The 270,821-nt window shown below is 45.0% G+C and overlaps 5 protein-coding genes across 17 annotated transcripts in view; 2 read left to right on the top strand and 3 right to left on the bottom strand.

Annotated features, from left to right (window-relative positions):
* The window catches only part of LOC129823710 (fibroblast growth factor 12), a 75,278-nt gene extending 50,696 nt beyond the window's left edge, over positions 1-24,582 (top strand). For all 5 annotated transcript variants that reach the window (XM_055882648.1, XM_055882650.1, XM_055882649.1 and 2 more), the window contains 2 exons: positions 15,951-16,149; positions 20,986-24,582. In XM_055882648.1, the coding sequence (XP_055738623.1) occupies positions 15,951-16,149; positions 20,986-21,098 (312 nt within the window). In that variant the 3' untranslated portion in view covers positions 21,099-24,582. The remainder of the gene's footprint in view (positions 1-15,950; positions 16,150-20,985) is intronic.
* Positions 24,583-39,687: 15,105 nt separating this feature from the next.
* Positions 39,688-40,876, bottom strand: LOC129824521 (somatostatin-1-like). Its single transcript, XM_055884215.1, has 2 exons — positions 40,543-40,876; positions 39,688-40,241 (listed from the first exon to the last, which is right to left on the bottom strand). The coding sequence occupies exons 1-2, from the start codon at positions 40,690-40,692 to the stop codon at positions 40,032-40,034; spliced, it is 360 nt and encodes a 119-aa protein (XP_055740190.1). The 5' UTR covers positions 40,693-40,876; the 3' UTR covers positions 39,688-40,031.
* A 4,801-nt stretch (positions 40,877-45,677) lies between these two features.
* Positions 45,678-107,284, bottom strand: LOC129823709 (collagen alpha-5(IV) chain-like). Of its 6 annotated transcripts, none has more exons than XM_055882640.1 (52): positions 107,067-107,284; positions 92,238-92,291; positions 91,977-92,066; positions 85,870-85,914; positions 85,556-85,600; positions 85,352-85,414; positions 84,471-84,527; positions 84,324-84,350; positions 84,131-84,202; positions 81,801-81,863; positions 81,525-81,560; positions 81,335-81,382; positions 80,662-80,736; positions 78,334-78,378; positions 77,296-77,355; positions 77,001-77,045; positions 76,653-76,706; positions 76,525-76,566; positions 76,253-76,343; positions 76,059-76,094; positions 75,747-75,911; positions 75,507-75,590; positions 74,957-75,046; positions 74,770-74,840; positions 74,102-74,290; positions 73,504-73,678; positions 73,257-73,349; positions 72,903-72,992; positions 71,692-71,786; positions 68,405-68,555; positions 67,642-67,749; positions 66,359-66,523; positions 64,861-64,947; positions 64,502-64,636; positions 64,205-64,300; positions 59,033-59,125; positions 57,709-57,848; positions 57,277-57,403; positions 56,226-56,306; positions 55,825-55,923; positions 55,510-55,557; positions 55,135-55,317; positions 53,756-53,886; positions 53,546-53,618; positions 52,872-52,946; positions 52,401-52,520; positions 51,468-51,563; positions 51,069-51,278; positions 50,303-50,480; positions 49,463-49,577; positions 47,016-47,188; positions 45,678-46,338 (listed from the first exon to the last, which is right to left on the bottom strand). In XM_055882640.1, the coding sequence occupies exons 1-52, from the start codon at positions 107,127-107,129 to the stop codon at positions 46,239-46,241; spliced, it is 4,947 nt and encodes a 1,648-aa protein (XP_055738615.1). In that variant the 5' UTR covers positions 107,130-107,284; the 3' UTR covers positions 45,678-46,238. The 6 variants fall into 6 exon arrangements, with proteins under 6 accessions (XP_055738615.1, XP_055738616.1, XP_055738618.1 ...); XM_055882641.1 differs by having other exon boundaries at positions 55,144-55,317; XM_055882643.1 differs by lacking the exon at positions 59,033-59,125.
* A 12,982-nt stretch (positions 107,285-120,266) lies between these two features.
* On the top strand, positions 120,267-196,534 carry LOC129824580 (collagen alpha-4(IV) chain-like). The gene is made up of 47 exons (XM_055884272.1): positions 120,267-120,699; positions 121,345-121,485; positions 124,983-125,025; positions 132,485-132,556; positions 133,101-133,235; positions 134,030-134,074; positions 137,658-137,774; positions 139,514-139,579; positions 139,675-139,701; positions 142,037-142,099; positions 142,296-142,331; positions 142,477-142,518; positions 144,684-144,764; positions 145,064-145,108; positions 145,192-145,254; positions 147,103-147,147; positions 147,642-147,695; positions 152,014-152,080; positions 155,046-155,153; positions 161,083-161,229; positions 162,247-162,363; positions 162,737-162,897; positions 165,171-165,243; positions 165,929-166,035; positions 166,469-166,652; positions 166,834-166,902; positions 168,660-168,767; positions 170,144-170,362; positions 172,040-172,198; positions 172,543-172,710; positions 178,834-178,983; positions 179,312-179,419; positions 181,077-181,258; positions 181,820-181,883; positions 182,883-182,957; positions 185,427-185,525; positions 185,677-185,787; positions 188,510-188,581; positions 188,707-188,835; positions 189,293-189,400; positions 192,468-192,623; positions 192,758-192,865; positions 192,960-193,103; positions 193,188-193,304; positions 193,556-193,744; positions 194,188-194,471; positions 194,559-196,534. The coding sequence occupies exons 2-47, from the start codon at positions 121,439-121,441 to the stop codon at positions 194,817-194,819; spliced, it is 5,025 nt and encodes a 1,674-aa protein (XP_055740247.1). The 5' UTR covers positions 120,267-120,699; positions 121,345-121,438; the 3' UTR covers positions 194,820-196,534.
* LOC129823693 (serine/arginine repetitive matrix protein 2-like) lies at positions 188,908-246,534 on the bottom strand. Of its 4 annotated transcripts, XR_008754669.1 has the most exons (9): positions 245,541-246,534; positions 241,956-242,483; positions 221,792-222,084; positions 210,522-211,601; positions 202,495-204,186; positions 200,913-201,010; positions 197,893-200,791; positions 193,493-193,707; positions 188,908-193,112 (listed from the first exon to the last, which is right to left on the bottom strand). XR_008754669.1 is itself a non-coding variant. In XM_055882600.1 (7 exons), exons 2-7 carry the CDS (start codon positions 242,456-242,458, stop codon positions 200,549-200,551), a joined length of 3,909 nt encoding a protein of 1,302 aa, XP_055738575.1. In that variant the 5' UTR covers positions 242,459-242,483; positions 245,541-246,534; the 3' UTR covers positions 196,667-200,548. The 4 variants fall into 4 exon arrangements, 2 of the variants coding, with proteins under 2 accessions (XP_055738575.1, XP_055738576.1); XR_008754668.1 differs by lacking the exons at positions 188,908-193,112; positions 193,493-193,707 and adding an exon at positions 196,667-197,703; XM_055882600.1 differs by lacking the exons at positions 188,908-193,112; positions 193,493-193,707 and having other exon boundaries at positions 196,667-200,791.
* Positions 246,535-270,821: the final 24,287 nt, after the last annotated feature.

The following is a 270,821-nucleotide window of genomic DNA, read 5'->3' as shown; positions in this document are numbered from 1 at the left end:
GATGTAACTGACAGGAGTAAACATTCTAATCCTGTTAAAGATGTAACTGACAGGAGTAAACATTCGAATCCTGTTAAAGATGTAACTGACAGGAGTAAACATTCTAATCCCGTTAAAGATGTAACTGACAGCAGTAAACATTCTAATCCTGTTAAAGACTGTATACTGGGGAGGAACGGGAATGTGGTCCCTCAGGAGGGATGTGTGGTGAGGCTGTAATGCACAGAAGTACACACACAAACTTAAAGTATATAGATCTATAAACAGAAATACGAATGCTAAAATATTCATAATCTCATCATGCTAGGACACCCATGTAAGGATGCAGTAATTCACCAACATTTTTACAAATATACACATAATCACAGATACACAACAGGTATACAGAGACCAATAAATAACCACCCATGCACACCAACCAGTACAAACTCACCAACCAGTACAAACTCACCAACCAGTACAAACTCACCAACCAGTACAAACTCACCAACCAGGACAAACTCACCAACCAGTACAAACACACCAACCAGTACAAACTCACCAACCAGTACAAACTCACCAACCAGTACAAACTCACCAACCAGTACAAACTCACCAACCAGTACAAACTCACCAACCAGTACAAACACACCAACCAGTACAAACACACCAACCAGTACAAACACACCAACCAGTACAAACACACCAACCAGTACAAACACACCAACCAGTACAAACTCACCAACCAGTACAAACTCACCAACCAGTACAAACACACCAACCAGTACAAACACACCAACCAGTACAAACTCACCAACCAGTACAAACACACCAACCAGTACAAACTCACCAACCAGTACAAACTCACCAACCAGTACAAAAACCAGTACAAACTCACCAACCAGTACAAACTCACCAACCAGTACAAACACACCAACCAGTACAAACTCACCAACCAGTACAAACTCACCAACCAGTACAAACTCACCAACCAGTACAAACTCACCAACCAGTACAAACTCACCAACCAGTACAAACACACCAACCAGTACAAACTCACCAACCAGTACAAACTCACCAACCAGTACAAACTCACCAACCAGTACAAACACACCAACCAGTACAAACTCACCAACCAGTACAAACACACCAACCAGTACAAACTCACCAACCAGTACAAACACACCAACCAGTACAAACACACCAACCAGTACAAACACACCAACCAGTACAAACTCACCAACCAGTACAAACTCACCAACCAGTACAAACACACCAACCAGTACAAACACACCAACCAGTACAAACTCACCAACCAGTACAAACACACCAACCAGTACAAACTCACCAACCAGTACAAACTCACCAACCAGTACAAAAACCAGTACAAACTCACCAACCAGTACAAACTCACCAACCAGTACAAACACACCAACCAGTACAAACTCACCAACCAGTACAAACTCACCAACCAGTACAAACTCACCAACCAGTACAAACTCACCAACCAGTACAAACTCACTTGGACCAAAATGCAAAAACCAACACACATTAGTGTGTACATCTCACATTACATTACATTACAGTTCATTACATTACTGTTCATTACATTAAAGTTCATTACATGACATTTCATTACATGACATTACATTACAGTGCATTACATTACATTACAGTTCATTACATTACAGTTCATTACATTACAGTTCATTACATTACTGTTCATTACATTACAGTTCATTACATTAGAGTTCATTACATTACATTACAGTGCATTACATTACATTACAGTTCATTACATTAGAGTTCATTACATTACATTACATTACAGTGCATTACATTACATTACAGTGCATTACATTACGGTTCATTACATTACGGTACATTACAGTTCATTACATTACATTACAGTGCATTACATTACATTACATTACATTACAGTGCATTACATTACATTACAGTGCATTACATTACAGTTCATTACATTACATTACATTACAGTGCATCACATTACAGTGCATTACATGACATTACATTTCATTACAGTGCATTACATTACATTACAGTACATTACATTACAGTGCATTACATTACATTACAGTGCATTACATTACATTACGGTTCATTACATTACTGTTCATTACATTACTGTTCATTACATTACAGTTCATTACATTACATTACAGTGCATTACATTACATTACATTACTGTTCATTACATTACATTGCAGTTCATTACATTACATTACAGTGCATTACATTACATTACAGTACATTACATTACAGTGCATTACATTACATTACATTACAGTGCATTACATTACATTACGGTTCATTGTAGTTCATTACATTACATTACAGTTCATTACATTACAGTGCATTACATTACATTACATTACAGTTCATTACATTACATTACATTACAGTGCATTACATTCCATTACGGTTCATTACATTACAGTTCATTACATTACATTACAGTTAATTAATTAAACAGTAATTTAACATTGACATTAGCTCAGCTAATTTACAGAGTTCATGATAGTGGAACCAAATCTCCCCTATAGTCAGTCAGCTTATAACATTCCACTTACCATCATCGTGGGAGCCAGACAGACTTTAACCCCGGTGTCAAACAGCAGTTTTAAGGCTCTGCTTCACAAATGCTTCATCATCACTTTTAAGGGCCGGAGTGCACATCTTTCCTCCTCTTCAAAGTGGACGAGGAATATTTTACAAGCCATGAACAGCTTTTACAGTAGTGTCAGAAAGACCCATTTTAATTCAACAGAGGAGAAAGCTCTCCCCGGCCATATGGAGCGGGCCAATCTTTCCTGTCGTGCATCATGGGAAATTAAAATGTCAAGTCCATTTTCAAGTCCATTCGCAAATGTTACATGCCTCTGACATGCGGTAATGATAAGTAATAGTGTAATAGCCTAGTTTTCTTGACATTTTGTTTTCATTATTGTGATAGGCTCATGTTTTACTGGTACGGCGTAGCACCAATATTTATTTTGCCGGGACGCTGTACTGGACCGTACCACCTTACATCCACCCCTACTCTCACTCCGACCTTCCTAGTCAACTTGACCTCTGATTGACTCGTACCTCCCTAGTCAATTTGACCTCTGATTGGCTCGGACCTTCCTAGTCAACTTGACCTCTGATTGACTCGGACCTTCCTAGTCAACTTGACCTCTGATTGACTCGTACCTCCCTAGTCAACTTGACCTCTGATTGGCTCAGACCTCCCTAGTCAATTTGACCTCTGATTGGCTCGGACCTTCCTAGTCAACTTGACCTCTGATTGACTCGTACCTCCCTAGTCAACTTGACCTCTGATTGGCTCAGACCTCCCTAGTCAATTTGACCTCTGATTAGCATTATGCATGCTGCTTATGCTGCCACCAATGAGACGCTTCACATGTAACGGATGGAGAGATGTCTATCACAGTAATGGAAAGAGGATAAGGAGAGAGAATGATATAACGTGGTTCCTAACAGCTTTTTACAAATAACATTACTTCTCCCTCTCCCTATCTCTCTCTCTCGCTCGCTCTCTCTCTCTCTCTCTCGCTCTCTCTTTCTCTATTTCTTTCTCTCTCTCCCTATCTCTCTCTTTCTCGCTCTTTCTCTCTCTCTCTCTCTTTCTCTATTTCTTTCTCTCTCTCCCTATCTCTCTTTCTCTCTCTCTCTCTCCCTCTCCCTATCTCTCTCTCACTCGCTCTCTCTCTTTCTCTCTTTCTTTCTCTCTCTCCCTATCTCTCTCTTTCTCTCTCTCCCTCTCTCTCCCTATCTTTCTCTCTCACTCTTTCTCTCTTTCTCTATTTCTTTCTCTCTCTCCCTATCTCTCTCTTTCTCGCTCTCTCTCTCTCTCTCTCTCTCTCTCTCTTGCTCTTTCTCTCACTCTCCCTCTCTCTTTCTCCATTTCTTTCTCTCTCTCTCGCGCTCTTTCTCTCTCGCTCTCTCTCTATATATTTATTTCTCTCTCTTTCCCCCTCTCTCTTTGAAGGGGAGATAAAACAGCACCATCATTGCACCAGCAAACAAACTTCCATCCTCCCTCCCCCGTTCCATCCCTCCCCCTTCTCTTTCTATTTATAACTTATTTCACTCTTGTTTTTTGGGGGGGGGGTCTCTTCAAGTCTTGTCGTCTGAGTGGCTTTTCTAATGCTTTTCTTGTCAATGTCTCAGAGCAGAGATGCAATGTTGTGGTCCCCTTGGGAAGTAATTACAGAGAGATATCCTCCTACCTCTCTAACACTCCCCCCCCCCCCCCCCCGCCTGCCTTGTTACCTGTTAACTCTAGCTAGCTCGCTCCTAACCCTAGGGACTAGTGGGAAGAAGTTGCATTGTTGCTTTTGGTTCTTTTGTCTGTGAACTTGGAGACGGGCTGTGTGTGTGTGTGTGTGTGTGTGTGTGTGTGTGTGTGTGTGTGTGTGTGTGTGTGTGTGTGTGTGTGTGTGTGTGTGTGTGTGTGTGTGTGTGTGTGTGTGTGTGTGTGTGTGTGTGAAAATAACATTTGCAGGATGTAACGTGTCATAGGAAATGGATAACGCAGTACACAATTATGCACAATTTTCAGGGGGACCGTTTATTTTGCTCTTGAGCACTACTTTCAAAACTACTGGCTGAAATTATACAAAACCTCTGGAGCATCACTTTTAAGTTGGTAATTGGGAACACCCCATTGAAGGAAATATTCACAATATCACTACTTCTCATATTTCAACTTTTAAGAACGTTAACTTGTTGTGTGTAGTGTTGAGTACTGCATAGGTTAGACATGTTTAGTATTGACTCTCTCAGTCAGTGCGGTATGGATGCCAAATGACATAGTTCAGAATGTTGAGTGCTGTAGCTGGTGTTGGTTATCCTACAGTCTGTGGCTTCGAAACAAGACAGAGGATCAACAACGCTGATGTTGGGTTGGTTTCTAGCCTTGACTTGCCTGCTGGTGTTCAATGTATGTTTGGAGGGTCATGAGGCGTGTCGATGCTGATATGGATTATAAGACTGTGGCCATGGGTGTAATGCTGGTGTTGAGTGTTGAGAGCTAGGGTTGAGTGTTGAGAGCTGGGGTTGAGTGTTGGGAACTGGAGTTGAGAGCTGGTGTTGAGTGTTGAGAGCTGGGGTTGAGTGTTGAGAATTGAGAGCTGGTGTTGAGTGTTGAGAGCCGGGGTTGAGTGTGGAGAGCTGGAGTTGAGTGTTGAGAATTGAGAGCTGGTGTTGAGAGCTAGTGTTGAGAGCTGGGGTTGAGTGTTGAGAATTGAGAGCTGGTGTTGAGTGTTGAGAATTGAGAGCTGGTGTTGAGTGTTGAGAGCTGGTGTTGAGAGCTGGAGTTGAGAATTGAGAGCTGGTGTTGAGATTTGAGTGCTGGTGTTGAGTGTTGAGAATTGAGAGCTGGTGTTGAGTGTTGAGAGCTGGTGTTGAGTGTTGAGAATTGAGAGCTGGTGTTGAGTGTTGAGAGCTGGTGTTGAGAGCTGGGGATGAGTGTTGAGAGCTGGGGTTGAGTGTTGAGAGCTGGGGATGAGTGTTGAGAGCTGGGGTTGAGAGCTGGTGTTGAGTGTTGAGAGCTGGTGTTGAGTGTTGAGAGCTGGTGTTGAGAGCTGGGGATGAGTGTTGAGAGCTGGGGTTGAGTGTTGAGAGCTGGGGTTGATTGTTGAGAGCTGTGGTTGAGTGTTGAGAGCTGGGGATGAGTGTTGAGAGCTGTTGTTGAGTGTTGAGAGCTGGAGTTGAGTGTTGAGAGCTGGTGTTGAGTGTTGAGAGCTGGGGTTGAGTGTTGAGAGCTGGGGTTGATTGTTGAGAGCGTGGTTGAGTGTTGAGAGCTGGTGTTGAGTGTTGAGAGCTGGTGTTGAGTGTTGAGTGTTGAGAGCTGGTGTTGAGAGCTGGTGTTGAGAGCTGGGGTTGAGTGTTGAGAGCTGGTGTTGAGTGTTGAGAATTGAGAGCTGGTGTTGAGAATTGAGAGCTGGTGTTGAGATTTGAGTGCTGGTGTTGAGTGTTGAGAGCTGGTGTTGAGTGTTGAGAATTGAGAGCTGGTGTTGAGTGTTGAGAGCTGGTGTTGAGTGTTGAGAATTGAGAGCTGGTGTTGAGTGTTGAGAGCTGGTGTTGAGAGCTGGGGATGAGTGTTGAGAGCTGGGGTTGAGTGTTGAGAGCTGGGGATGAGTGTTGAGAGCTGGGGTTGAGAGCTGGTGTTGAGTGTTGAGAGCTGGTGTTGAGTGTTGAGAGCTGGTGTTGAGAGCTGGGGATGAGTGTTGAGAGCTGGGGTTGAGTGTTGAGAGCTGGGGTTGATTGTTGAGAGCTGTGGTTGAGTGTTGAGAGCTGGGGATGAGTGTTGAGAGCTGTTGTTGAGTGTTGAGAGCTGGAGTTGAGTGTTGAGAGCTGGTCTTGAGTGTTGAGAGCTGGGGTTGAGTGTTGAGAGCTGGGGTTGATTGTTGAGAGCCAGGTTGAGTGTTGAGAGCTGGTGTTGAGTGTTGAGAGCTGGTGTTGAGTGTTGAGAGCTGGTGTTGAGTGTTGAGAGCTGGGGTTGAGAGCTGGTGTTGAGAGCTGGGGTTGAGTGTTGAGAGCTGGTGTTGAGAGCTGGAGATGATTGTTGAGAGCTGGTGTTGAGTGTTGAGTGTTGAGAGCTGGTGTTGAGAGCTGGTGTTGAGTTTTGACAGCTGGTGTTGAGAGCTGGGGTTGAGTGTTGAGAGCTGGGGTTGAGTGTTGAGCATTGAGAGCTGGTGTTGAGTGTTGAGAGCTGGGGTTGAGTGTTGAGAGCTGGGGTTGAGTGTTGAGCATTGAGAGCTGGTGTTGAGTGTTGAGAGCTGGGGTTGAGTGTTGAGAGCTGGGGTTGAGTGTTGAGAATTGAGAGCTGGTGTTGAGTGTTGAGAGCTGGGGTTCAGTGTTGAGAGCTGGTGTTGAGTGTGGAGAGCTGGTGTAATAGTTGAGAGCTGGTGTTGAGTGTTGAGAGCTGGAGTTGAGTGTTGAGAGCTGGTGTTGAGAGCTGGGGTTGAGTATTGAGAGCTGGGGTTGAGTGTTGAGAGCAGGTGTTGAGAGCTGGAGTTGAGTGTTGAGTGTTGAGAGCAGGTGTTGAGTGTTGAGAGAAGGTTTTGAGTGTTGAGAGCTGGTGTTGAGAGCTGGAGTTGTGTTGAGTGTTGAGAGCAGGTGTTGAGTGTTGAGAGCTGGGGTTGAGTTTTGAGAGCTGGTGTTGAGAGCTGGGGATGAGTGTTGAGAGCTGGAGTTGAGAATTGAGAGCTGGTGTTGAGATTTGAGTGCTGGTGTTGAGTGTTGAGAATTGAGAGCTGGTGTTGAGTGTTGAGAGCTGGTGTTGAGTGTTGAGAATTGAGAGCTGGTGTTGAGTGTTGAGAGCTGGTGTTGAGAGCTGGGGATGAGTGTTGAGAGCTGGGGTTGAGTGTTGAGAGCTGGGGATGAGTGTTGAGAGCTGGGGTTGAGAGCTGGTGTTGAGTGTTGAGAGCTGGTGTTGAGTGTTGAGAGCTGGTGTTGAGAGCTGGGGATGAGTGTTGAGAGCTGGGGTTGAGTGTTGAGAGCTGGGGTTGATTGTTGAGAGCTGTGGTTGAGTGTTGAGAGCTGGGGATGAGTGTTGAGAGCTGTTGTTGAGTGTTGAGAGCTGGAGTTGAGTGTTGAGAGCTGGTGTTGAGTGTTGAGAGCTGGGGTTGAGTGTTGAGAGCTGGGGTTGATTGTTGAGAGCGTGGTTGAGTGTTGAGAGCTGGTGTTGAGTGTTGAGAGCTGGTGTTGAGTGTTGAGTGTTGAGAGCTGGTGTTGAGAGCTGGTGTTGAGAGCTGGGGTTGAGTGTTGAGAGCTGGTGTTGAGTGTTGAGAATTGAGAGCTGGTGTTGAGAATTGAGAGCTGGTGTTGAGATTTGAGTGCTGGTGTTGAGTGTTGAGAGCTGGTGTTGAGTGTTGAGAATTGAGAGCTGGTGTTGAGTGTTGAGAGCTGGTGTTGAGTGTTGAGAATTGAGAGCTGGTGTTGAGTGTTGAGAGCTGGTGTTGAGAGCTGGGGATGAGTGTTGAGAGCTGGGGTTGAGTGTTGAGAGCTGGGGATGAGTGTTGAGAGCTGGGGTTGAGAGCTGGTGTTGAGTGTTGAGAGCTGGTGTTGAGTGTTGAGAGCTGGTGTTGAGAGCTGGGGATGAGTGTTGAGAGCTGGGGTTGAGTGTTGAGAGCTGGGGTTGATTGTTGAGAGCTGTGGTTGAGTGTTGAGAGCTGGGGATGAGTGTTGAGAGCTGTTGTTGAGTGTTGAGAGCTGGAGTTGAGTGTTGAGAGCTGGTCTTGAGTGTTGAGAGCTGGGGTTGAGTGTTGAGAGCTGGGGTTGATTGTTGAGAGCCAGGTTGAGTGTTGAGAGCTGGTGTTGAGTGTTGAGAGCTGGTGTTGAGTGTTGAGAGCTGGTGTTGAGTGTTGAGAGCTGGGGTTGAGAGCTGGTGTTGAGAGCTGGGGTTGAGTGTTGAGAGCTGGTGTTGAGAGCTGGAGATGATTGTTGAGAGCTGGTGTTGAGTGTTGAGTGTTGAGAGCTGGTGTTGAGAGCTGGTGTTGAGTTTTGACAGCTGGTGTTGAGAGCTGGGGTTGAGTGTTGAGAGCTGGGGTTGAGTGTTGAGCATTGAGAGCTGGTGTTGAGTGTTGAGAGCTGGGGTTGAGTGTTGAGAGCTGGGGTTGAGTGTTGAGCATTGAGAGCTGGTGTTGAGTGTTGAGAGCTGGGGTTGAGTGTTGAGAGCTGGGGTTGAGTGTTGAGAATTGAGAGCTGGTGTTGAGTGTTGAGAGCTGGGGTTCAGTGTTGAGAGCTGGTGTTGAGTGTGGAGAGCTGGTGTAATAGTTGAGAGCTGGTGTTGAGTGTTGAGAGCTGGAGTTGAGTGTTGAGAGCTGGTGTTGAGAGCTGGGGTTGAGTATTGAGAGCTGGGGTTGAGTGTTGAGAGCAGGTGTTGAGAGCTGGAGTTGAGTGTTGAGTGTTGAGAGCAGGTGTTGAGTGTTGAGAGAAGGTTTTGAGTGTTGAGAGCTGGTGTTGAGAGCTGGAGTTGTGTTGAGTGTTGAGAGCAGGTGTTGAGTGTTGAGAGCTGGGGTTGAGTTTTGAGAGCTGGTGTTGAGAGCTGGGGATGAGTGTTGAGAGCTGATGTTGAGAGTTGAGTGCTGGGGTTGAGTGTTGAGAATTGAGAGCTGGTGTTGAGTGTTGAGAGCTGGGGTTGAGTGTTGAAAGCTGGTGTTGAGAGTTGAGAGCTGGTGTTGAGTGTTGAGAGCTGGTGTTGAGAGTTGGGAGCTGATGTTGAGTGTTGAGAGCTGGTGTTGAGAGCTGGAGATGAGCTCTCAACACTCAACACTCAACTCCAGCTCTCAACACTCAACCCCAGCTCTCAACACTCAACTCCAGCTCTCAACACTCAACACCAGCTCTCAACACTCAACACCAGCACTCAACTCAAGTGTTAAGAGCTGGGGTTAAGTGTTGATAGCTGCAATTGAGTGTTGAGAGCTGGAGTTGAGTGTTGAGAGCTGGGGTTGAGTGTTGAGAGCTGGGGTTGAGTGTTGAGAGCTAGGATTGAGTTTTGAGAGCTAGGTTTGAGTTTTGAGAGCTGGTGTTGAGTGTTTAGAGCTGGGGTTGAGTGTTGAGAGCTGGGGTTGAGTGTTGAGTATTGAGAGCTGGGGTTGAGTTTTGAGAGCTGGTGTTGAGAGCTGGGGATGAGTGTTGAGAGCTGATGTTGAGAGTTGAGTGCTGGGGTTGAGTGTTGAGTATTGAGAGCTAGGGTTGAGTTTTGAGAGCTGGGGTTGAGTGTTGAGAGCTAGGGTTAAGTATTGAGAGCTGGGGTTGAGTGTTGAGAGCTGGGGTTGAGTGTTGAGAGCTAGGTTTGAGTTTTGAGAGCTGGGGTTGAGTGTTGAGAGCTGGAGTTGAGTGTTGAGAGCTGGGGTTGAGTGTTGAGAGCTAGGGTTGAGTTTTGAGAGCTGGGGTTGAGTATTGAGAGCTGGGGTTGAGTGTTGAGAGCTGGGGTTGAGTGTTGAGTGTTGAGAGCTAGGGTTGAGTTTTGAGAGCTGGGGTTGAGTGTTGAGAGCTGGAGTTGAGTGTTGAGAGCTGGGGTTGAGTGTTGAGTTCTGGGGTTGAGTGTTGAGAGCTAGGGTTGAGTGTTGAGAGCTGGTGTTGAGAGCTGGGGTTGAGTGTTGAGAGCTGGAGTTGAGTTTTGAGAGCTGGGGTTGAGTGTTGAGTTCTGGAGTTGAGTGTTGAGAGCTAGGGTTGAGTGTTGAGAGCTGGTGTTGAGTGTTGAGAGCTGGGGTTGAGTGTTGAGAGCTGGTGTTGAGAACTGGGATTGAGTGTTGAGAGCTGGTGTTGAGAGCTGGGATTGAGTGTTGAGAGCTGGAGTACGTGGGGGTTCAGCTCCAGTGAGGAGATCTCCATTATTTATAACACTCCCTGTGACCTACTTTGCAGCCTGGCGGTAACCACTCTGTCTCTGTATTTTAAACGCATCTATCTTTAACTAAGGGACAGAGCGGGCACACATTTACACTCTTGAGCAACATACATGTACACAGGAAAGTGAAGCGTCATACACGCAAAGCTTTACATAAAGCATACAGTTTATCACTCAAGCACTCATACACACTTGTTTACAGACACAATCACGCACACACCAGCATAAACACTCTCTCACACACACACACACACACACACACACACACACACACACACACACACACACACACACACACACACACACACACACACACACACACACACACACACACACACACACACACACACACACACACACACACACATACATTTACATCCCCACACACAAATATTGTATATATACACATATGCACACACACCTGATAATTCCGCCCTGCATCTGTTCCCGTTGTTTCTCTCCCAAACCCACTAACTTATTGCCTCTTAACCATCAATGGAAGTACTAAGAGGCAGAGAGAGAGAGTGGAGGCTGTGAGGAGGAACAGAGAGGAGGAGGAGAGAGAGAGTGGAGGCTGTGAGGAGGAACAGAGAGGAGGAGAGAGAGAGGGTGGAGGCTGTGGGGAGGAACAGAGAGGAGGAGAGAGAGAGTGGAGGCTGTGGGGAGGAACAGAGAGGAGGAGGAGAAAGAGAGTGGAGGCTGTGAGGAGGAACAGAGAGGAGGGAGAGAGTGTGGAGGCTGTGGGGAGGAACAGAGAGGAGGAGGAGAGAGAGAGTGGAGGCTGTGAGGAGGAACAGAGAGGAGGGAGAGAGTGTGGAGGCTGTGGGGAGGAACAGAGAGGAGGAGAGAGAGTGGCTGTGAGGAGGAACAGAGAGGAGGGAGAGAGAGTGGAGGCTGTGGGAAGAAATAGAGGAGGAGAGAGTGTGGAGGCTGTGAGGAGGAGGAGAGAGTGGAGGCCGTGGTGAGGAAGTGAACAAGGGGAGGAGAGTGAGGAGGAGAGGAGAAGAGACGAAGGGGTAACTCCAGTTTGAATTTTTTGGAGACGGGGCCACCACACCTCAAATGAGATCAGAAATGTGTTATTTCCGAGAGAGTGCTGTGCAGTGTCTCTGTTTTTACCGACCAAATACTGATGTGTGTTGGTGGAATGGAGATGATTACTGTGAAGGGCACTGCAGTCTAATAAAGTGATGAGACTGTGTTGTGTCTACTAATGAGATGTAGCCTGGTGGTCTTCTGTTAGAGAGAGAACACTGTGACAGAATGATTCATTTCATTCTCTCTCAAAGGAGCCCCATAAAAAATAATTGTTCTTGCTCTAAATTGTGTTTGTGTGTTTGTGTGTGTGTGTGTTTGTGTGTGTGTGTGTGTGTGTGTGTGTGTGTGTGTGTGTTTGCGTGGTGTGTGTGTGTGTGTGTGTGTGTGTGTGTGTGTGTGTGTGTGTGTGTGTGTGTGTGTGTGTGTGTGTGTGTGTGTGTGTGTGTGTGTGTGTGTGTGTATGTGTGTGTGTATGTGTGCGGACATATTCTTGTGAATGTGTGTGTTCTGTGTCTACGTGTGTGTGTGTGTGTGTGTGTGTGTGTGTGTGTGTGTGTGTGTGTGTGTGTGTGTGTGTGTGTGTGTGTGTGTGTGTGTATGTGTGTGTAAGCGCTTGTATCTGTTTTCGTGTGTGTGTGTGTGTGTGTGCGTGCATGCGTGCGTGTGTGTGTGTGTGGTCAATAACTGTGTAATGTATGTCCTTTTTGTGCGTGGGCTCTGTGTCCTTTCCACACTCCCATTGGGACAGAGGTAGCTGTCTAGACTGGTGCGACGCCGAGCTGGAATAATAAGGACCTTTCAGACAGATCCTGAGTAAAGGGGATTCAGAACAATCCACATCCCAAATCTAGTTTCAGATCCAGATTCAATTGAAGGGCCTTTAACATTCAGACTCGGATGTGGTTTCAATTGCTGTATGTTTTCAACGTGAGGAGGGGGGTTCCAAAGTTGGAGGAAAGGTATGGGCTAACTAAGGAAACAGGATTTTCTATTGGTGAGTGAACTGGATTCACTCTCAGTCTGTTTACACTGAACTGGATTCACTCTCAGTCTGTTTACACTGAACTGGATTCACTCTCAGTCTGTTTACACTGAACTGGATTCACTCTCAGTCTGTTTACACTGAACTGGATTCACTCTCAGTCTGTTTACACTGAACTGGATTCACTCTCAGTCTGTTTACACTGACCTGGATTCACTCTCAGTCTGTTTACACTGAACTGGATTCACTCTCAGTCTGTTTACACTGAACTGGATTCACTCTTAGGCTGGGATTCAATGTGTTTGTGCGTTGTAGCGCGCTTGAAATTCAAAGGTAATTTCTGATTGAGCCAACAAATGCACTATTTTACTGTGAATTTAAAAGGCACATTGCCAAAAACACACGATTGAAATGAACCCCAGCTTTAGTCTGTTTAAACTGAACTGCATTCACTCTCAGTCTCCACAAACAACTCCACTGTTATTATCTTCCCCTACTGTGTGCTTGGTCTACCATGCTACTGTGTACTTGGCCTACCATGTTACTGTGGGCTTGGTCTACCATGTTACTCTGTGCTTGGTCTACCATGTTACTGTGTGCTTGGTCTACCATGTTACCGTGTGCTTGGTCTACCATGTTACTGTGTACTTGGTCTACCATGTTACTGTGTACTTGGTCTACCATGTTACTGTGTACTTGGTCTACCATGTTACTGTGTATTTGGTCTACCATGTTACTGTGTACTTGGTCTACCATGTTACTGTGTACTTGGCCTACCATGTTACTGTGTACTTGGTCTACCATGTTACTATGTACTTGGTCTACCATGTTACTATGTACTTTGTCTACCATGTTACTATGTACTTGGTCTACCATGTTACTGTGTACTTGGTCTACCATGTTACTATGTACTTTGTCTACCATGTTACTATGTACTTGGTCTACCATGTTACTATGTACTTTGTCTACCATGGTACTGGGTGGTACTGGGTGGTCTACCATGGTACTGTGTACTTGGCCTACCATGTTACTGTGTACTTGGTCTACCATGTTACTGTGCACTTGGTCTACTATGTTAATATGTACTTGGCCTACCATGTTACTGTGTACTTGGTCTAACATGTTTCTGTGTATATCTACGCATCAGTCAGACTCGTTTTTGCATATAAAGTACATTTTAAAATGTGGTCTGCATCTGTTAAATCTGCTCTTCCTGCATGCACCATGTGTTTGCTCTCTACTGTTTGTCCACTGGGCTCTGTGCTAGTCCCCCCAGCTTGTTTATCCAGCCCCAGAGACCCGTAATGCGGGTGCGCGAGAGACCTCTCGTGTGCCCAGTTTCACTAACGACTTCTTTGCTTCTCCTTCAGAATCGGGGTGGAATATAAATGAGTGTCCTTTAATCAGTTTTCTCCTCCTCCTCCTCCTCCACCTCCTCTTTCTCCTCCTCCTCCACCTCCCCCTCCTCTTCCTCCTCCCTCTCCACCTCCTCTTCCTCCTCCCTCTCCACCTCCTCTTTCTCCTCTTCCACTTCCTTTTCCTCCTCCTCCTCTTCCTCCACTTCCTCTTTCTCCTCTTCCACCTCCTCGTCCTCCTCCTCCACCTCCTCTTTCTCCCTCTCCACCTCCACCTCCTCTTTCTCCCTCTCCACCTCCTCTTTCTCCTCTTCCACCTCCTCTTCCTCCTCCTTCACCTCCTCCTCCTCCACCTCCTCCTCTTCCTCCTTCACCTCCTCCTCCTCCACCTCCTCCTCTTCCTCCTTCACCTTCTCTTTCTCCTCCACATCCTCCTCTTCCTCCTCATCCTCCTCCTCCACCTCCTCTTCCTCCTCCACCTCCACTTTCTCCTCCTCCACCTCCACCTCCTCCTCCTCCTCCTCCTCTTCCTCCTCCTCCACCTCCTCAGTGATTTAGTAGCAGCTTCTCTTCAGTCCTGGCAGAGGAGCCAACTGTTAGCACAGCAGAAGAACTCTGTGTGTGTGTGTTCATATGAATGTGTGTTCTTATCTATTTTTTTATAACAGTGTTTCTACCCACAAACTTGTGCGTGATGTATGCTCATATCCTAACAGTCTCACACCTACATCACCCTCCCGTTCACTAGCCATTCAACCACACACAAGATAGCAAACACTGTAACATAGCTCTGTCATTCCAACAGCAAAGCCTCCTACGCACCTTATAACTTCCCCTCAAAGCTACAGGCGTAACAGACAATAACAGAGTGATGTCCTTGTGTGGCCTAGTTTGGAGGGGATTCCGGAACATGTCAGTGCAGTTGGCAAATGAAGAAGGTGTGAGGGGGTGTGGGAGCAAGGTGTGAGGGGGCCTTGGCAGAGATGGGGGATGGGGGGCAGATGGAGGTGGAGGAACGCTGGCTGAGTCGCCCGTTGTGGGACAGGAGGGATGTGACACCACGACCTCCCACATAGAGAGCCGTCTGCTCTTTGACAACGTGTCATGAGGTCAAGATCGAAGCGGCCTCTCCAACTCCCCACTGTGGCCTGTCCACATTCACACACCCGCTGACCGGCTTACATGCCCTGCACGTACCCAGAGTCCTTCACACTGGTGCTGTGTGTTGAACACAGCTGGGCGTTATAAACGAGCACTCACAGAAAGTGTGTGGGATAGAGGCGGTCCGTACAGTCTCGCCCACGCACACGCGCGCACACACATGAATGTTCACATACCTGTACTGTATACCTATTCACATATTGAGGATTAATATCCAGGCTTGAATACACTAACATGCATATCTCTCTATCACACACACACTCTCTCACACACACACACTCTCACACACTCTCACACACTCTCACACACTCTCTCTCACACTCTCTCACACACACACACACACACACACACACACACACACACACACACACACACACACACACACACACACACACACACACACACACACACACACACACACACACACACACACACACACACACAAGTTTGCCTGTGGAACAACTCCAGCAGTGAGCAGTATTAGGCTGTCAGTCAAAGGGACAACCTTAAAAGGGCACAGAACCCTGGAGGAGACAGAAATTAATGAAATATCACCACACACATACACACTGCCAAATCACTTAAGGTCGCCCAGCAGTTCCAAACAAACTTCTTCACCTGGACCACACGCAGTCTGATAGACAACAAAATCTAGTCAACACACATTACACACAATATCATCTTCAAAACAATATAATCCACAACAATTCAGTAGGCTCATCTCTCCTTCATCAGTTGACCTGAGTCTATTTGTCTGTAGTATGTCCTGTCGATCACCATCACCACCGTCTCGTAACTCAACCCATCTCGTTGCCGCAATAACAACCCTCACATGCCTCGTCATGTTCAGTGGGGAGAAAATTGTTTGAAACGGGAGAGTGAAATCTGACCTTGTCCAATAAGTACACAGATTTCAATTTTCTGTTACAAAATGTTTTGCGTCGGTGTACCCTACTGACCATGATCCGACTTCCTGAACTTTGACCCGGACTTCATGAACATTACTGTAACAACAAACTCCCTTTGTTGTTTGGCACCAAAACAGGAAATGTTCACGCCGGAGTGCAAGTTTAAGGAGTCGGTGTTTGAGAATTACTACGTGATCTACTCGTCCACTGTGTACCGGCAGCAGGAGTCCGGTCGGGCCTGGTTCCTGGGCCTTACCAAGGAAGGCCAGGTCATGAAGGGGAACAGGGTCAAGAAGACCAAGCCCTCATCACACTTTGTCCCCAGGCCCATTGAAGGTAAGGCTTCTGAATGTATCTGCCATCTCATCTGTGTATTGTCTTTTGCAGGTTTTGATCGCCTGGAGTAAGTTGGTTGAAGCCCAATATGGGGAAATCAGAGGGGGGGGGGGGGGGGGGGCTCATTTATAAAATGTGCTCACGCACAGATTTGATCGTACATTGTGCGTACGATGAAATCCATGGTAACGTTTGCGATTTATAAATGTTGAACTTCACATTAGGAAAATTTCATGATTTACTTGGGATTTTGCATGACATTTCATGATTTTACTTGGGATTTTGCATGACATTTCATGATTTTACTTGGGATTTTGCATGACATTTCATGATTTATAAATTGAACATGCTTCTATGTGTTATAACATTAGCAGCATTAGCAGTCTATACACATTTTCCAAATTGCATTTCTTCACTCTGGCGCAAAAAAAATATTCCTCGTGCTAAAATGAAGTATAAAAAGTTTTATGAACAAGGCCCCTGGCAGATAATGTTGGACCTATGTTGTCAAATACTTTCAAATCATTTATCTGCTTTTGATTCACTTCACTTGGTACAATTGGAACCAATGGAATACGCACAAAAGTGGTTAACGCTTTATAATTATGTCCAGTTAATAAATCATTTATATGGAATTTAGAAATGGTCTGCCCACCATTTTATTAATCAGTTTTCCTACATTTTTAAATGTCAATAAGTTAATTATTCACACATTTGTTAACAATTTTAAAGGTCCAATGCAGACTTAAAAAAAATATATATTCTTAATATAAAATTATTTCTGCTACCTTACTGTGATTGGTCAAAAAGCTTCTTAGCAAATAGCTATTTCTCAAGTAAGAATTTAGCTAGGACTGTCTGGGAGGGGTTTGATTGGGGAGGGGAAAAATGAAAACGAACTGTTATTGGCAGAGAGGTTTGGAACTCTCTTATTTGTCTATTAACTAATTTACTGCATGGTGATGTCATCAAAACTCTTGCCAAAACAGCTGTTACACTGAAAAGGCATTATCATAATTTTCACAAATTTCACAAATTATTACATCCAGTGATTTATAAAGTTCTCAATGAATATGTACAGTTTTCATATATAAATAGGACATATGGAATGTCATTTACACAAACACAAGGCAGGTAAAGGTAGAGCACATCCTCCGATAATTCTTATGGGACTTAGTGTGGAAATATATATAAAGCACAGAAAATCACGTTTTTTGACTGCACTGGGCCTTTAAATGATTTATTGCTGGTTTATAAGATAATGTATAAGGTGTTTAATATAGATACTTATCTATATTAGACTATATCAGCTACCTAATCTAAAGCAAGCACTATACTTTATAAACTGTTTTTAAAGGACCTGAGTCCTGACTCTTAAAACCCTGGATATGCCATTAGTAGACATCCCAGCAGTACCTCATACTCCACCAAGGTCTCAAAGTGACCCAAAATCAGGGGTTGGAATCGGAAAATAACATAATTTTTCAAGGAACAGAACCAGAACCGAGAACGAAAGTGATCTATACTGTCCTGGAACAGAACCGTATTTTAAAAGCGTGGGAACCGGTTAATAACGTTATTTTACATTCCGGGCATTTTTTTTCCAGTCCCACAAAAAACGCAACAAAGCGCCTTTGCAAAGCCCTCACTGAGTACGGTTACATGCACACAATAATGCAATCATTGCAAATAGTAAGATGAATATAATAATTTGATTAAAACGTTTACATGCTTTGCAAGAAAAACAATTTCCCTAATAATCCTGTTTACATGGACACATCTGAGATCAGGCTATGTGATGGGACTTTGATAAATGCAGAAAATCGCCAATCAAAATAAACGTTCTACAACAGCGGCCATGTTATTTTTGGGAACCACATTTGATTCTGAATTCGGACATATGACGTTTGTATGTGAAAACTACTTCTAAGACGCATACATTCAGTTGTTTCCGAACTCACGTCACTTGCGCTAAAGAGGGAGAGTCGCTCAGCTGGTGCTTACTTTGAGTTTGATCTCACGCTGATTAAGATAAGCAGAGTAAGGTGTTTACATGACTATTGCATATCTGCCTACTGCCATAATCAGTTTAATATCGAATTATACCAAAGCATTGTTTAATACTCGTTTTTGATTGGCTAGAAGGGCATTCTAGAATGGACATTAAAACCAGATAACAGGACAGTTGGAAAAGATATCGGGACACCTTGCAATCATGACGAAATATGCGCTGACATTACAGACGTGATTCAGAAATGAGGGAGAGAGATGTTTACTAGAGAACAATGGATTCACTTTATCAATGCTAGTTAAGGAGACTATAGTTATCACGTTTCACATTGGATGTAGTTACTACAAAAAGGCAAGACGGGTTTTTATTTTAATTCTGGTTCCGCTCTGCACATACAAGCTTGTTAGTAAGCTCGCTTGTTAGCTAGCTCTGGTCTAGCTCTCGAAAACCCTAGGCGGCATAATGTGAAATGTAATGGAATTGAGTCATGGTCAATGGCTAGTTCTAGTCCGACAATAGTTAAACCAACTCTTTGAAGTTCAAACACATTCAAAGTTCCTCCATAGAAGCCGCTCCTCCGTAGGTATAATTCTGTGGGCCTAATTCAGATAATGCATGTCAACAACAAGATGCCCAGCGCTCTCCACACACACAAAATGTCAGTCCTACGCCACACTCTACACTAGACTTGTATGTCTAATGCATATACAGTTGAAGTCGGAAGTTTACATACCCCTTAGCCAAATACATTTAAACTCAGTTTTTCACAATTCCTGAAATTTAATCAGAGTAAAAATTCCCTGTCTTAGGTCAGTTAGGATCACCACTTTATTTTAAGAATGTGAAATGTCAGAATAATAGTAGAGAGAATGATTTATTTCAGCTTTTATTTCTTTCAACACATTCCCAGTGGGTCAGAAGTTTACATACACTCAATTAGTATTTTGTAGCATTGCTTAAAAAATGTTTAACTTGGGTCAAACGTTTCGGGTAGCCTTCCACAAATTACCCACAATAAGTTGGGTGAATTTTGGCCCATTCCTCCTGACAGAGCTGGTGTAACTGAGTCAGGTTTGTAGGCCTCCTTGCTCGCACACGGTTTTCAGTTCTGCCCACAAATTTTCTATAGGATTGAGGTCAGGGCTTTGTGATGGCCACTCCAATACCTTGACTTTGTTGTCCTTAAGCCATTTTGCCACAACTTTGGAAGAATGCTTTGGGTCATTGTCCATTTGGAAGACCCATTTGCGACCAAGCTTTAACTTCCTGACTGATGTCTTGAGATGTTGCTTTAATATATCCACATAATTTTCCTGCCTCATGATGCCATCTATTTTGTGAAGTGCACCAGTCCCTCCTTCAGCAAAGCACCCCCACAACATGATGCTGCCACCCCTGTGCTTCACGGTTGGGATGGTGTTTTTCGGCTTGCAAGCCTCCCCCTTTTTCCTCCTAACGTAACAATGGTCATTATGGCCAAACAGTTCTATTTTTGTTTCATCAGACCAGAGGACATTTCTCCAAAAAGTACTATCTTTGTCCCCATGTGCAGTTGCAAATCTGGCTTTTTTATGGTGGTTGTGGAGCAGTAGCTCCTTCCTTGCTGAGCGGAATTTCAGGTTATGTCACTATAGGACTCGTTTTACTGTGGATATAGATACTTTTGTACCTGTTTCCTCCAGCATCTTCACAAGGTCCTTTACTGTTGTTCTGGGATTGATTTGCACTTTTCACACCAAAGTACGTTCATCTCTAGGAGACAGAACGAGTCTCCTTCCTGAGCGGTATGACGGCTGCGTGGTCCCATGGTGTTTATACTTGCGTACTATTGTTTGTACAGATGAATGTGGTACCTTCAGGCATTTGGAAATTGCTCCCAAGGATGAACCAGACTTATGGAGGTCTACAATTGTTTTTCTGAGGTCTTGGCTGATTTCTTTTGTTTTTCCCATGATGTCAAGCAAAGAGGCACTGAGTTTGAATGAAGGCCTTGAAATACATCCACAGGTACACCTCCAATTGATTCAAATGATGTCAATTAGCCTATCAGAAGCTTCTAAAACCATGACATCATTTTCTGGAATTTTCCAAGCTGTTTAAAGGCACAGTCAACTTAGTGTATGTAAACTTCTGACCCACTGGATTTGTGATACAGTGAATTATAAGTGAAATAATCTGTCTGTAAACAATTGTTGGGAAAATGACTTGTGTCATGCACGAAGTAGATGTCCTATCCGACTTTCCAAAACTATAGTTTGTGAACCAGAAATTTGTGGAGTGGTTGAAAAATGAGTTTTAATGACTCCAACATAAGTGTATGTAAACTTCCGACTTCAACTGTACATAGCTTGCCTGCTCCATAGCAATCTGCTCTATCCATTGGTGAAGTAATTAAATGTCGAGCTAAATGTACAAATATTTATGGATTTAAGAGTTTTATAACAGGAACAGAAAGGAGCGATGTAAATGGTTATTTATTTAGGATGCGAACTGGTTCAGAACTTCCTTTTGCTGGTCAGAACAGTGGAACAGAACAAAGAAAAATATGGTTGAAAAATAATAGCGGTTCCAACCCCTGTTTACACCATATCGATGGAGAAAAACTAAGCACCCAACACAGGGCGTTTCATTTTTAAGGAAATATATTTAATCTTTTTTTTCAGAACAGGTTCCAAGAGAAACTTCATCCACTCTGTGGGAGTCCCTGAGCTCGATCTGAATTTGTCTCTCTGTCTGCCCATCCATCTCCTCGTTATTTATCCTCCATGTTCCCCTCTATCCCCCCTGCTTCCTGCTTCTTCCTCTACTACATACACGTCCTGCAGTGTGTATGTACAGGGAGCCGTCGCTGCATGAGATCGAGGAGAAACAGCGCTCCAGGAAGAACTCAGGGACTCCCACCATGAACGGAGGGAAAGCTGTCAACCAGAATTCCTAGCAGCAGGGCCCCAAGGGTGGGGGGCCACTAGGGGGCCCGGTCCCCCCTCTCTTAAACAGAGGGGGGAGGGGCCACAAACCCCCTTCACCACCATGCCCTCTGAAGGGATGGACCGCCACGAGGGGGAGAAGCTACACCCAAGACCACAAAAAAACTCTTGCCTGTGAAAATCTTTTAGACAAATATCAAGACAAACCCAGAGGAAAACAAAAAGCGACTACAAACATTTTCAATCAGGACTTGACCTACGTTTTATGCAAAAAAAACAAGAAAAAAAGCTGTGACAAGACAAAGAAATGGTGGTCTCTTCACAATACAAATATCTATCGTTTTCATTTTATGCTGTGAAAAATTTGCTTTAAACACATGTTTGATTTCCCATGCGTTTTTATGAATGCTATGACACCTTCACAAGTGTTATTGTCCAATAATAATAATATGATGTATGTGTTGACTAACTCATCATCTCAATTTTAGTATCATTGTTATTCTGTTTTTCGTTTGAGACTGTATAAGTTAGAAAAATGGTTTTTTTTTTCATATTGCGTGACAGTGAATGCCCTTTCACACTGCATACACTGGTGTGAGGGTTAACATGTAATGTATATGAGAGCTCGTTGTTGGGCTCGGAGGGGACAGGTATGGCTGGGTGGGATGGGTTTTGCTCAGGTGATGTCCTTTCGGTGAGGAATACGTTGGGTGGATCTCAATACTCTAATTTGGAGTCTCCTCACACTCTTCGGTATTACAGGACTAGACAACTAAAAGCAATATGGAGGGGCTACTCCACCAAGCCTCACAGCAGGCATCTACCATATTATGGTGCGTTGGAGTGCTATCGGAAATGTGGAAATACAAGTTCCCGACTCGGAAATAACCACTTGAACGACCCTCAAAGTCTGAGTCACAAGTGGGAAACATGGTCCAGAGTTGTGACGTTTCATCACTGGCTCTTCACCTGTTCAACCACTAGACGGTAGAAGAAAACAATTTACAACCTTAACCATGTGATTAACGTAGCTTAGTGGATCCGTACAGTATATATTTTGACACATTGTCAACGTGGGCAACTTTAGCTAGATTAGCCATCTAGCTAGAATCTCATTGGTTGAAGAGTTATTCCGACTTCATTAGTACACGAGCACACTCATGCCATAATTTACAACTCCGCCAACTGGGAAATACAGAGATTCCGAGGACCACTCGAACGCACCATTACTCTCAACAATCCCGCCCTGTCAACTCCATGGTCAGGAGGGAAAAGAAACAGGAAAGGATAGCCTTGTAATAGCATCAATACTCTGGCAATGTGTTTATAGGCAGGAGGGGAAAAGGTAGATAGAACTTCTGGTTGTTTTCGTTAGGTGAGCAGCACTACTAAGGGGATTTGTCTCTAATGTGAACTGGCTTGGCCAATCCTATGGGAGGAAATGTCATATTCTCTCCAGAAAACAGAGGGAAACTTGGCTAGCATCCGCCAATCAAGGATTATTTTATGAATACGTGGAACTGGTGTATTTCACCTCTGCATGCGCCTTGACAAAGACTTTGTTCAAAGTGATCAGAGAATGCTTTTAGTCGGTAACAAAGAAATCATGGACATGTCCTTAGGGAGGCAAGTTGTGGCTTGTTTAAGGGCAAGACATAGACATAGTACTGTATGCATCAGAGAAGGTTGGATTGCCGGCAGGTCTTGCAGATCAGACAAGTATTCGTCCCAATACTCTTAAGAAGCTTCATCTCCTTGTGTCCTGTTGATGGGGTGTGGCGTATTCATTTCATAAAAGTAGTCTCTTTATATCTTTATATATACGAGGTAAAGGAAAAAAAAATGAAGGAAGTCTTTTAAGAGAATTTTGGACAAAGCCCCTGGGAAACCCTCCTCTTTCATTGTTAACATTTCACCTACGATACTGTACTCAAGAATAGCCTACCACAATGCAACAGGATGGAGCCCAGCCATACAAAACACAGGAAAACAAAACATTTGGACGCCAGAAGGTGCGTTTGCCCTGAGAGTCTGTAAATATGTCACTGTTTTGTACTTCCAGGCTGGCATCCCAATGGCTTCCATCGCAGTAGGTTTGGTGAGCCATTAAATGAGCCATTTGCTGCATTGTGGAAATGAGACCCTGTCATTTCATAAATCAAATGTAGGAGAATGGTTGTATATACAAAGGAGAAACATGAACGTCAAACCAGTTGTTAAGGAAGGGAAGACCCCCCCCCCCTCCCTCATCACCAATATAGACAAATCACCCGTGGAGGAGCAATCCACAGATCCTATCGTTCGTCTAACTCAGGAAGTCCCACTCCAGTCCAATGAACGGAGTCCGACAACAAGGCGGGCCACCCTTGCCAAGCGCCCAATGCACAAAACCTGGCCAAAGGTGTGGTCTTGGGGCGGTTGGGTCGGGGGTGTTGGTGGCAAAGTGGGGGGTCTGGGGGCGGGGGGGGGGGGGGGTCAGGCCAGGACATGAGTTAAGGGATGTCAGGGTGTCATGTCAGACACGTCCACTTCTAACTGTGGCAGGAAGACCAGCACAGGGTATCGCTCTGTGTCGGAGAACTGAAAAATTACTATTCACAAGTCTTCCACTGGGGTCTGGAGAGAGGGGGCATAGATCTGCAGTAGCTGCTTCACTATAGGTAGTCCACAAGCACAGATCTAGGATCAGCTTACTCTCCTTTAGTTCTAACTTTAACCATTAGGTCAGCGTTTCCCAAACTCGGTCCTCGGTGAACCAAAGGGGTGCACGTTTTGTTTTTTTGTCTCTAGCACTACACAGCTGATTCAAATAATAAACTAATCATCAAGCTTTGATCATTTGAATCCGCTGTGTAGTGTCAGGGGTAATAAACAAAACGTGCACCCAGTGGGGGCCACAGGACCGAGTTTGGGAAACACTACATGAAGTGGTGGATATATCCTAACCTTAACCATGAAGTGGTGGATATATCCTAACCTTAACCATGAAGTGGTGGATATATCCTAACCTTAACCATGAAGTGGTGGATATATCCTAACCTTAACCATGAAGTGGTGGATATATCCTAACCTTAACCATGAAGTGGTGGATATATCCTAACCTTAACCATGAAGTGGTGGATATATCCTAACCTTAACCATGAAGTGGTGGATATATCCTAACCTTAACCATGAAGTGGTGGATATATCCTAACCTTAACCATGAAGTGGTGGATATATCCTAACCTTAACCATGAAGTGGTGGATATATCCTAACCTTAACCATGAAGTGGTGGATATATCCTAACCTTAACCATGAAGTGGTGGATATATCCTAACCTTAACCATGAAGTGGTGGATATATCCTAACCTTAACCATGAAGTGGTGGATATATCCTAACCTTAACCATGAAGTGGTGGATATATCCTAACTGCTACCATGAAGTGGTGAGGACGCAAAACGGACCTTAAATCAGCATGTACCTGCAACTTCATACTACTGGGGGGGGGGGGGGGGGGGGGGATTGCGACGAAGCATTGCATGAAAAATGGATGTACTTTACAGAGAAAGGAGGGGTTGATGATAGAGAGGGAGAGTAAAATAGGTGTAATAGAAGTGAACAAAGAGAACACTTTTGGGGACAAAATGAAAACGCCAGAGGGACTGCCCAGGGGCTCAATACTGTGTAAAGGGATATTATATTTATATTTTGGTTTGGGAAATGATTTAACCGTCAATGGAACACACGCATTTATGCATTATGAATTGTGAGATAAAAAAAAAAATGCATTGATATTTAAATTCAGAATGAAGTTAGTGATTGTTTAAGAATAAAAATACCTTATCAAAAGCTTTCACCAATTTACTGTGCCGCTGTTTTCTTGTCGATAACCTTGTGCACTGTGTCCACTGAGTCTTTCCCCCTGATAAGAATATCCCAAAAAATACTCTATTTTTTTTCTACACCCCCACCTTGATGTTCGAGACAGTGCCCAGTGTCAAATCATTGAAGGTGATTTATCATGTCATTCAGGCTCGAGTCCAATGTCATTTTGGGATTGCGCTCCTGCGCCCTTAATTCTACCATTGTCATGGAAACAGACTTTCCCCCCCTGCTGTCTGCAGGGAGAATGAGGAGGAGGAAGAGGAGGAGGAAGGTTGGCGCTGATGGCTTCTGTACAGAGGACACTCTTTCATTGGTGCTCTAGTTGAAAGAAAGGCAGCACTTCAGCAAGGGATGAGTGTACACCCACAGCGAGAGAGAGCAAGAGAGATGCAGAGGAAAAGAGAGAGAGAGGAAGAGGGAGAGGAAGATAAACCCAATTATCACTCTCATCTTTCTCGCTCCTAACAGCTCTCATACACACACACACCTCTCACAACAGCTACCATACACACAAACACACACACACACACACCTCTCACAACAGCTACCACACACACACACCTCACAACAGCTACCATACACACACACACACACCTCTCACAACAGCTACCACACACACACACACACCTCTCACAACAGCTACCATACACACACACACACACACACACCTCACAAAAGCTTGTGCTCTCTCACACACACACACACTTCAAAGAAAGCTATTTTATCCCAATGCTATTTTATCCCAAGGCTTTCCCTGATACAATCATTCTGAAGCTACGCTCATTTCTATGTCAAATTGGAGAAGTATTTCTCCAAGATGTCACTGTCTATAGTGCTGAATAGAGTTGTTGTTTTGATGGGGTTTCGATTGAGACAAAGTCCAACTCTGGTACAGGAACCAATTCAAAATTATATTCTATGTTTAAGCGATAGTTAATTCAAAAATAAAACTTTTGTCAAATGTTGACAAACTTTTGAAGGTCCAGTATGCAGCTTTGTGCGCACTCGACTAAGTGCACATAGAAATTCTCATTGAAAGCAAGTCTGATAAGTGGTAGATCTCTTCTATGTGCACTATTTCTGCTTCCTCTCCTTAAGTTTAGTTTTTGTGTCTTTGTACTTTATGGGTTTTGTACACCAGCTTTAAACATCTGAAAATACAATATTTTTGGTTATTGAAAAAAAATATTTCACAGCAGTTTTTGAGGGTACGATGATTCTATACACTGCTTGTTTTGTCACATAAACTGAAATTAGGCAAACATGCTATCTGTCCCTTGTCATCTTTTGTTTATTTCTAGCCACTGTTATTGCTGTAACATACAGTATGCCTCAATCACACATGAATAGGAAATTTACATTTACATTTACGTCATTTAGCAGACGCTCTTATCCAGAGCGACTTACAAATTGGAAATATAGGCACCATCTAAAGGCTCTTCGTTTATTTGGGATTGAGGCATATAGCATTACATCTCGGCATTGGACCACTCTCGAGAAAGTTGTCTGAAAGAAACTGACAAACATTTTTTGATTGAACTGTCCCTTTAATATCACAATTCACAGAAAGACAAGATCTATAATCTATATAGGAATCTATGCTGTCCTTTTTTTGCCTCCTAATAAACTTTTAATAGGTAGAAAACAGCTCACAGACAACAAACTTTTTTTCTGTAAGTGGAAAACAGTCAGCTGTTTAGACTACCTCGGAAGTCCCTCGGCACCTGAGGAGAGCAATGTCAAGGGCTGCAGCCAGCTTTCAGCCGCACTCCGCACCCTCCCACATGTAAATATGGAACAATACAGGGTATCTGACTGCAGCCCTGCCTCCCACCTCGTCCCTGCTGCGTGAGGAAACACTGGGTCGACAGCTCTCCATTGATTCTCTGAATACATTGAATTAATTATAACACTAACATTGAGTTAATACCAGCGTGAGACATCATCAGACCACCATCAAGGCCATCATCAGACCATCATCAAGGCCATCATCAGACCATTATCCAGACCATCATCAGACCATCATCCAGACCACCATCCAGACCACCATCCAGGCAATCAGACCATCATCAGACCATCATCAGACCATCATCAGACCATCATCAGACCATCATCCAGAACATCATCCAGACCATCAGCAGAACATCATCCAGACCATCATCAGACCATCACCAGACCATCATCCAGAACATCATCCAGACCATCAGCAGAACATCATCCAGACCATCAGCAGAACATCATCCAGACCATCATCAGACCATCATCCAGACCAGCATCCAGACCATCATCAGACCATCATCCATACCATCATCCAAACCACCATCCAGACCATCATCCAGACCATCATCAGACCATCATCAGACCATCATCGGGACCATCATCCAGACCATCATCAGACCATCATCAGACCATCATCCAGACCAGCATCCAGACCATCATCCAGACCATCACCAGACCATCATCCAGACCAGCATCCATACCATCATCCAGGCCATCAGACCATCATCCAGACCAGCATCCAGACCATCATCCAGACCATCATCCAGACCATCATCCAGACCAGCATCCAAACCATCATCCAGACCATCATCCAGACCATCATCCAGGCCATCAGACCATCATCCAGCCCATCATCCAGACCATCATCCAGACCATCATCCAGACCATCACCAGACCATCATCCAGACCATCATCAGACCATCATCAGACCATCATCCAGACCATCACCAGACCATCATCCAGACCATCATCAGACCATCATCCAGACCATCATCCAGACCATCATCAGACCATCATCAGACCATCATCCAGACCATCATCAGACCATCACCAGACCATCATCCATACCATCATCAGACCATCATCCAAACCATCATCCAGACCATCATCAGACCATCATCAGACCATCATCAGACCATCATCAGACCATCATCCAGACCATCATCAGACCATCATCCAGACCATCATCAGACCATCATCCAGACCATCATCCAGACCATCAGCAGACTATCATCAGACCATCATCCAGGCAATCAGACCATCATCAGACCATCATCAGACCATCATCCAGGCAATCAGACCATCACCAGACCATCATCAGACCATCATCAGACCATCATCCAGGCAATCAGACCATCACCAGACCATCATCCAGACCATCATCCAGACCATCATCCAGACAATCAGACCATCATCAGACCATCATCCAGGCAATCAGACCATCACCAGACCATCATCCAGACCATCATCCAGACAATCAGACCATCATCAGACCACCATCCAGGCCTAATAAAGATCTCCTTCCATGTCTTTTTTCTCTTTTTCTTTCTATCTCTCTATTCCTCCCTCTCCGTCCCTCTGTTACTCTGGGTGCATCCCCAATGGCACCCTATTCCCCTACAGGCCCTGGTTAAGGTAGTGCACTATGGGCCCTGGTTAAGGTAGTGCACTATGGGCCCTGGTTAAGGTAGTGCACTATGGGCCCTGGTTAAGGTAGTGCAACATGGGCCCTGGTTAAGGTAGTGCACTATGGGCCCTGGTTAAGGTAGTGCACTATGGGCCCTGGTTAAGGTAGTGCACTATGGGCCCTGGTTAAGGTAGTGCAATATGGGCCCTGGTTAAGGTAGTGCAATATGGGCCCTGGTTAAGGTAGTGCAATATGGGCCCTGGTTAAGGTAGTGCACTATGGGCCCTGGTTAAGGTAGTGCACTATGGGCCCTGGTTAAGGTAGTGCACTATGGGCCCTGGTTAAGGTAGTGCACTATGGGCCCTGGTTAAGGTAGTGCACTATGGGCCCTGGTTAAGGTAGTGCTCTATGGGCCCTGGTTAAGGTAGTGCACTATGGGCCCTGGTTAAGGTAGTGCACTATAAAGGGAACAGGGTGCCATTTGTGACGGAGCCTCTGTGTTTAGATATGGGACGGAGCCTCTGTGTTTAGATATGGGACGGAGCCTCTGTGTTTAGATATGGGACGGAGCCTCTGTGTTTAGATATGGGACGGAGCCTCTGTGTTTAGATATGGGACGGAGCCTCTGTGTTTAGATATGGGACGGAGCCTCTGTGTTTAGATATGGGACGGAGCCTCTGTGTTTAGATATGGGACGGAGCCTCTGTGTTTAGATATGGGACGGAGCCTCTGTGTTTAGATATGGGACGGAGCCTCTGTGTTTAGATATGGGACGGAGCCTCTGTGTTTAGATATGGGACGGAGCCTCTGTGTTTAGATATGGGACGGAGCCTCTGTGTTTAGATATGGGACGGAGCCTCTGTGTTTAGATATGGGACGGAGCCTCTGTGTTTAGATATGGGACGGAGCCTCTGTGTTTAGATATGGGACGGAGCCTCTGTGTTTAGATATGGGACGGAGCCTCTGTGTTTAGATATGGGACGGAGCCTCTGTGTTTAGATAGGGGACGGAGCCTCTGTGTTTAGATATGGGACGGAGCCTCTGTGTTTAGATATGGGACGGAGCCTCTGTGTTTAGATATGGGACGGAGCCTCTGTGTTTAGATATGGGACGGAGCCTCTGTGTTTAGATAGGGGACGGAGCCTCTGTGTTTAGATAGGGGACGGAGCCTCTGTGTTTAGATATGGGACGGAGCCTCTGTGTTTAGATATGGGACGGAGCCTCTGTGTTTAGATATGGGACGGAGCCTCTGTGTTTAGATAGGGGACGGAGCCTCTGTGTTTAGATATGAGACGGAGCCTCTGTGTTTAGATATGGGACGGAGCCTCTGTGTTTAGATATGGGACGGAGCCTCTGTGTTTAGATATGGGACGGAGCCTTGCGGACCTTGTCTTCTCCCCTCTCAGAGAGAATGAGGAACTCCTAGCTCTGAAGTAGAAGGAAGTTCCTCATAAAAAAACAATTGGTCTCCATTCAACTAAGATTTCAGCAGTCTGCCTTTGATCTTAATGGGCTCGCAGGTCTTTCTCATGTCTTTTCATCCAAATCTACTGTTCAGAAGTGAAGAATGTATTAGGATAATTTGCTTTAATTCTTTCCCAGAGCAAGGGAGAAAAGCAAGTTGGGAATCATTATATGGCTGTAAATGGAAGGAGGCATACAAGTGGGAGCGACTGCATAGAAGTCTTGGAAGTTTTGTGCTCGTCAGAAAAGAAAGATTACTACAGAGAAAACTGAGATGTTCTTCCTTTGTATGCCATGAGCCATTCTCTCTGTTTAAGTAGTCACACAAAGACACACACACACACACACACACACACACACACACACACACACACACACACACACACACACACACACACACACACACACAGCGTCACTGATTTATGAAGCACTGGGACAACTACTGATACATGTAGGCCAACACACACACAGTACACACACACACCTCACAGAAACACATATAACACACACACACCTCACAGAAACACATATAACACACACACACCTCACAGAAACACATATTATACACACACACACCTCACAGAAACACATATAACACACACACACCTCACAGAAACACATATAACACACACACACCTCACAGAAACACATATAACACACACACACACACCTCACAGAAACACATATAACACACACACACCTCACAGAAACACATATAACACACACACACCTCACAGAAACACATATAACACACACACACCTCACAGAAACACATATAACACACACACACACACACACCTCACAGAAACACATATAACACACACACACCTCACAGAAACACATATAACACACACACACCTCACAGAAACACATATAACACACACACACCTCACAGAAACACATATTATACACACACACACCTCACAGAAACACATATTATACACACACACACCTCACAGAAACACATATAACACACACACACCTCACAGAAACACATATTATACACACACACACCTCACAGAAACACATATAACACACACACACCTCACAGAAACACATATTATACACACACACACACCTCACAGAAACACATATTATACACACACACACCCCACAGAAACACATATAACACACACACACCTCACAGAAACACATATTATACACACACACACACCTCACAGAAACACATATAACACACACACACCTCACAGAAACACATATAACACACACACACACACACCTCACCGAAACGCATATAACACACACACACACCTCACAGAAACACATATTATACACACACACCTCACAGAAACAAATATTATACACACACACCTCACAGAAACACATGTAACACACACACACATCTCACAGAAACACATATAATACACACACACCTCACAGAAACACATATAACACACACACACCTCACAGAAACACATATAATACACACACATGCTAATACACACACAATCACACACACATACACACAGGCGCACACACACACCACAAAGACACAAATAAATTCTGATATTCTTACACCAACAAACGCACTTATGTACACACACACACAGTGGCGGCGGTCCCTCATAGTCGAGGATTATGTCAGTCAGGCTTATGTATTCAGAGGTGTATGAATACTTCAACACACACACACACCAAACTCTGCAGGTATGATCGTGTAATTCGGCTTGCAGTGTTTCCTGTTATTTTACAATGCTGTTCTGCTCTTTCCCAATAGCCATCATTCCATCTTATTCCCCATCTCTCTCCATCTTATTCCCTCTCTCCATCTTATTCCCTCTCTCGCTCCATCTTATTCCCTATCTCTCTCCATCTTATTCGCTCTCTCTCTCCATCTTATTCCCTCTCTCCATCTTATGCCCTCTCTCTCTCCATTTTATTCCCCCTCTCTCTCCGTCTTATTCCCTCTCTCTCTCCATCTTATTCCCTCTCTCTCTCCATCTTATCCCCTCTCCATCTTATTCCCTCTCTCTCTTCATCTTATTCGTTCTCTCTCCATCTAATTAATTCTCTCTCCTTCTTATTCCCTCTCTCTCTTCATCTTATTCCCTCTCTCTCCATCTTATTTGTTATCTCTCCATCTAATTCGTTCTCTCTCCATCTTATTCCCTCTCTCCATCTTATTCCCTCTCTCTCCATCTTATTCCCTCTCTCTCTCCATCTTATGCCTTCTCTCTCTCTCCATTTTATTCCCTCTCTCTCTCCATCTTATTCCCTCTCTCTCTCCATCTTATGCCCTCTCTCTCTCTCCATCTTATGCCCTCTCTCTCTCCATTTTATTCCCTCTCTCTCTCCGTCTTATTCCTTCTCTCTCTCCATCTTATTCCGTCTCTCTCTCCGTCTTATTCCTTCTCCATCTTATTCCCTCTCTCTCTCCATCTTATTCCCTCACTCTCTCCATCTTATTCTCTCTCGCCATCTTATTCTCTCTCTCCATCTTATTCCATCTCTCCATCTTATTCCATCTCTCTCTCCGTCTTATTCCCTCTCTCTCTCCATCTTATTCCCTCTCTCTCTCCATCTTATTCCCTCTCTCTCTCCATCTTATTCCCACTCTCTCCATCTTATTCTCTCTCCATCTTATTCTCTCTCTCCATCTTATTCTCTCTCTCCATCTTATTCTCTCTCCATCTTATTCTCTCTCTCCATCTTATTCTCTCTCTCCATCTTATTCTCTCTCTCCATCTTATTCTCTCTCCATCTTATTCTCTCTCTCCGTCTTATTCTCTCTCGCCATCTTATTCTCTCTCTCCATCTTATTCTCTCTCTCCATCTTATTCTCGCAATTAAATTCAATTTAAGGGCTTTATTGGCATCAATAGATAATAAACAAAAGTGAAATAAACAGTAAACATTACACTCCAAAGGAATAGAGATACTTCAAATGTCATATTATGTCTATATACAGTGTTGTAACGATGTGCAAATAGTTAAAGTACAAAAGGGGGAATAAATCAACATAAATATGGGTTGTATTTACAATGGTGTTTGTTCTTCACTGGTTGCCCTTTTCTTGTGACAACAGGTCACAAATCTTGCTGCTGTCACTCTCCATCTTATTCCCTCTCCATCTTATTCCCTCTCTCTCTCCATCTTATTCCCTCTCTCTCTCCATCTTATTCCCCCTCTCTCTCCATCTTATTCCCTCTCTCTCCATCTTATTCCCTCTCTCTTTCACTCCTCTATCTATTCTCTCTCATGTATCTTTCGCTCTTCCCACCAATCCCCCCTTTCTTTCTTTCTTTCTTTCTTTCTTTCTTTCTTTCTTTCTCTCTCTCTCTCTCTCTCTCTCTCTCTCTCTCTCCCTCTCTTATCTCTATCTCTATTCTCAGTCACTCCCTCTCATTCCCCCTCACTCCCTCTCACCCCATCTCACTCCATTTCACTCCATCTCACTCCATCTCACACCTCACTCCATATCACTCCATCTCACTCATCTCACTCCCCCTCTCACTCATCTCACTCCCCCTCACTCCCTCTCATTCCGTCTCACCCCCACTCCTTCTCATTCCATCTCACTCCCTCTCACTCCCCCTCTCATTCCATCTCACTCCCTCTCATTCCATCTCACTCCATCTCACTAATCTCACTCCCCCTCACTCCATCTCACTCCATCTCACTCCCCCTCTCATTCCATCTCACCCCCCTCACTCCCTTTCATTCCATATCACTCCATCTCACTCCCCCTCATTCCATCTCACTCCCCCTCACTCCATCTCACTCATCTCACTCCCCCTCACTCCATCTCACTCCCCCTCACTCATCTCACTCCCCCTCACTCCCTCGCATTCCATCTCACTCCCCCCCACTCACTCTCATTCCATCTCATTCCCTCTCACTCCATCTCACTCCCCCTCTCATTCCATCTCACTCCCTCTCATTCCATCTCACTCCCCCTCACTCATCTCACTCCCCCTCTCATTCCATCTCACCCCCCTCACTTCCTCTCATTCCATCTCACTCCCCCTCACTCCATCTCACTCCCCCTCACTCCATCTCACCCCCCCTCACTCCATCTCACTCCCCTCACTCCATCTCACTCCCTCTCACTCATCTCACTCCATCTCATTCCCTCTCACGTTCTCTCTACTTTCTATTTTAGCCCCGTTCATTCATTAATGCTTATTTCATTCTTTCAAACCCAAGCGCATGCAGTCACTACACATGTAAGATGTGCATTCTGCACACATACACATCCAGTACACAGCCACACCCATTTCACATCCATTTCACATCCATTTCACATCCATTTCACATCCACACCCATTTCACATCCATTTCACATCCACACCCATTACACACCCATTACACATCCATTTCACATCCACACCCATTACACATCCATTTCACATACACACCCATTACACATCCATTTCACATCCACACCCATTACACATCCATTACACATCCATTTCACATCCACACCCATTACACATCCATTTCACATCCACACCCATTACACACCCATTACACATCCATTTCACATCCACACCCATTACACATCCATTTCACATACACACCCATTACACATCCATTTCACATGCACACTGGACGTTAAGTACATTTTTGCCTACATGCAGTACATACAGTACCAGTCCAAAGTTTGGACACACCTACTCATTCAAGGATTTTAATTTTATTTGTACTATTTTCTACATTATAGAATAACAAGTGAACACGTCAAAACTATGAAATATGCATGTGTCTGTGCCTATGTTTGTGTTGCATCACAGTCTGATACCTCAGTATGCCTACACATCACAAATTCAGGCTCTTATGAGCATACCAGGTAAACTGAGACTCACAGACTACCCAGCATAGACAGCATACTAAATTCTAGTCCAGTTAATGTCATATAGAAGTGAACTGGCAAGTGAATATCCATATACAACGATGATGTGTTTACATCTTCACTACTGTCGTGTATAGATTATTGAACTACGTCTAGGGAAATTACAGACATGTTATGAATTTCAGATAGATTGAGTGGAACGCCAGGCAAAGAGCTCCCTCTGCTGCTGATGAAGAGCTGTAGCCCATGATATACCAAGCTATCAAAATGCAACACAAGGGAAAACAAACATTCTTTGATTTTAGTAAGAGTTAAAGGGGCGATCTGCAGTTCCAACAATAACCCCCCCACCACCACCACCACCACCACCACTGTTGACAGTACAGGTGCATCAAAGCTGGAACCGAGAGACTGAAAACAGCTTTTATCTCCAGACTGTTAGACTGTTAAATAGTCACCACTTGCCGGCCTCTGCAAGTACCCTGCCCTGAACTTTAGTCACTGTTACTTGCCAGCTACCACCCGGTACTCTACCCTGCACCTTAGAGACTGTTACTAGCCAGCTACCACCCGGTACTCTACCCTGCACCTTAGAGACTGTTACTAGCCTGCTACGACCCGGTACTCTACCCTGAACCTTAGAGACTGTTACTAGCCAGCTACCACCCAGGTACTCTACCCTGCACCTTAGAGACTGTTACTAGCCAGCTACCACCCGGTACTCTACCCTGCACCTTAGAGACTGTTACTAGCCAGCTACCACCCAGATACTCTACCCTGCACCTTAGAGACTGTTACTAGCCTGTTACCACCCGGTACTCTACCCTGCACCTTAGAGACTGTTACTAGCCTGCTACCACCTGGTACTCTACCCTGCACCTTAGAGACTGTTACTAGCCAGCTACCACCCAGGTACTCTACCCTGCACCTTAGAGACTGTTACTAGCCAGCTACCACCCGGTACTCTACCCTGCACCTTAGAGACTGTTACTAGCCAGCTACCACCCAGATACTCTACCCTGCACCTTAGAGACTGTTACTAGCCTGTTACCACCCGGTACTCTACCCTGCACCTTAGAGACTGTTACTAGCCTGCTACCACCTGGTACTCTACCCTGCACCTTAGAGACTGTTACTAGCCAGCTACCACCCGGTACTCTACCCTGCACCTTAGAGACTGTTACTAGCCTGCTACGACCCGGTACTCTACCCTGCACCTTAGAGACTGTTACTAGCCTGCTACCACTCGGTACTCTACCCTGCACCTTAGAGACTGTTACTACCGGCTACCACCCGGTACTCTACCCTGCACCTTAGAGACTGTTACTAGCCTGTTACCACCCGGTACTCTACCCTGCACCTTAGAGACTGTTACTAGCCTGCTACCACCTGGTACTCTACCCTGAACCTTAGAGACTGTTACTAGCCTGCTCCACCCGGTACTCTACCCTGCACCTTAGAGACTGTTACTACCGGCTACCACCCGGTACTCTACCCTGCACCTTAGAGACTGTTACTAGCCTGCTACCACCTGGTACTCTACCCTGCACCTTAGAGACTGTTACTAGCCTGCTACCACCCGGTACTCTACCCTGCACCTTAGAGACTGTTACTACCGGCTACCACCCGGTACTCTGCCCTGCACCTTAGAGACTGTTACTAGCCTGCTACCACCTGGTACTCTACCCTGCACCTTAGAGACTGTTACTAGCCTGCTACCACCTGGTACTCTACCCTGCACCTTAGAGACTGTTACTAGCCAGCTACCACCCAGGTACTCTACCCTGCACCTTAGAGACTGTTACTAGCCAGCTACCACCCAGGTACTCTACCCTGCACCTTAGAGACTGTTACTAGCCAGCTACCACCCGGTACTCTACCCTGCACCTTAGAGACTGTTACTAGCCAGCTACCACCCGGTACTCTACCCTGCACCTTAGAGACTGTTACTAGCCTGCTACCACCCGGTACTCTACCCTGCACATTAGAGACTGTTACTAGCCAGCTACCACCCGGTACTCTACCCTGCACCTTAGTCACTGTTACTAGCCGGCTACCACCTGGTACTCTACCCTGCACCTTAGAGACTGTTACTAGCCAGCTACCACCTGGTACTCTACCCTGCACCTTAGAGACTGTTACTAGCCTGCTACGACCCGGTACTCTACCCTGCACCTTAGAGACTGTTACTAGCCGGCTACCACCCGGTACTCTACCCTGCACCTTAGAGACTGTTACTAGCCAGCTACCACCCAGGTACTCTACCCTGCACCTTAGAGACTGTTACTAGCCGGCTACCACCCAGGTACTCTACCCTGCACCTTAGAGACTGTTACTAGCCAGCTACCACCCAGGTACTCTACCCTGCACCTTAGAGACTGTTACTAGCCTGTTACCACCCGGTACTCTACCCTGCACCTTAGAGACTGTTACTAGCCATCTACCACCCGGTACTCTACCCTGCACCTTAGAGACTGTTACTAGCCTGCTACCACCTGTTACTCTACCCTGCACCTTAGAGACTGTTACTAGCCTGCTACCACCCGGTACTCTACCCTGCACCTTAGAGACTGTTACTAGCCTGCTACCACCCGGTACTCTACCCTGCACCTTAGAGACTGTTACTAGCCTGCTACCACCCGGTACTCTACCCTGCACCTTAGAGACTGTTACTAGCCTGCTACGACCCGGTACTCTACCCTGCACCTTAGAGACTGTTACTAGCCTGCTACCACCCGGTACTCTACCCTGCACCTTAGAGACTGTTACTACCGGCTACCACCCGGTACTCTACCCTGCACCTTAGAGACTGTTACTAGCCTGTTACCACCCGGTACTCTACCCTGCACCTTAGAGACTGTTACTAGCCTGCTACCACCTGGTACTCTACCCTGAACCTTAGAGACTGTTACTAGCCTGCTACCACCCGGTACTCTACCCTGCACCTTAGAGACTGTTACTACCGGCTACCACCCGGTACTCTACCCTGCACCTTAGATACTGTTACTAGCCTGCTACCACCTGGTACTCTACCCTGCACCTTAGAGACTGTTACTAGCCGGCTACCACCCGGTACTCTACCCTGCACCTTAGAGACTGTTACTACCGGCTACCACCCGGTACTCTGCCCTGCACCTTAGAGACTGTTACTAGCCTGCTACCACCTGGTACTCTACCCTGCACCTTAGAGACTGTTACTAGCCTGCTACCACCTGGTACTCTACCCTGAACCTTAGAGACTGTTACTAGCCTGCTACCACCCGGTACTCTACCCTGCACCTTAGAGACTGTTACTAGCCGCCTACCACCCGGTACTCTACCCTGCACCTTAGTTACTGTTACTAGCCTGCTACCACCCAGTACTCTACCCTGACCTTAGTTACTGTTACTAGCCTGCTACCACCCGGTACTCTACCCTGCACCTTAGTTACTGCTACTAGCCTGCTACCACCTGGTACTCTACCCTGCACCTTAGAGACTGTTACTAGCTGGCTACCACCCGGTACTCTACCCTGCACCTTAGAGACTGTTACTAGCCTGCTACCACCTGGTACTCTACCCTGCACCTTAGAGACTGTTACTACCGGCTACCACCTGGTACTCTACCCTGCACCTTAGAGACTGTTACTAGCCTGCTACCACCTGGTACTCTACCCTGCACCTTAGAGACTGTTACTAGCCTGCTACCACCCGGTACTCTACCCTGCACCTTAGAGACTGTTACTACCGGCTACCACCCGGTACTCTACCCTGCACCTTAGAGACTGTTACTAGCCTGCTACCACCCGGTACTCTACCCTGCACCTTAGAGACTGTTATTACCGGCTACCACCTGGTACTCTACCCTGAACCTTAGAGACTGTTACTAGCCTGCTACCACCTGGTACTCTACCCTGCACCTTAGAGACTGTTACTAGCCTGCTACCACCTGGTACTCTACCCTGCACCTTAGAGACTGTTACTAGCCTGCTACCACCCGGTACTCTACCCTGCACCTTAGAGACTGTTACTAGCCAGCTACCACCCAGGTACTCTACCCTGCACCTTAGAGACTGTTACTAGCCAGCTACCACCCGGTACTCTACCCTGCACCTTAGAGACTGTTACTAGCCTGCTACCACCCGGTACTCTACCCTGCACCTTAGAGACTGTTACTAGCCTGCTACGACCCGGTACTCTACCCTGCACCTTAGAGACTGTTACTAGCCTGCTACCACCCGGTACTCTACCCTGCACCTTAGAGACTGTTACTAGCCTGCTACCACCCGGTACTCTACCCTGCACCTTAGAGACTATCCTATGTACATAGTCATTGAATACTGGTCACTTTAATCATGTTTATACTGTTTTACCTGCTTCATATGTATATACTGTATTCAGGTCAAGGCTCATCCTATATAACTACTGCTCTACACACCTTTTCTATTCATGTACTGTCCTTAATGTCTATACACACCATCATATTCATATATGTTTATATTCCGGACTCTGACATTGCTCATTCTAATATTTATAGATTTCGTAATTCCTTGGGGATGGAGAAATGTAACCACTTTCAAATTCATAGCCAGAGCTATGAATACAAGGACTGACCATCCAAGATATCAAATTATCATTTTTAACCGTGTTTAACAGCTATATACGGTGTTTGTTTACAATCAGCCTACATGGTTTACAAACATTGGAGTAAAACAAGCTTATATTTTGGGTTCTGATGAAGTACGACAGTTAAACTAAGTTCATAAGGCATTTATAAGTTATATTCTTCAAGAAACAATGAGTGGCAGCCTACAGCTACAGGTTATTATAAACATATATATTGAAATGGATAATGTTCCTGTAACCCCTCCAACAAAAAATAACAAAGATAAATAAAAATGTCTGAAAATAATACATGGGTAGCCTACAAGTATACATCATTAACTTAAAAGTAAAAAATAAATGGATGTATCAAACGCAGATTACCCATTTAAAGTCCATTTTAATCTGTATCATCGCATAGCCTACTGTTCTAAGAAATACTATCTACCATTCTGAGACAGACAGAGAGAGAAATTTCACTTTTGTTTATTATCTATTTCACTTGATTTGGCAATATAAACATGTTTCCCACGTCAATAAAGCCCCTTAAATTGAAATTGAATTGAGAGTGAGAGAGAGAAAGATTGAAAGAAAAGTATAATTCTGGAGACAAACGATTAATAAATAATTCTGATTTTATTTAAACTTGATAAATAGGCTATAGCCTTACAACCATGTAACTTAAAATTAATAAAAAATAATATATAATAAATTAACAATTTCGTAAAAACTTTGGCAATCTGGTAAGGATTTGTAATGAAAGCTGTCGTCGATTCGAAGGCCATCTGTTTGGGAGTAAAAGTAGACCAGTCGGTCAGCAGGCGGTCCATGACTTCCAGAAGAACACTTTGCATCCTTCTTTACGAACGCGCGAGTCGTGTGGCATAGTCTCGCGCCTACTCTCCTGTTTCCCGACACTCTCCGGTCCATGAGGGTGGAAGTTTATTTTGAACGTGTTGTCATGGTGTGACTGTGAAAGCTTGTACAGCAGCCAGACGAGGTTGTATTTGTCGTCTGTGGATACCTGTGAAAGAAAAACGATATGTTCTTATATAGCTGCAATGTTAAATGCATTCCTTGTTAATTAAAAAAGCATATAGCCTAGCATAGTCTATATAGCTAGTCTACTAAAATAAAACTTCCAAAGTGAAGGAGCCTGTCATTTTGTGCATTTACTGCCATTCTTCCAATTAGCCATTTCAGCACAATGGACAAATCCACTCATTTAATTTAATGCAAGCACGTTCCACTAAGTAACGTCAACTTTATATCGCCTAATTTTCACAAACCTTAAAAAGGCACTAACAGAACACCATGCTCCTCACCTGTTTATCCTGTAATGTTTCGAGCCATGTTGGTTTATCCTGGTGTCCGAGCTTGAGATCCGACGACCCTCCGAAAGAGTCGACCTTCCCCGTCTGACACAGAGTGACACACACAAGCACAAATGCGCACCAGATTCCGGTGAGGGCCATCTGGACTCTGGTAGGTCTCTTGAGCTGGTAGAGATGAGATGTCCCAAGATGGAATGATGGAACGAAACTGTGACTAACTTGCAGCTACCTCGGTAGCTGGTCTTTTTAAACCAATGTATTACGTAAGATGAGGATGAGGTAATAAATTTGTATTTGTCCTCAGTGATGCAGTAAAGCATGTGATGCGACAGATAATTTACAACAGTCATTAGGGGTCTGGAACTAAAGGCAACTCTTGTTCTTCTCATAGTTGCAAGACTGCATGTTTTACAACGAGATGTTGGAGCATAATAAAAAATGTTACATGTAATTTTAATTTGTAGCCTGTAGTCTTTAACGCACCATTTATTCAGACCATAAATTCCTCTCGTGCTGTGTGTGGGCTACATGTTTTTTTTCCCTATTACTGCCTCAGCTATAACTGGTACCCACACTCACGTCATTGCAGATATAGAGGCCTAAGTGAATGTAATGTCATCATAGGTTGTTTTCACATATTTGCACGCACACAGATCCGCATACTCTGCTATTACAAGCTGGTTTCCGTGCGACTGGCCGCGAAAAGTGCACTCGTGAAATAAAACGTTAATGACACCGACATGGCGCAAAAGTGATCTCATTAACCCTTTTTCTGCGCCATAAAACGGGGAGACATTGGGGAATCCAGAGGTCGCGGAAGTCGCTCATCATCGCGGCATGCTCACACTGGTTCCCTCTGCCTTGTCTATTAATGAGATTTATACTGTTTGACATATATCTGTTAGTCCGTAGGATCCCCTCGTATTACAGTTGTAGCCAGGGGCAGACTTGGACCAAAAATCGTCCGTGGCATTTCTAACACAACTGCCCATTTATTTCCTTGAGGTCCCCACACGTCCCATTTTTCCTTGAGGCCCACATTATTAGCCAAATAATGATAATTTTGCACAAAAAAAAACATGTAATACAGGCCCACTGTGCTAAAAATGGACCTGCCCCTGGTTGTAGCATATATATATATGTATTCACACAGTAGCCTTAGCTGACCAGTCACTTAGATTATGTTGAATTAAAATGCATGTTTTATGTTGTTATCACAAGCCATTGATAATTCCTATACTTAGAAAGTCATGCTTGGCAAGCCCAAGACACAATAATATGGCTCCTCTTATTGGAGTTCACCTTGAAAGAGAAGAAGGTAGACCCTAAAGGCGCAATCTGCAGTTGATACATATATGTTTTTATTTATAAATTAATGACATGTAACCTACACATTGATTCTTGAAGTTTATAACGTATAAATGCTTCATGAGATTAGTTCAACTCCATCAGAATCTAAAATATAAGCATTGTTTTACTCCAACGTTTGTTAAACAAAGTAAATTTAAACAAACATTGTATATCCTCTAAACATGGTCAAAATTATACTTTTTATAGCATGGACGGTCAGTCCTTGCATCAGTAGCTCTGTGTATGAATTTGACAGTGGTTACATTTTTTCAGGCCCATCCCTCAACTTTTTACAGAAACAGTGGCGGGGAGTCTTTTGTTTTTGTTTCAACTGCAGATTGCCCATTTAAGGGGACAGCGCACAACTTTATTGAATTATATCCTATAGGAGGATCATGTAGCGCTGCTGCCATTAGTCGTCCACTGAGTGGATTAATCCTATTAGTACAGGGGGTAGTAGTGCTCGTCCCTCACAGGTTCATTGCACCTTGCATGGTGTCCACAACGTGTCCACAACGTGTCCACAACGTGTCTAAAGAAGCCTATGGGGCTTCCAGTAAAAGCAGTGTTAGGACGCCATGGACAGCTCCAGTATGTTGACTTTCAACCCCATGGACAGCTCCAGGGTGTTGACATTCAACCCCATGGACAGCTCCAGGGTGTTTACTTTCAACCCCATGGACAGCGCCAGGGTGTTGACCTTCAACCCCATGGACAGCTCCAGTATGTTGACCTTCAACCCCATGGACAGCTCCAGTATGTTGACCTTCAACCCCATGGACAGTGCCAGTATGTTGACCTTCAACCACATGGACAGCTCCAGTGTGTTGAACTTCAGAACCATGGACAGCTCCAGTGTGTTGAACTTCAGAACCATGGACAGCTCCAGTGTGTTGAACTTCAGAACCATGGACAGCTCCAGTGTGTTGAACTTCAGAACCATGGACAGCTCCAGTGTGTTGAACTTCAACCCCATGGACAGCTCCAGTGTGTTGAACTTCAACCCCATGGACAGCTCCAGGGTGTTGAACTTCAGAACCATGGACAGCTCCAGTATGTAGACCTTTATATTTAGGAAATGAGAGGATTCTTGTTATAGGAATTGTGGCTGTGGAAGTTGAACAAAGAGAGAATGTTATATTTCAGGAACAGGATGTTAGTCTCTTACTGAACAGTAAATTGTGATGTAGAATTACATTTTGGAAACAAAACAGTATACTGTGGAAAGTGAATGTAGACTTACAGACGCATGTGTTTTCCCATTAGCTACCGGCTATAGCCAGCTTTCACTAGTACACTGACTGCACACATTCACATCATTTGTTATTTCCATAGGATGTCCTGTCCAGACCTGTTCAAACATAGGATGTCCTGCCCAGACCTGTTCTCTCAGTTCGCTATGAAGGCGGTTTCCCTGCCAACCAAAGTGATGTGTAACCTACTCATGTGTGATAGAATCTTAATGATGTCAGGGCTGTATGATGGAGCTCTTTTATCACTGAATAGTCCATGTCATCTAGATGGTCATTTCAGGTTTACACAAGATCCTAATCAATATCTATCTGGTTTAAGCGAGTTCCACGGTCTGTTTGTAATTAGTCAATAATGTTTCAGTCAATGAGGTTTGCCACATGCTACCATTTTATTTCCAACAACGGTAAACATCAAAGCAAGCTTTCAGTTGTGTTGTTCATGCTCAAGTAATTGGGTCTGACCTCTCATAACAGCATAATGCAGGCTAACGCCAAATACTGTGGTTGGCCATAAAGATCAATGAAGATGATCCGGCAGCCTCAGATCAAAGTTATTCCACTGGAGGGAATGGGATTTAGTGGGCCTGGGGGGTGTATTAACCCACTCATTAACAGTACAGTACCCTGACAGCATGACAAGGAGAGAAGAGACAAGGAGAGACGTGACAAGGAGAGAAGAGACGTGACAAGGAGAGAAGAGACGTGACAAGGAGAGAAGAGACGTGACAAGGAGAGAAGAGACGTGACAAGGAGAGAAGAGACGTGACAAGGAGAGAAGAGACAAGGAGAGAAGAGACAAGGAGAGAAGAGACGTGACAAGGAGAGAAGAGACGTGACAAGGAGAGAAGAGACGTGACAAGGAGAGAAGAGACAAGGAGAGAAGAGACGTGACAAGGAGAGAAGAGACGTGACAAGGAGAGAAGAGACGTGACAAGGAGAGAAGAGACGTGACAAGGAGAGAAGAGACAAGGAGAGAAGAGACGTGACAAGGAGAGAAGAGACGTGACAAGGAGAGAAGAGACGTAACAAGGAGAGAAGAGACGTGACAAGGAGAGAAGAGACAAGGAGAGAAGAGACGTGACAAGGAGAGAAGAGACGTAACAAGGAGAGAAGAGACGTGACAAGGAGAGAAGAGACAAGGAGAGAAGAGACGTGACAAGGAGAGAAGAGACAAGGAGAGAAGAGACGTGACAAGGAGAGAAGAGACGTGACAAGGAGAGAAGAGACGTGACAAGGAGAGAAGAGACGTGACAAGGAGAGAAGAGACAAGGAGAGAAGAGACAAGGAGAGAAGAGACGTGACAAGGAGAGAAGAGACGTAACAAGGAGAGAAGAGACGTGACAAGGAGAGAAGAGACGTGACAAGGAGAGAAGAGACAAGGAGAGAAGAGACGTGACAAGGAGAGAAGAGACGTGACAAGGAGAGAAGAGACAAGGAGAGAAGAGACGTGACAAGGAGAGAAGAGACAAGGAGAGAAGAGACGTGACAAGGAGAGAAGAGACAAGGAGAGAAGAGACGTGACAAGGAGAGAAGAGACAAGGAGAGAAGAGACGTGACAAGGAGAGAAGAGACGTGACAAGGAGAGAAGAGACGTGACAAGGAGAGAAGAGACAAGGAGAGAAGAGACAAGGAGAGAAGAGACGTGACAAGGAGAGAAGAGACGTAACAAGGAGAGAAGAGACGTGACAAGGAGAGAAGAGACGTGACAAGGAGAGAAGAGACGTGACAAGGAGAGAAGAGACGTGACAAGGAGAGAAGAGACGTGACAAGGAGAGAAGAGCCGTGACAAGGAGAGAAGAGACGTGACAAGGAGAGAAGAGACGTGACAAGGAGAGAAGAGACGTGACAAGGAGAAGAGACGTGACAAGGAGAGAAGAGACAAGGAGAGAAGAGACGTGACAAGGAGAGAAGAGACGTGACAAGGAGAGAAGAGACAAGGAGAGAAGAGACGTGACAAGGAGAGAAGAGACGTAACAAGGAGAGAAGAGACGTGACAAGGAGAGAAGAGACAAGGAGAGAAGAGCCGTGACAAGGAGAGAAGAGACAAGGAGAGAAGAGACGTGACAAGGAGAGAAGAGACAAGGAGAGAAGAGACGTGACAAGGAGAGAAGAGACGTGACAAGGAGAGAAGAGACAAGGAGAGAAGAGCCGTGACAAGGAGAGAAGAGACGTGACAAGGAGAGAAGAGACGTGACAAGGAGAGAAGAGACGTGACAAGGAGAGAAGAGACGTGACAAGGAGAGAAGAGACGTGACAAGGAGAGAAGAGACGTGACAAGGAGAGAAGAGACGTGACAGGGAGAGAAGAGACGTTCCATTATTTATGGCAACGAGTATAGTTAGACTTTATTGAGGAACAATGTGCTTACTATGACTGAGATATGTGGTTAGTTGTCTCACCTATCTATCTTCAGATGATTGCACTGACTAAGACGGTCTGGATAAGAACGTTTGCTAAATGACTAAAAGGTAAATGTAAAAATGTTACGGCATTTAGACCTAAACTCAAGTAATTACACAGACGCAACTCTGAGTGAATGTTTATTTGGAATTAATCCAACCATTGTAATACATTTTTTTTTCAAATACACAAAAAAAAATCAAGTTTTTTTTTTTTTGTGAGAGAGCACCTATGTTGAAGGGAACAACCGAGACACATGATCCAATATACATGTTAATAGAGCCAAACACCATAGCTATATACAGTACAGTGCTTGAGACTTTATAAAACCACTTAGTTACATTAAAATCACATGTGTGTGGTCCTCAGTGCAAGTCATGAAGAGCTCAATATAATTACAACCCAGAAGGTGATGTTAACAGTACTTCCAAGGTATCTTAAATAAACATGTCAGTCTTGATTCAGAATAATTCAGCCGTGTCTTTTGGACTGGGAACCATACCCGTTTGCAAATAGTATCTTACATGTTCCAAATATTTTGAGTGATTTCTTGAGCCTAGCTGGACTTGTCTGAAAGAACACCCAATTATAAATACATTAGAATATGATTATTATCATTGTTAAAGTCTCATCCGTCAAAGTAATGGTTAATTTTTTATGCACTGCCTGAGGCTGTACGTGGGGTTATAATGCACTACCATTGCTTCGTGGTTTCCTGCATACGCGGCAGCGACTGATGACATTCTCTAGAAGACGTCCCTTCACCGTCTGGGGCACAGGCTTACTGCACGGGGGGGGGGGGGGGGGGGGGGGGGCACACAGAACAAAGCATCAACGAGTAGGAGTGCTGGTCTAGGATCATGTCCTCCCAGTCCCTACCATTTGATTCATTATGATCTAAAAGGCAAAACTGATCCTAGATCAGGAAAGTATCTACTGTAAGGAAAGTAGGCTCTATTTAGAGTAGTACCATGACCTATGGTTTAGTTCGTAAGGAAAGTAGGCTCTATTTAGAGTAGTACCATGACCTATGGTTTAGTTCAAGCTGACACAGTATTACTGTATACTGTGCTGTAAAATACAGGGTATTATATACCATTATAGTTGACAGATACATCGTAAAACAAATGAAATGAAATCCAACATAGTATAGTTGAGTATAGCATAGAACAAGACAGAATATGATACAGTGTTGATAGATTAGGTTAGGCATAGATAGTTGGACATTTCATGTAGGTTAGAGCTGGGCTAGAACAAAAGTCTGCACACACTTTGCAAGCCTCCATCCCCACCATGCGTGCACACACACACACACACACACACACACACACACACACACACACACACACACACACACACACACACACACACACACACACACACACACACACACACACACACACACACACACACACACACACACACACTGAGAGAATCAGTCTCTGCTGAGATAATTCTAACCTGAACATGTGGTTGGGGTCGAGCAAGGCCAGCCAGAAGCTGTAGGAGTCAGGGAAGTAGTTACAGGTTCCCCGGCCGTGACACTCGATGAAGGGGACCTGGCGGAAGTGTTCTAGACACGAGCCCGGGGAGCCCAGAGGCTGGCCCGACCCCTCAGCACCCGCACCCGTTTGCTGGGAGAAAAGGAAAGAGGTGGTGGAGGAGAGAGGTGGAGAAGAACGTCGGAGGAGAAAGGAGAAGAGAAAAGAGATGAGGAATGGAAAGGAGGAGTGGAGTATAGAAAATGAGGAGAGGTGAGGAGATAGGGAAAAAGAAAGGAGATGACAAGATGGAAAGCGACGGATGGAAAGAAAGCAGGGGTTTGAAGTGGTGAGGGGGAGAGCAGTATAGAGAAGGAGAGTTAGACTGAGTTTTGAATGATGGCACAATGGACTCCGCTCCATACGCTGCTACTATGATATTTAATTCACATCATTATCATTCATTCACATCATTATCATTCATATAATTATCATTCACATCCTTATCATTCACATCCTTATCATTCACACCATTATCATTCACACCATTATCATTCATTCACATCATTATCATTCATTCTCATCATTATCGTTCATTCGCATCATTATCATTCACGCCATTATCGTGCACACCATTATCATTCATTCACATCATTATCATTCACATCATTATCATTCACATCCTTATCATTCACATCCTTATCATTCACATCCTTATCATTCACACCATTATCATTCATTCACATCATTATCATTCATTCACATCATTATCATTCATTCTCGTCATTATCATTCATTCACATCATTATCATTCACTTCACTATCATTCACATCATTGTCAATAATATCATTATCATTATCATTCACATCATTATCATTCATATCAATCGCATTTATCAATTTACACATATACTGTACAGATATTAAACAGTATATATGGATATGTGAAATACAGGGAGCAGATTGTTAGTGGCCTGGTGGAACCAGCCTGATCGCATCATACACCATTCTGTTTCACTTCATGAATCAGTCTGGCCTTTCTCCAATAGATGGCCATTTCCTATAAATTAGAACCAATCAGCATCCTCTCAGAAACAAAAGGTGGCTCTAGGACAAAATACCACGATTAGGCCATCCTCTGATTGGTTGAAGGTGATCCAATCGCAGACAAGTACATTATGAATAATGCCCTTCACTACAGACATATGCACAAAATGTACCAATGAAGAGCAATGCCAGACTGATATGTGAAGTGAAATAGGTCAGGAAGGTTCTACCAGGCTAGGTTGTTACCATGACAAAGGTCAGGAAGGTTCTACCAGGCTAGGTTGTTACCATGACAAAGGTCAGGAAGGTTCTACCAGGCTAGGTTGTTACCATGACAAAGGTCAGGGTGGTTCCACCAGGCTAGGTTGTTACCACGACAAAGGTCAGGATGGTTCCACCAGGCTAGGTTGTTACCATGACAAAGGTCAGGATGGTTCCACCAGGCTAGGTTGTTACCATTACAAAGGTCAGGATGGTTCCACCAGGCTAGGTTGTTACCATGACAAAAGTCAGGATGGTTCCACCAGGCTAGGTTGTTACCATGACAAAGGTCAGGATGGTTCCACCAGGCTAGGTTGTTACCATGACAAAGGTCAGGATGGTTCCACCAGGCTAGGTTGTTACCATGACAAAGGTCAGGATGGTTCTACCAGGCTAGGATGTTACCATGACAAAGGTCAGGATGGTTCTACCAGGCTAGGTTGTTACCATGACAAAGGTCAGGATGGTTCCACCAGGCTAGGTTGTTACCATGACAAAGGTCAGGATGGTTCCACCAGGCTAGGTTGTTACCACGACAAAGGTCAGGGTGGTTCCACCAGGCTAGGTTGTTACCATGACAAAGGTCAGGGTGGTTCCACCAGGCTAGGTTGTTACCATGACAAAGGTCAGGATGGTTCCACCAGGCTAGGATGTTACCATGACAAAGGTCAGGATGGTTCCACCAGGCTAGGTTGTTACCATGACAAAGGTCAGGATGGTTCCACCAGGCTAGGATGTTACCATGACAAAGGTCAGGATGGTTCCACCAGGCTAGGTTGTTACCATGACAAAGGTCAGGATGGTTCTACCAGGCTAGGATGTTACCATGACAAAGGTCAGGATGGTTCTACCAGGCTAGGCTGTTACCATGACAAAGGTCAGGATGGTTCCACCAGGCTAGGTTGTTACCATGACAAAGGTCAGGATGGTTCTACCAGGCTAGGTTGTTACCATGACAAAGGTCAGGATGGTTCCACCAGGCTAGGTTGTTACCATGACAAAGGTCAGGATGGTTCCACCAGGCTAGGTTGTTACCATGACAAAGGTCAGGATGGTTCTACCAGGCTAGGTTGTTACCATGACAAAGGTCAGGATGGTTCCACCAGGCTAGGTTGTTACCATGACAAAGGAGTATCCAGTCCACAGGGATTCCCAGTCACCAGGACAGTCTGGGAGCTGGGCGGTCTGGCTGTGGATGGCCATGGCATTGGAGCTGCCCTCACACACTGAACACCTAATTACACACACACACACACACACACACACACACACACACACACACACACACACACACACACACACACACACACACACACACACACACACACACACACACACACACACACACACACACACACACACACACACACACACACACACACACACAGTGTCATTTCAGTGAAATTCATGTTCCAAAATAAAGAAGATTGCAGACTGCAGAGACTGTATTTTTTGGCCTGCAAGTATGTTTGTGTGTGTTTTAGTGAGTTAGTGTGTGTGTGTATGAGAGAGTTAGTGTGTGTGTGTGTGTATGTGTGTGTGAGAGTTAGTTAGTGTGAGTTAGTGTGTGTGTGTGAGTTAGTGTGTGTGTGAGAGTTAGTTAGTGTGAGTTAGTGTGTGTGTGTGAGTTAGTGTGTGTGTGTGTGTGTGTGAGTTAGTGTGTGTGTGTGTGTGAGTTAGTGTGTGAGTTAGTGTGTGTGTGTGTGTGTGTGTGTGTGTGTGTGTGTGTGTGTGTGTGTGTGTGTGTGTGTGTGTGTGTGTGTGTGTGTGTGTGTGTGTGTGAGTTAGTGTGTGTGTGTGAGTTAGTGTGTGTGTGTGAGTTAGTGTGTGTGTGAGTTAGTGTGTGTGTGTGAGTTAGTGTGTGTGTATGAGTCAGTGTGTGTGTGTGTGTGTGAGTCAGTGTGTGTGTGAATTAGTGTGTGAGTCAGTGTGTGAGTCCTTTCTCTCTGGGCTGTGTACCTGCTGATGTAGCTGCTGATCTCGTCTCCTCTGATCAGGTCCATGCTGCGTGGCATGGGCTTCTCCGTGGACAGCCAATAAGAGTAGTCGTTGCGGGCGGCGTAGCGACAGGTGTTGTCCGTGTCACAGAACAGGAAGGGCATGGTGGAGAAACGAGGCAGGCAGCTGCCCACGGAGCCTGAGGGGACAGTGGTGAGGTCATCAAAGAAGGCTAAACTCTGACACCTATACACCCTCTGACACCTATACACCCTCTGACACCTATACACCCTCTGACACCTATACACCCTCTGACACCTATACACCCTCTGACACCTATACACCCTCTGACACCTATACACCCTCTGACACCTATACACCCTCTGACACCTATACACCCTCTGACACCTATACACCCTCTGACGCCTATACAGCCTCTGACACCTATACACCCTCTGACACCTATACACCCTCTGTCTCTAACATTTGAAATGTTGGTATAAATAATACATCTGTGCATAGTTTATTTTGGTGTTGTGACAGTGTGTGTGTGTGTGCGTGTGTGTGCGTGTGTGTGTGTGTGTGTGTGTGTGTGTGTGTGTGTGTGTGTGTGTGTGTGTGTGTGTGTGTGTGTGTGTGTGTGTGTGTGTGTGTGTGTGTGTGTGTGTGTGTGTGTATGTATGTATGTATGTATGTGTGTGTATGGGTGTGTGAATGTAAAGTCTACCAACTCAAGTGTGTGTTTGTGTCTCAGATGAATTGATTATGCGTCTCCATACTCCATTACCCAGGTCTTGTCCGTGAGCCCTTTTGTTGCCATTGATGAAGAGCAGAGAGTATCCAGAGTAGATGAGGATGGTGCCTTGCGGGCAGTCAGGCACTCTGATGGTCTGGCTGTGTCGGGCCAGCAGGAAACTGTCAGCCAGGCCTGTCGTGTTGCAGCCCCTTGGGCCAAGAGAACCCTTCTGACCCGGAAACCCCTGGAACCCCAACCTCCCTGCCCGAGCAAAAACACTTCCATAACATACATGTTTTCCAACTGTTTGCATCTTGTTCAACAAGGTCAACGTTGTAAAAATGATTTGTTCTAGACAAAGGATTAGAAAAAACATCTACAAAGACGAATGTTACCACTAGAATCACAGACAGGTACACACATTCACATACTGTACATTTGCATAACTACCTGTCAGTCCTGGCGATCCTTTGTCTCCCTTGCGTCCGGGGAAGCCAGGCAAGCCTGGAGGGCTGTGTCCCTGTTGACCCTCAGGGCCTGGGGGCCCTGGCAGGGAGAAGGCAACTTGAATTTAGCAATGGATTTAGACAAAACTAAAGTAGGAGCTACTGAGACCCATTGTGCTAACGTTATCCTGTGGTGCCCGTAGCTAAGACTCATCGTGCTAACGATATCCTGTGGTGCCCGTAGCTAAGACTCATTGTGCTAACGTTAGCCTATGGTGCCCGTAGCTAAGATTCATAGTGCTTTTTATTTTTGTATATGTTTTATTTAACCTTTATTTAACTAGCCAAGTCAGTTAATAAATTCTTATTTACAATGACGGCCTGTGGTGCTCATAGCTAAGACCCATTGTTTTAATGTTAGCATGTGGTACCTGTAGCTAAGACTCATTCTGCTAACGTTAGCATGTGGTGCCTGTAGCTAAGACTCATTCTGCTAACGTTAGCATGTGGTGCCCGTAACTAAGACTCATTCTGCTAACATTAGCATGTGGTGCCTGTAGCTAAGACTCATTGTGCTAACGTTAGCATGTGGTGCCTGTAGCTAAGACTCATTGTGCTAAAGTTAGCATGTGGTGCACGTAACTAAGACTGATTGTGCTATGTTAGCATGAGGTGCCCTTAGCTAAGACTCATTGTGCTAACGTTAGCATGTGGTGCCTGTAGCTAAGACTCATTCTGCTAACGTTAGCATGTGGTGCCCGTAACTAAGACTCATTCTGCTAACGTTAGCATGTGGTGCCCGTAGCTAAGACATGGCATAGCCTTCACTTTTACCCCCATAGAATAGTTCATTAGTAAGAAAGAATATGCCGTTTGGGTGAAATGAATCACGGTGGCCATGTGGCTTGTAGTTCCACATGAAGAAAGAATACAGAACCTGTTAATCCTGGTTGTCCTGACGACCCACTGGGACCTGGAGGTCCCTGTTTACCGGCGTAACCGGGTGGGCCCGGATCCCCCTTTTCGGATCTCACTGTCACGTTAAGCCCCGGACAACCTGTATATGTGCATAAACAAATCTTTGAGTAGGTTTTACTAACTACTAACTACTGTTCAGCGTTGCATTAATTTATTAAATATAGGCTCACTGGTTTTCAGTGTTGAATGTTGAGTGTTTAATGTTGAATTTCCAGTGTTAAATGATGATTGTGTTAATAAATGTTGAGTTGTCTGTTATTTTTAATGTTGAGTGTTAAATGTTGAGCTGTCAGTGTTTAATTTGACAGTGTTAAATATTCAGTTGTCAGTGTTTAATTTGACAGTGTTAAATATTGAGTTGTCAGTGTTTAATTTGACAGTGTTAAATATTGAGTTGTCAGTGTTTAATTTGACAGTGTTAAATATTGACCTGGTGGTCCTGGTTGGCCTTTGGATCCATTTGGTCCTTTCGGGCCAGGGCTATAACTAGGATCACCCATCTCACCTAAAACAACACAGTTCATCAAGAGACACTGAATACACACACACACACACACACACACACACACACACACACACACACACACACACACACACACACACACACACACACACACACACACACACACACACACACACACACACACACACACACACACACACACACACACACACACACACGTGCTTGAACTAGAACCAGCGCCCAGAGTTCTTCATGGACAGGACAAGCGTTTAGAAGAAACTCCTGGCTGTACACATCACTATACTGTAATGCCAGGTTTGGTGTACACATCCCTATACTGCAATGACAGGTTTGGTGTACACATCACTATACTGTAATGCCAGGTTTGGTGTACACATCACTATACTGCAACGACAGGTTTAGTGTACACATCACTATACTGTAATGACAGGTTTAGTGTACACATCACTATACTGCAATGACAGGTTTAGTGTACACATCACTATACTGTAATGCCAGGTTTGGTGTACACATCACTATACTGTAATGACAGGTTTAGTGTACACATCACTATACTGTTATGCCAGGTTTGGTTTTCTGAAGAAAAAAAATTCAGAAGATTGTGGATAAAATAATGTTACCGGGGACTCCTGGGGTTCCAGAGTGACCTGGGGAACCGATTGGTCCTGGAGGTCCAGGGATGGCTCCTGGTCCCTAGGGGGTAAAAAGACTCCATAGACTTAAAATTACACACAGTATTACTTATAACATCTATCTTTTCCAGCATTCAAGGCACGTTCTAACATAAGCAACATTTAGTTAGTCTTGTATTCTTCCGTGGAGTGGCTCACCCGTAGCCCTGGAGGTCCGGGGTCCCCTGTGGGCCCGTCCAAGCCTCTGTCCCCTGGAGCGCCCAGGTCTCCCCTGTCCCCTTTACATTCATAGCCTCCAGGCCCTGGCTTTCCCTGCGGACCCTGCTGTCCTGAGGACAGAAAGACCCCAGTACAAGTCATAATTTCAATGTTTTAATGTAGAATAGCAATCAGGGAGAGGTTGAGTTAGGGTCATAATTTGACTTACTGAGTCAACTAAGTCATTGTGTCATAACGGGGTGGCATAACGGGGTGGCAGGTAGCCTAGTGGTTAGAGCGTTGGACTAGTAAACGAACGGTTGCAAGATCGAATCCCTGATCTGACAAGGTAAAATAATCTGTCGTTCTGCCCCTGAACAAGGCAGTTAACCCACTGTTCCTAGGCCGTCATTGTAAATAAGAATTTGTTATTAACTGACTTGCCTGGTTAAATAAAGGTAAAGAAAAAAACTATTACGTTTCCATTAGTCAGGAATAAGAGTTTGAGTGAATCAAGGACAATTAGGGTTGCAAAATTCTGGGAACGTTCAATAAATTCCCTGGTTTCCAGAAATCCTGGTACTGGGATTTTGGGAAAACCAGGGAATTTAGTGAAAGTTCCTGGAATTTTGCAACCTTAGGGACAATTGTTGATTTAGATCTTGGGATAGTGAGTGTAAAGGCGTCAGCATGCTTCAGTTCCAACTCAGCTAGACGAACCGAACGAGTGTGCTCGCAAACTCCCTTATAAGACTTTCACTTTTTAATTTTTATTATAAAGTGGCAATAGTACTGTTTGTACATTTTGAGACGCCGTAGCCAGTTAACACTTCATATATATTTTTTAATTAATCTAAGATATCTCAACAAATCTGTCATTCATTTTGACATTTTTGCCAATGAAATCTTAGTCACGCAATTTTACATCTAACTAAGATGTTTGGTGCAGTATTTCTCAATTCAAAAATGTGAATGAAAACTAGTTGTCTTTCATTGAATGACAACAAAGACTTTATTGAAGAATCCCTACTGTTGACCAATCATGGACGAAGGGGCTACCAACTTCGGTTACCAACTCCACTTCGGCTACCAACTTCGGCTTGCCTCGACAAAAATGTTGTGTTCCCGGAAAAACTCTTACCGAAGTCCAAAACAAACAAAAACGTCACAAAAAGTATTAGTCTGAGAAGCATGCGGACACCTTCAGCCTTGACTAAAAATAACTTTCATTATTTTCTTCACTATCCAGAAGTAGGTTTTATCTGTGTCTGGGAAACAGGCCTATAGACTTTCAGTAAGAGTCAAGGATAGAGATTGAATTCTGAGTTAAGAGTAGAGTTTGTGTCAGCACTAACTGATACATTTTCAGTTATAGTCACCAGGGCTACCAGGTTTGCCCTGGGGACCAGCATCTCCTTTCAGCCCATTGACACAAACACCACCAGACCCTGGCCTCCCGCGAGAACCCTGGGGTCCTTCGTTGCCTCGGTGGCCCCGATCTCCTGAACACCCTGGGCGCTCCAGAGGAGTGGGGCCAGGGAAACCCACATCTCCCTTTGGACCTACAGGAAATAAATTATAGCCAATCAAATCAGTTCTAGCCATAAACAGAATCAGTGGTAGCTAATTCAATTATCTTTGTTAACAACCAAACAAATGTTAGCCAGATAAATCTCTTTTTATGTTTGTGGCAAGTTATGGTAAGTGTTGTATTTCTGAAGGTATAAGAATAACGGCCTCCATCAGGGAGTCACCTGGCAGTCCATTCTTTCCACGTGGGCCAGGAGTTGATCCCACAATCACTAAAGAGTGAGAAAGACAAGACATGTCTTACATTGCTAGATGATTGCATCTTGTGTTTCAGCACTTCAGTCAACCTCTGATAAGTGCAAACTCACTTTAAGTGCAACAAATTTCAACCAGAGCCAATTCAAGTAGACTATCTTGCTATCTCTGTGTATCTCAACGCTCTGGTTTAGAACAATCTATTGTTTCAGAAATCAACTGTACTACTATCACTAAAAGAACTGCTCTGACAGTTCAAGAAGAAGTCAACGTGTCTTTCTTACGTGTCTCTCCCTTCTGACCAGCAGGTCCAGGAATGCCATCGTAACCCTGGTTACCTTTAGGACCACAGGGACCAGGAGGACCAGGTAACCCCGGTTGTCCTGTGAAAGGGGACATGGTTAGACACCCCAAAAACATGGAGACATACACTACATGGTCAAAAGTATGTGGACACCCCTTCAGTGCCCGACTTCACTAATGCTCTTGTGGCTGAAGTCCTCTCATCAATGTTCCAACATCTAGTGGAAAGAGTGGAGGCTATAGCAGCAAAGGGGGGACCAACTCCATATTAATGCCCATGATTTTTGGAATGAGATGTTCGACGAGCAGGTGTCCACATACTTTTGAACATACTGTATTTTCATTCATATATTTCCTGAATAAACCTTAGTGATGTTCTGACCTGGAGCTCCATGTGACGCAGGGAGTCCTGGGGGGCCTGGGGAACCATCGGTACCTGGTTGGCCGGCAGGACCTTGGGCTCCTGGATCACAGTGAAGAGAGAGAAATAGAGAGAGACAGAAAAAGACAGAGTAAGAGAAATGTACACAATCATCACCATCACCATGGTCATCTATCAAAACAATTATCATAATTAAGGGCCCTGTGTTTTGAACATTCATGACCTGAATTTAACCTTTATCAAACGTTGTTTCATCACTGTCCCCTTTTCTTTTAATGTCAGATGGTCCAGCACCACAAATACAGCACCAATCTCTAGCACCACTTTCCAGCACCACATTCTAGCACCACATTCCAGCACCAATCTCTAGCACCACTTTCCAGCACCACATTCTAGCACCACATTCCAGCACCAATCTCTAGCACCACTTTCCAGCACCACATTCTAGCACCACATTCCAGCACCAATCTCTAGCACCAATCTCCAGCACCACTCTCCAGCACCACATTCCAGCACCAATCTCCAGCACCATTCTCCAGCACCACATTCTAGCACCACATTCCAGCACCACATTCTAGCACCATTCTCCAGCACCACAAATACAGCACCACATTCCAGCACCACATTCCAGCACCACATTCCAGCACCACATTCTAGCACCACATTCCAGCACCACATTCAAGCACCACATTCTAGCACCATTCTCCAGCACCACATTCCAGCACCACATTCTAGCACCACATTCCAGCACCACATTCTAGCACCATTCTCCAGCACCACTCTCCAGCACCACATTCCAGCACCACATTCCAGCACCACATTCCAGCACCACATTCTAGCACCATTCTCCAGCACCACTCTCCAGCACCACATTCCAGCACCATGCTCCAACAACATTCTCTGGCACCACACTCCAGCACCATCCTCAGACAATTGCTTTCATTTTTTGGTCAAATCCTCATTTCTGAAAAGGTTAAAATCGAGGTCATGTGACATTGATAGCCCAAAACACAGTCCTCATCATACTAATCAGTGTTTCAGTGGTAATAACCATGATGTCCATGATGTCCTGGGTCTCCTTTGGCTCCAGAGGGTCCGTGGGAGCCTGGAGGACCTGCGTAACCAGGAGAGCCTTTCATTCCTTTGGAGTCATGTTTGTTATACAAGGCTGGCTCACCCTAGAGAGAGAGGGAAAGAAAGAGAGAAAGAGAAAGAGAGAAAGAGCGAGTGGGACAGAGACAGACAGAGAGACCGACCGGCCGACCGACCGACACAGACAGACAGACAGACAGACAGACAGACAGACAGACAGACAGACAGACAGACAGACAGACAGACAGACAGACAGAGGATAGTGTTATCAGAGTTAGGTAATAGTCATATTGTTGTTAAAATTGTGACGATAGTTTTACAGTATTGTGTTGCACAGTGGCAGTGATTTCAATTGCTGGTAATAGACTGTGGTTCTGTTTGCTGATTGCACCTTCTGTCCAGGTGATCCTGGGAGGCCTGGTTTTGCACAACTGGACTCTCCTTTAGTTCCTTTTGGCCCGCATGGACCGGGCATACCGTCTCGTCCTGGGTCTCCATTGGAACCCGGGCCTCCCTTTATTCCACGGGGACCTACGAAATCACATCCCCACAACTCAATAACAGTAAAAACCTATAATCCATGGAAACGTAAAATCATTTCCAAACAACTCAATAACAGTAAGAACATCATCAATCGGCATTTAATTATTTGAGCCCTTTTCAATATGATAAGTTGTTATACCATGCAGTATGATAAACATACAAGAAGACTATTGAATAGTCAAATGTTGTTGTGCTTGTGTGTGAGTGTATGCGTATCTGTGAGTGTGTGTGTGAGTGTATGCGTATCTGTGAGTGTGTGCTAGGGTTGGGCGCTATCCAGATTTGAATACCTTCATACCGTTCCTGTACCATCCCGGAGTATATACAGTATAACAGTAATACGAGGGGCGCTATTTTTTTCCAAACGTAAAAAATTATAAAATAACCCCCACCCCCCAAAAAAATGCTGGCGCACAAAACCCATTTAGGAAGCAGGGATCGTGATCCAGGAGGGGATTGATTGTCTCTGCCGTAACCAAGAAGATTGATATTGCAAGATAGCCACATAGCTAGCAAGTTTGCAAACCAAATGCATTGCTGGAGTCCTGAGCCGGAGATAATTTATTTGGCACAAATCTTAGATTGTCACGCCCTGACCTGAGATATCTATTTTTTCTTTATATTTTGGTTAGGTCAGGGTGTGACTAGGGTGGGTACGTTGGTTTTTGTATTGTCTAGTTTTTTTTGTATGTCTGGGGTTTTTGAAGGTCTAGGTGATTTGTATGTCTATGGTGGCCTGATATGGTTCCTAATCAGAGGCAGCTGTTTATCGTTGTCTCTGATTTGGGATCATATTTAGGTAGCCATTTTCCCTTTGGTGTTCGTGGGTTCTTGTCTATGTGTAGTTGCCTGTCAGCACTCGTTTTGTATAGCGTCACGTGTCGTTTTGTTATTTTGGTTAGTTTGTTCAGTGTTCATTCTTATTATATTAAACAATGTACGCATACCACGCTGCGCCTTGGTCCGATTCATACGGCGAACGTGACATAGATAGTTAACGTATACTTATAAGAAGTGGCGTAGCATGCACCCTCCAAGCTTCAGGGTACCCCAAACCCAAAAATATATAATTCAAAATAAAATACATTTCATTCCGTCGGTATTGATATACCACCCAAGCCTAGTGTGTCAGTGTGTCATTGTTTGTGTCAGTGTGTCATTGTGTGTGTTACCTGGTAGACCCATGAGCCCCATATTTCCTCTGAGTCCAGATGGGCCTGGTCCTCCTGGGCACAGTCCATCAGCCCCAGGATCACCTGGACAGCCTAACATACACACAATATTAGTGTGCTTTCTGAAAGAAAACTCTAGAATTCCGACAATACTCTTGTTATAAATCAAACTAAACCAGTCACTACTACTACGACTACCACTGCTACTGTTTCTGCTGCTACTGATAGTACTACTACTACGACTACTACTGCTGCTGCTGCTGCTACTACTACTGATACTACTGCTGCTACTGCTACTACTACTACTACTACTACTACTACTACTACTGATACTACTGCTGCTACTGCTACTACTACTACTACTGCTGCTGCTGCTACTACTACTACTACTACTGCTGCTACTACTACTGATACTGCTGCTGCTACTACTACTGATACTACTGCTGCTACTACTGCTGCTACTACTACTACTACTAATACTACTGCTGCTACTACTAATACTACTACTGCTACTACTACTACTACTACTACTACTGCTGCTGCTGCTACTACTACTACTGATACTACTGCTGCTACTGCTACTACTACTACTACTACTGCTGCTGCTGCTACTACTACTACTGCTGCTACTACTACTGATACTGCTGCTGCTACTACTACTGATACTGCTACTACTACTGATACTGCTGCTGCTACTACTACTACTGCTGCTACTACTACTGATACTGCTGCTACTACTACTACTATTACTACTGCTACTACTGCTACTGCTACTGCTATTACTACTGATACTACTGCTGCTACTACTACTACTACTGATACTACTGCTGCTACTACTACTACTACTGATACTACTACTACTGATACTACTACTACTACTGCTGCTGCTGCTGCTACTACTACTGATACTACTGCTGCTGCTACTACTACTACTGATACTACTGCTGCTACTGCTACTACTACTACTACTGCTGCTGCTGCTACTACTACTACTGTGGCTGCTGCTACTACTACTGATACTACTGCTGCTACTACTACTGATACTACTGCTGCTACTACTACTACTACTACTGCTGCTGCTACTACTACTACTGCTGCTGCTGCTGCTACTACTACTACTGATACTACTGCTGCTACTACTACTACTACTGCTACTACTACTACTACTGATACTACTACTACTACTGCTGCTGCTACTACTGCTACTACTACTACTACTACTACTACTGATACTACTGCTACTACTACTACTACTGATACTACTACTACTACTGATACTACTACTACTACTGCTGCTGCTACTACTACTGATACTACTGCTACTACTACTACTACTACTGCTACTGATACTATTACTGCTGCTACTGATACTACTACTGCTGCTGCTACTACTACTACTACTACTACTACTGCTGCTGCTGCTACTGATACTACTACTACTACTACTGCTACTGCTACTACTACTGCTGCTACTGATACTACTACTACTACTACTACTGCTACTGCTACTACTACTGCTGCTGCTGCTGCTACTGATACTACTGCTGCTACTACTACTACTGCTGCTGCTGCTACTGATACTACTGCTGCTACTACTACTACTGCTGCTACTACTACTGATACTACTACTGCTACTACTGCTACTACTACTAATACTACTAGTGCTGCTGCTGCTGCTGCTGCTACTGATACTACCTCTACTGCTGTTACTACTACTACTGCTGCTGATACTGCTGCTACTGATACTACTGCTACTACTACTACTACTGCTGCTGCTGATACTACTACTACTACTACTACTACTGCTGCTGCTGCTACTACTACTGCTGCTACTACTGCTGCTGCTACTGATACTACTACTACTACTACTGTTGCTGCTACTTATACTACTACATCTGCAATAGGTAAGCAGCTTGGTTTGAAGAAATCAACTGTGGAGGCAATTATTTGGAAATGGAAGACATACAAGACCACTGATAATCTCCCTCGATCTGGGGCTCCACGCAAGATCTCACCCCGTGGGGTCAAAATGATCACAAGAACGGTGAGCAAAAATCCCAGAACCACACGGGGGGACCTAGTGAATGACCTGCAGAGAGCTGGGACCAAAGTAACAAAGCCTACCATCAGTAACACACTACGCCGCCAGGGACTCAAATCCTGCAGTGCCAGACGTGTCCCCCTGCTTAAGCCAGTACATGTCCAGGCCCGTCTGAAGTTTGCTAGAGAGCATTTGGATGATCCAGAAGAAGATTGGGAGAATGTCATATGGTCAGATGAAACCAAAATAGAACTTTTTGGTAAAAACTCAACTCGTCATATTTGGAGGACAAAGAATGCTGAGTTGCATCCAAAGAACACCATACCTACTGTGAAGCATGGGGGTGGAAACATCATGCTTTGGGGCTGTTTTTCAGCAAATAGACCAGGATGACTGATCCGTGTAAAGGAAAGAATGAATGTGGCCATGTATCATGAGATTTTGAGTGAAAACATTCCATCAGCAAGGGCATTGAAGATGAATGCCTGGGTCTTTCAGCATGACAATGATCCCAAACACACCACCCGGGCAACGAAGGAGTGGCTTCGTAAGAAGCATTTCAAGGTCCTGGAGTGGCCTAGCCAGTCTCCAGATCTCAACCCCATAGAAAATATTTGGAGGGAGTTGAAAGTCCGTGTTGCCCAGCAACAGCCCCAAAACATCACTGCTCTAGAGGAGATGGGCCAAAATACCAGCAACAGTGTGTGAAAACCTTGTGAAGACTTACAGAAAATGTTTGACCTCTGTCATTGCCAACAAGGGGTGTATAACAAAGTATTGAGATAAACTTTTGTTATTGACCAAATACTTATTTTCCACCATAATTTGCAAATAAATTCATTAAAAATCCTACAATGTGATTTTCTGGATTTTTTTTCCTCATTTTGTCTGTCATAGTTGAAGTGTACCTATGATGAAAATTACAGGCCTCTCTCATCTTTTAAGTGGGAGAACTTGCACAATTGGTGGCTGACTAAATACTTTTTTGCCCCACGGTATATAGCATTCTATTGGTTACAAGAATTTTGTATAATAATTTAAATTGAAAAACTCTACATTTTGAATCCAGCGTCATTATGTGTATCAGAATTCTGCCAAAACAGTACACAGTTACAGTCACTCACCCTTCTAGACAACTTGAAACAGGTCTTGTGTCTTGAAGTCACCTAGGCTAGCTAGTACTAGCCAACTTATTTCGCCAATTAGCTTCAGACGGCCAGTGTGCAACCATGGAAAAGTTGGTTTGACATTGGATAGCTTATCTCTGGGGCTAGTAAGTGAGAAAATATTTTCATGTTGCACATCTTTTAGTTGTCTGATTAAATGCTTTTAGTATTTGTATATGCTTACCCCATTCATAATACACAGACATGCTTACCCCATTCATAATACACAGACATGCTTACCCCATTCATAATACACAGACATGCTTACCCCATTCATAATACACAGGCATGCTTACCCCATTCATAATACACAGGCATGCTTACCCCATTCATAATACACAGGCATGCTTACCCCATTCATAATACACAGGCATGCTTACCCCATTCATAATACACAGGCATGCTTACCTCATCCATAATACACAGGCATGCTTACCCCATTCATAATACACAGGCATGCTTACCCCATTCATAATACACAGGCATGCTTACCCCATTCATAATACACAGGCATGCTTACCTGGAGGAAATTATGATACATGGTAAAGAATGTGTATATATCCGATTGTATATACTGTAACTGTCTTATGGTGAGCAAAAGACAAAAGTTAACGACACAGTCTTGAGGTAGTCAGTCTCAGTCTATTTAGGAGGCCGCAAGGAACTATGAGGAACTATAAGGAACTATGAGGAACTATAAGGAACTATGAGGAACTATAAGGAACTATGAGGAACTATAAGGAACTATGAAGAACTATGAGGAACTACGAGGAACTATGAGGATCTATCAGGAACTATGAGGAACTATAAGGAACTATGAGGAACTATGAGGATCTATCAGGAACTATGAGGAACTACGAGGAACTATGAGGATCTATCAGGAACTATGAGGAACTATGAGAAACTATGAGAAACTATGAAGAACGATGAGGAACTCTCAGGAACTATGAGGAACTATGAGGCACTATGAGGCACTATGAGAAACTATAAGGAACTATGAAGAACGATGAGGAACTCTGAGGAACTATAAGGAACTATGAGGAACTATGATTAACTATAAGGAACTATGAAGAACGATGAGGAACTCTGAGGAACTATAAGGAACTATGAAGAACGTGAAACAACCTTGCTTTTTTTCTATATAGCTGAACTCTTTGTGAACTCTTGTAATTGGTTCTGACTTCTGCAAATCAGGTTCCGGACAATTACCACTCCCACTTGTCCTTGATTGTTATCGTGCCAGGGACAGACTGACCATAGGGTTTATGTAGTTGATTGTTCCCTTGTCCGTCTTCATTCTACTTTAATAAATCGGGTTCAATATCACAATATGAACTCTGTTGTTCTCTGACATTTGCAAATCAGGTCCTGGACAATTAACACCATCCTTTGTATATGTAGTGCTGCGACTTACGAGTAGATGAGATTGTTTATGTAGTGATGTGACTTACGAGTAGATGGGATTGCCCGGGATAGCGATACCATGACAACATCCCCAATATTAGCATGGTTTGCATTTCAGGTCAAAAATCATCCTTAAGTATGTGAAATTGATTGTGCAGCTGAATAAAGTTTCTTTAAGCTGATTTGGATATGACTAGAAATGGTGATATTTATTTATTTAACCTTTATTTAACCAGGCAAGTCAGTTAAGAACAAATTCTTATTTTCAATGACGGCCTAGGAACAGTGGGTTAACTGCCTTGTTAAGGGGCAGAACGACAGATTTTCACCTTGTTAGCTCGGGGATTCGATCTTGCAACTTTTCGGTTACTAGTTCAACGCTCTAACCACTAGGTTACCTGCCGCCGATATCTAGTATCGGCCAGGCTGATATCGGGGATATTGACTTGCACAGGTTTTTTTTTAAACGTTTTTTAAATGCGTTACCACAACTACTATCACTCCAGCAGTCACTACCACGAAGCATGACGTTTCCTTTTCTAGTTTATAATACACACAGACCTCTCGGCCCATTTCCTGGTTCACCGTCCCTCCCATCAATGCCTTTGGGTCCAGGATATCCAGGATGTCCTTGAGCACCATGGAAACCAGGCAGACCTATTGCATAAGAGACAAACAACATGTTAATGTGTTAAATGACCATATCAATCACAATATTTCTAATAGCAATTCTCTTACAACACATAGTCTGAGATTCAAATGGAACTGACCATGGCATTGGGGGGGGGAAATTATCTTCTGCATAAATACCGCACTGCATGTTTGATTGAATTGTTCGCTCATCTCTATGGCGCTCACCACGTTTCCCAGGGTCCCCTGGGGGCCCGTGTATGACTGTATTGGATGATGGTCCACAAGGGCCTGGGGGCCCGTCGCCCCCCACACAGCCTGGTACACCACTGTGACCTTTCTCCCCATCAGGGCCAACCGACCCTGCCCAGAACCACATCCCCCCCAAAATATCATTTAATCTATTGTCATAATTCACACCTTCATCATCATTGTGTAAATCTGACAGTTTATTTGTACGTGTGAGTGTTCTTGCACGTCTGTATGTGTGTGTGTGTGTGTGTGTGTGTGTGTGTGTGTGTGTGTGTGTGTGTGTGTGTGTATGCACGCCCATGTGTGTGTGTCTGTACATGTGTGTGACCTCTGACCTTTGGGACCGGGTGGTCCTTCAGCTCCAGGTGGGCCGTCAGGGCCCGGTCCAGGTCTTCCTTCCTGCCCAGGGTCACCTCTAGGACCTGTAGTAGGTAACATATACAACATCAACTACTGTAGTAGGTAACATATACTACATCAACTACTGTAGTAGGTAACATATACTACATCAACTACTGTAGTAGGTAACATATACAACATCAACTACTGTAGTAGGTAACATATACTACATCAACTATTGTAGTAGGTAACATATACTACATCAACTACTGTAGTAGGTAACATATACAACATCAACTACTGTAGTAGGTAACATATACTACATCAACTACTGTAGTAGGTAACATATACAACATCAACTACTGTAGTAGGTAACATATACTACATCAACTACTGTAGTAGGTAACATATACTACATCAACTACTGTAGTAGGTAACATATACTACATCAACTACTGTAGTAGGTAACATATACTACATCAACTACTGTAGGAGGTAACATATACTACTGTAGGAGGTAACATATACTACATCAACTACTGTAGGAGGTAACATATACTACATCAACTACTGTAGGAGGTAACATATACTACTGTAGGAGGTAACATATACTACATATACTACTGTAGGAGGTAACATATACTACATCAACTACTGTAGTAGGTAACATATACTACATATACTACTGTAGTAGGTAACATATACTACATCAACTACTGTAGGAGGTAACATATACTACAGTAGGAGGTAACATATACTACATATACTACTGTAATATGTAACATATACTACATATACTACTGTAATATGTAACATATACTACATCAACTACTGTAGTAGGTGACATATACTACATATACTATTGTAGGAGGTAACATATACTACATCAACTACTGTAGTAGGTAACATATACTACTGTAGGAGGTAACATATTAAAGTAAAAAAGACATTAACCAAATCCCTGACAAACTCATGGTAATGATACTGGAGCACTCAATATCTTTCCACATTCAATGCAATCAAACTTAATTTATCCCCTTGAGGCAATTCCTACTAGGGCTACGGCGGTGAATCAGACTTATAAAACAAACAGGCATAGACAAGAACATACCTTCATCTGAGACCAGTGTAACTTGGCTAAGCCTTATAATAAGACAGTATACTGTAAGTGATCAACCATGCTTATATCATCTATTACATCTATTACATCTGTCCACTTGAAGTGTTACCAATGTGTTTAGTGTGTCAGTGCTGTTACTGTACCTGGTGTGGAATGTGTCAGTGCTGTTACTGTACCTGGTGTTGAGTGTGTCAGTGCTGTTACTGTACCTGGTGTTGAATGTGTCAGTGATGTTACTGTACCTGGTGTTGAGTGTGTCAGTGCTGTTACTGTACCTGGTGTTGAGTGTGTCAGTGATGTTACTGTACCTGGTGTTGAATGTGTCAGTGATGTTACTGTACCTGGTGTTGAATGTGTCAGTGCTGTTACTGTACCTGCTACACCTGGTAACCCGTCTCTCCCTCTGCCTCCCATCTGTCCAGTCAGGCCCTGCACTCCGGGTCCGGAGGCCCCAGGGGGCCCAGGGTCACCAGCCGGACCTGAACTTCCAAACCCCGGGGCGCCAGGGTCCCCACGCGAACCCATCTCTCCATTAACACCTGGGTAAGAGGGAAAAGTCATAGAGTAGTGGATCAGAGCAAAAGAAAGCAAGGAAAATATGTAAATAGTGAACAGAGGGAAAGGAAGAGAGGGAGAAAAAGAGATGGGAGAGGAAGAGAGAGAGGGAGATGAAGAGAGAGGGAGAGAGAGGAAGAGAGAGGTAGAGAGAGAGGGAGAGGAAGAGAGAGAGAAAGAGAGAGAGAGACGAAGAGAGGGAGAGAGAGAGGGAGAGAGGGAAAGAAAGAGAGAGGGAGAGGAAGATAAAGAGAGGGGGAGCAAGAGAGAGGGATAGAAAGAGAGAGAGGGAGAGGAAGAGAGAGAGGGAGAGGAAGAGAGAGTGGGGGAGAGAGAGGGAGAGAGCGAGGGGGAGAGGAAGAGAGGGAAAGGGAGAGGGGGAGAGAGACGGGGAGAGGAAGAGAGGGAAAGAGAGAAGGAGAGGAAGAGAGAGGGAGAGAAAGAGAGAGAGAGAGAGAAAGAGAGGGAGAGGAAAAGAGGGTGAAAAAGAGAAAGGGAGAGAAAGAGAGAGGGAGAGGAATAGAGAGAGGGAGAGGATGAGAGAGGGAGAGGAATAGAGAGAGGGAGAGGACGAGAGAGGGAGAGAGAGGAAGAGAAGGAATGAGAATGGAGAATGGTAGGAATGAACGAAGAGAGAAAGAGAAAATTATTATGTTGTCTCGAAGACAACCAGTTGAATGTTAGGGACATTAGGAAGACAACCAGTTGTATATTAGAGACATTAGGAAGACAACCAGTTGTATATTAGGGACATTAGGAAGACAACCAGTTGTATGTTAAAGACATTAGGAAGCCAACCAGTTGTATGTTAGGGACATTAGGAAGCCAACCAGTTGTATGTTAGGGACATTAGGAAGACAACCAGTTGTATGTTAGAGACATTAGGAAGACAACCAGTTGTATATTAGGGACATTAGGAAGACAACCAGTTGTATATTAGAGACATTAGGAAGACAACCAGTTGTATATTAGGGACATTAGGAAGACAACCAGTTGTATATTAGGGACATTAGGAAGACAACCAGTTGTATGTTAGGGACATTAGGAAGACAACTAGTTGTATGTTAGGGACATTAGGAACATTCAGGCTTCACCAGCTCACCTGGGGGTCCAGGTCTGCCTGACAGCCCTGGTGGTCCGGTTGGGCCTTCAGTACAGCAAGTACTTGCGTAACCAGGAGGTCCTTGGGAACCATCTACACCTTTACTTCCTACAAACATATCAGGCATAAGGCCATAAGGCCATTTCATTTTAAGCTGAGACATGCTCATTAGCTTTTTAGCTATTCTTAAAGGTGACCTTATGGGCTTTCTGTTTTAATGACAATCTAAGTACCTGGGAGTATGTGTACCAGTGTTTAAATACATAGGTGTGAATTTTACGTATATGAGTGTATATGCCTCAATATAACTGTGCATGAATGCGCAGAAAAAGTGAAAGATGGAGTGTGTGATGGATATGTTGTGATGGTGAATTTGTGTGTGTGTCCGTGTGTGTGTCCCATGTCCGTGTTGTGTCTGGGTCTACCTGTGCTGTCTACCTGTGCTGTGTCTGGGTCTACCTGTGCTGTGTCTGGGTCTACCTGTGCTGTGTCTGGGTCTACCTGTGCTGTGTCTACCTGTGCTGTGTCTGGGTCTACTTGTGCTGTGTCTGGGTCTACCTGTGCTGTGTCTACTTGTGCTGTGTCTGGGTCTACCTGTGCTGTGTCTACCTGTGCTGTGTCTGGGTCTACCTGTGCTGTGTCTACCTGTGCTGTGTCTGGGTCTACCTGTGCTGTGTCTACCTGTGCTGTGTCTGGGTCTACCTGTGCTGTGTCTGGGTCTACTTGTGCTGTGTCTGGGTCTACCTGTGTGTACAGTAAGTACCTTTGGGGCCTGAGGACCCATTGAGGCCGGGTGGTCCCGGACTCCCTGGTCGGCCCAGTACTCCTGGATCTCCAGGAGGGCCCTGGGCCCCAACACCACCTGGGAAACCTTTAAGGCCGGCTGGACCTAGGATCTCAAACCCAGCATCACCCTGAGAGTGGATGGAAGGATGAATGATGGTTAGATAGGTAGATGGAAAGACTAATGGAAGGGTCGATGGATGGGTAGATGAAGGGTAGATTGATTCATGAATGGAGGGATGGATGGATGGAAGGAAGTATAAATTAAAGGACTGGTGGAAGAACAGACAGTCAGACAGACAGACAGATCGACAGACTGACTGGTAGACATGACGACAGACAGACATGACGACAGACAGACATGACAACAGACAGACATGACAGGCAGGCAGACAGACAGGCACCGACAGACAGACTGACAGACTCAGATCGACATACTGACTGACTGACAGACAGGCACAGACAGACAGACAGGCACAGGCAGGCAGACAGACATGACGACAGACACAGATCGACTGACTGACAGACAGGCCGGCAAACAGGCAGGCAGGCAGACAGGCCGGCAGGCAGGCAGGCAGGCAGGCAGGCAGGCAGGCAGGCAGGCAGGCAGGCAGACAGACAGGTGTTTTTTGGTAGGTTTCTTTCCGGGTCACAACTCCTGCAGCTCTGTCACACGCTGGGTCTGTACATAGTTAATGGCATGTTTCGAGGGGACTCTTACGGTATGTACACCTACAGCTCATCCCTTGGCATTAGTACTGTAGATTACTTTATCACTGACCTCAACCCAGAGTCTCTCAGAGTGTTCACAGTCAGCCCACTGACATCTCTGACAGATCACAGCAAAATCACAGTCTACTTGAACAGGGCAATACTAAATTATGAGGCATCAAAGCCAACGGAATTGCATAATATTAAGAAATGCTATAGATGGAAGGAAAGTAGTGTAGAAACTTACCAGTAAAACAATTAGGCGACAACATATTTAATCCCTTCTAGACAACTTCCTGGACAAAATGTTTCACTGTAATAGTAAAGGTGTAAACTTGGCAGTAGAAAACCTAAACAGTATATTTAACCTCTAAGCTTCCCTATCAAATCTAAAAATGTCAAGCAGAATGAACAACAATGACAAATGGTTTGATGAAGAATGCAAAACCTAAGAAAGAAATTGAGAAACCTATTCAACCAAAAACATAGAGACCCAGAAAACGTGAGCCTTCACTATGGTGAATCACTAAAACAATACAGAAATACACTACGGAAAAAGAAGGAACCGCACATCAGAAATCAGCTCAATTTAACTGAAGAATCCATAGAATCTAACCACTTCTGGGAAAATTGGAACACACCAGTGGAGGCTGCTGAGGGGAGGACGGCTCATAATAATGTCTGGAACGGAGCAAATGGAATGGCATCAAACCATGTGTTCATTCCACTATTCCGCTCCAGCCATTACCAAAAGACTGTCCTCCCCAATTAAGGTGCCACCAACCTCCTGTGGAACACACTAAACAAACTCAATTTGGCATAAGGGTCGGCTATACAAATTGATGGAAAGCGGTGTTGGGGGAAAACATACAACATTATAAAATACAGGCACACAAAAATTGTCAAAATTGTCTAAAAGAAAAAAACACATATTACTTTCCACAGGACTGTGGGATGAGACAGGGATGCAGCTTGAGCCCCACCCACTTCAACATATATATCAAAGAATTGGCGAGGGCACTAGGACAGTCTGCAGCACCCGGCCTCACCCTACTAGAATCTGAAGTCAAATGTCTACTGTTTGCTGATGATCTGGTGCTTCTGTCCCCAACCAAGGAGGGCCTACAGCAGCACCTAGATATTCTGCACAGATTCTGCCAGACCTGGGCCCTGCCAGACCTGGGCCCTGCCAGACCTGGGCCCTGCCAGACCTGGACCCTGCCAGACCTGGACCCTGACAGACCTGGGCCCTGACAGACCTGGGCCCTGACAGACCTGGGCCCTGACAGTAAATCTCAGTCACAAAAACAATGGTGTTCCAAAAAATACAGAACTACAAATTCCATCTAGACACCGTTGCCCCGAGCAACAACAAAAACTATACGTACCTCGGGCTAAACATCAGCGACACCAAAGGTAACTTCCACAAAGCTGTGAATGATCTGAGAGACAAGGCAAGAAGGGCATTCTACTCCATTAAAAGGAATATAAAATTCAACATACCAATTAGGATCTGGCTAAAAATACTTGAATTGGTTATAGAACCCATTGCCCTTTATGGTTGTGAGGTCTGGGGTACATTCACCAACCAAGAATTCACAAAATGAGAGAAACACCAAATTCAGACTCTGCATGCAGAATTCTGGAAAAATATGCTCAGTGTACAACGTAAGACACAAAATAATGCATGCAGAGCAGAATTAAGCCGATACCCGCTAATTATCAAAATCCAGAAAAGAGACGTTAAATTCTACAACCACCTAAAAGGAAGCGATTCCCAAACCTTTCATAACGAAGCCAACACCTACGGAGCTGGTCCTGGGGCTCTGTTCACAAACACAATCAGAGCCCCAGGACAGCAACACAATTACACCTAACCAAATCATGAGAAAACAAAAAGATCATTACTTGACACCTTGGAAAGAATTAACAAAAGAACTGAGCAAACTAGAATGCTATTTGGCCCTAAACAGAGAGTACACAGTGGCAGAATACCTGACCACTGTGACTGACCCAAATTTAAGGAAAGCTTTGACTATTTACAGACTCAGTGAACATAGCCTTGCTTTAGAGAAAGGCCACCGTAGGCAGACCTGGCTCTCAAGAGAAGACAGGCTATGTGCACACTGCCCACAAAATGAGGTGGAAACTGAGCTGCACTTCCTAATCTCCTGTCAAATGTATGACCATATTAGAGACACATATTTCCCTCAGATTACACAGACCCACAAAGAATTAGAAAACAAATCAATTTTAATAAACTCCCATATCTATTGGGTGAAATACCACATTATGCAATCACAGCTTCAAGATTTGATGAAAAAGGGCAAGAAAAGGACAACAAGTGAAGAACAAACACTGTTGTAAATACAACCAATATTTATTTTCCCTTTTGTACTTTTTTGTACATCGTTACAACACTGTATATAGCCATAACATGACATTTGAAATGTCTCTATTCCTCTAGAACGTTTGTGAGTGTAAATCTTACAGTCATTTAAAAAAAATTGATTAGACAGATAGACAGACATGACAGGGTCAGTATTCAGTAATGACCTTTGGCCCTTGAGCCCCAGGGAATCCCATTACGCCGGGTCGTCCAGGACAGCCACTTCCAGAGGTACTTGGGCGTCCCGGCTGCCCTTTGTCACCTAGGAGACAGACAGCATCACAAGTCCCACAAATTGGTGCTAACACACGAGTATACACTGAGTGTACAAAACATTAGGAACACCTTCCTAATATTGAGTTGCAACCCCCCCTTTTGCCCTCAGAACAGCCTCAATTCGTTGGGGCATGGACTCTACAAGGTGTCGAAAGCGTTCCACAAGGATTCTGGCACATTGACTCCAATGCTTCCCACAGTTGTGTCAAGTTGGCTGGATGCCCTTTGGGTGGTGGACCGTTCTTGATACACACAGGAAACTGTTGAGCGTGAAAACCCTGGCAGCGTTGCAGTTCTTGACACAAACTGGTGCACCTGGAACCTACCACCATATCCCGCTCAAAGGCATTTCAATCTTTTGTCTTGCCCATTCACCCTCTGAATGGCACACATACACAATCCATGTCTCAATTGTCTCAAAGCTTAAAACTCCTTCTTTAACCTGTCTCCTCCCCTTCATCTACACTAATTGAAGTTGATTTAACAGGTGACATTAATAACGGATAATAGCTTTCACCTGGATTCACCTGGTCAGTCTGTATCACGGAAAGAGTTTTGTACACTCAGTGTATATAATATGTACACTAACACATCTCCATTGGTGTTCCTATGTGGCTTGGTTGGTAAGAACATGGTGCTATAGCAACGCCAGGGTTGTGGGTTAGAATCCCGCTGGGGCCAACCATTCGAAAATCTTTACATTCACTGATGTAAGTTGCTTTGTATAACAGCGTCTGCTAAATATGATATATTATCTAATGTCTGTCATACAGTCACACAATAGACACGGGCACAGGAAGTAGGGGTGCTGAGGTGCTGCAAAATATGTACATTCTGTTGTTGTTGTTGCACAAAAGTAGTGCACTGGGCGTTTACTAGTCCTGTATTAGCAGACCGATAAAACAAATAATAATAATAATAATAACCAAACTACTTCTGGCGGCTATGACTAAATGAATCGTCACTTGAGATAACGACTCAGACAAAACCTTCAGTCAAGGTTTTCTTGTTCACATTACGGTGTCATTCCTGTTATTCAGATATTCAAAGGGAGCGACATGTCACAAATAACTATTCAAAAAGGTTTGCCGTCATGACTCACCTTTCTGTCCAGTGGGTCCTCGTCTTCCAAGGGTGGAGAATACACCACGGTCCCCTTTCTCCCCCGGGTTACCAGCACCACCACGAGGACCTGTGTGGACAAACTCAACTCTGTGATAATGTCCTATCGCGTTGTTTATGTTCTTTGTCAGGTAGAATGGCAGAAAAGCTTATAAAGTTACAACTGAAATAGCCTCTAAACTAATATGCTATGTTTCACCACTGTTGTGAAGTGAAACAGTTTTGGACTCCAGGTTAGAACTGAAATGCCACTGAACTCAATGTAGTCTAGACCTCCAGTCCTCCAGCCACCTCCCACCCATGCTGTGGTTCGGTCCCCACTCAGGGTGCTCACCTGGGGGGCCCCGTGTGCCCGGCAGCCCCGCCTTTCCCGGTAGGCCTGGGACTCCCTGGTCAGCCACACTGCTGCAGGGCTCGCCCTTCTGACCTGGTGGGGATAGGGGAGAAAATGGAGTCAGACCATCAACTGATATAGGGACATTATCATTGAGTTTATGGAAACACACAGCCAGAGGGTGTACACGTCTAACACAGTCGAAGGAGCAAAAAGGAGCAGGTATTGGTGTGTTGCTTTACGGTACCTTGGTAACCAGGTGTACCAGGTAGACCTGGTACCCCACTATTGCCTTTAGGTCCTGAGGGGCCAAGCGGTCCTATGCCTACTGGACCTGGTGAACCGTCTGGTCCTGGGGATCCCTGTGGCCCGGGAGGGCCTGGGACACCAATATCTCCCTTCAGACCCAGTGGACCATAGTACTGGCACAAACAATCATCCAAACATCAGTTCTTCACAAAACATTACTTTAACAGACTTACGTAACATTACACATTGACATTACCATTCAGCCAATAAACTCAGCCCATCCGCAAAACATTCGTTTTTCACAAAACATTAGTTCCCATAACATTGCTGCTTCACATTAACACATGTTCAGCATTCAAGTGTTCATAAAAGCTAATAAACTCAGTCTATCAACAAACTATTATCACTACCTCAAATTAATATTCATAGCCAATCATAATATCAGAAGGCATACCCTAACTACTTAAAGTGACAGTTCACCCAAATGTGAAATGTACTTCAGTTTAAAAAATACCAAACAATGCATTCATATCATTGCTTTGCATTTGAGAAGAAAGATTTTAGTGATAGAAATCGTAACCATTTAAAATCCTCACTGGATCACCCTTAGGGCCTTGTTGGCCCTTGCGTCCACGGAAGCCAGGGGCCCCGTATAGGCCGTCCAGCCCTGATCTGCCAGCTGGTCCTGGGGCTCCTTTCTCTCCCTTTATCCCCTGGTGGTTGCGGGAACCTGAATTTCCTTTTGGCCCTGGGCGTCCCGGAACACCTGAAGGGCCATGGAGACCCTGTAACACAGACATGAGTGGTTGTCATGGATACGGTACTTTAGCAACCTTGGATACGTTATTCCAGAGATACCACAGATACAGTAGCCTAGCAACACCATGGATAAGGTATCGCAGCAACACCATAGATACAGTATTCTGTCAACACCACAGAAATGGTATCCTAATAAAACCATGGATTAGGTATACCAGCAGCACCATGGATACAGTATCTAAGCAACACCATATATACAGTATCTAAGCAACACCATAGATACACTATTCTGTCAACACCACGGAAATGGTATCCTAATAAAACCATGGATAAGGTATACCAGCAACACCATGGATACAGTATCTAGGCAAAACTACTAAGCAAGATGTGTCACTATGGAAATAATATAACTGCAAAACCACAGGCAGTCACAGTGACATCACAAGGTAAAATAAAAACGGTATTTAGTATCTGTATGGCACAGGTATGAGGCAGGTAGTGTCACCTGTTGTCCAGGTGATCCCGGGGGTCCTTTGAATCCTGGCTCTCCTTGGGGTCCTGGTCCTGCACTAAAGCCTGTGGGATGAGGGTTTATTTAAAAAGGGTGAAACACTCCTATTCTATAGGACAGACAATGATTTTTGTTCTACACAATACTTTTCTCGCTGAAAGTTCTGTTACGTTGCAGGTACCTGGGAGTCCAGGCTGACCAGGGGAACCTGGGAGTCCAGGCTCTCCAGATCCTTTTCCCGTACACAAACTACAGATCTCCCCTTTCTCACCTGTAGTGGAGAGAAGGACACAGTGACAATCGACAGCAAAACTGAGCATCCCAGGTGAGCATAACATTCCAATAACAGCACCCAAAGATCGTCGAGATTGAGAATTCATACTATTTGGATTTTTCTACCAATAACACACCACAGTGTTGATGGTGTCTGAAGTCAGTCGATAACACACTACAGTGTTGATGGTGTCTGAAGTCAGCCGATAACACACTACAGTGTTGATGGTGTCTGAAGTCAGCCGATAACACACCACAGTGTTGATGGTGTCTGAAGTCAGCCGATAACACACCACAGTGTTGATGGTGTCTGAAGTCAACCGATAACACACCACAGTGTTGATGGTGTCTGAAGTCAACCGATGAGAGACACAGTAGAGATCTAGGACAGCCCAGCCAATCAGTATACTCAATACTGACTGCCCCTCCAATCAGAAGAGGAATCAGACAAAGCTCACCTTTCAATCCATATTGGCCACTGTACCCTTGTTCTCCCTGGGCTCCCTTTGCCCCCGGAGGTCCCATAAGGCCCTTCAGATTATCTGCAACAAGAAACAAATAAGTACATTATCTTTAATCAAATAGGATCCCAGTGGGATGGAAAAGTTGCCATGTTATGTGTGCGTCTCAATAAAAATCACTGTGAGAGAATAGGCTCAGGGTTGGGGAGATTACTTTATTTATGGAGAGAGTCTAACCTGATTCTCCAGGTGGTCCCGGGGCTCCAAGGTCTCCAGTTGTTCCTTGTGAGCCTTCCCTGCCTGGCTCTCCCTGGATGATGGGTCCTGGGTCTCCTTTATCCCCTTTAGGCCCACTGTGGCCCTTCACTCCCAGATTGTCGGGATCTCCTCTGTGGTTAGGACCTGTGTAGGGGGAGATAGCCCATGATGGAGACTGAGTGTGTGTGTGTGTGTGTGTGTGTGTGTGTGTGTGTGTGTGTGTGTGTGTGTGTGTGTGTGTGTGTGTGTGTGTGTGTGTGTGTGAGTGCTTGCGTGTGGATCAGTGCTTACCTGGAGATCCAGGAGGCCCCTGGAAACCAGTGACACCTGGAAAACAGGTTGATATTATTAGCTATACGGACACACTGATTGGTCATGTTGGTGAATGAGGCGGGATTATACAGTTCTACTCCAGGTGTGATTGGATAGGGAGAGGGTGAATATCAATAAGGGTGTGTACTGTATGCTGGATGAGCGTAGAGTACCTGGGGGACCAGTAACCCCAGTGGGCCCCGGGGGGCCAGTAAATCCTGGTTGTCCTTCTGGGCCAATTACATCACAGCCAATCATGGTCACCTATGGGAAGACCAGAGAGACCAGGGTCATGTGTTGGTAAAGTGTCTCAGAGTAGGAGTTCATGTAATCTTAGTCCTTCTAATCTTATTCCTTACGGAAGGTTTCATTTGCATGTGTGTGTAGGTTCATCCTTCGCTCCAGATGTTGATAGTGACATTATCAGGGACTTTGACTCACTCACCTCCCCAGGGTCTCCGTCTTGACCCTGGACGCCCTTCTGTCCCTGGTAGACACACACACACACAAAAAAAACTATTATTGGCACACGCACACATTCTAAACATGAAATGAATGGTAGTAATGACTGACCCACGGTCCAGGTATTCCATCAGGTCCTGCTAAACCGGGATTCCCCTTTCTCCCCTAAAAATGGCAAGAGTGTATAATCACCATAGTTACACACACACACACACACACACACACACACACACACACACACACACACACACACACACACACACACACACACACACACACACACACACACACACACACACACACACACACACACACACACACCACGCATGAACACAAAAACAAACACAGTACACACACACACACAAAATGCATTACAAAACAGTAACATAATCAACAATGTTAGACAGAAAGAAACAGAACACAAAAAGGTTTCTGATTTCTGATTGACAGGACAGCTACCTCATATCCAGCGGGCCCTTGACGCCCATCCTTCCCTGGTCTTCCCTAAAAGAGAAATGATGATAGTTAGTCCTCCAAGTGGAGAAGGCATATCTCTCATACAGCTAATGATCAAAACCCCCGTTACATTTTTACATTGAATCCCATGTTAATTCTATCACATGGCTCAGAGGCATGAAATCCTTACATCACTGTCATCGTCATAACCATAACACTCATCACATCACACATTCTCAATGCCCTTGAATTGACAATCACATAGACAGTATAATGGCTGAATGTGGCAGTGTTTTACCTCAGTGCCAATGCCCCCCTGGTCCCCTTTTTCCTTCAAGTTGACCTGGCCAGCATAACCCTGATGACAGACAGACAGACAGACAGACAGACAGACAGACAGACAGACAGACAGACAGACAGACAGACAGAGTTATTAAACAGACAGACAGAGAGATTGAATAGACAGAGAGAGACAGACAGAACAGACAGACAGAGATATTGAACAGACGGACAGCGAGATTGAAAAGACAGACAGACAGCGAGATTGAACAGACAGACAGACAGAGAGATTGAATAGACAGAGATTGAACAGACACACAGACAGACAGACAGAACAGACAGACAGACAGAGATATTGAACAGACAGACAGAGAGATTGAATAGACAGACAGAGAGATTGAATAGACAGACAGACGGAGAGATTGAATAGATAGACAGAGATATTGAATAGATAGACAGAGATATTGAACAGACAGAGATATTGAGCAGACAGAGATATTGAACAAACAGAGATATTGAGCAGACAGAGATATTGAACAGACAGGGATATTGAACAGACAGAGATATTGAACAGACAGGGATATTGAACAGACAGAGATATTGAACAGACAGAGATATTGAACAGACAGAGATATTGAACAGACAGAGATATTGAACAGACAGAGATATTGAACAGACAGAGATATTGAACAGATAGAGATAACTATCAAGTAAAGACAAGATTCCAGGTAACACTTTATTTGACAGTGTCACTATGACATAGGCATGAATGTGCTATAACACTTGCCATTAGGTGTCATGTCCATTCACGACCACTCATGTCAGATGACTAGTGTCATAACCGCGATAGCTGTTTGCTAATAACGACACATACATAACACCCATGGACAGCAACCTCCCTGAGGTCAGGGGCGTCAAATGGTAGACTAAAATGTCATAGTGAAACGACACTGTCATGCAAACATGTCATATAAAATGGAACCTGATTCCATCCATAGAACATAGGTGATTAAAAGCTGGATACGTATGAGGACTGGAAAACAAGGAGATGACTTACAGGTGAACCCTTACAGCCCTTCTCACCCAGATCCCCTGTCTCCCCCTGCAGAGAGAAAAGACAAGGGTCAGCTGACCATCCCACCAATCAGCAAGGTTTTCACATTGGTTGTACAGATTTCCTGAAGGGTAGATAGTAACATTACTCCACACAACATAGTATTAGATAGTAACATTACTCCACACATCATAGTATTAGATAGTGACATTACTGCACACACCACAGTATTAGATAGTGACATTACTCCACACACCATAGTATTAGATAGTAACATTACTGCACACATCACAGTATTAGATAGTACCATTACTCCACACGTCATAGTATTAGATAGTACCATTACTCCACACATCATAGTATTAGATAGTAACATTACTGCACACATCACAATATTAGATAGTGACATTACTCCACACATCACAGTATTAGATAGTAACATTACTCCACACACCATAGTATTAGATAGTGACATTACTCCACGCATCACAGTATTCGATAGTAACATTACTCCACACACCATAGTATTAGATAGTAACATTACTGCACACATCACACTATTAGATAGTAACATTACTGCACACATCACAGTATTAGATAGTAACATTACTGCACACATCACAGTATTAGATAGTAACATTACTGCACACATCATAGTATTAGATAGTAACATTACTCCACACACCATAGTAGTGGATAGTAACATTACTCCACACGTCACAGTATTAGATAGTACCATTACTCCACACGTCATAGTATTAGATAGTAACATTACTGCACACATAGTATTAGATAGTAACATTACTCCACACATCACAGTATTAGATAGTAACATTACTGCACACATCATAGTATTAGATAGTAACATTACTGCACACATCACAGTATTAGATATTAACATTACTCCACACATCATAGTATTAGATAGTAACATTACTGCACACATCACAGTATTAGATAGTAACATTACTGCACACATCACAGTATTTGATAGTAACATTACTGCACACATCATAGTATTAGATAGTAACATTACTCCACACATCACAGTATTTCTTGATTCATCACAGTAATGATAATATTAACCTTGATCTGATTATTATCAGTTACGGGCACCAAAAAGCTAGCTCATGCAAAACTTTGCGTTGTGCTTGATTGAGCTTGCCTGCAATGAAACCAATAGAAAAGTCCCAAAAGTGCAAACCCCACCCAGTTGACACTCCAGGCATGCAAAAGCAAATGCTCAAAATATTTGAACGATTTCAAATTATACTGAACACAAATATAAACGCAACATGCAACAATTTCATAGATTTTACTGAGTTACAGTTTATAATAAGGAAATCAGTCAATTTCAATAAATTCATTAGGCCCTAATCCATGGATTTCACATGACTGGGAAGGAGCACAGCCATGGGTGAGCCTGGGAAGGCAAAGGTCCACCCACTGGGGAGCCAGGCACAGCCAATCAGAATTAGTTTTCTTTCCCACAAAAGGGCTTTATTACAGACAGAAATAGTCCTCAGTTTCATCAGCTGTCAGGGTGGCTGGTCTCAGAAGATCCCACAGGTGAGGAAGCCAGATGTGGAGGTCCTGGGCTGGCCCTGGTTACACGTGGTCTACGGTTGTGAGGCCGGTTGGATGTACTGCAAAATTCTCTAAAACTACGTTATAGGCGGCTTGTGGTAGAGAAATGGACATTCAATTCTCAGGCAACAGCTCTGCTAATTGCACGTTCCCTCAAAACTTGAGACATCACATTTTAGAGTGGCCTTTTATTATTGTCACGGCCGTTAAAAGAAGAGGACCAAGGTGCAGCGTGGTGAGCGTACATTTTCCTTTACTGAATAAAAATGACGCAGAACAAAAGAATAAACACTACAAAAACAAATCGGGAAGCTGAAGGCTATGTGCCCTAAACAAAGTCAACTTCCCACAAAGACAGGTGGAAAAAAGGGATACCTAAGTATGGTTCTCAATCAGAGACAACGATAGACAGCTGCCTCTGATTGAGAACCACACCAAACACAAAGAAATAGAAAACATAGAAATAAAGAAACTAGAATGCCCACCCTAGTCACACCGTGGCCTAAACAAAATAGAGAATAAAAGCCTCTCTATGGCCAGGGCGTGACAATTATCCCGACATGCTACACTATGCCTACTATCAGGGATGTAAACACATTTGTGCCCAACAAGTTAAGAGAAATACATTTTTGGTGCATATGGAACAATTCTGGGATATTTTATTTCAGCTCATGAAATATGTTGCATTTTTATTTTGTGTTCAGTGTAGTATTTAAACCTAGGTCTGACTTGGTGTGACTATACCTTCAAATCGGAGGGAGCGTGGGCATATAGCTTGATCCCTTTGGGTCCCGGGACTCCAGGGGGCCCTTGGTGTCCCTTCAAGAGAAAAGGGAACCAGTCACACATATTTCCTGTAGTTGGAATAGAATTCAAATTTCATCCACCTGTATGCTAGTTATATGACATCATGATGCTAGAATGACTCATTAAATGAGAGAAACCTGGTCCAAGAGGGTAGGAGGGTTAGTACAGATAATTATTAAACATGAAGACACACGTTCACATTATGTTACACATGTCATTTCAAACAAGAAAAACACACATCGAAAAGCATTCCCAACTTCATATTTCAAGTGCAGCTCCACAGACTGGCCACGTGGTGGCAGTGCAGAGGTGGTGGTCATGTCTTATCGACTACAAAACATAGCCTAAAAACAAAACATTCAATTACACAATTTTAAAAGGCCTTTGGCTGCTGTATAGGTAAAATTATATGTAGGGTTATAAGCTTCAGCGTAAGAGCTTTAGCATATACAATGTCAGATATAATCAAGAATTAAAAGTGAGCATTTCAAGCATTCCAATTGATAGACTCAGTTTATGGAGACAATATGAAGAATAAGGGATGTAGGCGAGTGACACGTGGAATGAATGGTACAACATAATGTGAGTTACAGTGAAGTGGTGTCTTTACCTTTGGACCACGAGAGCCAGGGATACTGGAGCTGCGTCCCTCTTGACCCTACAGCAAATAACATGTTACAGCACAGCGCAGCTACATTCTCTCTCACACACACACACACACACACACACACACACACACACACACACACACACACACACACACACACACACACACACACACACACACAGTGACCTATTACCTTTAACCCTGGGGCCCCGGGTAGACCTAGCAATCCCTAGATAGAGAGTAGTAAGAACAGGGAAAGAGGTCAAGACATAACTATACCTAGTACATCAACAACACCAGAGAACTGACTGTTACAAAACCAACATGGAGCAGTACAGTACTGCACAGTAAGATACAATCCAATGTCATCTCTGTGAACATGTCATTGAAGAAGACACACATCACAATACATTAATATAGCACAAAACATTTATAACACAGTTGAGACCAGGCGCAATAATTCACTCACAATGACACCACGGGGTCCAACGTCCCCTTGTTGTCCTGTCGGTCCTGTTACCCCGTGGACACCCTGTAAGACACCACAGACAGATGGTTTAATGTCTATCTCTGATAGGATCCCTGGAAGACACCACAGACAGATGGTTTAATGTATATCTCTGATAGGATCCCTGTAAGACACCACAGACAGATGGTTAAATGTCTATCTCTGATAGGATCCCTGTAAGACACCACAGACAGATGGTTTAATGTCTATCTCTGATAGGATCCCTGGAAGACACCACAGACAGATGGTTTAATGTCTATCTCTGATAGGATCCCTGGAAGACACCACAGACAGATGGTTTAATGTCTATCTCTGATGGGATCCTTATTAGACAGACACCACAGACAGATGGTTAAATGTCTATCTCTGATAGGATCCCTATAAGACAGACACCACAGACAGATGGTTTAATGTCTATCTCTGATAGGATCCCTGGAAGACACCACAGACAGATGGTTTAATGTCTATCTCTGATAGGATCCCTGGAAGACACCACAGACAAATGGTTTAATTTCTATCTCTGATAGGATCCCTGGAAGACAAGACACACAGATGGTTTAATGTCTATATCCTGGCAGATCGAGGCATCATAAGCTAGCTTGTTTTCTTCTTCGTGGCTATGTGTATCATAAGCTAGCTTGTTTTCTTCTTCGTGGCTATGTGTATCATAAGCTAGCTTGTTTTCTTCTTCGTGGCTATGTGTATCATAAGCTAGCTTGTTTTCTTCTTCGTGGCTATGTGTATCATAAGCTAGCTTGTTTTCTTCTTCGTGGCTATGTGTATCATAAGCTAGCTTGTTTTCTTCTTCGTGGCTATGTGTATCATAAGCTAGCTTGTTTTCTTCTTCGTGGCTATGTGTATCATAAGCTAGCTTGTTTTCTTCTTCGTGGCTATGTGTAACATAAGCTAGCTTGTTTTCTTCTTCGTGGCTATGTGTATCGGGTGTGTGAGGTCACAGCGCACAAACAAGTGATAACGTTCCTCCTTTCTGCTGATCGAATTGTCAACGATGTTCAAGCCAGCCTCTGTTCACCTCCTATCTCCACACAGCTGTGCCCTTGGAAGATATGAGAATAACAGGATGGACTGAAGAACTGTGGTCACTTCTCAGAGGCTCTTTGTCTTATACCGTGTGACCCAGTTGTTCAGAAGCAAAGATGATTGGATACAATACAGGTCTATTCTGTTCCTCAAGTTTATCTCCAACCGGAGTCGCCGAGATTGTCCTTGACTATACGCCAACTGCTGAGAGCTAAAAAGGATTGGTAGAATATAAATGTCTATAGTTAAGCAAATTCCTTGATAACTATTAATATTAAACAAATCAGGTAAATATGTAATTTTTCTCTCACAGATTAACTTCACAGGGTAGTGAAAGTGCATGGAATGAGTTTGATGCTCCTTTCAATAATTATCCATAATAATAACCTCATCATGTAGACTAACCTACCCTCACAGCCTACCCACACTGTATCAGCGAGCTGATGGCTAGAGCGCACATGCCAAGACCAGAGTAGGCCCATTTTCTATTTAACGCAACATTTTGTGACAAAACTATAGAGACCACGTGTAACCATAGAGTTGAAAATGCAATGGAAACACATTGAACATTTGATTTTTATTCGGTACATGAAAACATAAGCGAAAAATTACATTTTGCGTGCACTACGTCATCACACACTGATTTTTATGCGCAAAAACAATCTGTTTGGTGGACACACATCTGGTGGGAAAATGCACATATTTTCTTTATGCAGATTTTGTGAATATTGGCATGGAAACCTAGCTTCTGATCAGGAGAAGAGAAGAATGCCCAGTCCATAACCCATAATGCACTAGTGGATGTCTGAAAGGATTTGATTAGTGTTTTCATAGTGAAACTGTCATCTTGCCTATCAGTGTGCAAGGTGATCCGTATTACCATATTGCTTGCTTAGTGAATACCTCTTCCCTCTGATCGGGCTCATACCTGGCTCAAACTCGGGACATCTGCCTTGCAAACACACGTGACCACCCTGCTGGAGCATTTCAGCCTAACGCGCCACCAATTAAGACCTTCTTCAATGCCGTAAGGGGCAACACTTCAGCACAGGCTGAGGAGTGAGTTTCTGCTACACATACACTCATCAAAACCTCTCTGATCTCTACACGTGCAGGAAGCAGAGGTCCATTTTGGATTGAGAAAAAGGTTGAATAGGAAGTATAGAGGAAGTGGAGGACGGAACTGAAGCTTGAGGAGAAGATAGACAGAGGAATAGAGTGATGCTATATTATGGGTTGCTGTGAGTTACCTGGTCACCGTCCCTTCCTCGGGGTCCAGGTCTCCCTGGCTGTCCAATCCCAATTAACATTTGGGATTCACCCTGCACACACACATGCACACAAAATGTTAATTCTGCTGATAATTATAATGACAATGATGGTGATAAGGATGATGAAGAAGAAGGAATGAGCAGGAGAAGGACGAAGAGCCGGAGAGATTACCTTTGGCCCAGGTGCTCCAGGTAAACCCTAAAAAATAAAAATAAATAAAAAGAAAGACAAATATGAACATGACAAAAAAATTCATATTATGACAGACAGTAGTTAAACACATAAATAAATAAAAAGTTGTGTATCCATCAATCTTACTCTTAATCCATCATCACCATCACTGGGACCAGCTGGACCAGTAGGACCTCTCTCACCCTGTGGAGACATGTTGTTAACATCACTTAGAATGAATGTGGCGCCACGTCCTAAGTGGAACACTATTACCCTACTGTCACGTATGCTCCCTCTCCTGCCTCTAGGCCACCAGGCTGCTCGTTATGGTGCACACCTGTCACCATCGTTACACGCATCTGTGCATAATGACGCCTCACCTGGACTCCATCCCCTCCTTGATTACCTGCCCTATATATGTCACTAGGCTTACCTAACTGGCGGCAGGTAGCCTAGTGGTTAGAGTGTTGGACTAGTAACCGAAAGGTTGCAAGATTGAATCACTTAGCTGACAAGGTAAAATAATCTGTCGTTCTACCCCTGAACAAGGCAATTAACCCACTGTTCCTAGGCTGTCATTGAAAATAAGAATGTGTTCTTAATTGACTTGCCTAGTTAAATAAAGGTTTAAAAAAAACTCCCTTTTGGTTTCCTTCCCCAGTCGTCATTGTTCCTGTTCCATGTCGGTGCTCTGTTTGTGTTTCTTGTTTTGTTCCATTTTTAATGAAATGTTTTCAGTCACTGAACTTGCTTCCTGACTCTCAGCGTACATTGTTACACCCACATAATGCATTACCTTTTAACAGAAAACTAGTGGACACTTAGTCTGATCCATATTAGGGAATAGGGTGCCATGATATGGGATGATTGTGATACTATGTGAAGATAGACGGTAGTGATGATCCTGCTGTCTAACTAGAGTATCTGTGAGTCTTGTCTACAACTGGATAGCTTGGGGTGATACCTTTTTTTGTCAGAGAGGTTCACATAGAGAGAGATTTATGGGACAATCGCCATTGTAACTCCACCTCTGTCCCATTGCATCCTGGGGAACCTGGTTGGCCCATTGGTCCTTGAAGGCCTGGGATGCCCTAAGGGAAGAGTCAGGTAAATATTACACTGACAAAGACACACACACACACACACACACACACACACACACACACACACACACACACACACACACACACACACACACACACACACACACACACACACACACACAGTCTTACCGGTAGACCTGGTGTCGCAGAAAATCCTTCTTTGCCTTCAGGTCCCTGAAGAAATAAACAGGACTGTAGATTTACTAAATATACAGCAAACACACACACACACACACGCACAGGCACACGCACACGCACACACACACATACCATTTACATATCAGAAAAGACATTTGTGGAAAATCCTTCTTTGCCTTCAGGTCCCTGAAGAAATAAACAGGACTGTAGATTTACTAAATATACAGCAAACACACACACACACACGCACACGCACACACACACATACCATTTACATATCAGAAAAGACATTTGTGGAAAGTTACCCGATCGCCATCTGTTCCTGGAGGTCCATGAGGGCCCACATCTCCCTGGGAAAGACAATTAAAATATGATTCAGATGTGATTTCACACATTACTGTCCCCAAAAACATGGACGAGTCATATTGTGCTACCCTAGCCTGAGAGAAGAGGATGGATTACTGTGGATCAGAACAATGCCCTGCATTAACCACATTACACACACTAGCAAGCAAGCACACACACACCTCGTTACACGTTCATCCCTTCCTGGGGTAGAACTAAGGGGTTTGCAATGTTACAGAAGTTGTTTTCATGTATCAGTAACTGACATCGTTTAAGTCTTGTGTCTTATAAACACTACAAATACAGGGGACATCATCTTTAGAAAAGTGATATTTGAAGCGCCCTTTGTCATATTTAAGTAACTGCCAACATTTAAGTCTTGCATCTACGAAAGAGGTCTAGTGTCCAGTCTTATAAGCGAAGAAGAAGTAGGACACAGTTTTAGTTAAAGTGATGTTTCAGTCTTCTGAAATGATCAATGCCTTTAAAACATATTTTTGGGTGAACAATAATTTAGAACATTTTTACAGGTATTTAGTATTTATAATGTATTTTTTGAACGACCAACCCAAGAAGACTAGGTCTTCACTGTACGGTGCAGTAGAACTGTTGGTCCCTCTCCTTGTTCGGGCGGCGGTCGACGTCACCGTCTTTCTAGTCACCACCGATCCCATGTTTAATTTTCGATTTGTTTTGTCTTCATTGTACACACCTGGTTTCCATTCCAATATCATTGTTCCCTATGTAACCCTCTGGTTTCCTCTTGGTTTTTGTGCGTGTTTGTTATTGTCATGTTGTCTCGCTTTGTGATCTGGATTATTGTCTCCTTCATGGAATATTGATTTTTGACTAAAGTTACGATTATTACTCATCTCTGTGGCCTGCGCCTGACTCTGCCTTACCCACATCATCTAGACTTTTGACAAGAACACGTGTCATATTCATTCCACCCACCCACCCACCCACCCACCCTCCCTCACACACACACACACACACACACACACACACACACACACACACACACACACACACACACGCACACGCACACGCACATGCACACACACACACACACACACACACACACACACACAACGTAGTTCTATTGCCAACATTACACTATGCTATTGCTTAGCACATATTACACAAACAAATGAAGACCACACATACAGTGACAGAGTTTAGACAACGTTAAAAAAATGACAATTATAAAGAATAGCCATTAGATATCATATATAGTATAACGTTATAGAGGTAGAGCTCCTGCGACTGGGGAAACAGAGACAATTCTCCCTGGCACAAGGACAAGGGACCCAGTGAATGCGGTGTATAATGTGTTCTGGTGGTTCTGGTGGTTCATTGGGGGGGGGGGGGGGGGGGGACTGGTAAGGTAGTGAGTTTGTTTTTGCATCTGACAGTGAAACAGTCATCATATCCAACAAGACCCCAGGACTTATCATTGTAACTGAGCCCACTTTCAGGACCCACTGCCTTCCTGTTGATTCCACTGTAAGCCATTCCTATCTGAACCTCAGCTCCCCTCCACTCTACCATCCAGTAAACAGCACCCAGTCAGACCCTCTCTACGCAGCACCTGTTGCCAGAACTCAAATCTGTGTGGGTGATCTGGATAGGGCTGACTGGGTGATCAGGATAGGGCTGTCTGGGTGATCAGGATAGGGCTGTCTGGGTGATCAGGATAGGGTTGTCTGGGTGATCAGGATAGGGCTGTCTGGGTGATCTGGATAGGGCTGACTGGGTGATCAGGATAGGGTTGTCTGGGTGATCAGGATAGGGTTGTCTGGGTGATCAGGATAGGGCTGTCTGGGTGATCTGGATAGGGTTGTCTGGGTGATCTGGATAGGGCTGTCTGGGTGATCAGGATAGGGTTGTCTGGGTGATCAGGATAGGGTTGTCTGGGTGATCTGGATAGGGTTGTCTGGGTGATCTGGATAGGGTTGTCTGGGTGATCAGGATAGGGTTGTCTGGGTGATCAGGATAGGGTTGTCTGGGTGATCAGGATAGGGTTGTCTGGGTGATCAGGATAGGGTTGTCTGGGTGATCAGGATAGGGCTGCTCCTCTTCTATCCGTGTCACATTTCTGTTCTCCTCAGGCAGAGAGACGTCTCTGTCTGCTGTGTTGGGGTCCAGTGTCAACTCACACGCATCTGATGAAGACACAAAAACTGATCACCATCATTTATAAAAGGTCATAAATAGGGTTTTGGGATAATGAGTGAATAATGCCCAACATTTTGTTTTTCTTCATATTCCATCTAAAAATGTAGATTTTTATTGTATAAGAACTTTATGTTTAATAAGTGACTATAAATGTTTGGGAAGCTGTAGTTGTTATAAATGCAATATTTGAATACTATTATCTTGGTCCTCAATGCAACCAAGACTTACATTTCTCAAGTACTAATTTCAAATAACACACAGCATTATGGTCCACACTGTTAGCATTATGGTCCACACTGTTAGCATTATGGTCCACACTGTTAGCATTATGGTACACACTGTTAGCATTATGGTCCACACTGTTAGCATTATGGTCCACACTGTTAGCATTATGGTCCACACTGTTAGCATTATGGTACACACTGTTAGCATTATGGTACACACTGTTAGCATTATGGTCCACACTGTCAGCATTATGGTACACACTGTTAGCATTATGGTCCACACTGTTATCATTATGGTCCACACTGTTAGCATTATGGTCCACACTGAACTCAGACGGCATATTTTTGTCTGTTCACAAACAATACAAAACTATCTGCTCAATCTTTCCACTACTAACCTGCCTAAAATAAGTAACATTTGAAATATATTTGATGGCATTTCATTCAAAGGTATTTTGGAATACTGCAACTTGGAATTACGTTTAGGGATAAATTCAGCTAAAAGTTTCGTAAGTTTGGGAACTATAAGGGCTGTATTACTAACAGATGCGATTCTACCTGAGTTTCTTGAGTTTACTGACTGTCTAGTTTTTATTTTGGTGATTGTTAGTTATCAAAGATGATCTTGTTTAAAAAATGTACCATTATCTTTTCTACATACTTTATATTTAGTGTTACTCATTTAAGTTTACACTGAAATATATAGAGGAATACAGAGGAAACACTGCCATGTGGGAGAATACTGACCTCAGTGTCTCTAGTTTACAGTGAGGATCCCCAAGTTCAGCAAAGATCAGCTGCACTCCTGAATCTCGTAGGTTGTTGTCACTCAGGTCCAACTCTCTCAGGTGTGCGGATTTAGAGCTGAAAACTGACACTAACGCTTCACAGCATCGCTTTGAGAGGTTACATCCATTCAGCCTAGACAATGGACAAAACAATATGGTCACACACAATACAGTGTCAGGTGCAGTGCGTTGATTGATACTATTGGCAAGACTTTCCACAGAGAAATGGAGATTGAATGTCATACACTATCTCCCTGATTGGATCAACATGGTCTCCAGGTGAAAATTGCAAGCTAACTGACAAATGACAAGCTAATCTGGTGTAGAATGGGAGGAAGAGGAAATTATTACATATGTTTTTAATCTTTATACTTACAGAGCTGTTCTGGAGGCTTTGACCACTGGTAGCAACCGAAGAAGAGTTTCCTCTGATCTAGAGTATGTATTCAGGTAAACACATCCAGCTCCTCTTCTGAAGTCAGTAACACAGGGACCAGAGGTGACCACTGGGCAGGTGACAGTTTGGCTTTTGAGAGACTTCCTGAGCTCAGGGAGCTTTGAATCTCCTCCACTAGAGAATGGTCTTTTATTTAATTCAGACAGTGGTACAGATTGATTCACCTTTCTGGAGGGATTCTCCCTGATCTTCTCCTTGACGTACTTGACTGCTTCCTCATTGATTTTGTCAGTTGCCTCCTTTTTTGTTTTCAGAAAGTCTCGTAAGTGAGTCTGATTAGACTCCAGTGTGAGGCTGAGAAAGAGGCGGAGGAACAGGTTCAGGCGCCCGTTCTCACTACGTAAGGCCTTGTCCACAGCACTATTATGGAGGACGGTTTCTTTAGACATCTGATGTGTTCTGCTGGTGGCTTCTTGATCAACCAAAACATTGACATTGTTGTTTTTTGAATCCGATAGACACACAGTGAGCTCTAAAAGTGTTGAGACATTGACACATTTTGTTGTTGTTGTTGTACTCCAGCACTTTGGATTTGAAATGATACAATGACGATGAGGTTAAAGTGCAAACTGTCCGCTTTCATTTTCATCCATATTGGGTGAACCGTTAAGAAATGACAACACCTTTTGTGCATAGTCCCTGCATTTTAGGGGGCCAAAAGCATTGGAGACAAATTCACTTATATGTGTATTAAATTAGTAAAAAGTTAAGTATTTGGTTCCATATTCATAGCACGCAATGACTACATCAAGTGTGTGACTCTACACATTTTTTGGAAGCATTAGCTGTTTGTTTAGGTTGTGTTTCAGATTATTTTGTGCCCAATAGAAATTCATGGTAAATTATGTATTTTGTCACTTTTATTGTAAATAAGAATATAACATGTTTCTAAACACTTCTAATGTGGATGCTACCATGGTTACAGATAATCCTGAATGAATCGTGAATAATGATGAGTGAGAAAGTTACAGAGGCATAAATATCATACCCCCCCCCCTAAAAAATGTCTTGGGGGTATATATTTGTGCGTCTGCAACGTATTTCCTACATATAGGAGTACACTCGTAACAACTTAAGCATTACAAAACATTTATTTGATCAACTAAGCCACACGTAGCAAATAAGCCATTACATCTTTTGTTAACCAAATTCAACACTCTCTCATTGACCTCCATACAAAAACTCCTGGCTTTGTGAGATGCATATCGGGATGAGCTTTCCGTCCTGCTTCGCCTCTTCCTTTATGTCTCTGAAACCTTTATTCGTCACCTAATTATCATTCCCTAAAAGATTATGTTGTTGTTAGTCCGGCTTGCAACCTTTTGAGATATGTTCGCCTTGGTTGGTATTTTCACCGGAACAACATAGTCCTTTTTGAACAGACTAAGAGGGATTTATCTATTTGACAAGTTCTCCGTACAATAGAAATTATGTATTTCCTCATTTACCAAGGCAAATCTACTGTGGAAATTTACCCGACACGCTTTGTATGAATGGAAACTAATGTTGATGTAGCCTATTGTAATTACAGTAGAATCGACATTTAAACTTTAAATACATCAGGAGGGTCAGGAGCATGTTGTGATAGCTAGTAATTCAAACTTGAAAAACGTAATTTCCTGAAGAAAAATTGTGTGCTTGCTTGTATCAAAGTATTTTTCATGATAGTGTTATGTAGCGGGCAGTGTCGTGTTAGCGCACAGTTAGGCAAACATTTTGACAGGATACACTTCCCCACTCCATCCCCCAGGGGGCAGCAGCAACCTTGTCCAAATGCTGAGCCTTGTTGATAAGCACATCAGGTGCTGCCAATGAAGGTGATAGTCAGTCATAGTAGCAGCTGGTAAGCTGTAAGGCTGCTTGGTTTGTTTGGTGGCCATGAGGCCTTTTGTTTGTTTTTGTCTTTAGTTTGGGGCATGTCTTTTGTATTTTTCTTTTTTGTACATGTATTGTCTCCCTGGGCACATAGACTGATTTCTAACATAGATGTACATCTTAAATTAGGTTACGGACCAGTTAACAAGGCCTAAGACCCCTAGACAAAGTGAGTGCAACATTATCTGTAGGCTAATTATTGGGTTCCGTAACAGAAGGAAGGTGCAGTAGTAGTAACTATCAGTGACTGTAGAAGTAGCAGTTACAGAAGTGACTAGGTCATTCACAGTAGTAGCAATGAAGGAAGGAAAAAGTCTCTGCACACTAATATGTACAATTCAGTCAGAACAACATCCGTGTGTTACATTGGTTTTGGTACATGGTATGAAACAGGGGAGATGTTAGAAACCACTGAAACAGGGTCAGACGGTTGTTCATCCCCCTAATGGTTAAGGAATGGGGGATCTGATCCTAGATCTGTGTGTTAAGGGCAAGTTCTACACTTCCGAGGAAAGGACAGTAAAGAATGATAACAGACACCTTACCTTTGGCCCCACTGGTCCAGGGTGACCCTCTGAGCCTGGATGCCCAACCGACCCAGGTGGACCCGTCTCTCCTGCACAACCCCTTTCTCCCTGTGTGTGTGTGTGTGTGTGTGTGTGTGTGTGTGTGTGTGTGTGTGTGTGTGTGTGTGTGTAGATCATGGGGAGAAATAACAGTGATCATGAAGCATAAATAATGTAGTATGAAATTGATTGATTCTAAATCAATACAGTCTCAAAGCTGTGTGCTGGTGTTCTGGTTACCTTATTGCCTTTAACTCCTTCACAGTGACACATGGACTTCCCAGTACACGCACACTAGAAAAAAAACAACACACTCATTATAGCTGGCAAATGTTTTTAAAACCCCAGCACAGAAACACCTTCAGTGGAGAAACAATAATGAACTCAATATCCATTCAGTTAGACATAAAACCGAATTTTTCAAAGTTAAAAGTATGACTGTGTAGCTCAAACAAAATAAATTGAAGTAGATTTGCAGAAAAACCCTTCAATGGAATAAAATGAAGCAAAAACATATTTCTCACAAATGTAGCATTGTTTGTGAGCTCTGTAAACAATGTGTCCACTCCGAGAAAATTTGAATGGTAAATAATGTAATTGAAATGAATGAATGAACATAAATGACCGATGTAACCACTATGTTCTAGATATCTAGTCATGTTACTAGGAAATTAGAAGGATTAAACAGTAAATTAATTACTGGGGAGCTGTTTAGCGGGGAATTGATAAATATTTAACAAAGGGCAAATAAATTTAAATAATGAAACATGTAAATAATGAAACAATGAATGCGCCCAAATTGGTGGGAGGTAGAGAGTGCATAACAACCCTACATAACAACCCTACATAACAACCCTACATAACAGCCCTACATAGCAACAAGCCGATGAAGACCTTGTCTGGCCAATAGAATTAGGAATACTAGAATGAACATTAACCTTCTTATGATGGGATATTCTACTGGATATTCTACTGTATCTTGTCTATGCTGCTCGTCCATATATTTATATATTCTTAATTCCATTCCATATATCCTGGGTATATGTTGTAAAATTGTATTGCTTGTTAGATATTACTGCACTGTTGGAGCTAGAAACACAAAGCATTTCGCTACACCCGCAATAACATCTGCTAAACACGTTTATGTGACCAATAAAGTTTGATTTGATAAAGGTCAACCATGGTTTGCCAGTGCTGTATAATAATGAATTTGAAGAATTTATCTGCACTGCATGTTTGAAATGTATTATTATTTTGTACCCCCTTTTATCTCCCCAATTGGTAGTAGTTACAGTCTTGTCTCATCGCTGCAACCCCCGGTACGGACTCAGGAGAGGCAAAGGTCGTCCTCCGAAACACAACCCAACCAAGCCGCACTGCTTCTTGACACAATGCACATATGTTGTATTCGGCGCATGTGATAAATAAAATGTGATTTGATTTGAATTTCCCAATGATTACTTTTGTTCCTGCCCTGATACAGCTAAGTGATCGATTGAATCATGTATTAATGCTGGGCTGGGACTAAAGCCTGCAACCACGTAGCTGTACAGGCCCCGGTTTGGCCACAACTTGTTCAGTTGGAAATTATGTTCAATAATCGTATGAGGTTTATCTGTCATGATCATAAGTGATCATAAGTGATCATAAGTGTCCATAAGTGTCCAATATATGGCTGTAGTGTATCTAATCAAGTTTCAAGTTTTAATGTCGCATGCACAGGTACAATGAAATGCCTTTCTTGCAAGCGTTAGTCTCTCTCTCGTTCTCTCTCTCTCTCTTTATCACACACACAAATGTGACCTTGTGTCTTAGGAAACATCTTTCTTAGGAGAAAACAAGACTAGGAGAATAATTATCTGGTGCTGCTTCCCATGGGAAAAGGTAGTGTGGAAGATAGGACATGCTATAATTGCCCATTCGTTGGCCCACAACAACGGTAATAATAATTGTGAAAGCCATAAAACCTCGCACTTGGCACAGACATCAGTTCAATTTCTAGTTTTAATTCACAATTGGTTGTTGTCAACTTACGTGAATTCATCGTGAAATCAACAATTCACCATGCCATTGGATTTAGGTAAAAAGAAAGTGAATTCTCTTACACTGAGGAGAAAAAAATCCAATTCAGTTTTCCACAGAGTTGGGTAGGACTGCCTTCAGTACCTTTGCACCTTATTTATGGAACAAACTGCAGATCCAACTTAAGTTAGACACTCTGGTGTCCCTTGCCCATTTTAAAATGCTTATGGAGGATCAATATGATGTTGTCTGTGATTGTTTCTTTTGAATTGTGTATGTTTTGAAATGTTCTTGTCTGTATGTCTAAAACTGTACATGTCAACATGTTTACACAGGGCACAGCCGTAAAAGAGATCCAGGTCTCAGTCTGTTTTCCCTGTTAAAATAAAGATTTAAAAAATTAAAAAATAAATTAAAAAAAATGTTGATTTAACCAGTTTTTGGCCAGTGGGTTTCCCTTAACTCCCATGATCAACAGATAATATGTTACGTTACTTATTACATCATTTAGGTGAACTAACTTTAGGTGAACCCCCTCCACAGTATCTGCTGGAGCCTGGCAGTGTGATGGCTACAGACGCTATATGGCTACAGACGCTATATGGCTACAGACACTATATGGCTACAGACGCTGTATGGCTACAGACGCTATATGGCTACAGACGCTATATGGCTGCAGACGCTATATGGCTACAGACGCTGTATGGCTACAGACGCTGTATGGCTACAGACGCTTTATGGCTACAGACGCTATATGGCTACAGACGCTATATGGCTGCAGACGCTATATGGCTACAGACACTATATGGCTACAGACGCTATATGGCTACAGACACTATATGGCTACAGACACTATATGTCTACAGACACTATATGGCTTCAGACGCTGTATGGCTACAGACACTACATGGCTACAGACACTATATGTCTACAGACACTATATGGCTACAGACGCTGTATGGCTACAGACGCTGTGTGGCTACAGACGCTGTATGGCTACAGACGCTATATGGCTACAGACGCTTTATGGCTACAGACGCTATATGGCTACAGACGCTATATGGCTACAGACGCTATATGGCTACAGACGCTGTATGGCTACAGACGCTATATGGCTACAGACGCTATATGGCTACAGACGCTGTATGGCTACAGACGCTATATGGCTACAGACACTATATGGCTACAGACACTGTATGGCTACAGATGCTGTATGGCTACAGACGCTATATGGCTACAGCTGCTATATGGCTACAGACACTATATGGCTACAGCTGCTAAATGGCTACAGACGCTATATGGCTACAGACACCAAATGGCTATATACACTATATGTCTACAGACACTATATGTCTACAGACACTATATGGCTACAGACGCTATATGGCTACAGACGCTTTATGGCTACAGACGCTATATGGCTGCAGACGCTATCGTTCCAGACGCTATATGGCTACAGACACTATATGGCTACAGACACTATATGGCTACAGCTGCTATATGGCTACAGTTGCTATATGGCTACAGACGCTATATGGCTACAGACGCTATATGGCTACAGCTGCTATATGGCTACAGCTGCTGTATGGCTACAGACGCTATATGGCTACAGACGCTATATGGCTACAGCTGCTATATGGCTACAGACGCTGTATGGCTACAGACACTATATGGCTACAGCTGCTATATGGCTACAGACACTGTATGGCTACAGACGCTATATGGCTACAGACGCTGTATGGCTACAGACGCTATATGGCTACAGACGCTTTATGGCTACAGATACTATATGGCTACAGCTGCTATATGGCTACAGACGCTATATGGCTACAGACACCAAATGGCTATATACACTATATGTCTACAGACACTATATGTCTACAGACACTATATGGCTACAGACGCTATATGGCTACAGACGCTTTATGGCTACAGACGCTATATGGCTACAGAAGCAATCGTTCCAGACGCTATATGGCTACAGACACTATATGGCTACAGACACTATATGGCTACAGCTGCTATATGGCTACAGCTGCTATATGGCTACAGACGCTATATGGCTACAGCTGCTATATGGCTACAGCTGCTGTATGGCTACAGACGCTATATGGCTACAAACGCTATATGGCTACAGACGCTATATGGCTACAGACACTATATGGCTACAGACACTATATCGTTCCAGACACTATAAGGCTACAGACACTATTTGGCTTATTGGAATTTATTGGTGATATTAATGGCTATGCTTTTCACCATATGCTCCTATGAGGCTTTTTACCGTGAACACTTTTTATATTCATTGATGATGTGCTGCTTTTAGTGTCTATCTGTCCTTGTTGTGTTTTTATTGTGAATTTATTGGTGATGTAAGTATTCGCTGGTGCAATCAAATATCCCCTCTGGTGGATTAATAAAGTACTATCTGATCTCCTTCAGGATAATGTCCCATCTGACCCCGAAGTGTCCAATGACCACTGGAGGAAGGCTAAAAACAGGAGGTCTTCCTGGTCAGGTTAGATGACCAGGAATAAATCCTGGCCCTACAGGTCTGCTGTATAGGAATAAATCCTGGTTCTACAGATCTGCTGTACAGGAACAAATCTTGGTTCTACAGGTCTGGTGTATAATGTCTAGATGAATCCAATATCTAACTCTGAATATCTCATAAGGGGTTTTCAAACATGTTGTAGTATCATGATGAGTGTACAGGTTAAAGTGGAAGAATGGAATGGGGAGTTCCAAAGTTTGGACATTCTTTAGTATGAAAGCACAATATTAGCAGTAGCCTCCTCTCCCCATCCCTCCCCTCATTTCATGTGCTGTCCTTGGCCTTGGACCTGGATACAAGTAGTTTGTTTTCAGTCAAATACTTTTGCTGCACCTGACTGAGCTGAAATTGTGCCAAAAGTATAAACACTTCCCATCTGCCACTCCAGGCTACAGACACTATTTGGCTACAGACGCTATATGGCTATGCTTTTCACCATATGCTCCTATGAGGCTTTTTACCGTGAACACTTTTTATATTCATTGATGATGTGCTGCTTTTAGTGTCTATCTGTCCTTGTTGTGTTTTTATTGTGAATTTATTGGTGATGTAAGTATTCGCTGGTGCAATCAAATATCCCCTCTGGTGGATTAATAAAGTACTATCTGATCTCCTTCAGGATAATGTCCCATCTGACCCCCGAAGTGTCCAATGACCACTGGAGGAAGACTAAAAACAGGAGGTCTTCCTGGTCAGGTCAGAAAGCACAAGTCAGTATGACATACTTTCAGTATGAAAGCACAATATTAGCAGTAGCCTCCTCTCCCCATCCCTCCCTTCATTTCATGTGCTGTCCTTGACCTCGGACCTTGATTCTAATTGTGTTTGTTGTCAGTCAAATACTTTTGCTGCACATGTTACGTCTGCTCCCGCTCCCCCTCTCTGGCACTCAATGTCGCCAGGCTGCTTATCATTACGCACACCTGTCACCATCGTTACATGCATCTGGGCTTCATCAGACTCAAGTGGACTCCATCACGTTATTAATTACCTCCCCTATATCTGCCACTTTCCCGAGTCAACATTATATTATGTTATGTGTCCCTTGTCCAGACACTGTTCGTGTTTTGTTTCCTGTCTGTTTTTCATTAAACATTCTCTCTCTGTACTTGCTTCTCGTCTCCCAGCCCCTGTCCTTACAGAATGCTGACTCCACAATTTGAAGCATCAGGGAGTTTTTTGTTTTTGCTGGTGATGTCGCGTCCGGTTGCCGCTGCCGAAGCAGGCTCCCATGCCTCAGCTGGCTCGAGAGGCTCATAAGCCTCAGTTGGCTCGTCAGGCTCCCACGCCATGCCTCATCCGGCTTGTCGGGCTCCCGCGCCTCAGCTAGCCCAGAGGGGGGGGGGGGGGGGGGTACTGTCACGTCTGCTCCCACTCCCCCTCTCTGGCACTCGAGGTCGCCAGGCTGCTTATCATTACGCACACCTGTCACCATCGTTACGCACATCAGCACTTCATCAGACTCACCTGGACTCCATCACTGTTATTAATAACCTCCCCTATATTTTTCACTTCCTCAGTTTCTTTCCCGAGTCAGCATTAATGTCGTTATGTGTCCCTTGTCCAGACGCTGTTCGTGTTTTGTTTCCTGCCTGTTTATTCATTAAATATTCACTCCCTGTACTTGCTACTCGCCTCCCAGCGTTTGTCCTTACAGCACATGACTGAGCTGAAATTGTCCCAAAAGTATAAACACTTGCCATCTGAGACTCCAGGCAGGCATCCCTGCGTGCACCTACATTGTAAATTTTCATTCATACTATAGGCTAGGTTGTAGCAACCTCATGATGGGTATAAGGAACATTTGAGTATCATGTAGTAGCCTAAACTTATCGATGTTCCATTGAACTGGGTGAATGGAATATGAATGACAGTCATCCAATATGATCTAATAGAAATAAGGCCATGCTCATGAAAAAAATGTAAATGTGTCATCTCATCTTAAACGGCATCGACCGCCACTGCATGATGAAGTTAAGACCCTACGTCTGCTCCCTAAAAAAGCGTAGTGAGGGTAGGAAAGAGAATAAACCTGGATAGAAAAAGCATTCAAACGGACCCTTTTTTATTTATTTTTTATTTTATTCTGTTACATTTCATTAAATTCTTACTATTAAATATGTGTGTTGAATGTGATCGGGTAGGTGTGTCTTGTTTGTTTAATTAACAAAATAACCAACTATTGAATTCATGGCTGCACAGACCCGTAACATAGGTCTAATAAACTCAAAATATGCTCTTCTATTCTTTTGAAAATACATTTTATTAGTCTTAAAATGTTTCTTAGGACCTGCCTAAACAAATGAATAACAGATTTATTTTTGATGGTGTATATTCTCAATGGATTTATTAAAATAGATGCCCACTCACATCTGTACACTCGCCCTCGTCGTGCCGGCATGGTACATTATAAAAGGTGTATGGTAAAAATGGACCTGTTTGTAAGTGGGTCATATAAACATTGCCCAATTTTTTTTACAGGCAAAATACCATAAATCCTTTGTGAAAGCAGTGTACTGTAAGTGTCCCCCAAACTCAGACTAAACACACGCATACTGTACCATCCTCCTTCCTGTGTTCCCCAAAAGGCACTTGTTGACCCTCTCAAACTTGACCTAGTATGGACAGGTGAAAACACTCAAGTCCCAGTGTACTTATGGCACCACAAACAAACACACTGGGACTCGCACACGTCTGTTTACCGGCCCATCCACACGATGGACGCTGTTTGCACATCAACGCAAACATCGTGGACCACCGGTGTATAAACACGACGTTTCAAGCCAGATCGAGACATTAAGTACAGTGTGTTCATCTTTAATAGCTTTTAGCAGACTGCATGTTTGTGAGACACTGACTTACTTTACATGAAAGGAAATTTACTAGAACGTTGGGACGAGTGAAGTGAGTTACGCCAAACATCCACATAGCCACACAGAAAATTCTCCAGTGTTGAATCAACACAGTGTTAAATTTAATACTGGTCCTGTGTCCATATGGGCCCACAATTTTCAGTGTTCAATTAACACACCACTTAGTGTAAAGCCTTATTTGCATATTTCCAGAGTGCCTTGCCTTTCGAGTGAATTGTAGAGTTACTTCCCATGACTGTTTTTGTTAGTGACAGAGACATGGTTGTTGCATTCCTCCATTTTCCATCATGTGGCCTTCGCCAAGTCAGATCCTAAGCAAATATGTTATCATTAAAATATAATTCTACCTTAACCATCTAAACTGGAACAACTATTTCAGTAACGGGTGCAATAAGTCCAAGAAACAGAAAAATGTATGTTATTTACACTACCGGTCAAAAGTTTTAGAACACCTATTCATTCAAGGGTATTTCTTATTTTTTTTTTACTATTTTCCACATTGTAGAATAATAGTGAAGACATCAAAACAATGAAATAACACATATGGAATCATGTAGTAACCAAAAAAGTGTTAAACAAATGAAAATATATTTTATATTTCAGATTCTTCAAAGTAGCCGCCCTTTGCCTTAAAGACAGCTTTGCACACGCTTGGCATTCTCTCAACCAGCTTCATGAGGTAGTCACCTGGAATGCATTTCAATTAACAGGTGTGCCTTGTGAATTTGTGGAATTTCTTTCCTCTTAATGTGTTTGAGCCAATCAGTTGTGTTGTCACAAGGCAGGGGGGGTATACAGAAGATAGACCTATTTGGTTAAAGACGAAGTCCATATTATGGCAAGAACAGTTCAAATAAATGAAGAGAAATTACATTCCATCTTTAACTTTAAGACATGAAGGTCAGTCAATACGGAACATTTCAAGAACTTTGAAAGTTTCTTCAAGTGCAGTCGCAAAAACCATCAAGCACTATGATGAAACTGGCTCTCATGACCGCCACAGGAAAGGAAGACCCAGAGTTACCTCTGCTGCAGAGGATAAGTTCATTAGAGTTACCAGCCTCAGAAATCGGCAATTAACTGCACCTCAGATTACAGCCCAAATAAATGTTTCACAGAGTTCAAGTAACAGACACATCTCAACATCAACTGTTCTGAGGAGACTGTGTGAATCAGGCCTTCATGGTCGAATTGCTGCAAAGAAACCACTACTTAAGGACACCAATAATAAGAAGAGACTTGCTTGGACCGAGAAACACGAGCAATGGACATTAGACCGGTGGAATTTTGTCCTTTGGTCTGGAGACCAAATTGGAGATTTTTGGTTCCAACAGCTGTGTCTTTGTGAGACCCGATGTGGGTGAAGGAATGATCTCCACATGTGTATTTCCCACCGTAAAACATAGAGAAGGAGGTGTTATGGTGTGGGGATGCTTTGCTGGTGACACTGTCTGTGATTTATTTAGAATTCAAGGCACACTTAACCAGCATGGCTACCACAGCATTCTGCAGCGATACGCCATCCCATCTGGTTTGGGCTTAGTGGGACTATCATTTGTTTTTCAACAGGACAATGACCCAACACACCTCCAGGCTGTGTAAGGGCTATTTTACCAAGAAGGAGAGTAATAGAGTGTTGCATCAGATGACCTGGCCTCCACAATCTCCCGACCTCAACCAAATTGAGATGGTTTGGGATGAGTCAGACCGCAGAGTGAAGGAAAAGCAACCATCAAGTGCTCATCATATGTGGGAACTCCTTCAAGACTGTTGGAAAATCATTCCAGGTGAAGCTGGTTGAGAGAATGCCAAGAGTGTGCAAAGCTTTCATCAAGGCAAAGGGTGGCTATTTGAAGAATCTGAAATATAAAATATTTTTGGATTTGTTTAATTTGAGTTTGATATGTTTTTTGGTTACTACGTGATTCCATATGTGTTATTTGTCACGTTCCTGACCTATTTCTGTTAGTTTGTTATATGTGTTAGTTGGTCAGGACGTGAGTTTGGGTGGGCATTCTATGTTTTCTGTTTCTATGTTGGTTTATGGGTTGCCTGGTATGGCTCTTAATTAGAGGCAGGTGTTTGGCGTTCCTCTAATTAAGAGTCATATTTAGGTAGGTGTTTTCACAGTGTTCGTTGTGGGTGATTGTCTCCTGTGTTTGTGTATGTCGTTGCGCCACACGGGACTGTTTTCGGTTTGTTTGTTTCATCGTTCATTTGTGTAGCCTATTTTCTCTATTCGTGCGTTCTTCATGTTTTATGTAAGTTCGTCGTCTAGGTCTGTCTACACCGTTTATATGTTTTGTAATTTATTCAAGTGTTTTCGTTTCGTCCTCGTTTTTGTTTAATAAATAATGTCTACAAACTCCGCTGCATTTTGGTTCGATCCCTGCTCCTCCTCTTCTGAGGAAGAGGAGGAGGAAAGCCGTTACAGAATCACCCACCAATCCAGAACCAAGCGGCGTGAGTTCGAGCAGGATTCCACACAGGTATCATGGACTTGGGAGGAGATATTGGACGGGAGAGGTCCATGGGCACAGCCGGGAGAATATCGCCGTCCCAAAGCTGAGCTGGAGGCAGCGAAAGCAGAGAGGCGGTGGTATGAGGAGGCAGCAAGGAGACGTGGCTGGAAGCCCGAGAGGAGACCCCAAAAATTTCTTGGGGGGGGGGCTAAGAGGTAATGGGCCAAGGGCAGGTAGGAGACCTGCGCCCACTTCCCAGGCTTACCGTGGATAGCGGGAGTACGGGCAGGCGCCGTGTTACGCAGTAGAGCGCACGGTGTCTCCTGTACGAGTGCATAGCCCAGTGCGGGTTATTCCACCTCCCCGCACTGGTAGGGCTAGATTGGGCATTGAGCCAGGTGTCATGAGGCCGGCTCAACGCGTCTGGTCTCCAGTGCGTCTCCTCGGGCTTACATGGCACCAGCCTTACGCATGGTGTCCCCGGTTCGCCTACATAGCCCGGTGCGGGTTATTCCACCTCCCCGCACTGGTCGGGCGACGGGGAGCATTCAACCAGGTAAGGTTGGGCAGGCTCGGTGCTCAAGGGAGCCAGTACGCCTTCACGGTCCGGTATTTCCGGCACTACCTCCCCGCCCCAGCCCAGTACCACCAGTGCCTACACCACGCACCAGGCTTCCAGTGCGTTTTCAGAGCCCTGTGCCTCCTCCACGCACTCTCCCTATGGTGCGTGTCTCCAGCCTAGTGCCTCCAGTTCCGGCACCGCGCACTAAGCCACATGTGCGTCTCCTAAGTCCTGTGCACACTGTTGTTTCTCCCCGTACTCGTCCTGATGTGCGTGCACTCAGCCCGGTGCCACCAGTGCCGGTACCACGCACCAGGAATATAGCACGCTTTGAGAGTCCAGTGTGCCCTGTCCCTGCTCCCCGCAATAGGCTTGAAGTGCGTGTCCTCAGTCAGGTGCCTCCAGTTACGGCACCACGCACCAAACCTACAGTGCGTCTCAGCCGGCCAGAGTCTGCCGTCTGCCCAACGGCGCATGGACTGCCTGTCTGCCATGAGCCTGCAAAGCTGCCCGTCTGCCATGAGCCTACAGAGCCTTCTGCCAGACAGGAGCAGCCAGAGCCTTCCGCCAGACAGGTGCAGTCTGAGCCATCCGTCTCCGCAGCGCCATCTGAGCCATCCTTCTCCCCAGCGCCATCTGAGCCATCCGTCTCCCCAGTGCCGTCTGAGCCATCCGTCTCCCCAGCGCCGTCTGAGCCATCCGTCTCCCCAGCGCCGTCTGAGCCATCCGTCTGTCCTGAGCCATTAGAGCCGCCCGTCTGTTCCGAGCCGTCAGAGCCGATAGTCAGTCAGGAGCCGCTAGAGCCAGTTATCAGTCAGGATCTGCCAGAGCCGCCAACCAGACAGGATCTGCCAGAGCCGCCAACCAGACAGGATCTGCCAGAGCCGCCAACCAGACAGGATCTGCCAGAGCCGCCAACCAGACAGGATCTGCCAGAGCCGCCAACCAGACAGGATCTGCCAGAGCCGTCTGTGAGCCATGAGCGTCCAGAGCCTTCAGCCAGCCATGAGCGTCCAGAGCCGTCAGCGAGCCATGAGCGTCCAGAGCCGTCAGCGAGCCATGAGCGTCGAGAGCCGTCAGTCAGCCATGAGCGTCGAGAGCCGTCAGCCAGCCATGAGCGTCCAGAGCCGTTAGCCAGTCATGAGCCGTTCCTTAGCCCGGAGCGGCTATTTACCCAGAACTGCCCCTCAGTCCAGAGCTGTCTCTCTGTCCGGAGCTGCCTTTCAGTCCGGAGTTACCCCTCTATCCTGATCTACCTCTCTATCCTGAGCTACCTCTCTATCCTGATCTATCCCTCTGTCTTGAGCTATCCCTCTGTCTTGATCTATCCCTCTGTCCCGGTGCTGCCCCTGTTGTTGATGTTACCAAGAGGATTTTGTGGGGGTAAGATGAGGGTGGACATTCATAGGGGGAGATGGAAGCTGGGATTGACTATGGTGGGGTGGGGACCTCGCCCGGAGCCTGAGCCACCACCGTGGTCAGATGCCCACCCAGACCCTCCCCTAGACTTTGTGCTGGTGCGCCCGGAGTTCGCACCTTATGGGGGGGGTTATGTCACGTTCCTGACCTATTTCTGTTAGTTTGTTATATGTGTTAGTTGGGCAGGACGTGAGTTTGGGTGGGCATTCTATGTTTTCTGTTTCTATGTTGGTTTATGGGTTGCCTGGTATGGCTCTTAATTAGAGGCAGGTGTTTGGCGTTCCTCTAATTAAGAGTCATATTTAGGTAGGTGTTTTCACAGTGTTCGTTGTGGGTGATTGTCTCCTGTGTTTGTGTATGTCGTTGCGCCACACGGGACTGTTTTCGGTTTGTTTGTTTCATCGTTCATTTGTGTAGCCTATTTTCTCTATTCGTGCGTTCTTCATGTTTTATGTAAGTTCGTCGTCTAGGTCTGTCTACACCGTTTATTTGTTTTGTAATTTATTCAAGTGTTTTCGTTTCGTCCTCGTTTTTGTTTAATAAATAATGTCTACAAACTCCGCTGCATTTTGGTTCGATCCCTGCTCCTCCTCTTCTGAGGAAGAGGAGGAGGAAAGCCGTTACATTATTTCATAGTTTTGATGTCTTCACTATTATTCTAAAATGTAGAAAATAGTACAAATAAAGAAAAACCCTTGAATGTGTAGGTCTTCTAAAACCTTTGACCAGTTAAGGTTTGATCCTGTAAATATTTTTCTAAAGCTATGGTAAAATGTCTTGTTCAAATATATCACCAAATCATTTGATTGTTTCTGAAAGGTGTTCTACGATCCATGAATAAGAATGACCGCAATTGACAAACACCTGAATATTTTTGGCCACCGTCCAACTTTAGAACCCCAATTCAGAGAGTCACATTTTCAATGCAGCATATATTGTAAAGGATTATTGCTTTTTTCATAAATATTTCATAAGACCTACATAGATGCTTCATAAATCATCATTTCTTAGGGTGACAGGTCTTCATTCAACTGGTTATTTTCCAAATCCTAATATGACATTTGCTTATAAATTATTAATGAAACATCTATGTATTCTTTATTAAGGGTGTATGAAAACCTTAATAAGAAATGTGTTTTATGACCATTCTGATCATAAATGACCTACTGAGGTACACGAGGCCTTGCTGTCAGGTTTGGGGTCAGTTCCAATCCAATATAATCATTTCAGGGGATGAATTTAAATTAATGTGGATGTAAAAAAATATATATATATGGAATTTCTTTTGACCCCAGTCCTGTTTACAAGAGAAAACACCAGAGTCTACTTCACACCTGACACTCATAGGGCATGTTTCCCAGACATGATATTAAGTCTAAATATGGTCCTGGACTAAACAGCTGTCTCCATTAAACATGATTTTCAGTCCAGGACTAGGCCTAATCTGTTTCTGGGAAACAGGCCCATAGAGCCTGGCAGGCTACTAAACCTTGTGGCCCATATAGCCTGGTAGCCTACTAAACCTTCTGGCCTATATAGCCTGGTAGCCTACTAAACCTTCTGGCCCACAGAGCCTGGTAGCCTACTAAACCTTGTGGCCCATATAGCCTGGTAGCCTATAACACCTTCTGGCCTATATAGCCTGGTAGCCTACTAAACCCTCTGGCCTATATAGCCTGGTAGTCTACTAAACCTTCTGGCCTATATAGCCTGGTATCCTACTAAACCCTCTGGCCTATATAGCCTGGTAGCCTACTAAACCTTCTGGCCTATAGAGCCTGGTAGCCTACTAAACCCTCTGGCCTATATAGCCTGGTAGCCTACTAAACCCTCTGGCCTATATAGCCTGGTAGTCTACTAAACCTTCTGGCCCATAGAGCCTGGTAGCCTACTAAACCTTGTGGCCCATATAGCCTGGAAGCCTACCAAACCTTCTGGCCTATATAGCCTGGTAGTCTACTAAACCCTCTGGCCTATATAGCCTGGTAGCCTACTAAACCTTCTGGCCTATATAGCCTGGTAGCCTACTAAACCATCTGGCCTATATAGCCTGGTAGCCTACTAAATCTTCTGGCCTATAGAGCCTGGTAGCCTACTAAACCGTATGGCTCATAGAGCCTGGTAGCCTGCTGAACCTTCTGGCCCATAGAGCCTGGTAGCCTACTAAACCTTCTGGTCCATATAGCCTGGTAGCCTGCTGAACCTTCTGGCCCATAGAGCCTGATAGCCTACTAAACCTTCTGGCCTATATAGCCTGGTAGCCTACTAAACCCTCTGGCCTATATAGCCTGATAGCCTACTAAACCTTCTGGCCTATATAGCCTGGTAGCCTACTAAACCTTCTGGCATATATAGCCTGATAGCCTACTAAACTTTCTGTTGTAGGCCTACACCTGGCCAGGGTATCTAGCCCTATAGGATAGGCATCCTAGAAGGCTACAATGCGTAGTCTGGTTCCAGGTAGAACCCTTTTTGGTTCCTGGTAGAACCATTTTGCGTTCCATGTCGAACCCTCTGTGGAAAGAGTTCTATATGGAACCCAAAACGGTTCTACTTGGAAGCAAAAGGGGTCTACCTGGAACCCACAAGGGTTCTTCAAAGGGTTCTGCTATGGGGACAGCCGAAGAACCCTTTTTTTGGTTATTAGATAGTACACTTTTTCTAAGAGTGTCTCCCAAAGGCCCAATACACAAATTGCATACAGCATGATATAGCTCCATGAGAATAAATTAATGAATCAATACAGCAAATATCTAAAGTTCAGTATAGGACAGACATAGGCCAAACTATTATCACACACGAAAAGCAAGTCCCACAGTCTTCTTCATAGGCTAGCACATGGTCAATCCGGGATACTTGGGATGCGCTTAACCCTAACATTAACCCATACCTTAACCCTAACCTTAACCCTTACCTGAACCTAACCCTTACCTTAACCATTTTACATTTAAACTTCAATGGGGTAGAGCCATCCCAAGATTCCCGGATAACGTGGACCTATGTTTAAGACAGCAAGTTATGCAGGACTAATATAGGCTAAATCTGTGAACCCGTTTCATTTTCATGTAGCCTACATTTCCCTATAAACATTTGTCCATAAGCTTTCCTTACAGCCTTCCTTTTCAGGAACATTCAGTGGAAAAAAAACATGTATTTTTAAAAGGGTATGATGCTTACATCCTTCGCCTCAGTTCCTCGTAGCATCACCCCCAAAGCAAAACAAAGCAATGCAGTCCTCATCTTGAAGATGATCTTCCCGCCACTATTGGATTTAGCAAATTTGCGTGCTCCTCTCCTCTATCTCCTGCAACATACAAGCAGCCAGGGACGACACCTGTGTGCGCGGCAAGCGACAGGTGCGTCAGTGCGGTTGGGGGAGCGTGTACCACACTAGTAATCTGTCAGCAGCACAAACGGTGACGTCACGTTCGTATGGTAATGAGGAAAAACATTCACAATAACAGCCCGTATTTCAAAACATTGCAATGTAAATAACGAATTTAAAAGATATGGAACAAATAAAAAATATGCTTTAAAAATATATATAAATAATAATAATACTACGTTGACACTGGTATGTTGAGAATATTGGCTTTTCCACCTGTCTCAGTTAAAGTGTAGCGGGAAATATTCAGTAGGGTCTCTACTAACCAAATATTGTGATTTCCAGGGAGACTGTGTTACACGGCTTGCTGCTGGTTTTGGACTGTCACCGGACAAATCTTCACATTTCCGGAAAAAAATGTAATTACTACATTTTCCCCCAATTGTCGCACGAATGCAATTCCACAAAATACACAACATGTCCAGCATCAGATTGGCCAAAATAAGATATCACATTATCCAGACAGGTTGTAGCATGGAATACTTTATCCTAGTGTATATGTTTCACACAGTCGCCATAAATTCAAAGCACACGCATAATTGACACTGCCGGACGGGACACGAGACCCGAATGCAGTTTCAAGTTCTCATCAGAAGTGAACATTCGATCCCGGTCCGACACAAACCCGGTGAGTTGAAGCCCGAGCCCAGGCCTGGTTCTACATTACAGAAATCAATTGAGCCAGAACCCGAAAAAAAAGCCAGATTTCTAGAAAACAGTAGGTCATATTGATTTATATTGATGTTGAGAACAACAAGGGAGAGGCGGCTGGCAGCGGAGTGAGGAGACGAGGAAACAGCAATTGGGCCTAGAAAAAGCACAGAGGGGAAAACATATGAGTTATGTCATATACAACCATATACAATACTAATTTAAAGTAATAGTGTTGTGTGGTCGGTCACCTAGATTACAATTTCAGCACCGTTCTGATTGGGACAGTACCATTGCGCTGCTTTGAGACAAGCGTCGGGGAATCTCCATTTGGATATTTGTTAACAATTAGGCTGTGGAAACGTTAGCACAGTTGAGTTCAGTTTAATGATCCTCTTTATTCTAGTTTGCTAACATTTTATACAAGTGTATTTTGCTCTTCACTAGCGTAGTAGCCTTGGTTACATGCAATAATGTAGCATACAATTACTATTTATCTACTGACTGTTGTAGTAGTCTTATATAGCCTTATATAGAACGTGGGCTATTTTCCTACTGTCCCTATCCAACTGAAACCCAACATACTGACTCATGTCTCGCATGAAAATTCCTAACTTTACTCTGTAATCCATAGGCTGCACCATCAAAGCACGTCTCACCTATGCATGTCAAAATACCGCTATAACATTTCGCCCGCTTCTCTGTGCGGTCTCGTATTGCTGCCCATATGAGAGCTTCAGCATACAATGTGTCGTTTGCAAACGGTATGAGAGTACATATGGAACCGTTCCGTAACTACAGACGCTGGGAGACGGGAAGCAAGTACAGGATGAGAATTTAATAATAAATACAGATGAAACTAAACCAGAACAACGTCCGGACAAGAGAAACAAAACAATATCAATGCAGACACCGGAATGAAACGGAGGAAGTGACAGATATAAGGGAGGCAATCAATGACCTGATGGAGTCCAGATGAGTCCGATGAAGCGCTGGCGCGTAACGACGGTGACAGGTGTGCGTAACTGGCGACCTCGAGCGCCAGAGAAGCGGAGCAGGAGCAGACGTGACAACATATTAAAACAATTTTTAAACAGAGTTGGTCTCCGTTAAGATACCTTGATATTTAAACAATTTCCACTCTTCATCTCGTTATTCATGAGCTGATTGGCTGATGTGCTATCTGTATAATCGTTAACTCGATTTTGCCTGGCTGGATAAGAGGAAGTGGTTGCTAATGTGTTTGTTTGCTCATCTAACACTGAACAGAAACATTTAACATGCAATAATGTAGCATAAAACTATTATTTATCCGCTGACTGTTGTAGTAGTCTTATATAGCCTTTCGTAGGCTATTTTCCTATTGTTCCAATCCCACTGGAAACCAAAATCCTGACTCCTGTCTCGCATGAACATTCCTAACTTTATTCTGTAATGTATGCACTGGCTGCATGTCAAAATACCGCTATAACATTTCGCCCGCTTCTCTGCGCTGTCTCGTATTGCTGCCCATATGAGAGCTTCACCAGATAGTGTGTCATCTACAAACGGTATGAGAGTACATATGGATAATTTTTTTAACAGAGTTGGTCCGGGTTAAGATACCTTGTTATTTCCACTCTTCATCTCCCCGTTATTCATGAGCTGATCTGCTATCTGTATAATCGTCAACTCGATTTTGCCAAATGGGAGATATTCTGTCATTCGTTGGAGGTTATCTAGAAAGCTTTAGCGAATTTGGTCATTTTATTGTTGTTTTTAGTGAAAGAGTCACTAGTACTCTGTATTAAACCCATTGCCCAGCACGAGACCCATTTAAGTTTTGCGGTCTCTATTGAGTAATTCCTTATGTTTTATATATATTTTTTTTAATAAATACATTTTTCTATTTTTTTCACTCCAGATACAAACTTCTACATACGAACAACAACTTACAGATGCACACAAACAATGACTACATCTCATCTGGCCAGACCCGCATGCTTACACCCCCATCCATATTGTTTGCCACTTGGCCTTAAATTGAACCAGTTCGTTTTTTTCGGTTGCCCATAATATTTAAATAATAAATCATTAGATTTTTACATTGTGTTAATGATGGCGGATTGATTGAGTTCCAAGTATTTAGTATAGCCTACGTTTTTTCAAGATGAGTGATGAGAAGAGAATCGTCCAGCCCATTGGGTATCTCACTACACCCTCATATGACATGTCTTGAAATATGCAAACAGACGGATTAAAAGTAAGTTTACAATGTAACACTTCTGACAGAAAATGTTCTAGCTCCGCCCATAATTTGGTGACTTTATAGGATTCCCAGAAGGCATGGATTATTGAGTCATTATTAGTTTTACACTTAAGACATTACTCTGCCATTGTGCTGTAGAATTTGTGAATTTCTATACATTAAAATTAAGCATACGTTTTCGTTAATTGTAATTTCATCAGTTATGCTCCAACTTTCCCACCATCTTGTGCCAACATAAGTTATTTCTAAATCGTATATCTTCCCACTCGTATAAATATAATTTTCTGACTGAAATAAGATTCATTCAATAGTCCTGTGTGTGTGTATTGGTGTGTGTATTGAGTAATTCCAATAACATATATATATATATATGTATTTTATTAAAAGTGTATTTATTGAAATATAGCTAACAATAGCTTTCAACATGTGCAAACTTTTAAAAGAAATGCTGGTAAAAATAATACAATATAAAAATGATCCATCAATTTTTTCAAAGGTGGTTGCAATGCTGTGAAAAACAGGTGTATTGCACCATATTCCAAAGTTTAGCATATCTTTGCAGGGAGACTTATTTAAAAAAATGAAAATCAGCGATTATGCTGCCATTATAATATCCTGCTGCTAGGAGAATGGTAATCCTGTATCATCAGTTCACTGGTTATTTAATTCAGAAGATGACCTGAAAAACGGAAAACGGCAAGTTTTTCGTTTTTAGTTTCTGGAAAAAAAAGAAATGTTTTCTAATTTATTGTGTCAGAAATGGACATGGAATAATGAAAAACTAACAACAAAAAGTTTTCAAAGTACATGCCCCCTCATATAATATTCACATGGCTTAGGGTGTGTGTTTACAGCCTAGGTTGGTAGCACAAAGAATGTATTAGACTGTTTGAGCACAGATAAATCAAGGAGAGCGATCTTTCACCGGATGTTTAAATATGGAATTTCCCAGTGGCCGGCAGTGGGAGAGTATGGAGCGAGATGGAACTGGGTCGACATTCTACAAATTTTCTCTTCGATGAAACATTTGATCTCAGTACAGTTTTCTGTTCCCAAAACAAGAATATGTTATGAAGGGAGTGGACTAAGTTTTGTAGTTTTGCATTGTGTTGTTTAGAAGGAGTGCAAGGGCAAATTGAGTTATTGCAAACGTGCACATCTTGGGTTAGTTATACAAATCTTTGGTGTGAGTGTGACAGGATGATAAAATTACTAGTGTTAGCTAAAATGCAGAACTTAGCATGAAGTTAGCATGACAATAGAACAAACTCAACAACAACTGAACAAAGTTGGCAAGGACTGGCTGGCTAGCTAGCACTGGCTGGCTACTGCTGACTAGCTAGCAAGCTGGCTACTGACTAGCTAGTCGGCTGGCTAGCTATCCCTAACTGGCTACTGGCTATAGTTATACTAGCTAGTGGAAATAAGAAAGTCCCTCAACATGCTACAAGATGAAGCTGCCCGGACAGAGCTACCTGCTGCAGAAAGGTGATATTTCTCCATTACCTTCTGTAGCTAACTTAGCTCGATCTTATGGCTGGCTGATGGTGCTTATTGGCTGCGTAATGATTAACTACAGCTACTGTAAATGGTAACCTATCTGTTATTTTGCATACCTAACTCATCTATTGTTTACACATACAACAGTATTTAATTAAGCTATTGTCATTGCTGATGTGTGTGTGTGTGTGTGTGTGTGTGTGTGTGTGTGTGTGTGTGTGTGTGTGTGTGTGTGTGTGTGTGTGTGTGTGTGTGTGTGTGTGTGTGTGTGTGGGTGTGTTTTGAATGTTACCGGAGGAAAGGAAAGGAGATACCTAGTCAGTTGCCAACTGAATGCATTCAACCGTAATGTGTCTTCATACTGTGGCATCTGAGCATCTGAGCAGTATGGCATCTGAGCAGATCATAGTGAACTTCAGTTAGTTAAATCGGCCAATACAGTAAGTTAAAATTAGCCTTTTTATTGGCATGGGTATACCACACAAACATATTTTCCTGCTCACTGAAAGGCAGACGAAGGCTATACTCTTCAGTTGTGAACACGACTATTGATCTACTTCCCTCAATGCATATACACCCTCTGTCTGGGGGGCTGATGATCAATGACACGATCTGATAATACTTGATTACTGATCCCCCCCACTCTCTCTCTTACACACACACACACACACACACACACACACACACACACACACACACACACACACACACACACACACACACACACACACACACACACACACACACACACACACACACACACACACACACACACACACACAGTGGTGGAAAAAGTATCCAATTGTCATACTTGGGTAAAAGTAATGATACCTTAATAGAAAATGACTCAAGTGAAAGTCACCCAGCAAAATACAACTTGAGTAAAAGTCTAACAGTATTTGGTGTGAAATATACTTAAAGAATAAAACAAAAATGTTAATTTTACCCAAACACATACCTATAAATAGTACAACCAGAGAAACGGATCATTTTGCAATAGTCTCCAGAGCTATATATTGGTCATATTGGTCATATTGGTACATGCCAGGCACACCTGTGAGCTCTGGAACTCCACCTCCGACAGGCAGAGTCAACATACCTGGCGGGTTCATCAGGTCATCGGTTTACCCTGACATTTCCATTCCTGTTCTGACAACAGAACTTGACCAAGTCAAATGTGGCTTACCAGTGAACCGCTGGGTGTTCATCATTAATACTGTGTCTCGGAAGTTTCTGTCCATGACTGATGCAACTAGAAAAAGCATTAAAGAGTTATCTTTTTAGGGATAGGGGGCAGCATTTTCACTTTGGATGAATGGCGTGCCCAGAGTGAACTGCCTCCTACTCTGTCCCAGATGCTAATATATGCATATTATTATTACTATTGGATATAAAACACTCTGAAGTTTCTAAAACTGTTTGAATGATGTCTGTGAGTATAACAGAACTCATATGGCAGGCAAAAACCTGAGAAAAAATCCAAACAGGAAGTGAGAATTCTGAGGCTGGTCGATTTTCAACTCATCGCCTATTGAAATCCCAGTGGGATATGGATCTGTTTGCAATTTCTACGCCTTCCACTAGATGTCAACAGTCTGTAGAACGTTGAATGAAGCTTCTACTGTGATGTTGAGCCGGATGGGAGGTGTTTGAGTCAGTGGTCCTGGTCACGCGCATTCCACATGATATCGACTTGCGTTCCATTACTTCTATAGACACAAAGGAATTCTCCGGTTGGAACGTTATTGAATATTTATGATAACAACATCTTAAAGATTGATTCTCTACTTAGTTTGACAAGTTTATTCGACCTGTAATATAACTTTTTGAAGTTTTCGTCCGATGTTCGCCTGGATCTACGCGGGCGTTTGGATATGTGTACTAAACGTGCTAACGAAAGTAGCTACTTGGACATAAATAACGGACATTATCGAACAAAACAACAATTTATTGTCGAACTAGGATTCCTGGGAGTGCATTCTGATGAAGATCATCAAAGGTAAGGGAATATTTATGATGTAATTTTGTATTTCTGTTGACTCCAACATGGCGGAGAAATGTTATTTCTATCTGAGCGTCGTCTCAGATTATTGCATGGTGTGCTTTTTCCGTAAAGTTTTTTTGAAATCTGACACAGCGGTTGCATTAAGAACAAGTGTATCTTTAATTCTATGTAAAACATGTATCTTTCATCAAAGTTTATGATAAGTATTTCTGTTATTTGATGTGGCTCTCTGCAATTTCTCAGGATATTTTGGAGGCATTTCTGAACATGGCGCCAATGTAAACTGAGATTTTTTTATATAAATATGCACATTATCGAACAAAACATACATGTATTGTGTAACATGATGTCCTATGAGTGTCATCTGATGAAGATCATCAAAGGTTAGTGACTAATTTTATCTCTGCTTTTTGTGACTCCTATCTTTGGCTGGGAAAATGGCTGTTTGTTTTTTGGACTTGGCGGTGATCTAACATAATTATATGGTGTGTTTTCGCTGTAAAATATTTTTTTAATCGGACATGATGGGTAGTTTAAGATGTTTATCTGTCATTTGCTGTATTGGACTTGTTAATGTGTGAAAGTTACATATTTCAAAAAAATATTTTTGAATTTCCCGCGCTGCCTTTTCAGCGGAATGTTGTCAGGGGTTCCGCTAGCGGAACGTATGTCCTATAAAGGTTATTGAGTCTGGACATGGCCTGCTCTCCCTTATGTAAGGAAATTAGGCACTTTACCATGTTTACTACAGTATGTACTGTAGGCTATGTTTACTTGTCAGACAGCACAGTAGCCTAATAAACAAATGCAGGTGGCTTATATCTTCAAATGCTGTAAATGTTTTATTATCCAAATGTAAAAGCATATACTCTACAGTACTGTATTTCTTCATCAGCATCTTTATGCTTTCATTAATAAAATAATGATAAAAATACTCTTCAAGATTCAGATGTTTATTTGGTTATGGATCCATAGCGAATTACTATGGGAATAAATAACACTGAATTACATAAATATTGGAACAAATTTGTCTATTGAAGGTTAACAAATTGTTAATTGTTGAAAATACTCTTTCAAACACACACCATCACGTTGTACAGCGCCATTATGGCTATTAGCAGGTAGCTGGACAATAGACTTGCCTAGGAGGGTAGGGGGAGAATTCTATCGTCAAATGTATTTCTTAGTTAAATTGTCTGTATCACAACTGGCTGTGATTAGTTGCAATTTCAGTTTAATCTACCAGAAAAGACAAAACAAATAATAGAACAATAAGTATTATTGTGATTATGTATCACATCTGACCATGATTGGGAGTCCCATAGGGCTACGCACAATTGGCCCAGCCTTTCTTCCCCTCTAAAAACATAAATAAATGTTTTGGCCTTTACAAATATTATTTTGGCCTTTGTTGACATTACAATCACTCACTTTAGTTTAAAAACAACAACAACAACAAAATAACTTCCAAAATATCGTTATATATTATCAAATTGATGGCACAGTCATATAGCCCTGCACCTACATAAAGCTGAGTGACTCACTCATTCATGGCTTTGGACATTCTTTCTGATTGTCTTTAATAAAGAAATGTTTTGGTTAACCTGACCTGGACACCATGTACATTATTATATTGGGGCCTCCCGATTGGCGCAGCAGTCTAAGACACAGCATCGCAGTGCAAAATGCGTTGCTACAGATGCAGGTTCGATGCTGGCTGCCACTGGGACACCCCAACGTAATTATTGGCGTTGATTAAAATATTTTTCGATATACTGTAGGCCTAATGTAGGTGACATGAGTCTCACTAGTGTTGAGTAATGTGCTGTTAAAAGGGGTGTAGGTCTTATTTATTTAAAGAGCACATTGAAGCTAGAAGCAATAGGATTATAGCCTACCCGCTGTGGTCAACTATTTTAGCACCTTTTTGCGCTGCTCTGAGACAAGCATGGGGACTGGTCTTGATAAATCAAAGAGATTTGTATTTTCATTGAATCTCCGTTTGAGTGTTGGTTAGACTGCAATTATACAATTAGGGTGTGGAAATGTTATGCTCTGAGTAGCCTACTCCCGACTGTCACGTTGTACAGCGCCATATTTTCCGTTCCATCCTAATGGAAACCTTGAGGGTTTTTCATTTTTCTTGAAATAGAAACACCATAATATTAATCGAATTAATTAAGCTAAATTTCTTAAAATCCTTCTCATATACTATGTTCTTACAAAAAAAGGTTTTAAATTCTCTAGTACAGCCACTATTGAAGACTATCAAATGCTTCTCAAAGATGCCCTGGTGGTCAAACTAGCACTAGAACCCGCAAATAGTACCAGCAAAACACAACTGGCAGCTTCATTAAATAGTACCCGAAAAACACCAGTCTCAATGTCAACAGTGAAGACACGACTGCTGGATGCTGGCCTTCTAGGCAGAGTTGCAAAGAAAAAGCCATATCTCAGACTGGCCAATAAAAAGAAAAGATTAAGATGGGCAAAAGAACACAGACACTGGACAGAGGAACTCTGCCTAGAAGGCCAGCATCCCGGAGTTGCCTCTTCACTGTTGAGATCGAGACTGGTGTTTCTGGTGGCAATACTAAAGTGCCTATAAGAACATCCAATAGTCAAAGGTATATGAATACAAATCGTATAGAGAGAAATAGTCCTATAATTCCTATAATAACTACAACCTAAAACTTCTTACCTGGGAATATTGAAGACTCATGTTAAAAGGAACCATCAGCTTTCATATGTTCTCATGTTCTGAGCAAGGAACTTAAACGTTAGCTTTCTTACATGGCACATATTGCATTTTTACTTTCTTCTCCAACACTTTGTTTTTGCATTATTTAAACCAAATTAAACATGTTCCATTATTTATTTGAGGCTAAATTTATTTTATTGATGTATTATACTAAGTTAAAATAAGTGTTCATTCAGTATTGTTGTAATTGTCATTATTACAAATACATTTAAAAAATCGTCCGATTGATCGGTTTCGAATTTTTTTGGCCCTCCAATAATCGGTATCGTATCTGGCGTTGAAAAATCCTAATCGGTCGACCTCTAAACTAGATGAAAGGAAATGGTACCTGTGGTACACTAACGGGATGGTTTCCTTGATACAGATTATGCCTAGTCCTAGACTATAAAGCACTTTCTATTGATCTTGATTTTTAGTCTAGGACTAGGCTCAATCAATGTCCGGGAAACCATCCCTAAATCCATTAGCAGAATATTACACTGAGTAGGTGTAGGCAGGGACAGAGCCATAGTGGGGCAAATTCTTGTCCAACTTGGCACTAAAATTACCATGACATTCTCATTCAGAATTATCGTGGCCATGGAACCTTTGGTCCAGCATAACACCCATCAAAATTAAGCTTTTAAACACAGTCTCTACTTTCAGTGGTGTACACGTTGATCATTAAGATATCCTGTGGGAGCAGCAAAATCATTTTGGTATTGAAGTGGCAAATAGGTAAAAATAAATATGGCTCAATTTCACGACCAGTGACAAACAAGTAAGATTTACTACTTTGAAATTAGCACTGGGATTGTGGTGATTTACGTTGTTTTACTCTTAACCTGTTGGGGATGGGGGCGCTGTTGAGACTATTTATGCTAATTGGGTAATTTTTGAAACGGCTTCCCACAAAATCCTTGATCGTACAATATGCATATTATTATTATTATTGGATAGAAAACAGTCTATAGTTTCTATAGGAGTTGAAATTTTGTCTCTAAGTGGAACAGAGCCCATTCTACAGCAATTTCCCTGACATGGAGTCAGATTTCAGAAATGTTGGCCACTGTTCTGAAGTCAGTTAAAAGGGCACTGTTATTGCTATGACTATACGGACACTTCTTACGTCTTCCCCTGGATGCCTTTACGTGATGACGATTCCAATGGGGTCGATTGCGCGTTCACAGGCCCTATAAATGAAAAAACCCTGTAGCTAGCAAGTCTTTTCTTGCTGCGTAACGCGCGTGGAGGACACCGACCCCCTCCTGTTCCAAGCGTTAGTTTAGCCTGTTATATTTCTCCGGTCATCTTTTCACTCGTTATAGGAGTTAAAAACATCATAAGGTAGTTAATTTAAAGCGTTTTATAGCAATTTATATCCGTTTAGTGCGATTTTGGGACATTTATTTTTGAAACGATGTGAATAGTTGGGCACGCTTTTCAGTTCATCCCGAACGCAGTTGGCATTTCCACATGGCAAGAGGACAGCTTTCCACCAAAAGACGATTACTCCCAAGAAAGGATCCTTTGCCCAAGATACTGATGGAAGAACAGCTCAAGGTAGGACATTTTTATTATGATAAATCGTGTTTCTGTCGAAATATTTTAGTGGCTTAGGACGCCATGTTTTTTGACGTAGCTTCGCTTGGCGCAAACTGTATTGAAAAGTAAGGATAAATTAAAAAATGTAATTCCGCAATTGTATTAAGAATTAAATTGTCTATCAATCCCTGTCCACCCTATATTTTTTAGTCACGTTTATGAGTATTTATGTATAAGAGTAGATCACTGTCTAAGTGGCGCAAGGACATATTCTGACCAGCTGAGTTACATTTCACATTGTCTAACCATGATTTTGGTGGCTAAATATAAACGTTTTCGATCAAACTCTATATGCATTGTGTAATATGATGTTACAGGAGTGTCATCTGAAGAATTCTGAGAAGGTTAGTGAAAAAATTAATATATTTTTGACGATGTTGACGTTATCGCTCACTTTGGCTAGAATCAATGCTGGGCTGCTATGTGCTATGTGCTATGCTAATATAACGATTTATTGTGTTTTCGCTGTAAGACATTTAGAAAATCTGAAATATTGTCTGTATTCACAGGATCTGTGTCTTTCGATTCGTGTATGCTGTGTATTTTTACGAAATGTTTGATGATTAGTAAGTAGGTAAACACGTTGCTCTAAGTAGTTTTTCTAGTCCATTTGTGACGGTGGGTGCAATTGTAACCTATGCCATCTACCTGAAATATGCACTTTTTTCTAACAAAACCTATCCCATACCATAAATATGTTATCAGACTGTCATCTGATGAGTTTTTTTGTTGGTTAGGGGCTATAAATATCTTAGTTTAGCCGAATTGGTGATGGCTACTGGTGTTGGTGGACAAATAAAAGATGGTGGATTATGCTAATGTGTTTTTAGGTAATAGATGTACATCTTTACATATTGTGTCTTCCCTGTAAAACATTTTAAAAATCGGACATGTTGACTGGATTCACAAGATCTGTGTCTTTCATTAGCTGTATTGGACTTTAATGTGTGAAAGTTAAATATTTAAAAAATATTTTTTTTTTGAATTTCGCGGCACTGGTTTTTCAGTGGGGGGGGGGGGGGTGTGCCGCTAGCGCCACGCTGATCCTAGACAGGTTAACCAAAAACCAACGGGGCTTTATGCTCACGTTACCCTTTGAAACAGCGGAAACAATGGACTCCATACATCTGTCAACTTTCAGTGGAGGTGGTAGCACATTACTGCCATCTAGTGGATGAAAAAGTGTACAACACAAGGGTATTCTGTACATGCACAACAATTCAGCCATATTTGAGACTTGACCCAGGATATGGGCCTTGCTTTTTTTTTTGCACTTTATTTTTACTGGTATTTCCAGCATGATCCACTAGGTTTGTTGTAGGTAGAAAATCCTAGGAAATTTTCTTTAATTGACACAAGCTGTCTCCGTTCAATCAATCAATGTCTGGTTGTGCGTGTGTTTTTTTGGGGGGCTCGCATAAACCAGGGGAGGCGTAGTTCTTCTAATCTTAATCACACAACGCCTATTATTGGTTAGGGATTACTATTTGTAGATCTGTGATTCTACGCCTCACTTTGTTCATGCTGATCCTCTCCAACAGACTCAGAAGTTGTAGAAAACAATTGGTCAATTAAGGGCAGTTAAAGGGTAGGGCAGTTAAAGGGCAGTTAAAGGGTAGGCTCTATGAAACCAACCATGGAAGGATATTGTAACAAATTCGGGGGGTATCCTCGACCGGGCCTCCAATCCGGATTCATCCGGATTCAACACCTTAACTGTACAAAAAAGTTTCGGAACACACACACACACACACACACACACACACACACACACACACACACACACACACACACACACACACACACACACACACACACACACACACACACACACACAGCAGTAGACGGCCAGTGCTATCTAGCCAGCTAGTGCAAGACAACTTGGTTCAGTTGTTGTTGAGTTTGTCCTATTGCCATGCTAACTTCATGATATATTCTGCATCTTAGTTATGTATTTTCATCTTCCTGTCACACACACAGTTTAATCCTTTATTTGTGCTGCCAACCTAGACTCTAAACATGTTTCCTAATCCCTGTGAATATCCAATGAGGGGGCCTGTACTTCCAGGTATGAGCAAAATGCAAAAGGAAAATTGAAAAATGTAATAGATGTTGTTGTTATTTGTTTTCCCATATTCCATGCCCAATTGTGAGATGATGAATGAGAAAAATTTCCGATTTCCGATTTCCAAATTCAGAAACGAAAAACGAGCCGTTTTCCGTTTTTCAACGTTGTCCCAATGGAAGGACAATAGAAGGACCCGGTCGGTCATCTAGCGTCATCTGTCATCGTCTTCAAAGGCGCAAAACGACCCTTGTGCTCAGCTTTGATCTGATTTAACGACAATGAACCTCTCAAACTGCAGCAAAACTTTGAAATGGTTGCTAAAAGATGTAGAAGCTTCACTGTAGTTAGTGAAGTGAGTTAGCAAGTCAGGGTTTCGTTTTTGGACAGCCCAGGTTGTGAAGTGGGGGGCGGTCTAGCCTAGATATTCTCTAGATGGCCAGTCATCTTTCAAGAACTCTCTTTGCCTCGCTTGCATCGGCAGCAGGTGTTATCATACAATGATAACGAGTCGCGAGAGCCAAGGCATATCGCTCTACAATATTCACACATATACTATTGTGGATGCGGAGGAATCGTTGAGTTGAGGACGGAGTCAACACACGAATAAGGTGAGTTCTTAAAAACGTAACATTTTGATCAATCTTAAGAAATGTAGCCTATGAATATTAGGTTATATTGCCTACTAAAAGATTTTAAGAACATTGTGTGGACCTTTCAATGAAAAACAGATTGTGTGCATGAAGTTTCAAGCCAGTTAGCCAATGAGAACTGTAAAGTTACTATTTAAGAATGAGAAAAAAGTGTATTTTGAAAAGTTGTGTAATGACAGCTTCAATTTAACATTTGACAACCTGTAAACATAAGTCTATAGACCTTTCCATAGCTGAAGACTCATTTTCATTGTGCAACTGATAGCTTCATGCTGAGTGTTTTCAGTCAGATTTTCAATCAGATTTTCAAGTGTTGTTTATTGTCTAAATTAATCTATTTCCAGTCTTGCTTTTGTCTTTACCTATTCTTTTTCAGTTTGTTGGTTCTAGTCATGTAATGCTGTCTGCAGTCTGCCTTCAAAATGACATTGTAGACTGTGATCATTATGTCAATGCAGATTCACAGCTCAATAAAGTTGATAGACCCACTACCACATCTTATAACAACCCAGGCTCAAACCTGTAGGTCTACTATTGCACGTTTAAATGTGTGAACTCTACATGTATGTTTAGTTGGTATGTTAGGTTGTATGTGCTTGGCAGGTGTAGCCTTCAGTAGCTTGACCAGTTTGACGTGACCCTAACCTATCACAGGGTGCAGCACTTAAGTGGGTGGAGTCATCTGAAGGAGTAACCAATGAGTCCCTTCGCTTGCTGGGTGACCTTCTGTTCTCTGCCCATCTGGTGAGTCCTCCTGCCTCAGCACATAATTTATATATTATATTCATTGATGGGTTTTCTACAGAGAAGAGAAGGGTATCAAAGGGGGTGAATCATACCAGAGGTGGTTTGGTGAACTACTCTTGCCTTGCGAGACCTGAAGACTCGTGTCAGCTTAGCTCCCAGGGCTAATGGCTTGGCTTGGTGATGTTTATTAGAGGTAGATGGCTAGTTGTAGCTAGCTTAACCTTGCACTGTGACACAAACTGTTGTCCCTGACCCATAATAGTTAAGGGCTCATGGGAGCATCCCTGCTACGGTACTGTACATGCAGCAGACGCATAGCACCCACTTACTACCAGAAAGCATTTTTTTGCAGTGGAGAAGTTGGGAGTAATGCGGTCTTCTATCTTAACACTTGGTGGCAGCAGTAGGATCCACGTGTTAAAATAGAAGACCTGGCAAACTAGATTGATGTTCTGGAACAGCAATAGTTAGAAAGTATGACATCCTATGCCAATTTTAACATGGGAAGGATTTGATACCTATGGATACAATAATATGAAGGGACGTGCACAGGGAAAGATGCTCAACACACACACCTTGACAGATTCAGGCATACGTTCAGTGAACCTCAATTACCTCGACTATCCGGTGCTCCCGCACATTGACTCTGTACCGATACCTCCTTGTATATAGCCTCGCTAGTGTTATGTTACTGCTGCTCTTTAATTATTTGTTTCTTTTATCTGTTTATAAAAATACAAAAAAATTGTATTTTTCTTAAAATTGCATTGTTGTTTAAGGGCTTGTAAGTAAGCATTTCACTCTAAGGTCTACTACACCTGTTGTATTTGGCGCATGTGACAAATACAATTTGATTTGATTTGAACCCAAAAGATAGACAGTGACTTCCCTTCTTTTTATATATATGTTATTGAACTTTTTTTGCTATTATTTTTGCTATAAATAGACAAAAACAATAGACAACTGAACATATACATGTACAGCGCTGTGAAAAACTATTTGCCCCCTTCCTGATTTCTTATTTTTTTGCACATTTGTCACACTTAAATGTTTCAGATCATCAAACAAATTTGTATATTACACAAAGATAACCCAAGTAAACACAAAATGCATTTCTTAAGTGATAATTGTATTTATTTAGGGAAAAATCTATCCGAATGGCCCTATGTGACAAAATAATCCCCCCCCCTTGTTAAATCATGAATTTACTGTGGTTAATCACATTTTTTGGAAAGCTGAGTTCAATTTCACGAGCCACACCCAGGCCTGATTACTGCCAGACCTGTTGAATCAAGAAATCAGTTAAATAGAACCTGTCTGACAAAGTGAAGTTGGCCAAAAGATCTCAAAAAGCAAGACATCATGCCGCGATCCAAAGAAATTCAGGAACAGATGAGAAACAAAGTAATTGACATCTATCAGTCTGGAAAGGGTTACAAAGCCATTTCTAAAGCTTTGGGACTCCAGCGAACCACAGTGAGAGCCATTATCCACTAATGGAGAGAATTTGGAACAGTGGTGAACCTTCCCAGGAGTGGACGGCCTACCAAATTACCCCAAGAGCGCAGCGACGACTCATCCAAGAGGTCACAAAAGAATCCACAACAACATCTAAAGAACTGCAGGCCTCACTTGCCTCAGTTAAGGTCAGTGTTCATGACTCAACCAGAAGAAAGAGACTGGGCAAAAATGGCATCCATGGCAGAGTTCCAAGGCGAAAACGACTGCTGACCAAAAAGAACATAAAGGCTTGTCTCACTTTTGGCAAAAAAACATCTTGATGATCCCCAATATTTTTGGGAAACTGTTCTGTGGACTGACGAGACAAAAGTTGAACTTGGAAGGTGTGCGTCCCGTTACATCTGGCGTAAAAGTAACACAGCATTTCAGAAAAAGAACATCATACCAACAGTCAAATATGGTGGTGGTAGTGATGGTGGTGGTAGTGATGGTGGTGGTAGTGATGGTGGTGATGGTGGTGGTAGTGATGGTGGTGGTAGTGTGATGGTCTGGGGCTGCTTTGCTGCTTCAGGACCTGGACGACTTGCTGTGATTGATGGAACCATGAATTCTGCTCTCTACCAAAAAATCCTGAAGGAGAATGTCCGGCCATCAGTTCGTGACCTCAAGCTGAAGCGCACTTGGGTTCTGCAGCAGGACAATGATTCCAAACACACCAGCAAGTCCACCTCTGAATGGCTTAAAAAAAAACTAAATGAAGGTTTTGGAGTGGCCTAGTCAAGGTCCGGACTTGAATCCGATTGAGATGCTGTGGCGTGACCTTGAAAAGGCGGTTCATGCTCGCAAATCCTCCAATGTGGCTGAATTAAAACAATTCTGCAAAGAAGAGTGGGCCAAAATTCCTCCACAGCGATGTGAAAGACTCATTGTCAGTAATCGCAAACGCTTGATTGCAGTTGTTGCTGCTGAGTGGTACAACCAGTTATTAGGTTTAGGGGGCAATTACTTTTTCACATAGGGGAACGAAGGTTCGGATAGTTTTTTCCCCTGAATAAATAAAATCATCACTTAAACTGCATTTTGGGTTTACTTGGGTTATCTTTGTGTAATATTAACATTTTGTTTTAATGATCTGAAACATTTAAGTGTGACAAATGTGCAAAAAAATAAGAAATCAGGAAGGGGCAAAATAGTTGTTTTCACAGCGCTGTACATGATATCACACATGTTCAGACCCACATGTTCAGACCCACATGTTCAGACCCACATGTTCCGACCCACATGTTCAGACCCACATGTTCAGACCCACATGTTCAGACCCACATGTTCAGACCCACATGTTCCGACCCACATGTTCAGACCCACATGTTCAGACCCACATGTTCAGACCAAGACAGTGCCTTCCCACTTGACAACACTATACAGATGTAGGATGTTAATTAATGGACATTTTTGTAGGGGTTGATGCATTTCCTGCAACAACATTGTGATTAAATGAATATATCTGTGCATTAGGCCTCAAACAGCAATGGATGAGAATTCCTGTCTGAAGTAGTTTATGGGGCCATGTTATAGGCTAGACTAGACACACCAGTGTAAATTGATAAAATGCCTTGTGACAAACAGTTGGTGTGCACGTTTACTTTTAGATTCTCAACCCATTCTCAATCTCAACCCACACAAAAAATGTGCGTAGAGGCACATGCAACATGTGTACACACACACACACACACACACACACACACACACACACACACACACACACACACACACACACACACACACACACACACACACACACACACACACACACACACACACACACACACACACACACACAAAGAACTTAAACACACACACACAAAGAACTTAAACACACACACCGAGTGGTCCACTTCTCTGAGGCTGCAGGTCACCTGGATGGGGGGATGCCAGCTTGCAGAGACGCCAAACACAACATATGAGTTAAGAGGCCTCCCAGCCATGTGATTTTGATGAATGGAGGTTTACTGTAACACTTTGTGAAATTACAGGTGGATCGTCCTGCTGCACATCTCTGAACAGAGGGTCAATGCTGTAAGTAGAAGTAATATTTAACCTCCTCTGTACAGCAGTTTCAAATGGTAGAAGTTTCCCACAGAAACAGATCGAGCATCAGCTTTACTCTCTTTATCTAAACGTTGCTGACCTCATAAGAGTTTGTTTTGGCTTCACTGTTGGAATGTAGTTGTTTAGAACTAAGATAAACTTAAATCCATCAACTGTGGAATTTCTGCCTTGACCTCAAGTCCACCTGTTTCAGTCAGAGTGATTATGCGGTGTGTCAGTAGTTTGGTCTGTCCTCGTCCGTGTTCAGTATTGCACACTGTGCCCCCCCCCCCCCCCCCCCCCCATGGTGCCGTACAAGGGTTGTAGTGGAGGGTAAACTATGTTCATTTTGCTAGGACTGTCTGGGAGTGTTCTGAGTGGGGAGGGGAAAACGGAAAACTAGCTTTTATTTGCAGAGAGATTTGGAACTCACTTTCTCATTGGTTAATTAACTAATTTACTGCCTGGTCACCAGGCAGGCCAAAACTATTCCGCCAAAACAGGCAGAGATTTCAGGCAGTCTTATCAAACAGCTCTTACACGAAAAGGGGCATTATTATAATTTTCACAATTGTACAGTATATAGTTGTACACTATAGTATAGTGTGGAAATATAAAACACAGGAAAAATCAAATTTTTGTCTGCATTGTTTTAGTCACAGCATGATACACACGCCACATGCAATGCAATCGTGACGTCCAGTTTCGAAAATCCCGTTGTTTAGAACGTTGCGGTACGTTAGTTCACAGCTCAGCTGTTTTTGCGACAGGGAAATATTGCCCCTACTGTACTCAAGACAAGTAAGTGTTGTTTGTATTATCGTTTATGTCACCGCTCACTGGGCACAGATGTCACTGCAACGTGTATTCCATGTTGGTTCAACATCATTTCATTGGAATGACTTGGAAACAACGTTGATTCAACCAGTGTGTTCCCAGTGAGCTGCTGCTCGTGATCTTCACTGGCATCCAACATTTACCTACCTATTTTTGTACCCCTAGCTAACATCCTGGTACTGACAGTTTTGGGGAATGTTGATCTAGGGCAATATAATCTGAATGGAATTCCCCTACGCCCTCAACATTTGTATGGTTGCACTCCGTGTAAACAAAACCCAAATCCCCGTCCTCTACAGACTTGGTCCACATCCACGGTATTAAAATCATTAATGAATTAAACTGTTAAATGTGAGTCTGGTTTAAGAGTTCACACAGGGATTGAAGCTCTGTTTTATTGCCAAATGTGTAGTGGGAGCCCTTCCTGCCTAATAACATAAAAATCCAAATATTTAGGAACCCTAAATTAAACATCGCTCGGTGTTTGTGCAACTGGCTTTCAACACAAGCTACAGAGAAGGAGACAGAAAGCGGTTAGTTGATAAAAAAAAAAAAACACAGGCTGTGAAATACCTTTCTCACACAGAAACCTTCAAACGCACTGACAACACAAGCACATACGGTATATACTTTTTACTTTCTTGTGGGTCTATGAAGGATGGCCTAGTTTGATGAACACGACCGTGTGTAGCCCACACAACTTGTGTTTGACACTATGGTTGAAAGTAGCAAATCGATGAAATTCAATTTGCATCTTTAGGGTCTTCTGTCATAAAACATGCAAAGTTTCACAGTTCACACTAGGGATTGGGCACCGATTTATGGAAAGTTCATATCGATATCAGTAGCATTTTTTTCCATTTGATATCAAAATCATGTCGAAATGTATATCGGAAACACTTTTTACCTCAGATTACCCCACTTGCAATGTTTTGAAATCAACAACATTGCACTTGTGTAAATGTTCACTTTTCTGTTAGCTTCCATGTCTCTGTGAAGTTCAGACAACTGGTTGCCCATTAGGCCAGATGTGAATGTTCTGGGAGCCTAAAACCTACCCAACAAGTTTGAATACAATTGTCACAGTTGCGTGTATAAGTGGCAGGGAAGTCAGGCGCAGGAGAGTCAAATAGAGTGTAGAATGGAGTTTTTTAATTATAGTCCCAGTAGCCCGCTCCATAACACTCATAGGAAAACATAAAACAAATATGGGTACGATGACCCGTCGCACACCTATACACATAAACACAACACTTGACAAAGAACAATCTCTGACAAACACATGAAGGGAAACAGAGGGTTAAATACACAACAGGTAATGAATGGGATTGACAACAGGTGTGTGGGAAGACAAGACAAAACCAATGGAAAATGAAAAGTGGATCGATGATGGCTAGAAGGCCGGTGAAGTCGACCGCCGAACACCGCCCGGACAAGGAGAGGCAACGACTTCGGTAGAAGTCGTGACATTACCCCCCCCTGACGCGCGGCTCCAGCAGCGCGTCGACACCGACCTCGGGGACGACCCGGAGGGCGAGGTGCAGGGCGATCCGGATGGAGGCGGTGGAATTCTTTTAACATAGAAGGATCTAAAACGTCCTCCACCGGAACCCAGCATCTCTCCTCCGGCCCGTACCCCTCCCAGTCCACGAGGTACTGAAGGCCCCTCGCCCGACGTCTCGAATCCAAAATGGATCGAACAGAGTACGCCGGGACCCCCTCGATGTCTAGAGGAGGCGGAGGAACTTCACGCACTTCAGCCTCCTGGAGCGGGCCAGCCACCACCGGCCTGAGGAGAGACACATGGAACGAGGGGTTAATACGGTAATTAGTGGGCAGTTGTAACCTATAACATACCTCGTTCACTCTCCTCAGGACTTTAAACGGCCCCACAAACCGCGGACCCAGCTTCCGGCAGAGCAGGCGGAGGGGCAGGTTTCGGGTCGAGAGCCAGACCCTGTCCCCTGGTGCGAACACCGGGGCCTCACTGCGGCGACGGTCTGCGCCAATTTTCTGGCGCCTTATGGCACGCTGAAGGTGGACGTGGGCTGCCTCCCAGGTTTCCTCAGCGTGCCGAAACCAATTGTCCACCGCAGGAGCCTCGGTCTGACTCTGATGCCAAGGAGCCAGAACCGGCTGATACCCTAATACACATTGAAAAGGAGTAAGGTTAGTGGAGGAGTGACGTAGCGAGTTCTGGGCCATCTCTGCCCAGGGCACGAACTTCGCCCACTCCCCCGGCCGGTGCTGGCAATAGGACCGCAGAAACCTGCCCACATCCTGGTTAACTCTCTCCACCTGCCCATTACTCTCGGGGTGAAAACCTGAGGTAAGACTAACCGAGATCCCCAGACGTTCCATGAACGCCTTCCAGACCCTTGATGTGAACTGGGGACCCCGATCAGACACTATATCCTCAGGCACCCCATAGTGCCGGAAAACGTGTGTAAACAGGGCCTCTGCAGTTTGTAAGGCCGTAGGGAGACCGGGCAAAGGGAGGAGACGACAGGACTTCGAAAACCGATCCACAACAACCAAGATCGTGGTGTAACCCTGTGAAGGTGGAAGATCAGTCAAAAAATCCACCGACAGGTGCGACCACGGCCGTTGAGGAACAGGTAAAGGTTGAAGCTTACCTCTAGGCAGGTGTCTAGGAGCCTTGCACTGGGCGCACACCGAGCAGGAGGAAACATAAATCCTCACGTCCTTAGCTAAAGTGGGCCACCAGTACCTCCCATCAAGACAGCGCATCGTCCGACCTATCCCAGGATGACCAGAGGAGGGTGACGTGTGAGCCCAATAGATCAATCGGTCGCGGACAGCAGACGGAACGTACAGACGACCAGCTGGACACTCAGGAGGAGAGGGCTCTGCACGTGACGCCCGCTCAATGTCCGCGTCCAGCTCCCACACTACTGGCGCCACCAAACACGAAGCTGGGAGTATGGGAGTGGGATCCATGGACCGCTCCTCTGTGTCATACAGCCGAGACAATGCGTCTGCCTTGACGTTCTGGGAGCCTGGTCTGTAAGTAAGAGTAAACACAAAACGAGTGAAAAACATGGCCCACCTTGCCTGGCAAGGATTCATTCTCTTCGCCTGCCGGATGTACTCCAGATTGCGGTGGTCAGTCCAGATGAGAAAAGGGTGTTTAGCCCCCTCAAGCCAGTGCCTCCACACCTTCAAGGCTTCTACGACAGCTAACAGCTCTCGGTCCCCCACATCATAGTTTCGCTCCGCCGGGCTGAGCTTCTTCGAAAAAAAAGCACAGGGGCGAAGCTTCAGTGGCACACCCGAACGCTGAGAGAGCACTGCTCCTATCCCAGCTTCGGATGCGTCCACCTCTACCATGAATGGCAAAGAGGGATCCGGATGAGCCAACACAGGCGCCGAGGTAAACAGAGTCTTCAGGTGTCCAAAAGCCCTGTTCGCCTCAGCCGACCACTGCAAGCGCACCGGGCCCCCCTTTAGCAGTGAGGTAATGGGAGCCGCAACCTGACCAAAACCCCGGATAAATCTCCGGTAGTAATTGGCAAACCCCAAAAAACGCTGCACCTCCTTTACCGTGGTTGGAGTCGGCCAATTACGCACGGCTGTAATGCGGTCGCTCTCCATTTCCACTCCTGAAGTGGAAATCCGATGCCCTAGGAAGGAGATGGATTGTTGGAAGAACAAGCATTTCTCAGCCTTGACATATAGATCATGCTCCAACAGGCGACCAAGCACCCTGCGCACCAGGGACACATGCTCGGCGCGGGTAGCGGAGTATATCAGAATATCATCTATATACACCACTACACCCTGCCCGTGCAGGTCCCTGAAGATCTCATCTACAAATGATTGGAAGACTGATGGAGCATTCATCAACCCATATGGCATGACCAGGTACTCATAATGACCTGAGGTGGTGCTAAATGCCGTCTTCCACTCATCACCCTTCCGAATACGCACCAGATTATACGCACTCCTGAGATCCAATTTTGTGAAGAAGCGTGCCCCGCGCATTGACTCCATAACTGTATTTATCAGAGGTAGCGGGTAACTATATTTCACCGTGATTTTATTGAGACCTCGATAATCAATGCACGGGCGTAAACCACCATCCTTCTTCTTCACAAAAAAGAAACTCGAAGAAGCGGGTGAAATGGATGGCTGAATGAACCCCTGACGCAGGGATTCAGAGATATATGTATCCATAGCCACCGTCTCCGCTTGCGACAGGGGATACACGTGACTCCTGGGATATGCAGCGTCTACCAGGAGATCTATCGCACAATCCCCCTGTCGATGGGGTGGTAATTGAGTCGCCTTCTTTTTACAGAAGGCGAGTGCCAAATCGGCATATTCAGGGGGAATGCGCACGGTGGAGACCTGGTCTGGACTTTCCACCGTAGTAGCACCAACGGAAACCCCTAAACACCGACCTGAGCACTCTCGCGACCACCCCGTGAGAGCCCTCTGTGGCCAAGAAACAGTGGGGTTATGACACGCTAACCAGGGTAGACCTAGCACCACAGAATACGCAGGGGAATCAATAAGGAAAAGACTAATCTTCTCCTTGTGACCCTCCTGCGTTATCATATTCAACGGTGCGGTGACCTCCCTGATAAAACCTGACCCTAATGGTCGACTATCTAAGGCATGAATAGGAACAGGCATATCCACAGACACAATAGGGAGCCCTAAACTATGAGCTAAATTTTTATTAATGAAATTTCCAGCCGCGCCTGAATCTACTAGCGCCTTATACTGGGACTGCAGGGAAAAATCCGGAAAAGTGACAGAGACAAACATAAGTGCAACAGAGGGCTCTGGATGAGAATGGTGCCTACTCACCTGGGGTGATGCCAGAGTGCCCTGCCTGCTTTCTCTATTCCCAGAGGAACCAACCCGGCACCGACCAGCAGTGTGATCTCTGCGACCATAGATGGTGCTCGAGCGGGAACCCCCTCCGGTCTCCCGGCGCACCGTCCCTCCCAATTCCATTGGTTCGGGAGAGAGGGTGCGGGAGGATGGAACAACCAGACCCCGATCTAGACGTCCACGAGTAGCCAGCATGTTGTCCAGCCTGATGGACATGTCCACCAGCTGGTCGAAGTTAAGGGTGGTGTCTCTACAGGCCAGCTCCCGACGGACGTCCTCGCGTAGGCTACAAAGGTAATGGTCGATCAGGGCCCTGTCGCTCCATCCAGCGCCGGCAGCCAAGGTCCTAAACTCCAAAGCAAACTCCTGGGCACTCCTCGTCCCCTGCCTCAGATGATAGAGGAGCTCACCCGCCGTTTTTCCTTCGGGAGGATGGTCGAATACTCTCCTGAAATAAAGGGTGAACTCCTCAAAATGGTCCAACGCCGCATTCTCCTCTCTACACACAGCGCTGGCCCACTCCCGGGCTTTCCCGGTGAGGCATGAGACGAGGGCGGAACTCTTCTCCCGGTCGGATGGTACTGGGGAGACCGTGGCCAGATATAAGTTCAGTTTAAGGAGGAAACCCTGGCAGCCAGCAGTATCTCCGTTGTAACCCGTGGGTAGGGGTAAACGGATTTTGTTAGGTTCATGTGGGGAAAACGCGTTAAAGGTAAATCCCCGTTGTGGCAGTGGAGGCGCTGGAGAAACTCCCTGTCTCTCCCAGCGATCCATATTCTGGACAATGCGATCCATGACGGCGCTCAAACAGTCAATCTCCTTCGCTTGTTCCATAACGCGCTTTTCCACCTCCATGGGCGTCGTGTCCTCTCCTGCTGACTTCATATATTATCTGGTCAGAGATTCTGTCACAGTTGCGTGTATAAGTGGCAGGGAAGTCAGGCGCAGGAGAGTCAAATAGAGTGTAGAATGGAGTTTTTTAATTATAGTCCCAGTAGCCCGCTCCATAACACTCATAGGAAAACATAAAACAAATATGGGTACGATGACCCGTCGCACACCTATACACATAAACACAACACTTGACAAAGAACAATCTCTGACAAACACATGAAGGGAAACAGAGGGTTAAATACACAACAGGTAATGAATGGGATTGACAACAGGTGTGTGGGAAGACAAGACAAAACCAATGGAAAATGAAAAGTGGATCGATGATGGCTAGAAGGCCGGTGAAGTCGACCGCCGAACACCGCCCGGAAAAGGAGAGGCAACGACTTCGGTAGAAGTCGTGACAACAATGGGAAGCCCATCTACTGTTGATGCCCCATCAGCAGGCAATGCAGTATGCTGAGTTGAGAGTCTATTGAGAAGGTCTGTGAGAGGGTTTTGTGCATGCAGGAACAGTCATGCATGCTTTATACATAACAGTGTAGGTTAAAAGGAAGGTGAAACCGTATTATACCTTGCTCATATCAATATCATATTGAATTATCCATGTTGGTGCCCATCACTAGTCTGTCCCTCTAACTGATCTCTTAAATGCCTCATTGGTCAATCTTCATGGCTGTCATAGTGTGGCAGCGCCTCATTGATCAATCTTCATGGCTGTCACAGTGTGCCAACGTCTCATTGGTCAATCTTCATGTCTGTCACAGTGTGGCAGAGTCTCATTGGTCAATCTTCATGGCTGTCACAGTGTGGCAACGTCTCATTGATCTGTGTGTGTGTGATATGTGTTTTTCAGGGAGAGACGCTGGGCACGTGTGACGGCAGAGACTGCTCAGTGTGCAGCTGTCTCCCCGCCAAGGGAGCCCGGGTACGACTTTTCAATTCTCACCTCGCTCCACCGGACCCCCCCACAGTCCACCACTGTGCAACCATGACCCCAAAGCCCAAGGAACCTCACAGACAGACCCGAGTCCGACATTCTAGTGTTTTATACAGAGACCACTTTGAGCTAGTGCTCAGACATGTACAGTAGCCTATTATGTATGATACGGTGGTACAACTGAATGTATAGGTTTGATGAGAAACTTGATAAGAAAGTGATGTCTGCACACTGTTTGTAAATACAAGACGTGTAAAGGAATGACTAGAAGCTGCAGATGAATTGATAGATTTACCTGGTGGAAAGGGGAAAAGGTAAATATTGTGCTCAGTGCAGTAGCAGGGATTCAACACGTTTTCAGCTCATACATATCCTTGTTTTCCAGACCTGATTACTTGTGTTAGTTCTCATAGCTAAGGCCTAGGCTTTAGCTCAACGGGCTAATGGGATATTGAGGACTACTACATTCAGATCAGAAGTGTGTGCTGTGTAAATCACATTGTGACTACTTGAGCTCTCTTTTTCTCTCCAGGGGGCCCCAGGGAAGCTGGGGAAGCAGGGGCCACAGGGCCCAGAGGGCATCAGGGGCTCCGCAGGGCCTCGCGGGGAGAAGGGGAGGAGGGGCTTCGAGGGACCACCTGGGCTGGATGGAAAAAAAGGGGAAAGGGTGAGTGTCTGGGTGTGACTTTGTTTGTGTGTTGGTCTGTCTTTCTCTTTGTTTGTGTAGTTGTCTTTCTATGTTGTCTCTGTCTCTGCCTGTCTTACCTTGGGTTGATGTGACTTCACTTGATGAGTGCGGCTATATGAGTGTATATGCAGAGTGAGAGTCTGTCTGTATGAGACACAGATATGCAGAGTGAGAGTCTGTCTGTATGAGACACAGATATGCAGAGTGAGAGTCTGTCTGTATGAGACACAGATATGCAGAGTGAGAGTCTGTCTGTATGAGAAACAGATATGCAGAGTGAGAGTCTGTCTGTATGAGAGACAGATATGCAGAGTGAGAGTCTGTCTGTATGAGAAACAGATATGCAGAGTGAGAGTCTGTCTGTATGAGACACAGATATGCAGAGTGAGAGTCTGTCTGTATGAGAAACAGATATGCAGAGTGAGAGTCTGTCTGTATGAGAAACAGATATGCAGTGGGAGTCTGTTTGTATGAGACACAGATATGCAGAGTGAGAGTCTGTCTGTATGAGAAACAGATATGCAGAGTGAGAGTCTGTCTGTATGAGAAACAGATATGCAGTGGGAGTCTGTTTGTATGAGACACAGATATGCAGAGTGAGAGTCTGTCTGTATGAGAGACACAGATATGCAGAGTGAGAGTCTGTCTGTATGAGAGACAGATATGCAGAGTGAGAGTCTGTCTGTATGAGAGACAGATATGCAGAGTGAGAGTATGTTCTCTACCTGTTTTTAACAGTGGACAGTTTGATGCCACCTTGTTTTGTATTTCAGGGTCAGACTGGTCACCCAGGATTTCCTGGTATCCATGGTGTCAATGTAAGTAAATCACCATCGGCATCCTCATAATTTGTCATCTGAGTATGTAAATATTATCACATATATATATATGGGAGATTAGAAGAGAAGAGAGCATGAAGAGAGCATGCCTCGAAGGTTTACTAAAACAACATAGATACACACAGTGGATATTTGTACAGTTGAGGCAACACACACACACATACACACACACACACATGTAAACACACACTAGCACACGCTAGTTCACACACACAGGCCCAGTCCTGGCCATTCTGTTTGCCTAACGAGACAGAAACAATTGCAGTCCTCCCCCGCAAATCTACAGTAGTGTAGCCTGCAGTGCCGGTCTGCGATGGAATTTTATATTTTTTCCCCTTGCGCAGATGGTCAGGGGACTGAAAGATATAAAACATTATCAGTAGACTGCTAACTGACCACAAGAAGCCCAAAAAGATATAATATTTGATTAAAACATAATAATTTCAAACCTTGCTTACATTGGTATACAATCACATATATCTGTGGGAATACATTGGAACAGATTTCCAAAATTAAAATCACTTGGAGCTGATTTGCTGGTCTTTTATGTCCAATAATAATAATAATAATAATAGTAATAATAATAATAATATATACAGTACCAGTCAAAAGTTTGGACACACCTACTCATTCATCGTTTTTCTTTATTTGTACTATTCTCAAAAAATAGTGAAGACATCAAAACTATGAAATAACACAAAAAACTATGGAATCATGTAGTAACCAAAAAAGTGTTAAACAAATCAAAATATTTTTGATATTTGAGATTCTTCAAAGCAGCCACCCTTTGCCTTGATGACAGCTTTGCACGCTCGTGTTATTCTCTCAACCAGCTTCATGAGGAATGATTTTCCAACAGTCTTGAAGGAGTTCCCACATATGCTGAGCACTTGTTGGATGCTTTTCCTTCACTCTGCAGTCCAACTCATTCCAAACCATCTCAATTGGGTTGAGGTTGGGTGATTGTGGAGGCCAGGTCATCTGTTGCAGCACTCCATCACTCTCCTTCTTGGTCAAATAGCCTGAAGATGAGTTGGGTCATTGTCCTGTTAAAAAACAATTGATAATCCCACTAAGCGCAAACCAAATGGGATGGCGTATTGCTGCAGAATGCTGTGGTAGCCATGCTGGTTAAGTGTGCCTTGAATTTTAAATAAATCACTGACAGTGTCACCAGCAAAGCACCCCCACACCATCACACCACCTCCTCCATGCTTCACGGTAGGAACCACATATGCGGAGTTCATCCGTTCACCTACTCTGCGTCTTACAAAGACATGACGATTGGAACCCAAAATCTCAAATTTGGACTCACCAGACAAAAGGACAGATTTCCACAGGTCAAATGTCCATTGCTATCCTTTAGTAGTGGTTTCTTTGCAGCAATTCGACCATGAAGGCCTGATTCACGCAGTCTCCTCTGAACATTCTCTGCAGCAGAGGTAACTCTGGGTCTTCCTTTCCTGTGGCAGTCCTCTTGAGAGCCAGTTTCATCATAGCGCTTGATGGTTTTTCAACTGTACTTGAAGAAACTTTCAAAGTTCTTGACATGTTCCGTATTGACTGACCTTCATGTCTTGAGGTAACGATGGACTGTTGTTTCTCTTTGCTTATTTGAGCTGTTCTTGCCATAATATGGACTTCGTCTTTTACAAAATACGACTATCTTCTGTATACCACCCTTACCTTGTCACAACACAACTGATTGTGAAAAACCCTGAATGAGTAAAGTGTGTCCCTTTTTGACTGGCACTGTGTGTATGTGTGTGTATGTAATATATATATATTACTGTATATACGATCAAAAGTTTGGACACACCTACTCATTCCTGTTACGTCCGTTGTTGGAATGAGACCAAGGTGCAGCGTGGTAGGCGAACATCTTACTTTTATTTAAAATGAACACCAAAAACCAACAAAATACAAAACGACTGTAAAGTTCTGCAGGCTATACAGCAACTCTACAAAAACAAGATCCCACAACTGAAGGTGGGAAAAGGGCTGCCTAAGTATGATCCCCAATCAGAGACAACGATAGACAGCTGCCTCTGATTTGGAACCATACCCGGCCAACAAAGAAATAGACAAACTAGAATGCCCACCCAAATCACACCCTGACCTAACCAAATAGAGAAATAAAAGGGCTCTCTAAGGTCAGGGCGTGACAATTCCAGAGTTTTTCTTTATTTTTAACTGTTTTCTACATTGTACATTGTGTATATTTTTGGGGGTGTGTATGGAAAACTGGAGGCCCGTGCGCCAACAAAATTTGGCGCAAGGGCCGCTAGTTGGGGAACCTTACTGTATTACTTGTAACCATTTATAAGCCCTTATTACATCTTATTATCAGGCTTATTTACAATTAGCATTTTAGCAATTTAGCAGATGCTCTTATCCAGAGGGAGTGCATACATTTTTGTACTTTTCGTACTTATATGTTATATTGGTTATAAGTATTAAAGTAACTGTCCAGTGAAAATCTAACTTTTTAAAAGTTCATATTCTGGCAACTCATAATGTTGACTTGTCCTATATTGTAAAAGCATAAAACACTATATATATTTTTTAAACACCTCAAACAGATTTGGTATTTCCTCATAGAACACGCTGGCCAATCAGCGGTCTACTCTCATGAATTTTTTTAAATGACCGGTATATACGCCCACACCATTCTGTTGTTGGGGTACACCCACACCATTCTGTTGTTGGGGTACACCCACACCATTCTGTTGTTGGGGTACACCCACACCATTCTGTTGTTGGGGTACACCCACACCATTCTGTTGTTGGGGTACACCCACACCATTCTGTTGTTGGGGTACACCCACACCATTCTGTTGTTGGGTACACCCACACCATTCTGTTGTTGGGGTACACCCACACCATTCTGTTGTTGGGGTACACCCACACCATTCTGTTGTTGGGGTACACCCACACTATTCTGTTGTTGGGGTACACCCACACTATTCTGTTGTTTGGGTACACCCACACCATTCTGTTGTTGGGGTACACCCACACCATTCTGTTGTTGGGGTACACCCACACCATTCTGTTGTTGGGGTACACCCACACCATTCCAACAGAGAAAAGCTTATTTTTAACATACTTAATTGAAACGTTTTGGAAGGAAAGGTATTTCAATCATATTGTATTATCGGTTAATTATAGGTCATACTTCATAGAAATCTGTAAACACTGGAAAGTTATTTTAAATCGTCCAGAAAGGCTGTGATTGATATTAGAGTTTACTGAACTCTTATGGCCTTTTAGTGGTTACATATTTATGAAATATATTACAACTAAAAGGCCAGCTAACCCTAGTAAAGAACATTAAAAAGACACATGTTTTTATTTATAAAGAGAAAATGAAACAGACTTAATGTAATGAAGTTACTAATAAACATTTCTAGTGCATTTCTAGCGCTTATACATTTCTAGCGCTTATACATTTCTAGCGCTTATACACAACATGGCGGCGTGGTGTTCATGGTGTTTACAGGGTGTACTCTGAGTATCTTTCCATAACTGTGTGGTTCTCGGGCCTGTCGATGTGTGGTTTCAGGGTCACGTTGGTGCTGGGGGGAATCCTGGTCTGCCGGGGCTAGACGGCTGTAACGGGACCAGGGGACAGACGGGGATCCCCGGTGTTCATGGCACGGACGGATTCCCTGGACCCAGGGTGAGGGGACTCCTATTAGTAACCACACCTCCAGTCTGGAGATAGGGTAGACATGATATGGTCTTTACCTTCACCCACCTCCAGTCTAAAGATAGGGTAAACATGATATGGTCTTTACCTTCACCCACCTCCAGTCTGGAGATAGGGTAAACATGATATGGTCTTTACCTTCACCCACCTCCAGTCTGGAGATAGGGTAAACATGATATGGTCTTTACCTTCACCCACCTCCAGTCTAGAGATAGGGTAAACATGATATGGTCTTTACCTTCACCCACCTCCAGTCTAGAGATAGGGTAGACATGATATGGTCTTTACCTTCACCCACCTCCAGTCTAGAGATAGGGTAGACATGATATGGTCTTTACCTTCACCCACCTCCGGTCTAGAGATAGGGTAGACATGATATGGTCTTTACCTTCACCCACCTCCAGTCTAGAGATAGGGTAGACATGATATGGTCTTTACCTTCACCCAACTCCCTTTGAAGCCCTTCACCCCTCAATTGTTCCGAACAAGAGAAATACCATAGAATAGAATATAACTTCATGATGTATGTACAGCATGTGAATGTCGTGTTTCCTTCATGTAGCTAGCTAACATTCTGACAGGAGTCTCATACACTGTGGAAGACATTGACAGGTTTCATTTACACATCTTGTGTGTCAGGGGAGTCGCACAAGCAGAATGCTTTATCAGCTAAATTGTTTAGACTTTCCTTCAGGGATATCTCCAACCCTATCGTTTAGACTTTCCATCAGGGATATCTCCAACCCTATCGTTTAGACTTTCCTTCAGGGATATCTCCAACCCTATCGTTTAGACTTTCCTTCAGGGATATCTCCAACCTTATCGTTTAGACTTTCCTTCAGGGATATCTCCTAACCTATCCTTTAGACTTTCCTTCAGGCATATCTCCTAATCTATCCTTTAGACTTTCCTTCAGGCATATCTCCTAATCTATCGTTTAGACTTTCCTTCAGGGATATCTCCTAACCTATCGTTTAGACTTTCCTTCAGGGATATCTCCTAACCTATCCTTTAGACTTTCCTTCAGGCATATCTCCTAATCTATCGTTTAGACTTTCCTTCAGGGATATCTCCTAACCTATCGTTTAGACTTTCCTTCAGGCATATCTCCTAATCTATCGTTTAGACTTTCCTTCAGGGATATCTCCTAACCTATCGTTTAGACCAGGGGTGTCAAACTCATTCCACGGAGGGCCTAGTGTCTGCAGGTTTTCGGTTTTTCCTTTCAATAAAGCCCTAGACAACCAGGTGTGGGGAGTTCCTAACTAATTAGTGATGTTAATTCATCAATCAAGTACAAGGGAGGAGCGAAAACCCGCAGACACTCGGCCCTCCGTGGAATGAGTTTGACACCTGTGGTTTAGACTTTCCTTCAGGGATATCTCCTAACCTATCGTTTAGACTTTCCTTCAGGGATATCTCCTAACCTATCGTTTAGACTTTCCTTCAGGGATATCTCCTAACCTATCGTTTTGACTTTCCTTCAGGGATATCTCCTAACCTATCGGTTTGACTTTCCTTCAGGGATATCTCCTAACCTATCGTTTAGACTTTCCTTCAGGGATATCTCCTAACCTATCGTTTAGACTTTCCTTCAGGGATATCTCCTAACCTATCGTTTAGACTTTCCTTCAGGGATATCTCCTAACCAATCGTTTAAACTTTCCTTCAGGGATATCTCCTAACCTATCGTTTTGACTTTCCTTCAGGGATATTTCGGTCCCAAAGGAACAAAAGGGGAGCCTGTCTACGATGTATCTGTACCTGGCCTTCCTGTGAGTAATCTTTGCTGTGTGTGTGTGTGTGTGTGTGTCTGTGTACAGATATGTGCGTTATATTACACAAACTTTGACTTGTTGATATTTGACAGGGCGACCCTGGGCCTCCTGGAAGATCTGTAAGTGTTTCATCGTTTTCACTATCACACTCTTAGAACACCACCCGTAAACACGTTACCACAGTGACGGGGGTCTACAGCTACGGCAGCTTTGAACTCCAGAGATGGGAGAAGGTGACAGGTACAGTGTCTTCAAAGTATTCACACCCCTTGACTTTTTCCACATTTTCCTGTGTTACAGCCTGAATTTAAAATTTGATTAAATTTAGATTTTTATGTCACTGATCTACAAAATACCCCATGATGCCAAAGTGGAATTATGTTTTTAGAAATGTTTACATATTAATAAAAAATGTAAAGCTGAAATGTCTTGAGTCGATAAGTATTCAACCCTTCTGTTATGACAAGCCTAAATAAGTTCAGGAGTGAAAATGTGGTTAACAAGTCACGTAATAAGTTGCATGGACTCAACTTGTGTGCAATAATAGTGTTTAACATGATGTTTAAGTGACTACCCCATCTCTGTACCCCACACATACAATTAAGGTCCCTAAATTGAGCAGTGAATTTCAAGCACAGTTCAAGCACTAAGACCAGGGAGGTTTTCCTATGGTTCGCACAGAATGCACCTGTTGGGACATGGGTAAAAAAAAAGAAAAAAAGCAGACATTGAATGTTGTCCGTTTGAGCATGGTGAAGTTATTATTTTGACACTTTGGATGGTGTATCAATACACCCAGTCACTACAAAGATACAGGCGCCCATTCTAAATCCGTTGCCGGAGAGGAAGGAAACTGCTCAGGGATTTCACCATGACACCAATGGTGATTTTAAAAACAGCTACAGAGTTTAATGGCTGTGATAGGAGTATTACTCCACAATACTAACCTAAATGAAAGAGTGAAAAGAACGAAGCATGTACAGAATAACAATATTCCAAAATCCTGTTTGCAATAAGACACCTTTCAGTAGGACAATAACCTAGAACACAAGGTCAAATACTGTATACAGTGGAGTTTCTTACCTAGACAACATTGAATGTTCCTGAGTTGCCTAGTTACAGTTTTGACTTAAATTGGCTTGAAAATATATGGCAAGACTTGAAAATGGCTGTCTAGCAATGATCAACAACCAACTTGACAATTTCTTAAAATAATAATGTGCGGCCTCCCGGGTGGCGCAGTGGTCTAGGGCACTGCATCGCAGTGCTAACTGCGCCACCAGAGTCTCTGGGTTCGCGCCCAGGCTCTGTCGCAGCCGGCCGCGACCGGGAGGTCCGTGGGGCGACGCACAATTGGGCTAGCGTCGTCCGGGTTAGGGAGGGTTTGGCCGGTAGGGATATCCTTGTCTCATCGCGCTCCAGCGACTCCTGTGGCGGGCCGGGCGCAGTGCGCGCTAACCAAGGGGGCCAGGTGCACGGTGTTTCCTCCGACACATTGGTGCGGCTGGCTTCCGGGTTGGAGGCGCGCTGTGTTAAAGAAGCAGTTGGTTGGGTTGTGCTTCAGGGGACGCGTGGCTTTCGACCTTCGTCTCTCCCGAGCCCGTACGGGAGTTGTAGCGATGAGACAAGATAGTAATTACTAGCGATTGGATACCACGAAAATTGGGGAGAAAAGGGGATAAAATTTAACAAAAATAAATAATAAATAAATATTAATAATGTGCAAATATTGTACAATCCAGGTGTGTAAAGCTCTTAGGGATTTACCCAGAAAGACTCACAACTGCCAAAGATGATTCTAACAAGTATTGACTCAGGGGCTTAAATATTTATATAATCAAAATATATTAGTTTTTTTATTTTCTATTAATTAAAAAAATAAAGCATTTTTCTTCAAATTTGACATTACCGAGTATGTTGTGTAGATCGTTGACTAAAAATGACAATTAAATCAATTTTAATCCCACTTTGTAACACAACTAAACGTGGGAAAAAGTCAAGGGGTGTGAATACTTTCTGAAGGCGCTGTAGATGTTCAGACATAGTTACTCTGTAAAACTTTGATAGTACTAGTATTTCTCCTCCCCCACTGTAACTCTTCCACCAGGTTGTTTCTGTAAAAGAGAATATGTTCTCAGTCAATTTACATGAGTAAAACAAGGATATAAGTCGTAGTAGCAGTTGTGTTTCACAACATTTAACTCTAACACACTCATGTATTGCCTTTTGACTCATAAATTAGAAGTTAAAAAACAAATGTATGCCAACAAGATCTGGGTCATGTTCAGTAGGGCACACCGCAGCAAAAATATTTAGTTAAAGGAACACATGGGTGTTTCTTATTGGACGACAAGTACAGATAGTACCTGTCTGTTTAACATCCCTTCAGGGGGGTTTTCTTCCATTTTGTGCCTAATGAACACGACCCTGTGCTCTGTCATGTTTTTCCTCCAGGGATCACCTGGCCATGCGGGACCCAAGGGTCACACAGGCCCTGCTGGACCTAATGGAAATAATGTGAGCAATAGGGCTTTTTGTAATCATCGTCTTTACTATTGAATACAGACGATTCTGTGATGTGAAACATGTATATCTTTTGTTTTTGTGTGACCTGTATGTTTTACAGTACTGTATGTGGTTAATGAGATTATATAGTGGTGAACAGTATGTATGTTAAGCTATGTGTTAAGATATTTCTCTCTCTTTCATCTAGGGTCCAGACGGTCCACCCGGGGCTAGAGGAGAACCAGTGAGTGGGCGCGCACACACACACACACACACACACACACACACACACACACACACACACACACACACACACACACACACACACACACACACACACACACACACACACACACACACACACATTTACAAACGTGTTTGTGTTTCAGGGTGACACTGGCAGATCACTGCCAGGCATTAAGGGTGATGAGGTAAGTAGCTATGCTGGTGTGTGAGTGTGTGTTTTGCAGGAGTTTGCTGTGTAATCATTTTTACTTATTTTTTTTATTTAACCTTTATTTAACCAGGTAAGCCAGTTGAGAACAAGTTCTCATTTACAACTGCGACCTGGCCAAAATAAAGCAAAGCAGTGCGACACAAACAACAACACAGAGTTACACATGGAATAAACAAATGTACAGTCAATAACACAATAGAAACATCTATATACAGTGTGTGCAAATGAGGTAAGATTAGGGAGGTAAGGCAATAAATAGGCCGTAGTGGTGAAGTAATTACAATTTAGCAATTAAACACTGGAGTGATAGATGTGCAGAAGATGAATGTGCAATTAGAGATACTGGGGTGCAAAGGAGCAAGATAAATAAATAAATACAGTATGGGGATGAGGTTAAACACTGGAGTGATAGATTGTAATTAATTTACCACTACGGCCTATTTATTGGATGGGCTATTTACAAATGGGCTATGTACAGGTGCAGTGATCTGTAAGCTGCTCTGACAGCTGGAGCCAGTGGGTTTGGCAAGAATATGAAGCGAGGGCCAGCCAACGAGAGCATACATGGTCGCAGTGGTGGGTAGTATATTGGGCTTTGGTGACAAAACGGATTTCACTGTGATAGACTGCATCCAATTTGCTGAGTAGAGTGTTGGAGGCTATTTTGGAAATGACATCGCCGAAGTCAAGGATCGGTGGATTAGTCAGTTTTACGAGCGTATGTTTGACAGCATGAGTGAAGGATGCTTTGTTACGAAATAGGAAGCCGATTCTAGATTTAATTTTGGATTGGAGATGCTTAATGTGAGTCTGGAAGGAGGGTTTACAGTCTAACCAGACACCTAGGTATTTGTAGTTGTCCACATATTCTATGTCAGAACCGTCCAGAGTAGTGATGCTGGACGGGCGGGCAGGTGCGGGCAGCGATCGGTTGAAGAGCATGCATTTAGTTTTACTTGCATTTAAGAGCAGTTGGAAGCCACGGAAGGAGAGTTGTATGGTATTGAAGCTCATCTGGAGGTTAGTTATCAGTGTCCAAGGAAGGGCCAGAAGTATACAGAATGGTGTCGTCTGCGTAGAGGTGGATCAGAGAATCACCAGCAGCAAGAGCAACATCATTGATGTATACAGAGAAAAGAGTCAGCCCGAGAATTGAACCCTGTGGCACCCCCATAGAGACTGCCAGAGGTCCGGACAACAGGCCCTCCGATTTGATACACTGAATTCTTTCTGAGAAGTAGTTGGTGAACCAGGCGAGGCTGTCATTTGAGAAACCAAAGCTGTTGAGTCTGCCGATAAGAATGTGGTGATTGACAGAGTCGAAAGCCTTGGCCAGGTTGACGAGTACGGCTGCACAGTATTGCCTTTTATCGATGGCGGTTATGATATCGTTTAGGACCTTAAGAGTGGCTGAGGTGCACCCATGATCAGCTCTGAAACCAGATTGCATAGCGAAGAAGGTACGGTGGGATTTGAAATGGTCGGTGATCTGTTTGTTAACTTGGCTTTCGGAGACCTTTAGAAAGGCAGGGTAGGATAGATATAGGTCTGTAGCAGTTTGGATCTAGAGTGTCTCCTCCTTTGAAGAGGGGGATGACCGTGTCAGCTTTTAAATCTTTGGGGATCTCAGACGATACGAGAGGTTGAACAGGCTAGTAATAGGGGTTGCAACAATTTGCTTCTGATAATTTTAGAAAGAGAGGGTCCAGATTGTCTAGCCCAGCTGGTTTGTAGTGGTCCAGATTTTGCAGCACTTTCAGAACATCAGCTATCTGGATTTGGGTGAAGGAGAAATGGGGGAGGCTTGGGCAAGTTGCTGTGGGGGATGCAGAGCTGTTGACCGGGGTAGGGGTAACCAGGTAGAATGCATGGCCAGCCGTAGAAAAATGCTTATTGAAATTCTTAATTATAGTGGTTTTATCGGTGGTGACAGTGTTTCCTAGCCTCAGTGCAGTGGGCAGCTGGGAGGAGGTGATCTTATTCTCCATGGACTTTACAATGTCCCAGAACTTTTTGGAGTTTGTGCTACAGGATGCGAATTTCTGTTTGAAAAAGCTAGCCTTTGTTTTCCTAATCATCTCCGTCTCTCCATGCCAACATGGATAATATTATCGCTCTACTCCTCCTGCTGTCTCTCAGGGGGACCAGGGTCAACCAGGGCCTCCGGGGCCTGAGGAGATCGTCGAGCCTCCAGACCTTTTCTACCCCAAAGGAGCCAAGGTACCCTACATAGCGCGACTGCCTCTATGGGAACACTATGGACTTTCTCTGTACTTCATAGTGCAAGGAAACACGTGAACTATATGCTTACCAAGGGTTGTAACAATTGATGCTAAACCATCAGTGGGAACCAAGAAATGCAATTTTATAGTTTGGAGCATTAGAACTCAAAATATGGACTGCAATATTATTCTTGAAGTCCAGAGCAATGAATGAGTTAACCCATAATGGGCTTGCTGTAACAGAGTTTGCTTTCGTCTACCACGATTAACTCTTGATGTTGTTTTTTTCTGTTTAAGGGGGATAAAGGGGTTCTTGGACCATGTGGACCCAGAGGCATAACTGTGAGTTTGTGTGTGTATGCTCGTGTGTCTGTGGTTTGTGTGTTTGCGAATTACATGTGTTTGAACTATAACTCTCCTTACAGGGAGAAAAATCCTATGAAGGACTCAAGGGAGAAACTGGAATCCGTGGCTTTCCTGGTCCTCGGGTAGGAACACTGTACTGTTGTGATCTGATGTCATAAAGCCGTCCTCCTGGTCCTCGGGTAGAAACACTGTACTGTTGTGATATGATGTCATAAAGCCGTCCTCCTGGTCCTCGGGTAGGAACACTGTACTGTTGTGATCTGATGTCATAAAGCCGTCCTCCTGGTCCTCGGGTAGGAACACTGTACTGTTGTGATCTGATGTCATAAAGCCGTCCTCCTGGTCCTCGGGTAGGAACACTGTACTGTTGTGATCTGATGTCATAAAGCCGTCCTCCTGGTCCTCGGGTAGGAACACTGTACTGTTGTGATATGATGTCATAAAGCCGTCCTCTTGGTCCTCGGGTAGGAACACTGTACTGTTGTGATCTGATGTCATAAAGCCGTCCTCCTGGTCCTCGGGTAGGAACACTGTACTGTTGTGATATGATGTCATAAAGCCGTCCTCCTGGTCCTCGGGTAGGAACACTGTACTGTTGTGATTTGATGTCATAAAGCCGTCCTCCTGGTCCTCGGGTAGGAACACTGTACTGTTGTGATCTGATGTCATAAAGCCGTCCTCCTGGTCCTCGGGTAGGAACACTGTACTGTTGTGATCTGATGTCATAAAGCCGTCCTCCTGGTCCTCGGGTAGGAACACTGTACTGTTGTGATCTGATGTCATAAAGCCGTCCTCCTGGTCCTCGGGTAGGAACACTGTACTGTTGTGATCTGATGTCATAAAGCCGTCCTACTGGTCCTCGGGTAGGAACACTGTACTGTTGTGATTTGATGTCATAAAGCCGTCCTCCTGGTCCTCGGGTAGGAACACTGTACTGTTGTGATCTGATGTCATAAAGCCGTCCTCCTGGTCCTCGGGTAGGAACACTGTACTGTTGTGATCTGATGTCATAAAGCCGCCCTCCTGGTCCTCGGGTAGGAACACTGTACTGTTGTGATCTGATGTCATAAAGCCGTCCTCCTGGTCCTCGGGTAGAAACACTGTACTGTTGTGATATGATGTCATAAAGCCGTCCTCCTGGTCCTCGGGTAGGAACACTGTACTGTTGTGATCTGATGTCATAAAGCCGTCCTCCTGGTCCTCGGGTAGGAACACTGTACTGTTGTGATCTGATGTCATAAAGCCGTCCTCCTGGTCCTCGGGTAGAAACACTGTACTGTTGTGATATGATGTCATAAAGCCGTCCTCCTGGTCCTCGGGTAGGAACACTGTACTGTTGTGATCTGATGTCATAAAGCCGTTCTCCTGGTCCTCGGGTAGGAACACTGTACTGTTGTGATCTGATGTCATAAAGCCGTCCTCCTGGTCCTCGGGTAGAAACACTGTACTGTTGTGATATGATGTCATAAAGCCGTCCTCCTGGTCCTCGGGTAGGAACACTGTACTGTTGTGATCTGATGTCATAAAGCCGTCCTCCTGGTCCTCGGGTAGAAACACTGTACTGTTGTGATATGATGTCATAAAGCCGTCCTCCTGGTCCTCGGGTAGGAACACTGTACTGTTGTGATCTGATGTCATAAAGCCGTTCTCCTGGTCCTCGGGTAGGAACACTGTACTGTTGTGATCTGATGTCATAAAGCCGTCCTCCTGGTCCTCGGGTAGAAACACTGTACTGTTGTGATATGATGTCATAAAGCCGTCCTCCTGGTCCTCGGGTAGGAACACTGTACTGTTGTGATCTGATGTCATAAAGCCGTCCTCCTGGTCCTCGGGTAGAAACACTGTACTGTTGTGATATGATGTCATAAAGCCGTCCTCCTTGTTATTATGTAGTCATCTGTTGTTGTCTTCCATATTACTTGATTAGTTGTCATTTTTTTATTTTTTGTCTCTTATCTTCTCTGTCCAAGGGTTACATTGGAGCTACCGGCCTGCCTGGAACGCCTGGACCACAGGTGGGACTTCTCCATCCCCTTCGTTTAGTCTCGTCAATATTGTGTGGAATAATTACTCTCCAAAATATTGCTTTGCTATGTTTAACTACCAATGGATCTGCAGTGATATTGCATGAAAGGCATCTGAAGGAAACTGATTTGATTGACTTTACTATAGTTTGGTCTGTTGTCAGATTTGGTTATTTTAGGAAACTAAAGGAGGAGAAGGAATTGTAATTTTAACGAGAATACATTTATTTTCACTTTATTCAGATAGGCACAGTAGGCAACGAGAACGGAGACAGTGAGGGATGAAGCTGTAGAGTAGCGGTGGAATTAGGATTTGTAACGAGCTGAGGGTGTAGTACAAGTGCTGCAAGTGGCGACATTGCAGGCTAGACCAGGCTCAGGCACAGGAATTGTAGTTTTGATGTGAATGTCTAAATATTGTCCTTTCTGTGAATGTTGACTTCTATACTGTATGTTATTAATGTAGTTGTTCTCCTTTCATTCAGGGCTATCCTGGAGACCAAGGGTTTCCTGGTCTGATCGGCAGGACAGGACCAACGGTGAGCTGAACCCAGAACCAGCAGGTTGGGCTTAACCAGAGCCAGACAGTATCTGTCTATTATCAGCCAGCTGGGCTCAACCAGAACCAGACAGTATCTGTCTATTATCAGCCAGCTGGGCTCAACCAGAACCAGACAGTATCTGTCTATTATCAGCAGGTTGGGCTCAAACAGAACCAGACAGTATCTGTCTATTATCAGCCAGCTGGGCTCAACCAGAACCAGACAGTATCTGTCTATTATCAGCCAGCTGGGCTCAACCAGAACCAGACAGTATCTGTCTATTATCAGCCAGCTGGGCTCAACCAGAACCAGACAGTATCTGTCTATTATCAGCGAGCTGGGCTCAACCAGAACCAGACAGTATCTGTCTATTATCAGCAGGTTGGGCTTAACCAGAGCCAGACAGTATCTGTCTATTATCAGCCAGCTGGGCTCAACCAGAACCAGACAGTGTCTGTCTATTATCAGCCAGCTGGGCTCAACCAGAACCAGACAGTATCTGTCTATTATCAGCAGGTTGGGCTCAACCAGAACCAGACAGTATCTGTGTATTATCAGCCAGCTGGGCTTAACCAGAACCAGACAGTATCTGTCTATTATCAGCCAGCTGGGCTCAACCAGAACCAGACAGTATCTGTCTATTATCAGCAGGTTGGGCTCAACCAGAACCAGACAGTATCTGTGTATTATCAGCCAGCTGGGCTTAACCAGAACCAGACAGTATCTGTCTATTATCAGCAGCTTGGGCTCAACCAGAACCAGACTGTATCTGTCTATTATCAGCCAGCTGGGCTCAACCAGAACCAGACAGTATCTGTGTATTATCAGCCAGCTGGGCTTAACCAGAACCAGACAGTATCTGTCTATTATCAGCAGCTTGGGCTCAACCAGAACCAGACAGTATGTGTGTATTATCAGTAGGTTGGGTGGGCTCAACTCCATTAGTTCAGTTGACCCAGAAAGGGACAAATTCTGGAGATACTGTATTTTATTACCCAGGCTTTATAGCTTTCAGTATTCAGATTTAATTGTGGACTGAGCTTTATGGGTGGTACTTCTTTAAAATTAATTTCAATTTGAGTCCATGAACACCCACCAACTATAATAACTCTTATCAAGTAGTGTCAAGTGTTGAGGATACAGAACACATTTAATCCACATAATAATAAAAATGTCCTGTAGCTGCAGAATTATTTTCCTGCTGTAGCAAACTGGCTCAAATTAGTATCCTACATCTGTATAGATTTTCTTGCCATCTTGGTTTGGGTCTGTACTTCGTCTGCCCTCTTGTGGCTGAATGCTGAAACAACAGACAAAACCAGAAAGCGGATACACCAGGGTCCATCATCTAAACTTGGCACATAAACAAAGCCTGGTTTGTGGCCACTGTAACCAAGCCAGAAACTCAACAGCTTTTCTTAAATGGGGTGTTTTATGGTTCAATAAATAAATTAAGGTTACATTTATATGAGATAAAATATATATATATATATATATATATATATATATATATATATATATATATATATATATATATATAGTACCAGTCAAAAGGTTGAACACACCTACTCATTCCAGGGTTCTTCTTTATTTTTACTATTTTCTACATTGTAAAATAATAGTGAAGACCTCAAAACTATGAAGTAACATACACGGAATCATGTAGTACCCAAAATATATTTTAGATTCTTCAAATTAGCCACCCTTTGCCATGATGACAGCTTTTCACACTCTTGGCATTCTCTTAACCAGCTTCATGAGGTAGTCACCTGGAATTTCAATTAACAGGTGTGCCTTGTTAAAAGTTAATTTCTGGAATGTCATTCCTTAATGCGTTTGAGCCAAATAGTTGGTTGTGACAAGGTAGGGGTGGTATACAGAAGATAGCCGTATTTGGTAAAAGACCAAGTCCATATTATGGCAAGAACAGCTCAAATAAGCAAAGACAAATGACAGTCCATCATTACTTTAATACTTGAAGGTCAGTCGATACAGAATATTTCAAGAACTTTGAAAGTTTCTTCAAGTGCAGTCGCAAAAACCATCAAGCGCCCTGATGAAGCTGGCTCTCATGAGGACCGCCACAGGAAAGGGAGACCCAGAGTTACCTCTGCTGCAGAGGATAAGTTCATTAGAGTTACCAGCCTCAGAAATTGCAGTCCAAATACAGTGCCTTGCAAAAGTATTCATCCCCCTTGGCGTTTTTCCTATTTTGTTGTATTACAACTTGTAATACATTTTTTATTTGGATTTCATGTAATGGACATACGCAAAATAGTCCAAATTGGTGAAGTGAAATGAAAAAAATAACTAACGGAAAAGTGGTGCGTGCATATGTATTCACCCATTTTGCTATGAAGCCCCTAAATAAGATCTGGTGCAACCAATTACCTTCAGAAGTCACATAATTAGTTAAAGTCCACCTGTGTGCAGTCTAAGTGTCACATGATCTCAGTGTTTATATATACCTGTTCTGAATGGCCCCAGAGTCTGCAACACCACCAAGCAAGCGGCACCACCAAGCAAGCGGCACCACCAAGCAAGCGGCACCATGAAGACCAAGGAGCTCTTCAAACGGGTCAGGGACAAAGTTGTGGAGATGCCTCTATATATCCCAATCCCAAATTGATCCCTAGCCTCTACCCTCTAAACCAAGGGTACTCAACCACTATTTGAGAAGTTCCGGTCACACAAATGTCCTAGGTGGCAAAGGTCCGGATGGATATTGTCTTTGTCAACGTAGTAACCAACCTCCACCTCGCGACCCATGCGACACCAAACTGTTCACACCTCTCTTGTGGCGGAAAGTGTGAACACACATTTTGAACACACATTAAACCGCATTACATTGAAAGCCCGACTTGGGGGGGGGGGGTCCGTATTAACCGGGTTCTGGATCCGGAGCCAGACCACAGTCTGAAAAGATTGAATTAGTGTAACCACTATTGCAAAAACTCCACCTAGCCTGTCTGAAGTCAAGGTGGAGCTATTGCCATATCTAATTGCCTACCCAATCTTTTTAGATCTAAATAAGTGTCCAAGGGATCGGGACTAAGCGGTTGATTTGGTATTGTGCATGCTTTGATTCTCTGCTCTGCTCTTCCTGGCTCTTCTCTCCTCTGACAGTGGGAACATCTTTTTTTTAATCCTTATTCTTATCAAACCTACACACTGGTTGGATGAAAAGGACATGGTGTTTTCTCCACATTTTCCTCTGGAATGTCATCCTCTGCTCTCTCAAAGTGTGTTTTTCTTTTCAACTCTCTCCACCCTCTTCCTCTTCCACTCATCTTAGTTCTGTGAGGAATATTTGACAGGATTCCTGCGTTGCCTCTCTGGCCACAATCCTATGTCTTGTTTTTTCTTTCTCCCTCAACCCACCTCCCTCAACCCACCTAGCGCTATCAACAAGGTCCTACAGGCCCTAGTTTTATCACACCTGGACTACTGTTCAGTCGTGTGGTCAGGTGCCACAAAGAGGGACATAGGCAAATTAGAATTTGCTCAGAACAGGGCAGCACGACTGGCCCTTGGATGTACACAGAGAGCCAACATTAATAATTCACACAGGCACACACACAGCATTCGCAAACACATGCTAACACATGCACTCTACACACACATACATTTTAATATGATTATTTTGCTGTATTATAAATGTTGTATTGTAGATATGTTATGGTAGAGTAGTGTGTAATAGTGTGTTATGTATTGTTTTATTGTATTTAATTGTGATTGGATCCCAGGAAGAGTAGCTGTTGATTGGCAGGAACTAATGGGGATCCGGAATAAAATATCAAAATACAGTAGGGGCAGGAAACAGACAGAGAACTGGGCGAAGTCAAGGCCCACTTTTAACTAGCTAGCGTACAGGGAGGCAAGTTTTAGCATCATCTACTACGTAGATGAGCAAGAGAATTCTGTTTTGGTGTTCTTCATCTAGGACCTAGGGTGACAGACATTTTTATAGAGTCCACTCACTTTCTCACAACAGTTTACTGTAAACCAGCCCTTCAACTGCCTCCTTGTGGTTATCATATTCTTGTCTCAGTCATTTATTTAAATATATTTTGATTGCTTACTCTAAAAAGGTCATTTTTAAATTTAAATTTAAATTCATCTCTTAAATTGAAATCGATGCCAACCCAGATAATGAGTAGCACAGGGAGTGTTTCCTGACCATATGATCTGTCCAGGAAAAACTCCTGGCCATATATATGAGTGATGATCTCCTATGTTGCCCCGCAGGCCAGTGTAAATGAATGCTTTATTATTATCATTAGGTAATAACCTCTCTCTCTCTGTATCCTCGCAGGGCTTCCCAGGAGACAAAGGCTTCAGAGGACCGTCGCGCCAAATATACCACAATTACACTGTAGCAGGTTAGAGGACAGCTCAGTTATACGAGGTCCATACTTAAGAACACTAGAAAAAGTTTAAACTTCAAAAACAACCATTTAAAATCATTGACGTAGTTGCACGTGATACAATGCTACGTGTTAGTTGTTCCCATTAGATAACATGTCACATTTAGCCCTATGCTAACCTGACCAGCTGGCAGTGATTTATGTCCGGTAACTAATTCTGTATCGGCCAATTACAAATGTTGCCGTATTGTTGTTGGATGTGATCGATCACTTTTCCATTAAAGCGTCCTTAACAAAGTCAAACGGCACCATCTACTAGTCAAAGTTACTAAAACGCACATGTAAACTGAATAGCTCAGTGTAGCCTGGCTCCTGGTAGTTTTCGCCGTTTGCGGAAAGTTTGAATCCCAGGTGAGATATATATTTTTTCCTTTGAAATGTAGAATTACATTTTATTGTGTTGAAAATAGAAGAGAGAAGTGCAGCCAAAACCTTGTAACTGAACATTACGAACAAATTTAATGAGGAACTTATTGTTGGAGACCTTCTTACAGACCGACCCACACAGTACCAGTCAAAAGTTTGGACACACCTACTCATTCCAGGGTTTTTCTTTATTTTTTACTATTTTCTACACTGTAGAATAATAGTGAGGACATCAAAACTATGAAATAACACATATGGAATCACGTAATAACCAAAAAAGTGTAGATTTTTCAAATAACTACCCTTTGCCTTGATGACAGCTTTGCACACTCTTGGTATTCTCTCAATCAGCTTCACCTGGAATGCTTTTACAACAGTCTTGAAGGAGTTCCCACATATGCTGAGCACTTGTTGGCTGATTTTCCTTCAGTTTATGGTCCATCACTCTCCCTCTTGGTCAAATAGCCCTTACACAGTTCGAGGTGTGTTGGGTCATTGTCTTGTTGAAAAACAAATGATAGTCCCACTAAGCCCAAACCAGATTGGATGGTGTATCGCTGCAGAATGCTGTGGTAGCCATGCTGGTTAAGTGTGCCTTGAATTCTAAATAAATCACTGACAGTGTCACCAGCAAAGCACCCCCACACCATCACACCTGTTCCTACATGCTTCACGGTGGGAACCACACATGCGGAGATCATCCGTTCACCTACTCTGCGTCTCACAAAGACACGGCGGTTGGAACCAAAAATATCACATTTGGACTCATCAGACCAAAGGACAGATTTCCACTGGTCTAATGTCCATTGCTTGTGTTTCTTGGTCCAAGCAAGTCTCTTCTTCTTATTGGTGTCCTTTTAGTAGTGGTTTCTTTGCAGCAATTCGACCATGAAGGCCTGATTTCAAGCAGTCTCCTCTGAACAGTTGATGTTGAGATGTGTCTGTTACTTGAACTCTGTGAAGCATTTATTTGGGCTGCTATTTCTGAGGCTGGTAACTCTAATGAACTTATCCTCTGCAGCAGAGGTAACTCTGGGTCATCCTTTCCTGTGGCGGTCCTCATGAGAGCCAGTTTCATCAGGGGGCTTGATGGTTTTTGCGACTTGAGGAAACGTTCAAAGTTCTGACCTAAATGTCTTAAAGTAATGATTGACTGTCATTTCTCTTTGCTTATTTGAGTTGTTCTTGCCATAATATGGACTTGGTCTTTTACCAAACAGGGCTATCTTCTGTATACCACCCCTAACTTGTCACAACACAACTGATTGGCTCAAACACATTAAGGAGGAAAGAGATTCCACAAATTCAGAAGGCACACCTGTTAATTGAAATGCATTCCAGGTGACTACCTCATGAAGCTGGTTGAGAGAATGCCAAGAGTGTGCAAAGCTGTCATTAAGGCAAAGGGTGGCTACTTTGAAGAATCTGAAATATAAAATATATTTTGATTTGTTTAACACTTTCTTGGTTACTACATGATTCTATATGTGTTTTTTCATAGTTTCGATTTCTTCACTATTATTCTACAATTTAGAAAATAGTAAAACATTAAGAAAATCTCTTGAATGAGTAGGTGTGTCCAAACATGCAACATGTCCCCCCACATTCTGAAATTGCATCCCCCCCCCCCCCCCCCCCCCCCCACACAGTTTTATCATTGGAATGTGACACAAAACAGGGCAACGCTGTCAATTTAGGACCATGCGGACGCCTCAGAGCGGTCGGGTAGGCTGTTTGGAGTGTTTATCCGATCTGATTATTATTTTTTTTTACAGTAATAATAATTATGTCTCCCTCCCCCACTTCAAAAACCACAGTTTTATATGCATTATTAGAATCATATGCGTTATTTGAATCAAGCATCGAGGACCAGCAGTGAATGGTGTGTGTGTATGCCACCTGACAGCGATGGTAACTATTGGACAAGACCTTAAGGCACTTCTACTCCTTTATCTTTTTTTCTGTAAAAGCACATGGATGTGTGTGAAACGGATAAGCGAAAACACGCGCTTTCATATGTGAAAATGTGCATGTATTATCGGGACGCTGCACTTTTACAGACCAAGTGAACCTTGAATTTGGAGGCTTACAATATCCCGCTGGTGGACAAATTGACCTATTTTAAGAAGTGCCATTGGTTGGTGGACATAAAGTCTAAGATCTTTTGATAAGTTGATGCGGAATTTGTTACTGAACCTAATCACTGCCACCTGGTCAGGATGACATAGGGCTAAATGTGACAGGTTGTGTAATGGGAAAAACTAACGTAGCATTTTATCACCTGCAACTACATCAACGATTTGAATTGGCTAACGCACATTTTGAGACCAAAGAAAGTTTTTTCTAATGTTCTCAAATATGGACCCATAGAGTTTATTCATGTTGTTTGTTATGTGTATTTCTTTAACCTTTTTTTGTTTAATCCAGAGAAACCTGATCCAAGACAATGTGAGATTTATGATTAGGAAATTAACTGTACGAAGAAAACATAACAGAGCATGAGATCGGAATCATGGTAAAATAAGAAACAGACTCTGTATCCACTGTATTGCAGGTTACCCTGGTGAACCCGGCCCCCAAGGTCCAAGGGGATCACCAGGAGACATTGGAGAGATGGGCATTAATGGACCTCCGGGACCACCAGGGATATTAAACTCCACAGGTCAACATTTCACCGTATTTATGATATATAATATATCCTATCTCGTTATTTTTCTAAATGTTCTGTCTTTTCTGGTCCTGTTTCCTAATTGTCCTACCTTCCACCAATTCCTTATACCAGCCTCTTCCTTTTTAATCCATGAACGGAAGTAAACAAGAGTCACTTTGGGACGGATTATTGGGGCCTAGGGTCAGTCTTCTGTCCCCTGCCTTTCTATCCATTCACTTCCTGTCCTACTATAGTAGACACTGCTCATATTTGTACACAATAAGAGCACAGCTGTTCTAACTTGTGCTCTTAGACTTACAGAGCTGTGAAAAAGTATTTGCCCCCTTTCTGATTTTCTCTAACACCTGCCTCTAATCAAGAGCCATACCAGGCCATACCAGGCAACCCAAAACCAACACAGAAACAGAAAACATAGAATGCCCACCCAACCTCACGTCCTGACCAACTAACACACATAACAAACTAACAGAAATAGGTCAGGAACGTGACATAACCCCCCCCATAAGGTGCGAACTCCGGGCGCACCAGCACAAAGTCTAGGGGAGGGTCTGGGTGGGCATCTGACCACGGTGGTGGCTCAGGCTCCGGGCGAGGTCCCCACCCCACCATAGTCAATCCCAGCCTCCATCTACCCCTAAAAATGTCCACCCATATCTTACCCCCACAAAATCCTCTTAGTAACATCCATGACAGGGACAGCACCGGGACAGAGGGATAAATCAAGACAGAGGGATAGCACCAGACAGAAGGATAGATCAGAATATAGAGGTAGATCAAGATAGAGAGGGAGATCATGATAGAGGGGCAACTCCGCACTGAAAGGCAGTTCCGGACAGAGAGACAGCTCTGGACTGAGGGGCAGTTCTGGGTATATAGCCGTTTCTGGCTAAAGGGCAGCTCATGGCTGACTGACGAATCTGGACGCTCATGGCAGGCTGACGGCTCTCGACGCTCATGGCTGGCTGACGGCTCTCGACGCTCATGGCTGGCTGACGGCTCTCGACGCTCATGGCTGGCTGACGGCTCTCGACGCTCATGGCTGGCTGACGGCTCTCGACGCTCATGGCTGGCTGACGGCTCTCGACGCTCATGGCTGGCTGACGGCTCTCGACGCTCATGGCTGGCTGACGGCTCTCGACGCTCATGGCTGGCTGACGGCTCTCGACGCTCATGGCTGGCTGACGGCTCTCGACGCTCATGGCAGGCTGACGGCTCTCGACGCTCATGGCAGGTTGACGGCTCTGGACGCTCATGGCTGGCTGACGGCTCTCGACGCTCATGGCAGGCTGACGGCTCTGGACGCTCATGGCTCTCTGACGGCTCTGGCTGCTCATGGCTCGCTGGCGGCTCTGGCAGATCCTGTCTGGCTGGCGGCTCTGGCAGATCCTGTCTGGTTGGCGGCTCTGGCAGATCCTGTCTGGTTGGCGGCTCTGGCAGATCCTGTCTGGTTGGCGGCTCTGGCAGATCCTGTCTGACGGACGGCTCTAGCGGCTCCTGTCTGGCGGGCGGCTCTAGCGGCTCCTGTCTGGCGGACGGCTCTGTAGGCTCATGGCAGACGGGCGGCTTTGCAGGCTCATTGCAGACGGATGGCTCAGACGGCGCTGGGGAGACGGATGGCTCAGATGGCGCTGGGGAGACGGATGGCTCAGATGGCGCTGGGGAGACGGATGGCTCAGATGGCGCTGGGGAGACGGATGGCTCAGATGGCGCTGGGGAGACGGATGGCTCAGATGGCGCTGGGGAGACGGATGGCTCTGGCCGGATAAGGCGCACTGTAGACCTGGTGCGTGGTGCCGGAACTGGAGGCACCGGGCTAAGGACACGCACCTTCATACTAGTGCGGGGAGCAGGGACAGGGCACACTGGACTCTCAAAGCCCACTCTATACCTGGTGCGTGGTAGCGGCACTGGTGACACCGGGCTGAGGGCAAGCACATCAGGATTAGTAGGGGGAGAAGAAACAGTGTGTACAGGGCTCTGGAGACGCACAGGAGGCTTAGTGCGTGGTGCAGGAACTGGAGGCACCGAACTGGATACACGCACTACAGGGAGAATGCGTGGAGGAGGAACAGGGCTCAGGAGACGCACTGGTAGCCTAGTGCGTAGTGTAGGCACTGTAGGTACTAGGCTGGGGCGGGGAGGTAGCGCCGGAAATACCGGACCGTGCAGGCGTACTGGCTCTCTTGAGCATTGAGCCTGCCCAACCTTACCTGGTTGAATGCTCCCGGTCGCCCAACCAGTGCGGGGAGGTGGAATAACCCGCACCGTGCTATGTAGGCGAACCGGGGAAACCATGCGTAAGGCAGGTGCCATGTATGCCGGCCCGAGGAGACGCACTGGAGACCAGACTCGTTGAGCCGGCCTCATGACACCTGGCTCAATGCCCAATCTAGCCCTACCAGTGCGGGGAGGTGGAATAACCCACACTGGGCTATGCACTCGTACAGGAGACACCGTGCGCTCTACTGCGTAACACGGCGCCTGCCCGTACTCCCGCTCTCCACGGTAAGCCTGGGAAGTGGGCGCAGGTCTCCTACCTGCCCTTGGCCCACCACCTCTTAGCCCCCCCCCCAAGAAATTTTTGGGTGTTACTCACGGGCTTTTTGGGCTTCCGTGCAAGACCGTCCCCTCATAACTCCGGTTCCCTTCTCCGGTTGCCTCTGCTCTCCTCAGTGCCTCCAGCTGTTCCCATGGGAGGCGATCCCTACCAGCCAGGATCTCCTCCCATGTGTAGCAACCTTTCCCGTCCAATACATCGTCCCAAGTCCATTCCTCCTTCTTTTCCTGTCCCTTACTCCGTTTACTCCGCTGCTTGGTTCTGGAGATTTGGTGGGTGATTCTGTAACGGCATTCCTCCTCCTCTTCATCTTCGGAAGAGGAGGAGTATTGAGGGAACCAAGGCGCAGCGTAGAGAACAGACATATTTATTGAACAAAACACGAACTTGATTAAACTAACAAAAACAACAAACGGTGTAAACAGACCTAGATTACGTACTTACATAAAACAAGAAAACGCACGAATAGGAACATAAGCTACACAAACCGAACAAACCGTAAACAGTCCCGCGTGGTGTACAGACACAGACACGGAAGACAGTCACCCACCACGAACACTGTGACAACGCCTACCTAAATATGACTCTTAATTAGAGGAACGCCAAACACCTGCCTCTAATCAAGAGCCATACCAGGCAACCCAAAACCAACACAGAAACAGAAAACATAGAATGCCCACCCAACCTCACGTCCTGACCAACTAACACACATAACAAACTAACAGAAATAGGTCAGGAACGTGACACTGCCACCTTCAGCTGCAATGACTGCAACCAAACGCTTCCTGTAGTTGTTGATCAGTCTCTCTCATCGCCATGCAGAACTGCTTTAACTCAGCGACATTTGTGGGTTTTCAAGCATGAACTGCTCGTTTCAAGTCCTGCCACAACATCTCAATTGGGACTAGGTCTGGACTTTGACTAGGCCATTCCAAAACTTCAAATGTGTTGCTTTTTTCATGTAGACTTGATTGTGTGTTTTGGATCATTGTCTTGCTGCATGACCCAGCTGCGCTTCAGCTTCAGCTCACAGACGGATGGACTGACATTCTCCTGTAGAATTATCTGATACAGAGCAGAATTCATGGTTCCTTCTATTAAGACAAGTCGTTCAGGTCCTGAGGCAGCAAAGCATCCCCAAAACATCACACTACCACCACCATGCTTGAACGTTGGTATGAGGTTCTTACTGTGGAATGCAGGGTTTGGTTTTGTTTACTCAAGTTTTGTTTACTCAAGTTTGCCAAAAACCACCTGGATGATCATCAAGACTCTTGGAAGAATGTTCTATGGACAGATGATTCAAAAGTATAACTTTTTGAAGGACACGTGTCCCATTATGCCTGGCGAAAACCAAACACTGCATTCCACAGTAAGAACCTCATACCAACGGTCAAGCATGTTGGAATGTCAGATCATCCGTCACGTGCGCCGAATACAACATGTGTAAACCTTACAGTGAAATACTTATTTACAGGTTCTAACCAACAGTGAAAAAAAGGTATTAAGTGAACAATAGATAAATAAAGAAATAAAAACAACAGTAAATGTCAGGTTTTGGCCAGGACTGTTCTGGTTTTTGTCACTAGATGTCCCCATTGCACCTTTTTTGAACCTTTTGTTTTTTCCTTGCTCTATTATTGTTTGCACCTGTGTGTCGTTCCCTTGTTGGTATTTAAACCCTGTGTGTTCCTCAGTTCTTTGCTCAGTGTTTGTATGTTAGCACCCAGCCCCAGCCTTTTTGTGTGAAACATATATTTATCTTATTGGATTTTCCAGAGGTTCTCTGGTTTAGTTCTTGTGTATTTTTGAGTAGTCTTTTGAGGTTTGTTTTTCCCTGCTGTTTTTACCACTTTGTGGAGTTTCTTGTATTTTGGAGGATATCCATTTTGTGCCTCTTGGCTTTATTTTGGACGTGGTGGATTTATATTCTTTGCCTGAAGATCTTGTCCTTTTATTAAATCATTATCTCTAGTACTGCTGAGTCTGCCTCATCTTCTGGGTTCTGCCAACTATTAGTGACTGTTTCTCTCACTGGGTCCTGACAGTAAAAAAGACAGTAAAACACAAGTTTACATGAACATGGCTAAAAAGCAACAAATTTGAAGTTTTGGAACAGCCAAGTCAAAGTCAAGACCTAATACCAATTGAGATGTTGTGGCAGGACTTGAAACGAGCCGTTCATGCTTGAAAACCCACAAATGTCGCTGAGCTAAAGCAGTTCTGCATGGAAGAGTGGGCCAAAATTCCTCCACAGCAACGTGAGAGACTGATCAACAACTACAGGAAGCATTTGGTTGGAGTCATTACTGCTAAAGGTGGCAAAACCAGTTATTGAGTGAAAGGGGGCAAATACTTTTTCCACATAGGGGCATTGGGTGTTGCATAAATTTGTTAATGAAATAAATTAAATAAGTATGTAGTTGTTGTATTATTTGTAAACTCAGGTTCCCTTTATCTAATATTAGGTTTTGGTTGAAGATCTGATAACATTCAGTATAAAAAATATGCAAAAATAGAGGAAATTAGAAAGAGGGTCAATACTATTTATAGCACTGTATTACAGCACTGTATTACTGTATTACAGCACTGTAGCACTGTATCACAGCACTGTATTACAGCACTGTAGCACTGTATCACAGCACTGTAGCACTGTATTACAGCACTGTATTACAGTACTGTAGCACTGTAGCACTGTATTACAGCACTGTAGCACTGTATTACAGCACTGTAGCACTGTATTACAGCACTGTAGCACTGTATCACAGCACTGTATTACAGCACTGTAGCACTGTATCACAGCACTGTATTACAGCACTGTAGCACTGTAGCACTGTATTACAGCACTGTAGCACTGTATTACAGCACTGTAGCACTGTATTACAGCACTGTAGCACTGTATCACAGCACTGTATTACAGCACTGTAGCACTGTGGCACTGTATTACAGCACTGTAGCACTGTATTACAGCACTGTAGCACTGTAGCACTGTATTACAGCACTGTAGCACTGTATCACAGCACTGTAGCACTGTATTACAGCACTGTAGCACTGTATTACAGCACTGTAGCACTGTATTACAACACTGTAGCACTGTATTACAGCACTGTATTACCGCACTGTAGCACTGTATTACCGCACTGTAGCACTGTATCACTGTATTACAGCACTGTAGCACTGTAGCACTGTATTACAGCACTGTAGCACTGTATTGCAGCACTGTAGCACTGTATTACAGCACTGTAGCACTGTAACACTGTATTACCCGTAAGCTCTGCTACCATGCACCACTCACTATTGTCTTTCTCATTCATTCCATCACCTTTTACCCCTGACCCCTTATCTCTCCTTTTCATTGTCCAGGTCAACCAGGGCAGCTAGGTTACCCCGGTCTCCCTGGTCCTAAGGGTTTAAAGGGGGAGCCAGGCAGGTACTACACTATAGAGCCAATACCAGGACAACCAGGGGAAAGAGGGCGTCCCGGAGCCAAGGGGTTCAGAGGCCGTCCAGGTAGGACCACACAATACCAGACCGTATGGAGTCACACCACAAGCTCTCTCTAGCCACTGTCCATGATTTAGATATGATCTGCCCTTTTCATGCAGTCATTGGAACTTAAATGATGCACGTTCTAGCGTAAATACAAGGTATACTGTGAACTTTTACTGACATGGTGTACGTTTTCCCTTCCATTGTGTGCACCTCCTTGGCCTAACATCATCGCTGTGTTTCGACGGTGTATATTTACTGGAATTCTGTTAGGATTTGGAGGTAAGCGTGGTGTCATTGTATATTGATTGTGATAAACTGTCTGGTTCGAGCCCTGAATCCTGATTGGCTGACAGCCGTGGTATATCAGACCGTATACCACGGGTATGACAAAACATTTGTTTTTACTGCTCTAATTACGTTGGTTACCAGTTTATAATAGCAATAAGGCACCTCGGGGGTTTGTGTTATATTTGCCAATTAATCACGGCAAATTAATTAATAAAACTCCTTCCTGATTATGCATAGATAATAAACAGTGCGTAGCAGCAGTGTACAAAACAAATAGGTGGGGGGGTGGAGTCAATGTAATAGTAAGGTGGCCATTTTATCAATTGTTCAGCAGTCTTATGGCTTGGTGGTAAAAGCTGTTAAGGAGCCTTTTGGTCCGTTGCGTCGTGCCTAAGAACAGCCCTTAGCCGTGGTGTATTGGCCATATACCACACATTCTCGGACCTTATTGCTAAATTAAACTGTCAACATATTTCAAATACTGCTTAGGTCAGCATCCCAAAAAGCATCCTATTTCTCATATAGTGCACTGCTTTTAACCAGAGGGCCCAGAGGGTACATAGTAATGCTCTATGTATGGAATAGGGCTGTTTGGGACGCAGACTAGATGTTGGTCTGACATAATGCAAAGTTTCAGGTTGTTAGTCCATTTTCTAAAGTCGCTGATATAACTGGCACTAATGATCCGTGTAGTTATGTTTTTAATTATAATTTTAAAAAAAAGAAATTGGGGGGGGGGGGGGGGGGGTCAATCATGTCAATCATGTCCTGTAGGCATTTATTGTGTTCCTGGTGAGCCGGGTGTACGAGGAGACGATGGCGATACCGGATATCCAGGATTAACGGGACACAAAGGAGAAAAAGGTGAGTGACCTTTATTTCTTTCTATGTATTTAACCTTTATTTAACTAGGCAAGTCAGTTAAGAACACATTTTTATTTTAAAATGAAGGCCTACCCCGTACGACGCTGGGCCAATTGCGTGCCACCCTATGAGACTCCCAATCACGGCCGGTTGTGATACAGTCTGGAATCGAACCAGGGTCTGTAGTGACGCCTTTTGCACTGAGATGCAGTACCTTAGACCACTGCGCCACTTGGGACCCGTTGGTTGTGTGTTTTTTCCATGTGTTTGTTTGTGTGTGTGTTTGTATGTATGTGTGTGTGTGCGTCCGTGCATGTCTGTCTACGTACGTCTGCGTGTGATTACACTAACCATGTCTGCGTCTGTCTTTCAGGCTACAACGGTGAGTGTGAGTGTACATACGAGAATGGTCACAGAGGGATCCCAGGCCCTCCGGGCCCCCGCGGACCCACAGGGTATGACGGGCTGCCAGGGCACAGCGGAGAGAAAGGTGACCATGGATATAATGGGGACCCTGGCTCACAAGGATCCCACGTAAGGCTAACCCATATTGTAGAACATAGAAACTAATTATAAAACCTTTTATAAAACGTATTGCAAAGTGTAAAGTGTAATGGCGAATCCCTATAAGATGCCACTGTAACAGGTTGAGAGTAGTTCATGACGTGTCCACAGAATCGTCTTTCCAAACGTAGATATATCTTTGGGTGATGTTCCTATTTCTTGCATATGAAACAATACAGGATATTCCAATATGCAGAGGAGTAATCTATGATTCCTGTGGGATGGTATAAACTCTATGCTCTATCACCTGTGCTAACCCTTCCTGGTCACCTGTGCTAAACCGTCCTGATCACCTGTCCTAGCCTGGTCACCTGTGCTAACCCTTCCTGGTCATCTGTGCTAACCCTTCCTGGTCACCTGTGCTAAACCTTCCTGATCACCTGTCCTAGCCTGGTCACCTGTGCTAAACCTTCCTGATCACCTGTCCTAGCCTGGTCACCTGTGCTAACCCTTCCTGGTCATCTGTGCTAACCCTTCCTGGTCACCCGTGCTAACCCTTCCTGATCACCTTTCCTAGCCTGGTCACCTGTGCTAAACCTTCCTGATCACCTGTCCTAGCCTGGTCACCTGTGCTAACCCTTCCTGGTCACCTGTAATAACCCTTCCTGGTCACCTGTCCTAGCCTGGTCACCTGTGCTAACCCTTCCAGGTTACCTGTACTAACCCTTCCAGGTCACCTGTGCTAACCCTTCCTGGTCACCTGTCCTAACCCTTCCTGGTCACCTGTGCTACCTATATGCCTGTGACCCAAATGAGAGTGCCGCTAGTATACAAAACAAGATTAAACATCCCTAGACAGACGACTTGAACACAACACTTTAAAAGACCCATAATCAAGCCAAAGTGTAACCCAGATGTCTCATGCACAAAGTGTAACCCAGACGTCTCATGCGCAAGGTGTAACCCAGACGTCTCATGCGCAAGGTGTAACCCAGACGTCTCATGCGCATAGTGTAACCCAGACGTCTCATGCGCAAGGTGTAACCCAGACGTCTCATGGGCAAGGTGTAACCCAGACGTCTCATGGGCAAGGTATAACCCAGACGTCTCATGCGCAAGGTGTAACCCAGACGTCTCATGCGCAAGGTGTAACCCAGACGTCTCATGCACAAAGTGTAACCCAGACGTCTCATGCACAAGGTGTAACCCAGACGTCTCATGCACAAGGTGTAACCCAGAGGATCGTTAAGTTGTATGGCGTCTGGAATGTAGGGCAACCCAGGCAGGTTACAGTGATGTTGTCTGGACTGTAGGGCAAACCAGGCAGGTTACAGTGATGTGGTCTGGACTGTAGGGCAAACCAGGCAGGTTACAGTGATGTTGTCTGGACTGTAGGGCAACCCAGGCAGGTTACAGTGATGTTGTCTGGACTGTAGGGCAACCCAGGCAGGTTACAGTGATGTTGTCTGGACTGTAGGGCAACCCAGGCAGGTTACATTGATGTGGTCTGGACTGTAGGGCAACCCAGGCAGGTTACATTGATGTGGTCTGGACTGTAGGGCAACCCAGGCAGGTTACAGTGATGTGGTCTGGACTGTAGGGCAAACCAGGCAGGTTACAGTGATGTGGTCTGGACTGTAGGGCAACCCAGGCAGGTTACAGTGATGTGGTCTGGACTGTAGGGCAACCCAGGCAGGTTACAGTGATGTTGTCTGGACTGTAGGGCAACCCAGGCAGGTTACAGTGATGTTGTCTGGACATGCTTCCCCCTATAGGGAAACCCAGGCAGGTTACAGTGATGTGGTCTGGACTGTAGGGCAAACCAGGCAGGTTACAGTGATGTTGTTTGGACATGCTTTACCCTATAGGGCAACCCAGGCAGGTTACAGTGATGTTGTCTGGACTGTAGGGCAAACCAGGCAGGTTACAGTGATGTGGTCTGGACTGTAGGGCAAACCAGGCAGGTTACAGTGATGTGGTCTGGACTGTAGGGCAAACCAGGCAGGTTACAGTGATGTTGTCTGGACATGCTTCCCCCTATAGTGAAACCCAGGCAGGTTACAGTGATGTTGTCTGGACATGCTTCCCCCTGTAGGGAAACCCAGGCAGGTTACAGTGATGTTGTCTGGACATGCTTCCCCCTGTAGGGAAACCCAGGCAGGTTACAGTGATGTTGTCTGGACATGCTTCCCCCTGTAGGAAAACCCAGGCAGGTTACAGTGATGTTGTCTGGACATGCTTCCCCCTGTAGGGAAACCCAGGCAGGTTACAGTGATGTTGTCTGGACATGCTTCCCCCTGTAGGGAAACCCAGGCAGGCCTGGTTACAATGGAGTGAAGGGACAGAAGGGAGAGTCCTATGTGATCAACTATAAAGGTGAGTGGAAGAGGTGATCCAGATTAGATTGGGCAACGTAAGAAAATCTCTTACGCCTCGATCAGACCATCAGCGTCATTGCGTTTTGGTACACCAGATTTACATTAGTTTCCAATGGAACGCTGCGTTTGCCTTGCATCATTGCATTGTAGAGGCATTTGCAGTGCATTCTGGTTGGTGCGTGCGTTGGATTTATCCAAGTATGCATCAAACTGTATGTGTGGACTTTACAGAAAGGTTGGCAGAAGGTGAATGTTGAACCTTACTTACACACACATAACCAGTAAACATGTTGGATTACATAGTGATGGAAGTCTGACTGCAGTATTTATTAAGCAGCAATGACGCAGTCGATCTGATCGAGTCGTTACGAGTCTCTACAGAGCACCACACACTATATATACCACTGACAGGACAGTGAGTTATTTTAGTATGTGTATGTGATCCCTGTGGGAATTGAACCCGTACCTTGTGTCATACTTTTCCAACTGAGCCACAGAGGAAAACATATGTCAGTGCTGTATATTTTAACCCATGCTGGTTTGAAATGACGTTTGTCAAATTACATGAACTGTAAAATGCACTTTAAATGACCCCTCAAACCTCTTCATAACATTGCCTTTAGTATTTTGGTGTAATACATTGACATTACATAATTTGTTGTTTTGGACATTTTAATTGACAGGTGCGAAGGGTGACCCTGGCTTCAATGGCCCCAACGGACCGTATGGGGCCACCGGTCGGCCAGGATCCGATGGCTTCCCTGGCGCTGTGGGAGACCCCGGACCCCCGGTGAGTTAGTGGGCTAGTCTGTCAGAGGAACATTATTCCTCCCGGGGTCATTTTGATTTGAAATGTGGGGGGGACATTACGATCATTTCCTACATTTCTACACTATAATATTGGGGAAACAGTCAATTCCCACTGGGCACAGACGTCATTTCAACGTCTATTCCGCGTTGGTTCAATGTAATTTCATTGAAATGATGTGGAAACAACGTTGATTCAACCAGTGTTTTCCCAGCGGGTTAGTGCATCTGCAGTCTGTCTGTGTTGTCACAGTGTACGATTTCTGCTCCGGGCTTCCACTAGGTACAGATCTAGGATCAGCTTGCCCTCCCCAAGTCCCAACCTGAATCATTAGTAGGGAAACACAAAACTGACCTTAGATCAGCCTGTAAGGGACAACTTCGCCCTCTTCATGTCATGCCTTGCCATCCGTCAGGGTGACGGTTACGGGAGCTCGGTAGGTGACAAAGGCTACCCAGGGCTCCATGGAACTGAAGGCCCCCCAGGCAGACCGGGCCCCCCAGGCCCTGGTGCTCCAGGCCGTCATGGCCACCAAGGGCCCCCAGGGGACGTGGGCCTCCCAGGACCCCCTGGACAAACTGGAAAACCTGGACCTCTAGGTAGGACCGATAGAGAGTGAAACGCCTGAATGAAAATCTTCCTCAGTGGTAATGGTCTTAGGTTAACATTGTCATTTAATAATTAGTGAAACAAAATGGAATCGATCTAATTAATCATGCCAAATCAAGTTCAGCTCAAATCTGTTTTACTGACGGGAAACCTTTTTCTTTGTATCACCAGGCGAGGTTCTGCCCTGTGGCCCTTACAACCCTGGCCTACCTGGCTTAAAGGGTGTACTTGGGCCCCCAGGTGAGCAACTACAGTTGAAGTCGGAAGTTTACATACACTTAGGTTGGAGTCATTAAAACCCGGAAAGTATTCAGACCCAGGCTTTTTACACATTTTGATACACTACAGCCTTATTCTAAAAATGTTTACAGACAGATTATTTCACTTACAGTTCACTGTATCACAATTCCAGTGGGTCAGAAGTTTACATACACTAAGTTCACTGTGCCTTTAAACAGCTTGGAAAATTCCAGAAAATGATGTCATGGCTTTAGAAGCTTCTGATATGCTAATTGATATAATTTGAGTCAATTGGAGGTGTACCTGTGGATGTATTTCAAGACCTAGCTTCAAACTCAGTGCCTCTTTGCTTGACATCATGGGAAAATCAAAAGAAATCAGCCAAGACCTCAGAAAAAAAATGGTGGACCTCCACAAGTCTGGTTCATCCTTGGAAGCAATTTCCAAACGCCTGAAGGTACCAAGTTCATCTGTACAAACAATAGTACGCAAGTATAAACACCATGGGACCATGCAGCCGTCATACCGCTCAGGAAGGAGACGCGTTCTGTCTCCTAGAGATGATCGTACTTTCGTGCGAAAAGTACAAGTCAATCCCAGAACAACAGCAAAGGACCTTGTGAAGATGCTGGAGGAAACAGGTAGAAAAGTATCTATATCCACAGTAAAACGAGTCCTATATCGACATAACCTGAAAGGCCGCTGGGCAAGGAAGAAGCCACTGCTCCAAAACCGCCATAAAAAGACAGATTATGGTTTGCAACTGCACATGGGGACAAAGATCGTACTTTTTGGAGGAATGTCCTCTCGTCTGATGAAACAAAAATAGAACTACTTGGCCATAATGATCATCGTTATGTTTGGAGGAAAAAGGGGGAGACTTGCAATCCGAAGAACACCATCCCAACCGTGAAGCACAGGGGTGGCAGCATCATGTTGTGAAGGTGCTTTGCTGCAGGAGGGACTGGTGCACTTCACAAAATAGATGGCATCATGAGGCAGGAAAATTATGTGGATTTTTTTAAGCAACATCTCAAGACATCAGTCAGGAAGTTAAAGCTTGGTCGCAAATGGGTCTTCCAAATGTACAAAGACCCCAAGCATACTTCCAAAGTTGTGGCAAAATAGCTTAAGGACAACAAAGTCAAGGTATTGGAGTGGCCATCACAAAGCCCTGACCTCAACCCTATAGAACATCTGTGTGGCAGAACTGAAAAAGCGTGTGCGAGCAAGGAGGCCTACAAACCTGACTCAGTTACACCAGCTCTGTCAGGAGGAAAGGGCCAAAATCCACCCAATTATTGTGGGAAGCTTGTGGAAGGCTACCCGAAATGTTTGCCCCAAATTAAACAATTAAAGGCAATGTTACCAAATATGAATTGAGTGTATGTAAACTTCTGACCCACTGGGAATGTGATGAAAGAAATAAAAGCTGAAATAAATAATTCGCTCTACTATTATTCGCTCTACTATAATAAAGTGGTGATCCTAACTGACCTAAAACAGGGAATTTTTACTCGGAATAAATGTCAGGAATTGTGAAAAACTGAGTTTAAATGTATTTGGCTAAGGTGTATGTAAACTTCCCACTTCAACTGTACATACTGACACTGTTAAAGATTGTGTGTGTGTGTGTGTGTGTGTGTGTTTTTTTAGGCTTTCTCAGCATGCTTGATTGACAGTGTTGATATATTGATTGACAGGGGATAGATTGATTGCCACTGACTGATCAACCTGTTCTAAATGACCCTCCCCAGGGAATCCTGGGCCACCAGGACCACTTGGTTTCCCAGGTCCCACAGGTTCTCTTGGACCTCAAGGCATGAGAGGAGATGACGGGACAGATGGAGGAACTGGACCCCCAGGTAATGACTGTTTGGAAGGAATCATCACATAAGTGTTAATCATTTGTACGTGTGGCCTCCTGAGTGGCGCAGTGGTCTAAGGCCCTGCATCGCAGTGCTAGCTGTGTCACTAGAGATCCTGGTTTGGGTCCAGGCTCTGCCGCAGCCGGCCGTGACCGGGAGACCCATGGGGTGGTGCGCAATTGGGCCTGCGATGTTATCCATTCCAAATGAATGACATTGCATTCTGGGTTTATTTTGTAAATGAGCTTTTATGTCATTAATAGACAGAGGAGTTTTAGTGGATTAGCTGTGGTTGGTGGTTGGTGTGTTTGTTGGTCAGTGGGTTCATTTGTAAGGCTCAAGTAAAATCAAACCAGCGTTGCATTCTATCTTTATGAAATGGATTGGACCTGGCTAGGTTCCGCTATACGTCCAGTAGAGGGCAGTGCTACTCCTTCCTCAGCAGTGCTAATCCAGTAAAACTCCTACCTCAGCAGTGTTAATCCAGTAAAACTCCTTCCTCAACAGTGCTAATCCAGTAAAACTCCTTCCTCAGCAGTGCTAATCCAGTAAAACTCCTACCTCAGCAGTGCTAATCCAGTAAAACTCCTTCCTCAACAGTGCTAATCCAGTAAAACTCCTACCTCAGCAGTGCTAATCCAGTAAAACTCCTTCCTCAACAGTGCTAATCCAGTAAAACTCCTTCCTCAACAGTGCTAATCCAGTAAAACTCCTTCCTCAGCAGTGCTAATCCAGTAAAACTCCTTCCTCAGCAGTGCTAATCCAGTAAAACTCCTTCCTCAGCAGTGCTAATGCAGTAAAACTCCTACCTCAGCAGTGCTAATCCAGTAAAACTCCTTCCTCAACAGTGCTAATCCAGTAAAACTCCTACCTCAGCAGTGCTAATCCAGTAAAACTCCTACCTCAGCAGTGCTAATCCAGTAAAACTCCTACCTCAGCAGTGCTAATCCAGTAAAACTCCTACCTCAGCAGTGCTAATCCAGTAAAACTCCTTCCTCAGCAGTGCTAATCCAGCCGATACAGAATAGAGACACAAAACTTGACCGTGGTCATTCCTCGGGCCTGTAATATTTACACAGTAAATAAATATCATCTTAAAATTAAGATGGGTTATAATGGTTATGACTGAATAAATTAAGGGACTGGTTGGGGAGTTAGTGTTTGTAGTTAGTGTTTGTAGTTAGTGTTTGTAGTTAGTGTTTGTAGTTAGTGTGAGTAGTTAGTGTTTGTAGTTAGTGTGAGTAGTTAGTGTTTGTAGTTAGTGTTTGTAGTTAGTGTGAGTAGTTAGTGTTTGTAGTTAGTGTGAGTAGTTAGTGTTTGTAGTTAGTGTGAGTAGTTAGATGGTTCATGTCTGGATCCCTCTTCCCAATCAGGGCACCAAGGATGTGTTGGAGATAATGGTGACCCTGGTCAACCTGGAATCAACCTGGACGGACCACCAGGACTCCCTGGACCACCAGGCTCTCCAGGCTGGCCGGGACCTCCAGGAGACACCGTCAACACCGGACCTGGTCCCATGGGTCCACCTGGACTACCTGGGTTACTGGGACCCAAGGGAGGTCCTGGTTTGCCAGGCATCCCTGGGCCTCCAGGTGCATCTAACTCACTGTTAATACACACATACACACACACACAATATTTCACTGTCATAACATCTAGTAGTCAACACAGTGAAAGAGAGACCATTATAGAGCAGTGGACATTGGAAGAACATTGCATTGGCCCACCAGACACTGTTACTGTATATGTACAGTACCAGTCAAAAGTTTGGACACACCTACTCATTCCAGGGTTTTTCTTTATTTTTACTATTTTCTACATTTTAGAATAATAGTGAAGACATCAACACTATGAAATAACACATTGAATCATGTAGTAAGCAAAAAAGTGTTAAACAAATCAAAATATATTTGAGATTTGAGATTCTTCAAAGTAGCCACCCTTTGCCTTGATGACAGCTTTACACACTCTTGGCATTCTCTCAACCAGCTTCACCTGGAATGCTTTTCCACAAGTCTTAAAAGAGTTCCCACATATGCTGAGTACCTGTTGGCTGCTTTTCCTTTGCTCTGCGGTCCAACTCATCCCAAACCATCTCAATTGGGTTGAGGTTAGATGATTGTGGAGGCCAGGTCATCTGATACAGCACTTCATAACTCTCATTCTTGGTCAAATAGCCCTTACACAGGCTGGAGGTGTGTTTTGGATCATTGTCCTGTTGAAAAACAAATGATAGTCCCACAAAATGCAAACCAGATGGGATGGCGTATTGCTGCAGAATGCTGTGATGCCTTGAATTCTAAATAAATCACTGACAGTGTCACCAGCAAAGCACCCCCACACCATCACACTTTCTCCTCCATGCTTCACAGTGGGAACCACACATGCGGAGATCATCTGTTCACCTACTCTGCGTCTCATAAAGACACGTCAGTTGGAACCAAAAATATAAAATTTGGGCTATTCTAGCTCATCTAACTCATCTAGCTCATCTAAGGACAGATTTCCACCGGTCTTTATTTATTTATTTTTTTAACATTATTTTACCAGGTAAGTTGACTGAGAACACGTTCTCATTTACAGCAATGACCTGGGGAATAGTTACAGGGGAGAGGAGGGGGATGAATGAGACAATTGTAAGCTGGGGATGATCAGGTGACCATGATGGTATGAGGGACAGCTTGGCCGGGACCACCACAACCAATGTCCATTGGTTGTGGAGGTCGTGTTTCTTGGCCCAAGAAAGTCTCTTCTTCTTATTGATGTCCTTTAGTAGTAGTTTCGTCTTTTACCAAATACGACTATCTTCTGTATACCACCCCTACCTTGTCACAACTGATTGGCTCAAATGCATTAAGAAGGAAAGAAATTCCACAAATGAACTTTTAACAAGGCACACCTGTTAATTGAAATGCATTCCAGGTGACTACCTCGTGAAGCTAGTTGAGAGAATGCCAAGAGTGTGCAAAGCTGTCATCAAGGCAAAGGGTGGCTACCTTGAAGAATCTCAAATATCAAATATATGTTGATGTTTAGCACTTTTTTTGGTTACTACATGATTCCATATGTGTTATTTCATAGTTTTGATGTCTTCACTATTATTCTACATAGTAGAAAATAAAACCCTTAAAGCCAGACTACAGAAGGAGTAGGTGCGTCCAAACTTTTGACAGGTACTGTATTTTGAATGCTTTACAATCTTTCATTGTTCTTGGTGACTCTAAGATGGGGCTCATTGCATCTCTAACCATATGATGATTTCATAACAGGGGGACCAGGCCCGTACGGAGGTGTGGGTTACAAGGGGTCAAAAGGAGACACTGGGGACCCAGGACCGAGCGGTCCTCCAGGGCCAATAGAATGTAGAGAGAAAGGAGCTGTTGGACCACCGGGAGCCTCAGGACCACCAGGAGTCAGGGGCCCATCGGGTGAGGATCTAAAATAGCCACCACATGGTACAGTTCTTTTCAGGTTTGATCTGTTTGACACACCGCTAAAATCAGGGCCCATATTTGGAATCAATTAGGTTTTGGAACTTTCCCCAGAACACGTCATCTTTCCATGGTCATTTTAACAGTCACACTTTAAAGGGAACTATAAATTATAAAAGATTAATATGGCATCGATAAAGTATTCATAAGCACTACATAAATATAAAATTCTCACTGCACAGCGTTTCCCACGGTACAATATGCTCTGAACAGTCCTCCACCTCACATTTAGTTAAAAAGACATGTACTACTTTCAGTCATTTAGTGGTGTGTCTTGTTAGGTTTCAGTGGTGATAAAGGACATAAGGGTGCGATGGGTCCTCCTGGACGTGGAGTGAAGGGACCAGCAGGGATCCCTGGGCCTCCAGGTCCCCCGGGCCCCGTTGGTGCCAAGGGTTTCAGTGGGTCACCAGGTCACCCAGGCTTCCCTGGTGTAACAGGGACCAAAGGTGAGCCAGGTCCCATTATTATTATTAATATCAATATTTTAATATTTTTTACATTTTTTTAATCAATATTATTAATATCAATATTATTATTATTATTATTAGCATTTTTATCACTATTAATTCAAATTTTGATGATGATGGTTATAATTATCATCTGAACATACCACAGCAACAGGCAATGTTGAATAATATGCTGGTTACTTTTACTATTGTATTACATATTTAATAAACGGAAGCTATTTTTGTTTCCAGCTTGTCTCGGCACACACGCAAGCAAATCCACCCGGTTGACTAAAATACAGTGCCTTCGGAAAGTATTCAGACCCACTGGCTTTTTCCACTCTGTAACGGTTTTCCTCTTCCTCTTCATCAGAAGAGGAGGAGCAGGGATTGAACCAAAATGCAGCGGATTGTGAAGACATAATTTATTAAAGAAAACACGAAAACACGAAAACGAAATACACTTGACTAAACAAAATAACAAACGGTGTAGACAGATCTGGACGACGGACTCACATAACACACGAGAACGCACGAACAGGGAAAATAGCCTACACATAAATGACGAATAAACAAACAAACCGAAACAGTCCCGTATGGTGCGACAAACACTGACACAGGAGACAACCACCCACAACGAACACTGTGAGACAACCTACCTAAATATGACTCTTAATTAGAGGAACGCCAAACACCTGCCTCTAATTAAGAGCCAAACCAGGCAACCCATAAACCAACATAGAAACAGAAAACATAGAATGCCCACCCAAACTCACATCCTGACCAACTAAACATACAACAAACTAACAGAAATAGGTCAGGAACGTGACATAACCCCCCCCATAAGGTGCGAACTCCGGGCGCACCAGCACAAAGTCTAGGGGAGGGTCTGGGTGGGCATCTGACCACGGTGGTGGCTCAGGCTCCGGGCGAGGTCCCCACCCCACCATAGTCAATCCCAGCTTCCATTTCCCCCTATGAATGCCCACCCTCATCTTACCCCTACTAAATCCTTTTGGTAACATCGACACCAGGGGCAGCACCGTGACAGAGGGATAGCTCAGGACAGAGGGATAGCTCAGGACAGAGGGATAGATCAGGATAATGAGGTAACTCAGGATAGAAAGGTAGCTCAGGATAGAGGGGCAACTCTGGACTGAAAGGCAGCTCCGGACAGAGAGACAGCTCTGGACTGAGGGGCAGTTCTGAATAAATAGCCGCTCTGGGCTAAGGGACAGCTCATGACTGGCTGACGGCTCTGGACGCTCATGGCTGGCTAACGGCTCTGGACGCTCATGGCTGGCTGACGGCTCTGGACGCTCATGGCTGGCTGACGGCTCTGGACGCTCATGGCTGGCTGACGGCTCTGGACGCTCATGGCTGGCTGACGGCTCTGGACGCTCATGGCTGGCTGACGGCTCTGGACGCTCATGGCTGGCTGAAGGCTCTGGACGCTCATGGCTGGCTGACGGCTCTGGACGCTCATGGCTCACTGACGGCTCTGGCAGATCCTGTCTGGTTGGCGGCTCTGGCAGATCCTGTCTGGTTGGCGGCTCTGGCAGATCCTGTCTGGTTGGCGGCTCTGGCAGATCCTGTCTGGTTGGCGGCTCTGGCAGATCCTGTCTGGTTGGCGGCTCTGGCAGATCCTGTCTGGTTGGCGGCTCTGGCAGATCCTGTCTGGTTGGCGGCTCTGGCAGATCCTGACTGACGACTGGCTCTAGCGGCTCCTGACTGACTATCGGCTCTGACGGCTCGGGACAGACGGGCGGCTCTAATGGCTCGGGACAGACGGATGGCTCAGACGGCGCTGGGGAGACGGATGGCTCAGACGGCGCTGGGGAGACGGATGGCTCAGACGGCGCTGGGGAGACGGATGGCTCAGATGACGCTGCGGAGACGGATGGCTCAGACTGCTCCTGTCTGGCGGAAGGCTCTGGCTGCTCCTGTCTGGCGGAAGGCTCTGTAGGCTCATGGCAGACGGGCAGCTTTGCAGGCTCATGGCAGACAGGCAGTTCATGCGCCGTTGGGCAGACGGCAGACTCTGGCCGGCTGAGACGCACTGTAGGCTTGGTGCGTGGTGCCGGAACTGGAGGCACCTGACTGAGGACACGCACTTCAAGCCTAGTGCGGGGAGCAGGGACAGGGCACACTGACCTCTCGACGCGCACTATATGCCTGGTGCGTGGTATCGGACTGAGGGAACGCACCTCAGGACGAGTGCGGGGAGAAACAACAGTGTGCACAGGACTTAGGAGACGCACATGTGGCTTAGTGCGCGGTGCCGGAACTGGAGGCACTGGGCTGGAGACACGCACCATAGGGAGAGTGCGTGGAGGAGGAACAGGGCTCTGAAAACGCACTGGAAGCCTGGTGCGTAGTGTAGGCACTGGTGGTACTGGGCTGGGGCGGGGAGGTAGTGCCGGAAATACCGGACCGTGAAGGCGTACTGGCTCCCTTGAGCACCGAGCCTGCCCAACCTTACCTGGTTGAATGCTCCCCGTCACCCGACCAGTGCGGGGAGGTGGAATAACCCGCACCGGGCTATGTAGGCGAACCGGGGACACCATGCGTAAGGCTGGTGCCATGTACGCAGGCCCGAGGAGACGCACTGGAGACCAGACGCGTTGAGCCGGCCTCATGACACCTGGCTCAATGCCCAATCTAGCCCTACCAGTGCGGGGAGGTGAAATAACCCGCACTGGGCTATGCACTCGTACAGGAGACACCGTGCGCTCTACTGCGTAACACAGCGTCTGCCCGTACTCCCGCTCTCCACGGTAAGCCTGGGAAGTGGGCTCAGGTCTCCTACCTGCCCTCGGCCCACTACCTCTTAGCCCCCCCCCCCCAAGAAATTTTTGGGTGGTACTCACGGGCTTTTCGGGCTTCCGTGCAAGACGCTTCCCCTCATAACACCGGTTTTGGGCTTGATTCTCCGGTCTCCAGCCTTGCTTCCTTGCTGCCTCCTCATATCTCCGCCTCTCTGCTTTCGCTGCCTCCAGCTCAGTTTTGGGGCGGCGATATTCCCCTGGTTGAGCCCAAGGACCTTTTCCATCCAGTTCATCCTCCCAAGTCCAGTAGTCCTGTGTATATTCCTGCTCGAACTCACGCCGCTTGGTTCTGGAGATTTGGTGGGTGGTTCTGTAACGGTTTTCCTCTTCCTCTTCATCAGAAGAGGAGGAGCAGGGATTGAACCAAAATGCAGCGGATTGTGAAGACATAATTTATTAAAGAAAACACGAAAACACGAAAACGAAATACACTTGACTAAACAAAATAACAAACGGTGTAGACAGATCTGGACAACGGACTCACATAACACACGAGAACGCACGAACAGGGAAAATAGCCTACACATAAATGATGAATGAACAAACAAACCGAAACAGTCCCGTATGGTGCGACAAACACTGACACAGGAGACAACCACCCACAACGAACACTGTGAGACAACCTACCTAAATATGACTCTTAATTAGAGGAACGCCAAACACCTGCCTCTAATTAAGAGCCATACCAGGCAACCCATAAACCAACATAGAAACAGAAAACATAGAATGCCCACCCAAACTCACGTCCTGACCAACTAAACATACAACAAACTAACAGAAATAGGTCAGGAACGTGACACACACTTTGATACGCTACAGCCTTATTCTAAAATTGATAAAATAGTTTTTTCCCCTCATCAATCAACACACAATACCCCATAATGACAAAGCAAAAACAGATGGGATTTTTTTGTTGCTAATTTATTTATTAAAAAAAAACTGAAATATAACATTTACATAACTATTCAGACCCTTACTCAGTTACTCAGTACTTTGTTGAAGTACCTTTGGCAGCGAATACAGATACGCTGCATCTGTATTTCTCCCATTCTTCTCTGCAGATCCTCTCAAGCTCTGTCAGGTTGGATGGGGAGCGTTGCTGCACAGCTATTTTCAGGTCGGGCTCTGGCTGGGTCACTCAAGGACTTTCAGAGACTTGTCCCGAAGCCACTCCTGCGTTGTCCTGGCTGTGTGCTTAGGGCCGTTATCCTATTGGAAGGTGAACCTTCGCTCCAGCTTTCCCTCAGTCCTGACTAGTCTCCCAGTCCCTGCAGCTGAAAAACATCCCCACAGCATGGTGGTGGCAGCATCATGTCCTCGAGACGTGATGCTTGGCATTCAGGCCAAAGAGTTCAATCTTGGTTTCATCAGACCAGATAATCTTGTTTCTCGTGGTCTGCGAGTCTTTAGGTGCCTTTTGGCAAACTCCAAGCGGGCTGTCATGTGCCTTTTACTTAAGAATGGCTTCCGTCTGGCCACTTTACCATAAAGGCCTGATTGGTGGAGTGCTGCAGGGATGGTTGTCCTTCTGGAAGGTTCATCCCATCTCCACAGAGGAACTCTGGAACTCTGTCAGGTCACCTCCCTGACCAAGGCCCTTCTCCCCCGATTGCTCAGTTTGGCCGGGCGGCCAGCTCTATGAAGAGTCTTGGTGGTTCCAAACATCTTCCATTTAAGAATGATGGAGGCCACTGTGTTCTTGGCAATGGTGGAAAAAGTAACCAATTTTCATACTTGAGTAAAATAAAAGATACCTTTTGAGTCATTTTCTGAGTCATTTTCATTTAGAAAATGACTCAAGTAAAAGTGAAAGTCACCCAGTAAAATACTCCTTGAGTAAAAGTCTAAAAGTATTTGGTTTTAAATATACTTAAGTATCAAAAGTAAAAGTACAAGTACAAGTATACATCATTTCACTTTCATTATATTAAGCAAACCAAACAAAATTTACAGATAGCCTGGGGCACACTCCAACACTCAGACATCATTTACAAATGAAGCATGTATGTTTACTGAGTCTACCAGATCAGAGGCAGTAGGGATGACCAGGTTGTTCTCTGTTTAGTGAGTCAACCAGATCAGAGGCAGTAGGGATGACCAGGGATGTTATCTTGATGTGCGTGAATTGGACCATTTTCCTGTCCCGCTAAGCATTCAAAATGCAACAAGTACTTTTGGGTGTCAGTGAAAATGTATGGAGTAAAAAGTACATTATTTTCTTTAGGAATGTAGTGGAGTAAAAGTTGTAAAAAATATAAATAGTAAAGTACAGATAAGCCCCAAAAACACTTAAGTAGTACTTTAAAGTATGTTTACTTAAGTACTTTACACCACTGGTTCAATGCGGCAGAATGTTTTTCGTATCCTTCCCCAGATCTGTGCCTCGACACAATCCTGTCTCAGACCTCTACGGACAATTCCTTCGACCTCATGGCATGGTTTTTGCTCTGACATGCACTTTCAACTGTGGGAGCTTATATAGACAGGTGTGTGCCTTTCCAAATCATGTCCAATCAATTGAATTTACCACAGGTGGACTCCAATGAAGTTGTAGAAACATCTCAAGGATGATCAATGGAAACAGGATGCACCTGAGCTCAACAGTCTTTTAGCAAAAGGTCTCAATACTTATGTATATAAGGTATTTGTGTTTTTTGAAAAGATTTGAAAAGATTTGCCCAAATTTCTAACAAACTTTTTTCACTTTGTCATTATGAGGTATTGCGATATCATTATGAGGTATTGTGATGTCATTATGGGGTATTGTGATGTCATTATGGGGTATTGTGATGTCATTATGGGGTATTGTGATGTCAGTATGGGGTATTGTGATGTCATTATGAGGTATTGTAATGTCATTATGGGGTATTGTGTGTAGATTGTTTAGGCTTTGTATTTATTTAATTCATTTTAGAATAAGGCTGTAACGTAACAAAATGTGGAAAAAGTCAACGGTCTGAATACTTTCCAAAGGCACTGTAGTGTTATGACATTTACGTGATTCTCTGTTCGAACAAAGATTTCATTTGAATTGGGATAAGGATATATAAATATGGATGCCATGTTTTGGGTATCGCCTGCCTCAAAATAGATAGCTTGCAAAATAGACATCCACAACCCTGGTATCCCATTTGGAGTACAACATATACCAGGACCGTGTTCATTAGGCACCAATAAGAAACACAAATTGTTTTTCCATTGCAAAATATTTTAAAACATTTTCATGTGGTGCCCTAATGAACATGACCCAGCCAATGGACTATCTAACTCTTCCCAATGATGTCATCTTTCCCAGGGCCCAGGGGATATCCTGGTAGAGATGGATCGGCTGTTCCTGGTACACCGGGTCGGCCTGGAAACCCAGGATCCCGAGGGAGGCAAGGGGAAAGGGGTTTTACAGGACGTGACGGTCAGGATGGAGACCAGGGGTACAAAGGTGCCAAAGGTACAAAGTGAATATACTGTACATTATAATGTATGCACTTTGCAGCATCCATAGAATAAAATAGATACACAGTATTGTGTTTATCTATTGTTTACAGTATCCTATCTATCTTCATGACTATGTGCATGATTTCCTCTCTGTGCATACTTTACACAACATTACATTTTCAGTGTGCTGTCCCTCATCATAGACTGTTTCTGCATGGAACGCCATATCACCCGTTGTTGTTGCATTCGCAGTATTATATATGTTGTACTTATATGTACACATAGTGTAGTATATTATATTGTTCAGTATATTACATGTTGACAGTGTAGAATGTCCCCAGGTCATAGAGGTCCCCCCGGAAGTCCTGGACCAGTAGGAGTCATAACCATTAAAGGACAGAAGGGCTCTGAAGGACCACCAGGAGAAGACGGCTTCACTGGAGCCAGAGGTGAGAGAAACACAACAATACCCCCTCTGCACACTCTTAGATGTCCCCATAGGAGAACCCTTTGAAGAACCCGTTTTGGTTCCAAGTAGAACCCTTTTGAGTTCCATATAAGTTCTGCTTTGGTAATAGATGTTGGACTAGGGGTTTTATTTAGAAACTAAAATAAGAGGATGCAGGTGGTAGACGGCGGGACCGTATTTTAGCAGGTGGTAGACGGAGGGGCCGTATTTTAGCAGGTGGTAGACGGCGGGGCCGTATTTTAGCAGGTGGTAGACGGTGGGGCCGTATTTTAGCAGGTGGTAGACGGCGGGGCCGTATTTTAGCAGGTGGTAGACGGTGGGACCGTATTTTAGCAGGTGGTAGACGGCGGGGCCGTATTTTAGCAGGTTGTAGACGGCGGGGCCGTATTTTAGCAGGTGGTAGACGGTGGGACCATATTTTAGCAGGTGGTAGACGGCGGGGCCGTATTTTAGCAGGTGGTAGACGGCGGGATCGTATTTTAGCAGGTGGTAGACGGCGGGGCCGTATTTTAGCAGGTGGTAGACGGCGGGACCGTATTTTAGCAGGTGGTAGACGGCGGGGCCGTATTTTAGCAGGTGGTAGACGGTGGGGCCGTATTTTAGCAGGTGGTAGACGGCGGGGCCGTATTTTAGCAGGTGGTAGACGGTGGGGCCGTATTTTAGCAGGTGGTAGACGGCGGGGCCGTATTTTAGCAGGTGGTAGACGGCGGGACCGTATTTTAGCAGGTGGTAGACGGCGGGGCCGTATTTTAGCAGGTGGTAGACGGCGGGACCGTATTTTAGCAGGTGGTAGACGGCGGGACCGTATTTTAGCAGGTGGTAGACGGCGGGGCCGTATTTTAGCAGGTGGTAGACTGCGGGACCGTATTTTAGCAGGTGGTAGACGGCGGGACCGTATTTTAGCAGGTGGTAGACGGCGGGACCGTATTTTAGCAGGTGGTGGACGGCGGGACCGTATTTTAGCAGGTGGTAGACGGCGGGACCGTATTTTAGCAGGTGGTAGACACTGGGACCGTATTTTAGCAGGTAGTATACGGTGGGACCGTATTTTAGCAGGTGGTAGACGGTGGGGCCGTATTTTAGCAGGTGGTAGACGGCGGGGCCGTATTTTAGCAGGTGGTAGACGGCGGGGCCGTATTTTAGCAGGTGGTAGACGGTGGGACCATATTTTAGCAGGTGGTAGACGGTGGGGCCGTATTTTAGCAGGTGGAAGACAGTGAGACTATTTTAGCAGGTGGTAGACGGCGGGGCCGTATTTTAGCAGGTGGTAGACGGCGGGGCCGTGTTTTAGCAGGTAGTATACGGTGGGACCGTATTTTAGCAGGTGGTAGACGGTGGGGCCGTATTTTAGCAGGTGGTAGACGGCGGGGCCGTATTTTAGCAGGTGGTAGACGGCGGGACCGTATTTTAGCAGGTGGTAGACGGTGGGACCATATTTTAGCAGGTGGTAGACGGTGGGGCCGTATTTTAGCAGGTGGAAGACAGTGAGACTATTTTAGCAGGTGGTAGACGGCGGGGCCGTATTTTAGCAGGTGGTAGACGGCGGGGCCATATTTTAGCAGGTGGTAGACGGTGAGACTGTATTATAGATTCTCTGATAATACATGGATAAACAATGCACTGTTCTTTCTTCTCAGGTTCCAAGGGCTCAAGTGGGTCACCAGGTAAACCAGGGGGGAATGGACAGGTTGGTCCCCCTGGATATGAGAAAGGGTTCCCAGGACAACCTGGCAGACCTGGTCTCCCCGGACCCCCCGGACCTCGAGGAGCTAAAGGCTTGAGTGGTATAGTTGGTTTCCCTGGACCAGTCGGTGATAAGGTACTTAATTACTGATACTCATCACTACATCTTAGATGTTCTTTGTTTACCTCATTCAACCAGTAACATGGTTTCTTCCTAAGTTTTGGCCTTTCTAGGGAGTTTTTCCTAGCCACCGTGCTTCTACACCTGCATTGCTTGCTGTTTGGGGTTTTAGGCTGGGTTTCTGTACAGCACTTCGAGATATTAGGTGATGTACGAAGGGCTATATAAAATAAACTTGATTTCATTTAACATTTTTGTAAAAATTATGAATTATGAATGGATGGTTTCCAGACTATTATGAATGTTTTCCAGACAAATGAATGCTACTCAAGATTGATAAATGAGGTGCAGTATGTCTGTATGTAATTAAATTGAGAATATATTCCTTCCCAAGTTAGTGGTCTTGGAAGTAATGTAAGAACAGATGTCTTTGTTAAGACACAGGATGTGTGAGTATTTTGGTGTGTGGGTGTTACTGTGTGTTGCTATGCCAGTGTGTGTTACTGTATGTTGCTATGCCAGTGGGTGTTACTGTGTGTTGCTATGCCAGTGACTGTTGGTTTGTCCCCCTTGCAGGGGGACCCTGGGCACACGGGACCTCCTGGGAACCCAGGCCTTCCAGGAGTGACAGGCTTAAAAGGTGAGTAGAGAGACAACAGAAAATACACACAAACGTGATAGGGACAGGAGGAGAGGAAGGGGAAGCCATAAAGGGACAGGAGGAGAGGAAGGGGAAGTCATAAAGGGACAGGAGGAGAGGAAGGGGAGGTTATAAAGGGACAGGAAGAGAGGAAGGGGAGGTCATAAAGGGACAGGAAGAGAGGAAGGGGAGGTCATAAAGGGACAGGAAGAGAGGAAGGGGAGATCATAAAGGGACAGGAAGAGAGGAAGGGGAGGTCATAAAGGGGCAGGAAGAGAGGAAGGGGAGGTCATAAAGGGGCAGGAAGAGAGGAAGGGGAGGTCATAAAGGGACAGGAAGAGAGGAAGGGGAGGTCATAAAGGGACAGGAAGAGAGGAAGGGGAGGTCATAAAGGGACAGGAAGAGAGGAAGGGGAGGTCATAAAGGGACAGGAAGAGAGGAAGGGGAGGTCATAAAGGAACAGGAAGCGAGGAAGGGGAGGTCATAAAGGGACAGGAAGAGAGGAAGTGGAGGTCATGGGGACAGGAAGAGAGGAAGGGGAGGTCATAAAGGGACAGGAAGAGAGGAAGGGGAGGTCATAAAGGGACAGGAAGAGAGGAAGGGGAGGTCATAAAGGGACAGGAAGAGAGGAAGGGGAGGTCATAAAGGGACAGGAAGAGAGGAAGAGGAGGTCATAAAGGGAGAGGAAGAGAGGAAGGGGAGGTCATAAAGGGACAGGAAGAGAGGAAGGGGAGGTCATAAAGGGAGAGGAAGAGGGGAAGGGGAGGTCATGAAGGGACAGGAAGAGAGGAAGGGGAGGTCATAAAGGGACAGGAAGAGAGGAAGGGGAGGTCATAAAGGGACAAGAAGAGAGGAAGGGGAGGTCATAAAGGGACAGGAAGAGAGGATTCCAAAACGTGGGTTATTATCAGAGTGAAAGTGCTGTAATTACGACTGATATCTTCTCTGTATCCTGCCGTCATGAGCAACTGAAACTCAAACCCTGACCTTATTCTGCAGGTGACCCAGGAGACTCCATAGGGCAACCAGGACTACCTGGACCACCAGGTCCTCCAGGAGAAAGCAGAACCAAAGGTGATCACAATACAACGTCTACTTACAACATGGCGCCTTATTCCCCATACAGAGCTCTACACTCCTCTTGGCTAGAGCCAGAGTATCTGGGGCACTACATTTGGACACATTTCCAACTGAGTGAACAATCACAAACAACGCTATTACAGTTTTGAGATGATGACAACAGGATACAGGATGTTTAGGCCTCCCAGACCTACCAGACAAAAAAAGTAACTAAATTAAATACTCACTTCCAATGGGGATTCTGGCCCGTACAGTCTAGAAGTCACATCAGTGCACAGTACACTCTTAGAAAAACTATGCTATCTAGAACCTAAAAGGGTTCTTCGACTGTCCCCATAGGACAACCCTTTGAAGAACCATTTTTGGTTCTATGTAGAACCCTTTCCACGTAGGACCATAAAGTGTTCTACCTGGAACCAAAAAGGGTTCTCCTATGGGGACAGCCGAAGAACCCTTTTGGAACCCCTTTTTGTTCTAAGAGTGCAGCATGACAGAACTGTGTCCTATGTATGTATCATGACCATACCTCTCCTGTCTATTCATTTGTGTTTATGTTCTCCCATGATCCTGATCTTGGTACTGCTCTTATCCAGAGTGTGATGCTGAGTCATTAGAATAGGAGTAACTTCAGGTCACATATGATATTCAGAGATATGAACTGAATACGATATGGCTAGCTTGCCATACTTTACCTGCAAACAGAGGATAGCTGCAAAATGGCTTATGCTCAGGTGATGTCCCCAATGCATTAGGTGTTTTGGCGCTGCTCACTACACCTTCTGAAGGGTGCGCCGATCGGGTTGATCAGGCCCCATCTGAGCCAGGTGGCTTGCCAACTGCTCCTCCAGACATTACCATGCCCTCTCTGCCTCCTGCCTAGCTATGCAACAGATCTTCTAACGCTGTGCTCCCTTTACTCATAGAATCCTTAGTGTCCTTCTACTGGTAGACACTTGGCCTTCCATCCCTTGTCAGTGCATTCATCCACGAGTGTCTGGCACGTCAACAGCTTCCTTTCATACGCCACCTTAATGCTTTTCTCCCGTGGAGTCATTCGCATGGCCATTTAGATGTTGGTGCTCCTTGACCAGACTGGCAGGTCTGGTCTGAATGTTGTGCTGACAATGTCCTGGGGGAAGATGAGGTGCCTTCCCAGGTCAGCTCTTAACTCTTTCCAATCCGCTGCCGTTATTGTCAGTCAATTTACTGCTGTTGTTCCCAGTCAGTCAGTCAGTCAGTCAGTCAGTCAGTCAGTCAGTCTGCTGCTCTCAGTCAGTCAGTCAGTCAGTCAGTCAGTCAGTCAGCCAGGCTGCTGCTGCTGTTGCTCTCAGTCAGTCAGTCAGTCAGTCAGGCTGCTGCTGCTGTTGTTCCCAGTCAGTCAGTCAGTCAGTCAGTCTGCTGCTCTCAGTCAGTCAGTCAGTCAGTCTGCTGCTCTCAGTCAGTCAGTCAGGCTGCTGCTGTTGTTCTCAGTCAGTCAGTCAGTCAGTCAGTCAGTCAGTCAGTCTGCTGCTCTGTCAGTCAGTCAGTCAGTCAGCCAGGCTGCTGCTGCTGTTGTTCTCAGTCAGTCAGTCAGTCAGTCAGTCAGTCAGTCTACTGCTCTCAGTCAGTCAGTCAGGCTGCTGCTGTTGTTCTCAGTCAGTCAGTCAGTCAGTCAGTCAGTCTGCTGCTCTGTCAGTCAGTCAGTCCGTCAGTCAGGCTGCTGCTGCTGCTGTTCCCAGTCAGTCAGTCAGCCAGGCTGCTGCTGCTGCTGCTGTTGTTCCCAGTCAGTCAGGTAGTCAGGCAGGCTGCTGCTGTTGTTCTCAGTCAGTCAGTCAGTCAGTCAGTCAGCCAGGCTGCTGCTGCTGCTGCTGTTGTTCCCAGTCAGTCAGGTAGTCAGGCAGGCTGCTGCTGTTGTTCCCAGTCAGTCAGGTAGTCAGGCAGGCTGCTGCTGTTGTTCCCAGTCAGTCAGGTAGTCAGGCAGGCTGCTGCTGTTGTTCTCAGTCAGTCAGTCAGTCAGGCTGCTGCTGCTGTTGTTCTCAGTCAGTCAGTCAGTCAGGCTGCTGCTGCTGTTGTTCCCAGTCAGTCAGTCAGTCAGTCAGGCTGCTGCTCTCAGTCAGTCAGTCAGTCAGTCAGGCTGCTGCTGCTGTTGCTCCCAGTCAGTCAGTCAGTCAGTCAGTCCGTCAGTCAGGCTGCTACTGCTCTCAGTCAGTCAGTCAGTCAGTCAGTCAGGCTCCTGCTGTTTTCTGTATTTGCGTTCACTTCCAAAAAAGTTTGTGTTGAGGAGTGATTCACACTCCTAGAAGGTATGTGCAGGTGTGATTGGTACTAGGGTTGCAAAATTCCGGTATCTTTTCCAGAAATCCTTATTGGAGGATTACAGATTTCCTTCTTATTTCCTCCTGACTCTGGGAACCCCCCAACCGGAATTTCTGGGAAAGTGACTAGAAATGTGCAACCTTAATTGATCTTTGTCACCCTCTATAGATTCAAAGGGGGACCCAGGAGATCCAGGGGGCCCAGGACCCAGAGGATCACCAGGACAGCCTGGTGTCCACGGAGCCCGAGGCCCACTGGGTGGCCCAGGTAATGGACCTATAAAGTCCCTTTCTGTATGTCACTCATTTCATATTTTCTCCTTAGGAAAGGGTACAAAACATTTCATTTGTGTATATGTCCTTGTTTAGTGTCTACATATGTAAGCATTTTATATTCTAAAATTTGTGTGTGTGTGCAGGTTTCCCTGGTCCTTCAGGTCCGCCGGGTCGTCCAGGCTCCCCAGGGCCTCCCGGAGGAATTCTCGGAGGTCAAGGACCCAAGGGGAATCCTGGACTGCCCGGTCCTACAGGTACTAAGACCATACCTACAGTTGAAGTCAGAAGTTTACATGCTCCTTAACCAAATACATTTAAACTCAGTTTTTCACAATTCCTGACATTTAATCTTAATAAAAATCCCCTGTCTTAGGTCAGTTAGGATCACCACTTTATTTTAAGAATGTGAATTGTCAGAATAATAGTAGAGAGAATTATTTATTTCAGTTTTTATTTCTTTCATCACATTCCCAGTAGGTCAGAAGTTTACATACACTCAATTAGTATTTGGTAGCATTGCCTTTAAATTGTTTAACTTGGGTTAAACGTTTCAGGTAGCCTTCCACAAGCAGTTGGGTGAATTTTGTCCCATTCCTCCTGACAGAGCTGGTTTAACTGAGTCAGGCTTGTAGGTCTCCTTGCTCGCACACGCTTTGTCAGTTCTGCCCACACATTTTCTATAGGATGAGGTCAGGGCTTTGTGATGGCCACTCCAATACCTTGACTTTGTTGTCCTTAAGCCATTTTCCACAACTTTGGAAGAATGCTTGGGGTCATTGTCCATTTGGAAGACCCATTTGTGACCAAGCTTTAACTTCCTGACTGATGTCTTGAGATGTTGCTTCAATATATCCACATAATTTTCCTCCTTCATGATGTTATCTATTTTGAAGTGCACCAGTCCCTCCTGTAGCAAAGCACCCTCACAACATGATGCTGCCACCCCCGTGCTTCACGGTCGGGATGGTGTTCTTCGGCTTGCAAGCCTCCCCCTTTTTCCTCCAAACATAATGATGGTTATTATGGCCAAACAGTTCTATTTTTGTTTCATCAGATGAGAGGACATTTCTCCAAAAAGTACTATCTTTGTCCCCATGTGCAGTTGCAAACCTTAGTCTGGCCTAGTGACAGGCCCTAGACGTTTTGAGGCCCTAAGATTTGGTTGGGGGGCCCCCTCACCTCGGTCAAAACATTTTAAGTTTCCCCCCTCTTGGCAACGAAAAAAAATTAAATGCTATTTCAAAGTTAATTTCCTGCAATTCTACACATTTTGCCATGCATAGAGAAAATGTTGCTGTTTTTAAATACACATTTTCTGCAATTCTACACATTTTACCATGGGGCGGAAAGAAATCTTGTAGTTTGAAAACGAATTTCCTGAAATTCTACATGTTGCCATGACTTAAATCCATGTTCATACAATATCTGGGTGAGAGTAACTTACACAGTCAATGGGGGCCCCCTGGAGGTCAGGGCCCCGTGCCCTGGGTGCCCGGTCGGTAATTCGGTAACTCTCTCTCCTCTGCTCTCATCCTTCTAGACCTATCGGCTGCCTTTGATACTGTGAACCATCAGATCCTCCTCTCCACCCTCTCCGAGCTGGGCATCTCCGGCGCGGCCCACGCTTGGATTGCGTCCTACCTGACAGGTCGCTCCTACCAGGTGGCGTGGCGAGAATCTGTCTCCGCACCACGTGCTCTCACCACTGGTGTCCCCCAGGGCTCTGTTCTAGGCCCTCTCCTATTCTCGCTATACACCAAGTCACTTGGCTCTGTCATATCCTCACATGGTCTCTCCTATCATTGCTATGCAGACGACACACAATTAATCTTCTCCTTTCCCCCCTCTGATAACCAGGTGGTGAATCGCATCTCTGCATGTCTGGCAGACATATCAGTGTGGATGACGGATCACCACCTCAAGCTGAACCTCGGCAAGACGGAGATGCTCTTCCTCCCGGGGAAGGACTGCCCGTTCCATGATCTCGCCATCACGGTTGACAACTCCATTGTGTCCTCCTCCCAGAGTGCTAAGAACCTTGGCGTGATCCTGGACAACACCCTGTCGTTCTCAACTAACATCAAGGCGGTGACCCGTTCCTGTAGGTTCATGCTCTACAACATTCGCAGAGTACGACCCTGCCTCACGCAGGAAGCGGCGCAGGTCCTAATCCAGGCACTTGTCATCTCCCGTCTGGATTACTGCAACTCGCTGTTGGCTGGGCTCCCTGCCTGTGCCATTAAACCCCTACAACTCATCCAGAACGCCGCAGCCCGTCTGGTGTTCAACTTTCCCAAGTTCTCTCACGTCACCCCGCTCCTCCGCTCTCTCCACTGGCTTCCAGTTGAAGCTCGCATCCGCTACAAGACCATGGTGCTTGCCTACGGAGCTGTGAGGGGAACGGCACCTCCGTACCTTCAGGCTCTGATCAGGCCCTACACCCAAACAAGGGCACTGCGTTCATCCACCTCTGGCCTGCTCGCCTCCCTACCTCTGAGGAAGTACAGTTCCCGCTCAGCCCAGTCAAAACTGTTCGCTGCTCTGGCACCCCAATGGTGGAACAAACTCCCTCACGACGCCAGGTCAGCGGAGTCAATCACCACCTTCCGGAGACACCTGAAACCCCACCTCTTTAAGGAATACCTAGGATAGGATAAAGTAATTCTTCTAACCCCCCCTTAAAAGAGTTAGATGCACTATTGTAAAGTGGTTGTTCCACTGGATATCATAAGGTGAATGCACCAATTTGTAAGTCGCTCTGGATAAGAGCGTCTGCTAAATGACTTAAATGTAAATGTAATGTAAATGTAATTCAGTCATGATTACTACAAGGTTTAGATAGCTGTCTGGACTCATTTACCTAGCAATCAAAAACATTTAGCTGACATGGTATACATGGATACTGTACATGGGTGCAGTTGACCCGGGCATGATTTTGATGTATATGGGATTGACTTGATGTGAATTTCTCCACAGGTTTCCCAGGACCCCCAGGTTTGCATGGTCTGAACGGGCTACAAGGCCAGAAAGGAGAGAAGGGAGCAAGAGGTGAGATTACAAACACTTCAATCAATAAATAACTGTCTCTGAATAGAAATCTAAATCCAGGTAAAGTATGTTACTAATAGAAGCAGGTACCAGTAGTCCTTATGTGTCACATCTCACTCTCTCAGGACCAGATGTGTTGGGCCCACGAGGGCCATCTGGGTTCCCCGGAGTCAAAGGTCACACAGGCTCCCAGGGACCCCCGGGAGCTTCTTACCCCGGACCTAAAGGCCTAAGGGGCCCTCCAGGCTACCAAGGTAATGTTTGTATCAGTCAGTAAAGATAGTAATTGCATGGATTGATGTAAGAGATCATCATGCGTCAGAATGTAGCAAAAGGTTGGTGTGCGATTTTATTTTAAGTTGATATACAGTGCATTCGGAAAGTATTCAGACCCCTGGACTTTTTTTTCCCACATTTTGTTACATTACAGATTTATTAAAAAATTTATGAATCTACACACAATACCCCATAATGACAAAGCAAAAACAGGTTTTTAGACATTTTTTCCAAATGTATTAAAAACAAAACCATTTAACTGTGTGATTTTTCTTTTTAAGTTTCTATACAGTAGATACAGTACATTGTGTGTCATTACTGCGTAGTTCCCCGGTGGAGTGAGGTACATGTGAGTGTTGAGTGGATGGGGTGTTGACATGATGTTAGCTACTGTATGACTCCTGTAAGGTTGACTGAAAGTGTAATGTCACCCAGGACCAACAGGAGTCACTGGTGAGCCTGGTGGTTCCGGTGGAGAGTGCACAGAATGTCACAGAGGACCCAACGGAGAGCCAGGATACCAAGGCATTCATGGACCTCCAGGTGTGTGTGTGTGTGTGCATGTGTGTCTGTCTGTCTGTATCTGTGTCTGTCTGTATCTGTATATATCTCTGTCTATTAGTCTATCAGTGTGTATCAAGTGTCAGATGTCTGTCATTGTGCACCAGGTGTCAGATGTCAAACAGTCTGTCAGTGTGTACCAAAGCAAATTTTATTTGTCACGTGCCGAATAATGAAATGCTTACTTACAAGCCCTTAACTAACAATGCAGTTTTTAGAAAATACAAGAAAAAAGGTAAGAGATAAGAATAACAAATAATTAAAGAGCAGCAGTAAATAACAATAGTGGGGCTATATACAGGGGGTACCGGTACAGAGTCAATCTGCGGGGGACCGGTGTCGAGGTAATTGAGGTAATGTACATGTAGGTAGAGTTATTAAAGTGACTATGCATAGATAATAACAGAGAGTAGCAGCAGCGTAGGAAAGGGGGGTGGGACAATGCAAATAGACTGGGTATCCATTTGATTAGCTGTTCAGGAGTTTTATGGCTTGGGGTTAGAAGCTGTTTAGAAGCCTCTTGGACCTAGACTTGGCGCTCCAGTACCGCTTGCTGTGCGGTAGCAGAGAGAACAGTCTATGACCTGGGTGGCGGAGTGTTTGGCCATTGTTAGGGCCTTCCTCTGACACCGCCTGGTATAGAGGTCCTGGATGGCAGGAAGCTTGGCCCCGGTGGTGTACTGGGCCGTTCGCACTACCCTCTGTAGTGCCTTGCAGTCAGAGGCCGAGAACTTCCCATACCAGGCAGTGATGCAACCAGTCAGGATGCTCTCGATGGTGCAGCTGTAAAACCTTTTGAGGATCTGAGGACCCATGCCAAATCTTTTCAGTCTTGAGGGGAAACTTGGTTTTGTCTAGGCCTCTTCTCAACTGTCTTGGTGTACTTGAACCATGTTAGTTTGTTGGTGATGGACGCCAAGGAACTTGAAGCTCTCAACCTGCTGCACTGCAGCTTCAACGATGAGAATGGGGGCGTGCTCATTCCTCTTTTTCCTGTAGTCCACAATCATCTCCTTTGTCTTGATCATGTTGAGGGAGAGGTTGTTGTCCTTGTGTAACCGGTGTGAAATGACTAGCTAGTTAGCAGGGTGAGCGCTAGTAGAGTTTCAATTGTTGACGTCACTCGCTCTGAGACCTTGAAGTAGTTGTTCCCCTTGCTCTGCAAGGGCCACGGCTTTTGTGGAGCGATAGGTAACGATGCTTCGTGGGAGGCAGTTGATGTGTGCAGAGGGTCCCTGGTTCGATCCCAGGTTGGAGCAAGGAGAGGGACGGAAGCAAAACTGTTGGTGGTCTGCTTGAAACATGTTGGTATTACAGACTCGGTCAGGGAGAGGTTGTAAATGTCAGTGAAGACACTTGCCAGTTGGTCAGCGCATGCTCACAGTACACGTCCTGGTAATCCATCTGGCCCTGCGGCCTTGTGAATGTTGACCGGTTTAAAGGTCTTACATCGGCTACGGAGAGCATGATCACACAGTCGTCCGGAACAGCTGGTGCTTTCATGCATGTTTGTTACTTGCCTTGAAGCGAGCATAGAAGTAGTTTAGCTCGTCTAGTAGGCTCGTATCACTGGGCAGCTCTTGGCTGTGCTTCCCTTTGTAGTCTGTAATAGTTTGCAAGCCCTGCCACATCTGACGAGCATCGGAGGCGGTGTAGTACGATTCGATCTTAGTCCTGTATTGATGCTTTGCCTATTTGATGGCTCGTCGGAGGACATAGCGGGATTTCTTATAAGCTTCTGTGTTAGAGTCCCGCTCCTTGAAAGCGGCAGCTCTACCCTTTAGCTCAGTGCGGATGTTGCCTGTGATCCATGGCTTCTGGTTGGGGTATGTATGTACAGTCACTGTGGGGACAATGTCCTCGATGCACTTATTGATAAAGCCAGTGACTGACGTGGTGTACTCCTCAATGGCATCGGAAGAATCCGGGAACATAATCCAGTCTGTGCTAGCAAAACAGTCCTTTAGTTTAGCATCTGCTTCGTCGGACCACTTTTTTATAGCCCGAGTCACTGGTGCTTCCTGCTTAAATCTTTTGCTTGTAAGCAGGAATCAGGAGGATAGAATTATGGTCAGATTTGCCAAATGGAGGGAGAGGGAGAGCTTTGTACGCGTCTCTGTGTGTGGAGTAAAGGTGGTCTAGAATTTTTTTCCCTCTGGTGGCACATTTAACATGCTGATGGAAATGAGGTAAAACTGATTTAAGCTTCCCTGCATTAAAGTCCCCAGCCACTAGGATCGCCGCCTCTGCATCAGTCTGTGGTGGTCTGTCGACAGCTACGAAAAATACAGATAAACTCTCTAAGTAAACAGTGTGGTCTACAGCTTATCATGAGATACTCTACCTCAGGCGAGCAAAACCTCGAGACTTCCTTAGATATCGTGCACCAGCTGTTGTTTACATATATGCATAGGCCCCCGCCCCGTGTCTTACCAGAGGCTGCTGTTCTATCCTGCCGATAGTGTATAACCCGCCAGCTGTATATTTTTAATGTCGTCGTTCAGGCACGACTCGGTGAAGCACAAGATATTTGTTTTTAATGTCCCGTTGGTAGGATATACGTGCTTTCAGTTCGTCCCATTTATTTTCCAGAGATTGAAGGTTAGCTAGCAGGACGGAAGGCAAAGGCAGATTAGCCACTCGTCGCCTGATCCTCACAAGGCACCCTGATCTTTTCCCACGAAATCTCAGTTTCCTTCTCCAGCGAATCACAGGGATCTGGGCCTAGTCGGGTGTCTGTAGTATATCCCTCCCGTTTGACTCATTTGAAGAAAAACTATTTGTCCAATTTGAGGTGAGTAATCACAGTTCCGATGTCCAGAAGCTCTTTGCTGTCATAAGATACGGTATTAACAACATTATGTACAAAACAAGTTACGAACAACGCAAAAAAAATAGATAAAATATCATAGTTGGTTAAGAGCCAAGTAGACGGCAGCCATCCCCTACTTAGAAAAATAAATTGCATTTATGGTGTCAGATGTCAGTGTGTACCAGGTGTCAGGTGTTTCTATGTGTTTTTCTTGTCTCAGTATTTGAGTGTTTTCAGGACCACCCGGTGAACCGGGTCCTACTGGTACTGCAGAGCCATCTCCAGGAGACCCAGGCCCCCAAGGGCCACCAGGGCCCGATGGCCATAAAGGACAGAGAGGCCCACCAGGACCCCTAGGGCCAACAGACTACTCAGGATCACAAGGACCCAAAGGTAACCACATAACACACAACTCCGAAACAGAAAACTGTAAAACATTTAAAATGGGATAACAAAAATGGTCGAGGTAGTCCCTCCCTGATGCAGTCTGTTTTCTCTGTTTGGTGCCTAATGTTATTTTCTGATAGGTGCCAGAGGCCCTGTGGGTCACATGGGCCCCAACGGAATAAGAGGTCGTCCAGGCGCCTACGGCCTCCTGGGGCCCAAAGGTGACAAAGGCAGACCTGGGGATGCAGGTGAGGACTGAGACCAATAGAGAACTCAGATAATTCTAGCTGTTTAACCTGTCCTGTTCTTCTGACAATGAGGTTCCTCTGTATCCCCCTGCAGGTCCCAAAGGCCTGCCCGGTCAGGTTTTGGATGATGTCTTTACCACTCAGGAACCCCACCGTGGGATCCGTGGCCCCTCAGGTCCATCAGGTCCAAATGGGACCCCGGGAAAGGCTGGGCCCCGTGGGAACCCTGGGCCTCACGGTAAGTGACCTACAGAAACATGATGTGTATGTGTGTTATTTTCACACTGACTGATGGTGGTGTTTTGTGTGTCATTCTCTCTAGGTCCTAAGGGCCCGGCTGGGTCACGAGGGCCCCCAGGGAGAAACGGACCTCCAGGTCCACCTGGATCTTTAGGAGACCCAGGCGATCATGGACAGCAAGGTTTTGTGGGACATCAGGGTAAAGACACACACAGTGTACACGCACACACACACACACACACACACACACACACACACACACACACACACACACACACACACACACACACACACACACACACACACACACAGAGACAGAATATATAACAAATAGTGACAGAAGTAAGCCATCTCACCGTGCACCTCAACATAATGCAATATACTAACCTCGCATCTGACGTGTATACATTAGTCTTTCGGTGTGAACACATATACTCCTCCTCCTCACAGGTCCTCCGGGTTCTCAGGGTGACCGTGGCCACCCCGGTTCCACTGGCTCTGTGAGTTCAGGCTTCCTGCTGGTGATCCACAGCCAGTCGGTGGAGGTCCCTGTGTGTCCCGAGGGCAGTAGCCCCCTGTGGACCGGCTACAGCCTGTTCTACCTGGAGGGGCAGGAGAGGACACACACTCAGGACCTGGGTACGTATGAAGCCCTAGATGGGTGTGGCGGGGTGGGCCGAGGGTGTGGAGGGGTGGGCCGAGTGTAGGGGGTTGGAGGTGTGGGCCGAGGTGTGGAGGGGTGGGCCAAGTGTAGGGGGTTGGAGTGGTGGATAGGGGTGTGGAGGGATGGGCTGAGGGTGGAGGGGTGGGTAGAGGTAGTGTGTGTGTGTGTGTGTGTGTTTGAGGGTGAGAGAGAGGATACTGACTAATAAGGTATCTCCATTTTGTGTCAGCTCATCAATGTGTTCAGGTCTGTCAACCCTGATTCACATGTACACAACTCTCTCTCTCCACCCCCCGCCCTTCTCTCTTGCTCTGCCCTTTTCTCTCTCTCTCCCCCTGCCCTTCTCTCTCCTCTCCCCCCCGCCTTCTCTCTCCTCTCCCCCCACCCGCCCGCCCCTCTCTTTCTCTCCTCCCCCCAGGCCAGGCCGGCTCATGTCTGCGTATCTTCAGCACCATGCCCTTCTCCTACTGCAACACAGGTACCTGTGACTACGCCAGCCGCAACGACAAGTCCTACTGGCTTTCCACCACCGCTGCCGTGCCCATGATGCCCGTGTCGGGCCACGACATCCGCGCCCATATCAGCCGCTGTGTCGTGTGTGAGACACCCTCGCCCGCTGTGGCAGTGCACAGCCAGGATTATATCGCCCCCACCTGCCCCCCTGGGTGGAGGAGTCTGTGGGCTGGCTACTCCTTCCTCATGGTGAGTGTGTGGTGGTGGTGGGGGGATCTCTGTGTGTGTGTGTGTATATGACTGTATATCGCTCACACTATCCTCTCGTCTCTCCAGCACTCTGGAGCGGGCGACGATGGTGGCGGCCAATCTCTGACCTCATCCGGCAGCTGCCTGCAAGACTTCCGTGCCCAGCCCTTTGTGGAGTGCCAGGGCCCGCGGGGCACATGCCACTACTTCGCCAATGTCTACAGCTTCTGGCTGACCCATGTTTCCCTGGACGAGCAGTTTGGCCACGGCCCCGTCCCTAGCGTGTTGAAGGCCGCCGATCAACAGCGCCAGCAGGCCAGCCGCTGCCACGTGTGCACCAAGGGCTGAACACCTTAGGACACCTCCTATTTCTTTTCTTAAATAGTTTTGTTTGTTGGTATTTTGTATGTTTATTGGATTGACAGAGAAGAGCGTGTTCTGAACAGGCAGTAGGACAGATTTCAATCCATACTGGCAGCAGCACATTGTACATGTGCTCCAGACCACTAGACCACCCCAGGCCACGTCACCTCCTATTTCATCCATGAGTCATGGCCTCATAATATGATTACCAAACTACCCGTGACCCCACTACATCACTGTCCCAATGCTATGCTATGCTAGCCCTGTCAGCGCCCAGTCCCACTTGTCAGGAATACATACAATCATTATCTACCATTTACCATTTTGACTATGGTGGCTAGTTTAACGAAACCATAGTGTGGATTGCAGTCTATACTAGTCCATAGGCCACTTTCAAGGGAAGGAAACATCTATCAAGTGTGGAGGATGATGTCATTTTGCTGAACTATCCCTTTAACTGACTTCGTGATGGAGGCCATTGGCCAGGTCATAGACGGGTTGGTTGTTTAGCAACAAAACAGACGCGCGTGCAACTATGGGGCAAACAGACGGGGTTGGCTTAGATGGTTGACAACATGTAAACTATATTTCATCTCCAGTGTTTATTGAAAACGTAAATGAATGTGCTCAATGGGCACTTGTTGTCGCTCAAATACGTTAGTTATTGGTTAGCTAGCGAATTTGAGCCATTTTAGCATCGACGTGACAATCAAAACACCTCAAAACAAGACATCAAGAACAAGATAAATAACTAGCCACCTACGATTCCCCACCTGGCAGCCTTGTTGTCATTGTTGCTAGCTACAGTATTTGGCCGTCCAGAATCAGAACGACACACAGCGTTCGGGCCCATTGCTCATTGTTTTCGTGACGTTGTCCGCTAACCCATCTATTGGTACAATGGTTCAGCACTGATCAACCTGCACTGAGCACCTCCCAGACCAGGAAGTGACAGTGGACACACCGTGGGAAAGGAGTAAGCCATGTGAACACACTGGATTACTCAGAGAGCGCTCATCATTGGAAAACCAGCTATTCACTCCCACAAAAACTACAGGCCAAAAGACAGTGTGCCTTAATCAGAAATAATCTTAACATGTGTAGTTAAAATAACCAATGATCTAGTATTGTTGTATCAATATCCATGTCATAATGTTAGAATTAAGCAATAAGGCGTGAGGGGTGTGGTATATGGCCAATATACCACGGCTAAGGGCTGTTCTTGGATATATATTGGCCATATACCACAAACCCCCAAGGTGCCTTATTGCTAATAAAAAAAACGTGTTTACTGTTCTATTTTGTCGGTAAGAAGTATTTTTGTGTCAACGCAGTGGTATATTGTCTGATATACGCACGGCTGGAATGCTGTTTCAGCCAATCAGCATCCAGGACCTACCCTGTTTATAATGTATCATTTACACTACAGCTATTACAGCTTTGAAATGCACTGGTCCCATTTTTTCATACATCATAACTGTTTTATATACCGGTTTTCAGTTGTATAAATTGTGATGACAAATGAAATAGTTTAATTTAGTTTCTTGTGTCGTGGTGTGAATATCAATTATGTTGATGTTGGTGCTGATTATTACAGTCATGCTGTTATTGTTTTGCTTTTCTTATCAAATCGAGCTATGCCATGTTTGTATTGCAGATACGCAAATGTCTTTATTCTTTTAAAAGTTTTATCCACAAAGAAAAAATCCTTGTGTATCATGTCATCATTTACAGGGACCTTTTCCACTAACTTATTTTTTAAGGTTATTCTTATCGAAAACCATATATGTATCCAAGTAAATCAGAGTAAAATGTAAAGACCAAAAGCACAATCACATATTTCACCGGGACTCCCAGCTCTTCCACAGTGAGACGAAGGTAATATTTATTTCTCTCGACAACAGAACCAATCAACATACTTTCTCAAACATGTTTTTTAGAATGACGAGCACAGTCAGTGCTGTGTTCTTTCTCTAGCTTTCACACTGCACATTATTTACACACACAAAAAAAAAGATAGTTAAACATCATTATACATTTCGGACTTGCGTCGTAAGAAAAGTTCATGTTTTATAAAACAATCATTTGAGTTGACCTGCATACAGTGTAGCTCGGCACACACTAACACACACGCACAGGTATAAGGGACTTGGTGCGGACCGCCGTGTTGATTTCTCAGTGGAAGGGGTACTGCACTGGTTTAACCAGTTAGGTTGTTCATGCTACTCTTAGGTTTCCTTTCCTCCATTCCTATTGGCCTGCTGCTCATGTCTGCCAATGGATGGACAGATTTGGGTCTCGAACCCATTTTAATGCCCAACATCACTACAGTGCATTGCACCTTAAATATCCTCAAAGTGATTCATGTAGAAGTTGCCCGCAACACAGATCTGGGGTCAGATTACCCAAATCCTAACCTTAACCATTAGGAGATCATTAAAAAAGATGGCACTGGACCAGCAGTTAGAGGCAACTCCTGACTCACCTTGACTTCAGGTGCATGCTGGTCTATGCTTGCCTGACGACTCAAACTGAATTTATTTCTACATACTTCAGTCTGAGACTGACATCATTGAAGTCGTTTGTGGTGACGTCAAAATGAGGGGTGTCGTACAAAACAGTCATCAGCGATTGGATCATCTCTAACCAATCAGAGTATCAAAGCCAATGACAAGTTGTCAAATGTCGCTTTACCCACGTGTGTTTTGGCTGTAGCCCAACCCATTGGTTTCTGGGACCAATCAGATGGTCAAGAACGGATTTCTATTCTAGAAATTGTCGGGGGAGGTACTCAGATCCAGACTCATTGTGGAGAAGAAACTAATGTAGCTTTTGGCCAGAGCAAGGAGTCTGGGTAGCCAGGCAAGGTCTATGGACAAGACAGGAAAAGGAGATCAGAGGGGGATTCTGAAAAAAAAAGTATATGCAGACATTGCATTTCTTACGTACAAAAAAGAATCACTGCAGACGATGCAGGAGGTTGAGATAGAGGAAAGGCAGGTGGTCATGGATACAGCCTAATTGAGTGTTATGGGTAGTGCAGTTTTTAATTACTAACCTTAAGTCTTGATCTGTAGGTCCTTGTGCAACCCTTGTTCTATGTTCTTAATACTTGGGCAGAGCTGCGGCCACGCTTATAGGTCCTTATCATCTGATGCCTAAAATGGATGCCACCAAGCAGCCGACAATCACAGGGGGTAATGCGTCACAGACAGTCAGTCATGGGTGACGGCATGTCACAGAAAGCCAATCATCCGCGACCATACCACTCAGACAACCAATGAAAACGCATTACATGGCACAGCTCTACTACTCACAAAAAAATATATAAGCATATTTTCCAAATATATTTCTCAAGCAAGTGCATAATATACACATATTCTGATGTAAGCATATGTATTTGTCTAAAATCTCAGGCGATCATTGTTCCGGCTGATAATGTCGTGTAATGTCATCGAAAATTGTCACTTGTGTACTACATGCCAGCAAACCCATCTCATTACTAATTAATCCTCATCAAAGGCTCTGACTGACTACACAGCTAGTGAACTTACAAACTGAAGCACAAGATTCCTGACCTGTTCTGGAACTAAGTATTATACATTCTAGAACACATTGGCCCATGGCAACCAGAGCCAGGAATTTAGATCAACATTTATGATTCAGATAGAAACCCATAGTACCAGTCAAAAGTTTGGACACACCTACTCATTGAAGGGTTTTTCTACATTGTAGAATAATAGTGAAGACATCACAACTATGAAATAACACATATGGAATCATGTAGTAACTAAAAAAGTGTTAAACAAATCCAAATATATTTGAGATTCTTCAAAGTAGCCACCCTTTGCCTTGATGACAGCTTTGCACACTCTTGGCATTCTCTCAACCAGCTTCATGAGGTAGTCACCTGGAATGTATTTCAATTAACAGGTGTGCCTTGTTAAAAGTTAATTTGTGGAATTTCTTTCCTTCTTAATGCGTTTGAGCCAATCAGTTGTATTGTGACAAGGTAGGGGTGGTATACAGAAGATAGCCCTATTTGGTAAAAGTCCAAGTCCATATTATGGCAAAAACAGCTCAGATAAGCAAAGAGAAATGACAGTCAATCATTACTTTAAGACATGAAAGTCAGTCAATCCGGAAAAGTTCAAGAACTTTGAAAGTTTCTTCAAGTACTGTCGCAAAAACCATCAAGCGCTATGATGAAACTGACTCTCATGAGGACCGCCACAGGAAAGGAAGACCCAGAGTTACCTCTGCTGCTAAAGATAAGTTCATTAGAGTTACCAGCCTCAGAAATCGGCAATTAACTGCACCTCAGATTACAGCCCAAATAAATGCTTTACAGAGTTCAAGTAACAGATGCATCTCAACATCAACTGTTCAGAGGAGACTGCTTGAATCAGGCCTTCATGGTCGAATTGCTGCAAAGAAACCACTGCTAAATGACACCAATAAGAAGAAGAGACTTGCTTGGCCCAAGAAACACTAGCAATGGACATTAGACCGGTGGAAATCTGTCCTTACGTCTGATGAGTCTGAATTTGGGATTTTTGGTTCCAACTGCTGTGGGTTTGTGAGACGCAGAGTAGGTGAACGGATGATCTCTGCATGTGTGCTTCCCACTGTGAAGCATGGAGAAGGTGTGATGGTGCTTTGCTGGTGACACTGTCAGTGATTTATTTAGAATTCAAGGCACACTTAACCAGCATGGCTAGCATGGCATTCTGCAGCAATACGCTATCCCATCTGGTTTGCGCTTAGTGGGACTATCATTTGTTTTTCAACAGGACAATGACCCAAAACACCACCAGGCTGTGTAAGGGCTATTTGACCAAGAAGTAGAGTGATGGAGTGCTGCATCAGATGACCTGGTCTCCACAATCACCCGACCTCAACCCAATTGAGATGGTTTGGGATGAATTGGAACGCAAAGTGAAGGAAAAGCAGCCAATATGTGATCAGAATATGTGGGAACTCCTTCAAGACTATTGGAAAAGCATTCCAGGTGAAGATGGTTGAGAGAATGCCAAGAGTGTGCAAAGCTGTCATCAAGGCAAAGGGTGGCTACTTTGAAGAATCTCAAATATAAAATACTTTTTTGGTTACTACCTTATTCCATATGTGTTATTTTATAGTTTTGATGTCTTCATTATTATTCTACAACCTAGAAAATTGTAAGAATTAAAGAAAAACCTTTGAATGAGTAGGTGTGTCCAAACTTTTGACTGGTATTGTATGTCTGTCAACTGAACTCCTCAACCCACAACAGTGACAGCGTGTTGACCGTCAGAATATCCTCCATTCAAAAGAGTACGTCTAGCATTGGAAATGAATTGAGCATTTAGCATAAAGAATTATGCTTGAAAGACTATGCTTTAAAATGTTAAATACAAAAAAAACATTTGAAAAACTACATCGGATTGATCTACAACTACATTGTTTTTTGCTGCTTCATAGCTTTTTGTTTAGAAAATATCTATTCATACGAAGTCACATGAAATAGAAAAATATCAAATATCACTGGTGATAAGAAAAATGTTAACCTGAACAAGCAGAAATATTGCTATGGTAACCACCATTGTCCTTTGACATCAGCGATCCCCCCCCCTGCTCTTATTGGCTGCCCCTGACACCTCTGATGTGGAGAAGGCCAATCAGTAGGCACAGAGTTCAGAAGGAGGATGGGCGTGAGGCCAAGCGGGTTATTGTCAGATGGCTGTGTCCCAGAACACGGTGGTTTGTGTTGGGTAGGGGGGAGGCCGGATCTTTTTGGCCCCGTTGCTCTTCCCCCAGATGGGGAGGGTAGGCATGCTGTCCTGCTTACAGAGGTTCCTGTCCGGGGGGTTCCTGTCTGGCCGCTGCCTGGAGCGGATCTCCATGCACAGGGAGCGTTTCCTCTCGATCTGCTCCAGCATGGTGCTGTCCCCACACTTCCACGGCATCTGGGACGCCTGGGGAAAAGCGGAGTGGAGCGGTAAGCAACCAGGGAAAGTAAAGCACATCTCAAGAATGAAAGAAAACTAAATCTATATTCATCCAGGTCTGCAGGAGGGGCCTATCTCATCGACTTACCTGTGCCTCTGATGCTTGCCTCTGTGGGGTCCCTAAGGGAGAGGGTGTAACTGGGCCAGAGGAGGAGTGGTCATACTTCGTAGGTGCTGGTTTCAGCTCTACAAAGAGGGACAAATGCATTTCAATTAATTAATTGAGCTCACTCTTTTAATGGTTTACATAGAACAAAACGTTACGGTGAAACAACACACAGTTGTAAGCCTAAACACAATCTCAAACCCACCACATGCATTGATACCCGTTGCCATCTTTTAAGACCAGAATAAATATTGTACTCTCACCATGTTTTTCTGTCTTGTCTATAAGATAACGCTTGGAATCGCATTTACTTTTATGTTATGTAGCCTAAGCTACTAGCTTTTTTCGGCTATACAATGTTTCAAAAAGCACCTGCACCTGGTGAAGGGTGTACACAGTGTGATTATCTTCCCACCAAAACCATAGAAAAAAAATAGAGTTTTAGACTGCAACTTGATGAGCACAGTTGGTGAAGTAGCCTAGGTATGTTGCTTATTTCATGTATAAAGTGTACAATTTTATTTATTCTTTATAACTTTACTGGTAGAATATGAAATTTCCTATTATCAATGTCTAGCTAGCTAGCTAACAAGCCCACTCAGAAGGCTACACATACATTTACATTACATTTAAGTCATTTAGCAGACGCTCTTATCCAGAGCGACTTACAAATTGGAAAGTTCATACATACAAGTTCATACATATTCATCCTGGTCCCCCCGTGGGAAATGAACCCACAACCCTGGCGTTGCAAGCGCCATGCTCTACCAACTGAGCCACACGGGACTACATAGTCCTCACAACTTTGCTTAAACTAACTTCGACAGTGGGTCGCTGAATAGTTATCTTAACTTAGCTACCAATTTCAATAGCCAATTTACCTATTGCTGAAAACCTATATTCCGTCAAAGCAATGAGATTCTGCAATCCGGCCTGCCCAAACTAACAAACACTTGCTAAACTGAGGTGTGGATGGTTTTCTTCAGCTAGTAGGCCTAAATATTTAATTTACTTCAGCAAGTTTATTTTATGCAAATAACTTCAAATATCAATAATAACCCACTGGGCACATTTTTGATTTACATTTGATTGAGTTGTCAACTACCATGAATTTAAATGGGAAATCAACATTGGATTTAGGTTAAAAGTTGTGTGGAAAAAAAAATACGAAATTCCCTTAAATTGATAACTTTTTGCAAATCCAATAAATTTTCCAAGTTCATTCATAGATATTTTTGTTGTGAGGAAATGACGTGGAAACACCGTTGATTCAACCAGTTTTTGCCCAGTGTGAACCTTACTACATTGGTTATATACATGTTAGTTACGCAACCCAGTCAGAGAATGCTCACTTTAATTATTTTTTTTAAATTATGGATAGACTACTGACTCTCAGTAAATGGCATGTTAAATTGCAATCAACAGCATAGCATCTCAGTAAACTTTGCAGATTATTGTGCATGATGAGGACATGTTTACCGTCTGCAAATAATTTACTATAGTCACTTCATGGTGTCTGTATGGTTGTGTTGAAGGATTGCAATTTCATTTAGGCTATCCTCACCTGTATTGCCACTTCCAAACACCATTGGCGGACTGCCAGCAGGTCTCCCATGCCGAGTTGTTGTGGCAGTCGATGATTGTTGTTGCCCTGATACACCGTTCCTCGCTTGTGCTTTGGATTGCTCCACGCTATAGGTCCCCCTATCTCTGACATCACGCCTGGGCAAGGCCTCTGAGCTATGGCAAACCCAGTCTTTATTGATGCACCTAAGATCTACCCCATTGGCACTCTTGCCGTAGCTGTCGCGCCGGGGGGGCAACTCTGAGCCATTGCAGTTTCTGTCCTTGCTGTCACGCCTGGCTTCAAGGCCATTTCTGTCTGACTCTTTGATTTCCTGTCGGGGTAAGGGAAAGGGCTCCATTCCATTGTAACGTCGTTCTTTGCCCTCATGTCTAGATTCTAGGCCGTAGCTCTCCCTGTCTCTGTCTTTGCTATTACGTCTGCACTCAAGGCCATTTCTGGGTGAATCTTTGCTTTTTTGTCTGGGTAGGAGCTCTGGTGGCTGGTCCATTCGTTCGTTGCTGTTGTGTCTCGAATCCATTCCGTTCCTGACTCGGTCTTTGCTATCTTCCCTGGGTAGAAGCTCTGGTGGCTGGTCCATTTGTTCTTTGTTGTCATGTCTCGAATCCATTCCGTTCCTGGTTCGGTCTTTGCTATCTTGCCTTGGTAGGAGCTCTGGTGGCTGATCCATTCGTACTTTGCTGTCATGTCTCAAATCAATTCCGTTCCTGGTTCGGTCTTTGCTATCTTGCCTGGGTAGAAGTTCCGGTGGGTTCTGGTGGCTGAGCCTTTCTTTGCTGTCGTGTCTGGACTCCACACCATTCCGGGGAGAGTCTTTGCTGTCATGTCTGGACTCCACACCATTCCGGGGAGAGTCTTTGCTGTCATTTCTGGACTCCACACCATTCCAGGGAGAGTCTTTGCTGTCATGTCTGGACTCCACACCATTCCGGGGAGAGTCTTTGCTGTCATGTCTGGACTCCACACCATTCCGGGGAGAGTCTTTACTGTCATGTCTGGACTCCACACCATTCCGGGGAGAGTCTTTACTGTCATGTCTGGACTCCACACCATTCCGGGGAGAGTCTTTGCTGTCATGTCTGGACTCCACACCATTCCGGGGAGAGTCTTTGCTGTCATTTCTGGACTCCACACCATTCCGGGGAGAGTCTTTGCTGTCATGTCTGGACTCCACACAATTCCGGGGAGAGTCTTTGCTGTCCAGTTGTAGTAACGGCTCCATGCCGTGGACACTTCTGTCTTTGCTGTCCCGTCTGACAGGCGGGACTTCCACACTTTTACATCCTCTGCCTTTACTGTCCCGTTTCATAGGCAAGGGCTCCACACTGTTACAACCCCGGTCTCTGCTGTCCCGTTTCATAGGCAAGGGCTCCACACTGTTACAACCCCGGTCTCTGCTGTCCCGTTTCATAGGCAAGGGCTCCACACTGTTACAACCCCAGTCTCTGCTGTCCCGTTTCATAGGCAAGGGCTCCACACTGTTACAACCCCGGTCTTTGCTATATCGTCTGGGCAGCGGCTCCACGCTGCTACAGCTCCTGTCCTTGGTGTTGCGTAGGTGAGAAGAAGACTCTTTGCTACGATCCTTCCTCTCCCGTTTGGACTCCTTGTGACTGTGCCGCTCCTTGCCATCACGTTTTGACTCACTGTGAGACTTACTCTTGGATTCGGCTGTAACAGAGGACAAACAGTCAACGTACCGAAAAATACCAAGTTATGTCCACACAAAAATAACTAGTAAACATAGCCTATATACCATAAAGAAGATGAAAAATTAAAGTACATCTGTAATATCTATGTATTTATACTGCACTACTGCTATACGGTCACTTGGTGTCACCCATGCGCTGTGGGAGCTATGAACTATGGGTATGCTGGGATATAACGCTGTTTTGTTCCACAGTTGCCATGGAGACATCCAGGATGTGATTTGCATAGATGCTATTATCAAATGGTTAGGTAAAGGCGCAGTAACCACTTTGAATACATTCTTATTTCAATGTCTTCTCTCTGTGTTAGGGCTCAGACACACCAAAAGCATTTGCTGGCTGAAAGTACTTTAAAAAGGGACATTTCAAAATGTTTAAACTTCATATTCATCATCTCCAGCTCCAACCCCAACATCAACATATGTGAAAACGGTGGGTTTCTATGTTCTGTAGTATAAAATATAGAGATAGATAAGTGCTTCCAATGACATTGTTGTGAGTCGTGTGATTTTTAACCAATTATGAGGAGGCATTGCCTACTAATTGCCTCCTAATTGGTTGATGATGTCATTGGAAACACTTGTCTTTCTCTATCTTTTTTACTACAAAACATAGAAACTTGCCATTTTCACATATATTGATATTGGGGTGGTGCTGGAGATTCAATTTTTGTTGGGGCACTGAGAAAATTTTAGGACTTGTGAGCGGAAACTTGAACGTTGTGAGAATTTTGTGCAACTTCCGGTGCGCATTTCAAATCAAATCAAATTTTGTTAGTCACATGCGTTGAATACAACAGGTCGTAGACCTTACAGTGAAATGCTTACTTACGAGCCCCTGACCAACAATTCAGTTTTTAAAAATACGGATAAGAATAACAAATAAAAGAAACAAAAGAGAGCAGCAATAAAATAACAATAGCGAGACTATATACAGGGGGGTACCGATACAGAGTCAATGTGCAGGAGCACCGCTTAGTTGAGGTAATATAAACATGAAGGTAGAGTTATTAAAGTGACTATGCATAGATGATAATAACAGAGTAGCAGCAGTGTAAAAGAGGGGGAGGTAATGCAAATAGTCTGGGTGGCCATTTGATTAGCTGTTCAGGAGTCTTATGTCTTTGGGGTAGAAGCTGTTTGGAAGCCTCTTGGACCTAGACTTGGTGGTGCTCTGGTACCGCTTGCTGTGCAGTAGCAGAGAGAACAGTCTATGACTAGGGTGGCTGGAGTCTTTTACAATTTTTCGGGCCTTCCTCTGACACCGCCTGGTATAGAGGTCCTGGATGGCAGGAAACTTGGTCACAGTGATGAACTGGGCGGTTCGCACTAGCCTCTGTAGTGCCTTGCGGTCGGATGGCCGAGCAGTTGCCCTACCAAGCAGTGATGCAACCAGTCAGGATGCTCTCAATGATGCAGCTGTAGAACCTTTTGAGGATCTGAGGACCCATGCCAAATCTTTTCAGTCTCCTGAGGGGGAATAGGTTTTGTCGTGCCCTCTTCACAACTGTCTTGGTGTGCTTGGACCATGTTAGTTTGTTGGTGATGTGGACACCAAGGAACTTGAAGCTCTCAACCTGCTCCACTGCAGCCCCATCGATGAGAATGGGGGCGTGCTCGGTCCTCTTTTTCCAGTAGTCCACAATCATCTCCTTTGTCTTGATCATGTTGAGAGAGAGGTTGTTGTCCTTGCCCCACACGTCCAGGTCTCTCACCTCCTCCCTATAGGCTGTCTCGTCGTTGTCGGTGATCAAGTCTACCATTGTTGTCATCGGCAAACTTAATGCTGGTGTTGGAGTCTTGCCTGGCCGTGCAGTCATGAGTGAACAGGGAGTACAGGAGGTGACTGAGCACACGCATTCTCACATACTGTAGGTGTTCCTTTTGTCCAGGTGGGAAAGGGTAGTGTGGAGTACAATAGAGATTGCATCATCTGTGGATCTGTTGGGGCGGTATGCAAATTGGAGTGGGTCTAGGGTTTCTGGGATAATGGTGTTGATGTAAGCCAAGACCAGCCTTTCAAAGCACTTTATGGCTACAGATGTGAGTGCTACGAGTCGGTAGTCATTTAGGCAGGTTACCTTAGTGTTCTGTGGCACAGGCACTATGGTGGTCTACTTGAAACATGTTGTTATTACAGACTCGGACAGGGAGAGATTAAAAATGTCAGTGAAGACACTTGCCAGTTGGACAGTGCATGCTCGCAGTACACGTCCTGGTAATCCATCTGGCCCTGCGGCCTTGTGAATGTTGTCCTGTTTAAAGCTCTTACTTACATCGGCTGCGGAGAGCGTGTTCACACAGTCGTCCGGAACAGCCGGTGCTCTCATGCATGTTTCAGTGTTATTTGCCTCGAAGCAAGCATAGAAATAGTTTAGCTCGTCTGGTAGGCTCGTGTCACTGGGCAGGTCTCGGCTGTGCTTGCCTTTGTAGTCTGCAATGGTTTGCAAGCCCTGCCACATCCGACGAGCGTCAGAGCCGGTGTAGTACGATTCGATCTTAGTCCTGTATTAACGCTTTGCCTGTTTGATGGTTCGTCTGAGGGCATAGCGGGATATAGAGTCCAGCTCCTTGAAAACGGCAGCTCTAGCCTTCAGCTCAGTGCGGATGTTGCCTGTAATCCATGGCTTCTGGTTGGGGTATGTACGTATGGTCACTGTGGGGACAACGTCGTCGATGCACTTATTGATGAGGCCAATGACTGATGTGGTGTAGTTCTCAATGCCATCAGAATCCCAGAACATATTCCAGTCTGTGCTAGCAAAACAGTCCTGTAGCTTAGCATCTGCTTCATCTAACCACTTTTTTATTGATCGAGTCACTTGTGCTTCCTGGTTTAATTTTGTGCATCTAAGCAGGAATCAGGAGGATAGAATTATGGTCAGATTTGCCAAATGGAGGGCGAGGGAGAGCTTTGTATGCGTCTCTGTGTGTGGAGTAAAGGTGGTCCAGAGTTTTTTCCCCCTCTGGTTGCACATTTAACATGCTGATAGAGTGAACAATGAACACAGTGAACACTGAGGCTGTACCCTTACAGTTTTAGATAGTAGCCAATAGACTATTGTGGCTATTTGAGCATAATGCAGGCCTAAACCAACAAAACCAATGGAGCAAATCCCATACAATTTTCACATGGAAATAGATTGATAGATTTTTACATTATGAAGGGCTTGATAATAAATTATTTTTGACTTGGTCTTTAACACCATGGGTCAAATAGGTGACTGTAAATTGCATTGTATTGTATGATGCAAGAAACCACTTTACAAAATAGCATTTATTAGTATTACCATACAGAGAATTAGACACTGTAGGCTACCCCTCTGCCTATTCGCTTATTTGCATAGTCAAGCCTGTCTCAAAATACAACACTGCCCCTTTAATTAAAACATAAGCTTTTTACCTGACGGGTTTTTCAAAGACTGCTTGAAATATAGCCTAGACGTTTTGTACTCTTGTAGGAAGCGGTATCTCTAACTGGGCTAATAACTCACTAACTAGAAAAGAATGTCAACAAATGTGCACATGCGCAGCTTATTCATTCGTGGGTATTTGAACGACCGCTCGTGGGCTACCTCCACCAATAGAATTCTACTCCGTTGCGCTCTGGCTCTGCCTACAACAAAATCACAGACTCAATCTTGCAAAGTTAGATTTGTTTTGGTTTGTTGCATTGAAAAGGGTGTGATATAATGTTGATTCTATAAAGTGCAAACTAATGGGGCGAACTCAAGTGAAGTCCAATCGCTTGTGTCTGCGCGGCAGTCGTGGAGGTGGTGCGCACACGCGCAGTTTAGATGGAACATTGATGACATTGATGATGAATATGACATCGAACATTTCAGAAATGTCCCTTTAACACAGTTCGAATAAAAATCGGCAGACGATCTTTAAGCGATCCACATTCGTAGCGATGTGTGCAACCCTTAATCTGTCGAATTTGGTGAAAGTGGGCCTATTTGATGATTGTAATGTTCTCTCTCGTTTAGATCCCTCATTCACAAAATGTCTATGGGCAGCACTGTTCTTCTGTCCAGATTTGTAAACTATGTAAAGGAAGTTAGAAGTCAGAGAGCGTTCCTCGACGTTTTGACAACCAAAAGGCAACAGCCTACAGAGACTAACATCTGCCTTCCATAAAAGACATTGGTCAATCTCTGCAAAAAAAAAAAAAAAAAACGAACATGCATCGTTGATTCCCAGCAGAGCGCTTTGGTGCATTACTGCTTTCACAGAAGTCCAATATCACAAGGCCTGCGTGTCACCAGCGCGTGCTGGTTGTTACGGTCTCATAGAGGTGACGAACCAGGGGAAAAGTGGGTCATGCTAGCCAGCTGTGTTCCTATCGTCTATCCTCCCGGATAGAAAGAGGATGCCTGCACGTGACCAATCATAGAACGTTGATCAGCAGACCTGCCATTACGTGAGCCCCAATAGGCTGGCTGGACGCAGGTGCTACAATAGAAACGAATAAGATTTTTTTTTAAACTGTAGACTTCACAGCATTGCCCGCCATTACATAGTGTGAGTAAACAGGATTTATGAGCCATATGGGGCTAAAGGACAAATCAGAACCATGCATCAATAAGACATTACTACATAGGCATACATTTTCCCACAAGCCAAAGAATTACACAGAAATTGCATAAAAGGCAAGGTGCAAACATTTGCCACAACCACTAAGATTTCCAACAGTCAGAGAAGATTGTGGTATAATTCCAGGAAGTCAAGCAACTGCCATAGAAGTCAGCAACTGTTCTTTCTCTCTCCTGATTGGTGACTGTGAAGATGTTTCCCTGATTGGTTAAATCTCTACTAGCTGATTGGGCCAACAGAGGAATATAACTCTTTGATCAGGTGTAAAAGCCTTGGCTGTCTCTCAGGAGCCCACTGCCTTGCACAAGATCAGTTGGAAGCCGGGTGTGACCTGCACTGTGATTGGCCCACTTCCTCACAGGGAGGGAAATAAGAGAGGCTCCTTCTTCTGTTGCTATGACTGGTTTGGAGTTGATGGTTGCTATGAAGCTCTGGGAGTTAAGTGCAGATTGATTGACACATGCCCAGTCCTTTTTGAACTAAATGGATTCAAATGCACTCAACTGGTGGGAATTTCCTTATTGAGTTAGTTGCTACAGTATGTTAGATCTCTCTCCAAATCATCAGCTGCTCTTTTCTGCCAATCTGATAAAAACCCACTCACACACTTCACTGCTCTTGTGCCCATTATTAAGGAACACAAACGTGTAAATTCTGAATACCTACACATGAGTTACTTCTTTACGGATTGCAGTACAGTGTGCATATGCAATGCATAGCCTACGTGGTTTTAAACACAAATTCATGTTTTATTCCTTTGTATTAGAGGCCCATTAAAGTTTCAGGCTATGTCTCAATAGAGATCGTTCATTAGGAGAAAAGTAATGGCTGAATTATGCATACAAATTAAGTATGAATTCATGATTGAAAATACAGCTCATAGGACGGTTTCTGAAGCTATATAGAAATGTGTTCTTCTCCGGTGTTGGGAACCTATCTGAATTCACCATTAATGTCATTTTGTCTGGGTCTTGGACTGGACACACTGGCTTCCTGTGTTTAAACCTGATGTTACCATATTTATCAGTAATGCTGTGCGGTGGCTTAATGCCACTGCAGGGTTTGAGAGGTCCTAATGCCGGCCGCTCTACTCCCGAATCCTGCCAGATTAAAATCATATGATCTGTATCAATGGAGGAAATGCTTGCAAAGAGCCACAAAACACCCATGGCATGTCCCGCATGCCTGCTATCAGCAGCATCTCCTACTTTAGCGGGATTGGACGTTGTTTTAGCAGATGAAAAGGGGTTACGTTGATACGACGTGGATGAGACCACTAACAACTCATTTTAAATAAATTAAAAAATAAACATGGCTGTATTTTGTGAGTCAATGTGTTAATGTTACACTGTGTGGGTTACGACACGGCAGTCATATTGGATCAGACTGGATACATATGACGTAACTATTCTGTTATTTCACCTCTATGTAGCTATTGACTGATTCTGTAACTGTATTGACAAATAGATGATGGTGTGATGTATTGACTGACTCTGTAACTATATTGACAAATAGATGATGGTGTGATGTATTGACTGACTCTGTAACTATATTGACAAATAGATGATGGTGTGATGTATTGACTGACTCTGTAACTATATTGACAAATAGATGATGGTGTGATGTATTGACTGACTCTGTAACTATATTGACAAATAGATGATGGTGTGATGTATTGACTGAATGATTGATTGACACTCACTCTCCCCGGGCTCCTTGGACTTCCTGCCGCCGGTGTTCTTCTTCATCATGTTCCTGCCGGCGGTGAACAGGTTGGTCAGCTCGTCCAGGGGGCTAGTCGGTGTGCGTGAGCGTCCCGTGGACACATTCTGCATCGACCCATGCAGTCTGCCCCCAGCCACACAGTCCTGTGGGGGCGAGCCCTTTCCATGGGGCGTGGTGGAGGCGCTGTGCGGCAGCCCGCCCGGGAAGGGCATGGGGGCGTCGAAGGGCGGTGTGCGCATCAGGCTAAGCGGCGTGAGGCAGCGGCCCATGCTGACGGGAGAGGGGCAGGCTGAGTGGCTGCGCTGATAGCCGTGGGCGGAGGAGGCTGAGGACTTGTAGAGGGTGCAGGGCAGGGGTGGAGCCGACGAGCGTCCCGACACGGTCAGGGTGGGCGTGGCTGTCAGCTCCCTGCGGAGGTGCGCCAAGGGGGGCTCGGAAGAGGAGGTGGGCGACTTGTTGTAGGCGCAGGGGTTGTCCATCATGGACAGCGTCGTCAGGGGATCCAGAGGGGTGAGCGGGGACTCGTCCGAGTTTGGTGAGCACTGGGCCGGCGCCGGGGGGAACACCAGGAGGGGCGGCCGGTGGGTGAGCAAGTTGGGGAACGGCGCAGGGATGTCGCAGAGGGGGATGTTACGCGGGGTGGAGCAGCGGCTGAGGGGCTCAGGGTCCAGTGGTGCCGGGGTGGGGCAGGCAGAGCGGCACCCCAGGGGAGCCCAGCAGTAGTCCATTTCATCCAGGAGAGGGTACTTCATCTCCTCGTACACAGATTCTCCCGGCTCCTCGTCCTCACTCTTGGGTGCCTCTGTGTGCCCGCCGCCCCCAACACTGGCGCCCATCTCGATGTAGACAGGCTCATCCGAGTCGGAGTGGTGGCTGGGGCTCTCGTCGCTCGGCGGCGAGGGGTTGCGCTCGCGCTCGGCAGAAGGGGAGTGACTCTTGGAGCCAATGTGCTTCCTGATGCAGGAATCATCGAAGGAGGTGCTCAGCTGGGTGTTGGGGTTCCTCCTGGGTTTGGGCGGAGGAACGCTCTTGCAGTCTTCGCCGCAGCCTTGTGGCGCTGAAGGAACAGAAAACAAAAAGCGTTCAGCCAATCAGCATAAACCTTATCGTTGTATTACTACATGTTACATGGCATTAGGTCACAATAGCTGAACGACATTCATTGAGTCAGATATATTTGATACATGACTACATACAGAGACAGTCCCAGGGGCTCCTCTCTATGACTCAACCACCTTCACACACACACACACACACACACACACACACACACACACACACACACACACACACACACACACACACACACACACACACACACACACACACACACACACACACACACACACACACACACACACACACACACACACAATTTATCCCTTTCATATATTTCAAATACACCCTGAACCTTAATCCAACCACCATATACTCTTTTTAGCCATGCATCTCAACCTGAGGTGACAATAGGAGATTTGAGCTCAGCAAGCTGTGGTCCAATGTGTGTATAGACGTCTCAGTGTAACTTGTGTCTCTGTACTCGGATGACTTGTTATTATTACTATCATTATGCTAACTGGGCTGCATGGCTCTTGAGATCTGTTTCATGCACTGATGATGAATTCATCCTCCCCGGCTCTCTCTCCCCCTCCCCCGTAGTGGATGTGTTCACCCCCTCTCCATCCTGGGGGAAATGGAATCTAGGTCAGTCGCTTCTCCTGAATGAATTCTGCCTCTGACTGGTCCCTCCCCCTGCTCCGCTCAGAACCCGATCTGGCACACGTAACAACCCTCCCCTCGGTGAGGGACACCCCCCACACTCAGACGGTGATTGGCCTGGACGTCTTAGAGAGCCACCGTTGCCGCCGCCTCATTGGCACACGCTGCCTGCTGTCGTTCTGATTGGCCGGGCTACTGGGGGGGGGGGGGTCTTGTTTCTGTGGGATGGTTGCCGTGGCGCAGGGGAAGAACTGTGTGCACACAGGGATCCCCTCCAATCTGAGGCAGTCAAGGCAACTCCCTAACCAACCGTCACAACACGTCAAACTCAAACCGTCATACACATCAAACTGCAACGCGGTCAAATGCGACCGTATATTCACCCTTAAGTCTCTCACAGCCCCTTAAGACTATATTACTATATTATATTACTTTCAATAGCCTGTTCATTTCTTGATCATTTTGCAGCACTTGTTGTTTCCTTGATCAGCAGGTGCTTTCTGTTCTGTCAAAGTATCTGGTTGTTTACATGCTACATGATATAGGCGTCCATTTGTACAGCTGCACAGTGATTGAGTTTATAGGTAGGTGCTTATGCTCCGTTAGTTTACACCCCTAACCAGTAAACGCAAGGCCACACTACTGCTTTTACAGCATTACAAGCATTTCCTTACGCCCACAGTAACATCCGCTAAATATATGTCTTTGTGACCAGTAATATTTGATTTGAATAAAGTAAAGACAAATCGTATCTGATCAGAGATGGTCAAATGTCCATCCATTCGTTACCTCGTCTCTACACTTTCTACTTACGTTTTCTATCCCCATCCTTTTTTTCCCTCAATGTGTCCAACTCCCATCATTCGTTTCATTCCTCTGTTTTCATTTGAGATCCACTGTTATTAGTAAATGCAGGTGAACATGTAACAGTTGGCAGTGTCCTCTTACACTTTTCCTCACGACAGATGCGGAGAAGATTACTTTCATCTACGTGGTGAGGATAAAAGTTAAACTAAACGGCTCACAACCAGGACATGAAGATCAGGGCCCAGTTTCCCCAAGATCATTTTAAGGCTTAAGTTCATCGTTAGAACCTTCGTAGGAGCATCGTTAAATCTCTGAGCTTTTTCACGAAAAACCATCGTTATTAAAGTGGCACTTGAAAACACTCGTAATCTAACGGCTCAGACCAGTAGAACAGATAAATGCGTCGTTAGATGCTTTTCTTGGTCCACTTTATACACAGAAGATCTCTGCTGAACATGTCTATGTGACTGCGATAACATCAGAACAAAGTTGACAGTCAAATACAAAAGTTGCCAATGTCTTTGCAATTAATACAAACAAGAGACGTATAAAACAAAGATGGTTCAAATGAAAACTGAGATGACTGCATTAAAATATAAACAGTAAGCTATAGGCCCATTTCAATCATATTCAAATACATTTCATGTTCAATCAATTGGAGGTTTATTTTGCTACTTGTAGGCTATTGTCTGTAATTTGTCTCAACATATTTCATGATGTGTGACAACGTGTGCAATGGTGTGCCAAATTGGTGTATTAGTGCATTTTTTATTGGGTAAGCATTAGAATAAGCCGCCTCAATATTTGCAGCCGTATGTGAGAATCTCTCTCTAGGGGCTGATCTGTTGTCAGTATTGTGAAATAATTATAACGTTAAGGAAAGATTTGAATGGAGAAAACTGATCCGAGAGCAGCGCTTCCTTTCTTTCGATCCTATCAGTATCGACATGCTCCAACAACCCACTTAGCAACCGTTCTCTCTGCGTGGTGATTTGGGAAACGTATTTTACATCTCCGTCCGTTTGTAGGAAAGATGCATCATGTTAAAACACTCATAAGCCTAAGCTATCAGGAAACCAACCCTGATCTCTTCGGATGTGAAATTCCTTTGCCATATGTAAACAGGGTCTTTGCAGGATTTTAAAAAGCCTTACGAGGAAAACAGATGAGCAGATACTGCAGAACGCAGAACGTAGATACTATAGAATGCATATACTGTAGATACTGTTTAATGCAGAACACAGGTACTGTAGATATTGTAGACTGTAGAACACATATACTGTAGATTCTGTAGAACACAGATACTGTAGAACACAGATACTGTAGATACTGTATAATGCAGAACACAGGTACTGTAGATACTGCAGAACGCAGATACTGTAGAACACAGATACTGTAGAACACAGATACTGTAGAATGCAGATACTGTAGAACACAGATACTGTAGAACGCAGATTCTGTCGAACGCAGATACTGTAGAACGCAGAACACAGATACTGTAGAACGCAGACCGCAGATACTGTAGAACGCAGATACTGTAGAACACAGATACTGTAGAACGCAGAACGCAGATTCTGTAGAACGCAGATACTGTAGAACACAGATACTGTAGAACACAGATACTGTAGAACACAGATACTGTAGAATGCAGATACTGTAGAACACAGATACTGTAGAACGCAGAACGCAGATTCTGTAGAACGCAGATACTGTAGAACACAGATACTGTAGAACGCAGATACTGTAGAACACAGATACTGTAGAACCAGAACACAGATACTGTAGAACACAGATACTGTAGAACACAGATACTGTAGAACGCAGATACTGTAGAATGCAGATACTGTAGAACGCAGATACTGTAGAACACAGATACTGTAGAACCAGAACACAGATACTGTAGAATGCAGATACTGTAGAACACAGATACTGTAGAACACAGATACTGTAGAACGCAGATACTGTAGAACGCAGATACTCTGGGGAGGCATTTTGCAAGTGGTTCGCTTTCATCACCACATCACAAATGGGACCGGTCACTTCGCACGCACCTTTCAAACCTTCTCAAGCCTGAATGAGTCAGTAGTCAGGTTGTGTTACTGTGTAATCCCAGAGGAAAATGAGCGGCGGGGGGGGTGAGAGAAACCTGAATGACCTTGACTTAGGGACTGCTCATCGACTGCACACGACATCATCGAGAGATCTAACACTGTGACATCATTGAGAGATCTAACACTGTGACATCATCGAGAGATCTAACACTGTGACATCATCGAGAGATCTAACACTGTGACATCATCGAGAGATCTAACACTGTGACATCATCGAGAGATCTAACACTGTGACATCATCGTGGGATCTAGAACTGCGACATGTCCGTGTGGAGAGGAGAAGGCCCAAATCAAATCTTGCTAACCAGCAGTCCCATGATTGCAGGCAGCCCCCAGGCGTGTATTCATGGATGCCAAGGGAAGCCAGGTTTCACCAAAAATGTACCAAGACAAACAATTTATCTTTCAACTCTCTGTGTTTCATAATTTTCCTTCAATTCGCAAGAGGATGAATGTATCTCACTGGAGAAAACATCAGAGAGAGCAAAACAGCACCCCTCTGTCTCTGTATGTGTAGGCCATCTATCTGATGCTGTCTGGTCATAAAGAGTATGACATTGTTGCCGCCTGTAGCATTGAATGCAAGGGAAGACAGAGAGCATTTGGCCTCCTTTGATATTTACAAAAAAATAAAATAATAGCCAATCATCTATGAGCTAAACTGAATGAGCTCAATTGTGAATGGTCCTTGCGCACCATAAAAAAGTGTCAAGGGAAGCCAGTTTGGATTTGGCTTCACTCCTATTACATCGCATCGATAGAAATACGTGATTGACAGAAACAACTTGAATTGTTCGGATATTATTGTGTTGTTGTCCTCCGGTGGCTAGCTAGCAAAAATTGTCCCCTTTCTAAATTAGCCATGGATAGGGATAGGGATTTGGCCTTGTGGTTTTATTTAATTCTCCGTACTGGCCAATGACTATAACGCCGATTCTGATCCAACCATAAATTCATAAATTGTGCCCCGGGACTGAGAGGATGGAAGTTCAACATGTAGCTTGATGTAGAAGGCTAATGTGAACTAGCTAACACTGCCCATGAAAGGAAGTTAGGCTAGCGAGCAGGCATTTTAACCAGGTAGCCTAGGACAACAACAAATAAAAGGGTGTACAGTATGACAGAGTCATAGAATGTTTCACCAACATGAAAGAGAGGAGGATGGCATCGATGTTTCTCTACATGTAGAGTGAGTCAACATGTTTTTTCTACTTACACACACACACACACACACACACACACACACACACACACACACACACACACACACACACACACACACACACACACACACACACACACACACACACACACACACACACACACACACACACACACACATCAGAACCATGGAAAGCCGCATCATATTTAGCTTACGTTGATTGGACTAAATCGTTTTTGGTATATTTTACTTGTCACTGTATTAGACTAAGCAGAGGTGATTTGATGATGTTGAAATGTTGAAGTTGAAATTGTGCTGGAATGTTTTCTTTGGGACTCTATGTGGTTCTAAATCAATAGTTGTTTAGAGGTCCAAAAATGTCAGAAACATTAACTTGTTAGACCATGCTGTAGGTCATGTAACTGTTTGTTGCATGCAATATGCTTTGTGGACTTCACCAGACATAGGTTGCTCTCCGGTTTTGTGATGAAACAAAGGTGTGGTTGAATTTATTCTGCCATTGTGTCTTCTTATTGTCTCTGCCTAAAGCATACAGTGCCTTCGGAAAGTATTCGGACCCCTTGACTTTTTCCACATTTTGTTACGTTACAGCCTTATTCTAAAATTATTTAAATAAATACAAAGCCTGAGCAATCTACACACAATACCACATAATGACAGAGCAAAAAAGGTTGTTAGAAATTTGGGAAAATGTATTAAAATAAAAAAACTGAAATGCCTTATTTACATAAGTATTCAGACCCTTTGCTATGAGACTCGGAATTGAGCTCAGGTGCATCCTGTTTCCATTGATCATCCTTGAGATGTTTCTACAACTTCATTGGAGTCCACCTGTGGTAAAGTCAATTGATTGGACATGATTTAGAAAGGCACACACCTGTCTATATAAGGTCCCACAGTTGACAGTGCATGTCAGAGCCAAAACCAAGCCATGAAGTCAAAGGAATTGTTCGTAGAGCTCCGAGACAGGCACAGATCTGGGGAAGGGTACCAAAACATTTCTGCAGCATTGAAGGTCCCCAAGAACACAGTGGCCTCCATCATTCTTAAATTGAAGAAGTTTGGAACCACCAAGAGTCTTCCTAGAGCTGACCGCCCGGCCGAACTGAGCAATCGGGGGAGAAAGGCCTCGATCAGGGAGATGACCAAGAACCCAATGGTCACTGACAGAGCTCTAGAGTTCCTCTGTGGAGATGGGAGAACCTTCCAGAAGGACAACCATCTCCGCAGCACTCAGCACTCGGCCAGCAGCATACCACCCTGCATACCACTGCTGGCTTGATTCTGAAGTTAAGCAGGGTTGGTCCTGGTCAGTCCCTGGATGGGAGACCAGATGCTGCTGGAAGTGGTGTTGGAGGGCCAGTAGGAGGCACTCTTTCCTCTGGTCTAAAAAAATATCCCAATGCCCCAGGGCAGTGATTGGGGACACTGCCCTGTGTAGGGTGCCGTCTTTCGGATGGAACGTTAAACGGGTGTCCTGACTCTCTGAGGTCATTAAAGATCCCATGGCACTTATCGTAAGAGTAGGGGTGTTAACCCCGGTGTCCTGGCTAAATTCCCAATCTGGCCCTCAAACCATCATGGTCACCTAATAATCCCCAGTTTACAATTGGCTCATTCATCCCCCTCCTCTCCCCTGTAACTATTCCCCAGGTCGTTGCTGCAAATGAGAACGTGTTCTCAGTCAACTTACCTGGTAAAATAACGGTAAAATAAAATAAATAAATAAAAAAACTCCACCAATCAGGCCTTTATGGTTGAGTGGCCAGACGGAAGCCACTCCTCAGTAAAAGGCACATGACAGCCTGCTTGGAGTTTGTCAAAAGGCACCTAAGGACTCTCAGACCATGCGACACAAGATTATCTGGTCTGATGAAACCAAGATTGAACTCTTTGGCCTGAATGCCAAGCGTCGCGTCTGGAGGAAACCTGGCACTATCCCTATGGTGAAGCATGGTAGCCTAGTGGTTATAGTGTTGGGCCAGTAACCGAAAGGTTGCTAGATTGAATGCCCAAGCTGAAGAGGTAAAAATCAGTCGTTCTGCCCCTGAACAAGGCAGTTAGCCCACTGTTCCTAGGCCGTCGTTGTAAATACAAATTTATTCTTAACTGACTTGCCTAGTTAAATAAAAGTTAAATAAAATAAATAAAAAATGGTGGTGGCAGCATCAAGCTGTGGGGGTGTTTTTCAGTGGCAAAGATGAACGGAGGAAAGTACAGAGAGATCCTTGATCCTTGATGAGATCCTTGATGAAAACCTGCTCCAGAGCGCTTAGGACCTCAGACTGGGGCGAAGGTTCACCTTCCAACAGGACAACGACCCTAAGCACACAGCCAAGACAACGCAGGAGTGACTTTGGGACAAGTCTCTGAATGTCATTGAGTGGCCCAGCCAGAGCCCGGACTTGAACCTGATCGAACATCTCTGGAGAGACCTGAAAATAGCTGTGCAGCAACGCTCCCCATCCAACCTGACAGAGCTTGAGAGGATCTGCAGAGAAGAATGGGAGAAACTCCCCAAATACAGGTGTGCCAAGCTTGTAGCGTCATACCCAAGAAGACTCAAGGCTGTAATCGCTGCCAAAGGTGCTTCAACAAAGTACTGAGTAAAGGGTCTGAATACTTATGTAAATGTTATATTTCAGTTTTGTTTTATTTTTTTACATTTGCAAATGTTTTTGCTTTGTCATTATGTGGTATTGTGTGCAGATTGATGAGGGAAATAAACTATTTAATACATTTTTGAGTAAGGCTGTAGCCTAACAAAATGTGGAAGAATTCAAGGGGTCTGAATACTTTCCGAAGGCACTGTATATATCACAGTGTCAGGGCATATGAACTATCAGGTTGTAGAGTAAACAACGCAATTATCACAACTCACTGGCTTCCCCAGTGATTTTACCCATGCACTGCTACTGGCAGCCCCATGGCCCTAAAGGCCGCCCCATTGCCCTAAAGGCCGCCCATTAAAGGCCGCCCCATTGCCCTAAAGGCCGCCCATTAAAGGCCGCCCCATGGCTCTAAAGGACCCCAAGGCCCTAAAGGCCGCCCCATGGCCCTAAAGGCCCCCCAAGGTCGTAAAGGCCGCCCCATGGCCCCCCATGGCCCTAAAGGCCCCCCAAGGCCCTAAAGGCAGCCCCATGGCCCTAAAGGCCCCCCAAGGCCCTAAAGGCAGCCCCATGGCCGTAAAAGGCCCCCCAAGGCCCTAAAGGCAGCCCCATGGCCCTAAAGGCAGCCTCATGGCCCTAAAGGCAGCCCCATGGCCCTAAAGGCCCCCCAAGGCCCTAAAGGCAGCCCCATGGCCCTAAAGGCAGCCCCATTAAAGGCCCCCCATGGCCCTAAAGGCAGCCCCATGGCCATAAATGCAGCCCCAAGGCCCTAAAGGCCGCCCTATGGCCCTAATGAAATAAAAGTCTGTACGCACATCCACCATCCAATGATTGTGGCAAACATTGGCCACCTGGGCTGAAATTAAATCTAGGCCTACATAAACATCATTCATGACCATCAGGAACAGTGGGTTTGAATGACCTGAGCAGAGCCACACTCACTAGAAGACAATGTTTGATTTGTTCATCCACATGGCTGCACTCAACCTCATGTACACTGGGCTCAACCTCATGTACACTGGGCTGAACCTCATGTACACTGGGCTCAACCTCATGTACACTGGACTCAACCTCATGTACACTGGGCTCAACCTCATGTACACTGCGCTCAACCTCATGTACACTGCGCTCAACCTCATGTACACTGGGCTCAACCTCATGCACACTGGACTCAACCTCATGTACACTGCACTCAACCTCATGTACACTGGGCTCAACCTCATGTACACTGGGCTCAACCTCATGTACACTGGGTCCAACCTCATGTACACTGCACTCAACCTCATGTACACTGCACTCAACCTCATGTACACTGCGCTCAACCTCATGTACACTGCGCTCAACCTCATGTACACTGCGCTCATGTACACTGCGCTCATGTACACTGCACTCAACCTCATGTACACTGCACTCAACCTCATGTACACTGCACTCAACCTCATGTACACTGCACTCAACCTCATGTACACTGCACTCAACCTCATGTACACTGCGCTCAAACTCATGTACACTGCGCTCAACCTCATGTACACTGCGCTCAACCTCATGTACACTGCGCTCAACCTCATGTACACTGCGCTCAACCTCATGTACACTGCGCTCAACCTCATGTACACTGCGCTCAACCTCATGTACACTGCGCTCAACCTCATGTACACTGCGCTCAACCTCATGTACACTGCGCTCAACCTCATGTACACTGCACTCAACCTCATGTACACTGGGCTCAACCTCATGTACACTGGGTCCAACCTCATGTACACTGGGTCCAACCTCATGTACACTGCACTCAACCTCATGTACACTACACTCAACCTCATGTACACTACACTCAACCTCATGTACACTGCGCTCAACCTCATGTACACTGCGCTCAACCTCATGTACACTGCACTCAACCTCATGTACACTGCACTCAACCTCACGTACACTGCACTCAACCTCACGTACACTGCACTCAACCTCATGTACACTGCACTCAACCTCATGTACACTGCACTCAACCTCACGTACACTGCACTCAACCTCACGTACACTGCACTCAACCTCATGTACACTGCACTCAACCTCATGTACACTGCACTCAACCTCATGTACACTGCACTCTGGCTGCTCGGCTCATTCAATCTCACTGCTGCTGATGTTTCATTTGTTTACAGCTCAGCCCTTTGAGACTGCATGGATTCTACAAGGTGTCAAAAGAATTCCACAGGGATGCTGGCCCAATGCTTCCCACAATTAAGTCATGTCCTTTGGGTGGTGGACCATTCTTGATACATGGTAAACTGTTGAGCGTGAAAAACCCAGCAGTGTTACAGTGCTTGACACAAACCGGTGCTCCTGGCACCTACTACCATACCTAGTTCAAAGGCACTTCAATATTTTGTCTACACACATACACAATCCTACTCTTCATCTACACTGATTGAAGTGGATTTAACAAGTGACATCAATAAGGGATCACAGCTTTCACCTGGTCAGTCTGTCATGGAAAGAGCAGGTGTTCATAATGTTTTGTTCACTCAGTGTACACCACCCGGTGCATATTTGGTCGTTTTTTTTCTGTAGTTGAGTAGAATGTTGGAGTAGTTGTGTGTTGTCGTGTAGTTTGTTTTCTTAGCTGTGTGGTACGCAGCATTATTTGTTGTAGTTGTGTAGTATTTTCCCGTGATTGTTGGCTGTTGCATACTGGTCTTGTTTGTTTGCGTAGCTGTGCGTCAAGTAGCATTTTCCATTGCTGTTTAGTAGGCCTATCTTCCCCTAGCTACTTGAGTTACAGGCTATGTTTGCGTATCTAGTCTCGTTGTTCAATACTTACCATCTGGATTGGCCCTGCAGCCCCTGCAGACCAAGGTGGGGCTGTGGTCCACTGTCTCAGAGGAAATGCTCAGCTTGGTAGCCGGGTCCCTCCTGGGTTTGGGTGGGGGCTGCTTGCGGGAGGTGGGGCTACCCACCTCCTCCTCTCCACCACCGTTACTGCCCCCGCCCACCGAGTGTAGTGACTGGGAGCGCACGGCAAAGCCCGGCCCGCAAGCAAGCTGTGGGGGGGCTGGCATGGTCATGGAGCCCATACGCAGGTGCTTCTCCTTGGTCACCACCTCTTCGCCCGTCCTGACAGAGAAAGAGAGAGGGAGAGAGAGAGAAATGTTTGTTATGATTACAGGACGAATGGCCTGTACCATTGACAGCATCTTGACTGGCTGCATCACTGCTTGGAATGTCAACTGCTTGGCATCCGACCGCAAGGTGCTACAGAGGGTAGTGCTTACGGCCCAGAACATCACTGGGGCTGAGCTCCCTGACATCCAGGACCTCTATACCAGGCGGTGTCAGAAGAAGGACCAACGTTTCGGCATAAACGCTTCTTGAAGAAGGCACAGTGATGCCGAAACATTTTGTCCATTAAAACATCAAATTGATCAGAAATACAGTGTAGACATTGTTAATGGTGTTAATGTAGCTGGAAATGGCAGATTTTTACACAGTGTTGTAAGAGATCTTCAGTTTCTTGGCAATTTCTCGCATGGGATAGCCTTCATTTCTCAGAACAAGAATAGACTGACGAGTTTCAGAAGAAAGTTATTTGTCTCGGGCCATTTTGAGCCTGTAATCGAACTCACATGCTAATCAAATCAAAGTTTATTTGTCACGTGCGCCAAATACAACAGGTGTAGACCTTACAGTGAAATGCTTACTTACAGGCTCTAACCAATAGTGCGAAAAAAGAGTGTGTGTGTGTGTTTGTGTGTAGGTAAGTAAAGAAATAAAACAACAGTAAAAAGACATTTGAAAATAACAGTAGCAAGGCTATATACAGACACCAGTTAGTCAGGCTTATTGAGGTAGTATGTACATGTAGGTATGGTTAAAGTGACTATGCATATATGATGAACAGAGAATAGCAGTAGCGTAAAAAGAGGATTTGGCGGGTGGTGGGACACAACGCAGAAAGCCCACTTAGTCAATGTGCGGGATCACTGGTTGGTTGGGCCAATTGAGGTAGTATGTACAAGAATGTATAGTTAAAGTGACTATGCATATATGATAAACAGAGAGTAGCAGCAGCATAAAAGAGGGGGGAGGCACACAGTGCAAGGAGTCTTATGGCTTGGGGGTAAAAACTGTTGAGAAGCCTTTTTGTCCTAGACTTGGCACTCCGGTATCACTTGCCATGCAGTAGTAGAGAGAACCGTCTATGACTGGGGTGAATGGGGTCTTTGACAATTTTTAGGGCCTTCCTCTGGCACCGCCTGGTGTAGAGGTCCTGGATGGCAGGCAGCTTTGCCCCAGTGATGTACTGGGCCGTACGCACTACCCTCTGAAGTACCTTGTGGGCGGGGGCCGAGCAATTGCCGTACCAGGCAGTGAAGCAACCAGTCAGGAAGCTCTCGATGTTGCAGCTGTAGAACCTTTTGAGGATCTCAGGACCCATGCCAAATCTTTTTAGTCTCCTGAGGGGGAATATGCTTTGTCATGCCCTCTTCACAACTGTCTTGGTGTGTTTGTACCATTCTAGTTTGTTGTTGATGTGGACACCAAGGAACTTGAAGCTCTCAACCTGCTCCACTACAGCCCCGTCGATGAGAATGGGGGCGTGCTCGGTGCTCCTTTTCCTGTAGTCCACAATCATCTCCTTAGCCTTTGTTACACTGAGGGATAGGTTGTTATTCTGGCACCACCCGGCCAGGTCTCTGACCTCCTCCCTATAGGCTGTCTCGTCGCTGTTGGTGATCAGACGACACTGTTGTGTCATCTGCAAACTTAATGATGATGTTGGAGTCGTGCCTGGCCATGCAGTCGTGGGTGAACAGGGAGTACAGGACGGGACTGAGCACGCACCCCCGGGGAGCTCCAGTGTTGAGGATCAGCGTGGCAGATGTGTTGCTACCTACCTTCACCACCTGGGGGCGGCCCGTCAGGAAGTCCAGAATCCAGTTGCAGAGGGAGGTGTTTAGTCCCAGGTTCCTTAGCATAATGATAAGCTTTGAGGGTATTATGGTGTTGAACACTGAGCTGTAGTCAATGGATAGCATTCTCACATAGGTGTTCCTTTTGTCCAGGTGGGAAAGGGCAGTGTGGAGTGCAATAGAGATTGCATCATCTGTGGATCTGTTTGGGCGGTATGCAAATTGGAGTGGGTCTAGGGTTTCTGGGATTATGGTGTTGATGTGAGCCATTACCAGCCTTTCAAAGCATTTCATGGCTACGGACGTGAGTGCTACAGGTCTGTAGTCATTTAGGCAGGTTGCTTTTGTGTTCTTGGGCACAGGGACTATGGTGGTCTGCTTGAAACATGTTAGTATTACAGACTCAATCAGGGGCATGTTGAAAATGTCAGTGAAGACACCAGCCAGTTGGTCAGCACATGCCCGGAGCACACGTCCTGGTAATCCGTCTGGCCCCGCAGCCTTGTGTATGTTGACCTGTTTAAAGGTCTTACTCACGTCGGCTACGGAGAGCGTGATCACACAGTCGTCCGGAACAGCTGATGCTCTCATGCATGCCTCAGTGTTGCTTGCCTCGAAGCGAGCATAGAAGTGATTTAGCTCGTCTGGTAGGCTCGTGTCACTGGGCAGCTCGCAGCTGTGCTTCCTTTGTAGTCTGTTATAGTTTGCAAGCCCTGCCACATCCGACGAGCGTCGGAGCCGGTGTAGTATGATTCAATCTTAGTCCTGTATTGACGCTTTGCCTGTTTGATGATTCGTCGCAGGGCATAGTGGGATTTCTTGTAAGCTTCCGGATTAGAGTCCCGCGCCTTGAAAGCTGCAGCTCTACCCTTTAGCTCAATGCGAATGTTGCCTGTGATCCATGGCTTTTGGTTGTGGTATGTACTTACAGTCACTGTGGGGATGACGTCCTCGATGCACTTATTTATAAAGCAAGTGACTGATGTGGTGTAATCCTCAATGCCATCGGAAGAATCCCGGAACATATTCCAGTCTGTGCTAGCAAAACAGTCCTGTAGTTTAGCATCTGCTTCATCTGACCACTTTTTTATAGATCGAGTCACTGGTGCTTCCTGCTTTAATTTTTGCTTGTAAGCAGGAATCAGGAGGATTGAGTTGTGGTCAGATTTACCAAATGGAGGACGAGGGAGAGCTTTGTATGGGTCTCTGTGTGTGGAGTACAGGTGATCTAGAATTTTTTTCCCTCTGGTTGCACATTTAACATGTTGATAGAGATTTGGTAGAACTGATTTAAGTTTCCCTGCATTAAAGTCTCCGGCCACTAGGAGCGCCGCCTCTGGGTGAGTGGTTTCCTGTTTGCTTATTTCCTTATACAGCTGACTGAGTGCAGTCTTAGTGCCAGCATCTGTCTGTGGTGGTAAATAAACAGCTACGAAAAGTATAGCTGAGAACGCTCTAGGCAAGTAGTGTGGCCTGCAATTTATCACAAGATACTCTACTTCAGGCGAGCAAAATCTAGAGACTTCCTTAGATTTCGTGCACCAGCTGTTTGTTTACAAATATGCACAGACCGCCCCCCTCGTCTTACCGGAATATCCATGTCGTCATTCAGCCACGATTCCGTGAAACATAAGATATTACAGTTTTTGATGTCCCATTGGTAGGATATTCGTGATCGTACCTCGTCTGATTTATTGTCCAATGATTGCACGTTGGCGAGTAATATTGACGGTAACGGCAGCTTTCCCAGTCGCCTTCTGCGGGTCCTGACGAGGCATTCGGCTCTTCGTCCTCTGTACCTGCGTACCTTCCTCTTGCGAATAACTGGGATGTCGGCCCTGCCGGGTGTTTGGAGAATATCATGTGAGTCTTGCTTGATGTTGAAAAAATCTTTGTCTAATCTGAGGTGAGTGATCGCTGTCCTGATATCCAGAAGCTATTTTCTGCTGTCAGATACGGTTACAGAAACATTATGTACAAAATAAGTTACAAATAACGCGAAAAAAAACACATAATAGCACAATTGGTTGGGCGCCGTAAAACTGCTGCCATTTCTTCCGGCTCCAGAAACTCAACTAGTCTAAAGAAGGCCAGTTGTATTGCTTCTTTAATCAGACAACAGTTTTCAGCTGTGCTGACATAATTGCAAAAGGGTTTTCTAATGATCAATTAGGCTTTTAAAATGATAAACTTGGATTAGATAACACAACGTGCCATTGGAACACAGGAGTGATGGTTGCTGATAATGGCCCTCTGTACGCCTATGTAGATATTCCATAAAAAATGTCCAGCTACAATAGTCATTTACAACATTAACAATGTCTACGCTGTATTTCTGATCAATTTTATGTTATTTTAATGGACCAAAAAAAATTGCTTTTCTTTAAATATATTTATAAACCGGGTGGTTCGAGCCCTGAATGCTGATTGGCTGACAGACATGGTATATGAGACCGTATACCACATTGTATGACAAAACATGTATTTTTACTGTTCTAATTACGTTGTAAATCAGTTTATAATAGCAATAGGGCACCTCGGAGGTTTGTGGTATATTGTTTTACGACGCAAAGCAGAGTGCCTGGACAGCCCTTAGCCGTGGTATATTGGCCATATACCACACCTCCTCGGGCCTTATTGCTTAAATATAGAGTGTGTAACTGCCTTTATTTATTTTTATAACATTCAAAAGAGTAAACAGATGTAGTTAGTTGCTGTGACAAAGATGTATCTTTAAAGATGGAATCTGCAGTAGGGGGAAACAGCGCCACTGGTCGCCCCACCACCGTTATTGTTTTATAATGCAGCACGGTAAAGCAACAATCTGTACATATTGGTTAATGTTTTAGTTGTAGAGCTGAGGAGCATCGTGCAGTATGGTAAAACAACAATCTGTACATATTGGTTAATGTTTTAGTTGTAGAGCTGAGGAGCATCGTGCAGTATGGTAAAACAACAATCTGTACATATTGGTTAATGTTTTAGTTGTAGAGCTGAGGAGCATCGTGCAGTATGGTAAAACAACAATCTGTACATATTGGTTATTGTTTTAGTTGCAGAGCTGAGGAGCATCGTGCAGCACGGTAAAACAACAATCTGTACATATTGGTTAATGTTTTAGTTGTAGAGCTGAGGAGCATCGTGCAGCACGGTAAAACAACAATCTGTACATATTGGTTAATGTTTTAGTTGCAGAGCTGAGGAGCATCGTGCAGCACGGTAAAACAACAATCTGTACATATTGGTTAATGTTTTAGTTGCAGAGCTGAGGAGCATCGTGCAGCACGGTAAAACAACAATCTGTACATATTGGTTAATGTTTTAGTTGCAGAGCTGAGGAGCATCATGGTAAAACAACAATCTGTACATATTGGTTAATGTTTTAGTTGCAGAGCTGAGGAGCATCGTGCAGCACGGTAAAACAACAATCTGTACATGTTGGGCTCTTCTATCACACGTGCGATGATGTCAGAGGGGAAAACACTGTGTTTGTTGTTTGCACTAACTTCTTTGTTCTTGTAATATCTCTAACAGAAGTGGCTGTTTCACCATGAAGGATTCTAGCTTTAGAGCGCTTAAGAAAAGTTAAAACATCACCAATAAGTCAGTCCTTCCCTCACCTCTGGAAGTCTGTCCTTTCACAAGACCTTGAATCAAAATAATAGCACACAGCAGTCTACCGGGATATGTGTGTGTGTGTGTGTGTGTGTGTGTGTGTGTGTGTGTGTGTGTGTGTGTGTGTGTGTGTGTGTGTGTGTGTGTGTGTGTGTGTGTGTGTGTGTGTGTGTGTGTGTGTGGGTGTGTCTGGGTGTGTCTGGGTGTGTGTGTCTGGGTGTGTGTGTCTGTGTGTGTGTGTGTGTCTGGGTGTCCGTGTTTCTGCTTGCACTAGTCTCTTTGTGAAGGTTCAAATGATGGAAGCGACCAACAATGAGAACCACATTGGTGCCAATCAGCCGAGAGAAAATCTCTCTGTGGGTTGCCATTGATTTGTGTTTAACTGTGCGCACGGTTAGCTCAGCGCACCCAAAACCCAGAGACACGATGGAAGTCCCCCACTCCAGCCTCCATCAATCCCCCTTTAAAAACATGGATGATGGGTCTGAAGAGAGCGGCTGTTGTGGCAGGGTGGGGCTTTTGACAGTCACAGGACTGTACTGGCCAGACAGATCAGAGTAGATTTCTGACTCTTACTGACAAATGGTGGAGACTTTAGCTTCATTTAAAAAAAAAAATTTTTTTTTTGATTATTTAGAAGGTCACCAGCAAATGAACAGAAGATGTCACTGAGATAATTGGATTAGTTTAAATGCAGTTTGGAGATGACGAGGCCGTTTGGACCTCGTTAATTTCTCTTGAATCGTCAGATTGGAAAATGTGTTCAATAAGGTTTATTGTTCAACACTTCCAATAGATACAAAACAACAGTACACTGAACGATAGAAAAACAAATAGCCAAACAACTATTTTCTCTCCAACAACACAACTATGGCTCTTTTTGCATATGCACACACCCACTCACATAGTGGCCACTGAAACTGCTGTGTGTCGGCCACACTGTGTTGAAGATGTAATTACTTCTCAGTGCATCTTTCTCAGTTGGCGCTCAAGTAAAACTCAAACTCCTCACTGGACTGGAGTTTTCACCATGTCAGTGGAACAGAGTTCAACCCCCATGTAGTTCAACCCTGAGGGGTTAAGTCCCCAGAGTTTATCCAGTAATGACATACATTAAATCAATGCTTTAGTCCAAATTAAAAAGCAGTTGTGACATTTAAGTGACGATGTGTGCTCACAAGTGCTTGGATGGGTGGTTGTGGGTTTGCAGTGGGTGTTTGGGTGTGGTGTGGGTGTGCGGGGGTGTTTGGGTGTGTGTGTGTGAGACTTTGCTGACTCCCACTGACTCTGAGCCAGCTGCAGGAGCTGGGGGGGGGGGGGGGGGGGGGGGTGGTCATTGGGCAGAGGCTTAACTTTGCCTAGCAACTGGGTATCCACGGAAACCAGACACAAAACCAGCCTCCGGACTGCTCCAGATAACAAACGCACACATGCACACCCCCAAACATACTCAGGAGACTACAACTCCCAAGTCTCAAACTCCCATCTGTAGTCCTTAACCTGCAGACCTCCCTTGAGTATTGACATATAACGGCTACCGTCCTCCAGCTATCAAACCTATCACACAGCACCTGAGGGTTCCCAAGACCTCAGGGCATCAATCACTACAGTGGAGCGCTGCCAGTCATACACATGATAGATGTGGCATTGAACTCACATTTTTCTCAAGATCAGGAAGAGAAAGAAAAATCACACGGCTCTCCGTGTGTATTCCTGTTTAAGCCTGGTGCCCAGAGGAGCTTTGCTCTAGCTGATGTTATGTAGCCCAGACAGTGGACATTTCAAAACACTCTTTGCAAACTTTTGTATTGTTCTTTTTCAAATCATAAAATACACTAAACCTGGTATCTGAATGGCAGGAGTTGTTGTTTTCCCCATGTAGTAAATCACGTAACAAGTTTTAGCTTTTGCACTTTAATTAATCAACTCTGCAGAAATTATCATAATAACCTACGTAATAACATGCACCTACGTAATAACATGAACCTACGTAATAACATGAACCTGTGTAATAACATGAACCTGTGTAATAACATGAACCTGTGTAATAACATGTAATAACATGAACCTACGTAATAACATGAACCTATGTAATAACATGAACCTAAATAATAACATGTAATAACATGAACCTACATAATAACATGAACCTATGTAATAACATGAACCTAAATAATAACATGTAATAACATGAACCTACATAATAACATGCACCTACGTAATAACATGAACCTACGTAATAACATGAACCTGTGTAATAACATGAACCTGTGTAATAACATGAACCTGTGTAATAACATGTAATAACATGAACCTACGTAATAACATGAACCTATGTAATAACATGAACCTAAATAATAACATGTAATAACATGAACCTACATAATAACATGAACCTATGTAATAACATGAACCTACGTAATAACATGAACCTACGTAATAACATGTAATAACATGAACCTGTGTAATAACATGTAATAACATGAACCTACGTAATAACATGAACCTGTGTAATAACATGAACCTGTGTAATAACATGAACCTGTGTAATAACATGAACCTGTGTAATAACATGAACCTACATAATAACATGAACCTGTGTAATAACATGAACCTATGTAATAACATGAACCTATGTAATAACATGTAATGACATGAACCTATGTAATAACATGAACCTGTGTAATAACATGAACCTATGTAATAACATGAACCTATGTAATAACATGTAATAACATGACACTATGTAATAACATGAACCTATGTAATAACATGAACCTATGTAATAACATGAACCTATGTAATAACATGAACCTGTGTAATAACATGAACCTGTGTAATAACATGAACCTACATAATAACATGAACCTATGTAATAACATGAACCTACATGATAACATGAACCTACATAATAACATGACACTATGTAATAACATGAACCTACATAATAACATGAACCTGTGTAATAACATGAACCTGTGTAATAACATGACACTATGTAATAACATGAACCTACATAATAACATGAACCTGTGTAATAACATGACACTATGTAATAACATGAACCTACATAATAACATGAACCTGTGTAATAACATGTAATAACATGAACCTGTGTAATAACATGAACCTGTGTAATAACATGAACCTACGTAATAACATGAACCTACATAATAACATGAATCTGTGTAATAACATGAACCTATGTAATAACATGAACCTATGTAATAACATGAACCTACATAATAACATGTAATAACATGAACATGTGTAATAACATGAACCTGTGTAATAACATGTAATAACATGAACCTATGTAATAACATGAACCTACGTAATAACCTGAACCTGTGTAATAACATGAACCTGTGTAATAACATGAACCTATGTAATAACATGAACCTATGTAATAACATGAACCTATGTAATAACATGAACCTACATAATAACATGTAATAACATGAACCTGTGTAATAACATGAACCTACATAATAACATGAACCTACGTAATAACATTAACCTACATAATAACATGAACCTGTGTAATAACATGAACCTGTGTAATAACATGTAATAACATGAACCTATGTAATAACATGAACTTACATAATAACATGTAATAACATGAACCTATGTAATAAAGTGAACCTGTGTAATAACATGAACCTATGTAATAACATGAACCTGTGTAATAACATGTAATAACATGAACCTATGTAATAACATGAACCTGTGTAATAACATGAACCTGTGTAATAACATGACACTATGTAATAACATGAACCTACATAATAACATGTAATAACATGAACCTATGTAATAACATGAACCTGTGTAATAACATGAACCTACGTAATAACATGAACCTGTGTAATAACATGAACCTGTGTAATAACATGAACCTGTGTAATAACATGAACCTACGTAATAACATGAACCTGTGTAATAACATGAACCTGTGTAATAACATGAACCTGTGTAATAACATGAACCTATGTAATAACATGAACCTATGTAATAACATGTAATAACATGAACCTACATAATAACATGAACCTGTGTAATAACATGAACCTGTGTAATAACATGTAATAACATGAACCTATGTAATAACATGAACCTACATAATAACATGTAATAACATGAACCTATGTAATAACATGAACCTACATAATAACATGTAATAACATGAACCTATGTAATAACATGAACCTATGTAATAACATGAACCTACATAATAACATGTAATAACATGAACCTATGTAATAACATGAACCTGTGTAATAACATGAACCTGTGTAATAACATGAACCTGTGTAATAACATGAACCTAGGTAATAACATGAACCTGTGTAATAACATGAACCTATGTAATAACATGAACCTATGTAATAACATGAACCTACATAATAACATGTAATAACATGAACCTATGTAATAACATGAACCTACGTAATAACATGAACCTGTGTAATAACATTAGAATTAGAAAAAAGAAAAAAAGCACTATGAAAATGTGGCTTTACAAGAACAGGGTGGTACTTAATTCATATACTCTGTAGAAATGGTAACAATAAGGTAATAATACCGTTCATCGGTCATAAGAATCAAACCGCTTCTAACACACAGCTGTCTGCAGGAAAACACTCATGGATATAAACTCAGTAGTGTCAGGTGTTTAACTGGTGGAGTTTTCTATAGGATATTTACCAGTGGACCACAGACCACAGGTGCACTTGGAACAGTTGGATGGAGGGTTGGCGTTGGGCAGTTCTGGTTGTGTGGAAATAGGCTGCTGGAGTCTCTATGGGACATGGAACGCACAACACGACACCAACAAATGATAGAACTGGGTATGTGTGTGTGTGTGTGTGTGTGTGTGTGTGTGTGTGTGTGTGTGTGTGTGTGTGTGTGTGTGTGTGTGTGTGTGTGTGTGTGTGTGTGTGTGTGTGTGTGTGTGTGTGTGTGTGTGTGTGTGTGTGTGTGTGTGTGTGTGTGTGTGTGTGAGACAACAAACACAGTGATATGCACAGACTTTTTCCTCACACACAAACCCAGTTATTTTGTTTGTTGGTGTTGTATTGTGCGTTCAAGCAGACACTCAAGTGTTGACACAGAACCAGAACTGCCCGGCGACAACCCTGTGTGTGTGAATAACTACTCCTTCAGATACAAGGAAAACACCAATGGGATGGCAGTACATGCAGGAAGAACCTCCTCACTCAAACCGACGTGGTGATCTGATTGGCCTGCGGCTGTTCCAGCTGTCACCAGGCAGAGTACATCTCCTGCTAGCAAGCAATTCACACTTAATCTCCTTCTAACAGGTTTTTTTTCCTCTGCCCCTCACTCTCCTATCTTTCAGTCTCTCCCGTTCTCTCTCTATCCCCCCCCTCTCTCTCTCCCTTTGCCTCTCTCTCTCCCTCCATCAGCTACTGTAAAAATGGGTTGTCTCATTGACCTACTAATAGGCCTTTTGAAAAAGGCTATCATCAGCTATCGTTTCATATTCTTCCTCTAGCTACCGTGTATTAATATTTTACATTGACAAGAGCTGAGAGTCGGATAGAGAGATATCGGAACACTAGATGTCACTTTCACCTCCCTTGGAATTGACACAGAGTTAGGATGACAGACTCGCTTTTGGTGTGTTAACTTTTGCCGCCATGTGTTTTGAGTGAAAAGTTCTACGAGTTTGTTCTACATTCCATTAAAAAAAGTTTCATCATATGACTGAAGGAGCTAGGATTTTGCGCTTAAAAACGTGGACTATTACATGCTCAAATAGAATTTGCTCCTAGACGTATACTCGTATAAACAGTGTTGTGAGTATACAGATAATGAATAGATAAAAGGACACTGCTGACACTCCTCTATAATATTAGGAGTCAACTGCAGTTGCAGTCAGCTTTACTGTCAGAACAAGTGACTAAATGACCATAAGCTTTAAGACACTGCATACACATTACACTCTCAACAACATTTGCAGAGCTTACCAGTGGGGTATACTACAAAGCAGGTTCAACGAGCTAGCCAGCTAAACATGCTTCAACAGTCTGAAATATTAGTATTTATTTATTGAAGATATTGTAATGACCTGACTAGATCATAAAAGAACGACTGTCCAGACAGAGGATTGAGTTTACGAATGGACGGTTTATTAAACCAACTTTACACAGGCTACTGTTTGGCCGTAGCCCACGCCAAATAAATGAAAGATAACCCACAAGCCAATCGTGACCTTCTCTTGTGAAGCCCAGACGTAAGAGAGAGAACAAAGGCAAAACCTGGTCTTAACTTCCAATGCTCCATCCCCCTGCCCAACCCCCCTCCACGCCACTCCGCCAACCGCCAGGATGCCCGGCATCAGAACATTCCAGGCATTCCCGTGATTGGCAGATAGCAGGTTGACTGACATGTCGGACCCCGCGAACACAACCACCTACTAGCCTAACACATAACACACAGCTGTCTGTGCGGGTCGCTACACAGCCCCCCCACCACAAAGTCCCTCGTCCCCGAGGGAACAAACAAAGTCTCTGAAGCGACCCGGAGGTCTCCTTTGCCTGCGTGGCCGTGATGGTCGCAGAGTGCCCCTCTGGGAACCAGGGGATGAAGGCAGGGATATGGGGGACAAGGAAGCGGGAACGGGTAATACAGTCTGTGGCTCTGGGGAACCACGCGGTGACACAGGGGGGGAGACAGGGGGAGTGGGCTGTCTGGAGCCTTGTCTGCGGCACCTGGGGGTGGGTGCCTGGAGAATGGCATTGCCAGAGAGGGGAATTGTGGGGGTTCCTGGGGTTTGGGGAGAAGAGGCCCCTCTGTATGGGGCTAACCTGTCCCGGTGCAGTGCCACCTTTCTCCCCCTGGGAGGAAGCTGCACCCGGTAAACAACCTCCCCTACCCTCTCCAGGACACTGCAGGGTCCCACCCAGTGACTGTCCAACTTGGGGCATCTGCCTTTTTTCCTTAGCGGGCTGTAGACCCAGACCAGCTCCCCAGCCACAAAGTGCCTTCCCCGGGTGTGCACGTCATAGTTCCTCTTCTGCCTCACACCTGCATTCACTAGCTGCTCTCTGGCGAAGGTGTGGGCTGTCTCCAGGCGGTCCTGGAGTCTCCGGGCATACTCCGGCCCCGGGGGAACATGAGGGCTATCCAGGGGCCGACCAAACGCCATCTCCGCAGGGGTGCGGATCTCTCTCCCCAGCATGAGGAGGGCAGGCGTGCAGGAGGTGGAGTCTTGGACAGCGGAGCGGCATGCCATGAGGACCATAGGCAGGTGCTTGTCCCAGTCACGCTGGTGTTTGGAAGAGACGATGGCCAGCTGCTGTCCAAGCGTTTTATTGAAGCGCTCTACAAGGCCCTCACTTTGAGGATGGAGAGGAGTAGTGCGGGTCTTGTGCATACCCAGCCTCTCACACATGGTGGCGAACACACGGGACTCAAAGTTTCTGCCCTGGTCGCTGTGGATGGACTCTGCAGCTCCAAACCTGCTGAACATCCCCGCTGTCAGGGCGTCGACGATGGTCTCTGCCTCCTGGTCAGGCAGAGCATAGGCCTCGGGCCATTTTGTGAAATAGTCCATGGCCGTGAGCACCCAGCGGTTTCCACTGTCTGTGGTGGGGAACGGCCCAACTACATCCACTCCCACCCTCTCCATGGGAGCCCCCACTGGGAACTGTTGGAGCTGAGCATGAGAGCGGCCTGGGGGGCCCTTTCTCGCTGTGCAGTTGTCACAGCGGCGACAAAAGTCCTCCACATCCCTCTTGTGCTGCCCCCAGTAGAAGCCCTGACGGAGACGGCGCAGTGTTTTTGTGACCCCAAAGTGTCCAGTCCCCACCCCGCCATGAGTACTCTGGAGCACAGCCTCCCGCAATGCTTTTGGGACCACCACCTGCCACCTCTCCTCTCCCGTAGCTGACTCCTTCCATGCCCGCTGTAGCACGCCATCAGCCAGCCGCAGTCTCTCAAACTTTGACCACAACCCTTTGGTCGCGACTGAGAGCGCTGTCACCTCTTCCCATGGTGGCCTCACCTGCGCCTCTACCCACTGTAGCACTGGCTGTAGGTCTGTGTCCCGTCCCTGCTGCTGCCGCCATTCAGCCACGTCGACAGTCTGCAGCTCACAGCAGACAGGCCCGCTCGCCCGACACACTGTGGCACAGACCCCCTCTGCGCACAGCTCTCTCTCCCGTCCCTCTCTCCGTTCGCAGTGGCGGCAGCCGTCTGCAGTACAGGGCCGACGGGACATGGCGTCGGCGTTGGAGTGGCGTGCCCCTGCCCTGTGCACCACTGTGAAGTCATACGGCTGAAGCTCCTCCAACCAGCGTGCCACCTGCCCCTCTGGCTCTCTGAAAGACATGAGCCACTGGAGAGCAGAGTGGTCAGTCCTTACAGTAAAGGGCAGACCACCCAGGTAGTACTTGAAGTGTTTGACGGAAGCCACAACAGCCAAGAGCTCCCGCCGGGTGACACAGTAGCGGCGCTCATGTTTGTCAAATGTTTTGCTGAAGTACGCCACCACTCTCTCCCCCTCTGGCCCCACCTGGGCCAGCACCCCACCCATGCCCACATTGCTCGCGTCTGTGTCCAGGATAAAGGGCAAGGTGAGGTCAGGGGGGGCGAGCACGGGGGCCTCGATCAGTGCACGTTTGAGGGTGTTGAACGCCTCCTCACACTCCACTGTCCAAGTGAAAGCTTTGTCCTTCGGCAGCAGGCGGTTCAGTGGAGCAGCAACGCTTGAGAAGCCCCGTACAAACCTCCTGTAGTACGAGGCCAGGCCCAGGAAGCTCTTCAGCTGACGCTGGTCGGTGGGGGTGGGCCAGTCTCTGACAGCCCCTACCTTGTCCTCCATGGTGCTGATCCCCTCCTTCCCCACTCGGTGGCCCAAGAAGGACACCTCTCTCCTCATGAAGTGGCACTTCTCGGGGTGGAGCTTCAGACCTGCGGCAGCCACCCTCTCCAGCACACGCCGTAGCGCCCCCAGGGCTGACTGGAAGGAGCTGCCATGGGCCAGGATGTCATCGAGGTATACCAGACACTGCTGTCTGGGGATGCCATCCAGCACCCTGTCCATCAAACGCTCAAAAGTAGCTGGAGCGTTGCACAGGCCAAAGCACAGGACCTTGAACTGCCAGTGTCCTCTGTTAGTGGAGAATGCAGTTTTGGCTCTGGCCTCTGGGGAGAGGGGCACCTGCCAGTAGCCACTGCGGAGGTCTAGTGAGGAGAACCAGGAGGACCCCCTAACCAGGTCCAGCGACTCATCGATACGTGGTATGGGGTATGAGTCCTTCCTGGTTACCTCATTCAGCCGCCTGTAGTCCGCACAGAACCTCAGCTTGCCCCCCTTCTTCGGAACCATGACGACTGGCGCCGCCCAGGGGCTGTCTGAGGGCTCAATGAAGTCTGCCCGCTGCATCTCCAACACAGCCTTGTCTGCCGCCTCCTGGCGTGCCAGCGGGATACGGCGGGGACGCATCTTGATGGGCCGAGCATCACCTGTGTCCATCTCATGCTGCACCAGATGAGTCTGACCCACCTCTTCCTCACTCAGCGCAAAGCTGTCTCTGAATTCAAACAGCAACTGCCACAACCGTTCCTGCTGCTCGGGGTCAAGACCAACACAGTTCCTCCCCCATATCTCCCTCACTGCAGACAGTGTCCTCTCCTCTCCCATCTGGGGTAGCTGGGCTGGGGGGGCGCGGCCTGGGCTCACAGAGGGCTGTGTCATGGAGGTAGCTGGGGGAATGTAACACACCGCAGTAGGTGACAGGGGGGCTGGGGAAAAGTCACACACAGCTGTGGGGGAGGGGGGGCAGCCATGAGTCTCTGCTGCTTTAACTGTTGGAGTAAAGGGTTTGTTGGGTAGAGTGAATGTGACATTAGGGGGGGCCATGGTGACTTCCGGCCCTCCCTGGAAGCTCAGTGTGCCCCTATTTAGGTCTAACTGGCAGCCTGTGCTCCTAAGAAAGTCCAACCCCAGGATACAAGGGTCCTGCACAGCCGCCACCCACACAGGATGACGCACAGTCCTGCCCCCTACTGTCAGAGTCATTATTCCCTTCCCTTTCATGGGTGCCAGCTCACCTGTGACTGTGCGGAGCTGCACAGTTGTGGGCTCAGACTGAGTCCAACCTGGCACAATATCTGGCCTCACCAGGGCTACTGTGGACCCAGTGTCCACCAGGGAGGAGCAGGGCACACCCTCCACAGTGACAGGGACATGACAAAAGTCCCCAACACAGGTCCGGCCCACCACAACAACAGGCTCCATTCGCTTGCTCTCGTCTGCTTCTGGGGGAAGTGGAGCCTTGCTTCCCCGTCTGTGCCGGTGGGCTCCTCCTGAAGATGATGGTGGTTGGGATAGAAAGCCAGGGGTCCGCACTACCCGGTCTATGCGGACCCCGAGCCGTTTCCCTGAGCTCTGGGGGACATGGGGCAATTTCGGCGCAGATGGCCTGGCTGGCCACAACCCCAGCAGACCCTGGGACCAGGGTGTGTGTTTTGTGCCGCCTGTAGCGACACAGCACGAATGAGTTCTGTCATTTCAGCCACCCATGCAGGCTTTTCCGGCTCCGGGCTGCTCTGCCCCCCAGCTCGCACAGAGGGTGTGTCTCCCTGCACCCCCACCAAAGCCCCAGCTGAAGTCCCAGCCCACACCAACTCCCTCTCCAAAGCCATCTCCAAGGCTATCTGCAATGACTCAGGATGAGCCAGCTTGGTCTGTATGCGCAGCTCCGTAGGAGAGAGCGCCTGTATGAACTGGTCCCGTGCTAGCTCGCTCTGCACGGAGGGGGGCATGTGAGCATATGCCCACCGAGAGAGGCTCTCAATGTCATTAGCTAACACCCGTAGAGGCTCTCCAGGCTGCCTGCGTCTATTACTCAGTTCGGAGCGCAGTAGCCCGGGCTGTACACACTGTCCATAGCGCCTCCTCAGTGCTCCCACTAAAGCGCCATAATCATGTCTGTCCTCGGGGCTAATCAATATCAAACAGGCCAGAGCTTCATCCGTGAGGCATAAAGCCAACTGCAGTGCCCTTTCTTCATCCGACCACCCCCTAAAATGAGCTAACAGTTCAAACTGAGCATGAAAAGCTTCCCAATCCGCCTTACCGGAATACTTCGGGGTCTTAACAGATACGGACGCAGCCGGGAACTGGGCGCCGCCATGTTTGTTTACATCCTGAGCCCCAGATTCCTCGTCCCGCCGCGTCGACGTCACCACTTCGGCCCGCCCACCAGAATCCGCGCGAAACACAGTCGACGAGGCGCTCATGCCCGCTTCAGCCGCCATCACTCTAGCGTCCTCCCTCAAGCGGCCTCTGCGCTCCGACGCCCTGGCGATCTCCTCAGCCAGAACCTCCGACGTCCATTCACACGTATCTCCTTGGCCATAATCGTCCCCTACCTCCACCTTCACTTTCGGATTCCCTCGAAGCATTTTCAACCCCCGTTCTCACCTACGGTAGCTAGCCACAGAAGTCAGCTAGCTAGCTGGCAAACTTTTATCAACGTTTTTACTTCTGACACCAATGTAATGAAACAGGCAGGGAGCAGGTCTCGAACCCTCGACCTCCTAGCCCGAGGTCCGGCGCGCTATCGACTGTGCCGCAAAAGCATGCTCAAGCGGCAGAGTCGATTTCCGCGCTTAAGCATGCTTTTGCGATTTTTTTTACGCTTAAGAGAGAGAACAAAGGCAAAACCTGGTCTTAACTTCCAATGCTCCATCCCCCTGCCCAACCCCCCTCCACGCCACTCCGCCAACCGCCAGGATGCCCGGCATCAGAACATTCCAGGCATTCCCGTGATTGGCAGATAGCAGGTTGACTGACATGTCGGACCCCGCGAACACAACCACCTACTAGCCTAACACATAACACACAGCTGTCTGTGCGGGTCGCTACAATATACTTGAAATGGGTACGGTCTAATTGACTCAACAACCAAAAAAAAAAACATATCTAAGTTTATCTTTCTTAATGAACCAGAAAATCAATAGTTATTTGTGGTTATTTATCAAAGTTAGCTGGCGAACTCACTGAGCTTGCGTTGTAGTATAGTTCTCAGGTGAAAGCCATAAATACCCTACAAGGTTTAAGATAACAAAGTAACCAGACATCATTGATGCCAACAGCTGATGAGTGATGACTGTTCCAGCTTTGAAAACATATCTCTCAGATGTTGCAGAGACTTTGGCAACATGTAGAAAGGGAATCTGTCAAGGACCTCTCCTTCCACTGTCAGCATGTAGCATTAGAACGCACACACAGACACAAGCAGACGCCACTATATCCACTGAGTCTGCTATGATCTATCACGGGCGAACCACACACTTCGACTCCACAGCGCCTACTTGTTGACACACAACCAAGGCTCGCGGTCTCCACGTGATGCCCACATTGTGCGCCCGCTTGCTATTCGCTGAGCTTGCAGATGCCCACATTGTGCGTCTGCTTGCTATTCGCTGAGCTTGGAGATGCTCACATTGTGCTCCCGCTTCCTATTCGCTGAGCTTGCAGATGCTCACGTGGTGCCGCTACATATTCAGGTCTCCTCGGACTCGCTTTCATCGGGACAGAGAGCGAAAGAGGACAAAAACATTTGCAAGACACGACTGACTATCCCAATGTTAATTCCAACGTTTTGTAGGACTGTTTATTAAACAATGTATCAGACAACTGAAATGACCGACTTTCAGTTAGTGAATATGTATGGCTGGTTTTGAGTTTTGGATCACATATATTTATTCCATCATTAGCCAGTTAACACGTAACCTTGCCTATAGTTCTGTTGATAGGTCCTACGTTAAAAACAACTGTACACAAACCACACACTTAGTGTCTTTATATCCAATAGTGACCATGGGCTCATTCATCGATTTTATGATCACAATCCCCCTGACTCTAGCCTGGTCCCAGATCTGTTTGTGCTCCTGTGGCCGCTGGCATCCGTTTCTGCTATCTTGCCAAGTCCTATGGTCCAATGGCTATACGGCACAAACAGACCTGAGACCAAGCTACCCTAACACCACTCTCCATATCAGAAGTAGACCAGGCTACCCTAACACCACTCTCCATATCAGAAGTAGACCAGAATACCCTAACACTACTCTAAAAAACAGAAGTAGACCAGGCTACCCTAACACCACTCTCCATATCAGAAGTAGACCAGAATACCCTAACACCACTCTCCATATCAGAAGTAGACCAGGCTACCCTAACACCACTCTCCATATCAGAAGTAGACCAGAATACCCTAACACCACCCTCCATATCAGAAGTAGAGCAGGCTACCCTAACACCACTCTCCATATCAGAAGTAGACCAGGCTACCCTAACACCACTCTCCATATCAGAAGTAGACCAGAATACCCTAACACCACCCTCCATATCAGAAGTAGAGCAGGCTACCCTAACACCACTCTCCATATCAGAAGTAGACCAGGCTACCCTAACACCACTCTCCATATCAGAAGTAGACCAGGCTACCCTAACACCACTCTCCATATCAGAAGTAGACCAGAATACCCTAACACCACTCTCCATATCAGAAGTAGACCAGAATACCCTAACACTACTCTAAAAAACAGAAGTAGACCAGGCTACCCTAACACCACTCTCCATATCAGAAGTAGAGCAGGCAGAGACAACCTCTAGCCAAGGACAAGTCCCAAATAAGTCAGGAAGTGACAAATTAACTCTACTCCCTAGAGAGGCCTGCGCCGACCCACTGGCACCCCAAAATATGGCAATATGCCATAGTCAAAGAGATACACAGACACACACACACACACACAACCCATTAATACACACACACACACACACACACACACACACACACACACACACACACAAGAAACACATACATTACACACACGTTTTCCTCTCTGCAGTATGTATGACAACTCAACAAGTCAGATAATGACATTTGACCAACGCAGCCATACCATCACTTCAAATCAGAATGAGGGGAAATCCGAAGGCTTGGGTTACATGTCACTGTAAAAGATCCACAATACAACAACTTAAACCTGTGACTTTACAGGGATGCAATGTATTAGTGGATCTAGGTATAACTGGACAAGCATGAGGTGTGTTGAGGTGTGTGTGTGTTGAGGTGTGTGTGTGTTGAGGTGTGGGTGTGTATAGGTGTTAGTGTGTTGAGGTGTGTGTGTGTGTGTGTGTTGGTGTGTGGGTGTGTTGAGGTGTGGGTGTGTTGAGATGTGTGTGTGTGTGAGTTGAGGTGTGTGTGTGTTGTGGTGTGGGTGTGTATTATAAGGTGCAGGTCTGTCTCTGATGCTTTGTTACATGGAACGTTATTGTGAGAAGACCTCACACGAGTATGACGCAACATCTCACATCTATAGACAAGCATGACCAGTCTGTATGTGTGGATCACTTCTCAAAGATCATTCCTCAAAGTGTCCTGTAGGTGTATGAATGCATTTTAAGACTCCTACCTTTTTATGGCTTCTTCCTGTTTTCTCTTCTTGTCCTTTTTCTCCTGTAGGTAAATTCTGTTCCTCTCATTCCTGCCGTGGTCCAGGTTCTGAGAGACCAGCCCGCTGTAGGTTCCTAGTCCGCTATCTTCAACATCCAGGTTCTGAGAGACCAGCCCGCTGTAGGTTCCTAGTCCGCTATCTTCAACATCCAGGTTCTGAGAGACCAGCCCGCTGTAGGTTCCTAGTCCGCTATCTTCAACATCCAGGTTCTGAGAGACCAGCCCGCTGTAGGTTCCTAGTCCGCTATCTTCAACATCCAGGTTCTGAGAGACCAGCCCGCTGTAGGTTCCTAGTCCGCTATCTTCAACATCCAGGTTCTGAGAGACCAGCCCGCTGTAGGTTCCTAGTCCGCTATCTTCAACATCCAGGTTCTGAGAGACCAGCCCGCTGTAGGTTCCTAGTCTGCTATCTTCCACATACTGGACAAATCTCAGAGTTTCTTCCTGTTTGGAGCTCATCATTCTTCACAAGCGATCCGACAACCTTCTGGAACGCATAATAGAGAAATGTTAATGACATAGTGGCTCAGTGACGTTTCTGGTGTCTGGTTTCTGGTTGCTGTGTCTGGTGGCCTACTGGGTTCGTTGTCGGTGAAAGTTCCCTCATTATCCCTGGAGCATGAGGGAAATGTACAATGCAAACCCAGGGACTGCGGTTGAAAATGAGCCGACTGGCTAAAACCGGCACTTTTACTGAAACGTTGATTAATGTGCACTGTCCATGTAAAAATACTCAAAACGCACAAACAACTCTGGAGGGGTCCACTAGTCGGTTTTTGTCCTAACTGTTTTCTCACGCTCTGATAAAGGACTTCCATTGATCAAGAACTTACTGATGAAAGAAGAAAACCGAGTGACACAGAACCGAGTGACCCAGTAGCTTTAGGGCAACAACATTACTGAGAAATCCTTTAGGGTCATGCACCATGAACACAGGATATCACGCATTGTGGTACTGATTGCATTTATGTGAATTCCTGGATTTACACGCAGAACTGCTGCGATTCCTGATCAAATAATCGGGCTTGTGCTTTTATCTGATTCTCTAAAAGATTATTCTTTATAGGATTCCTCCACAAACACTTGTGCGTCACAGACGAGCTGCGTGAATTGGAATGCTCCATTGAAAAAAATACTTTTCCCTGACGTCAGTTCAACTGTGATCCCTTTGATTTCTTGCTCTCAAGTGAGGAGAATGGACGGTGAATATAACACTGTTTATAGCCACATTCAAACACACCACTGATATAAAACTGTTTACAGCCACACCACTGAGTATCTAATGATGTGTTGTGGGATTCAATGTGTGTGTGTGTGTACCGGTAGGTGTGTGTAGATGCAGAGTGTATACTATGCTGTTTGAGGGAGTGAATGTGTGTGTGTACCGGTGTGTGTGTGTGTGTGCACCGGTATGCGTGTGTACCGGTATGTGTGTGTGTGTGTGTGTGTGTGTACACCGGTATGTGTGTGTACACCGGTATGTGTGTTTATGTGTATGTATATGTGTGTGTTTATGTGTATGTATGTATGTATATATATACTGTATATGTGTGTGTGTGTGTGTGTGTGTGTGTGTGTGTGTGTGTGTGTGTGTGTGTGTGTGTGTGTGTGTGTGTGTGTGTGTGTGTGTGTGTGTGTGTGTGTGTGTGTGTGTACCGGTATGTGTGTTTGTGTGTTTATGTGTATGTATATATATATATTTGTGTGTGTGTGTGTGTGAGTGAGAGAGAGAGAGTCAGAGAGGTTGGAGAGTAGACAGATGGAGATTACATGGCCAACTCAGAGACCAGCATCTTCTGCATCACTATACCTCTATTGTCAGTCGGTTCTGTCTATCCATGAATAACCTCGGTGTTGGGGTGAGTGGGTTTAACTGGATGTGAAGCAGTCGGTTCTGTCTATCCATGAATAACCTCGGTGTTGGGGTGAGTGGGTTTAACGGGATGTGAAGCAGTCGGTTCTGTCTATCCATGAATGACCTCGGTGTTGGGGTGAGTGGGTTTAACGGGATGTGAAGCAGTCGGTTCTGTCTATCCATGAATGACCTCGGTGTTGGGGTGAGTGGGTTTAACTGGATGTGAAGCAGTCGGTTCTGTCTATCCATGAATGACCTCGGTGTTGGGGTGAGTGGGTTTAACGGGATGTGAAGCAGTCGGTTCTGTCTATCCATGAATAACCTCGGTGTTGGGGTGAGTGGGTTTAACTGGATGTGAAGCAGTCGGTTCTGTCTATCCATGAATAACCTCGGTGTTGGGGTGAGTGGGTTTAACTGGATGTGAAGCAGTCGGTTCTGTCTATCCATGAATAACCTCGGTGTTGGGGTGAGTGGGTTTAACTGGATGTGAAGCAGTCGGTTCTGTCTATCCATGAATGACCTCGGTGTTGGGGTGAGTGGGTTTAACTGGATGTGAAGCAGTCGGTTCTGTCTATCCATGAATAACCTCGGTGTTGGGGTGAGTGGGTTTAACTGGATGTGAAGCAGTCGGTTCTGTCTATCCATGAATAACCTCGGTGTTGGGGTGAGTGGGTTTAACTGGATGTGAAGCAGTCGGTTCTGTCTATCCATGAATAACCTCGGTGTTGGGGTGAGTGGGTTTAACTGGATGTGAAGCAGTCGGTTCTGTCTATCCATGAATAACCTCGGTGTTGGGGTGAGTGGGTTTAACTGGATGTGAAGCAGTCGGATCCGGTTCGCTACAGAGACTACTCGTTTTGAAAGGGCACAGTTTTGAATCACTGTCACAGACAAGAGACAGATCTAAATGGCAGTGGTGTAATTACAACTTGTAGCCGACACGCTACAGTTAATACCGCAGAAATGTACCTCCTAGTTGAAGTGTATCGTTGATGCTCAGGCACAGAGTGCTCTTGCAGGATTCAAAACACTACTGGAGCTGAATTAAACCTGCCTATGTAATCCCTGTAAAACCTGCAGCGCTGCACTCAGCTGGTTTATCACATTGTTTTTCAGTGAAACGTTGCAGCCGTTTGTCCTCCTCTGGTCTTACACATATTTTCTCTTTCTTTCCTCTCTTCAAATTAGATAAATGTGATGGAGAAGCTCTCAGTCTCTTCTGTTAAAAGGTTGTTCTGCAGCTCTGACTCTAACCCGCATCCCCTCTTTCCCTCACTACCTCTCACTTTTTACTTTCCCGTCCTCTCCTCTCGTTGGCTGCAGCTGTTGGTTCTCCGAGCTGCAATTTTCTCAAAACAGAAATGACAGTGGCACACTATGTCCGTATCTAGGCAACGGTGTCACGGGAGAAGGGGGATCTTCTCGATCGGTGTCAAAAATGTCACTGCCAGCGCACTCGTCATACAGAGGATCAGGTAACAAAGGTAAATCCTATTAACTCAATGGCACTGCTAGGGAAAGGTGTGTGTATATACGTTTGTGTGTGTGTGTGTGTGTGTGTGTGTGTGTGTGTGTGTGTGTGTGTGTGTGTGTGTGTGTGTGTGTGTGTGTGTGTGTGTGTGTGTGTGTGTGTGTGTGTGTGTGTGTGTGTGTGTGTGTGTGTGTGAATATATGCGTGGTGGTACTTACAGTGGAGCTGTGTCCCTGCTGGCTTGCGGAGGGCCAAAGCAACGTTCTCCAGGTGGGTCCAGTGCGAGCCGCAGAACAACTCAGATAGATCCCGGAGCATGTGTACAGAAAGCCACTTCAATCCACAGGGAAGCACAGTAGCCATTGTACGCTCCCAACAGTTAGGCTTGCTCAAAGGAGTCCTCCAGGGCCAGGGCGGTGACAGGGGATAGCCAGGCCTGTGGATGCCCAGGCCAGTGCTCCCTCCCCTGGGTAGCCAGAGAGACGCAAGGCCCCTGTCCAAACAATGCTAGACTCCAACACAGGGGCCAGCTTTACACTCATCTGCACACACATAGACAGACTCTACCAGCATCACACACATAGACAGACCCTACCAGCATCACACACTCCTTTTGACATGCAGCCACTTTCTGCAGACTGAACACACACTCGGGCGGCTCCTAGTGGGTTTCTGTCTGAACCGATCCGATGAACTCTTGGCTGTCCGGTTGTGTGTGACCCTCAGATGCAGTTAGTATCCGTAGTTGAGAAGCAGAGCGGTATGTGTGTGTGTGTGTGTCAAGGGAGTGTTCAGTCGGAGCATCTCTCCACTGTCTCTCTCATCAACACAGAACTCCACTCCACTAGCCTTAGCAGATGAGACCAGGCTTCATGAGCACGGACCACAAAGAACACGCCTACTCTACCTTCCCTCCTCCCAGCAAATCTCCTGCCTGCCTCCCTGACTCTCTCTCGCTCTCTCTCTACTAGTATCTTTCTGCCCCTCCATCCCCTCTGCCTCACTGTTGTCTTTCTGTTTATCTATCTGCTTTATACGGCCGCACTGCACTCACTGTGTGTCTGAATGTGCTTTTCTCTTTTCAGCACCACGGAGAGTTCTCTTACCAGCAGCCTGGGTTGGTGGGTTGGAGAAGAGGGCGAGGGTGGGGGGGAAATCGGTTCCTCCACTATTGCCAGGGTGTGACCTCAATAAACACAGCCTCCTCTTACCCCCCCCCCCCCCCCTTCAGCTTTTAAACAAGACCGGGATACACACAAAAAAACACAGCACAATGAATTCACTGAGTTACATTCGCATGCATGTGTTCACACATGCATACCAAACAACAACTCTGTATGCACAAACGCAACAAAAACAACGAATGCACATAGACAACATTTCAGAAAGCACAGAAAAAAAACTAAACACATTTGCAGAACACACCGTCACACAGAACACACCATGCAACAATTTAAGCACACTGCACAACAAAAAAAAAATCTATGTTAACGCTGAAACATCCCTGGGGAAACACAGACGAATGTACGCAAAAAAAGAGTTAGTGTTGTTGTGTGTTTGTTATGGGATGCTACTGCTGCTAGCGCTGTGTTTACAGTATGACCATCCGACATTGCTTTCCCGAAGGGAATACTATCTAGTTGTTTGTGTGGTGGGAGGGCTGGGTACGAGGCGCGGGTACAGGGGGCTTGTACAGCTGGATTAACACTGTGGACACAAAGGGATTAGGGGAGTAGCGATCTGTTGTTTTCATCAATCCTACCCTCCGCCCCCTCGCCCCTCACCTAACTTTCCCCCTCTCTCCCTCCCTCGGTCTAAACACTCGGCTGCAGGAACAAGGAGGTGGAGGGAAACTGTGTCGGGACCAAAAATGAGTTGACAGAAGCAGGCGGTGGTGGAATGTAGGTTGGATTAACAGTGAATTAGGGACAGCAGAGCAGGTAGGGAGCAGTAGGGGAGAGAGTCAGGGTTAAATGTCACAATAGTGAGTTAGAGATCAGTGTTACAATAAGTTAGTTATAGGGAAAAGGGGGGATAGCTAGTCAGTTGTACAACTGAATGTTTTCAACTGAAATGTGTCTTCTGCATTTAACCCAACCCCCTCTGAATCAGAGAGGTGCGGGGTGGGCTGCCTTAATCGACATCCACATCTTCAGCACCTGGGGAGCAGTGGGTTAACTGCCTTGTTCAGGGGCAGAACGACAGATTTTCATCTTGTCAGCTCGGGGATTCTATCCAACAACCTTTTGACTGCTTTCATTAGTAGGCTACTTATAGGTGTCATTGGCCCAACACTCTAACCACTAGGCTACCTGCCACCCCAGGTTGCATGTTAAAGATCTATACAGAACAGGAGAAAGTAAGTCAGCAGTTGAGAGGAAGTTTAGTTTAAGTACCCTTTTAGCCCTACAGAAAGGAGCCAGAGTAAATGTGGAAAGATGTTTATATAGGGACTAGCTTTTGTAGGTACAGTATGGTTCAGTACCCAAATACTACAGTATGGTTCAGTACCCAGTACTACTTAGAAAGCAGTCATATTTGAGGGCTAAGTACTTTGTGGTACAGATGACACTGGTTATTCTCTCAAAACATCATTTGTAAATAACATCCTATAGCTCCAGACTTGTATTATTACGTAATCAAATAGAGCTTTATTTATACAGCACATTTCAGACATGGCAATGCAATGTGCTTCACAGGTAAAAAACAAATAAAAAACATTTAAAATAAAGAAACTTAAATATTTACTACTGTTACTACTACTGAGTTAAACCAAGGCCTCGTAACTTTTAAAGGGTTTATACACGGTGTTATGATAAACGGTAAGGTCTCCTCTTTAGGAGACCTCTGTGTGTGTGTGTTAACACCTGTTTTGAGTGTTGTGCCCTGCAGACTCTACCAGAAGGTGGAAACCGCCTACGTTCATGCTCCTCCTGTCTGGACCCCAGCGTGGCTGTCTGAGGTTCTGACAATACGACTGGTTGTCTGAGAACACAAAGCTGCAGCAGGCCTGATGAAAACAGCCTCCCGTCAGAAGATCCTTAGACTCGTTCACCTTATGACCCGATACTTGTGATGAAAGGTCAAGTTTTGGTCAAACTCACTTCTAAGCTTTCAATTGCTGACAAGATGGTTGCTGTTGTCAGGGGGAGGTTAGATGTATTAAAATGTTGTTGCCAGGGAAAGTCACGCAAGGGGAACTGGGGATGCTATAAGTTACAAGATGTCTTAGACACTTTGCAGAACCTGGGGAGAGCTATCATATACTGTACTCTGTACCAACTTCTGCCTACAATTGTATTGATACTTAAACATAGAGTGTGTGTTTCCTTTCTACTACAAATATGTATACGTTTGATAATTATATAGACCTGATCATCTGTTGAAGATGTTATTTATTTTACCTTTAATTAACTAGGCAATTAATTATGCACCCTAAGGAAAAGCAAAGCTATAGAGGTGTGTTTTAAGATCTCTTTTAAATATGTCCACAGTTTCAGCCCCCTTCAGGTTCTCTGGCAGGCTGCTCCAGAGAGCAAGGGGCATAGTAACTAAAGGCTGCCTCTCCATGCCTTTTGGTCCTAGGCTTTGGGATAGTTAAAAGGCCAGTGACAGAGGACCTGAGGGACCTACTGGGTACATACCTTAAAAGCATGTCTGACATGTGCTGGGGTGCACAATCATGGATTGATTTAAAAACCAATAGAAGAATCTTAAAATGTATTCTAAAACTCACAGGCAGTCGGTGCAGAGACCTTAAAACCGGTGTAATGTGTGCTCTCCGTCTGGTCTTGGTCAGTACCCGTGCTGCAGCATTCTGTATGTTTTGAGGCTGACCAATGGCATTCTTGGGTAGACCAGACAGGAGAGCATTACAGTAGTCAAGCCTGCTTGTAATAAAAGCATGGATGAGACTCTCTGTATCCGCCTGAGAGAGAAACGGACGCACCGTGGCAATGTTCCTCAGGTGGTAAAAAGCTATTTGTCACATTCCTAATGTGTGATTTGAAATTGAATTCAGAATAAAAAATGACAGGTTTTTTACCTGGTGTTTTATCTTTATTGATGTGAATTATAATGTGCGGCCAGATTCTCTCTCTGTGTTTTGGCTCCAACAATAAGTACCTCTGTCTTGTCTTGATTTAGCTGGAGGAAGTAGTGAGTCATCCAATAATTTAAATCCTCTGGTGACACAGAAATGCAAAGTCGTGTATTGTCTGCGTAGCAGTGAAAATCAATGCTGTGCTTTCTGATAACGCTGCCAAGGAGTAACATATATAAACTGAACAGTACCTTGTGGAACGCCACATGTGATATGTATTTTCTCTAAGTTATGTTCACCAAGGGTGACAAAAAACTTTTGACCGGTTAAATATGTCCTTCACCAATTTAGAACTGGACTGGAGAGGCCAACCCACGTCTCCAAAGTCTGCCCAGAAGGACATCATGGTCAACCGTGTGGAATGCAGGACTTAAATCCAAGAGTACAAGGACAGAAAGCTGTTTGGCTGTAAGATCATTTACCACTTTAACCAAGTCTACTGTGGTGGACACGAAAAACAGATTACATTTTTTCTTAAATACAGTTGGCAATTAAAAATCATTTAGCTGTTTGAAAACCAATTTCTCCAGGATTTTGCTTAAGAATGGGGAGGTTGGAGATTGGCCCGAAAATTGCTAAAAGCTGTAGAATCTAGATGACTTTTCTTTAGAAGGGGTTTCACCATAGCAGGTTTTAGTGCAGTGGGGAAAGTGTCTGAGAACAGGGAGTGATTATCAATAGCTTGCACTTCTTCAGATATGCAATTAAACACTGTTTTGAAGAAGGTGTTGAGGATAGGATCGAGAAGGCTTAAGTTGTGATATCACTTTCCTGAGCATGTCTGTGTCAACCAGGGGAAAATAAATCCATAGTGCATTAGTGTGGTAGGCTAGGGCACATATCAAACTTCTCATCAGGTCTTGACTGATACCCAGCCTAATGTTTCTGATTTGCCGCAAACTCATCATATTTAGATGTGGAGGAAAGGTCACATAGGTTTGCAGGGGTAGGATTTATCAGGCCATCAAGGTTGGAGAAGAGCACTCTCAAATGACTCTGATTAATGTTAGAACAATGAGCCCGTCTGACATTCATAATTTCCTTGTTATACATGTCAAGTTGCTCTCTCAGAATATCATTAATGGACCTGCAACTTTCTCCACTTCCGCTCTGTCTTTCTGCAATTTCTCTTTCATTTATTAGTGTCCTCACTCCAAGGGGCTCTCTGATTGGATGTGGCCTTTTTCAACTTTATTGGAGCTATGGCATCAATGGTTGCCCTTAATTTACTATTAAAGTTAAAACTAAATCATCACAAGACGAAGGCAAAATAGGTATTGTTCATTCACTCAATAAAATCTGTAGCATCTTGTAACGGTGGTCCTCCTCCTCTTCAACGGAAAAGGAGGAGTAGTGAGGGAACCAAAATGCAGCGGATGTTGAAGACATGATTTATTAAACAATACGGAAAAAACACGAACTTGACTAATAAACTAACAAAAGCAACAAACGGTGTAGACAGATCTGGACGACGGACTCACATAACACACGAGAACGCACGAACAGGGAAAAAAGCCTACACATAAATGACGATGAACAAACAAACCGAAACAGTCCCGTATGGTGCGACAAACACAGACACAGGAGACAACCACCCACAACGGACACTGTGAAACAACCTACCTAAATATGACTCTTAATTAGAGGAACGCCAAACACCTGCCTCTAATTAAGAGCCATACCAGGCAACCCATAAACCAACATAGAAACAGAAAACATAGAATGCCCACCCAAACTCACGTCCTGACCAACTAACACATACAACAAACTAACAGAAATAGGTCAGGAAAATGAACTCCGGGCGCACCATCACAAAGTCTAGGGGAGGGTCTGGGTGGGCATCTGACCACGGTGGTGGCTCAGGCTCCGGGCGAGGTCCCCACCCCACCACAGTCAATCCCAGCTTCCATCTCCCCTTATGAATGACCACCCTCATCTTACCCCCACTAAATCCTTTTGGTAACATCGACACCAGGGGCAGCACCGTGACAGAGGGATAGCTCAGGACAGAGGGATAGCTCAGGACAGAGGGATAGATCAGGATAATGAGGTAACTCAGGATAGAAAGGTAGCTCAGGATAGAGGGGCAACTCCGGACTGAAAGGCAGCTCCGGACAGAGAGACAGCTCTGGACTGAGGGGCAGTTCTGAATAAATAGCCGCTCTGGGCTGAGGGACAGCTCATGACTGGCTGACGGCTCTGGACGCTCATGGCTGGCTGACGGCTCTGGACGCTCATGGCTGGCTGACGGCTCTGGACGCTCATGGCTGGCTGACGGCTCTGGCAGATCCTGTCTGGTTGGCGGCTCTGGCAGCTCCTGTCTGGTTGGCGGCTCTGGCAGATCCTGTCTGGTTGGCGGCTCTGGCAGATCCTGTCTGGTTGGCGGCTCTGGCAGATCCTGACTGACGACTGGCTCTAGCGGATCCTGACTGACTATCGGCTCTGACGGCTCGGGACAGACGGGCGGCTCTAATGGCGCTGGGGAGACGGATGGCTCAGACGGCGCTGGGGAGACGGATGGCTCAGACGGCGCTGGGGAGACAGATGGCTCAGACGGCGCTGGGGAGACGGATGGCTCAGACGGCGCTGGGGAGACGGATGGCTCAGACGGCGCTGGGGAGACGGATGGCTCAGATGGCGCTGCGGAGACGGATGGCTCAGACTGCTCCTGTCTGGCGGAAGGCTCTGGCTGCTCCTGTCTGGCGGAAGGCTCTGTAGGCTCATGGCAGACGGGCAGCTTTGCAGGCTCATGGCAGACAGGCAGTTCATGCGCCGTTGGGCAGACGGCAGACTCTGGCCGGCTGAGACGCACTGTAGGCTTGGTGCGTGGTGCCGGAACTGGAGGCACCTGACTGAGGACACACACTTCAAGCCTAGTGCGCGGAGCAGGGACAGGGCACACTGACCTCTCGAAGCGCACTATATGCCTGGTGCGTGGTACCGGACTGAGGGCACGCACCTCAGGACGAGTGCGGGGAGAAACAACAGTGTGCACAGGACTAAGGAGACGCACATGTGGCTTAGTGCGCGGTGCCGGAACTGGAGGCACTGGGCTGGAGACACGCACCATAGGGAGAGTGCGTGGAGGAGGAACAGGGCTCTGAAAACGCACTGGAAGCCTGGTGCGTAGTGTAGGCACTGGTGGTACTGGGCTGGGGCGGGGAGGTAGTGCCGGAAATACCGGACCGTGAAGGCGTACTGGCTCCCTTGAGCACCGAGCCTGCCCAACCTTACCTGGTTGAATGCTCCCCTTCGCCTGACCAGTGCGGGGGAGGTGGAATAACCCGCACCGGGCTATGTAGGCGAACCGGGGACACCATGCGTAAGGCTGGTGCCATGTAAGCCGGCCCGAGGAGACGCACTGGAGACCAGACGCATTGAGCCGGCCTCATGACACCTGGCTCAATGCCCAATCTAGCCCTACCAGTGCGGGGAGGTGGAATAACCCGCACTGGGCTATGCACTCGTACAGGAGACACCGTGCGCTCTACTGCGTAACACGGCGCCTGCCCGTACTCCCGCTCTCCACGGTAAGCCTGGGAAGTGGGCGCAGGTCTCCTACCTGCCCTTGGCCCATTACCTCTTAGCCCCCCCCCCCCAAGAAATTTTTGGGTGGTACTCACGGGCTTTTCGGGCTTCCGTGCTAGAAGCATCCCCTCATAACTCCGGTTCCCTTCTCCGGTTGCCTCTGCTCTCCTCAGTGCCTCCAGCTGTTCCCATGGGAGGCGATCCCTACCAGCCAGGATCTCCTCCCATGTGTAGCAACCTTTCCCGTCCAATACATCGTCCCAGGTCCATTCCTCCTTCTTTTTCTGTCCCTTACTCCGTTTACACCGCTGCTTGGTTCTGGAGATTTGGTGGGTGGTTCTGTAACGGTGGTCCTCCTCCTCTTCAACCGAAAAGGAGGAGTAGTGAGGGAACCAAAATGCAGCGGATGTTGAAGACATGATTTATTAAACAATACGGAAAAAACACGAACTTGACTAATAAACTAACAAAAACAACAAACGGTGTAGACAGATCTGGACGACGGACTCACATAACACACGAGAACGCACGAACAGGGAAAAAAGCCTACACATAAATGACGATGAACAAACAAACCGAAACAGTCCCGTATGGTGCGACAAACACAGACACAGGAGACAACCACCCACAACGGACACTGTGAAACAACCTACCTAAATATGACTCTTAATTAGAGGAACGCCAAACACCTGCCTCTAATTAAGAGCCATACCAGGCAACCCATAAACCAACATAGAAACAGAAAACATAGAATGCCCACCCAAACTCACGTCCTGACCAACTAACACATACAACAAACTAACAGAAATAGGTCAGGAACGTGACACATCTTCAGAGGTAATAGAGTTGATTAATAATGTGTTCAGTATTACCCTGTGCTGTGGGCAACAAGGTAGTATAAATCCCCAGTGGTGATCAGATTAAGCAACATCAACAATAGAGGATGTGTCAGTAGAAAGCCCCTTGATAATAACCAGGTCCAGAGTATGGCTGTGGTTATGGGTGGGCCCAGTAGAAAGCCCCTTGGTAATAACCAGGTCCAGGGTATGTCTGTGGTTATGGGTGGGCCCAGTAGAAAGCCCCTTGGTAATAACCAGGTCCAGAGTATGGCTGTGGTTATGGGTGGGCCCAGTAGAAAGCCCCTTGGTAATAACCAGGTCCAGAGTATGGCTGTGGTTATGGGTGGGCCCAGTAGAAAGCCCCTTGGTAATAACCAGGTCCAGAGTATGGCTGTGGTTATGGGTGGGCCCAGTAGAAAGCCCCTTGGTAATAACCAGGTCCAGAGTATGGCTGTGGTTATGGGTGGGCCCAGTAGAAAGCCCCTTGGTAATAACCAGGTCCAGAGTATGGCTGTGGTTATAGGTGGGCCCAGTAACATGTTGTATAAAGTCCATAGAGCTCAAAATATTAATAAATGCAATGGCCTTTATTTAACCTTTATTTAACTAGGCAAGTCAGTTAAGAACAAATTCTTATTTACAATGACGGCCTACCCCAAACCAAACCCTAACCCGGATGGCGCTGGGCCAATTATGCATCGCCTTATGGGACTCGCAATCACGGCCGGTTGTGGTACAGCCTGGAATCAAACCAGGGTCTGTAGTGACGCCTCTAGCACTGAGATGCAATGCCTTAGAACGCTACGCCACTCGGGAGCATGAATATTAAAATCACCCAACAGAATGATTTTATCATAGTTCTCAAGGACAATAGACAATAGTTCAGAGAAATCAGTATAGAAAGTGGGACAGTGCTTTGGTGGCCTATACAGGATTATGGTCAGCACTGGTAGCTAACATTTAAACAGTATAGCATGATGCTCAAAATACCCAAAGACGCCAAACGAAATGTCCTTACAGCTGAGCACATTAGTAAAAATAGAGGCTGTTCCTCCACACCTTTTCCCTTTTCTGATAAGAGTATGAAAAGCTGTAGTCCGGGGGGGGGGGGGGCTTCAATAAGAGCAGCATTACAGTCTGAAGACAGCCATGTTCCAGTGTAAAACATGAAATCCACTTTGCGCTCAGTAATGAGGTCATTCACAAGAAAGGTTTTACTGGTGATCGCTCTAACATTTAGAAGCATAAACAAAAACATTTAATGTTTAATGTTCTTTTAGATGATCAAACAAGCACTCTTAATTGTATTTCAATGGCACTTCCACCACGAGGGCTGGTACTGAGTAGTATCAATCAAGAACTTTGAATGGAATCCCAGGTGCTCTCTCATTAGGTACAGGATGCCATATTATATAATACTGTTACCATCAGTTAAATGACAATGATTTCACGACTAAATAGTCAGTCACTACCAGCTTGTTTTACTGTTGTTGTGTTTTTTTACTGTAAATAAAATATCAACCATGTTAACAGTGTCGCCCTCTGTCGACGACGTGGTTGACTGGACAGACACAAACTCTGTGGACGACGTGGTTGACTGGACAGACACAAACTCTGTCGACGACGTGGTTGACTGGGCAGACACAAACTCTGTGGACGACGTGGTTGACTGGACAGACACAAACTCTGTGGACGACGTGGTTGACTGGACAGACACAAACTCTGTCGACGACGTGGTTGACTGGACAGACACAAACTCTGTGGACGACGTGGTTGACTGGACAGACACAAACTCTGTGGACGATGTGGTTGACTGGGCAGACACAAACTCTGTGGACGACGTGGTTGACTGGACAGACACAAACTCTGTCGACGACGTGGTTGACTGGGCAGACACAAACTCTGTGGACGACGTGGTTGACTGGACAGACACAAAGCCAGCCGCTTCATCCAAAATCAGCCTGACCTCCACCCCCCCACCCCCAGCCTCAGTGTATAGCGCCTCAAAAGGGACCGTTTACTGACTGACAGTGGGTTAGGGTCGAAGGTCAATGCACGCAGCCTAAAGAGAACAGTCTGTTTTGTGTAACTCTATTAGTGCAACTCAACTGATTCTGGGGGGTGAGGGTCAAAAGACAACTACTTCCAAATGACAGTGTTGTAGCAACACAACAGTTCACAGAGGATTTTATGATGCTACTGTGTTTTGAGATGTGAAAACGTGAATGGCGTAGTCCTGGTTTAAAGGAGCACTCCTCAATCTATGTTTCTGCCTACACTGAGCCCCTAAAAATGAACTGTTTTACTGTAAACTGAGGTCAGGGTTTTGGTCAATGTAACTGAGGTAGGCTATTTGAATTCTGTAGTCACCACCGCCCTACCAAAACCGAGGAATATAGAGATTGAGGAGTGCTCCTTCAAAGATGTTCATGTACTTACAGAAGTGTAGATTTAAGTTATAGGAGGTAAGCATTGCACATTGTTGATTTGGGTCATTGATTTACAGTAGACCTCGTTAGGACAACTAATCGGGGGTTTCCCCAATATTGAATTTACAGTACTCTAGTGTTTTTACAGTTCAGCCAAGCACGTAATGATTTCAACTAATATTGATCTGCTAATTGGCAAATTATGTGGCTATAGGACAATTAGCCAGTCAATAACAAAAAAACGAATGAAGCAAAATCCTTTGGAACAGTCATCACTCGTCAACATCAACTTGCATGTACATTTAAGGTACTGTACACAGGACTATTAAAATGTAGTGGAAACCTGCTGACGTGTCAGGCTGTTGATTCTTCACAATGAAGCTTCACAACTAGCGTCAATAGTTTGTGTGTAGGAGAACACAGAACGTCTGTCTGGTAGGAAAGGCTGCTTTTCTCTCCACATATAGACAGTGTTCAGGTGAGGATGAGGAGGGCAGTGGACAGCTAGTGAGACGGTCATGTTGAAGATTTCCACCCCCTGTACTCCCCTCTTCCTAAGTGGAGCAGAAGCTTCTCGCTCTGGCCAGCAACAAAACAAACAAACAAACAAACAAACAAACACACACACACACACACACACACACACACACACACACACAGTAACGGCAGCCTTCCCTCTCTTCACTAGAAGAGAGAGTGTAGCAGGGATCGGACCAACACGCAGCGTAGCCAGTGCTCAACGTTTAATTAAACGAAAGCAGTGAACACTTACAACGATACAAAACAACAAAATGTGGCAAACCGAAACAGTCCTATCTGGTGCAGACCACAAACACAGAGACAGGAAACAACCACCCGCAATCCCCAACACAAAACAAGCCACCTATATATGATTCTCAATCAGGGACAACGATAGACAACTGCCTCTGATTGAGAACCATATTAGGCTGGACACAGAAACAGACAAACTAGACACACAACATAGAATTCCCACCCAGCTCACGTCCTGACCAACACTAAACAAGCAAAACACATAAGAACTATGGTCAGGACGTTACACACACATACTGAAGTGGAGCGGAATCACCTGACATATGCAGTGGTGTAAAGTACTTAAGTAAAAAATACTTTAAAGTACTACTTAAATTATTTTGGGGGGGGGGGGGTATCTGTACTCTACTATTTATATTTTGGGCAACTTTTACTTTTACTTCACTACATTCCTAAAGAAAATAACATACTTTTTACGCCCTACATTTTTTCCTGACACCCAAAAGAACTCGTTACATTTTGAATGCTTAGCAGGACAAGAACATGGTCAAATTCATTCACTTATCAAGAGAACATCCCCGTGTTGGAGTGTGCCCCTGGCTATCTGTAAATTATATCTGAGTGTTGGAGTGTGCCCCTGGCTATCTGTAAATTATATCTGAGTGTTGGAGTGTGCTCCTGGCTATCTGTAAATTATATCTGAGTGTTGGAGTGTGCCCCTGGCTATCTGTAAATTATATCTGAGTGTTGGAGTGTGCCCCTGGCTATCTGTAAATTATATCTGAGTGTTGGAGTGTGCCCCTGGCTATCTGTAAATTATATCTGAGTGTTGGAGTGTGCCCCTGGCTATCTGTAAATTATATCTGAGTGTTGGAGTGTGCCCCTGGCTATCTGTAAATTATATCTGAGTGTTGGAGTGTGCCCCTGGCTATCTGTAAATTATATCTGAGTGTTGGAGTGTGCCCCTGGCTATCTGTAAATTATATCTGAGTGTTGGAGTGTGCCCCTGGCTATCTGTAAATTATATCTGAGTGTTGGAGTGTGCCCCTGGCTATCTGTAAATTATATCTGAGTGTTGGAGTGTGCCCCTGGCTATCTGTAAATTATATCTGAGTGTTGGAGTGTGCCCCTGGCTATCTGTAAATTATATCTGAGTGTTGGAGTGTGCCCCTGGCTATCTGTAAATTATATCTGAGTGTTGGAGTGTGCCCCTGGCTATCTGTAAATTATATCTGAGTGTTGGAGTGTGCCCCTGGCTATCTGTAAATTATATCTGAGTGTTGGAGTGTGCCCCTGGCTATCTGTAAATTATATCTGAGTGTTGGAGTGTGCCCCTGGCTATCCATAAATGTTAAATACAAGAAAATGGAGCCATCTGCTTTGCTTAATATAAGGAATTTGAAATGATTTATACTTTTACTTTTTATAACTACATACTTTTAGACTTTTACTCAAGTAGTATTTCAGTGGGTGACTTCCACTTTTACTCAAGTAGTATTTTACTGGGTGACTTCCACTTTTACTCAAGTAGTATTTTACTGGGTGACTTCCACTTTTACTCAAGTAGTATTTCAGTGGGTGACTTCCACTTTTACTCAAGTAGTATTTTACTGGGTGACTTCCACTTTTACTCAAGTAGTATTTTACTGGGTGACTTCCACTTTTACTCAAGTAGTATTTCAGTGGGTGACTTCCACTTTTACTCAAGTAGTATTTTACTGGGTGACTTCCACTTTTACTCAAGTAGTATTTTACTGGGTGACTTCCACTTTTACTCAAGTAGTATTTCAGTGGGTGACTTCCACTTTTACTCAAGTAGTATTTTACTGGGTGACTTCCACTTTTACTCAAGTAGTATTTCAGTGGGTGACTTCCACTTTTACTCAAGTAGTATTTTACTGGGTGACTTCCACTTTTACTCAAGTAGTATTTCAGTGGGTGACTTCCACTTTTACTCAAGTAGTATTTTACTGGGTGACTTCCACTTTTACTCAAGTAGTATTTCAGTGGGTGACTTCCACTTTTACTCAAGTAGTATTTTACTGGGTGACTTCCACTTTTACTCAAGTAGTATTTTACTGGGTGACTTCCACTTTTACTCAAGTAGTATTTCAGTGGGTGACTTCCACTTTTACTTGAGTAACGTTCTATTAAGGTATCTTTACTTTTACTCAAGTATGACAATTGGGTACTTTTTACACCACTGGACAAATGACATCTGACATATCGGAACACACACAAAACATACCGGAACACATGAACAAACATACCGGAACACACACACACAAACATACCGGAACACACACACACAAACATACCGGAACACACGGACAAACATACCGGAACACATGCACAAACATACCAGAACACACACACACAAACATAACGGAACACACGGACAAACATACCGGAACACATGCACAAACATACCGGAACACATTAACACACCAAAAAATACTCACACACATGCATGCATACACACACACCTCTCTCACACACACACACACACACACACACACACACACACACACACACACATTTCCAATTAATTCACATAGGCACAAAGGTCTAAAGACCCTCAGCATTCCAGGGGCTTCCATCTGTCACAACAACAACAACAACACTCTAAAGACCCTCAGCATTCCAGGGGCTTCCATCTGTCACAACAACAACACTCTAAAGACTCTCAGCATTCCAGGGGCTTCCATCTGTCACAACAACAACACTCTAAAGACTCTCAGCATTCCAGGGGCTTCCATCTGTCACAACAACAACATTCTAAAGACCCTCAGCATTCCAGGGGCTTCCATCTGTCACAACAACAACATTCTAAAGACCCTCAGCATTCCAGGGGCTTCCATCTGTCACAACAACAACACTCTAAAGACCCTCAGCATTCCAGGGGCTTCCATCTGTCACAACAACAACAACAATCTAAAGACCCTCAGCATTCCAGGGGCTTCCATCTGTCACAACAACAACATTCTAAAGACCCTCAGCATTCCAGGGGCTTCCATCTGTCACAACAACAACACTCTAAAGACCCTCAGCATTCCAGGGGCTTCCATCTGTCACAACAACAACACTCTAAAGACCCTCAGCATTCCAGGGGCTTCCATCTGTCACAACAACAACATTCTAAAGACCCTCAGCATTCCAGGGGCTTCCATCTGTCACAACAACAACATTCTAAAGACTCTCAGCATTCCAGGGGCTTCCATCTGTCACAACAACAACACTCTAAAGACCCTCAGCATTCCAGGGGCTTCCATCTGTCACAACAACAACACTCTAAAGACCCTCAGCATTCCAGGGGCTTCCATCTGTCACAACAACAACATTCTAAAGACTCTCAGCATTCCAGGGGCTTCCATCTGTCACAACAACAACACTCTAAAGACCCTCAGCATTCCAGGGGCTTCCATCTGTCACAACAACAACATTCTAAAGACCCTCAGCATTCCAGGGGCTTCCATCTGTCACAACAACAACACTCTAAAGACCCTCAGCATTCCAGGGGCTTCCATCTGTCACAACAACAACATTCTAAAGACTCTCAGCATTCCAGGGGCTTCCATCTGTCACAACAACAACAACACTCTAAAGACCCTCAGCATTCGTCTTCACATTGTAATACAGTATTTTCCATATGTTCCACTACACCACCCTAACAACCAGCCCACTCATTTATCAACCTCTCCTCCCCCACTACACCACCCTAACAACCAGCCCACTCATTTATCAACCTCTCCCCCACTACACCACCCTAACAACCAGCCCACTCATTTATCAACCTCTCCCCCATTACACCACCCTAACAACCAGCCCACTCATTTATCAACCTCTATACCACCCTAACAACCAGCCCACTCATGTATCAACCTCTCCCCCACTACACCACCCTAACAACCAGCCCACTCATTTATCAACCTCTATACCACCCTAACAACCAGCCCACTCATGTATCAACCTCTCCCCCACTATACCACCCTAACAACCAGCCCACTCATGTATCAACCTCTCCCCCACTATACCACCCTAACAACCAGCCCACTCATTTATCAACCTCTATACCACCCTAACAACCAGCCCACTCATGTATCAACCTCTCCCCCACTTCGCCACCCTAACAACCAGTCCACTCATTTATCAACCTCTCCCCCACTACACCACCCTAACAACCAGCCCACTCATTTATCAACCTCTCCCCCACTATACCACCCTAATAACCAGCCCACTCATTTATCAACCTCTCCCCCACTACACCACCCTAACAACCAGCCCACTCATTTATCAACCTCTCCCCCACTATACCACCCTAACAACCAGCCCACTCATTTATCAACCTCTCCCTCCCTCCAACAACTACCAACCAGCCCACTCATTTATCAACCTCTCCTCTCCCTCCCTCCTCCCCCACCCCACCCCTCCAACAACTAACAACTAGCGCAATCATTTAGCGACCTCTCCTCTCCCTCCTCTCCTCCCCAGGGATGTCAAGTAGAGACACAACCAGAAAGACGACCCCCACTCCTCGTTAGTCAAGATGGAGAGGTGAAAATGGGGGTCGAGGATCGTAATCCCTCAATCAGGCGGCTGGGGGCTTGAATCCGGGGATTTAACCCCCCACCATAAGCCCCTAAATCCCCAGTTCAGAGGGCCACAACTGATGGGCTAAAGCACCATACATAGCTGCAGACGGGCTGGACCCAGACAGAAGACCCTCCTCATCCCACAGTGGTCAACGGATTGACATGTCGGAGGGGAACTATGGTTACCGTGTTGATCAGGAGATGCGCTGTGGTTACTGAGTTGACCAGGAGATGCACAGTGGTTACGGAGTTGACCAGGAGATGCACAGTGGTTACTGAGTTGACCAGGAGATGCACAGTGGTTACGGAGTTGACCAGGAGATGCACAGTGGTTACGGAGTTGACCAGATGCACAGTGGTTACGGAGTTGACCAGGAGATGCACAGGGATTACGGAGTTGACCAGGAGATGCACAGTGGTTACGGAGTTGACCAGGAGATGCACAGTGGTTACGGAGTTGACCAGATCACAGTGGTTACGGAGTTGACCAGGAGATGCACAGTGGTTACGGAGTTGACCAGGTGCACAGTGGTTACGGAGTTGACCAGGAGATGCACAGTGGTTACGGAGTTGACCAGGAGATGCACAGTGGTTACGGAGTTGACCAGATGCACAGTGGTTACGGAGTTGACCAGGAGATGCACAGGGATTACGGAGTTGACCAGGAGATGCACAGTGGTTACGGAGTTGACCAGGAGATGCACAGTGGTTACGGAGTTGACCAGGAGATGCACAGTGGTTACGGAGTTGACCAGGAGATGCACAGTGGTTACGGAGTTGACCAGGAGATGCACAGTGGTTACGGAGTTGACCAGGAGATGCACAGTGGTTACGGAGTTGACCAGGAGATGCACAGTGGTTACGGAGTTGACCAGATGCACAGTGGTTACGGAGTTGACCAGGAGATGCACAGGGATTACGGAGTTGACCAGGAGATGCACTGTGGTTACCGTGTTGACCAGGAGATGCACAGTGGTTACTGAGTTGACCAGGAGATGCACAGTAGTTACGGAGTTGACCAGGAGATGCACAGTAGTTACGGAGTTGACCAGGAGATGCACAGTGGTTACGGAGTTGACCAGGAGATGCACAGTGGTTACCGTGTTGACCAGAAGATGCACTGAGGATACAGTGATGACAGCCATGCGTGAGATGTGCACTGTGGTTACGGTGTTGACCGCTTTGAAATGGACTGTGGTTACGTTGTTGACCAGCTGCACTGTCGCTACGGAGTTGACCAGGAAATGCACTGTGGTTACGGTGATGACAGGATAGGTTATTATAATTATACTTTTAGCACACTTTTCATTGAAATCTCAAAACGCTTTAGTTAATGGAAGATCACGACAGGTAGGGTAGTTCATTCGTGGCTTGTGTAGTCAGCGTCAGGAAGAATGGCCAGAATAGAGGCAGTTTGGAAATGAAACGGAGGGGTCACATCCAAGGGGTTTCATACTGGTCCAGAGATGTTCATCAGGGCACCCTGGTCCTCGCCATCTCTGAAGCGGTGTTTCCCAGTAGTAGCCTCTGAAGCAGTGTTTCCCAGTAGTAGTCTCTGAAGCGGTGTTTCCCAGTAGTAGCCTCTGAAGCAGTGTTTCCCAGTAGTAGTCTCTGAAGCAGTGTTTCCCAGTAGTAGTCTCTGAAGCAGTGTTTCCCAGTAGTAGTCTCTGAAGCAGTGTTTCCCAGTAGTAGTCTCTGAAGCAGTGTTTCCCAGTAGTAGTCTCTGAAGCAGTGTTTCCCAGTAGTAGTCTCTGAAGCAGTGTTTCCCAGTAGTAGTCTCTGAAGCAGTGTTTCCCAGTAGTAGTCTCTGAAGCAGTGTTTCCCAGTAGTAGTCTCTGAAGTGTTGTTTCCCAGTAGTAGTCTCTGAAGTGTTGTTTCCCAGTAGTAGTCTCTGAAGCGGTGTTTCCCAGTAGTAGTCTCTGAAGCGGTGTTTCCCAGTAGTAGTCTCTGAAGCGGTGTTTCCCAGTAGTAGTCTCTGAAGTGTTGTTTCCCAGTAGTAGTCTCTGAAGCGGTGTTTCCCAGTAGTAGTCTCTGAAGTGGTGTTTCCCAGTAGTGGTCTCTGAAGCGGTGTTTCCCAGTAGTAGTCTCTGAAGCAGTGTTTCCCAGTAGTAGTCTCTGAAGCAGTGTTTCCCAGTAGTAGTCTCTGAAGCAGTGTTTCTCAGTAGTAGTCTCTGACGCAGTGTTTCCCAGTAGTAGTCTCTGAAGCGGTGTTTCCCAGTAGTAGTCTCTGAAGCAGTGTTTCCCAGTAGTAGTCTCTGAAGCAGTGTTTCTCAGTAGTAGTCTCTGAAGCAGTGTTTCCCAGTAGTAGTCTCTGAAGCGGTGTTTCTCAGTAGTAGTCTCTGAAGCGGTGTTTCCCAGTAGTAGTCTCTGAAGCAGTGTTTCCCAGTAGTAGTCTCTGAAGCGGTGTTTCCCAGTAGTAGTCTCTGAAGCGGTGTTTCCCAGTAGTAGTCTCTGAAGCGGTGTTTCCCAGTAGTAGTCTCTAAAGTGGTGTTTCCCAGTAGTAGTCTCTGAAGCGGTGTTTCCCAGTAGTAGTCTCTGAAGCGGTGTTTCCCAGTAGTAGTCTCTGAAGTGGTGTTTCCCAGTAGTAGTCTCTGAAGCGGTGTTTCCCAGTAGTAGTCTCTGAAGCGGTGTTTCCCAGTAGTAGTCTCTGAAGCAGTGTTTCCCAGTAGTAGTCTCTGAAGCAGTGTTTCTCAGTAGTAGTCTCTGACGCAGTGTTTCCCAGTAGTAGTCTCTGAAGCGGTGTTTCCCAGTAGTAGTCTCTGAAGCAGTGTTTCCCAGTAGTAGTCTCTGAAGCAGTGTTTCTCAGTAGTAGTCTCTGAAGCAGTGTTTCCCAGTAGTAGTCTCTGAAGCGGTGTTTCTCAGTAGTAGTCTCTGAAGCGGTGTTTCCCAGTAGTAGTCTCTGAAGCAGTGTTTCCCAGTAGTAGTCTCTGAAGCGGTGTTTCCCAGTAGTAGTCTCTGAAGCGGTGTTTCCCAGTAGTAGTCTCTGAAGCGGTGTTTCCCAGTAGTAGTCTCTAAAGTGGTGTTTCCCAGTAGTAGTCTCTGAAGCGGTGTTTCCCAGTAGTAGTCTCTGAAGCGGTGTTTCCCAGTAGTAGTCTCTGAAGCGGTGTTTCCCAGTAGTAGTCTCTGAAGCGGTGTTTCCCAGTAGTAGTCTCTGAAGCGGTGTTTCCCAGTAGTAGTCTCTGAAGCGGTGTTTCCCAGTAGTAGTCTCTGAAGCAGTGTTTCCCAGTAGTAGTCTCTGAAGCTGTGTTTCTCAGTAGTAGTCTCTGAAGCGGTGTTTCCCAGTAGTAGTCTCTGAAGCGGTGTTTCTCAGTAGTAGTCTCTGAAGTGGTGTTTCCCAGTAGTAGTCTCTGAAGCGGTGTTTCCCAGTAGTAGTCTCTGAAGCTGTGTTTCCCAGTAGTAGTCTCTGAAGCGGTTTTTCCCAGTAGTAGTCTCTGAAGCAGTGTTTCCCAGTAGTAGTCTCTGAAGCAGTGTTTCCCAGTAGTCTCTGAAGCAGTGTTTCCCAGTAGTAGTCTCTGAAGTGGTGTTTCCCAGTAGTAGTCTCTGAAGCAGTGCTTCCCAGTAGTCTCTGAAACAGTGTTTTCCAGTAGTAGTCTCTGAAGTCAGACTCCATGGCTAGAACTCACTCCACTACTGATGTGTAGCACCCACCTGGGTGACGCCACGACAGACGCGAAGGCACCAGAAAAGAACACTGCACATCCGTCCAGAATAGTCCGCCTTGAAGCTAACTACTGGAGAGAAAACTTTGGAAAACTTCCAACATCTTCAAACACCACCCGCTTACTTCCAATCAAAATATAGCTAGCTGAGCTTCTTGATGACACAGTGAAGCATTAGTTAGGCAAAATCAACTGACTTGCCAGTCATGCCATGCCGATAGCTAACAAAAACTAAAATGTTGATTAAAAAAAAGAAAAATCAAAATGACTTGATTCAATATGTACAAATTAACAGGGACTCCTAATGTAGGCTGCTACTGCATAGGATTCATTGGAGGTTATTGTTAATGCGCTGAGGTTTACGGAGGTGATTGTACTAAGTGACCTTATAAGACTTTAACTGTAAAGCCACCACGATGTGCAATACAAATGATGATATGACCCCAGTTGTCATGCAAACTATAATTGACCTTACAGTGGTATTGTGATGTTGTGTGAACAAAACACTACCGATTTACCATTTCTGTTTGGATTATTTAACCTTTATTTAACTAGGCAAGTCAGCTAAGAACAAATTCTTATTTTACAATGATGGCCTACCCCCAGCCAAACCCTAACCCGGACGACGCTGGGCCAATTGTGCGCAGCCCTATGGGACTCCTGGTCACGGCTGGTTGTGATACAGCCCGGGATCGAACCAGGGTCTGTAGTGAGATGCAGTGCCTTAGAACGCTGTGATAGTCCGGAATGGAACCAGGGTCTGTAGTGAGATGCAATATCTTAGACCGCTGTGATACAGCCGGGGAATCGAACCAGGGTCTGTAGTGAGATGCAGTATCTTAGACCGCTGCGCCGCTCGGGAAACTTACTGCATAAGCCCCAGATGGTTGGTGAATTGGAGCTCAGTGCTTTCTTGTCATAGCCTACACACATTCCGATTCATCAGCTTTTAAACAGAAGTCGCTCTGGATAAGAGCGTCTGCTAAATGACTTAAATGTAAATAACCCTCCTTTCATACACTGCATTCATGACATCGATAGTTATGGCCACCTACGTAGTTTCACACTCAAAACAAGTTCAATTGAAAGCGCAGATATCAAGCGCCATCTGTTGGCCTAAATCAGCAAACACAGACTCCAAACTGAACTGCTACATACAAATGGCACCTTTCTTAATTCTGAGGAGAATTCTCATGAGGAGATATTTTTCAGCAAAATGCAATTCAACAATTCAGTGTTGCAAAGTTATATGGTAAGTTTGTATGTGAAAAAAAAGATTACGAGAGTGTACGGAGTGCAAGCGCAATAATTAATTGCACCTACTGTAGTAAGTTTTTGTCTAACTGTGTTGTCACAGTTACAGGCGTAACAGGCATGACATCACAAAGGGGTTGGCAAGGAGAGAGAGCTTTGGGAACAAAGCCAGATCACAATATGAGACTTTGTCGGCAAGCTCGCAATCTTCATTTTAGTGGACGTTTGTTTAGCGTTTTTCTGACAGAGTAAACACTTAAATTACTGAGACAAATATGTATGATAAGTACAAGGCTGCGATCAGTGAATGGCTGGTTTACATGAATTCTAGGGCGGTTGTGAGAGAGTGATATGGCTATTTTATGTTCCCAGGGCCAATTAAGGGTAGATATCAAACCAAAACAGAACACAAAGCTTCATTAATATAGACTGGCCTGTTTTCAGCTCTACGTGGCAGATGGTGCTAAAACTTGCCTCTTTGCAAGTTAACTTGAGTTGAAAACTAGACTTTGACCTTTTGACTAATGGTAGCTTCTGTCTGAACAATCTGTAGTTGCTAAAGTATATCCATTTATTTAATTTTAAGTAATGATATACAGTATAGCCATGGATTATAGATTAATTTAATCAGTTTACTTCAGCCATCTTCCCATCAGATCCCAGAAAATATAAGATTGTTTTACTGTGATTGTAAACAATGCAAACAATGTAATTGTAAACAAATAGTGCATAGCCTCAAAACATGATTAAAACTCATCATTTTAATATTAGGGATGGTCATGAATGGACATTTCTCCAGCCCCCAACCCTCAGCTCTTTACCAAAACAGTAGCGAAGTGACCGCTTTATTGTTTGAACTGCAGAATTAAAAACAATCAACGTATGAGACTGATATAATAGAGTATGTTCATGTTTAAATTAATTTGAAATGGATTTGACATCCTGCTTATTACCAGCGAATCCAGTTTGTCCTTAGGGGAAGTTACATGGTTGAAGAAATCCCTAGGTTACAACTGGCCTCAGCCTGTGATATAGCCAGGTAATCAGGTCTGACATCATAAAGTGGTTTCCATAGTGACCGAATGGATATAATTAAAGAAATTGACGTCACGGTTACAAATTGTGACGTTCATTGAAGTAACACTGATGCTTGACAGTTAAAAAAACAACGACTTCAAAGAGAATGTAACAAACAGGACAGAACGCAATCAGTAGTTGTACCAAGTTATTGAAAGCTTTGAGCAGGTCTTTACATTTCAATACTTTGTTTCTAGTTTTGGTTGAACAATGAAGCAGCCTTATCCGCCCACATTCAGATGGTTCAGCTTCATTCAGAACAATTTAATATTTAAAAGAATCGCTTGTTTCTCCACTCGGTCTGCTTGTGGTGAGTGTATGTTATATTTGGCTATAAAATCAATACAACAAAAAAAATCGGATACTTTTTGAATGCCGCACAGTGATTCATGTGAAATTAGATCATGGTAACAAACCATGACGTAATGGTAACAAACCATGGTGGGAAGAGAAAGGGCACACAGGTTGGAGGTGGAGGTGGGAAGAGAAAGGACACACAGGTTGGAGGTGGTGGTGGGAAGAGAAAGGACACACAGGTTGGAGGTGGAGGTGGGAAGGGAAAGGACACACAGGTTGGAGGTGGTGGTGGGAAGAGAAAGGACACACAGGTTGGAGGTGGTGGTGGGAAGAGAAAGGACACACAGGTTGGTGGTGGGAAGAGAAAGGACACACAGGTTGGAGGTGGTGGTGGGAAGAGAAAGGACACACAGGTTGGAGGTGGTGGTGGGAAGAGAAAGGACACACAGGTTGGAGGTGGAGGTGGGAAGAGAAAGGACACACAGGTTGGAGGTGGTGGTGGGAAGAGAAAGGACACACAGGTTGGAGGTGGGAAGAGAAAGGACACACAGGTTGGAGGTGGTGGTGGGAAGAGAAAGGACACACAGGTTGGAGGTGGTGGTGGGAAGAGAAAGGACACACAGGTTGGAGATGGTGGTGGGAAGAGAAAGGACACACAGGTTGGAGGTGGTGGTGGGAAGAGAAAGGACACACAGGTTGGAGGTGGGAAGAGAAAGGACACACAGGTTGGAGGTGGGAAGAGAAAGGACACACAGGTTGGAGGTGTGAAGAGAAAGGACACACAGGTTGGAGATGGTGGTGGGAAGAGAAAGGACACACAGGTTGGAGGTGGTGGTGGGAAGAGAAAGGACACACAGGTTGGAGGTGTGAAGAGAAAGGACACACAGGTTGGAGGTGGGAAGAGAAAGGACACACAGGTTGGAGGTGTGAAGAGAAAGGACACACAGGTTGGAGGTGGTGGTGGGAAGAGAAAGGACACACAGGTTGGAGGTGGAGGTGGGAAGAGAAAGGACACACAGGTTGGAGGTGGTGGTGGGAAGAGAAAGGACACACAGGTTGGAGGTGGTGGTGGGAAGAGAAAGGACACACAGGTTGGTGGTGGGAAGAGAAAGGACACACAGGTTGGAGGTGGGAAGAGAAAGGACACACAGGTTGGAGGTGGAGGTGGGAAGAGAAAGGACACACAGGTTGGAGGTGGTGATGGGAAGAGAAAGGACACACAGGTTGGAGGTGGAGGTGGGAAGAGAAAGGACACACAGGTTGGAGGTGGTGATGGGAAGAGAAAGGACACACAGGTTGGAGGTGGAGGTGGGAAGAGAAAGGACACACAGGTTGGAGGTGGTGATGGGAAGAGAAAGGACACACAGGTTGGAGGTGGTGGTGGGAAGAGAAAGGACACACAGGTTGGAGGTGGGAAGAGAAAGGACACACAGGTTGGAGGTGGGAAGAGAAAGGACACACAGGTTGGAGGTGGAGGTGGGAAGAGAAAGGACACACAGGTTGGAGGTGGTGGTGGGAAGAGAAAGGACACACAGGTTGGAGATGGTGGTGGGAAGAGAAAGGACACACAGGTTGGAGGTGGAGGTGGGAAGGGAAAGGACACACAGGTTGGAGGTGGTGATGGGAAGAGAAAGGACACACAGGTTGGAGATGGTGGTGGGAAGAGAAAGGACACACAGGTTGGAGGTGGAGGTGGGAAGAGAAAGGACACACAGGTTGGAGGTGGAGGTGGGAAGAGAAAGGACACACAGGTTGGAGGTGGGAAGAGAAAGGACACACAGGTTGGAGGTGGAGGTGGGAAGAGAAAGGACACACAGGTTGGAGGTGGTGATGGGAAGAGAAAGGACACACAGGTTGGAGGTGGTGGTGGGAAGAGAAAGGACACACAGGTTGGAGGTGGGAAGAGAAAGGACACACAGGTTGGAGGTGGTGGTGGGAAGAGAAAGGACACACAGGTTGGAGGTGGGAAGGGAAAGGACACACAGGTTGGAGGTGGGAAGGGAAAGGACACACAGGTTGGAGGTGGTGGTGGGAAGAGAAAGGACACACAGGTTGGAGGTGGAGGTGGGAAGAGAAAGGACACACAGGTTGGAGGTGGAGGTGGGAAGAGAAAGGACACACAGGTTGGAGGTGGTGGTGGGAAGGGAATGGACACAGAAAGAATGAAAGATCAAATGAGATCGATCGGGGAGGAAAAGCCAACTATCCAGGAGGCTATGGAGAGAGATCGATAGATTCACCAACGTGATACAAAAGAGAAAGGGAGGAGGATGGAAAGAACAACAGAGGAACAAGTAACTGAGGATGAGAGCATGGGAACAGCAGAAGAAAAGAGATGGAATTTGAGTCCCCAATAGAGGGAGTTGGAGATCGACAGAAGAGCAGCACAGAATAATGGAGGAATGTGAGACAGTGGTTGAAATCAGGCTGTAACACCACACAGAGAGCACTAGAGGGCGCTAGAGATCAAGTAAGGTAGACGTTTCTGTTGTGTTGTTGGTTTTGATATTCTAATTGTAAACATTTACAAACAGAATTAGAATTTCAGCTCTAATGTGATTGGTTATTGGACACCAACATGATAGAAATGTAAAAAGATGAGGAAGTTGAGGGGGAAATGGAGAGACGAAGAAATATGGTAAGTCAAACTAGATTGTTGATTCATTTACTTCTGCCAGATTGGCTTTTATTACGTTTTTGCGCTTTAGACCATTGCCTAATAAAAAGTTCAAAAACTACAAAACTACATCCTGGAAAATAACGTGTCACTTTCATAGCGTATTGTGTCAATAATATTTAGAATATTTCTTTTGGGGGGGGGGGGGGGGGGTGACTACAAGGTATTATGTTAAAATGTCCACAGTTCAATACTTCAGATTTGTTACCTCCTGTCGTTAAAAGGATTTTTCTTTTGAAATGCTGAGAAAGAAGAAAAGATGGAAGAGAGACAG

Source organism: Salvelinus fontinalis, chromosome 26 (assembly GCF_029448725.1).
Source record: "Salvelinus fontinalis isolate EN_2023a chromosome 26, ASM2944872v1, whole genome shotgun sequence".
NCBI lineage: Eukaryota > Metazoa > Chordata > Actinopteri > Salmoniformes > Salmonidae > Salvelinus > Salvelinus fontinalis.
The sequence above is the reverse complement of the archived record's forward strand: the minus strand, read 5'-3'. Positions and strand labels throughout refer to the sequence as shown.

Bases quoted from the DNA above. Each gene is read 5' to 3' on its own strand.
- LOC129824580 (XM_055884272.1), top strand. From the start codon at position 121,439: ATGAGTCCCTTCGCTTGCTGGGTGACCTTCTGTTCTCTGCCCATCTG. The intron at 144,765-145,063 runs GTACCCTACATA...TTTCTGTTTAAG, and splicing joins TCTACCCCAAAGGAGCCAAG to GGGGATAAAGGGGTTCTTGG. The intron at 192,624-192,757 runs GTAACCACATAA...ATTTTCTGATAG, and splicing joins AGGATCACAAGGACCCAAAG to GTGCCAGAGGCCCTGTGGGT.
- LOC129824521 (XM_055884215.1), bottom strand. From the start codon at position 40,692: ATGGCCCTCACCGGAATCTGGTGCGCATTTGTGCTTGTGTGTGTCACT. The intron at 40,242-40,542 runs GTGAGGAGCATG...TTTCTTTCACAG, and splicing joins AAACATTACAGGATAAACAG to GTATCCACAGACGACAAATA.
- LOC129823709 (XM_055882640.1), bottom strand. From the start codon at position 107,129: ATGAGGACTGCATTGCTTTGTTTTGCTTTGGGGGTGATGCTACGAGGA. The intron at 81,561-81,800 runs GTGAGTGAATTA...CTCTCTATCTAG, and splicing joins TTGGACCCCGTGGTGTCATT to GGATTGCTAGGTCTACCCGG. The intron at 51,564-52,400 runs GTTCTGTATTCT...TCTCCCTGCCAG, and splicing joins AGGACAACCAGGATTAACAG to GGCCCCCAGGCCCTGAGGGT.
- LOC129823693 (XM_055882600.1), bottom strand. From the start codon at position 242,458: ATGATGAGCTCCAAACAGGAAGAAACTCTGAGATTTGTCCAGTATGTG. The intron at 211,602-221,791 runs GTAAGTATTGAA...CTGTTCCTTCAG, and splicing joins CTGCAGGGCCAATCCAGATG to CGCCACAAGGCTGCGGCGAA. The intron at 201,011-202,494 runs GTGAGGATAGCC...CCCTCTTTGTAG, and splicing joins GTTTGGAAGTGGCAATACAG to AGCTGAAACCAGCACCTACG.